This window comes from Homalodisca vitripennis, chromosome 3 (assembly GCF_021130785.1).
Source record: "Homalodisca vitripennis isolate AUS2020 chromosome 3, UT_GWSS_2.1, whole genome shotgun sequence".
Lineage (NCBI taxonomy): Eukaryota > Metazoa > Arthropoda > Insecta > Hemiptera > Cicadellidae > Homalodisca > Homalodisca vitripennis.
This window is the reverse complement of record NC_060209.1, coordinates 21282116-21523791: the sequence shown is the minus strand read 5'-3', so window position 1 is coordinate 21523791 and position 241676 is coordinate 21282116. Positions and strand designations below refer to the sequence as shown.

Genomic DNA, 241676 nt, shown 5'->3' with positions numbered 1-241676 from the left:
TTATGGTGGTTCTCAAACATGACTACAGGATTTTCAGTCATATTCCAGACGCTTCACGAAGCGGAAGGTGAACTGAAGGTTAACTCAACATTACATTAAATCAACCTTTCCGAATATAGCTAACGAGCGACGTGCTATTTTTGAGCGACGTCGTAACGACGTGTGGTAAAGATATAGCAGGTACGTTCAGATGGGTCTCTGTTGTAATGGTGTAACCGATCGGTATAACCATTAAATGTTTATTGACTCCTATAATTACCTTTTATTGTAGATCTAAGGTACGAGAATTAAGGATAGCTGTTACGTTTTCTGAGATGGATCTAAAATATGCTTAAATTATGTACGACTGCAGTCTTTCCCAAGCATAGATTGTCTCTTCATAAAATAATTCTTGTACTAAAGATTTACTATTTAAATGATACATTAAATTCTTGATTTTGGAATAATATAATTTCAATTATACTAAAGCAAGTTTCACACATCTCTTATTGGTATATTCCAGCACCATACGTGTGGCAATGGAACACGCTGTAGCAGAACAGCTGGCCTTGACAAACTTGTCTTATCGTTAGATTTGTCATGCCCTGATAGAGCATGCCAGGAATGCTGAATTATGCACAGACAGTAGGCTTTAGGTTGCATTTATTCTGGCTAGCCAAGAAAAGTTGTAAGAGGACTTGTGCAACTATTGTCGCATAATGTGAACATAGAAAAGCTATTTTCTAATTGAGAAATGACGCCAGACTTGCGTCAGTTGCATCACTGGTTGTTGCGGGAGTGCCACAACTGTCCGACACTGCACTCCAGTTCTCGCAAACAACTGTCCGACACTGCTCTCCAGTTCTCGCAAACAACTGTCCGACACTGCTCTCCAGTTCTCGCAGACAACTGTCCGACACTGCTCTCCAGTTCTCGCAGACAACTGTCCGACACTGCTCTCCAGTTCTCGCAGACAACTTTCCGACACTGCTCTCCAGTTCTCGCAGACAACTTTCCGACACTGCTCTCCAGTTCTCGCAGACAACTTTCCGACACTGCTCTCCAGTTCTCGCAGACAACTTTCCGACACTGCTCTCCAGTTCTCGCAGACAACTGTCCGGACACTGCTCTCCAGTTCTCGCAGACAACTGTCCAACACTGCTCTCCAGTTCTCACAAACAACTGTCCGACTCTGGTTGCGACAGCGCTCGAGAGATCTCTTGCACTGTTTTGACTAGTAATTTCTACTATCGCTCTTGATGTTGGAAAAATGTAATTTTTATCTGTCTATCTGTATTTTTTTACGTATGATATCTCAAAAATTAACTGACCCATAGATTTGAATTTTATATTCTATATAGGCAAAACTGAGTTTGAAAATAATTCATTTGCTTCATAGGATTTAGTTCAGCGTACTGAATATTTTTGTATTGGCCATATCGGTAACTCAGATGGCAACGAGAAAATTAAGCAGATTAAAATAAATTTGTAAACAATCTGAATACTATTATATGAGATTTTAATATGTGTCATTTTTATTTGTATTGTAGACAGAAAAAATAATAGAGTATAAAAGTAACGTTAAACGTCGGTGACAATATTGTATTTCAGCTCTTGTTTTCCGGTACCCTCACTTGCTCACCGGAACTTTTATTTATGATCTTATAGACAGATTTTGTCTAAAGGCTTTAAATTTTGCTTCAAATTTAATTTTTACATAGAAAATAAAGAGTTCCATGATTTAGGTCAATTACTTTTCCGTGTGATTGTATGTCTATCTATCTGACTGCAAAACGTGTTGAGATTGAAATGAGCTATAGATTTACAATTTTGCATGCAACGTCAGAGAACCCTTTTACACGACACGCAATATGCTATAAAGAAAAAGTTGAATAGTAAGGTATGTAAAAGTAAAATGTATTATAATGTGTACATTTAAAAACCCCGTATTAAGTTGGCATTCACAATATTTTTCTTTGGATTGGTTTCCAAGATATTCACATGCTTATTGATAGATTGGTAAATAGTTTTGCTTCTACCACGTATTATAATATATTTCTACGTGTAAATTGTTATGCTGTGTTAGAAAAAAGTTGGCGACGAAGAAGCTCAATACAAACTCTGATTTTCAGACGTTGCACTAAGAGGAAGGTAAACTGGAGATTTCTGTTTATCAAATTAGTGTCTTATTTTGTTTTACTTTCTAGATTGTTGACACACTTTTATCTTGGTTTAATGTATGTACAGTACTAAATATTTCCATAAAAAAAGATCTCAGTTTGTAGTCATCAGTGAAAAATTACGGAAGTGGACGAAGTTTAAATGGAAGAAATTAGGCTGGAGGAAGAAAGTTTAAAAAAGATTGGCTGAATTGAATAATGACCGCGGCAGGAGGCGCGGTCGTAATCCGTCACTTGGAACCGCACCGTCCGCAGAACAGGCTAATGTTGCGTGTTACACTAATGTGTTGTACGTGCATCATTGTGTAACATCTATTTTTGTAGTTGCAGGTGGTAGTGTTGCGTAAGATTACTAAAGGGTTGTTATTACATAATGTTTATTCACGTGTATCATTGTATAAGATCTATATATAGTTTCTCTGCATTGTACGTCTGGAGGTTGTGGATCATTGCGTGGGGCACACCCCCGGTGATTACTAAAGGATTGTTATTAACTAATGTTTATTTTCACGTGTATCATTGTGTAAGATCTATATATAGTTTCTCTGCATCGTACGCCTGCAGGTGGTACTATGTTAGTGAGGCACTAAAGGGTTGTTATTAACTAATGTAAATAATATTCGTATTTCACGTTTTTTAATTGCGCTACATCGTTCATTCTATGACATGTACGATTCCGCCTACGTCCCCCCACGATGCGACGTGACGATTTATCGTATGTAAATTTGTAAATTAATATAGGACTTTTTAATTTAATAATATTTTTCAATTTATTTTGAATGTTTTTTTAATTTAAATTTTTTTATAGGTTTGAAAATAATCTCCTTTTCTTATTATATACAATGAAAGTTAATTTACAATTCCACATTGTACCCGTCAGTATCTCATAGGACATATAATTGTGTCGAGTTGAAGTCATCAACGTAGATGAAACAAATTTTCTATAATCCTAAAACACTATTTTTATAGACATTTTAGTCTTCATTTAGAAAACTGGAATGACATGGCCAAAGGTAAATATTGGCGATCAGCAGTAGTTTTATTTCTTAGTTTAATCACGTCAAGACTTCCTCTTATGCGATGTGTACCTGTCATCCTTTAATTAATAAATTTTGAGTTATTCCTCACTTCTAAAGGATGAATGTATATAAATTGGTTACTCTAGTTAGTATTGAGGTACGATTGGTAAGCTCCTTCCATTCGAATACTTTAATACCATGTAATTTTGTATGTTTTTCTAAACTGAGCTAAAACAACTTTTATTTTACAAGAATCCAAGTAAAGATGCTATCAAAACTGTAATTCAAATGTTATGATGTAGTTAAGTGTTTTATAACTTTATAATTTATTATTTCTATTTAGACCAGTAGTTAATATACAATATAAACATTTGTTCAAGGAAATTTGTTACCTGACTTTGTTTAATGTGTATGTACTTTAAATTGCTATGATAACTGACACACGTATCTTTCTGTATGACATTATTTTGACACAAAGCCTACTTAGTTCAACACGGACTTAACATCTTTACAAACCACAAGGCAAGAACTCTGAGTCTTAAGGACTTTTTTACCTATCAGAGACAAGATATCTCACAGGCTTCTTTTAAATAACCGTGGATGGATCAACCATAAGCAATTGGCTGTTAACACTTTTGTGGTTCACAGCAGCGCTAAAGAGCCCCTGACTCTTAGTCCTCCTCCGTAGACTAATGGATATAGACCCGGCTCTCTAACTGAGAGATCACGAGTTCAAATCCCGGGGAGGTCCGATCATACATAGACACGATAAACAGTGTACTTCGAAGCCGGCATAGCTATCGCTAAGGTTTAAAATGGAAAAAATCAAACAAAAGACCCCATGACCTTGGAAAACCATTTGTAGGCTACGTATCGTCTGACGTGTCGTGCTCCCATGGCGTGCTGAAATGACAAACAACGAGGAAACAGCCACTATCGATGGCACGATCGTTGTTCCAAAAATGTCACAAAGGGACAGAAAGCGATAAGCACCACTCTGACAGCTAGACTAACCAGATAACCGTCCTCTGAGTCAACCCAGTCCTCATAGCGATCCTTTGTTAGGCGTCACGCTGGTATCGAGTCATACGTAGATATGAGTAACCAAAGGTTTTAGATTAATAGAGTAACTAGTATGATAGATTTTTTGAAGGAATTTTTTTCAATTTTAAATTCATAGGTTTTTAATATAGGCTAAGGAATAATAGAAATCATGTCTTTCATGGACATACTGTAAAAACATTTACGTACATGCTGTTAAAAAATGTGCGTTTTAAAGTATAGCCTACTGCAAGAAAACTGTAAATTCTCATTTATTCCTTTCTTTTTCATTCTTTCATGACAAATAAGGTATTTAAATGTTTGTCTTTTTATAGCTATAGTTTATGTCTTGGCGAATTTTCTCTCCTCGGTTTGAATAAAATGTTGGTTTACAGTTTTAAAAAGTCGACTATTTTGAAACTAGAAATTAAGACATCATGCAAACTTCCAAAATTATAACGCTTAAATTAACGCTTAATTAAACTAAACCACTTCTGAGTTATTGTTTATTAAAAATACACAAAGACAGATAAAAGCGAATAAGACGGAGGAGCTTTTTCACCTATTAACCATATGTGAAAATATTTACCCACATTTTGTGAATACACTGTATTGCGACTACAGTATCTAAAACGTCACAATCTAAGACTCAAAAATGATATTGAGTTCGTATATTAAATCCAACTACTTATGGTGTTTTTCACATCTACGCATATTTATATTAGTCCAATATGGAATTACTGACTGACATTCATACTTCTACATCAAGTTATATAAGTGCCACAGAGCAAAATGGATAGATGAATTGTTTCAATAAATAGTGACAAAAAATATAATCTTAATTGTCAACAACATAAAAAATGAAGAACTAAAGTTCACAAGCGGGTCTAGTCAGATAAGAATGATGAAAATGGTATTTATTCATAAAAAAATTATTGATCTTCATCTATCTTCAAATGGAAAACTTTGTTATTGCAAAAAGTGAAAAAGTTACTCATATCTCATAAATTAGATACTAGATCTTAAAAAACAACATAGCTGTAATTAAATATCACACGAAGAGCTAAAACACTAAAAGTTTACAGTACACGTGTTTTATTTGGAACAATAACTGTTTTACTGTATTATATAACTGTTTTATCATTTTACGTGTAAATCTGTTTTATTTTACACACATTTTAGGACTATACGTAACCTGCAAGATTAGTGCAGATCGTCATCATTTTAGTGGTAAAAATTGCTAAGAAGCAAGATTACATAATATGAGTCTTTAACAAAAGAATACATCACAAATCGAACATCTTAAACGTTTAGATTTTTCTTGAATGAAAAGTTTGAAACTTTGACATGCTTAGTTACTAAAATATCGATATCTGAATCAGACATAGTGATGGAGAGCAATTAAAGTTTTAATTAGAAGGAATATTTTCAATTAAATATTTTGAGTAGAATTTTGGGAAATTCATATTCAACCGCGGATGCTCTCATATTTTAATGATTTACAAGAATTTAAAAGTAACCACAAAGGTATGACTGATTGTTTTATTATTATAGGAGCTATTTACAAATAACACTTATATTTTGTATTTTCCGTCACACACCTAATCATAAGCGATTACACCTTTTAGTGATTAATTAATTTCAATTCATTACAAAAGTGTAATTACCATGTGTGCATCATCAAAAATAACAAGTTTAACTGAATGAATGTTATGTTATGTACTACAAACTTTTAAACCAGACATAAAAATTGCATATAATTTTTGTATATGTTTTAAGCCGAATATAAACATTATGGCATGGGAAGCAGTATATTGCCAAAATAAGATGTATGTTTGTAGTTCACACCAAGTAACAATAATATTAATTAATTAATAGACCCATTATTGTCCTTCCTTGGAGATTAAAAATATAGTGACGCAAAGCAGCTTCAACTGTAATCCCTCCTGAACTTCTCACCTTATGAAATATTCTGCCAGAAGAAAAATTATGATTAAACAGATGTTGTATCAAGATACGTTTCAAATTTTGCTAATATAAAAGCTTTACTAAAAATTAAATAAAAATATTTTTGTACCCATAGTGCATTTTAAAAAGTCAAGCAACGTAAATAAATTACCTAGTGCTGCTAGCAATTTGCTTGAAGATGTTGAACATTTCCACGGTGATCACAACACTTAAGAAGACACAATCGGGAAATAACACTCACACACATGCCACTCATGCAGATTTGGGCCGGAGTAGATCTCTGAGAGACACTTGACTTTGTTGCAGTAGTTGGCTGTGTTATCATCTGCAGAAGTGGGGGAGACAGCCTAGGGAGGGGAGAGCAGTAGCAGCAGGGAGGGGAAGAGAGGCAGAGGGATCAAAGGTCTTACTGAGGCATATATGTGACGGTTAAAATAATGTGAACCTTCACCAAAATAATTCTTCCACTGGCTATTGGGATAATAATATCAAGCTATGATTATAAATAAATTATTTCTCGTAACACAACGCTGTGATAATCTCATTTTCATGAGGATTGTTGCAAGATGTTGGGTATTCTAGTGTTATGAACTTAATTGTATATTGGTTTATAATTATCTAACTGTCTATAAGCCTTTTAAACTCTTTCCGAAAACATACATGATTGTTTATGTAAATTAGTAGACTTTAAAACGAAATTTGTTAAGGAAAACTTATTTTTAGACAACCAAAAGTTACGTAAATGCTGAATTTTTTTTAAACATTTCCTGTGTTTGAACTCTATTGGTCTCATAACTTTTATTATCAACAACATAAAAGGAAAAACCACGGAAAAGAAGGTGGAAATAGGAATAATTTACACTTATTTCCTGATCCCATATCTCCTATTTTCCAAAATGTTAATGAACGAAAAACACACAAAATTGTGACAACACAAGAGAATGGAAAGATACCAAATTTTCAGCCCTTTTGAGTTATGAAAGTTGTACAGCTACATTCATATTTTTACAATTTATTAGAACATTTACATAGTGGCATCAATTTCTCTTATAAAAACGTCAGTTGATCCAAAACCAGTTCATTATGTGAACATACTTTGTCTTATTGTCAAATATTTAAAATTCACTAGACAACTACTTACAAGGCTACTTGCTTGTCAGTTCTTCCTCTGCATGCATTTACTCTAGGTTCAGGTCAATGTGTATGGAAGAAAATTATTATAAGAGAATAAGAATAATTTATTCACGCAATAGGTCACAAAGGTTTCCTATGCAAGTCAAAAAATTATAATAATGAATAGTTATATAAATTGAATTAACATACTGTTTACACTACAGCATACAATAAGGCTCGCGTATGCAAAGTGTTTTCTCTTCAAGGTCACCTATGTTGCGACAATAGTGCTGTTTATCATTAGCACCTGTAAACAATTGTTGATTTGAAACCCATCGTGGGTTTTCCATTGTGGTGAGATATTAACATTAGATTGCAGCATTTATCTGTCATGTAAATCATTATCCCCGACATCCCATGACAGTCAAAGACGCGTCATAAAACACTTTAAGACCTGTTTCGTTTAAGGCCTTGCATCATAGCGTTATTGGCTATTATGTTAATTTTGGTGTAAATAGCTAAGAGCTGTTAGAATACAATCAATATTTACTAGTAATTGCACTTTTTAATGAAGGTATGAAAGAGTCTAGCATATACTCGCAATAACAATGTTTGTGGTAGATTTGAATACATTTTTAAACATTGTATGATCATATTACCGATAAATAAAAAAGTATGTAAGTGTAAATAAATTATTCTTTGTTTGAAGTTTGTTTTTGAGGATGGAAGGATTGTGAGGGAAAGAAGTTTTTTCCGAACATTTGCCATCGTTCAGTGATACATAAAATCTGTAACACTACGTTTCGAGATCTGCAATCTGATCTCTTCTTCAGGTAAATAATACCTAACACATAATTACAAACTAGCTTAAAAGGAACATATCTTACCAGAGCGTTGTGACACGCATAAGTCAGGAATCACAAACACAATGTTGTGTGTCAACTTCACTAACTCTAAAAACACTCTGGTATTTGTTTATTTTAACCTAGTTTGTAATTATGTGTTAGGTTAGTTATTTACCTGAACAAGAGGTTATCAAATTTCAGATCTAGAAACGTGGTGTTACTGATTTTTCTTTCACAGAACGACGGCAAATAAATGATATCAAGTACTTTCTCAAAATCATTTGTTGGTTCCAAGACGTATTTAAAGTTTATTTAGAATTTTGTGTAAAGTAATAAAGTCAAACAGTATTTAATCAACATCGGAACTAATTAAAGTTTGGAAAATACGACACACGCTGTACACATTCAATTGTAATCATCGGACAACCCGTTTCGTGATAAATGACACGACTTCACTTTCGTGTGGGAATTTCCTGACTCCCTCACAACGGTTGGTAGCCCTGCTGCAGTTGACAGGTTGCCTGGCGTGTGTTATAACGACACTGATTGTCTCTTCCGTCGTGTAAATAAACTGTCACTAACCAACTCTATTATACACATTATCGTAGCACCTGTACTACTAATAGCCCCACATTTTCTCACATGGCTCCCAACTACAAGGGATAATTACTGTTGTTTTACACAGGACAATTATGTCTTGAAAACTCCGGACACGTTGTAAACTCCCCTAACTCCAGCCATTGCGTGGGTGCGAAGTATTGACCCGTTTATTTTAGGGATTAATTACTCGATCAGCCTCCTAGTACGAGTGAGTGGTCTCCATACAAAATGCTCGGTCACTGAGTAGATTTGTAATTTTTTATTTTGTAATTTACGATACTCAAAAATTACTTACACTTACGAATTATAGTCGTCCCTAAAGTCCCTCTATGGTGCCGTTTTAAGGGCTAGCTCAAAACCAACTGCAATCTTTCAGCTCAACCATTAGCACGTATCAGCCCTTCTCATCATGGTATTGAAGGACGATTAATGTGAATGTTGAGTTTAGCTCCATATCACGCTACGCCCAGTGCTCAAGCTCAACTATTCGCATAGGTCAGCCCTTCTCATCATGGTATTGAAGGACGATTAATGTGAATGTTGAGTTTAGCTCCATATCACGCTCCGCCCAGTGCTCAAGCTCAACTATTCGCGTGGATCAGCCCTTATCGTCATGGTATTGAAGGACGATTAATGTTAATGTTGAGGTTAATTCCGTATCACGCTCCGCATAATGTGCTCATATCACGCTACGCCCAGTGCTCAAGCTATTCGCATGGATCCAGCCCTTATCATCATGGTATTGAAGGACGATTAATGTGAATGTTGAGGTTAACTCCGTATCACGCTTCTGCAGTGCTCAAGCTCAACTATTCGCATGGATCCAGCCCTTCTCATCATGGTATTGAAGGACGATTAATGTGAATGTTGAGGTTAACTCCGTATCACGCTACTGCATAGTGCTCAAGCTCAACTATTCGCGTGGATCCAGCCCTTCTCATCATGGTATTGAAGGACGATTAATGTGAATGTTGAGGTTAACTCCGTATCACGCTCCGCAGTGCTCAAGCTCAACTATTCGCGTGGATCCAGCCCTTCTCGTCATGGTATTGAAGGACGATTAATGTGAATGTTGAGGTTAACTCCATATCACGCTACGCCCATAGTGCTCAAGCTCAACTATTCGCGTGGATCCAGCCCTTCTCATCATGGTATTGAAGGACGATTAATGTGAATGTTGAGGTTAACTCCGTATCACGCTTCTGCCCATAGTGCTCAAGCTCAACTATTCGCGTGGATCCAGCCCTTCTCAATCATGGTATTGAAGACGACTAATGTTAATGTTGAAGGTTTAACTCCGTATCACGCTCGCGCATAGTGCTCAAGCTCAACTATTCGCGTGGTCAGCCCTTCCCATCATGGTATTGAAGGACGATTAATGTAAATGTTGAGGTTTAACTCCATATCACGTTCTGCATAGTGCTCAAGCTCAACTATTCGCGTGGATCAGCCCTTCCCATCTTCCCATCATGGTATTGAAGGGCGATTAATGTAAATGTTGAGGTTAACTCCGTATCACGCTACGCATAGTGCTCAAGCTCAACTATTCGCGTGGATCAGCCCTTCTCATCATGGTATTGAAGGAGGATTAATGTTAAATGTTGAGGTTAGCTCCATCACGCTACACCCATAGTGCTCAAGCTCAACTATTCGCGTGGATCAGCCCTTATCGTCATGGTATTGAAGGACGGATTAATGTGAATGTTGAGGTTAACTCCGTATCACGTTCTGCATAGTGCTCAAGCTCAACTATTCGCGTGGATCAGCCCTTAGCATAATGGTGTTGAAGGACTATTAAAGCGAAATTTTTCTTTCGGCCATTGATTTACTTTTTCTGAATAATTATTAGAAACTCTTTGAGTCCTTAAGTGTATCCTTAATCAAACGGTTAGTTAGAAAATTAATTTGAATTTTAAGGTAAAGAGGTTTTCGATTCCATGAAAACTATATTTAAGTACGATATTCATACACAACATGCATAAGCTTAACACGTTATAAAATAATATATTTTCATCAGGTGGTCATTTCATATTCATGGTTTTATTTCAATGGAAATGGTTACTGTGAAACTGGTTAAAAGTAAATTGCAATTTGGATTGGAAAACGTATTTATTGTTTAAAATTGGAAAGTAATTACTTGAATATTGCGTTCACACAGTACAGTAAATTCATTCAACTTATGACATTTCATAAACTTCTTCACTAAAGTGTGGAATCTGGCTCATCACCCCTTGCCTCAAACGAATAAATAGCAACTACTTTTAGTTTAGAAGGCTTAAAGTTTGATTTCAGCAAAGATTACGTCGACATTCTTGTTACAACGCGACGTTGGCAGTATTAAATAACATTCCCCTCTTCGACTTAAGATCACGGATCTATTGGGCATTAGACATTCTATTACTAGGAAATGGTTCAAAAAATGAAGATATCTTCCAATCACCATACAAATGCTTGTGGTATTGTTTAAAAAAACGTATTGGGGTCCTTCGGATCCTGCAGAGGAAAGTGTGGAAAGCAGCTGGTAAAAGCAGCCGATATGTTTAAGAATTCATTCCTATCACTTTAGCGGTTCTGTCCTGTAAGTCAAATAATTTGTTTGGAATTTTAGGAATACATCATGTTTTACTGAATAGAAATTAAAATATACTTAAAACTCTTTTGGTCCTTTATACTTTAGTCTTATTAACTGGCTTTATAGAGCCGGATATAGTTTTCTACTAATCTCTGCCATTCTGCCAGGATATAAATGACATAGCTTACATTTTCCTTAAAAGAAGAAACAGCACACACATATATGAAATGCCAGTAGCTCCGGGTTTTCTACTACTTTAAGCCTTTCACAATTTTAATTTTTATAATTTTGGCCATAGACACTCTTGCAGGCGTGCACCCTTTCCTTGTCTGAAAGGAAGAGTATTGTCCTCTCTCATCAATAAGGCTATTTTGTATAACGAAGCACTGCTGTCTTCAAACCTGACCTTTATTCCGCGAGCATTCCAAAAACCTGTCTTCTAGAAAGCCCGTTCGTCGTAAAAAGTGTTTATCTGTGTTAATTTGTTTTTAAAGTGTAGAGGTCTATCCTTGTTTCTTTCACAGGTATGCATCGAACAAAAACTCGTCAGGATAGGAGTTGGAAAAGTGCCAAACAGCGCCAGACTGGGCCACACGAATCCATTACCCCGCAATGGAGCAAACGTGGCATCCATCTTGCTAAAACTGTTTCACGGCTAATCCATTCGTCCAAAATAGAAAACATCCTACCTTACAATATGCACGTGTTCTGCACTTTTCTGGCCTTTGATTCGTCGATCTGAAAACCATTTTGAGGATTTTGTTGATATTTTGGGAAATAAACACTTACGTCTTACAAACTGAACCATGTATATCGTTGGTCAATGTACAGTAATGTCATTAAACGGACTTTTGCGACCTTAAAAGAACCATTTCATCCAGTGAAGGTTCAACTGGAAGTTATGAACCGGTCAATGTGAAGCCTGCTGGGCGTACTGAAAAGGTGCTTTAACTAAAAACATGTGTAATGAACATATAAAATTTGAAAATAAAAACTTACTTATGCCAACGATGTTGAGCTGCAGTGACAGTTGCGAGAGTGGGTGGAGACCACTGCGCGCTCACGATGCAGGCGCCGCGTTGGCCGCCGATAGACGACAATGACTGGACAAGGCCTGGCAGGTCTCGTGCGTGACCCGTGATCGCGCGTGTGGGCTCCACTCAGTCGCACAGCGCGCCCTACTCTCGCACTAGTTCTAAAACACGCTGAACGTTTCCTACCGAATCAAATAGGTAATTTTTAATAATTATTTGCCTCTGACATTTGTTGATCACGAATTGGACAGTCCTTTTAAATTGCAAAAAGGATTGAATACTTGCTGATAAAAAGTCGAACACCTGATAAAGTTGTATTTATTTTGTATCTTTTCTTCTAAAGGAAGAAAGATACTGAGTCTACCTATGATACCTGTCTAAATACCAGATAAGGCTGCATTTAAATGTTGTCCTCGTTGATGTTATCTCTTTTCTTCTAGATAAAGAAGGATACTGAGCCTACCTACGATACCTACCTGAATACCTGACAAGGCTGCATTAAATTGTTGTCCTTGTTGGTTTTATCTCTTTTCTTCTAGATAAAGAAAGATAATGAGCCTACCTATGATACCTACCAGAATACCTGATAAGGCTGCATTAAATTGATGTCCTCGTTGATTTTATCTCTTTTCTTCAAAAGGAAGAAGGACACCGAGCCTACCTATGATATTTAACTGATTTCCTGATAAAGCTGCATTTAATTGTTGTCCTCGTTAATTTTATCTATTCTTTTTAATAAAGAAGGATATTGGGCCTACGTATGATATTTATCTAAATACCTGATAAGGCTGCATTTTAATGATTGTCAATCAATCAATCAATTTTTATTGCAGATGCATGATACACGTGTATAGCAATCGTGAATATCAAAGTATCAGAGCTACAATTGTGTACATTCTCACCAAATCAGGATTACATTCAAACATACAATTCAACATTCATGCAACTTTTCATTCATTTGCCAATTTTCCACCTACATCACTGAAGTCAATTTCCTGATTGGGCGATTTCCCAGTCAAATGCCAAAAACTCTGTAACATTGTAAAAAAGCTTACGCAGCTAAAAAGTGTTTTAGACTAGATTTGGGCACCTTGTGTGTTACGGCATTCTTTATCCAATTGGGCAGCTTGTTGGTGAAGTGAACACCTGCTTGTGAGGGCAGATGTTCGTAAACTGCCGTTTTGTGTCTACCAGTTTCGGTAGTTTCCCCTGCCTCTGATCTCATACGAATGAACGTATTGGCCAGTAGTCATGGCACATTTAGACATACAGAACAGAATTGTTTCGAAAATGTAGAGACTTGGCAGAGTCAACAGCTGCAATTCTTTGAAAATTTCTCTTCAAGACTCTGAAATTCAAACGATTGATTATTCTTATCGCTCGCTTTTTTCATCGTTTTCATCAAATGGTTGTTTACACTGGCACTCCACAATACCACTCCGTAGGTAAGGTGGGGGGTAAATCAAGCCATGATACGCCGTCATCAGATTCTGAGTCGGCAATACATGGCTAATGACCTCAAAACAAAATAATAGCTAAATACCTGAGAAGAATTTGTGATTATGCCCATATCAACCCTCGATCTAGGTGTATTCCAAGGAATAAAAAGGTTAGTGTTGTAGACTTCTTTCATAACTGAATCTACCAACATGACGGCAGGGCTCCATTCTGTGTCTTTATGCCGCAGAGTAAAGTTAATGGCATTAGAGTTTAAAGTGTTTTTGTTTTGAAATCGAGGCTGTTGAAATGAGGAACGCAATTTTTCATTTCAACAAAAGTTCGTTCTTTCAAAAGAGGTTTTGATTTACCGGTGAAACAGAGAGTCCGTGTCATCAGCATACTGGACGACTTTTCCCTGCAGTAGTGATGACTCGATGTCATTGGCACATATGAGAAACAAAAATTGGACTAAGAATTGACCCCTGAGGAGCTCTGTAGCTCAACTGAATTGAATATTAAAGCTGATTTCAAATTTGGACAACTTGAGTTCTGTTGCTTACAAATGATCTAAGCCACAAGTATGGCACGCCTCGGATACCAAGTGATTCCAGTTTTATCGAGCAGTGATAAATGGGTCAACACAGTTGAATGCCTTTCATAAGTCGAGAAATGCACGTAGGGTGGTATTTCGATTTTCTTATCCATCGACAACCAGTTGACCAGACTCACAGCAGCGTCTACAGTCGATTTGCCTTTCCTGAAACCAAACTGTTCATCTGAAAGTTGGTTTTTTGCTTATCCAAATACTGCATCAAAACTTTTTCTCAAAATTGGGAAAACTGAGACAGACCGGACATTGTTTTTGGAAGTGCGATAATCCTTTTTGAAAATGAGACTAACTTTCACGGTTCTAAGGAGTGGGGGAAAAATTCCTTTTTAGAAAAGACAAATTAATAAGTTGGGTAAGATGTCTCAAAATGTGCTTAGAGCATTTTTCTATGAGACACATTGAGAAACATTAGAACTTCTGGTTGGGAGCTGCTGTATAATTCAATTTATCTCTTCTTCTACGACAGGTGCCAGTAACATAGAGGTTTACTGGACTCTGTCTTCGCGTAGGATTTCCTTGAGGCTGCAATAGTCGGGGGTTTAGCTCACAATCCACAGACGCGAAAAATCTGTTGAACTCGTTTGCCACCTCCTCGCATCACCTACAAGTTTGTCCCTAGATTTTAATTTTAATTTCTTTACAATGTTTTTCTTTATTGTTGATGATGCCCCAGACAGTTTTAAGAAATTTATTGATTTAGACACATCATATGTTTTCGCTTCTTAGATAACATTTTTCGTGGTTTTCTATACTTTTTTAAAGAAATTATAATTCTTCGCTTGAGGTTTTTTTTTTTTACTGTCCTCGTTGATTTTATCTTTTTTTTAATAAACAAGGATATTGGGCATACGTATGATATTTACTTAATACCTGATAAGGCTGCTTTTAATGATTGTCCTCGTTGATTGTATCTTTTATTTTTAATAAAGACGGATACTGGGCTACTTATGATACCTACCTGGATACCTGATTAGGCTGCATTTAATTGTTTTCCTCGTTTATTTTCTCTTTTCTTCTAAAGAAAGAAGGAAACTGAGCCTGCCTATGATACCTATCTAAATACCTGGTGGATGAGTAGCCTATCTGGATACTCTGGTCAAAACCATGTTCAATATTCATAACAGATTTAACATTGCGATCTGTTCAAAGTCGAGTGTTGTGTCTTTAACCTCTGAAATGCAAGATTCAATTAACACACTGGTAGAATGGAACAATGCAGTTGATTATAGGGAGTGGCAAGAATTATCGTATGATTACTACTTGAACTTACAAACACGTCTACATCATATACACGTCTGCCCCTACACAGATCGCCACTCGCATACTCTCTTCATAGTAATAGTTCTCTGTTTCATGAAGGCTAGCAGACATTGAGTAAACAACGAAAAAATAAAATAAAAATATGTCAAAATCCGTTGCCAAAATTACACTACTTTCTGTCTTGTTTTGTGGTATATCCTTCGTCGCTCACCAGAAACGACTGGGCGTGATCTGAAATGTATCAACACCTACTGCAATGATTATAATAAATATTTATAACCTTCAGCTGACTTGGTTGTAAGAACATTTGTTCCAAATAATTAGCAATTTTGGGAATTAACACATAACATAAATGATACCGATAACAGAAAAGGACTTTTTCTGCAGCGTCTTTTTCTTGGCGTCCTACAAAAAAGCTCTTGTCACATTGCAATGAAGTGCTGCACAACGATAACATCGTCCTGCCTTAGTGTTAGTAAGTTTGTTTTGACTAAGAAAGTTTGGGAATGTGACATGATTTTTCCCTGGAAATTTGCTATCGATTGAATGATACAAAAGATCAGTAACGCTTCGGTTACAAATTTGAAGAAGCCTGCGTTGATCCTTACCCTATCAAAATCTTACAAGCTGGGAAACTCTAGCCTACTTTTGCATTTGACTTAGTAACGTATAAAGACAAGATTACTGCAACTTTAGATGCTGGCAAACATGCAGTTTTAAATAAATACCCGACTGATTTCTGAAGTAGCGAACACTCTAAGTAAACACAAAGTATATTTTACAAATAAATCCCTCCATACCTATGGCATTCCAAAATTGCATGTTTTCTCTATAGCCAGTAAATTAGCTCTCATTTTTCGCATTAAGCGGAATTACTCTTTAAATTTGTTAATACAACTTATAGAAATAACTGGATCTTTCTAAGAAGTTATTAAAAAGTCAATATTCCTGAAGTTGAATGAAACCAAGACGCTAGTAAGTTGACTTTGAAATTCTATTCACAAATTTATCAGTTTCAGAAACTCTCGGAATAATTTAATCACGTTTCAAATGAGATTAAGCATCGACCAAACTTCCCATGCCAGTAAATACGGAGCTGTTTGAACTTTGATTTGGATGTTCAGTTAAGAGACGGATTTTACAGCCAGGACGATTAGCTCAGTTTAAACCGAAGATTTGTACGAAGTTATGTATACTCATACATGATTTCAGTTATGTTTTTACTAATAGAGATACTAAAATGGTCAATTCTTTAAATAATATTAATGGTATTGCTTATTCTTTACATTTCATAATAATAGATTTAGTCCAATACAACTTCCCTTTTTGGATAGTGTATTTAACAGATAAGTATTTCTTTAAGACTACACTTTTCATGAGAACATAGAGGAAAGCATTTTAACTATTATCCGAACAATCACAAATCTGTCAAAGAAGAAGTTGGCTACTCCAGCGTTTCCCAAACGGTGGGTCGCGACCTGGGTCGCGGCGTTTTTTAAAGTAGTGACTGTTACATCTATTTACGATGGAGAATTGGCTGAAAAACTGGATTTTGTGTTAAGAGAAAACTGGAATCTACTGATGAAGGTGAGCTTAATCGTCCGTCTACTAGCAATGACGTTATAATGCCTCGAGTATTTTCAAATGTTAAGAAAGGGAAAAAAATTTTTTTGAAAATATTGTCCTGAATACCCTTCAATGTGGATTTACGTTCATAGGTACGGAAGAAGAACCTTTAAACCCATATGCGTACTTTATTTCGAAACCTTGGCTAACGAAAGTATGAAGCCTTCAAAACTTCAGAGGCACATTTCAACAAAACATCCAGAATGCTTGAATAAACCTTTGATGTTTTTCAAAGTAAGAAAAAAGAACTTATTTCGACTCGGTCAAATATGGAGAATGTGTCATCTGGGCAAGGCAATAAAAAAATTAGTATGGCCTCTTACCAGCTGTCTTTGCTAATAAGCAAAAAATAGCGCTCCGCACACAGCAGGCGAGAACCTTATTTTGCCCGGAGCAAAAATAATTTCGTCACTTCTGCTTGATGAAAACTCAGGTCAACATATAGGTCAAATACCCCTATCCAACACTACAGTGAAACGTAGACTTGAGGAAATGTCTGCTAACCGTAAAGGAGATTTTAATATCTGCTGTGAAAGAAAGTGACTTTTTATTCTTTACAATTAGGCGAAAGTAGCCTACAGATATTGCTGACAATGCTAATTTGTTATGTTTTGTAAGGTTTAATCTCAATGGATCAGTTGAAGAAGACATTTTTTATTTTGCCACTCACTAAAGGACCAGTACAACTGGCTAAGACATTTTCAACTCCTTGGATAGTTTTATTCGCGAACATGGAATTAATTGGTCGAAATGTGTCGGGCTTACAACCGATGGAGCTCGTGCTATGTCGGGAAAATGTACGGGCCTAGTAGGTAAAGTCCAAGGAAGTAGCTCCGTTAGTTGAATGGACCCACTGCTGCATCCATAGGGAGGCTTTGGCGGTTAAGGGAATGAATCCAGACCTCAAAAGCACTCTGATGACGCCGTAAAAATTGTGAACTTAATAAAAGCACAATCAAAAAACTCTCGGATGTTCGCTGTAATGTGTGATGAAATGGGAAGCGACCACAAGCAGTTACTTCTACATTGTGAAATGCGTTGGTTGTCACGGGAAAGGTTGCTTTCCAGTTCGAACTTCGAGACGAAGTTAGATTGTTTTTGGTTCAAATTGAAACACGATGGCAAAGAAAAGGCCAAACATTTTCTTTGCGATTGCCTCAATGATGAGACACGGCTGATAAAACTGTCAAACCTAGCTGAAATTTTTAGCTCTCTAAACATCCTTAATGTTACATTACAAGGAGAAGATGTACATCGATTCTTTGTTCAAGATAAAGTGGATGCTACTATTAAGAAAATTGATAGATGGCATCAAAAGGTAAAAGCAAATAAATTTGATGCAATTCCCATTGATGAACGAATTTGTAGATTTCCATGAGCTGACAGTCTATTCAAGTAACCTCAGAAATTATAATTGAACACTTACAAGGCTTGTTATCCGAACTGAGGCGATACTTTCCACCAATAGCAGCTACTAATAAGTGGATACAAAATCCATTCGACGAGGATAATTTAAAGAACGTCAACTTAGCAGCATTTGAGGTATGTACACATTTTTATATGAACATTTTTGCTTAAAAATTTATTGTTATTCAGAATTGTTAAATGCCGATTATAATTTTTTTTTTTTTTTGTAATTAAGTATCACACTGTATCAATTTTTTTCTGAATTTTCAATGGTAGCTATTTTTGTTCTTGTGGGAAAAAATTAACTCTTTCAGAAATAGGTGACAAACTGGTTGACCTACAAGCTTCCGTTTTTAAGCGTTTGCAAAATTACCTTCTATTAAAAAATATATTTTTTTTCTTCTTTCAGGAAGATGCTTCAATTGAGTTGTCCTGTGATTCCACCATGAAAACCATGTTCAAGAAGAAAGGTTTAACCTCATTTTGGCTGAATGCTAAGCAAAGCTATCCAGTTTTGTATGAAAAGGCAATGAGATTCCTAATGGTTTTTTCGACAACATATGTTTGTGAGCGTGCCTTTTCAACCTTGGTTCACATCAAGAATAAGTATAGAAACAGACTGGTGGACGTTGAAAGTGATTTACGCCTCAAAATATCAAATTTTAATCCTGACATTGAATTACTTGTTCAGTCAAAACAATGCCAGAAGTCACACTAGTATTATAGAAAAAATTATTTGTAATCTTGAATAATCAATAAACTCTTTTCTATGTTTTCAATACTAAGCTGTGTACATATTTATTTACATTTTACATTTTTTTTCTATACACGTATATAAATATAAATCATGTGTATTTTATATTTAATGTTATATATACATAATATATTTATGTATATATAAATCACGGGTGAGGGATGGGTCGCGAATGTGAAAAAACATTTGGAAGTGGGTCGCCAAAACACAAAAGGTTGGGAACCACTGGGCTACTCTATAATATGACTGAGTGATGAGTTTTTTATCATATAAATATGGATTTATAGAAGATATTACGAAAATATAATGTGATCTTAAATATAATAGATAACATTAGTTATTTGTAAACAAAAGCAAAAGAAACTAAGGAACCGTTGCTAAACCACCGCTCGGTCGTAAATGGCTGGAAAAATCTTGTCACCAAATCATCTGTTTCCAAATCTTTAAATAAAATATGAATGGACATTCTATATGGATGAATCGCGGTAAAATGTATAAATTTTCAAATTTGGATCTCTGTATGCTAGCTAAGTAGTTGCAGATTTCAGTAACAGTTTCACTCACCTAGGGAGGTGGAGAGACAGGCACATGACCTTATTAAAAAAAATACAATAGTTCACCATTCTGTAAAAAGTAATAAAATTAGTACATTTACAACAAAGAATGTTTTGAAATTATTTTATAAACACTCAGCTAATAAAACAATGTATCTTGACTAGCGCTCACTTCCCTTTATTGCCGAACTCTGCTCAGGCCAAACTAACCTTCGTTTACCAGGACTTCTATAAAACACACAAATAAAGTCATACGATAAAACTTGTACTTATTATAAAATGTTTATTATTTCCTTTTTGTGTCTCTCCGCATTTAGATTTATGCCATGTGTCTTTTTGCTCAGAAACGTTGTAAATTTCTTTTTTCTGTTGTATTTGCAATAAATTAATCACTAAATGTGTTACTAAGTGCTAATCATGACTGTTGACACTATTAGTTTAAGTTAATTAATAATAGAGGCTGAAGTATAAGTTTACGTTAGAACTTCATAACAATATATTAAGTATAAAGTATCTGAGAAGTAGTCTACTAGATCGCACATAGCAAAATAAAGTTACTATCTAACTATTATACCCTATTGTGCCAGTGACAAAATCAAAGAAAACTTTGTAAGATATTTAAAACTGGTTGGCTTCTTTGCCATTTTACTTTGGCTCAAGGAAACACATTTAGTTTACAACTTGAATTCGTAATGTCACAATATTTTTCTCGCATATCTTCTAAGAGGAAAAGAATTATACCTCAACCCTCCCATGAAGTCTAACCTACAAGCTATCTTCTAGAAATCAACAAAATTCTTATGGAGTCTAAAGACCTAGTAGAGTGCCTGGAGCGTTCAAAACGTTAAAACTTCAAATTATAACAACAGTGAATGAATTTAAATGGTTGTTATGAGATTTTAACTATAAATTACAATATTTATCAAAAACATTTTTACTCATTCGACCTATTTAGTGTGTAAACCAAATATAAAAAAATGTAATTTTGGACCATATAATTTGCTTCAAATATTTTTTTTATTTGTATGTGGAATTTCTCCTAAATGGATGTAGAGGAACTAAAGATAATTATAACTATAACCAAGGAAAGGTAATTATAACTGAGTAAATTAAAGATACCCGTGTGTATCAATAAAGGGCAGTAGGGATCTTGGACAGGTAGTAAAACGTGAAGAAGAGAGCGGAGCAGCAGCTGCAATGTACAATGACATTTCTCGGTTAGTTTAATTTAAAATAACACGAGCTCTGTGAATAATTATCTAAACATGTAGATGTGAAGTATGTTCCTGTAAAATTTTTTAAACTCCGTAGGGTCCATTTTATATTGTAATTCTTTCATATCTTGCAGATCAATGAAGCTTCTTGCCAAACAAATGAAACAGGTTTTTCCCAGTCAAAGTTAGGAAAATTCAAGCTACTTCGGAGTGCCGATGGCCGAGCGGTCGAAGTCGTTGGACTTTGGGTCTGAGTTAGAGATAGAGCAGGTTCAAATCCTGTCTGTGACCGTTGCACTTTTTATCAGTACAATAAACCTCGTACTGTATCGACTCTCCCCTTCATTCTGTTTGATAAGATCCTCGCACAGGCCAGTGGCCCATGAGGACGGTCAGAATAAGGTTTAAAAGGGGATCGGCCTCTCCTTTTTTTTTTAAAAAAAAAAAGCTTTTTTCTGGGGTTGAAAATAAATAAACTTCGCGTACCTGTTTTTATACATTTCAATGCATTCGTTATTAATATCTTTTTACCGATAATTTTTAAGTTTTACAAGTAAGAGCTTTTATTTCTTTTATAAAAAAATTCAGTTTCTAAGTGAGGTATTAATCTATCCTTTCATTCGCTTGAAGCAGCTCTTAAGGAGGTTACTTCTCTACTGCTTTTTACTATTTCATCAAAACCTGAATTTGTTTCGTAAAGATAAACCCAGGTGTTTATATATAATGCAGCTATGCTCATTGGTCATGCTACTGGTCGTTAGTTCCTCTATTATTAAAGTTATTGTTTTTAGTAATTTGCAGTAAAATCGAGAGTATAAAATATTTTGTTGGTAAACATTGCAATTTATAGTTTCAAAAAGAAAATACCACACCGACCGTATAATTACATTCACTGTAGTTGTTATCCGAGGCTAAAACCCCCAGGCGCCGCATTGTAACAGCGATGATTGCTGAAATCTTGCATAAATTGTGTTTGTTTCAGGGACGTTTAATACACACAGACAATACATGTAAATTGTATTATAACCGATACATAAATATAAAGTAAAATATATTTTGATTTAACTTACAGATAGAAAGCGTAGTAAATTAGGTATTCATAAGAGCCTCTTGATTAATTTTCTAAGCAATCACTTCTTGAGGTTTAATAAATACTTCTATACCGCTTTCTATGAGGCGGCAATGCCTAAGGCTTAGAAAACTCTATTATACGTTTTAGTAAGTGGACCGAGTTACAAAGATATACCTGATAAATAAAAAGTTGCGAACATTCTGAAAAATAAAATCATTATGAATTTGCAGAATTAATAGCAAATGGGACCATTACCTCTTTCTTAATTCAGGTGGACATGCCTTGTAATTAAAGCCCCGAAATTGTAATTTTCGCAGAGCCGGAACTACATTTGGTTTCAGATGTAATTGAATTTATTATGGTATTAAAGTATGTCAACCCCTCTGTCTTACTACAATTAATGACTATATAAACACCGGATGATCTCAATTAAAGTACAATGTGATACTTTAAACAAAAACTCTAAACTGTATAAATTAGGTCAATATTTGGCCTAACAATCTACAATGGACTGTGACATTTCGTAAAATTATAACAACAAAGATACATTATATTAATAAACATGTTATCGCTGAAACCAAAGACAGATAAGATAAGCGTATCTGACCACACAATGTCAGTCTGTCAAAAGAATACTAAGTTAGACTGTTTCTGAGACGAAAACAAGTATTGCTACAGTTCCAGTTTGAGTGGAATAGAAATAAACATAATGCTTTCACTACTGACCGCTTTCTGAAGTGTAGGAGATCAACTAAGTGTCAATGATACTCAGATCGATGTCTTTCCGTGAACATAACGGGTTTCGTCTTCCTTCATTAGCACCAAACACACCGGTTTCATTAATGACCACTTACTGAAGTCCATGAGATCAACTCAGTGTCAATGACAAACAGATCGATGTCTTTCCCAGAACATATCGGGTTCGTCTTCCTTCATTAGCACCAAACAACTGTTTCATTGATGACCTTTTCTGAAGTCCATGAGATCAACTCAGTGTCAACCTCAGTGTCAATGACACACAAATCGATGTCTTTCCCAGAGCATGACGGGTTTCGTTTTCCGTCATTAGCACGAAAACACAACGGTTTCATTATTGACCACTATCTGAAGTCCATGAGATCAACTCAGTGTCAATGACACACAGATTGATGTATTTCCCAGAACATATTGGATTTCGTCTTCCCTCATTAGCACCAAACACAACGGTTTCATTAGACCAAGTTCTGAAATCCAGTAGATCAACTCAGTGTCAATGACACACCGATCGATGTCTTTCCCAGAACATATCGGGTTTCGTCTTCCTTCATTAGCACCAAACACATCAGTTTCATTAATGACCACTTTCTGAAGTGCAGGAGATCAACTTAGTGTCAACCTCAGTGTCAATGACACACAAATCGATGTCTTTCCAAGAGCATATCGGGTTTCGTTTTCCTTCATTAGCACCAAACACATCAGTTTCATTAATGACTACTTTCTGAAGTCCAGGAGATCAACTCAGTGTCAATGACATACAAATCTATGTCTTTCCCAGAACATATCGGGTTTCGTCGTCCCTCATCAGCACCAAACACTATGGTTTCATTTCTGACCAAGTTCTATAGTGTAGGAGATCAACTCAGCGTCAACCTCAGTGTCATTGTCACATCTCTTTCTCAGAGCATATCGTGTTTAGTAGTAGTCCCTTATCAACATCAAACAACCAGTATCAGATATAGAAGTCTACAATAAGCTATAGTGCTACAAAGTCTTGTTATAACGTATACATTTGATTGGCAACATCAACTTAAATGTACGTTATAATATCTAACCCATCAATTTTTGGAAATTTGTATAGATCAGCATAGTGATCATAAGTAGTTCATAAATTTACATTTAACCATGCGAAATATTTAACTCACTCCTCTGTCATTTGACCGTAGATATGCAGTGAGTCCCTATGCCAATGTAAGCAGAACGTCCCATATTCTCTATTTTTAATATTTCCTTTGTTTAGTAAGAGTGTATATTTTCTTATTATTTAACTACATCGGTGTGATATATGGGTTTACACATTTCGAAAACCTAATTTTACATAAAAATTACAAATTTTATTGCATAAAATACATTCTCAGGTATATTTTCTTTCATATTTCATGTTGATATTACAATGTAGAGAGGGTCAGAAAAGCAGTGAAATATTATTACAATGAAGCTTTATTGTTAACAATTTAATGGGAAGATTAGGCAGTTCATCAATCAGCTCACTTATATAACTACCCACATTGAATCAACTACTAGTCAACTACTATTGCATCGTTACTTAATACCAAGGACGTAGCCAGAAGGGGGTCCAAGGGGTCCGGTCGCCTCCTCCCAAAATGTTAATTACTTTTTTAGTAAACAACTATTATAATTTAAATAATTAAATAGAACTGACATCTACTGCTTAAAGATCGTTCTTAAAAAAGAAACGAGTCAAGAACTGTTTAAAGAACAAAATGGGCAGTTGTCTGGATCCCTCCCCCAAAATAATTTGTTCCTGGTTACGTTCTTGCTTAATACTAGCCAAATTACTGAGTTACTAGATTATATAAAGTATTATTTTGCTCTTAATTCAATCTTCCACATTCAACGTCTGTATATTTACTTAATACCACGTTTTTACTTAACACTACGTCATCCTGTGATGTGCAATGTTGCTTAACACTTGTGTATATGGACACAAAGCTACATTGTTTAAAATTTGTATTCTAGGCTGCTAAGAAATTCCCAACAAGGTAAATGCTTCGAATAAATGTTACTAGGCATAAAAACCATTTAACACGAATCGGAAATAATTGCAACGATTAGTAGACAAAATACGGGTTTTTACTTTGTGTCGCTAGGCCCAAATTACAGATTACTCTGCTTCCAAATCCGCCATTTTAGGGAAATCGATTAAAATGTGTTGTCGTGTTGGTATTTTAAATCTACTGTTTCATTGATTTTTATTTAAAAAGTACATGAAAGTGGAAAGGAATGAGTAGTTTTGTTTACGACGCATAAGGTCGCCGAAGATAGTCCCAATGAGAGGACTACCACAAGGAACACCACTATCGCTTATGTTTTTTTCTCAAGAGGTAAAAATATATATTGCCGGATCCGCAGAAACATAGAAGGCAAACCACTCTGTGCGAAATCAGTTAAGATACGATTTATGCGGTCTTAAATCTTATACTGGATCCGAACCTCACCCGCTGTCTGAAAGGGCAAAAAAGTTACCACTCCTGTGTAAAACGAAAACAAAAAAGACGAGAGCGAACCTCATTAACGGCCATAGTGATAAGCTAAAATACAAGGCCACCAATAATTACCTCAGCCTGTGGGATCAGAGAAGGCGTTGTCTATCTCAGCCCAACAGGCGGACACGGATATCCAGTATGCAGAGACGTATAAACTACGAGTTTCAGTTAAAACTATGATAATCAAAAATGTCCGCAATTTATTGTGAGCATTAATTTCCGCCTTCAATAGAGGTTTTAAAACAACCGTTCTCTTCTGTTTTCTCCATCGTACAGCCAAAGTTGCAAAGGTTGGATGCTACTATTACAGTTAGGTTTGCCGTCGGCATAGTATTGACTGTATTGTTCATTCTGAATATATTTTTCACAGATTTTGTTACATGTGTGTTTTTTTTTTTTTTTTTTTTTTTTTTTTTTTTTTTTTTTTTTTTTTTTTTTTTTTTTTTTTTGAAATGTATTTAGAACGGATAGTACAAGAGGGATTCCTCTGCGAAAACCAATAAGCAAAGGAGAGCTCCCCGCTACCAACCTTCTGGATTCATCACAGTACTGTCGTTTGATCCCCAGTCGAGAACTATAACTATTGCTCAAGGACAGGTGACAGAGAAAGGAGTCACAAAGGTGAATAACCTTGAACATTCCTGCTATGCTTGAGTATTCTTCACGGTGTCCAAACACAATGTGATTTATGTTCTACGGCTCGCAGTTACGTGAGATGAAGGAATGAAGCTCAATTCAACATAAATACGAGTAGCGCCCTCATATTCATGGACCAATGTAGTTTTTTAGATTAATATTTAATGTTTAGATTCAATCAGATGAGTGATTTTGATTTCGGCCAAAACAAACACTATATTTCCAGTAAGCTACATCACTCAAATAAGTCTGTTTTCATTAAAGTAAGAGTACATCTGCTTCATTATGGTTAGTGAAAAGGCATAAAGAACATCAGTTCCTAGTTAGGTGTTGGTTTTTTTGTGCGTACAAGGCTGCATATATAATCCGATTTTCTTCCATATTGGCATTTATCTTCCTTTCTACATGCTCCCTTTATACGTTAAAAATTTTCAATCTGGGTTAAATCCAACCACAGTGCTACTGCTGCGCTCCTTAACGTAATAAATGTATCTGCCATAGTATTTCAAAAGCTAGGAAATCATCACTTTCCTTTTTTCAACATTCTTTGACTGTGTCAATCACCCCTAATTCTGACCAAGAAAGGATGGTCTCTCTCTCTCTCTCTCTCTCTCTCTCTCTCTCTCTCTCTCTCTCTCTCTCTCTCTCTCCTCTCTCTCTCTCTCTCTCTCTCTCTCTCTCTCTCTCTCCTCTCTCTCTCTCTCTCTCTCTCTCTCTCTCTCTCTCTCTCTCTCTCTCTCTCTCTCTCTCTCTCTCTCTCTCTCTCTCTCTCTCTCTCTCTCTCTCTCTCTCTCTCTCTCTCTCTCTCTCTCTCTCTCTCTCTCTCTCTCTCTCTCTCTCTCTCTCTCTCTCTCTCTCTCTCTCTCTCTCTCCTCTCTCTCTCTCTCTCTCTCTCTCTCTCTCTCTCTCTCTCTCTCTCTCTCTCTCTCTCTCTCTCTCTCTCTCTCTCTCTCTCTCTCTCTCTCTCTCTCTCTCTCTCTCTCTCTCTCTCTCTCTCTCTCCTCTCTCTCTCTCTCTCTCTCTCTCTCTCTCTCTCTCTCTCTCTCTCTCTCTCTCTCTCTCTCTCTCTCTCTCTCTCTCTCTCTCTCCTCTCTCTCTCTCTCTCTCTCTCTCTCTCTCTCTCTCTCTCTCTCTCTCTCTCTCTCTCTCTCTCTCTCTCTCTCCTCTCTCTCTCTCTCTCTCTCTCTCTCTCTCTCTCTCTCTCTCTCTCTCTCTCTCTCTCTCTCCTCTCTCTCTCTCTCTCTCTCTCTCTCTCTCTCTCTCTCTCTCTCTCTCTCTCTCTCTCTCTCTCTCTCTCTCTCTCTCTCTCTCTCTCTCTCTCTCTCTCTCTCTCTCTCTCCTCTGATGCTAGTATTAAAACGAGTCGAGTTGTAAATTTCGGGCGAGCATCGGCACGGCGCGGCGCCACCATTGTGCCATTTCGAAAGAGAAGCAGTCGGGATGGAGATCTGTCGGTTGTGGGGTTCCACTTGGATCTGACCTTGGACCATTTCTATTCTTGCCACACATTGATGACGTTACTAACCAATTAATTCATACAAACATCCACTTACACGCAAACAACATACAAATTCTACCGCTACTTCATTATAGCAGAGGTGCAAAATTTATATGATTTATAATATTCTTTAAAGATTCCATCATCACCTATACCATCACAACCTACTAGGCTTGCAAAAATGGACTTTAATTAAGCGTTGTCAAAATCAATGTCTCATGACAGAAAATTCTATTCTCTTTAAAACAGATGACTTGAGAAGAGCTTCTAAATTAAAATTGAATAACATGAATTTGATATATTTTTTAAATAATCTTAGACTAATTATTGGCATGGACTACTAAAACACTTCAGATTAATGAATGAAGAATCCTGTAATACACTCGAGGATGATTTTTTGCACTAGATTCATTTTCAATCTCTAATGGTTTTATTTTAAAATTCTTCGGGATCTTCGAGATTATTACTGTCACTTTATTGTGCATTCTTTTAAATAGAACTACCCTAGCTTTTTGTAAAACTTCTTCAATTGATGCCTTAAATAAACGAACAAAGTACAAGAAGAGATATGCCCTTATTATCTATACTGATTCAACTACATTCAGTAAACCATTTACAGTTCTTACCGGACGGTTGTGGGAATTTTCTTTCACTTTCATTAGAGCCATTAACATCGACACTCAATTTGCTCTGGAGTTTAAAGACATAATTTTCTAGATTTTTTTAATTTTTGATTAAATACATAATTTTCATAATTCTGCTTTTCTTACAAAGGAAGATGAATGGTAGTGCCTTTGAACGCATGTAGGACAGAACACAAATTTGTGTAATTATAACCACTTTTAATTACCCTTGCTTACACGTTTTATTTACTTATTACAATCTTAAGGACGGAACAGTTTAGTTATACAATGTAAATATGTTTGCTTGTACTTTTCTAGAGTTGAATATCAGGATAAATCTATAGCCCCTGCTTTACCTCTCAATAAAGGCATTTTTCATTTAGAACCATAAAAAGAAGATTTTAGGCATTTTAAAATTGAAAATCTCAGGTTTCAAATTAATTCTTTCTTAGTAATTTATTAACAGGAATAAGTTTAGAAATAACTCTGAAAAAAGCTAATGTACGTATTTTTACAATATTACATTTTACAGTAGTTGAAAGGTTTAAATAAATAGTTTTAAGGAGTTAAATTCTAATTAACTATGAATTTTATGGTTTAAAAAAACAAAAACAAAAAAACAGTATTTCCTTCATGTCAGTTTAAAAAAATTAAAAGCATACACAAGTCTAATAAAACTGTATTACTTTAATGGTTAACTATAGAGTGAAATAATTTTAGTCCAATATCGACAAAATAAATAGCTCGAGTGGGCGGGCCTTGCTGGTACGTGTGCAAGACAGTCTCGCCTTGACCAGGTCGTTGACCTGAGGCCGCCAGACTTCCGTCTTATCGGCAGCCACACTTTGGCGGTCCGGAAAAAAAATAAATAGGTAAAATATCTCTACATAACAATAGTATTTTGGCCAAAACAAAATAACAAGAGAACTTCGATTCGTTTACCTCTGCAGACCACTTTTTAATCCAATGGTTCCAGAAACAATAATTGAATACCGTGTTTCAGTATGACACGCTAGGCGGATGTAAATAGTTGTAATCTTTAGTTTCCATCACATTTTAGATTTAAATCATTGTCACGAGCGGTGGTTAGGCCACTTATTTGTAAACTAGTTTCGTTTCAACTATTCAAAAACTGTAGTGAATCTAAATTTGTTCAATAAATAAATTGTTATTGAGGAATAACGGTATTATATTGAAATAGTTTGCTATTTTCTTTCATCTAACACTACTAAGCTTACTTCTACTACTAAGCCCAATAAATTATGTTGCATGTAAATTGGCACATTATAAGCGTTTTTAAATGTAATCTTCCTTCAACCCTGCATCTTTATTAAGTTCGCTCCTTTCAGTGAAAGGGAATATCCAACAAATTAATAAGTGCTCTTTCACGATCGCTTATCTTCTGACAACTGTATATTCTTGTCCACTAAATCTACCCTACTGAAGAGGACTGAAGGAGATTGGGTAACTCAAGATGAGTAAGTATTATCAACTGAGTAAAAAATCAATATATTTTGTATAATATACATAAATTTTAATATTTCTAAACATAATAGTGTATATCCAATGAATGTTGGTAGAATCTTATGAATTCGGAAACTGCAATAGAGTTTATAATTATAATATCTCTAATAAGAATGCAATTTTGTGTTAAAATATTTTTTTATTTTATAAGTCAGAAATGTCATTTATACTGTAGTCTAAGCTGTCATATGATAATAATGCTTCTTTATCGACTTAATGTATACAAAACATTTATTTCTATTTTTAAGGAGAGTTATTTATGTTGTTATTTAAATACGTTGTATTGTTTAAATTTAGATATGTTAAACTTGTTTGTCAAGTTTGTTTAGTAGTTAAGATTTTTGTTTGTACCTCTTTTACTCCCCAAAGTTAAATAACTTAGTTATACATTTTACATGCTATAGGACCACAATTACTGGAAGACGTGGATAGCTAATTTCCAGTAATTTTAAAGTCATTATCACTATTAATATATAAAACAATGTATCTTTAAAAATCAAACTTGAAATACTTAATTTGAGAATATGTAAGTGGCACTAGTGTTTTAAACGTAAAGCCTAATGGTTATTGAGATCTCTGAAATAAAGCATTCATTTACAGATTCTTTGTAAATACGAGTAAATGAGAAACTGAATGATTAAGACAATTTAAGTTCACACCTGCACGAATACGTGATGCATTAAACTTGAGTTAATATCTGTCACATTTTGCATGAGGTTTATACTTAAAACTTAAAATTAACATGAGACACATGTAGAAGATAGCATATCTAAAGACAATCGGAATAAGCCATAAACTTACGTATCAGGACATAACCGATCCAGCACAAAACGCGCACTTCCCGGTCGTCTGCAGTCGAACTGGACTGACGGACTCGAACTGCGGGCTGGCGGGAACTCTGTCTTGTCCAAGTCCCAGCGTAAACAGTGTAAGTATATCGTGGGGAGAGGAGGGAATGTTCCCCCTCCCCACAACACCGGCTCCGCCTGCTGGTCGCAGTGTCACCTTCTGGCGACTTCGGTTAGCCATCTGGTAGTTCTGCATTGATACAGATCAGATCACATTAAACGCCGTATCTGGCTATTTTACTGACACTCCACTTCAGACACATTAAATTTTGAAGCCCAGATGGATGTTGTACGTCCTAAATCGTAAATATTTTCCTATTTACATAGATAACGATCTAAAATTATTGTATAGTCGATTAGAAAGTATTTCTTGTTCCCGAACGGTTCGGCACTAATGCCTCCGGCCATCAGTGTAGCCTGCGCTACCTTGCACTGATGGCGACAAACAAAACAGATCCGTCATGGTAGTAGAGTCTAATGCTACATAGAGCCATCATTTAACGTTGTGCAGTTGCTTTCTTATGTATGATAAGGTTAGAGTTCCTTCAAGTCTGCGTGACGAGTTATCAGTCCGTTATAGCGATAAGGCGTTCCATAGTTTCACAAATAAAGCTGTAACACTGATTCCTACTGTGAGCTGCCTCGCACTGATGGTGACAAACAAAAAAGAGCCCTCTTGATAGAACCTATCACTTAACATTATGCAGTTGTTTTCCTCTGTAGGATATGGTTACAGTTCCTCCAAGCCTGGGTGACCAGTTATCAGTTCTTAAAGCGATAAGGCGTTCCATAGTTTCACTAATAAAGCTGTAACACTGATTCAGACTCCGACGTGCCTCGCTCTGATGGTGACAAACAAAAAAGATCCTTCGTGATAGTGTCTGTCACGTAATAGAGTAACATTCTACGAGTATGATCTAAAATGCTACAGAGAGCCATCATTTACATTGTGTAGTTGTTTTCTTCTAGAAGATAAGATAAGAGATGAGATAAGGATGAAATAAGATTTTAGGATATGATAAGAGTTTCTCCAAGCAAAATAATGTATAGAATTATTATTCGTCTGTATAAAAAAAGTTTAAGATGTAGGGACATAACGAAGTTAGACTGGGAAATTACCGCATACCCGAATGTTCGTGGTACGTAAACAAACACAGCGCACTCAGATGAAGATCGTGCATTTCGTACTCTCTTCGAGTGACATCCCAGCCAGGATATAAACATAACTACTGAACTTTCCTGGCTAAGACGATCTGATAGACTAACAATCAGACTATCTCTTTATGGATACACGCGGACACTCTGTCCGTGGTCCTGACGCTCCCGCTTTTTCGTGTGTATGCCGAGAGACACACATTTTGAAACGCTATCAAGAATTCCACGACCTGCATCCCTTCTGGGACTTTCCCAACCTTACTTAGGGAGACGAGGCAGTGTCCATGCGCCCTGTAGGGTGTGAACCCGAGCATGTAGAACAAACGTATATTTGTAGTTGTGAGGGTTTTCTTTACTGACCGATAAAAACGACAATTTTGGGCTCAAACAAATACATCAATGTGGTTCAATTTGTCAGTACTTACCGACACAGCTCCCAGCACCTGTATCTCATGCTACCTGGGAAAGTAAATCTTCATTGCCTGGTCGTGCTCACTAGAAGAAGGTTTCTCTCCGTAATCTGACTTGAGAAGCTCCTGAAAGTTAAAACGGATTGTTCAAAAACCATCCCATAGCCATCCATCTACGGCTGCTAAGGTATAGGGGCACCTGTGCTACACACCTGGCTTGCTTGGGAAACGAAGGAGCAAAAGAGTAGATACTCCACCTAGTGAAGTTGTTTCGTCTCCTTCAGACACAGATAGACAGCAGATTTCAACTGTCACTGTTACTTCTGTGACATATGCTTTGTGTGGTACGGTACTGATCGTTTCATCAGTTAATTATATGCCTAATATTCCTTGATATTTCAAAAACATAACGCCTTCAATTTGGGAGTTGCTGTATATACAGTTCGGTACCGCAAACTGCATTTTATGTTTGAAGGCGCTTACTAAAACGATGTTCAGTAACGATGACAAGTTAAATTTAAATGGTGTTTTAATAATATTCGCAATTTGTTGCTTTTCTGTTCGAAAACAATGAATCCTTTGTGTATTTATATGTTAATATTAATCCAGTATACCGTGCATTTTAAAAATAATGGAACTTCTTGAACAGTTGAACTCTTTCATTAGTTCAATTAAACTTGTTTGAAACGTTTTATGACTTCAAGAGAGTTTAGGCCTAAACATGAAAATTGAGTGATAACGGTAGTTTAATACGAATTTGTGTCAACATGATTGCCACAGCATAAAATTCTTCTTTTAACACCTTTAACTATAAATCCCAATGAGGCAGATTTTATAGCAACTAACTTAGTAGTTTCTGAGATTTTAGTTGTGCTAGACAAAGTAATTAAAATCTGAGTGTTTTTAAATCCATCACAACCGCCATCTGTTGTGACAATAAACAAATATAGGTATCTACGTAATGATGATTTTGGAACACTACTTCCCAACACAAGTCACTGAAAAGTATTTATGTTATAAACGCTTACAGTTATACTATTTCGATTGACTTGACCAAGTACTGTTATTGATATCGATAGACATATATGATGTTGCTAGTTTCATAAAGACAAATTTCGAAGGTTTTTAGAAAGTCCCGAAACTGAGGATTTTTACACTTTTTTACTTAAACATCTAAAGCCAGTATAACTTAGCCGGGACACAAAAAACAAAACCAACTTTTAGTAGATATCTACATTATTAAACCATGTAATTACCAGATTTCGTGTATTTAAGAGTGGAGGTTTGATTTGGAGGTCGATTACACCTTTTTGTCTAGATAATAAGAACTTAATCACAGATATTCTTTTACTGAAAGAAATTGTAGACCTAAAAATCTAGAAGCGCTACAGGTATTTAATCGTAGTTTGACTTGGAACATGTGTTGATTGGCTGGGGTTAAGCAAGGACAGAAACATTTGTTTAAACTTTAATTTATGAAATAAAAAATTTGTGAGCTATTTATAAATAATTATTGCAAAAACTTGTGCATATAAATAAAACTCCCAAGAATATTGGGAAACTCATTATGGGCCAAATGTTATTCTGTTGTTGAAACTCAAAGAAACAAATACACTGTGGTGTTGGAAAAGTATATGTTTTATCTGTGACAATCCTAGTGGCTCTGCAGATCTCTACTTTAAAATTTTACTATTTAAGAAATTACCACAATTTTTAACACACTTGTTACGTTGGATTACAATTTCACAAAAATACACCTAGGATTCTTTGTTTTATGAACAAAAAAATATTATTTTTTAAAATTGAATATAGAGTAATTTAACAAATTATTTTGGACAAATTTTAAGCATGTGTATGAATATTGTTACTAATTATTTTATCAGTCACTACCGACCACCGATTCTGCGAGCGCCTTCACAAATAAAATACAGTTTGCGTAACTTAACTGTATGCAATAGTAGCTCCAAAGTTGGAAGTACTATATTGTTTTTAATAATTAAGACTCTATACTTGTATACTTAATATATGTAGTTACAGTGGACATTGGTATTTTTATGCTTAACACGGCGTGGTATCTTCAATTTTGTATTCATTGCACATTTAAAACTATACTAGAGAGAGGTATAAATATGTTTTAAATATAACTTAAATCGTCAAAGGATTCTGCTTATTTCAAAAATGTTATAGGTCGATAATATCAAAGCGCTGTTTTCTCAAATATGGTTATGGTCTGGAGAATGTTACAGGCGAGAATTGCAACACTATTTGCTCTAACCGCTTAAAGGCCGGTATCGACAGTGCGAGGCTGCTCGCTGCAAATGCCTCGTGGCGAATGCTCGGCTTTGCCTCGAACTGTGGATACCGGGGTTGCTCGCTATGAGGCGTTCGCATCACACAATGTGAGGCGAGCCGTGTGCTTGTCGGTTTTAGAGCAGTGCTCAAAGGTGCCTCGCTCCGAGTTGTGCGTCAAGTGGATACCTGCGCTGTCTGCCTCGCACCGTACAAGATACAATTCTGCACCCCAAACCAACAAACCTCCACAACGAAACTGTCATCATGGATAATCATGAAATGATCAGACAACTAGTGAAGTGTTTTAAAACCAAACGTTTACTGTGGAATTCAAAATGCCCTGAGTATTATTTTAAAAACAAGAGAGAAGAAGACTTGTGGCGCGAAATATCGCAACTGTAAATGAGTCTCCAGTAGCTAAGAATCTCAGAGTAACAGCTAATCTTTCCTTGGTGGTAATACGACTGCGCATGTACGTGTCACGTTTCTTCACGGCAGACTCCATCAATGTAATTAAATGTTAAAAATCTTGTTTGGACATTCGCAAGAAATTTGGCACGTCTTCTAGGAGTCTGTTCCCGTATTCAAACCGATTTCGATCATTTTCTTTTAACTCACCATTCACCAACGGGGGGTTTTTAAAGGTTTACGTCGCTTATTCTGTTGTTTTTTCCTAATAATCGTCGCTATCACAATAAAAGCAGCGGCAGACACTTGCGCATTTCTAGAAAAAAAAATATATATTGTCCCGACTGTCTTCACTACGAATGCGGGTGGTTCGCGTGCTCGCAGTGAGCATTCGTGGTTACAAACTAGCTGCTAGCTGAAGAGCTCACCATGAGGCAGATGGCACGAGGCGTTCGCAGCGAGCAGCCTCGCACTGTCGATACCGGCCTTTAGAGGTACTACACGGGGAAGGGTACAGAAGCGCCAAGCAAGGGATCTCCGCCTGATGTTGGACGTGAGAGAAGGGCATCTTTTCCAAGAACATGGGCTTTCCTTGAAGCTCATCCTTCAGTATCCTCGTGACCCAAGAGGCAAGAACTGGAAATATTTACTGATTTATTAAGTTGTCTTAAGGTTATATTTAAATAAAGGGTGTTATGATAGTTCACTTTTTTAAACCTCATAATGACAGCTGGTAGGTTTTAAATGTTTTTTTGATGGCTAGTAGAGCCTCGGCCGCGCACTCAGATCCCTTGACCCATCTCTCTAACAGGAAGTAAATCCAGATCCATTGTTCGTTTATTCATGCTCCAAAGTTCATGCAACTTCGCATGTATCCACAAGGCTGTTTGACGACTTTTTACACTGTTATCTTAGCCCAAGCCATAAGATTTGCGGATATCACTTAACTGCAGCTCAAGACTGCAAGTTCCAAGTGAAACAGTGTGCTAGATTTTTGAAAAAGATTATAGCATATAGCAATCCACTCGAATTAGTATCTTCAGTTTTGAGATCTTCAAGGGCACTTAAGATAGTCTCATACTTCAAATTGAGTGTTCATAAGGAGTTTAAACTACCTGTATCCAGTGGGGCATAAGGGTTTTAGTACAGTATTTTGCCCAAATCAGGATTGCTATTCTCATTTGGTCTTTAACGAATTATAAAGACGTTTCTTTTGCCCGAGTTTTTGAAATGTTTCGCAAGTTCATCCATAATAGTGCTTTGTTGTATTAAAGTGCAGCCTCAGTAGCGTCGTGATTTCAGTTCTATTATTGGAGCCTACATTCTCTAATTTGCCCTATAGCATTACCAGCCCCATCATATCACTCTTCATGACAGTTCTTGATGCCGAGTTCAAATCTTAACAGAGCATCCTATATTATTTCGGTTAAAACTTCCCCACTTGTTGAAGATGTTTTAATATAAGCCGATTAAATCTTCAATAACCCCAAAATCGCCATTGACATGTCTAAGGCTCAAGGACATCGTTTCTTCTGTCAAAACATCTGTTGTCTCGTCCAATTATTAAGGCAAAATATTCATAATTTTTTATTTAATTCCTTAATTTGCATATTACCTCAAAAGCCACGATCTCTTTCTTAGTAGCCACTTCTTTAGTTTAGATATATATTTTTCCCTCAACAGTAAAAGGTCATGCAGATTCCTTCCTATCAGTGTGGCCTCTTAATGCAAGCATGAGAGCATGCTTAATGCTGCTTCATAATTTGTAAAAATCTGTAACACTTATCGAACTTAACCCTCCTGGCGTCCATCATATTTTGTAAAATACCCGTTTGTGAGGTTTTGTAGACTCTTTTTGTAAAATGTAGAACTTTTATATGAAATAATGCATAATAGACTGCAAAAAGTATCCACATTTTTTTAAAAGGAAGAATTTACATAAATTTAGACAAGCCAAATTGTAAGTAATTTTATCCTGAAGACAGAAATACGAGTATATAATATTGTACGGTTTATATCGGTAAATCTATTTTGAATATCTTCTACAAAGAATGTTTGGTACAGATAAAGAGAAATACAAAGACCACTAAATACGAAAAACTAGAACTTTCGAATGGGTATAGATTATTATGCGATTTGTCCGGTAGACTAATAGTGCCGGTAACTGAATGTTTAGTGCCAAACATTTTCATCATTGCACGTAGTAAAAGTGCGAGTCGTCAGATACAGCGTGAGTTAAAACTATGGATGCACTCTGTTTAGTTTTTTATGGATAAAGATGGAGGAATGGAACTCGGGACACCTTTCTATGAAATATTAGCAAACTTTGTAGTCACCGTTTCTGCTTTACGCATTTTTTAAATGGGGGGGCAGCTCAAAATTTGTAAATGTAAAGACTCATTAATTAACTCCTCATTTGAAAGGTCTTGATAAAAGGAGAAGAACATCGGAAACTAGAGCTTTCTCTCTCAACCCAGTACAAATTGTCAACTCATTGAAATTAATTAAGTTAAAAGCGTGGATGGATCCTGCTCAACCTTCAATGAACTAATATAGAAAAATGAAACTCAGGACACCCCTCTAGGAAACAAGAGCGAACTATTTCCCCAAAATGGATTTTTTGGAGGCAGTTTAAATTCTTTAAATGTAAAGTTACAGTAGCACTAGTAATTACAATTACGTTAAGCAATCAAACGGGTTAAACTTTCTAACCTGTGTTTTTATACCACATGTTCAAACTGCCGTCCCAGGGCAGGTTGACAATGCCCAAGCCTGTTGTAGAAAATAAAATTCTTTTACATATTATTATTTCTCACTGAGCATTTGTATACTATGTATTGTGTTTTGCACACAGAAAAAGCATCTTTTTTGTAATTACATAACTACATAAGTTTATTCAATTTAAATTAGTAATCTTACACAGCCTACTAAAAGAATGCATCCATAAATATGAATATTATACAACCTATTCAGCATCAAAATCTTTGTGCAAAATTCAATATTTTGCTTCTTGAATTTGAATGTTTCTAAAATTTTAGCGTTTCGGGGGGAGGCCGTCCAATTTTTTCTGACTCACCCAACGTTTCCCCCTGGTTACTTCCTTGATAGTACTTGTGGCGGTTTTTTGGAATAGTATTCTAATTTTTTAAGTATAGTGACTTTTTAATGTAAATCGATAAATAAAATTTTAGACGCTAAACAATCGAGTATCGAAGCCCATTTTAGGCCCCGAGTCAATTTAGAAAAATTGAAATTATTTTGAACAAATTCTTTGAGGTCAATTTAGTACAGAATCCTTTGAAACTAGACCTCTGCAGTTAGTCGTTTGACCGCTAGACATTAGAGACGAGTGGTCTGACACACTCTGTATATTACTGCTCGAGTTAAATTATCAAATATGTTACCCCAAAAATAAAACGTTTCTTTTGAAACCTTAACCACTCATATGTTATTGTAATCGTAAAAAACTGATTTACGACAGGGAATATGATTGATTTTTATTATCAAGAGTACAAAATATATAATTTAATGAAACTCATTTTTGTCCTCAAAAGAGTCCTTTCCTTAAAGCTGCGGTTATCAGAATTGAGTGGTATCTTTCCTATATAAAAATCGATCTTCCGAAATTTGAAGAATCCACCTCATTCCGTTATACCCTTATCATATACCCTGCAATCAAGCGGTGAATGTACGCCGGATGTGGTAAATTTATGGTTCCTCCTGTATATATTGGGACTTTTATAGGAGATCAAATCATATTTTTTGCAATCTTACAATTGTACATTGCATTGCAAATGCCAGTAAATCATTATCTATAAATAGTCATTCATTCACACACGCACCCAAACTTACACGTCCACACATTCACTCAAGCACACTCTCAATGACCCCAGATTCTTGCCTCTCATAAATCCCAGCGGCTCATCATGAACTCATTGACAGAGTGGAACACTCTAGACAAAATAGGCGTTTTATACGAGTTTTGATTTTTGGAGTTCTTTATACTTTTCCGGGAGCGTATTGATCAATCTGACACCAACCTGTTCTGGCAGATGCTTGCGTAAGCATGTGATGTTGGGCTCGATAGATGACTCTGCCTCTTGTCTCATATCGGGAATGTCCTCACCACGGACCAAAGTGCATTTTGATCTGCAATACATGACCATGTCGAATATATAGAGGCAGGGCAATGTCAGAAGTTCAAGCTCCCTAAACGATTCCCTGCATGACTCTCTGTATTTTAACTTTCCAATTATTCTGACAGCCTTTTTTGAAGCCTAAAGACTGGCTCAAACTTGTTTTTGGCACAGTCTCCCCAAAGTCTCACTCCATACGCAAAGTGTGGGTGAATTAGGCCGTAGTAAGCAATTTTTAGAATCGTAGGGGAATATAACTTTGATAGGTAGCGCAAGGCGCTGAAATTCTAGCACACATATTGTCGACGTGGTCATCCCAGGTTAATTCCTCTGTCAAGGAACAATCTTAGCAACTTTGTAGAATATGTTTCCACAAATACAGCTGGCCATGAGGTAGATTATACCTTGGGTTTTTTTCCCGTTGTTTGTTATTTATAAAACAACATTGTAATATAATGTTCTCTCAATAGGATTAATTAATAAGAGATAAACGTTTTTTTTTTAGTAAACTCCATCGGTTGCAGTTACAGACCAATATTTATTTTACTCTGTTCTGTGGTTATAATGGACCGGTGTCGCCCCTGGTGGAGAACGTGCGAACTGGCGTAGCAAGTGAGTACAAGTCGGTGATAAAGGCAGACCTAACCTCGTCAGGAGAATATGTCTTGAGGAATATATTGCATATAGTTCTATATGTGTATTAACATTTATATGTTCTATGTATTATACTAAATTTTATATTTATCACCACATTCACAAACAAATCTGCTAATATTAATTCCAATAACATAATAAATGATAAACTTCAATAAGGCCCTAAAAATGGGATATACGGTACTCGATTATTTTGCGTCTAAACACAATAACAAAGGGTACAGTATAGTACTTGATTTATCGATTGGCATAAAAGCTCACTATACTTAAATAAAACAGAACATAGTTCAATCAACCACCAGTACTATCAAGGAAAACATTTGGGGAGGGGGTCAATACGAAATTGGGAGGCTCCCTAGAAAAATTCAAAATTTTGAAACTTTTAAATTTAAGAAGGAAAATAGTGGATATTGCACAAAGTTTTTATGTATTTTAATAGGTCATATTGCCTATTGATATTCATAATTGCGGAGGTATTGTTTTAGTAGGCTGTAATTAAAATTGATTAGACTTATGTAGTAATTTAATTACATAAACGATGCTTTTTGTCTGCAAAGTATACAGTGCATAGTATACAAATCCACATTGGGAAATGATAATATGTAAAAGAGCTTTTACAAAAGTAAAATCCTTCTTGACTTCAGAGCCATCGTATCTTGTGCTTGCTCTTGAGAAACTGATATTTTCCCGTTGTGGACAGAAAGTAAGGCGGGTGCATACATTCTCCATTTTTTTCCTTAAAACGTTTTTGGCCCGTTTAACGTTGAGAACGATCTTTCAGCAGTACATGTCAGTAATACTGAATTATATAAATACTGATAATCGTTTGCTAAAATATTAATTGAAAATTATTTAACATTTGGGGGGGGGTCCTGACCCCTTGGACCCTCTCGTTGGCTACGGCCTTGACAATAGGATAGGAAAGGTCTACCGGGCTCTTTCCATTAATTGGATATTCAAGAAATGATCTTATTTAGCGAGCAATAAATACTACCAAAGATAGCTAGTACACGATGAAACAAAGTATAGATCCTTGTGCTATGTGATGATGGTTAAGATAACATGTTCGAGACATCTGGAGAACAGTTAAACCAAGGAAGGCCTCTAAAATTGTCCGATTCTAGATTATAAACCACAGCCTTAACGAGAACTTTACACCGAATGCACTTCGGGCATTTCTTATTGCACCAAAAGAACCTTAGGAACTACAATAATATTTTGATTCGTTAATCAATACCTTCTTTTACAATCTTCAGTTTCCTATCCATAAAATCCAATTTCTCAGAGTTTAAAACTTTCTTGTTGTTCTTGGGAACAAATCTTTTCATTCATATTAAGGAGGAGTGTACTTCGGTAATTAACACTACGAGTTTTTCAGGTACGAGAAGCACGAAGCAAGGGTGAATTGGTTAAAAATGGTTGATGGATTGATCCGAATTTCCTGAGGTCGTACATTTATATTATTATCTTAGTATTCTATAACAGGTCCGTCTGATAGACCTAATTGGAGAACGGCCGAGCAAGCTGGTGGCGACAGATCTAGTTCAGCATTTTGCGGGAGTTTGTTTTGCCTCCATTTATTAAGTAAGACTACTTTTTAACATGGCACCAGCCCCCTCCAGCTAGGAAGTCCAAATAGACACGCGGTTAGAAGAACCAAGCCGCAGGATTAGAAATTGCTTTTCATTATTCTCACAAAAATTAAGGGTCCAAAGTTTCCTTGGAATTGTGTCTTACCACTAAGTACAATTTTAAAAGAACTTCGAGTATTTACAATTATTGAATTTTTCTTATACTCGGTCACAGCCTCATACATACAACTGCTTTTGAATTATTTTAGCAACTAACTGTACTGTTTCATGGAAAAATACATTTTGATCTGATTATGGAGGTTAATATTAACTAATGGGAACTAAAATATAATAAGATATCTCACAATATTAAGACAAATAATATTCAAGTAAAATACATTTAAGACTTAACGCTATTTTCTTGATACAATAATTAGCCGCTAGTATAACTGACGTTTTCCATATACTGTATGAGTGTATGATTATTTTCCATACATTGTATGAGTGTATGATTAGTATACCAGACTACTATCAGAGCATCTGTAACAAAGTTAAGTTTGTAACACTGCAAACTGGTATGTTTGAAACGTTGCAAACGTGTTCTTACACTTTTTACTCTTTACAAACATTGGCAATGTCCTTGACAGATTTATGTTTTTTTTTTTTTGTTTAGGTATCTGTATAACTACGAAGTTATGTTGAGAAACATAACAACGTTTTTTTGTACAATATTGTAGAGTTTCTAAGACATTCCAGAAATACCATTGATCGTGGAGAATATCATACCTTTTTTTAAAAATTTCATTGCCAATTTAAATATCAAAAACTTTTTCATTAAATTTAATTAGAAAAAGGAGTACCGATTATTTTCACTTTTTTAAGAATTAATTTACCAAAGGTGGCTCCAAGTAGGCAATTAAAAACCAAACGAAAAGAGCTAGGTTTACTTTTAGTATCGAAGTAAATTTTACAGAGCAGGTAAATTATTTTATAATTAGTTCTTTTTATTAATTGGAGGAAGTAGATATATTTTATAAGAAATGATAGACTATTAATAATTTATTTCTTATGGCATTTACATGTAATCGATGTCTCGGAAACAGCTAGGGGAACAAAAAGTTTTATAAGCATCCAGAACACTGATTATTTTTTCTATTTTGTGAATATTTCAAAATTTAAAAAGAAAATTAAATTTTCTACTTGTTTGGCTTTTATTGGGACGGTTGGGACGGTGATCTTGTGGGCATGTTTGTTGAAGTTTGTAGAAATTTTCTTTATTTGGTGCAATGAGAACAATTGCAACAGCACGATTTTGTATACAAAATCTTCCATAAAATCAAGATTTATTCGATTTAGGTACTCGGAAAGGTTTTCATAGGATGTACATAAAAGAAATAAATGTGACTTTCAAATTAAGCCTAGGCTTGTTTCTATTTAACGCTGTATATGTAATCTTAACCTCATCTTTTCCGTTACTGTTACATTCTATAACCAGCTTATTAAATAATCATGGTGGTTAAGAACATTGTCTTATTTAGAAAGTAAATCTTTTTTATCATGACCGGTATAAGATTATTTAAATAAACATGTTCAAAGGTTGTTTATACGCTTTTGGAGTTGCCTGTACTCTATGTGAATAAACCGAATATTTTATAGTGGTTTTTATGGTTAATAAAACGTTTTCTAGAATTGTTGCACAGGTATAAAGAAGCTCAATTACGAAATGTCATGTAATATCCCACCATTAATCACTTCAAAAGCTTTCAAGATTATTGAACACAATCCAAATAATCCAATTGTAATTAATGATGCTACGTTTCATATCCCAAGCCTCCTCTCCCGAATCCCAAAAAGCAATTATCAGTTTCATGAAGATTTTTAACTCATCTTTTTGAAACTAAAATTTTTAATTTTTTAAGAGAATTACTTGTTTATACCATCCTTTTAACTTCAGCTTTCTTTTCTGAAAGCTGTAGGTGGGGGGGTGACATTCAAATTCCCCCTCCTTCTTATCTTATGATGTTGACTACAAGAACATAATTATTCTGTTCATGCCATTGACGTTGAATAGTTTGTTTCTGATAAGACCAACATAATGATAACTTTCAACAATACAATAGCAAAATTAGTCATAGTCACTCATCTGATAAGAAATGCATTCAGTTACCACATTGCAGGGACACACTATGGGCGTTTAAGCAAGCCAACGTATCGTGTACAGAAATGTCTGGTTTTTGCTGATTAGGACCCACAATACAGACTGCATTCATCAAAGGTGGCATAAGTCTGGTGAGTTTTCTGAATGTCTATTCCTGTTTTAGTAGTAATTTATAGAGTGCGCCAACTAGTATAACGTTTTAATGATATTTTCATTTGTTTTGTCTTTTTAAACGGAGTATTTTATTCATAATTTAACGGCTATCCGTTCCGTACATTTAGGCTATACTTGAAGTAAGGAAGTCTTTAACTTTTCTTGTACAGTATGTTTCCACTTAGTCATATTACAGAGAAGAGCGGCACTTAGGGTCGCCTGCGCCTATCGCACCGTTTCCGGTTCGGCCGTGGCGGTCGTGGCTGGGGTGATTCCTATTGACCTGCTGGCCATCGAGAGACAGACCGTCTTCCGGGAGGCTGCCGAGCGGGGTAGAGAGGATGCCTTGGCTGCTGCCAGGGCGGAGACTCTGCAGGTTTGGCAGCGGAGGTGGACGGAAGGATCGGACGGTCGCTGGACCTTCCGTCTCATTCGAGAGCTTCAATCCTGGATAGATCGTGGCCACGGGGAGATAGATTTCTACCTGTGTCAGTTCCTGACGGGGCACGGTTACTTTAGGAAGTACCTCTACAGGATGGGAAAAGTCAGGTCGCCTCGGTGTGCTTACTGCCCGGAGGAAGATGATGATGTTCATCACACCTTCTTCGGTTGCGGGCGCTTCACCGAGGCCAGGCAAACGCTCGTCACCACAGTTGGTGATGTTACGACAGAGACCATTGTGGATATGATGCTGCAGAATGAGGACGCCTGGAATGCAGTCACCACTCATGTACATGCGATCCTTCATCAGAAGCGTGAAGACGGATGCCTGGCTGACCCCTAGCTTCCGAAACAAGTAGTTTTGTTCTGGTTGGGACATAAGACACACGGACCAGGCAAGATGTCATCCGAAAGGGTTCCGGCCTGGGCTCTCCGTGGCCCGTAAGGGGTTTAGTGGGTAGTCCGCAAGGGAATCCCACACTCCGTGCGCAAATGCATTCCCCCTACGAAAAAAAAAAAAAATTAACAAGATAGACGTCAGAAATTCAAGGCAAACAATTATTCTACCTATATTTGGACATTATTTGAAGTAAAAAAAATCATCCAATATTGTCAATATCATCCAATACCTGTGCTCTTAGCCTGCTTACGCATTGCCAACGGCGCAGTGTAGGGGTACAACGGTTATCGCAAGATAACCAGATCAAACAACGCCGAGCTTGGCTGTTGCTTGGATGGGTGACCGCTGAGCGATCCTGTCCTTGCAAGCAGCCTGCCTGCCCGGCCATTGGTGGTGGTTCGGAAGTCATCTTAAGCTGTTGGTCCCCAGTTTAAGTGTTAGAGAGGGCTTCTTATCTCTAACTTCGTCTGGTAAAATAAGACCACTTTACTTGATTTTAAAACACCTTTTATAACGTTTACAAGACAAGCGGATTGAGAGATTTTGGGGTTGGATATTTATTTGTTATCGAATTACCAAAAAACTTTTTTTACATGTCTCCACTATACTGCAATGAGAATACATTTTGAAATGATTACCAAATTTTGTGATTTTTAGACACTAACAGGCTTTTTCAAGACAGTCATTTTCATAAACAAAAGCAATGCAATAAGTATACATTATGGTTTGTGAATATTTGAATAAATAATATTTTCATACCTCTTGTAAAGTTGAGTAGATTTTCATCACATAGAACACAGTAATGCTTAGATGCGTTTGAAATGTGATAACAATTGTGTTTTAAATAACAACACTGTAAGTTTTTATTTGTTTAATTAAGACTTCAAAGTAATTTTTCATTTTCGTAGAGGCGACTTTTTCACTAAATTTTTCTAAATCCTCCTCAGCTTTCATTTAGGAAAGGGTATAGAATTCAAAATCATTTTATTTAATTTGGGGGCAATTTAGGATATACTTAAATATGCCTTTAGTATCTGACTAATCTTTCAAACTGTATTGTGGGGAGTCTTTACAAGCGACCATTACATGAGAGTTTTTAAGTACATAAAAAAGCAATTCACGCTATGGAAAATTAGAACTTCGTCAAAATTGTGAAGGACAGTTTTAGAAACTGGCAACAGTTGACTTTACCATGTGTCTACATCTTAGAAACGGGAAATACACGAATATGAGACGAGAGACAGAGATAATTGCCGAAAAGGAATGCACAGAACTGTGGTTTACGAACATTCACGTTCAGAGACAGGTGAGGTGTTCATTTTATAAACAGACTCCCAAACTCAATTAAAAATGCCTCAACGCCAAAGAAGTTACAAAGTTAAACTTGCCTCAAACTGGCAGATCGCCCAATGATGAAACTGACTCCAGATCCGGATGTGGGTGTAATTGGCATAGATTGAAAGGATTTGGAAGGGTGTGAATGTTTCAATGTGACCTTGATGTGGGATGAATGTAAAAATGTTTCATTTAATCATTTACACGTTTGTTCTGCAATGTAAATTGTACGATTTGATTTCATTTTATTTTATTTGCAAATCTCATACGGAAATTGATCGGTATTGGAATGGAACATTTCCATTACCTACTTTATTGCTGCCCTACTACATAACAAAACCAATTATTAATAATTATCCGTATAATTGGAACAGCTCTCTTGTTTAGCCTGTTTTGGCTGAACGGAGAAACAATGTTCGCCCTATTATTGATTTTGTATTGATTATTAAGTGTTTTCCTATAAAATCCAAAGATAATAATGTTTAGGTAGTTGTTGTGAAAAATGTGTTATATTGTTCACCTGCTAGGTAGAACGATTAAACATTAAGGACGATATAATCAAGTATTTAGCTATACATACGTATCTCTCTTTCACGCACTCACAGACGCGCGCGCGCACAACACGTAATATGTAATGCATGCTTTCATTACATCAAACACGTTACATTAAGTGGATTAAATGGCATTTATCAGTCCCTTGTTTTAATTATTAATATTTTACTCTGCGTTGACAGTTACTGTAGTGGAGTTCAAACTTGGGTATGGACAAGGTGAAACTTAAGTGATGACTGTTCGAGATTTAGGTTCATGTTGAAGTTGTATGAATCACTAAATTTTTGTATTTTAGCCGCTCAACTTTGGTATAATATCAGGTATTTATTAGTCTTAAAAGTTATTGCACATTGAATTGAAACTTTGACTCAAATGATGGAGGTGTCTACCATTGAAATCTTCTAATACATTTCATTTTTAGTTTCAAATCTGCTCTTAAATTTGGACTGTTAACACTTACAAGGTATTCATATTAAAATGGTTATTTATTTTTAGACCCAATTTTTTAATCGCAATTAATTTTAAGAAACGTACAATTTAGTAGTTAAGGTCACGCTTCGGACGTTTTTCTCAATGAACCCATGAGTGATCACTTGGATGTTTATTCTTTACAATTGAAGTCGGTCCCCAGGCTACTAGGGGGACAAGGAAGCGAATTTTGGGTAGTAAATAGCTATAAAGAAAAGTCACGTTACGGGCGTTGTTCTCAATGAACCCATGAGTGGTTCACTTGAATTTTTATTCTTTATAATTGAAGTCGGTCCCCAGGCTGCTCGAGGGGCAAGAAAGCGAATTGTGGGCAGTAAATTGCCATACGGCAAGGTCACGTTACTGGCGTTGTTCTCAATGAACCCATGAGTGGTCACTTGAATTTTTATTCTTTATAATTGAAGTCGGTCCCCAGGCTGCTCGAGGGGCAAGAAAGCGAATTGTGGGCAGTAAATTGCCATACGGCAAGGTCACGTTACTGGCGTTGTTCTCAATGAACCCATGAGTGGTCACTTGGATGTTTATTCTTTATAATTGAAGTCGGTCCCCAGGCTGCTCGAGGGGCAAGGAAGCGAATTGTGGGCAGTAAATTGCCATACGGCAAGGTCACGTTACGGGCGTTGTTCTCAATGAACCCGTGAGTGGTCACTTGAATTTTATTCTTTATAATTGAAGTCGGTCCCCAGGCTGCTCGAGGGGCAAGAAAGCGAATTGTGGGCAGTAAATTACCATACGGCAAGGTCACGTTACGGGCGTTGTTCTCAATGAACCCATGAGCGTTCACTTGGATGTTTATTCTTTATAATTGAAGTCGGTCCCCAGGCTGCTCGAGGGGCAAGGAAGCGAATTGTGGGTAGTAAATAGCTATAAAGAAAAGTCACGTTACGGGCGTTGTTCTCAATGAACCCATGAGTGGTCACTTGGATGTTTTATTCTTTATAATTGAAGTCGGTCCCCAGGCTGCTCGAGGGGCAAGGAAGCGAATTGTGGGTAGTAAATTGCCATACGGCAAGGTCACGATACTGGCGTTGTTCTCAATGAACCCATGAGTGGTCACTTGAATTTTTATTCTTTATAATTGAAGTCGGTCCCCAGGCTGCTCGAGGGGCAAGGAAAGCGAATTGTGGGCAGTAAATTACCATACGGCAAGGTCACGTTACGGGCGTTGTTCTCAATGAACCCATGAGTGGTCACTTGGATGTTTATTCTTTATAATTGAAGTCGGTCCCCAGGCTGCTCGAGGGGCAAGGAAGCGAATTGTGGGTAGTAAATTGCCATACGGCAAGGTCACGATACTGGCGTTGTTCTCAATGAACCCATGAGTGATCACTTGGATGTTTATTCTTTATAATTGAAGTCGGTCCCCAGGCTGCTCGAGGGGCAAGGAAGCGAATTGTGGGTAGTAAATTGCCATACGGCAAGGTCACGTTACGGGCGTTTTCTCAATGATTCCATTCATCCCTCGACTTTAGCAGGTGTGTCGCTTCTACATCGATAGATACAATCACGACTACCTCAACTAAGGAACATATTTAAGATTTTGGCAATCCCCATTCATTAATTTCACTTTCTCTGTAATTTGCGAAATTATTGTATTTAATAATTCCAGGAAGTTGCAAGATTGAGTTTATACTTCAGCGGTTTGCCGAGGGGCGCTGGTGTACTAGCGCATGCTGACCGGGCGTCCTCTATCGATTTTCAGACGCCGCCATCTTCGTGCGGGTTGCAGAGTTCGTATTACAGGCGACACTAGCCTTCTTTATTTTCGTTACATCCAGGCCCGGAAACCTCAAAGCCAGTGATCCGTCAGACTGTAAAATTGTGATTTATATTTAATTTTCCCCTCTGCAATGCTGCTGTGAAACGTCTCCACAGAAGGCTATTATATTCACACATTGAAGAGTTTCTCTCCGTCAAAGGTCAGTGAATTTTATTGCCTACTTACATACTATCAGATTAGCTGATTAAAACCTCTAGTAAAATAAAGTACGGTGTTTCTTCGCTGTAATAATCTGTATTTGCAGTATGTTTCTGTCATAACAAGAGCAAGCCTTGCCAATTAAAATTCAGTCTGTGGCCTACATAGGCTCGACCAATCGTAAATTTGAACGTGTGTGAACGGCAATCAATAGCTTGTAAACCCGAGATTATTCCACTACCACAAGTCCCGTCATTCTACACAGAACCCTGAGTGACATTGCTGGTTTATTCTTCACTTTGGAAACTAAGGTTATTGATCAAATTTGTTTTAAGCCACTATTTCTAAAATCAAGATATGGCTCGATAGTGTCATGTTAAAGACTGCAATAGCAATTCTTGCTCCAAATAGCAATCATTATTTTCATCATTTATTTTTATTGTTAGATTGAGGAAATATCAAAAACATTCAAAAAGATTATTTATTATAAAATATGTATGTAGCGAAATAAAATTTGCACTACTTATGAAAGTTGTTGGCCATCGTATTTGAAATCAATATATTTCGATCTTTACTTGTTAACCTCAAATATTTCAAACTATTTTATACTTCCATAATTATTATTTTTACATAAGTAATTAAGATCTAATATCTTCTCTCTGTGGATATTAAATGAGTGTATATGAGTAGCCTACACTCTTAGTTATCTCGTATCATTTTCCTCATTAACTAATCAAACCTATATAAATAGAATGATTTTTAATTTTAAAAGACTTTGATAATATACCCTGTAACTATAAGTTATTCTTATTTCTCTTCGTTAGTTTGTATGAATCTTATTAAAATACAATAAAAAAACGAGTTAGATTTTTTTAAGTATTCGTTTCTTCAAATGTTAATACTACTTATATATAATACACATACTTTAAAAATTATCATATTTAATTCTTAGTAAATCCAAAAAAGCTTTCTAGACTCCACATTTTTGTTGATTATAAAATCATATTTTTAATTCACCTAAATTTTGTTCTAAATGGTGAAGAAGTTAATTGAGTGGATTTTGATACTTTGATTATATCACTTTACCACGCAAAATTAAGTGGGGCTTTGAATATTTTACTCCGAAAAACAATTTCAATTTTGGACCTCATTGGTATACGTGAGTGGGCTGACACTGCGATGTTATCTTCACTTGGGAGGGTCACCCATTGAACTAAATATAAGACAATTTAATTATCTTAGTAAAATGGTTTAGCCTCAGATATTTTTGCGAAACACAACATTGAATAGATCGAGAATTTCAAAACTTTCGGGAAAGTTTTCATGTTGTAACCGGTTGTAAAGCGAGTTTTCGGTATAAAAGTTGTATGGATGTTTGTTTTTACCATAGTATGAATAAGTTTAAAATGTTATAAGAAAAATAAATTTACTCATTTAAAAGATACCTGGTGATGGATCAACTTTTCTTCATTGCATCTTCACAATATTATATGTAGTCTACCTATTAAAGCAGTATTTTATAAATTCTGAAAATACTCTTTACTTTGCAAGATTTGCCGGATAAAGCTGGAACCTATGCCCTTGACACAGTCTGTAGTAATTTGTATCAAATATACACGGCCAAACTGAATCATAACTGATACAGTCCAAGGTGCACTTATGGACCCTATACTACTATATGTATAGCAGGATAACATCAAAATAATAACAAGAACTAATAAAAAGGATGTGCAAAATGGTTTCTCTCCATAATCAGTTTCAATGTTCGAAGTCGAGGAGCTTGTTAGGATAAGTACTTATGTTAGGAATTTCAACTGCGTTCTCTTTCAGCTAATCAGTTTAGCGCTGATGCAGTATTCTGCTGTGGGTAGGTAAGGTGGGTCGGATGTCCCCGCACACAATACAGATCTAGAAAATTCACCAAATAATATATTAGAAGGAATAATTGTTGTATAATTTTCATATAACTTTGTAACGTATAACCTAATTACCAAAACTGCCAGAATGTTAAGCAGTTTTATGATGCTATGTAAATATGTTTTGCTATATATATTGCCCGTTAAACATTAGCTGTCAATTGCTGTTGTTACAATTGTCTAGTTCATGGATCAGTTGTGGCCAGTTTTATTCGCGCAATTGTGTGTGATCATATCGAATGCTCGTACTCGGTCTTCTATTTTATTTCCTCAGTGTATCATTGATTTTTTATTTTGCTTGCGTTTTAAGCATAACTTTTTTGAAACAAAGTATTTTAGAAATACTCTTCTATTCGAAATGTCAATTAAGTTAAGAGAAACAACTTGATTTTGTTGTATTCAGCATCCCATCTTATTTGAATGAAAGGTATTATTTCAATCTCCACCACTTATTTTGTAAAGTTTAAAATTTTTAAGCCAACAAGCGGAAGGAACATTTCTTTTATCTCAACGATAGCATTTAGTGTGCTCGTTGGATTGCCCCACCCAAATGATCCTCCTCCCTTGGGAGTATACATCCCAAACGATAAAATGATTCAATTTTTTCTCTTATTTCCAAATTCTGAACATCGTATACATCAATGGAAAAGAGGATAATAAATAACAAAATTTAATTTTTTTTGTATTGATCATCTGGGAATTAAAAAGCTCCGACCTAAGTTGTACATTTGACACATATGTTCTTCTTAAACTGTATGATTCTGGTATTTGGACTGGTAATTGTCGATCCCTTATTGGTGATGCACAGCCAACTCCAAAGTCTAGCTCAATAGTAACCAGAATGAGCATGACCTCATGTATTATTCCCTGTATTGTTGAGCAAGACAGATGCTCTTCTGAGAATGCACAAGGAAGGTACAGTCACGTTATAACGTAGAATTGACATGTCAAAGGCTCACGGTAGCGGCGGTAATCGATTAATTACTTCCGCCTCCTACCAAATAGCAGAGCGCTGCCGCACTCGGATATGGAGGAAAGATAAAGTTAAGTTGCCTAATTATTATTAGTCAATTTGTAGGAAAATGTTTTGAAGTTTGAACGTTGTTATCTCTCATTGTTATCTTCAATACACAGTGTTTGTATTAAATAGTTCGCCCACTACGTACTGTATTTCATTATATTTTATCATTCAAACCTTTAAAATATAATTATTGATTACAATATGTCATTGCTTGGCCTACCCAGTCTGATTTTTGACGACATATTACAACCCGCTACTGTAATCTTAGGTAGTGAACTTGTTATGTCAACACTACCACAGCTATAGTCTACAATGGTGCACGATAACACTTTAATATCTGCAGTTTACAATATTAAAATAATAGTAGAAAGGTTCATACACGTTTCCATGAGATATTCCAAAAATATATAGTCCGCACCTTATTTATTCCAACAATGCACCCCACAGTTACCACTAACCACCACATCTACACGCCCACATGCACCCTACAGTTACCACTAACCACCACATCTACACGCTACATGCACCCCACAGTTACCACTAACCACCACATCTACACGCCCACAAGTTCCACTAACCACCACATCCTACACGCCCACATGCACCACAGTTACCACTAACCACCACATCTACACGCCCACATGCACCCCACAGTTACCACTAACCACCACATCTACACGCCCACATGCACCCCACAGTTACCACTAACCACCACATCTACACGCCCACATGCACCCCACAGTTACCACTAACCACCACATCTACACTCCCACATGCACCCCACAGTTACCACTAACCACCACATCTACACGCCCACATGCACCCCACAGTTACCACTAACCACCACATCTACACGCCCACATGCACCCCACAGTTACCACTAACCACCACATCTACACGCCCACATGCACCCCACAGTTACCACTAACCACCACATCTACACGCCCACATGCACCCCACAGTTACCACTAACCACCACATCTACACGCCCACATGCACCCCACAGTTACCACTAACCACCACATATACACGCCCAGATGCATCCCATAGGCACTACTAACCACCAAATCTAAACGCCCACATACTCCTCTAACCACCACCACATGAGTTAGATTCATGCCAATTAACAAAGGTTCATTTCAAATTTAGTTTGTTAGGAAATGCACTTTGTATATTATTTCATTTTTAAAACTATATCTCGAATATTACTTTATCTTTAAACCTTATCAACATCAATTATAATTTTCTTATTATTACCTGTCAACAAGGCATAGTAGCCAAATGAGTGGACGTGTAACATTTCTTGTTGCAATGAAACAAAATGGACTCATTAAAAAAAATTGTATATACAATAACATTTTTTAGATTTGTGATGTATACTTTAACGTAATTGCAAATGGGAAGAAAGTTAACACCTGAAACTTCTGATATCTCCTATTCCTCGTTGTCCGATGATATTGAGGTCGCCTCTCGACGTGTCCGTTCCCAGACGTCCGAGGGGTATGTAGAAGTAAGTGGTGAGCAGGTTGGAGGTAAGCCAAGTGCAAGGAAAAGCAAGGAAGCTTTTATAATTGCAACTGTTGAATCTGCCGAGTCTCTAAATTTTGGAGACAATCTTATTTTGTACGTATAAATGTGGTATGACTCGTGGCCGAGACATATATTCGTAACAGACAAGAGGCAGAGATATTTGCCGAACTGGAACTCACAGGACGGGTGTTTACGAACACTTGCTCTCGCAGGAAGGAGTTTGTTTCATCGACAAATTGTCAAGTTAAATTTAAAGTGCTCAAACGCTTAAGGTAATAAAAAGCACGTTTAAATTGATTTCTAGAGTCTCAAGCATTTTATAGTGCTGACGTGTTTATGACATTCGACTGGATGACCGCTCATGAAAGACTAACAATCGGCGTTGGAAAAATGGCGTGAATGAACGTGGTGTGACTGAAAATACTGTTTTTTTGGCTAAGGTCTTGAGTGGAGTGCTTGCTCTAACCTTTTGAAAAAAAAAAAAAAACAAAAAAAAAATATTGCTATACATTTTTTTAATGTCCTTGCAATAAAAGATTTGAATTTAAAGTGTTTAGGAAGAAGTGTTTGCAGAGGAAAAAGATACGTACAGTCTAAATTCCCTCTGTTTAGAAATATACTTCAAAGAAGTTTTAATATTTTACGAATTTAGGCAGAGCACTTGGGCGAAGGGCATAGAAGATTATTATTGAGAGTTGCAAAATGGGTATAAATGAAATATCAGATAATTTTTTTAAGAGAATCACATACCATTTTATGCCTTATTCTGTATTCTGCCCGTCTTCATGAGCTACTGGCGAGGATCTCATCAAACAGAATATGGGGGAGAGTCGATACAGTACAAGGTCGATGGTACTGATAAAAAGTGCAACGGTCAAGATAGGTTCGGACCTGCGCTGTCTCTAACTCAGATTCAAAGTCCAACGTCTTAGAAAACTCCAAAAAAACATGAAATATCAGTTGAATGAATCATTTAAAGGCAGAATAAATAGACTAATAGTAAGTAGCTTTCAGAGTGTATACAAGGACTTTTGACTAAGCGAGAGCTAGTTTTACGTTACAACATGGAAAGTTATGATAATACCAATGAACGTTAATGAAGTAGTTTTGGACTTAATATTTTGATTAAGTCAGTTAAGCACTGTAAGTAATGAGGTAAAAGAGACTTGGAAGTGTGGAAGGAATTACAAAGGTTTGATTACGATTGGCGAGAGAGAAACCTAACGATGTCGTAATTTGAGTAGATTACGTGGAAATAACGTCAGCTTCAAGTTATTAATTCGTATTTTGTTACAATAACAAAGACTTCTCTGAACTGTTTCACTTAGTTTTAAATGCTTGAAAGTTTGATGCTTATTTCTTAGTCTTGTCTTTATCACAGTTGTTTGCTTGTTAATGTGACGTTCGATAACACAGGTCTGCGATAGAAATATTATCCCCAGTATAATCTGTGAACTTTATAGTACTTCATTTTATTATAGTATTTGCGGAAAAAATCTTGAATAAGTCTATCACTTACAGTTTTATCAAAATCAGCAATTACATTTTTTGATATTTGATATTTTCTTATATAAGGAACATGATAAAATTTGACAGCAATATAATATAATACATATCATTCCAAATGGATTATTGCAGTTAGCTAAGAAATGCTTTCAAAATTTAATATGTCAAGGTTTTTGTGATAGCCATTGATATATGTATTATATATGCTGAACTACAATCTACATTCTTAGCTGCATAGACTTGGGACTACCTAAGGACTCAGAGGACTTTTAGGGTTTAGACTGAAAGGAAAGCATCTTTTGGTTCCTGGTACTTACTTTTCTTGGTATCGAACTTGTGGAAAGGAGTGAGTTCAGAAAGTGACCTTGTTTTCTGCAAAGATATGCGTGAGTTTTTAATATAAAATGTGTTCCAGAGGAATGGAGACATTATTGACTCATTCAAAAGAAGCTGAAAGCAGTTTTCCTTCACAAAGGAAATAAGTATGCTGCAGTGTCTGTTGAACATTCGGTTCATTTAAAGGAATGTTAAGAAAATCTTGAACTATTGTTTCGAAAATTTAGTTATTCAGACCACAATTAAGAAATTTGTGGTGATTTGAAAGTTCTCTCTGTTAATGAAACAGCCGTGACAGAAAGCAACATTTTATCAAAAATGAGTGGGCAGTTAGTAAAACCTTGGGGCTGAGCGTTAAAAATGTTGAGAGATAAAGTTGTTGTTCATCCTAAATAGATATTACTCCCACCACTTTATATTAAATTGGAATAATACATGAAATAAGTAAAATTTAATATGTCAAGGTTTTTGTGATAGCCATTGATATATTAGATATGCTGAACTACAATCTACATTCTTAGCTGCATAGACTTGGGACTACCTAAGGAGAGTTACCAACTACCTAACTAATGAGAGTTACCAACTTTGAGAATTAAATGGAAACAAGTGAGAAAGTGGCATGGGTATCTTTTATCTTTTAACTTAGCTTTGTAGTACCTCATGTTCATAAGGAAAATACATTAAGAATAATCAAACGAGATTCCTATGTAAAAATAATTTTAATTGCTTGTCACCGATTGAATTACATACTATATCGCTAGTAAATAAAGATTCAATACAATATAGTCTTTTAACGTGCACCATAATGTCGTTCCTCCAAACTGTGATAATAAGATCGGCAGCAATAGTGATGAACAGCCAACAGTAAAGATCCGACAATACAGTTCCATCAGGTTTATGATCCTAGCACTCCAAGCATTTTATGGTGGCACTTCTCGTATTGTCCAAGTAGGAAGTTACTATGCCGTTTGTCACTGGACTTGTCAATGTTCACGACGTGGAAATCGTACAAATTTACTGAATGATAATTAAAAAATAGTTTTGTTACTTAGTTGTTTAATATTAGGGTAAAGCTTCTCGTAGTTTGCTGCAGCAAACCGATGGTTGAAGAGTCTATCAAGTCGCTGTGCGAGATAAAACTGCGCGCTTGCGCGTATGTGTTCTTTCATTCAAAATAAAGATAAAAATACACACTACCACATGCCGGGTGCATAAAGTATGTTGGATGAGTACAATTGGAACTTTACGTTGGAAACTTAAATTACATAAAATAATGATGGATTATTGGGGCAGTTGGAAAATTTTTAATTCAATGTAACTAATAACACTTACTAGTTTTCAATATAAGTTTATACGTTTTCAATATAAATTAAATTTATAATGGAAGCTCTGTGTATAGTATTAAGCTTACAATTATGTGTTTTTGGACGGCAGTATAATTTTGAGCTATTAGTTAGTGTCTTATGTTTTAACACCTGAAGAAGTGGATAGTTCCCGTCCTCGAAACGTAACAAATGTTTGTAACATAACGATGGCAAATATACGATAAACTCTGTGTGTATTGATAAGCCTAAATTTATTTGTTTTTGGACGGCAGTATAATTTTGAGCAATTAGTTACCGTGTTATGTTAATACACCTGAAGAAGTGGATAGTTCCAGTCCTCGAAACGTAACAAATGTTTGTAATATAACGATGGCAAATATACGAGAAACTTTGTGTTTATTATTAAGCCTAAAATTATATTTTTTTGTGGTGGTATCATTTTGACCAATTAGTGTCGTGGGTCTAACACTTGAAGAAGTGGATAGTTCCCGTTCTTGAAACGTAGCGCATTTTTGTAACATGGTAATGGCAAATATGCGAGATCCTGCTATTGATAAGATATTGTCCACGAATAAATTATCACGCGAAATGCCATAAGAAACTTAACAAGCCAATACGTAATTGGCAAGATCAGAGTGATTCAGCGCAATTAGGATGAAGAGCGAAGTCCTTGGCAGACGCAACTCGATATATTTGATGACCCCATACGTCATCCCTTTCCCATCCTCCATCACCCCCTCCTCATCACACTGTACATGTCATCCCTTCGGTCCCAAAGGGCGATGTATCAAATGCGACCTTTTTATACAGCTTCCTCTTTCTGAGCAGATAAATCAATTAATTATTTATTTTTATTTGGTTTTTAATTTTATCATATTTCTGAGGTATTTTATACCAAAACTGTTACCATTTTGGTTCACTCTGAATTATCTTCTATTCAAAATCATGTACGAGTACATTTCGTTGATTCGATTTTCTAAGAAAGTCTGTATAAACTAAACCTTATTACTACGATACTCTACGGTATTTAAATATAGAGTATTTAACTAGAGGAAGCTTATAATGTACAGTGTACTAATTAATTAATGTACATTGTTTTAATTAATTAATTTTCATTGTATAATCCTGTCTAGTACTACACATTAGCAGAAACAAGTATTAGATATATTATGTATAATATATTTTTATTTCCGTTTAGTTTAGATATTTTACAATTTCGTATCAGATTAACCACGGAATTCTTATAAAAACTAATTTAAAATATATACATTATGTAAATAAAGTCGTGATACGCCAGGATATATCCCAAACGGGTTGAGTTATCAATGTACAACTTTCACCATACTTATCAAAATACTTTTTTGGATCTTTTGGAGGATAACAAATTCCCCCTCCCATCATTTCATATTACATTTTCAAATTGCAACCCCTACCTTGTGACGTCATTTTAAAGGTCTATTCAATAGAAACACAATTAGACGAAGACACTTCACTACGAAGTTCCTAGCAAAGGTTTATGGGCATATAACTTCCTTACATCTCTGGGTGTAAATTGAGTCCTGATAAGCCTGAATATATTCCCAAATGGATTTAGATATCGATGTACAACATTCACCATACTTATCAAGATTCTGTTTTGGACTTTTAGAGGATAAAGAATTTCTCCCTCCTTTTTCATAGCTATAAGGAGATAACTTTAAATTTTCAAATTGCAACCCCTAACTTGTGACATGTCATTTTAAAGGTCTATTCAATAGAAACATAATTAGACGAAGACAAGTTCTCTACGACGTTCCTAGCAAAGGTTATGGGCAATATACTTCCTTACATCTCTGGGTGTAAATTGAGTCCTGATAAGCCTGATATATTCCAAATGGATTTAGATATGAATGTACAACATTCACCATACTTATTAAAATTCTGTTTTGGACTTTTAGAGGATAAAGAATTTCTCCCTCCTTTTTCACAGAGGGGTATAAGGAGATAACTTTAAATTTTCAAATTGCAACCCCTAACTTGTGACATGTCATTTTAAAGGTCTATTCAATAGAAACATAATTAGACGAAGACAAGTTCACTACGACGTTCCTAGCAAAGGTTATGGGCAATTAACTTCCTTACATCTCATGGGTGTAAATTGAGTCCTGATAAGCCTGAATATATCCAAATGGATTGATATCGATGTACAACATTCACCATACTTATTAAAATACTTTTTTGGACTTTTAGAGGATAAAGAATTTCTCCCTCCTTTTTCACAGAGGGGTATAAGGAGATAACTTTAAATTTTCAAATTGCAACCCCTAACTTGTGACATGTCATTTTAAAGGTCTATTCAATAGAAACATAATTAGACGAAGACAAGTTCTCTACGACGTTCCTAGCAAAGGTTATGGGCATATACTTCCTTACATCTCTGGGTGTAAATTGAGTCCCTGATTAAGCCTGAATATATTCCAAACGAATTAGGATATCGGTGTACAACTTTCACCATACTTATCAAAATACTTTTTTGGATCTTTTGGTGGATAACAAATTTCCCCCTCCCCCCCATTACATTTTGTAATTGCAACCCCTACCTTGTGACACGTCATTTTAAAGTTCTAGTCAATATAAACACAATGACATGATGACACTTCACACGAAGTTCCTAGCAAAATTTATGGGCAAATAACCCCTTACATCTCATGGAGTAAATTAATTCCTGATACGCCTGGATATATTCCAAACTGATTGAGATATCGACGTACAACCATACTTATTAAAATACTTTTGTGATTTTTTTGTGGGTACTTTTTTAATGTATGCTATATTTATTATTTGTAAGTTAATTTGTAAAATTTAATATTCCCAATATTTAGTACATTTCATGTTAAAGGTTTAATGTTATTTATTTTGTATTTGATGCATTCCGATCCAACTCACGATTAGGCCTATAATAACGCTCTACACAAGATTTCCTTCATCTCAAAAATAAAAAATCCTAATTGTAATAGGTACTCTATTATATTTCTGGTATGTTGTGGTTTACAACTAACAGTTGTAAAATAAACTTTATAATGTATCAGTGATATAGATGACATTTGTTAGCTTTACCCATTTAATTGACTTATAAAAATATTTAATTTACAGTTTATGAATAATAATTGAGCTACCATCTATGGACTTGTTACAGTTTTGCTACAATGAGCACTTATTTTAATTTTATTGCGGAACCAAGAGGTGCGCGAGGCTGTAAACCGTGTAGTCCGTATTCAAAACAGTCAGCATTGTACATTCTAATGTAATTCCCTTGATTCTGCTCTCGATATACATGTAAATGTATCGAAACTAACGAGTTCGTATTTTGCAAAATACACAAATATATGCATAACATTAATCCACGAATAGTCCTTTGTTTAAAGTTTGTTATTGACGATGGAAGGTTTGAAAGGATAACAGGATGAACATTTGCCATCGTTATATGTTATACAAGGTGTAACACAACGTTTCAAGGATTAGAATCTATCCTCTTCGTCAGGTGGGGGAGATATTAATACATACAAAAACAACGAACAGAAAGTATATTGTATCCCACTGTAGCCTGTGCTAGTGTGATGAGTGATTGTTATCCTCGTAGCTGTCATTTTTGCCCGGGACTTGCATCCTGTGCAGTGACAACGTCTGGACTAGACTCCAAGCAGCTCCTAGGTACGTTTTCTTTCCCTTCTTTACTTCTTTCTGTTCATTATTTTGTATGTATTAATACCTCCCCACCTGACGAAGAGGATAAATTCCAATCCTCGAAACCTTGTGTTATACCATGAATAGTACTTGACCCACCGGTTAATACCTGCGTATATTTTATATATATATATATATATATATATATATATATATATATATATATATATATACAATATACATATATTTTTATACATATATATACATTATATGTTAATATATATATATATATATACAATATACATATATTTTATACATATATATACATATATTTTATATATATATATATATATATATATTAATACAAATAAGAAGAACAACACATCATGTGTAAAAAAACTTTAAACATTTTTCTTATTAAATATGTGGTATAAATATTGACAAAACCTATAAGGAACACAAACAAAACACACAGTACCTAAATTTATTTTTAATTACAGAGGGTGTTACATAATTTGATAGTTTACAATATATAACATTATTAACAAAAATAATTCAGTATATTAATTAATTAAGTAATTGTATCAGTTAATTTAAAAGAGAAAAATGTTAAGTCTTAATTTAAACTAAACATAACCACAAATACCTCAGATTTAATTGTGAATGATGCTGGTTTTGAGGAACCCTCTGATGACTGAGGGTTATTATATAATATATTATATTATAATTAATACTTCCTGATGTAAGGCCACTATGGTAATTAAATTAGAAGCCCATGAAATTAATTAATTCCCTTTAATAATATTTATTCACTGACACATGTTTCTGCCATTACGTCACAGTAGTTAACTAGAAGTAACCAACACATTATAGCTCAATAAACTTTAAATTTATCATTTTGCACATTTATTCAGGTCTTATTTATTATTATTGTTTACTATTTTAACGTCTGGTAGTTTTATTTAATTTTCTAAAATATTTCGTGATGGTAATGGAAACTCAAAATTTTATAAGTACGCATAACGGAACTACATTTTTTAAATATTCTGAGACTAAGAATTAAATAAGATCTTTCAAGACATGCACGTGTCGGTGCAAACTTTTTACTGCTTGAATATTTTCTGAGAAATCTTTAAAGGAAAATTGCTGATTTCTTAGCTATACTTTTCAATTTATGGATAATCATTTTCATTTCATATTTTATTTTGTTACTTAGTAATCATATTTTATTTGTTGCCCTCATATTTTGTGTAAAATTCAGTGGCTGCCTATGAATTTCGAAGAAAAAAATCACATTCTTCTAATATTTTGTATTTAATACAAATTTTCACTTGCGTTAAAATGAAAATGAATTGTTTATTGCTAACTAAATCAGCCCATCTAACTATAAATGTATAACTAATGAGTATATTATAAAGAAACTCTATCGCTACTGGCTGAGATATTCTGCTTAGTTTTATATACATGGCTGTTAATAAATAGTAGTAAGAAAATCGTGTTGTAACGCTGTAATTAATAAAGTGATTTTGGAAACACTGAATTTTATTAGTCAGGACTATTGAAAGCAAATACTTTTGAAACTGTGTATCCAAAAAAAGAATGTCAGGTAACTGAGAAGCAGCAATTTTAGGTTTCATGATTTATAAATAAATCAATTACTGTATACCAGAAAGCTTGCGTCAGACATACCGCAGCTATAACGATTTCTGTGGGGGTGAGCGTAGGGATGAAAATAGACACTGCAACCCGGTCGTTTGTGCTCCATAACTGCTTCTGGAGTTTTCCTTCACTTGGTCAACATTTCTTCTTCGAATATTCGCGTTGTGTATTATAAATCACTAGGCTCCCCCTCCCTTAAAATAAAGGAACAAAACAAATTTGTTGACAAAGTGAAGCAAAGTTTTCTGATGTAACATATCGGGCTTGAGGTTTCATTTGTTTGTTTGCTTTTCACAACACAATAATGCTGTATAGTGGTCTGGCATAAAATATTTGTTCAGAGTTACAAAGGGCCTTAAACTGTCAATGAAAGCAATTTGAAGGGCTTGAATAACATTAATATATTAAAGGGGAAAGAGTAACTTCATCCTAAATGTGAGGAAACGACCAATTTATAAATCGGTCGATTGGCAACGAAAAAGTAACTACCGATAGCTAATTTCAGGTTAATTTTTTTACGTCACTTTAAAAACAGCTACAAATTCACTAGAAGAATTAATTTATCTCATGATACTCACAGTAGAAGCTTTAGCTTTCTATTCGACAAATTTCCATTGCTATTCATATTATTTTAAGATATTATAATTAATTTTGAGGTTCCAAACTAATTTTTAAGTAAGTGCTCTTTTAAAATGTATTTAACACTTTTTACAAGTTTTACAGCCTCATTTCCGCAAATATAAAATTTGAGTTAAATTGATAGTAATTACTTGTAGGTCATACTATTCTTGTATGAAGTGAAATTTTCAATAGTAAATATTTTTACAATTAGACTTCTTTATTTACAGTTTCTTTATCAAGCAGTTCTACAGTTATAGCAGGCACAGGATCACGTTCCCCACCAAATTTCCCAATTGACGACTACATTTAGAAGGGGGGGAGGCAACAACACCGTCTTTCATGGCCATTATATATATAGTATTCAACAAGAATCATGAATAAATTAGCGTCACAGGCTTTCACGGAATTCTCAACATCTCACTGCATGTTCAACATCACACTGCATGCTCAACATCACACTGCATGCTCAACATCACACTGCATGCTCGATACCTCATTGTATGCTTAACATCTCACTGCATGCTCAACATTTCACTGCATGCTCAACATTTCACTGCATGCTCAACATCACACTGCATGCTAAACATCTCACTGCATGCTAAACATCTCACTGCATGCTCAACATCTCACTGCATGCTAAACATCTCACTGCATGCTCAACATCTCACTGCATGCTCAACATTTCACTGCATGCTCAACATCACACTGCATGCTAAACATTTCACTGCATGCTCGACATCTCATTGCATGCTCAACATTTCACTGCATGCCCAACATCTCACTGCATGCTCAACATCTCACTGCATGCTCGACATCTCACTCCATGTTCGACATCACACTGCATGCTCAACATCTCACTGCATGCTCAACATTTCACTGCATGCTCAACATCACACTGCATGCTCAAAACTTCACTGCATTCTGAACATCACACTGCATGCTCGACAACTCATTGTATGCTTAACATCTCACTGCATACTCAACATTTCATTGAATGCTCAACATCTCACTGCATTCTCAACATCACACTGTATGCTCAACACCTCATTGCATACTCAACATCTCACAGCATGTTCAACATCTCACTGGCTCCCGGATTATAAAAAAAGGCGAAAGAGAATGCATTTTTTAGACGAATTTTTTATCTTGTCTTCCATTCTTTCAACTAGAATCCCTCCAGAAATCAAACAATACTGCATACCAAAATTAGTTTTTATATCCTCCCAATTCTAACGTCAGATTTCAAATCCTCATTACTTCATCCTTTTATACAGATTCTGGTAAAACAATCTTCACAATTAAATATGATAGAACCATCTCAGGTTCACTTTTTCCAATAACGTTAATGTCGTTTGATGGGTGATTCACAAACGTCTCTGGAAGTATGTCTATCTGCCATAATAATACATACTTGATGTTTTTATTAACGCTTGGTTATATCTTCTGATATGATCTCATCAAATGATATTTTAACAATTGGCGCGTGAATGTTTATTAAAACTGCTGTTTATTTTCATAGTGAGTAAATTGTTATCTGGATTTGAAACTTGAATTGTAAAACAGGTCGCTTGTATGAAAAATGGCCTAGGGCCATCTGAATACTACTAATGAAGTGAGTTGACAAATAAACTTAGTACTTAGACGAGTAAACCAATCAAATGGCTAATGACCACTCAAATATGAACACTAAGTATAAAATGAGAATGTGGTAAATGAAAAATGAAACTAACTAGTACAACGTAAGAGTACGCCACACCACGTGTCGCGTAACAGCTTCACTGAGGTTACATGTAAACTTTAAAACGTATATCTCATTTTATTCTCGAGATGTCCTGAGGACAATTACAGGGAAATCTTTATATCCCCCCAGCAGGCAAAATATAGCTGTTTCAGCCTACTGAATCATGGTCTTCAATGACAAGCCAGTCAAATTGCATCGTCGCACATGCACCTTCACAGAACTCATTCTTTTCTACGTAGAAATTAAGTGTCCCGCACAATTTTAAGTCAACAGATGAAACTCGAAATACTTTGTCACATAGTTCATTCTCATATTCTTTCACGAAATTAGTTCAAATAGTAAAAGTTCTGTTCAGCTAGGGAGGGTACTACGATGCAAGAGTGCACTAAAGTCAAATCTTGCCACCGAGCATTAACATTGACTTTCCTCTCTTTTTATTTATACTCTGTGAATAAAAGTTTCACGTTGAAATCTAAGATGATTGGATTCAGTTTAATTAAAAATGTATGCACTCTCCTATTTTTTCGGTCCTATCATGGTTACCCATAAGACAATGTAAAAATATCTACTAACGCTGACCCCAAACAAATGGAGAAGCATGCACCATCATCAAGATTTCAAATCTATATCAGTTCCTTTTTAGAGATATCGTACAGATACACAGAAATTAAATTCTTCCAGCCCCACGAGTGATAAGCTTCGATGAACCTCAGACAATAACTACTTTCTGAAAGTAATATGGACACATAAAACTGTATCTGGAAAGTAAAGTTATTAACAATGCAATATTACAAAAAGACTTGGTTCGTAAGCTCTTAATATATGATAATTAAGTAGTTCTAGTGTTTTAAAACTACATTAACTGTACTGTTCTCACAAGTAAAAACCTATCGTACTGATTATTTTATGGTTACTAATTGCTAATATAATTTTAAATATAATTAACACTCACTCTGTTATTAAGTTAATTTATGGTAGGTAATATCCGTGGAATAATGACGATTTCTGTCACCTAGTGCTGTCAATTAAATCTAGAGAAGGTGAAGTTGAAAACGGCATTGTGGGTGAAATGGTAAAGTAGTTTAGTGTGTCATTAAAAGCTCGTTCGGACCACAATCCCACAGAATGTGTCATTAACAATATTGAACTTGAATGGTGTCGTTTGTCTCGGTACAAACAAGTTTGTAGACCTCATTATTTCTAGAACTGGATCAAAGTTCTCCCCTACAAAGTCTTCTAATGGAAGTAACAGACTGATTAAATGAATCATCAGCGAGCACTTAGTTAAGTTTAGTTCGATTAAAATGTATAATAATGTCGTAATTTTATCAATTTTAGTATTCAATAAACAGAAAGTTTAATTTCGTTGTATTGCTTTATTAATTATTCCGTATCAAAATATGATTCAGGCCTACATTTATTTCATTGACCAACAATTTACATTATAGAACGGGTTGTGAAAATATTTTTGAATTATCACTGTTGTACTTTCAAATCACAGTAAATCGGAATAAATAATGATTATTAATTTTTTACGTGTATTATATAGCCCATTAAACTCTGATATATTTGTAACATTATTTATTTAAATAAATATATTTACAGTATGTTTCATTTGTTTTAATCTATTACAAGATATGAGTAAGCAACACTGTAAGTCAGGTATCCTTCAGTTACACTGAGCACAAATATCCAAGACTATATCTACACATGTGTGTTAAAATGTCATAGACTGACATATCTGTTAGATATTCAGTTTTGTACACACCTTTTAATTTTACTTGTTGCCACCATGGTTATCTATAATCTCATGGAGATCATCATGATTCACAATCATCAAACTCGATGTTTCTTATATATAAACTAGCTGTTTCCCGCGGCTTCGCACGCTTCACGTACGCTTTGCTCGTGTACGAGAACTTCTGGTTCAAGTGAATTTATATTTCCAACGCCGATGTAGAGTTTACCTTGTCGCAATCAAGAAAATCTGCCAAAAGTGTATGTCTGTAGCCATTGTACACGTACATGTACTTTTATTATAAAGTGGTCTAACACTCAAACTTTCAAGTTCATCCAGAAATTTATTTTTAAGGCAAATACACATCAAAACTTTCCTCCTTCAAATAGTGTTTGGCTATTTAATATACGTAACTGTCTCGTAATTTCAGTTTAATATGTGCAGGCGCTTTGAAAACATTTTGCAGCGCCGCCTGGTGGTGAGTTACATCAATGAGTATACCATATAAACCTTCAACGTGGAAAATACATATACATACAAATTTCCATAATGATCGGTTAAGTTATTTACGATTTTATATACAGACAAGCATTCATTTATATACATGCATACATATATGATGAAGCTTCAAGCCAAATTATGTATGAGTCAGTTCGTCTCGAGATGTCGTGTGGGACACACTGATGAACAGAATTGAAATTTATTCAGCCCTCCGATTTATAGCTTTCACTAACGCTCAGCCAATATCATTTTACTATAAATCTGATTACAAATAAAGATAAAACCAAAGCAATATCTAATTAAAAAAATAATAATAAGAACCCTGAAATAATAAGAATGTATGTAAGGTTACAAAACCCTTTTGCACAAATACACAATTTGTGTTGCTTTTGTGGAAGGAAGTTCAAAACCAATAAGCCCATTGATTTACATTACAAATAGTAGAAAAAATTTTGCTATGGCATTAAAATAAGTACGTAAGCGGTAATTTGTTTTATGTAGGTTATAACTTATCAAAAGATTTCAATTTTTTGGAGGGAGAGAAAGAAGAAGTTCAGAAATTTTTAACCCTTACCTATTTAATTAAAAAGTGATAAAGAAATCAGCAGTAACCATGCATGAAACAAACTTAATATAAATTGGATTGTCTGTAAAGAATTTTATTTTTTATGCTGTTGTAATGATGAGGATGTGGTTAAAAATCCAAATTTGATTTGGAAGCAAGTTTAGAGACTGTATTTATGTGTCATTAGAACCCTAGGTTCGTTCCTCAAATGTACAATGAACCGCTACCCGAGTTTACCCACTGAATATAACCCTTCTTCAACGTGATGTACCATACTAATTCACTGCACTTTATTAATTATTTATTCAGATACTTATTTTGTTTTATAAGATGTGTACCTACATGAATATTCACTTCTAAGCTTTTTTCGACCAAACAAGCGGGGTTTCACATGAAAATATATGCAATAATTGATTTTTATTTGTTATGTAATATGTATGTGTATATAAAAAATTATGTTTTATTATGTGCTTACACTTTTGTTATTTTCCAAAATAAATGTATAATACTTTGTTAACAATTTTGTTGCTGGCGCTGGAAAATTGTAAAGTAAAGTTAGGATTTTGTAAAATTTGCCATCGTTATATGTTACAAAAAAAGTATAACACAATTTTTGTGTGACGTAATATAACGAATAGAAAATTACCGAAATCCTATAAATGTTCAGTTTTTAATGTTTGATAATGAAGCTCAAAACCAGAATATTTTTGTGCAAATTGTGATAATGAAAGAAAGTTAATGTTAGAATCAATCTAGATGATGCTAGACAGGGGTGCCCAGCCCCCCCAAGGGCAATGGCGCATGCCCCCCCCCAATCCAAGTGTAATGCCCCTCCCAAAGTACCCCAATACCCAACCCTTTAGTTTTTAACATTAGTCAGTGTATGACAATAAAATTCACATCTTACATTTCTAATCTTCCAAAAGGACATCATTTACCTTTGGTCTTGTGAGGAATTCTTTCTGTTTTCATTATTGTAAAAAAATATATACCACTGTTTATTATCTTTTTTAGAATAGAAATAAAGTATCTTTTTGAATTTTGATATAATTTTTTGACACTAGAGCAGTGCACCCGTTCTTTGTACGGGAGGACTAAAAAGCAGTAAACAATTATTATAGTTTTTAATATTTATATGTTTATCAAAGTACTAGATTACATCAGGAATAGCTACATGACAAATATTTTTAATAGGATATTAAAAGGTCAGTAAGGGAGGCTTTGCCTTTTAAATGTTAAGGTTACTTATAAAAAGTTGAATAATAATATCATTGATAATTCTTTATTGCTAAAGAATATTGCATAGCAACTTTGGTAAACATATCATTACAATTTTGGAACGTTTATAAAAAGTTAGATTCCAGCCAAAAAACCAAAAAAGGATTGAAAAAGAAATGAAGAACTGAAGGTTAAGGTTATCAAAGGTTAAGGCAATGAAATAATAGCACTTCAATCTTCAATGTATATGTCATTTTAAAAACACTTTTATTTATAAGTAATTATACTGTAGTTCCAATAGCAATTATAGTCACTAGTCTAGTATGTTGCTGTCATGAAAACAATGAGATACAATTTACAGCTGATCATACAATACAATCCAAATAGTACAACATATTATAATCCAAATAGTGTTGTAAATTTTATTTCATAAAACGGCATGTATTAAAAAGTTTAATAAATATATTAATTTAATTTTGTTTCTATTATGGTGGAAGGCCATCATGTTTAACAATAACCAGAGTTTTCACAAGTGAATGGAATAAACATAGCTGTAAATTAATATATAATGTTGGCAAGTTTAGGTATTCTAAATTATTATAAATTGGAACAGGTTGTTACTGATGTTGTGTTGTAGGATTGTATTTACTTTTACATTACAAGAGTAAATAACAAAAATCTAACAAAATGTATCATTAAATGGTTTGATTTTTGGAATAAAGATATCATCTGAACAAGTACATTTTGTAAATTCTATCTACTAATACCAATAACAATAACAACTTTTACAAAAAAGAAAAAAGTAATAAAACATTACAATAGTTACTTGATTACTGTGTGGTAAATAGGGTGTAAATTTGAAAGGTTGAAATTGGCTTCGTTTGATACTTTTCTTAAATTTTTGACAAAAGAAGTTTTTTTCTTTGCACACTTTGAAAGTGCAAACCTGTTGATGATTTCTTCATTTGAGATCTGTTTTAGAATTTCTTTCTCGCAAGAAAGAATGAGCAAGCTTGAAAGCCAACTATCCCCCATGGTGCTTCTTAGACGATTCTTAACTATCTTCAACCGACTCATAGTTCTCTCAGCAGAACAACTTGTGACTGGCAGAGACAACAGTATCCTATAAAGTATACTGAGATGAGGGAATCCTGATAGATTCAATAGGCACCTGTATGGTCTAATAAATCCTCTTTTCACCCAGTCGTCAACATTTTTCTTTTTCTTGAACTTGTCAGTCACTGTAACGTCCTCCTGTTCTTCATCTTCATCATGGTCAGAACTTAAACTATCCTCGGGGTTAGCAGTACTGGTTCTCTCTGATTTCTTCTTCTCAGACATGACATCAGAAATATCTATGTCCAAGTGAGTAGCTTTGTAAACATCAATGAAGATGTCTAGTTCATCTACAATTAATTCCTTGTCTAGATTGTAGTATTCACAAAGATTCTCAATTGAAGATGGATTACATTTTAGGCCTTTTTTCTTATCATCTACCATCTTCAAAATTCCATCATGAGAAAAATATCCCATCTGCGACACCATAGCCAGAGAACTTTCTGGAAATCTGTCATTTAGCTGGTTGTAGAGAGAGTCTAGAACGTTGAAATAAATATCAACCTTTACTTTCTTAATAGGGTCTTCTATGCATTCCTCAATTGCCAACTCGTCCATGAATCTTTTCCTTTTTCTGATTCGTTGTCTGGTGGGTAAAGAAATGTTATGTTCTTCAGCAAAGGAAGTAATGCCACTTTCAATCTTTTCCCACGCCGAATCTTGGCGCATGAACGCCAGTTTTTCCTGTGTTTCTTTAATAACTTTTGGGACTATACTGTAATCAATGGTAGGTGACTGAAAACAAATTGATATGGGAGACAATATTTTGAACAAAGAAGATGCTATGTATATTGTGCTTATATTTTCAAAATCTGTCATTTGCTTTAGGAGGCCTATTGCTTTGGCTTTGGTGTTGTTGTCAGAATTCTTGTCAGTCGACAAATCTTGCAATGTATCTCTTATTGTTTCAAAACAACTCACAATGGTTTGAAGGGCATCAGTTTTACTCGACCAACGAGTAGTCTGTACTCTTTTTAAGCGTCTCTTGCTTCTTTTTTCTCCCTTTTCTAGATTTTCGAGCAAAAGGTGGTGTCTCCTGTGGCCTGACATGAAAACATACAAATCTTCCAAGAATGAAAACAAATTCCTCATTTGACAGCATATATCAAGGGACTGCTCTACAACAAGGGCGAACCTGTGAGAGCAGCACCATACATAAAAAGCTTTAGGGTTTTCTTTTGTGACTAGTGATTTGAGACCTTTGAACTGCCCTCTCATGTTCCCTGCACCGTCCATACTCTGGCCCACTATACCTTTGGGATCAAGGTTTAGGGCTGTTAAGCATTTCTTTAGCTCTCTAAACAACATTTCCCGGATGTATCCCCACTTGTAAAAACCTTGACCAAGCGCTCTTTTGGTTTTACGTTTGATATTGTAGTTTGTTGTGTATCTATCCATGTGCTCAATGTAGCGAACTATGATAGTGGTACATTCTTTTTTTACTCACATCCTGGGTTGAGTCTAGTATAATCGAATAAAATGTTGGTTATTTCACACTTGTTACAATTTTATTAACTACCCACGTCACTCATTGTATTGATAAGATCAAAAATATTCCTGTAACTCAAGAAATTAGATCCCAGTCTTACATTCTCACAGCCCTTGCTCTATTAATTTTTTTTCAAGGTAAACTGTCGCATCTGGGCTATATTTTCCTATAAGTCTAAATAACCCTAACAGCTTTCCTTCTAAAACATCGTTTTGCGAAAGGCAATCATTTCCTCACTCAAGTAACTACAACAATCAATGACAACTTACAGGACTTCTCGGTTTTGGTCAACTGCTCTGTTACATAGTTGGTGCAAGGCTCGAATCTATTCTCTTTGTGAGATCCATTGAATTCTGGCAACCTCTGTCAGATATATGATTTTTGGAAGTCTCGTGGAGTAAAAAATCTCTTTCTCCTCTATGCTCTGTCCACCCTCTGTAGCCGGTTGTTCCCCATACAGGACCGTTCAGTTGGAAGTGCAAATAGTGTGCAAGGCAAACAAAATACAGCGTCCTTTTTTTACTGTACACTAGCCACTTCCTAGGTTGTACACTGTTATTGGGCAATATACAATTTTTCCACAGAGGGATTAAATTTTCTTCCACCCGTTGAAGGAAATTCTATTGATGATAAGTCTTGATTTTCCAAATTAGAGCCACATTTATGTCCTTCAGGAGAGAGCTTGAGGTTAGCATATGAAGCTGGATCACTGTGATCTTCATTAGATGAAATATCCGAGTCTGGTTCATCTACATCACTTTGTTCTAAAATTGTCAGGTTCCTGTTCTTTCCAGTTCTTGGATTTGATCTACAAATATAGTACAAAAATTTGTTTTAGTCTGTGCCCGTGAGAAGTTATTAAGCCCTAAGGTAATAGGTTTTAAAATTCTCAAAAAATGGTAGGCCTATTGCCTATAACTTCCAACATATGCCTGAAAGAAAATTAACCCTTCTATGCACGCCAATTCTATGCTCTACCCGTCGATAGATAAACAACCAAGAAGCTTCTGAACTCTAACGGGACTTTGGCGAACTAGAACAATATTCAGACAGTGAAGAACGTCAAGAATGTTGTACCACGGTTATATTTGTTTTCAGTATTTGGGTCAATCTATTTGGGTACATAACTATTAGGCCTATGTTTATTACCTAACCTAACTCCACAGAGTGCTGAACAGTACCAAAATACCTATAACAGTGAATACGGCAGAACCAAATTCAGACTTTGGTTTGACTCCTCAGAATACAAGCTTGGGTAAAGGTTAGGCTATACCATACATTTTACAAGATATTTGTTTTTAGGTAGGTTGGATACATAAAGGCTTAGTATTCGTGTTAATGTGTTTGCCTCTATAAACCAATATAACAGCCTGCGCCCTGCGCCTAGGCCTAGACATATTAAATTTTTGACTAAGTAAAAAACCGTTTTTGCCCCTTAGGTTTACATTAGTCGATAGTTATTACAAAGTTAGGCCTACCTTTGTGTTTCTAGTTCAGAGTCGTGACTTCTAGTAGTGGTAGAGTAATAGCATCAGTCTCGATCTCGCTGGTAGATTTATCTTGGAAACTTTCTGATGTTTGGCTCAAAACATCTTCATCTTGGTCTTGGGTAGGGGGCCTACTCGTCAAAGTATGAGGATGTCATCCAGGGATGTAGATTGGCTTGGGCTTGGGTCTGGAACGTATTTTTGCCAATTGGGCCGTTGTCGACTTTTATTTCAACCACTTTATAATTGATTTTTAAATTGTTCTTAAACTTGTAACTATATTTCTTCTTACAGTGATCCAACCATTTGTCTTTGCGATGGATCGTGTTGCACATCACTTCTAGGCATTTAAATTCGTGTACAAACGTTTTTGCTCTCTTAGGCAACATCTTTAGTTTTAGTATGAACAAATCACAAATCTACAAACATAACATAAGACATACCATACGCATAACAAATACACGCACCATTCAACCTTCATTAACGTCCGTATCCGAGCTTATTCAAACGAGGACAGTTTTGTTCTGTTGCAATAGGTACTCAAACTCAAAACTCACGACTCACATTCTCATCAGTACAATCCTAACGGCTGTGATGTGACTGTGCCAGACAGCTGACGGCAGGAACAAGACAGTGTTGCCAGTTGAGCCAACGCCAACCTAATCGCCCTAAACAAATAAAATATTTCTCTTAAGGATTTACACGGAGATCCTGGAGAGTTAGTTTAAAAAACGGCGGAATAATATTTAGCTATGGCAATTTCGATCTTGGAATCTTGATGATATGGTTAAATAATTAATCAGTACTTTTAAACTTAACTGTTGAGTATAATTCTCATTTCTCTGTTATCGTCATGGTTTAAAATGTTAACATAAAAAAAAAATCATGCCCCCCCAAAAATTTTGATGGCGCAAATTGCGCCATGGCCCCCCCCTTCTGGGCAACCCCTGATGCTAGATAAATTTTTTAACATTCTCTTGACGTCTTAATGTTGCTAAATATTATATGCAAATTAGTCCTTTTTTTACCATGTTTGCAAAAAATTTATAACGAAAAATTCAAATATACATTAACGACTAGTTTATGAATGTTTTTGGCATAAAAAGTTTTGATTAAACTCAAGAGTGGGATGGCAGTATTTTAAATTTTTTCACATCCCAAAATATACTATAATAGTTTTTTCTTTATTTTTTTGTATTGTTCAGATTGTTTTAACTCGTGAACAGAAGTTGTATATTCCAGTGAAGTCTTGTGCCCTTTTAATTTACTTCTTATATTTGATTGCGTAAAAAATTATATAATGTTTAGATATTGTGACCAAACACATATAACTCAAATATTATACTAACTTGATTTAGGATGAGAAACCCCAAGGGAAATAATGGAATTACTGATTGACTTTGTGCTACTTTATTTAATAAGTTTTTCAAACAATAAATGTTTTACTTTCACTTAACTGTTCCCTAACAATTTACTGTCAGTGAGAAAGAAAACTCAGCTTTGGAATGAAAACTTTGCTTGTTTATATCACCAGATCAATTTGTAAAAGTTGAGATGTGGTTTGCTGCAGTAAATAATTCGACTTAGGCTCTAATTCATCTTCGTCTTAGTGCGGTGTTTGTAATCTGACGCTGTTACAGAATTGACTCCTGTGATCTGGAGTCATGTTCGTCTGAAGAGATAAAAAAAGGTTGACAACGAAGAAGTTAAAATGGACTCGTTACGTTTTATGACAGCAGAGACATCTATACCACAAAATATAGTGTAATATAGGTGAAGTGGTAGTCTCATTGTCTCATCAAGTACACAATTGAGTACACTACAATGTGATAGACACGATCTCTAAGCACGGTGGAGCAACCGATTTTCTTCACATAACAACCATTCTTAAAATGGTTGTTGAGTTAAGATCCAACTCACCTTTCCCTCTTACTGGGTCTCCGGTCTTTGTTGGAGAACCGAGTTTTTTTTTATCTCTTCAGACGAACATGACTCCATAATTTCAAGAGTCAAGTCTGTGACAGCGTCAGATTTTAGACGCTTGTGCACTTAGGGGAAGGTGATTTGGAGCTTAACTCAACACTTACGTGAAATGAACCCTTTCTACCATAGCTACTTTATATGTAGAATTCGACTTTGTATCACACAATGCAGATTCTATTATCTGTCTTATAAACACTTATTGCTTCCAGTATTCATTGGGCAATCACAAGATTGTTCCAGACTACTATCAATATCCATTCAGAGCAGAATACTGACTATGAATTTATTACTATATTCAAGTATATACTGTATAATTTAGTCTGTAGTAGTACTAGAAAGGGGAACTGTAGTCAAGTGTATCCTGTCACATTCTTATCTTAGTAAATAATGCCTATAAAAACACTTACCAAGTCACACACTGGTGTGTTCACTGAAATCATTAAGTGCAGAAAAATACAATCATCAACATTCTTACCTCAGTTGTTTATGACATTTAAAAATATAAATAGTCTCCTAGCGTTTTATAACAAGACTTCTGTATTCAATGTAATCGTTTTAAGTAGCGAAAAACACAAAACATCATTATTCTTTGTCTCACTTATTTATGAAACTTTACAATATAAATAGCCCACTAAGCCTTTATATAGCGAACTGGTGTGTTCCTGTTCGAACAAAGTGCCGAAAAAACACAATCATCAACATTCTTGCCCTCATTTATTTATGAGAGATTAAAATATAAATAATCCACTAGCTCTGTATAACGGGACTTTGTTATTTTATTCTTATACAACACATTTCTTCTTTATTCATAGTTAAGAATTAAAGTTTCATTTTAATATGATTATAATATTTATTGATCATTGTGTAAGTTTGGTAAAAATCATTGTTTTACACTTACGTTAAGTAGGTAAAAAATACATTTTACAATTAAACACCAACCTAGCCTTAAAAGAATATTATAAATGAGAAAACCAACTCAAAAATCTGCTACTGACAAGCAGAGAATTGAATCCAATCACATCTTTAAAACTTAAAAATTATTAAAACCAGTCTATAAACAAGAAAAACTCGACGATAATTAAATACTAGCTTCCGCGGCTCGCTCGCTTTCCATAAGCTTTGCCCTTGTATGAGCTCATATGGTTCAAGTGAATTATATTTCTAACGCCGATGAAGAGTTTACCTTGAATGCCACAATCAAATAAATCTGTCAAAAGTATTTGTCTATTGCCATTTCACAAGTACATGTACTTTATTATAAAGTAGCCTAACACTCAAACTTTAAGTTCAAACCAGAAATGTATTTTAAAGACAAAAAATACATCTAATACTTAGCGCTTCAAATATTGTATGGTTATTTAATATACTTAACTGTCTGTCTCGTGATCACAGTTTATAATGTACAGGCCCTTGGGAAACTTTTATAATTTGCAACGCCGTCTGGTGGTGAGTGACATCAATGGGCATAGCATAATAAACCTTCCCCGTTGAAAAGTTTCATATACAAACAATTTTCATATATGATTGGTCAAATAGTTTTTCTGAGTCTATCAATGCCATATATACAAACACTCTTCTTATTATGTATAGATTATACGTTAAAAACATATAGATACAATTTTGATAAATTTTAGACAGATTCAAAATTATCCTTTCGTTTAAAAAACAAAACTAAATCTTTTTTAACATAAGTATAGAGTATATTTACTATAATGGGTTTTTACTTTTATTGATAACAATATTTTATTATATTTACACGGGCGATAATAATTATCGCCTATAAAATAAAGCACCCAATTGTAGCAGCTTTTGGGTATGCTTTCACCCAACAGTTCTGATATTTGAAATTGATTATAACACGACCTGGATTGTTCGCAATTATTGCTTTTAAATTGAAAAATATATAACTTAAAACTGTTTCAAATTGTTTGAATTTAGCACCTGACGATAGCATCTTTGGAAAGGCCTGTGAAATAAATTTAAAATTATTGGACATATTAATTTATTTCCTTTACACAAACAATCAATCAATGCATTTGCTTTGCGCATTAACATTACAGCATATTAACATTAAAGCACATTAACATTGAAGCAAATTAACTATCGTGTTCGTTTACACCTGACGTGTACAACTGTCGAGGAATCTGTCCAATCAGAACGGAATTAGAGAGAGGTGTAATTGGAGTAGGAATGCTGTTACTGGAGTTTAGTTGAAAAACGTTTCCCGAAATAGCGAGTGGACGGTCAATGTTACAAAGTATCCCTTTCCCTTCCATCCGTGTATTGCGGGTTTGGGTATTTTCCTTAAAACTATCAATTTTTTCACAATCGTACGCGGCCTTAGCCTGACCGCAACTTCCTACGCGATTCCCTCTTTCAGACGCGTGCTACATCAGCATCTATCACGTCTTGTGTTTTATGCTTTTTTTGTTCTCTCTTAGGACAAGAACATTATAAATTGCACTTAGTCCTGTAAGAACCTTTGCGCTGCTTCCGGAGTGATAGGATATTCAGGATGGGTAATGGTTAGATTTAGGGGCCGCCTCCTATCGAGATCCAATGAGGAAGAATTAGGGCACTACATCTCAAAGTCATCCCCGAAGAAGGGGAGGCCTCAGCTCTGAACCAGCCTCTCCCGTCAAAGTAGCGGGGGTGTCACACCTTGTTGAAGTTAACAAGAACCTCTGAGGTTAGGGAACAAACCCCACCAACTCCAACAGTCAACTTCCACAGTAGACTAGACCTATCGAATTGCCCATGAACCCCAGAATCTCAACATTTGCGGTTAGTGATGTGCCCGCTATTAGACATCCATAAGGTTGCACCAGATTAAAGTTACACATCGGTTTTGGTGCTTCCAGTGGTATTTCCTTTATAATATCAGCAGTATTAACTCAGCATACAGTAGCATTGACTTTCCTCTCTTTTTATTTATACTCTGTGAATAAAAGTTTCACGTTGAAATCTAAGATGATTTGATTCAGTTTGATTAAAAATGTATGCACTCTCCTATTTTTTCGGTCCTATCATGGTTACCCATAAGACAATGTAAAAATATCTACTAACGCTGACCCCAAACTAATGGAGAAGCATGCACCACCATCAAGATTTCAAATCTATATCAGTTCCTTTTTAGAGATATCGTGCAGATTCACAGAAATGAAATTCTTCCAGCCCCACGAGTGATAAGCTTCGATGAAGCTCAGACAATAACTACTTTCTGAAAGTAATATGGACACATAAAACTGTATCTGGAAAGTGGTTAAAGTTATTAACAATGCAATATTACAAAACGACTTGGTTCGTAAGCTCTTAATATATGATAATTAAGTAGTTCTAGTGTTTTAAAACTACATTAACTCTACTGTTCTCACAAGTAAAAACCTATCGTACTGATTATTTTATGGTTAATAATTGCTAATATAATTTTAAATAATTAACACTCACTCTGTTATTAAGTTAATTTATGGTAGGTAATATCCGTGGAATAATGACGATTTCTGTCACCTAGTGCTGTCAATTAAATCTAGAGAAGGTGAAGTTGAAAACGGCATTGTGGGTGAAATGGTAAAGTAGTTTAGTGTGTCATTAAAAGATCGTTCGGACCACAATCCCACAGAATGTGTCATTAACAATATTGAACTTGAATGGTGTCGTTTGTCTCGGTACAAACAAGTTTGTAGACCTCATTATTTCTAGAACTGGATCAAAGTTCTCCCCTACAAAGTCTTCTAATGGAAGTAACAGACTGATTAAATGAATCATCAGCGAGCACTTAGTTAAGTTTAGTTCGATTAAAATGTATAATAATGTCGTAATTTTATCAATTTTGTTATTCAATAAACAGAAAGTTTAATTTCGTTGCATTGCTTTATTAATTATTCCGTATCAAAATATGATTCAGGCCTACATTTATGTCATTGACCAACAATTTACATTATATAACGAGTTGTGAAAATATTTTTGAATTATCACTGTTGTACTTTCAAATCTCAGTAAATCGGAATAAATAATGATTATTAATTTTTTACGTGTATTATATAGCCCATTAAACTCTGATATATTTGTAACATTATTTATTTAAATAAATATATTTACAGTATGTTTCATTTGTTTTAATCTATTACAAGATATGAGTAAGCGACACTGTTAGTCAGGTATCCTTCAGTTACACTGAGCACAAATATCCAAGACTATATCTAGACATGTGTGTTCAAATGTCATAGACTGACATATCTGTTAGATATTCAGTTTTGTACACACCTTTTAATTTTACTTGTTGTCATCATGGTTATCTATAATCTAAAAGAGATCATCATGATTCACAATCATCAAACTCGATGTTTCTTATATATAAACTGGCTTTTTCCCGCGGCTTCGCACGATTTACGTAAGCTTTGCTCGTGTACGAGAACTTCTGGTTTAAGTTAATTATATTTCCAACGCCGATGTAGAGTTTACCTAGTTGCCACGATCAAGAAAATCTGTCAAACGTGTATGTTTATAGCCATTGTACACGTACATGTACTTTATTATAAAGTGGTCTAATACTCAAACTTTAAGTTCAACCAGACATGAATTTTTGAGACAAATATACATCATAACTTTGCGCCTTCAAATAGTGTTTGGCTATTTAATATACATAACTGTCTCGTAATTTCAGTTTAATAATGTGCAGGCGCTTTGAAAACATTTTTGCAGCGCCGCCTGGTGGTGAGTTACATCAATGACCATACCATATAAACCTTCAACGTGGAAAATACATATACATACAAATTTCCATAATGATCGGTTAAATTATTTACGATTTTATATACAGACAAGCATTCATTTATATACATACATACATATATGATGAAACTTCAGGCCAAATTATGTATGAGTCAGTTCGTCTCGAGATGTCGTGTGGACACACAGATGAACAGAATTGAAATTTATTCAGCCCCTCGATTTATAGCTTTCACTAACGCTCAGCCAATATCATTTTACTATAAATCTGATTACAAATAAAAGATAAAACCATAAGCAATAGCTCATTAAAAAAATAAAATAATAAGAACCCTGAAATAATAAGAATGTAATGTAAGTTTACAAACAAAACCCTTTTGCACAAATACACAATTTGTGTTGCTTTTGTGGAAGGAAGTTCAAAACCAATAAGCCCATTGATTTACATTAAAAATAGTAGAAATATTTTTGCTATGGCATTAAAATAAGGTACGTAAACGGTAATTTGTTTTATGTAGGTTATAACTTGGAGGGAGAGAAAGAGGAAGTTCTGAAATTTTACCCATACCTATTTAATTAAAAGTGATGAACAAATCAGCAGTAACCATGTATGAAACAAACTTAATATAAATTGGATTGTCTGTAAAGAATTTTATTTTTTATCCTGTTGCAATGATGAGGATGTGGTAAAATCCCAAATTTTGATTTGGAAACAAGTTTAGACTGTATTTATGTGTCATTAGAACCCTAGGTTCGTTCCTCAAATGTACAATGAACCGCTACCCGAGTTTTACCCACTGAATATAACCCTTCTTCAACGTGATGTACCATACTAATTCACTGCACTTTATTAATTATTTATTCAGATACTTATTTAGTTTTATAAGATGTGTATATTGTGTATATGTGTATATATGTGTATATGTGTATATGTGTATAAGATGTGTATATAAAACCTACATGAATATTCACTTCTAAGCTTTTTTCGACCAAACAAGCGGGGTTTCACATGAAAATATATGCAATAATTGATTTTATTTGTTTATGTAATATGTATGTGTATATAAAAATTATGTTTTATCACTGTGCTTACACTTTTTTTTATTTTCAAAAATAAATGTATAATCCTTTGTTAACAATTTTGTTACTGGCGCTGGAAAAATGTAAAGTATAGTAGGATTTTGTAAATTTACCATCGTTATATGTTACAAAAAAGTATAACACAATTTTTGTGTGACGTAAAATAACGATAGAAAATTACCGAAATCCTATAAATGTTCAGTTTTTTAATGTTTATTGATAATGAAGCTCAAAACCAGAATATTTTTGTGAAAATTGTGATAATGAAAGAAAGTTAATGTTAGAATCAATCTAGATGATGCCTAGAATAAATTTTTAACATTCTCTTGACGTCTTAATGTTGCTAAATATTATATGCAAATTAGTCCTTTTTACCAATGTTTGCAAAAAATTTATAACGAAAAATTCAAATATACATAACGACTAGTTTTTATGAATGTTTTGGCATAAAAAGTTTTGATTAAACTCAAGAGTGGGATGGCAGTATTTTAAATTTTTTCACATCCCAAAATAACTATAATATGTTTTTCTTTATTTTTTTGTATTGTTTCAGATTGTTTTAAACTCATGAACAGAAGTTGTAATATTCCAGTGAAGTCTTGTGCCCTTTAATTTACTTCTTAAAAAAATATTTGATTGCGTAAAAAAATTATATATAATGTTTAGATATTGTGACCAAACACATATAACTCAAATATTATACTACTTTGATTTAGGATGAGAAAACCCCAAGGGAAATAATGAATTAATGATTGACTTTGTGCTACTTTATTTTAATAAGTTTTTCAAACAATAATGTTTTACTTTTCACTTAACTGTTCCCTAACAATTTACTGTCAGTGAGAAAGAAACTCAGCTTCGGAAGGAAAACTTTGCTTGTTATATCACCAGATCAATTTGTAAAAGTTGAGATGTGGTTTGCTGCAGTAAATAATTCGACTTAGGCTCTAATTCATCTTCGTCTTAGTGCCGGCGTCTGGAATCTGCCGCTGTTACAGAATTGACTCCTGTATTCTGGAGTCACGTGCGTCTGAAAAAATAAAAAAAAGTTGACAACGAAGAAGTTAAAATGGACTCGTTACGTTTTTGACAGCAGAGACATCTATACCACAAAATATAGTGTAATATAGGTGAAGTGGTTAGTCTCATTGTCTCATCAAGTACACAATTGAGTACACTACAATGTGATAGACACGATCTCTAAAGTACGGTGGAGCAACCGAGTTTTCTTCACATAACAACCCTTCTTAAAATGGTTGTTGAGTTAAGATCCAACTCACCTTTCTCTTACTGGGTCTCCGGTCTTTGTTTGGAGAACCGAGTTTTTTTTTATCTCTTCAGACGAACATGACTCCATATTTCAAGAGTCAAGTCTGTGACAAGCATCAGATTTTAGACGCTTGCACTTAGGGGAAGGTGATTTGGAACCTAACTCAACACTTACGTGGAATGAACCCTTTCTACCATAGCTACTTTATATGTAGAATTCGACTTTGTATCACACAAACAGATTCTGTTATCTGTCTTATAAACACTTATTGCTTCCAGTATTCATTGGGCAATCACAAGATTGTTCCAGACTACTTCAATTTACACTGTACCATTCAGAGCAGAATACTGACTATGAATTCAGGGCTATATTCAAGTATATACTGTATAATGAGTCTGTAGTAGTACTAGAAAGGGAACTGTAGTCAAGTGTATCCTGTCACATTCTTATCTTAGTAAATAATGCCTATAAAAACACTTACCAAGTCACACTGGTGTGTTCACTGAAATCATTAAGTGCCGAAAAATACAATCATCAACATTCTTACCTCAGTTGTTTATGACATTTAAAAATATAAATAGTCTCCTATCGTTTTATAACAAACTTCTGCATTCAATGTAATCGTTAAGTAGCGAAAAACACAAACATCATTATTCTTGTCTCACTTATTTATGAAACTTTACAATATAAATAGCCCACTAGCCTTTATATAGCGAACTGGTGTGTTCCTGTTCGAACAAAGTGCCGAAAAACACAATCATCAACATTCTTGCCTCATTTATTTATGAGAGATTAAAATATAAATAATCCACTAGCCTCTGTATAACGGACTTTGTTATTTTATTCTTATACCACACATTTCTTCTTTATTCACAGTTAAGAATGAAAGTTTCATTTTAATATGATTATAATATTTATTGATCATTGTGTAGGTTTGGTGAAAATCATTGTTTTACACTTATGTTAAGTAGGTAAAAAATACATTTTACAAATTAAACACCAACCTGCCTTAAAAGAATATTATAAATGAGAACGAACTCAAAAATCTGCTATTGACAAGCAGAGAATTGAATCCAATCACATCTTTAAAACTTAAAATTATTAAAACCAGTCTATAAACAAGAAGAACTTGACGATAATTAAATACTAGCTTCCGCGGCTCGCTCGCTTTCCATAAGCTTTGCCCGTGTAAAAGCTCATATGGTTCAAGTGAATTATATTTCTAACGCCGATGAAGAGTTTATCTTGATGCCACAATCAAATAAATCTGTCAAAAGTATTTGTCTATTGCCATTTCACAAGTACATGTACTTTATTATAAAGTGGCCTAACACTGTCTTAAACTTTAAGTTCAACCAGAAATGTATTTTAAAGACAAAAATACATCTAAACTTAGCGCCTTCAAATAGTGTATGGTTATTTAATATACTTAACTGTCTCGTGATCACAGTTTATAATGTGCAGGCCCTTGGGAAACTTTTATATTTTGCAACGCCCGCCGTCTGGTGGTGAGTGACATCAATGGGCATAGCATATAAACCTTCTCCGTTGAAAAGTTCATATACAAACAATTTTTCATAATGATTGGTCAAATAGTTTCTGAGTCTATCAATGCCATATATACAAACACTCTTTTTATTATGTATAGATTATACGTTAAAAACATATAGATACAATTTTGATAAATTTTAGACAGATTCAAAATCCTTATCCTTTCGTTTAAAAAACAAAACTAAATCTTTTTTACCCATAAGTATAGAGTATATTTACTATAATATGTTTTACTTTTATTGATAACAATATTTTATTAATATTTACACGGGCGATAATAATTATCGCCTATAAAATAAAGCACCCATTGTAGCAGCTTTTGGGTATGCTTCACCCAACAGTTCTGATATTTGAAATTGAGTTATAACACGACCTGGATTGTTCGCAATTATTGTTTTTAAATTGAAAAAATACTTAACTGTTTCAAATTGTTTGAATTTACACCTGACGATAGCATCTTTGGACAGGCCTCGTGAAATAAATTAAATTATTGGACATTTGTGTATTTCCTTTACACAAACAATCAATCAATGCATTTGCTTGCGCATTGACATTACAGCATATTAACATTAAAGCACATTAACATTGAAGCACATTAACTATCGTGTTCGTTACACAGAACGTGTACAACTGTCGAGGAATCTGTCCAATCAGAACGGAATTAGAGGAGGTGTAATTGGAGTAGGAATGCTGTTACTGGAGTTTAGTTGAAAACGTTCCCGAAATAGCGAGTGGACGGTCACAATGTTACAAAGTATCCCTTTCCCTTCCATCCCGTGTATTGCGGGTTTGGTATTTTCCTATAAAACACAATTTTACACAATCGTACGCGGCCTTGGCCTGACCGCAACTTCCTACGCGATTCCCTCTTTCAGACGCGATGCTACATCAGCATCTATCACGTCTTGTGTTTTATGCTTTTTTTTGTTCTCTTAGGACAAGAAGCTTATAAATTGCACTTAGTCCTGTAAGAACCTTTGCGCTGCTTCCGGAGTGATAGTGATAGGATATTCAGGATGGGTAAGGTTAGATAGTAGGGATCCGCCTCCTATCGAGATCCATGAGGAAGAATTAGGGCACTACATCTCAAAGTCATCCCCGAAGAAGAGGAGGCCAGCTCTGAACCAGCCTCTCCAGTCAAAGTAGGCAGGGGGTGTCACACCCTTGTTGAAGTTAACAAGAACCTCTGAGGTTAGGGAACAAACCCCACCAACTCCAACAGTCATCTTCCACAGTAGACTAGACCTATCGAATTGCCCATGAACCCCAGAATCTCAACATTTGCGGTTAGTGATGTGCCGCTACTAGACATCCATAAGGTTGCCCAGATTAAAGTTACACATCGGTTTTTGCTGTGCCCAGTGGTAGGTCCAACTGGAAGGTATAAACCAGCCAGTAGTGATCCCTGCTGGGTGTAACTCAGCCATACAACAGGTGTAATCTCCGTGAAATTTAATTTAGGTTTATAAACCTGTATTCTATACCGTATCTTTAATGGATGAATACAAATAAATATATAGTTCGTTACCACTACAGTTATAACTGCCTCACAAAATAAATACCTTAACATCCAAACACGACGTTCTGATATGATAATTTAATAATTTATTTTTTAAAACCCAGACTTATGTTTTTTAGATTGGTATACTCGTATTGCGGGATTATTTTGGAGTGTCCACATACTGTAATAACTTTCTTCATATTCTAGTCACGATTCCCTTTGCACTTTAGTATTCCAACTGTGGGTTGAAACGAATCCCGATTTGCAGTTACTGTGCAATGTGGGTGATTCACAAGCAAATTGTGTATTGTTATAGTTTTTTATTCCACATGAAAGTAAGATGAGTTACCACTTCTTGTTCTTTCACAGTGGTTATTGCGTACAATAATAAGTAGACTTTTATAGGTTATTGTGGATTTCAGGACATGCTTTTACACAAATATTAACAAAAGGTCCATAAAATCACGCTTGATTTTAATAGAAATGTTTCTTTTATAGTCTATCACAAGTTGAATTATTGACCCATGCTTAAAACTCAATTTGCAGCTCGTATCTCATTATATTTACCACACAGCGGTGCCCTGTTGAAGATTAAATAAATGCCACAAACTTCCGGCAATTTTGATGAGAACTTAGAAATGTTGTTTATACTTAGTTGTGGCAAAGTATTAGTTTACTAGTTGTCATATACAACGAATTCAAAATAAATGTGGTATTTGAACATCCATATACTTCTCATTATTTACTCTTGTTTTTCCATTGCGAATCCTTATCCATGATTTTGAAATTATCATAATACAAGATGTGCTGTAGATATGGTCTTATTAAACACATTTTTACAATGTCAATGTGAATCATAATGTTGCATACAGGTAAACCAGAGATTTACAAACTTTATCTGTGGATGCCTCCATCTGACATGCCTTTTAGAATTTTCTAAGCCTCCGGGACTAATAAAGCGGGACTAGCAGGACTGTTGATTCCGCTCGACGTCCGATCGTTCATTTCTTACAAAAACAAATGTAATAACTAGATAAGATATTACAATAAGATAAAATCCTAATTTAGAGTAATAAAACGCATTGTGTATAACATGTGATTATAATCCTAATATTACTATACATGCGAAAGATCCTATGTTTGTTTGTTTTGTTTTCACGTATAAACTATTCAACCGATTGTACTGAAATTTTACATGGCCATTCCTAAGGTTGCTAGGATGAACATAGGCCTATTCTTATTTCCAAAATCCTTCCGGGCTACGCCCCACTGGCTTTAAAGCAGCAAAACATCCCGTCTTGGTCTCTAAAGTTGTTTAATGTGAATTCAAAGAGTCAGTTGAATATATACTCAACTGTTTCGTGTAAACATTGTATTATGACAGCACGACCATATTATGTTTAATTTTTTTAACCAATATTTTCAATTTTTTTACATTTATAGAGTGAAAGCATAACAAAAGAAACAACACTTCTTATTCCAACATCGTGGCAACAGGGCAAACCAATTTATTTATTCTGGGTCACAAAGCGATACACGAGACACTAAATGCATTTGTGGCAAAAAATCGTCACAAATATCAAACTGAAATTTTTCGTTGGAAATATAATTCATTTGAATTAGAAGTGCAAGACCTGAAATAGGAATTACTCACACTTTTGTTTAACTACTGTTCCTCTTAATCATGAACACTGTAAAATGAATACCTGACGCTCGATATATGCCTATTCCACTTTAAAAAATAGCATAGGACTGTCATATTACATCACAAGTGCTTTCACTAAGAGAATCATGAACTTCGACTTTAGATTTCCTCTACATAGATCTGAAATAGTTCATGTCTTACTTAAATCGTGAGAGATATTACTAAACTAGACGAAATGTTGCATAAAAATTGCGAGCGAAGTACAGTTGTGTGCTAGTATGTTTATAAAATAGAGTAATGTCAATAAAAAAGGTATTTTACTTTGAATTTGTAAGTAACCTTATTCTTTACAATTCTGGCAAGTCGACTAACAGATCTATAGCTTCATTTTATTGTAAGCTGGGCATGGATGGTTTAGCTTCTGTTTGCTCTGACAATACTCCAAAAACTCATGAGTTACTTCTTAGAATTAATGTCACATAAAATTAGTAAACTGTCAATAAGTAGTAAAGCACCAAAACGGTAATAGAAAAACTGTTTTATAATTCTACACCAGACTTCAGTTGTCGAGCAGCTGAAGCAACAGAGAGGAACGCTACGCTTTAGAGGCGTTATTGTTGTACAGTTTTTGCGTTCACGTTTGGGTAGGATTTAAAAACGAGTTCATTTAAAATTCTACATTTATGAATTACCCATTTAAATATTCTTTTAAGTGTTACCTGTCTATTATTTTTTATTGTGAATTTAGTTCAATTTTCTGAATATTCATATTACAACTGTATTCCTTATCGTAGAGTACTTTTCATACTTTAGTGTAATATTTTATCGTCAAAAATTATATGTTTTAATGATAATTCTTTTCTTAGCAACCTTCCCGCTCTAATCTAAAACCGTGTATTCCTTGCACTGTCAGGAAAGTGAACACATTTCTGATCTACATTGTCTCCCTTTCTTTCCGTATCATTAACACAACAAATAAGTTATATTTCTACGAATGTAGTTAGACTGTATTGGAATCTTGAATAGCATATACGAAAACCATTGTTGCGAAATTAATTTGTAAAACATTTTATCAGTGTTTTAGAATTAACGTTTCCTAAACGATGTAATATTTTTTTAAAACTGCATATCACTTTTCCAGAATGTAACGAACAGAGAGCTCTGTGGTCCGAGAAAGGCATGTCAACAACTGCGCCCTTATTTGACTAGGGTCATGGTTTGTTAAGCACTGTCAATATTACATAACATATAGTTCACGTTAAACCACTCAAGAATATAACCACCATCCAGAATTGCTTGATTAAAACTTATTTGTCTTGCTTTTCTTATATTAAAAACAATTCTCTTTTAAAAATTCAACTTTGAATAAAACTTAATTACAATAAAATCATTCACGTTTACTCACAGGTCGCAGATTAGGATCACACAAACAATTCTATACCATCTAGGCAGCCTTTAACAGTAATAGCGAAATGTAAATGAAGAGATGCTTAAAGTAAAGTAACTCTGCACAGCCTGGAAATTACGCGGTTCTTCATTAAAATGATAATTAAACTGAGACAGAAGAGGTTTTCCTGAGAGGTGGTTAACTTACAGGATCCTCAAGTTTAGAATATAAGCATAGAGTATTTGAGAACAACAGTTTCGTATTAAAATTATTTATTTATGTTTTCATAATTATATGATTTATCCTAAAATGAAACTCATGACAAAACAATATTTTCAACCCGATTTACAAAGGACACATACATTCGCATTACTAAAAAATACATAAACTATTAAACATTATTTATTCTTTGAAATCGAGCCTACGTAAAGTAGTGCATTGTTGTCTGACAAGTATCTGTTAGTTGAATGTCAGAACAGCCGAACGTCTATTTATGGTATGATTCATTATGTGTATGTGTTATTCAGTCTGACTGATATAGCCAGCAGTTTTATTAATGCACTTCTAAATACATGTGTGTGTGTTAATCAGTCAGTCAAACACAACCGATAGTCTGATTATTTAACAATTCGCTATGTTTATCTGTAAGTCGATCAGATATAACCGAAAGACTGATTATTGGACTATTCTCTATGTTATTATTATTATTATTATTATTATTATTATCTGTAAGTCAGTCAAACACAACCGACAGTCCGATTATTGGACTATTCTCTATGTTTATCTGTAATTCAGTCAAACACAACCGACAGACTGATTATTAACTATTCACTATGTTTATCTGTAAGATAGTCAAACACAACCGACAGTCCGATTATTGGACTATTCTCTATGTTTATCTGTAATTCAGTCAAACACAACCGACAGACTGATTATTATACTATTCACTATGTTTATCTGTAAGTCAGTCAAACACAACCGACAGTCCGATTATTGGACTATTCTCTATGTTTATCTGTAATTCAGTCAAACACAACCGACAGACTGATTATTATACTATTCACTATGTTTATCTGTAAGTTAGTCAAACACAACCGACAGTCCGATTATTGGACTATTCTCTATGTTTATCTGTAAGTCAGTCAAACACAACCGACAGTCCGATTATTGGACTATTCTCTATGTTTATCTGTAAGTCAGTCAAAACACAACCGACAGTCCGATTATTGAACAATTAACTATGTTTTATCTGTAAGTCAGTCAGACACAACCGGGCAGTGAGATTATTGAACAATTCTCTATGTTTATCTGTAAGTCAGTCAAACACAACCGGCAGTGAGATTATTGAACAATTCTCTATGTTTATCTGTAAGTCAGTCAGACACAACCAACAGACTGATTATTATACTATTCACTATGTTTATCTGTAAAGTTAGTCAAACACAACCGACAGTCCGATTATTGGACTATTCTCTATGTTTATCTGTAATTCAGTCAAAACACAACCGACAGACTGATTATTATTATACTATTCACTATGGTTTATCTGTAAGTCAGTCAAACACAACCGACAGTCCGATTATTGAACAATTCACTATGTTTATCTGTAAGTCAGTCAAAACACAACCGACAGTCCGATTATTGGACTATTCTCTATGTTTATCTGTAAGTCAGTCAAACACAACCGACAGTCCGATTATTGAACAATTCACTATGTTTATCTGTAAGTCAGTCAAACACAACCGACAGTCCGATTATTGAACAATTCACTATGTTTATCTGTAAGTCAGTCAAACACAACCGGACAGTTCCGATTATTGGACTATTTCTCTATGTTTATTTGTAAGTCAGTCAAAACACAACCGACAGTCCGATTATTGAACAATTCACTATGTTTATCTGTAAGTCAGTCAAAACACAAACCGACAGTCCGATTATTGGACTATTCTCTATGTTTATCTGTAATTCAGTTAAACACAACCGACAGGACTGATTATTTATACTATTCACTATGTTTTATCTGTAAGTTAGTCAAAACACACCCGACAGTCCGATTATTGGACTATTCTCTATGTTTATCTGTAATTCAGTCAAACACAACCGACAGACTGATTATTATACTATTCAACTATGTTTATCTGTAAGTCAGTCAAACACAACCGACAGTCCGATTATTGGACTATTCTCTATGTTTATCTGTTAATTCAGTCAAACACAACCGCGACAGACTGATTATTATACTATTCACTATGTTTATCTGTAAGTTAGTCAAACACAACCGGACAGTCCGATTATTGGACTATTTCTCTATGTTTATCTGTAAGTCAGTCAAACACAACCGACAGTCCGATTATTGAACAATTCACTATGTTTATCTGTAAGTTCAGTCAGACACAACCGGCAGTGAGATTATTGAACAATTCTCTATGTTTATCTGTAAGTCAGTTAGACACAACCAACAGACTGATTATTATACTATTCACTATGTTTATATCTGTAAGTTAGTCAAACACAACCGACAGTCCGATTATTGGACTATTCTCTATGTTTATCTGTAAGTCAGTCAAACACAACCGACAGTCCGATTATTGAACAATTCACTATGTTTATCTGTAAGTCAGTCAAACACAACCGACAGTCCGATTATTGAACAATTCACTATGTTTATCTGTAAGTCAGTCAAACACAACCGACAGTCCGATTATTGGACTATTCTCTATGTTTATCTGTAAGTCAGTCAAACACAACCGACAATCCCATTATTGAACAATTCACTATGTTTATCTGTAAGTCAGTCAAACACAACCGACAGTCCGATTATTGAACAATTCACTATGTTTATCTGTAATTCAGTCAAACACAACCGACAGTCCGATTATTGGACTACTCTCTATGTTTATCTGTAAGTCAGTCAAACACAACCGACAGTCCGATTATTGAACAATTCACTATGTTTATCTGTAAGTCAGTCAAACACAACCGACAGTCCGATTATTGGACTACTCTCTATGTTTATCTGTAAGTCAGTCAAACACAACCGACAGTCCGATTATTGAACTATACTCTATGTTTATCTGTAAGTCAGTCACACACAACCGACAGTCCGATTATTGGACTATTCTCTATGTTTATCTGTAAGTCAGTCAAACACAACCGACAGTCCGATTATTGAACAATTTCACTATGTTTATCTGTAAGTCAGTCAAACACAACCGACAGTCCGATTTATTGAACTATTCTCTATGTTTATCTGTAAGTCAGTCACACACAACCGACAGTCCGATTATTGGACTATTCTCTATGTTTATCTGTAAGTCAGTCAAACACAACCGACAGTCCGATTATTGAACAATTTCACTATGTTTATTCTGTAAGTCAGTCAAACACAACCGTCAGTCCGATTATTGGGACTATTTCTCTATGTTTATCTGTAAGTCAGTCAAACACAACCGACAGTCCGATTATTGAACTATTCTCTATGTTTATCTGTAAGTCAGTCACACACAACCGACAGTCCGATTATTGGACTATTGCACTTTTTTCTTTTTAATTTAAGTCAGTCAAATACAGCTATCACTTTGTTTATTTACTTATTTTAGCTTTCTCATTGATTGATTATTAAAATGTTTATGTATTTTCTCATAACCGATAAAAAAGGTCTTTCGTATGAAATATAAATACTATTCTATTCGTCACTTTTTGTAATGTATTTTCTTAAAAGCAATAAAAATGTCTTTCATATGAAACATAAATACTATTCTTTTCATCGCTTTTGCATTGTATTTTCTCATAAGTGTATTTTTTTTCTTAAACGATAAAAATGACATTTATATAAAATATAAATGGTAAATCTTTTGGTTACCTTTTGGTAGAACGATTTTCACTAAACTGATAAACAGTTTGTTGTGTCTAGGGGGGCGCAAATTTTATTTTGGCTTGTGGATGTTAAGTAAGTTAAGTGTAAGTTAAGTATGCCAATGACACTCAAGACATATATTCTGACAATTTGCAACTTGGAGCGTTATTCTTTCGATGTCTCATTAACACTAAGCGAAGAATTACTAGTATTTTATAATAACTTATAATTATCCATATATTGTAACTTATAAACGGAATATTTGAACATATTTAACTTTGCAATTCCTTCACTAAAAGTCATAAATGTACACACAATAGTTAGTTACTGAAATGTACATAAATATCAAATATTTCTTTCTGTACTGCAGTACGGTTTTAGTACTTGAATAAGAAGGATATAAATTTTGAAACGTAGTTAATTTAAATGTGCCAGAGGTGACGTAAATTTGACGTAGAAAATGACATTTTACGTTGCCAATCAAACATTGGCAATGGAAAATGTCATTTTGGTTCACGTTGAGAACAGAGGACATTTTAATTAACTGTTTTCAACCCCTGCATTTTATCAATTACTGTCTCAATGTAGTTTTAGTTTAATTTTATAAAAACAAATTGATAGTTTCAATTACTGCTAAAGAAAATGTATGAATTATTAAGTTTATCTTAGAGTGAGACTTATTGACGCATGAAATCAAATGTTTCTTTCTGTTATTGATATAAGATTGATTTCTGTGAAAACCAAATACCAAAGTCAAATACATCTGCTTATGTGTGAGGTTTAGTTTTGAAAAACCTTCTCTCACAAAAAGGTCACAATTATAACAGTAAAGGAGAAAACATGAAAATTATTGAATTTCAAAAAAAATAAAAAAATTAGATTCCAAAGAAGAGCAATTATTTCTATTATAAAAGAGATTCGATGAATATATTAAATACAATGCAAGTCAGTACAGCAAATCCAATTTTAAACAAATGTCTAAATTAAGAAAGTAGCCCCAAACGTAGAATTAACAAAAAAGATAAATAATTCAATACATATCGTCATCACCATATGTATAAATATTTTTATTTGTGTATAGTTTTTTGTGATGTTATAATGTTTCTGTGATCATGGCATGATTGCCGAGACACGTGTAAGCAAATAAATAAATAATATGAAATTTTACAATGTTTCTTATTTTCTAAATTTATTCGTTGTTGAAGCCCTATAGTTCATATTTAAATTATATATATGCCGTCACATATGGGTTTAAATAACCAAACTAACATATGATCGGAAGACCTAATACCTGTCAAATGACTTGTACTTACATAAAATTTGTATAAATGGCAATAGCATTATTTAATTTTAATAAACATTGAATCGCAAAAAGTACTTGCTCCGACGGAACTCGAACTCGGATCTCTCACTTGCCGGTTGAATGTGCTACCATTACACCACAGAGCCCTCACTTTTTACGATTCAATTATTTTGTATTTGGCCGTATCTGTCTCACATATGCGTTTAAATAACCCAAATTAACATATGATCGGAAGACCGAATATACCTGTCAAATGGCTTGTATTTACTCCTATATATATATATATATATATATATATTTATATATATATATATATATATATATATAATTTCAATAAACACTGAATCGCAAAAAGTACTTGCTCCGCGGGAGTCGGAACCCGGATCTCTCACTTGCCGGGTGAATGTGCTACCATTTACACCACAGAGCGCTTACTTTTTCCGATTCAATTATTTTTTGTATTTGTCCGTATCTGTCACATATGAGTTTAAATAAGCAAAACTAACATATGATCGGAAGACCAAATACCTGTCAAACGACTTTTATTTACATTAAATTGTATAAATGGCAATAGCCTTATTTAATTTCAATAAACACTGAATCGCAAAAAGTACTTGCTCCGCCGGGGAGAGTCGAAACCCGGATCTCTCACTTGCCGGGTGAATGTGCTACCATTACACCACAGAGCGCTTACTTTTTCCGATTCAATTATTTTGTATTTGGCCGTATCTGTCACATATGAGTTTAAATAAGCAAACTAACATATGATCGGAAGACCAAATACCTGTCAAACGGACTTTTATTTACATTAAATTGTATAAATGGCAATAGCCTTATTTAATTTCAATAAACACTGAATCGCAAAAAGTACTTGCTCCGCCGGGAGTCGAACCCGGATCTCTCACTTGCCGGTGTGAATGTGCTACCATTACACCACAGAGCGCTTACTTTTTCCGATTCATTATTTTGTATTTGGCCGCGTATCTGTCAACAAATGAGTTTAAATCGGTATTTGGTCTTCCGATCATATGTTAGTTTGCTTATTTAACTCATATGTGACAGATACGGCCAAATACAAAATAATTGAATCGGAAAAAAAGTAAGCGCTCTGTGGTGTAATGGTAGCACATTCACCCGGCAAGTGAGAGATCCGGGTTCGACTCCCGGCGGAGCAAGTACTTTTTGCGATTCAGTGTTTATTGAAAATTAAATAAGGCTATTGCCATTTATACAATTTAATGTAAATAAAAGTCGTTTTGACAGGTATTTGGTCTTCCGATCATATGTTAGTTTGCTTATTTAAAACTCATATGTGACAGATACGGCCAAATACAAAATAATTGAATCGGAAAAAGTAAGCGCTCTGTGGTGTAATGGTAGCACATTCACCCGGCAAGTGAGAGATCCGGGGTTCGACTCCCGGCGGAGCAAGTACTTTTTGCGATTCAGTGTTTATTGAAATTAAATAAGGCTATTGCCATTTATACAATTTAATGTAAATAAAAGTCGTTTGACAGGTATTTGGTCTTCCGATCATATGTTAGTTTGCTTATTTAAACTCATATGTGACAGATACGGCCAAATACAAATAATTGAATCGGAAAAAAAGTAAGCGCTCTGTGGTGTAATGGTAGCACATTCACCCGGCAAGTGAGAGATCCGGGTTCGACTCCCGGCGGAGCAAAGTACTTTTTGCGATTCAGTGTTTATTGAAATTAAATAAGGCTATTGCCATTTATACAATTTAATGTAAATAAAAGTCGTTTGACAGGTATTTGGTCTTCCGATCATATGTTAGTTTGCTTATTTAAACTCATATGTGACAGATACGGCCAAATACAAAATAATTGAATCGGAAAAAGAGTAAGCGCTCTGTGGTGTAATGGTAGCACATTCACCGGCAAGTGAGAGATCCGGGTTTCGACTCCCGGCGGAGCAAGTACTTTTTGCGATTCAGTGTTTATTGAAATTAAATTAAGGCTATTGCCATTTATACAATTTAATGTAAATAAAAGTCGTTTGACAGGTATTTGGTCTTCCGATCATATGTTAGTTTGCTTATTTAAACTCATATGTGACAGATACGGCCAAATACAAAATAATTGAATCGGAAAAAGTAAGCGCTCTGTGGTGTAATGGTAGCACATTCACCCGGCAAGTGAGAGATCCGGGTTCGACTCCCGGCGGAGCAAGTACTTTTGGCGATTCAGTGTTTATTGAAATTAATAAGGCTATTGCCATTTATACAATTTAATGTGTATATATATATATAATATATATATATATATATATAGATATATATATTATATATATATAAACTCCTGTTTATAATTATTGGAGTTTTGGATTCTGAGGGTCACGATCGGAGAAAATACGAAAAGTTCCCGAAAATTCGGCCTCAAGGCAGATTGCAATAGACAGGTTTCTACTAAATCTACACAATACACAACCAACATCAGTTTCCAAAAGTTTTTTTCCATAAAAAATAAAACGAATTACAACACATGGGCGAGAACCAAGTTTTGGTAAGAGAACCGTTATTTGAAGAACCACGTGTTGGTGTGAACTGAGCATTCGTTTATATACGAAATCTCAATAGGGAATACTGTTTTACATTCCGAGTTGAAGCAAACCTATAACGAGTTACATACTGCTTACCTGTACAGTATGTGATGCTTTGTACGTATACATGCGCCATGTACGTGATGTTTTGCCAGACTCACTGTTTCACATTCCGAGTTGAAGCAAACCTATAACGAGTTACATACATTCCTGCTTACCTGTACAGTATGTGATGCTTGTACGTATACATGCGCCATGTACGTGATGTTTTGCCAGACTCACTGTTTCACATTCCGAGTTGAAGCAATCTATAACGAGTTACATACATTTTCCTGCTTACCTGTACAGTTATGTGATGCTTGCATACGTATGCATTGCGCCATGTACGTGATGTTTTGCCAGACTCACTGTTTCACATTCCGAGTTGAAGCAACCTATAACGAGTTACATACATTCCTGCTTACCTGTACAGTATGTGATGCTTGTACGTATGCATGCGCCATGTACGTGATGTTTTGCCAGACTCACTGTTTCACATTCCGAGTTGAAGCAACCTATAACGAGTTACATACATTCCTGCTTACCTGTACAGTATGTGATGCTTGTACGTATACATGCGCCATGTACGTGATGTTTTGCCAGACTCACTGTTTTCAACATTCCGAGTTGAAGCAACCTATAACGAGTTACATACTGCTTACCTGTACAGTATGTGATGCTTGTAGTATGCATGCGCCATGTACGTGATGTTTTGCCAGACTCACTGTTTCACATTCCGAGTTTGAAGCAACCTATAACGAGTTACATACATTCCTGCTTACCTGTACAGTATGTGATGCTTGTACGTATGCATGCGCCATGTACGTGATGTTTTGCCAGACTCACTGTTTCACATTCCGAGTTGAAGCAACCTATAACGCGTTACATACATTCCTGCTTAACCTGTACAGTATGTGATGCTTGCACGTATGCATGCGCCATGTACGTGATGTTTTGCCAGACTCACTGTTTCACATTCCGAGTTGAAGCAACCTATAACGAGTTACATACATTCCTGCTTACCTGTACAGTATGTGATGCTTGTGTACGTATGCATGCGCCGTGTACGTGATGTTTTGCCAGACTCACTGTTTCACATTCCGAGTTGAAGCAACCTATAACGAGTTACATACATTCCTGCTTACCTGTACAGTATGTGATGCTTGTACGTATGCATGCGCCATGTACGTGATGTTTTGCCAGACTCACTGTTTCACATTCCGAGTTGAAGCAACCTATAACGAGTTACATACATTCCTGCTTACCTGTACAGTATGTGATGCTTGTACGTATGCATGCGCCATGTACGTGATGTTTTGCCAGACTCACTGTTTCACATTCCGAGTTTGAAGCAACCTATAACGAGTTACATACTGCTTACCTGTACAGTATGTGATTGCTTGTACGTATGCATGCGCCATGTACGTGATGTTTTGCCAGACTCAATGTTTTACATTCCGAGTTGAATGCAACCTATAACGAGTTACATACATTCCTGCTTACCTGTACAGTATGTGATGCTTGTAACGTATGCATGCGCCATGTACGTGATGTTTTGCCAGACTCACTGTTTCACATTCCGAATTGAAGCAACCTATAACGAGTTACATACATTCCTGCTTACCTGTACAGTATGTGATGCTTGCACGTATGCATGCGCATGTACGTGATGTTTTGCCAGACTCACTGTTTCACATTCCGAGTTGAAGCAACCTATAACGAGTTACATACATTCCTGATTACCAGTACAGTATGTGATGCTTGTACGTATGCATGCGCCATGCACGTGATGTTTTGCCAGACTCACTGTTTTACTCTTTCAAAGCATATCCACCAACAACAATCACATTCTACCGTTCAAAAGTTCCAAAGTAGGAACCAAATAAAACGTATATTTTCAATTTGTATTTGCTGCTCGATATTTCTTATTGTTTTTATTAATGCCACTAAAAATGAGTGTAATTCCTTACACTAGAATTGAAATAGCTATTAACTCAAACTGATTTTTAATGTTTGCTTATCAGTGATACCTTATCTATAATATGACCCATTCCATCATTAGAATTGAGGTATGAATCCTCATAAAATAACAAACTTACCAGACGTTTTACTCGAAGTCCCTCTATTCTCGTGAGTTGTGCCCTTCGAGACAAAAAAAAAACATACATCGTTTTTTTAAAGGGTAATATAAGATGTACATCAAGTCTGACCTAAAAATTAAGAAATTTCTGTTTTAATAACTTATACCAGATCCCCTTTATCATTCATATCTGCTAAACAACCCTTTATAATGATGTACATGAAAGAGCTTTGAAGTCTTTGCCGGACACCTTTTAGGCCATCCTCTATTGGGTTGTGAAGAGTTACTAACTATTTTAAAAAACTATTTATTAAATCCAGGATTCATTTACTAACTTTAACTTTCACAACTTGAGCCAAGACAAGTATATTAAACCATCTACAACAATACTCTACATTGCAAATGTTTCAAACTTTAAACCAGCGTTGATTTTTAAAAGAGTGGACCTTTTAAAGCTGGATTTGCGGCATTGTACTGTACTAAAAAAAAACATTTAATTTGATGTTACTACTCAACCTATACTCTCTTTATGGTTTCCATCTAACTCCTTGCGGGCCATCATCCTGACATGACAAAAAATTGTAATTTCTTCAAAAAAGTATACGTATAGGTGCACAGTAATAATGTACCAAGTTTTATTGCTTTACCTGTAACCGTTCGGGAATTATCAAGCCCGTACGGGACTTTTTTTAACACCCTGTATATGTACTGCATGTCTCGGAGTGAAATGTAAAACTGAAGAGCAGGCGGCCGAATGATCATATTTTCATATCTAGATTTCGCCAGAGTCAGAGTTACTGTCTCCAACTAGTGTGGATGACATCTGTCCGGATCTATGTATTTGTTATCAGTATTCTCTGCTTTAACAGAAGAAAACAAATCTTTATTCAGTTATTGAGATTGCCTGCTCATATTTATTCCTTTGGGTAATTAGAAGAGGAGATTGGCCTCTCAATAAAAATAGTCATTCCGGCTCAAAAGTAAATAGATTTGCGACTTCTGAAATGTTAATTTTTTTTTTAAATGATTTCTTATGCGATTTTTGATTTAATCGGTATCCGGCGAAGCCATTCGAGATACAAAAAAAATCCATCACGAAAGAGGTTAGCAAATATTTAATCATTCCAGAAACACATTTTATTTTTTCTAGGTCCATAACAACGATGATATGAATTTTTTAAAGTTTCAACAGCCACCTTGTTAAACATTAGACCATGTTGACCAATGATGGTGGTGAGATATTTTATAATATCCATTTTTGAACCAAGTTTGAACTATACTTTCAGCTAGTTCTGGGTGATTGAAATTTCCTACATGAAACAGTAAAAAACAGTTGAATAAAAACAACGTGTTCAGTGTGAGTTGATTAAAAACAGTTGAAGATTACATAAAACAATTTTCATAAAACATTTTGGAAATGTTGTACGCTTTATTTTTTTTCACAGAGTTCAGTTAATATATCAAAATTCTCCTTATATGCAATCATGGGATAATCCCAATAAGACGATTTTGTTTATTAAACGTACATAAAAACTCAACCATATTCTACCAGAATAATTTTATAACTCCACACTATTCAATACGTTACTTGCTCGGTTTTCCCGAGTTCAGCTTATTACCGCAGCGACGTGGACTTGCAAATGAGTTAACACGATTTGGGTCCTAGAACAACTTGGTTCATCAAGCTGGCGTAACTGGATTATCCCGGAGACTTCAGCAGGCCACGTGCGAAAGAAAAACTGTAGAATTGTATGTTTTATAAAATGCCCTCATTAACATTTAAACTGCGATAATACAAAAAATACGGTTTTGTATTAATACAAACGAACTTGAAAATCCTTGTGTGGACTTTTAAAAAAAACGACCCAAAGTAAATTATACAAATAAAGTATGGAGTTCCGGATAGCCTAAGCCCTACTGAAAGTCATTAGCAAGTTTTTAAGAATGTGTGTGTTTACTTAAAAATTGTGATTACCTCAAGTAATCTATTATTTAGACTATATTATAATTCTCTACGAACACTCACGTTATCATTATATACTGTGATTTAATATTATTATTACCAGTTAGCTATAGTTTGATTGCAAAATTATATCTATTTTCTAACATAAGTTTTACAATTTATGTAACAATCGACATAAATTTTCCCCTCCTTAAAACTCGTGTAGAGATTTAATATTCATTAAGTTGATATAGCGTATAACATTTCATGTAATTTTCTAAATACAAACAATCAACGATTCTATACTATGTTTTTTGTGTGAAATATCCCGAAATGATGTTTTTACTGCGTTAGACATATTTTAAGTAAGTAATTACTACAATTAACCGATGATATTTTAAAAATGGAATAACATTTTTATTATTAACTTAATTCCACATAAAGTTGTTAAGCCTCACAGATGCTATGCATAATTATTTGTACTAAAAGGCACGGTTGTTTTAAATATCATTAACAAATGTGAAAGTTTAATTAAATGTTGGGTTTTTGGCGATTCTGGTTCTCCAATGATCTGTTTTCAAGTGCCGATTTAAAAGGCAATATCGTCATTGAGAATGTGATTTTTAGACAGACGTTATAATGCTTCAGACATCCCTTGACACTGCCCCTTGAAGACTTGTAGGTCTGCTTGTGATACTGCCCCCTCCTCACCATTCCTTATCCCACATTCCCAAGGACAATGGCCTTTATCTAAAGGATGATGAAAGATGAAGTGTCGGATAACGAAGTACAGTAGCTTAGTTAGACAGCTGTTATAAGACTTTACACACCGCTTGACACTGGCTCTTCTATACTTGTAGGTATGCTTGTGATACTGCCCCTTCCTCACCATTCCTATCTACATTCCCAAGGACAATGGCCTTCGGCGAAAGAAGATGAAAGATGAAGGTGTCGGATAATGAAGTACAGTAGCTTAGTTAGACAGCTGTTATAAGGCTTTTACACACCGCTTGACACTGGCTCTTCTATACTTGTAGGTATGCTTGTGATACTGCCCCTTCCTCACCATTCCTATTCAACTTACTCAAGGACTTTGCCCTTTATCGAAAAAGATGAAGTGTCGGATAACGAAGTACAGTAGCTTAGTTAGGACAGCTGTTATAAGGCTTCACACATCGCTTGACACTGTGGCTCTTCTTGACTTGTAGGTATGCTTGTGATACTGCCCCTTCCTCACCATTCCTATTCAAACTTACTCAAGGACTTTGCCCTTTATCGAAAGATGAAGTGTCGGATAACGAAGTAGAGTAGCTTAGTTAGACAGCTGTTATAAGGCTTCACACATCGCTTGACACTGGCTCTTCTATACTTGTAGGTATGCTTGTGATACTGCCCCTTCCTCACCATTCCTATCCAACTTACTCAAGGACTTTGCCCTTTATCTAAAGATTATGAAAGATGAAGTGTCGGATAACGAAGTACAGTAGCTTAGTTAGACAGCTGTTATAAGGCTTTACACTCCCGCTTGACACTGGCTCTTCTATACTTGTAGGTATGCTTGTGATACTGCCCCTTCCTCACCATTCCTATCCTTTACATTCCAAGGACAATGGCCTTCGGCGAAAGAAGATGAAAGATGGAAGTGTCGGATAATGAAGTACAGTAGCTTAGTTTAGGACAGCTGTTATATGGCTTTTACACACCGCTTGACACTGGCTCTTCTATACTTGTAGGTATGCTTGTGATACTGCCCCTTTCCTCACCATTCCTATCCTATATTCCCAAGGACAATGGCCTTTATCTAAGATGATGAAAGATGAAGTGTCGGATTAACGAAGTACAGTAGCTTAGTTAGACAGCTGTTATAAGGCTTCACACATCGCTTGACACTGGCTCTTCTTGACTTGTAGGTATGCTTGTGATACTGCCCCTTCCTCACCATTCCTATTCAACTTACTGAAGGACTTTGCCCTTTATCGAAAGATGAAGTGTCGGATAACGAAGTACAGTTAGCTTAGTTAGACAGCTGTTATAAGGCTTCACACATCGCTTGACACTGGCTCTTCGTATACTTGTAGGTATGCTTGTGATACTGCCCCTTCCTCACCATTCCTATCCAACTTACTCAAGGACTTTGCCCTTTATCTAAAGATTATGAAAGATGAAGTGTCGGATAACGAAGTACAGTAGCTTAGTTAGACCGCTGTTATAAGGCTTCACACATCGCTTGACACTGGCTCTTCTTTGACTTGTAGGTATGCTGGTGATTACTGCCACTTCCTCACCATTCCTATCCAACTTACTCAAGGACTTTGCCCTTTATCTAGGATTTTTTTTAATATTATTCCTTATTACTATTTGTTTTGTTACTATTTATTTATATTTATTATATGAGCAATATAGTCTAATGTTATTTTTCATTAAACCTGAAATATCACTACGCCTGATAATGCGTTAAAACTTGTTTAAATATAATATATGAAAATATTACAATTTGTTTGAGAGTTTTTAGGACAGATTATTTCTTAGCATTTCACGACGAATCTGGGTGAAGATCTTACTAAGCAAAATAAGAGGGTGAGGTCGGAAATTGTAGCTGTACAATGTGCAGACGAAATGTGCACATTAAATATGCAGAAATTAGGTCAATAGATACTGTCACTAAATCACTGACAATGCTATCTGAGTAGTAGTAAGTATGCTTACTCATCACTTCAGAGATCCAGGCTCCAATTCCTCTTCGGACGTAAAGAAATTAATCTCCTATTCAATCTTGATCTAAATTAATTTGGTAAAAAAGGTTTAGGACTATAACTTCGGATCGTCTACAATAAACAAAACCGATGCTATCTGCAAAGATTTCAGCTGCACTTAAATCACATTTTCCCGCCTTTTATTCTTATCGTTTTTGGACAGAGTTTCTGTTCTCTCAATACCAATTTAAAAACAGCGTAACAAATGTTTTTTTTGGGAATATGGCCAAACCCATAGGTAATTTTATAACTTTAAAATATTATTTCCTTTCCAAAAAGATTCGATATATCCTTTAACCCGATCCCCGAGACCCAAACACGTTACTCTTGCCATCTCCTTGGTTATTCTAATGTCTTGCAATTGGCAGGAATTGAAGTTTTAATTTGCAGTATTTTTTTAACGAATATCAATAAGTTGTGCTAGTTTAATTATGTTTTGTTTGTACTTTAGTATTGAGTTGAATTCAATTTCTGTCCCGCGGATCTGGCCAGAAGCACCTCACAAATTATTTTTAATAACATAGACAAAATCTTTTAATATATTTTTTACATAATCGAAACATATAATTTATACACGTCGTGGCATCTTGAATAATGATCGTAGGTGTTTTTGTATTTAGCATTTTTCCTGGGTGTTTTACTAAAAATTCTAAAACCTAAAAACGTTTATGCTTGAGATCCAGTTTGCATTGTATGGGTACACAACCTAGTTTTTCTTAAAATCCAAAAATTACTTTCACTAAAAATTAGTATTTTCTTCAAGCAATATTTTCCTTAGATTTCATACACTTCTACACCTAGATTCATACACTTCTACCCTAGATTCATACACTTCTACACCTAGATTCATACACTTCTACACCTAGATTCATACACTTCTACACCTAGATTTCATTACACTTCTACACCTAGATTCATACACTTCTACCCTAGATTCATACACTTCTACACCTAGATTCTCATACACTTCTACACCTAGATTCAGACACGTCAATAATATTTATAGAACCATCTGAAAACCAAATACAGAGACTGAAAGGTCGCATATTTCAGCCAAGTAGTAGATTCGTATATGGTTAGTTTTTGACGCGAGTGAAATTTTTATTTATGGGTCTGACTATTTTCTAAGGGTGTGAAGCTAAACAAAAAAATATTTATCTGAGAAAAAATATCGTTTCAAATTTTTAATCCTGTTAATGTCCACTCATTTAGGGACCTTCTTCCAAAACTAGCGTGACTTAAAAGTGACGTATTTCTAAGACGAATTCCTTTATCGACTTAAGGAAGGTTCCATACTTATACAGTTCCAGTTGGCTGTCGGATCATAACTTCACACTCATAGATCACTTTAGATGTTCGGATCAGTATTATCTAGTAGTCTCAAGTGATCGCTTTTTCACTTGAAGTAACGTGTGACGTTTACAATGTCAGAAGTTGGACGATTTGATAACCAGCGGAAGGAACAGATTACAAGAGATGTGCCCCAACTTTTAAATGGTAAAGTTTGTCGTCTCACTGTTTGCAAATCGGTTTGCCATTTAGAGGTTAGCGTTGTAATCTGTCTATGGTACATATAACACTGGATTTTGTCGTAGATTGCCCCTCTAATCAGAAGTTAAACATTTGTACGGAAGATATATTCGCATCTCAAAAACACATTTTAAAGTATTGGAGTATATTACATATTTTGAGGATTTAAAATTCGATCCAGTATGGAATTTTTATAGTTGCAAATTCTAGGGTTCAACAAAAGAAATTAATGTGTGCAAAGTTTACTTATTTTATACTCCACATACACTTGCTTTCACAGTATTCAACACAATTTCTACGTTAGCTCCTCTTTCATACTACTACTAGTTACTTGGTGTGTCCCCCCGTCCTTTATCTACTCTTTTCCTAAAATTGTCTGAACATTATTATAATTTATATAGTTGAATTTATGGAGGGGAAATTTGTAATTCTAATCCAACTTTTATTATTACACTAGCAATTACTCGCGGCGCTTCGCACGCAATTTCGCAATTTTGCATTTGTACGAGCACTTCTGGTTGGAGTGAATTATATTTCAACGCCCATGTTGAGTTTGTCTTCTACCACACGACCAAGAAAAATATGTTAAAACGTGTATATTCATGGTCAATTTAATTTACTCTAATCTCTGTACTTTTTGTCCCAAAAGCGGATTTTGCCTCTATCTAAGAAAAATATAAACCAGCTCTGTGAGGCCTACTTTTGTAAAAGATAACTTAGACATGTTTCATAACAGTCTTTAAATTTATAGTAAAAAGTTAGACTACACTATCTCCTATATTTTACACTGCTAGCAGTTACCGCATCTTTGCACGCAATTTAGTGCACGTTTATGACCACTGCTGGACGAGGTGAATTATATTTCCGACTCCAATGTTGAGTTTACGTTGTTGCCACGATCAAGAAATGTCCAAAAAGTTTAAAATTATGGCCATTGTAATTTATTTTGTTCTTAGTATGTTTTGTTCCATATTTGATTTTGTTTTGTTTCCCAATCAAGAAAAAAAAATAACAATATATATATATATATATATCACAGATCAGAGAAACCTACTTCTGTCAAAAGAGAACTTAGATGGGTTTTGTGTCAGTCTTTAAATTTATATTCAAAATTCTTTTAAACGTTTTTGAACATTTAAAGCTGAAATTGGCACATTAGTTAAAAAAGAACAGTCCAGCGAAATTTCATCTATTCCATAATAGATAATTATTAATTCCATAATTCTTGTCAACTGCTTCAAAGGGAGTCTTCGAAATCAAATTTTCTTATAGTAGTATATTAGTACTTACCTAATCGCTGAAATCTAAATTATCGTTAAAAATTATGATTAATAATAAATGTACTCATTATAAATGTAAACAAAATCGAAAATAATAAACAATGTTTACAAAGAACAGTGGGTTGCATTTGACAGGCTCATTCAATTTATATAACACAGCTTTAGAGGCCAAGAATTTTTCGTTACTTACAGACCAGTTGGGCGTAGCCATGAGGATTTTTTGAAATAAGAGTATGCCCATAATCATCCCAAGGAACCACAAGAAGGTCCATGTCAAATTTCAGTACAATAAGTAGAGTAGTTTACGCGTGAAAACAAAACAAACAAACAAAGGCACTTTCATATTTAGAAAATTATTAATATTAGGATTTTAAAGGCACATTCAAATTTATAATATTACTAGCTGTTTCCCGCGGCTTCGCACGCTTTACGTAAGCCTTGGCCATGTATTTGCACTTCTGGTTCAAGTGCATTATATTTCTAACACCGATGTAGAGTTTGCCTTGTTGTCACGATCAAGAAAATCTGTGTATGCTTATTATATAGCCATTATACACGTACATGTATTTTATTATAAAGCGGTCTAACAGTCAAGGTTTAAGTTCAACCATATATTTATCATAAAGACAAACATACTGTATATTCTAACTTAATGCCTTCAAATAGTCTTTGGCAAATTAATATACGTAACTGTCTCGTAATTGCAGTTTATAATGTGCAGGCGCTTTGAAAACTTATATTTTGCAGCGCCACCTCGTGGTGAGTTTTATAAATGAGTATAGCATATAAACCTTCTCCGTCGAAAAGTACATATACATTCAAATTTTCATAATGATCGGTCAAATAGTGTACGATTCCATAAAGGACAAACACACAAATATTCATTTTTATATTTATAGATTAGGATATCAAAACGTCAAACGACCTGACCTGAAGTAATGTGTTGTAATTAAACCTGTGATTAATGATATGACACCGCTAAGTACGCTATGTCATTACTGTGCGATAAAGAGGTCTTAACGCTTCGAAATAGCTTAAAAGATTATAACAAAATAAAAACTGGCTATGGATATGCATTATTCATGATGTTTGTATAATGTATTATCCCGGACACTATTCTGTTTATAAACAGTCCAATATCATTTCCACATTTCCACGTTTACTAAAACACACACATATAGAGAGAGTCATCATCACCATCATAAAGAAGTAAGCCCTTATATATTCAATAATATTTATTTATAACAATTCACGTTTTTATTTTATGAACCGTTGAAAATACTCTTGCTTTAAAAACTGTATACCTAATGTGCAACTTTAGTTTAATTTAACTTGAAATTTCAAAAATTTAGGTGCGTTTACAAACATTTAGTTAGTGAAAGGACGTCGATATGTTTTTAATACCTCAAAAAATGAGCCTACAATGAGGCAGATTCAAAAACCTATGCAGCGTTCACCAGAGTGGTAGAGCGCACTCTTAGGTTGGTTAGTGAGTTTTGAATAACTTCCTTGACTAAATGTGTTGTTTAGTAAGCGTCTGTTTTGAACTGAATCAAAATATTCTCATAAGATTCAAAATTAGCAAGTCCGCGGGCCAGAGCCCTGTAGTCGATTGTATTTCATAAATCATTGTATCTATAAAAGTCACATCTGGAATTTAAGAGTTAGTTTTCAATATATACGGAATATACAGAAATAATAGTTTCAGATCATAAAATCGCTGTACAAAAATCCAGAAATTCTTTTAGTAATAGGTATGTAGATATGACAAACAAAACATAGGGTTACACATCCAGAAAATACATCCAACATTTCTGACGAATTTGTTTAACATGGTCTTCTTTTCTTATTAATTGTCCACTGTCACAGGTATAACAGGTTTGTGCACTCGAAATGTATTAGTGGTACGTATGCTTCAGTACCCCGCATACCCAATTCACCTGGATTATGCTATATTTTATATTTTGTAATCTATGTGTCTCTGATGTCGAAACGATGTAAATTGTTCGTTTTGAGCTTCTTCGTCGTCGACTTTATTTCGATCTCTTCAGACGAACATGGCTCCAGATTCCAGGAGTCAAAGACTATCACAGCATCAGATTCCAGACTTGTCTATTCTGATAAAGTGGAAGGTGAACTCGAGCTAAAACCAACATTCATATACCGAATTTCATAACTAAATTTTAAATCAAACTAATTATTTAGGGTAAACTATTTAATCTTGGCCCAAAAAAAATAGGACTAAGAATTTCAAATATAAAATTGGGTAATTTATTTATTTGTTAACATACTTCAAATCATTTAATGATGGGTTTTTAAAAACCTGTTCATTTTTGGGTCACACCAAGAAGTTGACCACTGCGTGAATTTCTCCCACCACAAAAACTACACGGTGTACACTACCACACAAATGTCACGTTTGTCTCCTATACAGTCCCTTGCCACCACCATTCCTCCAGACAATACAGTTATTGTTTGGCCTCCTTTGTTCGTCCTATAGTATGACTTATTCTTCTCTTTTGTTTGTTTAAAATACTTTTAATCATTGCATTTTTAATAGCTTTTACTCAATCTTCGATTAATATTTCTTTAACATCTGTTATCTCATTTCTCGTCTAGAATAACAAAATTGTCTGACAATGTATGAATAAATCACCTGATTCTTTTAAAAAATGCATTTTTTAAATTTAGAAACTGTATCTATACCTTTGTTAATGTATCGGTCTATGAGAAGATATTCCATACATTCCTAAAATGTGTTCCCACTAAACGTTTTGATTGTACGCTGTCTAGCGGTAAATGTAGGAAACAGTGATTATAAATATATTGCAGATAACTATTAAATACATGTGAGTAAATTCTAGCAACAATAAAAACACTAAATGTTTTAAATCTAATTCATGAAAATTACTGTAAGGTTAGAACCGATTAAACCTCTAAACCAAATATTTAGTATACCTATGCTTTAAGGAACAGAAGTAGTTTATCGATAAAAACTTCCGCAACACAATCCCCATATGGATTCAAGGTCTGTACTCTGGAAAGACCAAGTCTGTATATAAAGGGTAGGTCTAGTAATTAAGGACTTTTAAAGTTAAGTTAGAAACCGCTTCGAGCTAAAGAAACAAAATAAAATGAACACAAATTATTTGTCATTTATAATTGGTCAAACCAATTTATTATTATTCGTTTGTCTCAATTTACGCATGGTTAGTTGGCTAGGTCGGAGGGTAAATTGATGTTCAATATGTTGAGGCTATAGGTCTGTCTGCAGGGTAGAAGCGAGGTAGCGAGGGTGGCGCTAGGTAGGGAGGTGGTAGCGACTATCGATCTTCTCTCTCTCTCACTCACACACCTCCCCCACCCACCTTGCCGATATATTAGTGCCTGTGTACAACGCGCGTCGTGTGGGAGGCTATTGTCATTGATACACTGTACTATAATAGACTTAGTACTACCAAGACACACAATGTACAGCGCGCGTCATGTGGGAGGCTATTATCATTGATACACTGTACTATAATAGACTTAGTACTACCAAGACACACAATGTACAGCGCGTCTTGTGGGAGGCTATTGTCATTGATACACTGTACTATAATAGACTTAGTACTACCAAGACACACAATGTACAGCGCGCGTCTTGTGGGAGGCTATTGTCATTGATACACTGTACTATAATAGACTTAGTACTACCAAGACACACAATGTACAGCGCGCGTCGTCTTGGGGGAGGCTATTGTCATTGATACACTGTACTATAATAGACTTAGTACTACCAAGACATCCTGTGTACAGCGCGCGTTTTGTGGGAGGCTATTATCATTGATACACTGTACTATAAATAGACTTAGTACTACCAAGACATCCCGTGTACATCGCGCGTTTTGTGGGAGGCTATTTTCATTGATACACTGTACTATAATAGACTTAGTACTACCAAGACATCCTGTGTACAGCGCGCGTCTTGTGGGAGGCTATTATCATTGATACACTGTACTATAATAGACTTAGTACTACCAAGACATCCCGTGTACAGCGCGCGTTTGTGGGAGGCTATTGTCATTGATACACTGTACTATAATAGACTTAGTACTACCAAGACATCCCGTGTACATCGCGCGTCTTGTGGGAGGTTATTTTCATTGATACACTGTACTATAATATAGAATTAGTACTACCAAGATTAATAGCTACCGATGAAACTCACGTAAACATTTTAGAAGAATTGAATTTCAGCATTGTGATTTGCCTTTAGACTCTAAAATCATAGTAGTGTTCCTCAGCCAAAGAGAGACCTATGCACAAGTTTCAAGTACATATGATCTTTCTATCAAGAGTTCAAGAACGTAGCCAGGTAAAACATTTTGAGGGATCCAGAAAACTGATATTTTCCTGTAGTGGACAGAGAGTAAGGCACCATTGTGTACTTAAAAAGTTCTGAACCCGTTTATTTCTTGAGAACGATCTTTCAGTAGCACATGTCAGTAATACTGTATCATTTAAATAATAATAATCGATTGCTAAAAAGTAATTTAAAATTGGGGGGTCCGGAGTCCCTTGGACACCTTCTCTGGCTACGTCCTTGCAAGAGTTGTGTATGCAGTAGTAGGGATAGGCAAACAACGATCTAAGTGGAAGTTTTTTTATTGATGGCCAATTATCAATTAGCTATAGAAAATACACTAATAGTATATTAAAATCAGTGCATATTAATTGTTTACATAACGCTTTGGTAACTGAATTGTGCTAGGCAAAATAAATCATGTTTAACTAACATTATAAAATAATAAATAAAAATGTTATCCCATTAAAACACTTATAAATTAAAATTCATTTTTTATGTTTCTTAAATAATATTCAAGAATCAGTGCTTGTGTTTTTATCAACTAATTGAAATAAAATAGCTAAAAAAACTGTATTATATTGTTATGCAAAGCTTCTAAATAATGTACAAAAATAAAGATTCCATCCATTTGTTTTAAACTTATTTTGGGCATATTTTAGACTTAAAATTGTTACCTGTGCATTACATTTATTTTCATACCACCCAACTGAATTAAACTATTGTAATCAAACTTTAAAGTAATCTTCTATTATCCCAATAAAAATAATAATCTGTATACCACTTGAAGCTTTATAAAAATATTATGAAATAAGTGCAATATTCAGGTACCCGACATAATTACAAACGTACGTATATAGAAAGAATAACGTGAAATAACCAGAAACATGATTAATTTATACAGTGCTGTAATGTCGTTCTTACTCTGAAAACAGCGTTCAGTTCTTGCTAAAAGTAAACCAAAATGATAAATATAATTATATGATTAACAAAATATCAAATGGACTCTACGTTACCCTGCCACTCGCGTTTCAGTCAATATTTGATGACTCGTTGCGGGAACTGCTGGCCTCTCCACTAACATTTCAGTATCTATTCATATTTCACATTTGGAATTAATTTTTCAGAGGTTTCTAGAATTGACTTCTATGTTTTGCTACTTGACACATGATAAATAATGATGTGTCAATTACCTTGACACATGATAAATAAATTATGATAATTACGAATACAGCAGTGCCAATGTGGTTCAATGAGCATGATCGAAATTAAAATATAAATCGTGCGACTAATCGTAGTCATTTGACTATCGGGTGTGGAATTTGAATGTACAATTACTACTTCCAGAGACACGATAAATTCTATGTTTATAGTTTGAACCGAGGCGTTCTAAAAATCTTTATCTGACAGGATAACAGAACTTCGGACATTTATCATCGTTATATGTCACAAAAGGTACAACGTTTCAAGGATTGGAATCTATCCTCTTCACCAGGTAGGGGGGTATTAACAATAACAAATGTTCGAGATCCTGTTCAAACTTTCTATCGTCAATAACAAACTCTAAACAATGAATATGTCTGACACTTTAGATTTTTGGCAAATTTAGAGATACACTAATTAGCCTATTAATTTGAATAATTATCGGAAATTGTATGAGAGGGAATTGAATTTTAGAAAATTTATTCGACATACACAAAGCCGTAGATCTAAGATAAACACAAACCCAGTAGGGATCACTTCTGGCTGGTTTATGTCTTCCAGTTGAACCTACCACTGGGCACAGCGAAAACTTAAATCTGGGCAACCTTATGGATGTCCAGGAGCGGCACATCACTAACCGCAAATTTTGATATTCTGGGGTGCAAGGGTAATTCGATAGGTCTAGTCTACTGTGGGAGATGACTGTTGGAGTTGGTGAAGTCAAAGGTTCTTGCTAGCCTCAATAAGGGTGTGCCACCCCTGCCTGCTTTGACTGGAGAGGCTGGTTCAGAGCTGGCCTCCCCTTCTTCCGGCGGGGATATGGCTTTGATATTAGTGCCGTAATTCTTCGTCATGGATCTCGATAAGAGGCGCCCCCTACTCTCTAACCTTACCCATCCTGAATATCCTGTCACTCCGGAAGCAGCGCTAAGATTCTAATAGGACTAAGTGCAATTTATAAGCTTCTTGAACTAAGAGAACAAAAAAAGACAAAACACAAAACGTGATAGATGCCGACGTAGCATCGCGTCTGTAAGAGGGAATCGCGTAGGAAATTGCGGTCAGACCATGGCCGCATAAGATTGTGTAAAAATTTCGTCCTACACAAAACAACAACACTCGCCCACGACAACTGATAGCAATGATATCACACGTCAGTCGTGTTGTCGTGTTGTCGTCTGAAACACCGCGCCGCGTGTCTGACTAACATCAGTTAGACGAATTTCTCTTTTCCATCCGATTCGTTGTGTTGAGTTAGCAGACATTGTGTTGAGTTAGCAGACATTGTGTTGAGTTAGCATTGTGTTGAGTTAGCATACATTGTGTTGAGTGATTTGATTATTGTCTTTGGGATTGGTTGCCAAATGTACGAACTACTTACAATTTGCTCTGGATGAAAATCAGAGGTTCGTTCATATTTTAATTACCTTATCTCCCAACTGCCATTTTTAAGGAACGAGTTCTTCCCGTATCCGGGCTGTAATTTTTTTTATTCGTATACATACTGCCCGGGATAGTAAAAAAATAAATGTATCAGTTTTCTTTTATAAAAACATCCATTTAAAAAAAGTGTTTCACGAGGTAATGATGACAGCGTCATTGTAAAAACAATACTTTTTAAGCAGCCTCTAAGGAGCCTTCTTTTGATATTCTGATAGTAGAAATATTAAATTCTAAGTGCTCACCAAGACATCATTTTCAAATTCCCGCCTCTGCAACTCCAATAATTGAATTTCCAAAGAGAATACAATATACAGTATCTGCAGAATACTGTACGTATATCTGCAAATTCTTGAAATCTTTAAAAAGTAATTAAGTAAAAAATAACAGATACAGATGTTATATTATGTAACTTTAAAAAGTATCATGTAACATTGAAAAGTACGAATTGTCTTTCTGATTTCCCTAGGCTATCCAGGAGAATTCAATATATCCCCATTACGCTACTTTTGAACTCGATCCTCCACCCTAAGCCAATTAACTAATGAAGGAAAATAATAATTGGTACCTTGTTACATTTTTTCAGACAGATAGTAATCCAAAAAAGGTCACTAGGCTAATTAGTACTAATATGGATATAGTTCCCTAGAATTTTAAGGTCTTTGAGCTGGGTTCGGTGCGATCACGGTTCACAGAAAAATATCCCCGTCTCTTTGCACGGGGCCATTATTTTTTACTCAAGCTCCTTGATGGAGAGATAGTTCACGCAGAAACGCTTCGCTTGATGGAACACAGTTCCTTCAACAAAAGTGTTCGTCCTTAATGGTTCATCGTGTTAATGGGAGGTGTTCGTCCAATTTTTGCTTCTGTTTCGAAATGCTCAACATACCATATCTTAAGCTTCATTCGACATAGGTTTTTACTGCAAGCTTGAAGTATTCCTCATCCTATTCCTTAAGCTTCAGCTTGACCGTTTCCGAACCAAATTATCTCCTTCATAGTCGAGAATAACTTAAAGATCTGATTCTGCATATACTTATTTCCTGGCCCATACAATTGTTCGTAATAAAAAAGCCTCTCCTACTTAAATAACCCTTTACTGACTAAGTCAGTATATTTATTGTTGGATTAAATTATAAAAACAAAGTTGTTTTATAATGAACGGTTGAACACAGTTTCTAATTAAAATTTACAGAGACTCGAATGAAGCAACTATTATGTCAGTCAACAGCTACTGTCCTTGTATAACCAGTTACACTTCATAAAGTCAACAACTTACACAACCAATTCAATTTTCCATTTTATATTCCCGTTGTACCTCTAATTTTCTTTAGATTTGTTTGAAGAATAACATTTAATTATTAATTGTCCGAGGGAGTTATGTAATTAAATAGTGTATTCATTGCATTACATTCAAGGCTTAAATGCAAGCAGCCACAACAAACAAAGCATGCCACGACAGCGGTTAGTGTCCTTGTTACTGCAAACATGTTTGATTACGTAGCCTATACGTAATTCGAATTACGTACCCGTTAGCCGTTAATAGTAACCAAACATCCTCTAACCCGTTTGTATGAGTTATTGTCCAGGAGGCAAGAGTAATTTGACTGCATATGCATTCAACCTGTGGTTTATTTCAATCGAATAAAAATACTTTGTTTAGACTTTGTTATTGACGATGAAAGGTTTGAAAGGATAATAGGATTTCGAATATTTGCCATTCTTATATGTTACAAAAGGTATAACACAACGTTTCGTGGATTGGAATCTATGCTCTTCATCAGGTGGGGGGTGTGTTATTAATACATACAAAAAAGTAAACAGAAGTACAGTAGTATCCCACTTTCGCCTGTGCTGGTGTTACTTGTGATTCTCGTACTCGTGAGTTGTGCTCGGGACTTGCATCCTGTGTAGTGGAAACGCCTGGACTGTACTCCAAGCAGCGCAGCGTTCGGCTATGTTTGAATCCTTTTATTTCCCTTCTTTTCTTCTTTCTGTCCTTTATTTTTGTGTGTATTGATACCCCCTCACTTTACGAAGAGGATTGATTCCAATCCTCGGAAACGTTGTGTAACTTATAACGATGGCAAGATAGAAAAATCTTACCTTTGAAAGAAATCGATTTAAGCCGCGCAAGTTTTTGTGGATGTGTCGAAATGAGGGAGCGTCAAAAGCGTTAAAATGTGAAATGATAATGAATTTGTCAGATGCTACTTTTCTCACCTTGACAGGCTTAAAAACAATAAATATTAAATCAGCGCCAGTTAACCATGTATAGACCCTGAAACGTGGTGACTTTTAATCTTCTTATCTACGTGGCTGACTGAGATATAACTGTTTCGCGGTCTGTTTTAAGCTTATGAAGATAAGAAAAATTTAATGTATTTAAAGATTATCATTTCATATTTTAATTCTTTTGACACCTCCATTTCAATGACTACCAAAACAAGTGCGGCTGACGATCTATTTCTTTCTCAGAGAAGATTCTCTACAGAGTTCAGGAAAACCAGGTTCAATGAAAATTTGCTCTAGGCTCCTGGACTATAAAAAAGTATACATTGGGAAGATTATACAAGATCTTTGTGCAGGATATAAATATTAATAAAATGTGAAGGAGTTGTTTTATATAAAATGTATATTTCACTTTGGAATTTTAAAAACCCTTTGGAATTGATTTGGAATCATATTTTTCTCAATATTTTATTTCTTAATCAAGGAAACAAAGAATCTAACTGGTTATTTCTTCTGATTACACAATACAAGAAACCTTTTGAAGCATGAAATTGTGACATATAAAAAAGGCAATTTTGAATGCAAAAGGAAGCAGTTACTATTTAAATCACAATAGTTTACTATTTTGATGATTTTTGAAAAATTAGGGAAAGTGAATTTTGAGAATTCTGAACCCCCCCCCCCCCCAAAACTTTAAGATCTTAGTTGAAAATTCAGCGCAGCATAGGCCTACCATACTATTTGAGAATACACACAGTAATGTGAAATTTTGTTCTGTGTAAAACATAAATTGTTCGTACTAGGCGATATAGAACAAACTAAAATTGTGATTTATACGAGACATCTAGTGTTTTCTAAGTTTACAGCCGTAGCACACGTTTCTAAGAATATAAAAACTGCGATTAGATCATTAAAGGGGTTATGGGTCGCGTTGAAAAGGGATGAGAAAAACAGTAGTTACTGCAAACTTTACACATTTCCAGGGGGGAAAGATTTGTGTTGATAATAAAATGAAAAAGCAGTTAACTCTCTCTTCCATTTTACATTAAGTACAGCAGGGGTAGAGGAGGAGGGAATGTGTGGGCGGTTGGAGGGCTGTGGAGGGGGAGGGTGCACTCTGTGAACCCTTGAGTTATGGCTCACAGCAGACTTGATACATCATACACCCTCTTCACCCGCTAGCTCTAATATATTAAATAGGTTTAGGTGTCTTCAGTGTGCATAGACCTTGTAGAATCCATATAGTTTAAAATTCTTGATCCTGTATTTTTCTACTTGTTCCGATAACCTCTGCAGTAATGAAACATTTAAACAAAATGCCATACAATTTCAATGGAATTTCTTTTAGAAATTTAAAAGTATTAGGCACATTTGCTTAATACAAAAACTTTACATTTTTTACTTCGTTTTTGAAAAGAACGTGGGTTGAATCTATGGCGGGCGTTTCTATGACATAAGGGTTGTACGATAGGTTTTGGGTGAATTTCATAACTTCAGAATTGTAACCCTCTGAGATAACTTGCTGGAAAACAGAAATAACGAAAAAGTACCATTTCACGAGGATTTGTTAAAGCACTGTTATAAAGCGATTTTGTGACCAAGTTCAATGAAAAATGGCTGAATATAACGTTTGTTTACTATGAAATGAACGGTAATTATAAAATTTTGACTTTAAGAAATGAAATATCTCTGTAACATATGACTATCTCAAGCATTCACCTTGCAGCACTGCTCATTTCTGTTTTATAATATTTTGAGTTTATGCCTATCCCAATGGCGCAGTGTAGCGGGTACAACGGTTATCGCAAGATACGTCTAGCTTGGCTGTTGCTTGGATGGGTGACCGCTGAGCGATCCTGTCCTTGCAAGCAACCCGCCTGCTCGGCCATTGGTGGTGGTTCGAAAGTCACCTTTAAGCTTTTGGTCTCCAGGTTAAGTGTTAGAGAGGGCTTCTTAGCTCTAACTTTGCCTTGTAAAATAAGACATCTTTATTATTTTTACTTTTCTATCATTTCCTGGAATTTGTATTCGAGGAATTAGCACGTACAGTAGAAATGAAAGTTTTTGAAAAAGAATAAAAACTCTCTGATTCGAGTTTGTCTCACTACTTTCCGCCAATCTAATAGTACATGATTAAGAAATAAATATTTGTGCCAACTTATACAGTACTTAAACATGGCGCCCCACTTATAACGAACAGGAACTAACAAAGAACTGACGATGAATATGGAAAAAATGTGGTAAAGTTATAACTTGGTTTTGTCAACACACAGACCTCTGGGGAACGATGACGCTTTGGCCACAATTGCCGCCTGAAGACACAGACTGTACTCTCGGCTCAGCAAACAGCCACTGCTCACCCATTCTAATAACCAAAAACTCTTTTGAAATATCTTCCATTTGGTGTATAGTATAAAATGGAGTTACCACGAATCCTTATCGGCATGCACGACCAGTACGTACAGTATCATGCAGCATTTTCAAAATCTCAAAATAATAACTAATAACCGATTTTGTAAGGGTTTACAAAAATCAATTACGCCTTTAACTTAGAACTCTCAGTTTTTGGTATGATGTTCTTCAAGAGACATACAAAAAATGCTGTATAAGAATTTTTGCTACTGCCATTGCTTTTTGTAATGATGAGTTAAAGTGGAGAAAGCTTAAATTTTAAACAGAAACCCGCATTTTTCTCCGTATCTTTAGTTATCATAGTCCACAATACACAAAAAATACGTTTTTTTACTCGAATACATGGGTAAATACACCCAATCAGTAAAAATTTATTTCCGAGGTAATATAGGTGTATATTTTAATGCGGTAGACGTTTGATATGAGATTTTCGCGTGTGAGAGAGGTCGCCAAGACCCGGCTCCGTCAGGGATCTTCTTTAGAAAAACAAACACTGTAAGGTGACGTTATTGATGTTCATATGTGTGTGAATTGTTTGTTTTATGATGCCCCAAAATGTGGCTATGAAGAACATCGAAGGACGAAGAAAATGAAGTATTTTCAGCTGCTTTTAGCTCCTGAGCAACTGCTCTGACCGACACAGGCTCTAAGCCAGGCAATACGGCCGACGATTTGAGTAGGCGCTGGTAACTATTTCAAAAAGACGTTGATTCAGAAAGTAAACACAATGCTATGCTGTACATAAATCGCTTCTTCCCCTGTCATAGAACACTAATAAGGATAGCTTTACCTTAACATGGAGTTTTAGGAAGAATAGGATTTTATTTTTTTAATAGGGCTGAGTATTTTGTAATTACGAGGACAAACCGAAACACAGTTAATATGGAATCCGAACCACTCATGTATTGGTCCGAATAACAGTAATCTCTAAATAATCTATTTAGAGTAAATTTACTGAGACAAGACAAGGGCCACAGTGAGAGCTGCCGTTTATTTAGTTTTTGTGTTGGCTATTGGCTGAGAACCTCAATCGGGGCCATGTTTTGTCACAGTAAATCTGCTCTAAATCAGTTGTTTATTATTCGATTTAAATAATGTTGTGTCATTAGATTTGTGATAATATCCTGTAAAAACTGTTATCCATGTAATTCTTTAGAAAAAACTGTTGGTTTTTAACATATTCAAAGTTTAAATCTTTTAATAGCCGCCATTTAGAACATCCTAAAGATAATATCATGATACTTTTTTCAGTAATTAAACTTGCTATCGTAAACATTTGAACCAAAGTTGCTAGGATTGATCTTATTCGTTTTTTTTTTAATAAAAAACACATACAGACAGACAGATGGAAAATTAAGCACCAAAGACCCATGTTCATATGGTGAAATATGTTCGTCTTGACCTGATCAATAACGGAACACCCTATATATTGGACTTTAAAATGTTTAGTGCCAAATATAAACCTATCAGTGTCTGTTGTATTGATGAGGTGATCAAACAAATGTCATCCATTACATGTGATGATTAACTGGTGTCTATAGCAAGACAGCTGCTTGCTCGTCGATAACTGCAGGGGGCGAGGGGGCTTGCAGTTATAGGTTAATCTCAGGCAGGATGGGGGCGTGGGAGAGCGTGGCAGCGTCTCCATGGCAACCGTGGTCCTGGCTGGTCGGTAAGTGAAGTGGCGTAATACGAAAATAACCAAATATCTGGATAACTAGTTATGTCTTGAGTCTGATGTTGAGGTATAACATAGTCTGCTCATCGTGCACGATAACTTGTAACATTTCGTGCAAAATTTGATCTCAGTGAGTACGGAAGTCTTCAACTTTTCTTGTACAGTATGTTTCCACTTAGTCATACTATGAACAAGATAGACGTCAGAAATTCAAGGCAAACAATTATTCTACCTATTTTTGGAAATTGTTTGAAGTAAAAAAATCATCCAATATTGTCAATATCATCCAATACCTTTGCTCTTGTACTGCTTACGCATTGCCAACGGCGCAGTGTAGCGGATACAACGGTTATCACAAGATAACCAGATCAAGCAACGTCGAGCGTGGCTGCTGCTTTGGATGGGTGACCGCTAAGCGATCCTGTCCTTGCAAGCAGTCCGCCTGCCCGGCCATTGGTGGTGGTTCGGAAGTCACCTTTAGCTGTTGGTCCCCAGGTTAAGTGTTAGAGAGGACTTCTTAGCTCTAACTTCGCCTGGTAAAATAAGACATATTTACTTTACTTTTACGTTTTCTGAGCATAATTTTAAATGGTTTCGGATGAACCCTATCGATTCCCTTATCCATTTACTCGCGCTGCTGTTACTATAAAAGATACAGGTTACATAAAAAATACTACAAGGCTACATGGTAATAGAATTATGTAAATTAAATTGTAGAATTACGTGTGTATGCGAGCGCATGTACTTAATTAGGAGATCTGCATTGTACTCATCTTGTCTGAGGCATGACGTGGGGACAGTGCGTCAGCGTTGTCATGGTGACCGCAGCAACTGAATAGAGAACTGCCGGCTTGGCTGCGGCTAGAACAGGATCCATCCTATCATTGAGGAAATTGCAGTTTGGTCGATATATCCATCCGTTGTTGCAATAAGGTGGATTCAAAATAAAACGTTTGAATTCAATTATATTCTCTTTTAAACATTGCAGTCAACTTGCATAGTGTTCTATAGTATTCTTACTACTTATCTTGGTTTTATAATCCGCAAAACGTTTTATATATAAAACAAAAATTATTAATTAGAAAACTTGTTTGAAAAAACAAATACGTGATAACAATTCTCAGTTTTTAAATCGTAAAATGATCTAAATTTAAAACTTCAAAGTTAAAAATTCTAAGGTAAATTTTAAATTATTACAAACTTTAAATTGTGCAAAACTTATAAACATTATGTACTGGCAGTTTCCCATGGCTTTGCACTCAATTCGTAGGATTTGCACCAGTATGAGCACTTCTGGTTCGAGTGAATTATATTCCGACGCCAATGTTAAGTTTGCCTTCTTGCTACGATCAAAAAAAGTCTCAAGAAGTGTATATTTATGGTCATTGTAATTTACTCCGGTTTTAGAATTTGTTTGTGCCATAGTTGATTTTGCCTTACTTTCCCAATCAAGAAAATGAATATACATAAACAGATCTGAGAAGTCTTCTTCTGCCCGAAGACAACAAATATTGGTTTTATAATAGTCTTTAAATTAATATTAAAAGTTTTTATAGTAACTTCGTCTTTGATATCTTCATCACAGTGCTGACCAAGTACTTTATAGTTAATATTTGTTCAAATGTACAGTTAGAATTATATTGTTACTAAAACTTTTAATTTTCTTATTTAGATATTTTCTTACTCTGTGCTCAACAGTGGTTGCAGAAGAAGTGTTGTTACTATCAAGCCTAGTCTATGCTTTCAAGACTAAGCAAATTGAAAATTGTGATTAAATTAATTGAACATGTGGTTGTTCTTTCATAAAGCAATGTTTACAAAGAACAGTTTACTACATTTACGAGGCTCTTTCAATTAATAATATTTGTTTGATGTAATGCAACTTTAGAGACCAATATAGGATTTTCCGCAACTTAAGAGGCCAGTGGGGCGTATCCCGGAGGGATTTTCGAAATAAGAATAGGCACATATGTTAACCAGGAACTCTAAGAATGTCCATGTAAAATGTGAGTACAGTCGGTCCAGTAATTTTACGTGATTGAGTAACACACACGGCAGACACCATTAGATACGTTATCTGTACTATCTATAATTGTATAGCTATATGTATACAGGATGAAGCAAACCACCCGTGCAGTATGTATAGCTGTCACACTAACTTTAACACTTTTCTTTCTATTTTCGTTGTATTTAGACCTCACAGAACCCAATTACATTTTTTCTACTTTGTAAAATGTTCCAAACGAGCCGAATTTCGGGAGCTAGTGGTATTTTTTGGGAATTTAAAAATATAAACATCGGTTGTGTGGTACATCGTTTTAAAGGTCTATTTACACAACATTTTGGCACAAACAAAAGTTAATCATACGGTTAAAGAACCGTATTTATAAGGTGTACCGAAAATGTTTTAAAACAGGTTTTTAAAATTTAGTTAGTTTTCCCAAGCTTATTATTGAGCCACTCTTCAAGTAAAATTTTGGTAGGAGAACTATTCATTGTATTTTCCAAATTTTAAAAATGAAGAATTTTGTGAATATTTCAATACAAGAAGATCACACTTCAAAATGTTTCACACTTTGCTGATTTAGCGACAGTGAGTGGGATGACTGGGATGCTACTGTAACGGAAGAATTCCAAACCTCTCACCTCCTAAGCGAGTGGAATTTCGCGAACGTAAAAGACGCGAAGTATCCTGAGAGGGCGGGGACTGCACTTTTCTAACTTAAAAAGTCACCGTTGTATTCATACCTATACGTTCTTGATCAAACTAAATAATTTCGACGATGGGTGAATTTAAATATGGACATACTTATATAGTTAACTAGTCCATATTCAAGGACTGATTCATGGTTTTATTAATTTTCACTTATTTATAATAATATGATAGTGCGGCCTGGTTGCAATTGACAAACTCCTGCTAAGTTTGGTCAGGACAATACTTGTACGTGTTTTTAAATTAATTAACTAATAATAAAAACTGTTATACTTCGCTTTCTTGCTTTTAACAAATATTTTTTTTGCAGAGTCATGGCTCCGGTATTCCGGAGAGAGGCTCCACCAGCGGAGGTGCGACCGGAAGAGAAGGTGCTACCCTCAGCGGAGACCCCTGTCCACACCCAACACAAAATCTTAGAGCAGATCAAGCTCACTACCGAAGCGACGGAAATAGGTGAGGCTCAGATCTATACTAGGGTGCAGGAAAGAAGTCCGTTGAGGGCGTGGCCTGTACGGCCAACCACGTATCCTCATCCAACCAGTGATATACTGCATTGCCAAGTTGTCCTTTCCGGACAGACACATAGCTTGACTGAGTGACGTTCTCAATCTTGTAATTTCGAGCACCAAAAAATTTTAGAGTTGCTTATAATCAGGTGCTATATTAACAAGTAGCATAAAAATTCCTCCGTTTTTTTTTTTTTAATCCCCGTTTATGTACGTCTAAAATAAAGGGAATTAATTGACCATTCTATATGTTTATATAAAAAAAGATTTTAAAAGATACTAATTTGCTGTTTATAATATTTTCATCGTATATTTCCAAACTGTAATTGTATATAAAACTAAAATTAAAAGTTTAAATATGTTATAAATTCACAATTTTATATGTTCTGATACAAATGCATTAACTGTTCACCGATTATATTAGTATAATCCATATATATTTCAATTAATATAAAATCATCAAGTACATAACTATTCACATTCTTTAAGAATTTAGTTATAATTTGTTTTAATAAGTATTGACAAAAGTACAAATTAGCATAAGCAGACATTATATGATTTAGTACATTAGGTGGTCGGTCGTTGCAAATCTATATTTTTTATTGTTTAGTAGTAATACATATTAAAATTACAAAACGTATGGAAAATAATGTCAGAAAACATAACTACTGTATTAAATATTAAATAAAATATCTTTTAATTAAATGACGTATAGACAAATTAATATATTGTTGAAACATAACATCCGTTATTGTTGCTGCCCTCTACTTAATTTATAATATAATACAAATATACAAATATTTAAACTCTAGCAGTTGCCCTTGACTTCAAATTCGAAGTTCTTAGCCTTCATAGTGAGAGCACTTACGGTATAGTATACTATTTTCCAATCGGAATTAGGCATATATAAGACGTACATATTATTTCAGTGTTCGTGGTTAAAACAATCAGAGATCAATAGAAATCACGACTGACTTTTATGTTGGTTTTTGCACGTGTAGAAGCATCTCTGGTTGGAATGAATTATATTTCCGACGCGACACTAAATCGTCTACTTCCTGCCTTTGTAATCTACTTCCGGTCTAAAATGTTTCCGATGGCATAGTTGAGTTTGGCTTATCGCTTCGGTGGAGAAAATATAAGTACCGGTAATACTGAAGTCTTCTATGGTGATTCATTTTTATTTATACGCCTTATATATTATTTGTAAAATACTTGTAAAACACATTATTAAATGATGCTTTACGGCATAAACTCATTTATAACATTAGCAACATCATTAAATACACCAATTCTATAACATAATCTTCAGGTAAGGCATCAAAAGTATAGCAAATGAGTATTTATAATGATGCAGTTAGTAAAAGAACCAAAGTTCATTAAGGTCAAAATTACAATTACGAATCATAAGATAAATAATATTATATTAAACTTATAGTTGTATAAATTGTTCACATTTTCAATAATTCAATATAAAGAAAATAGTTTATAGTCAACTATTTATTCTCTTACTATTATAAAAAATTGCATCCTTTGAAAATGTATCTAAATGTAATGTATTATTATCTTTCAGTGCGGATAAAACGTATCTGTCATATAAGGATGTTAACACCAGCTATGTTTCAATCAAGTTACCATTAATTTTCGAAACATTACTTCCTAAAATGTGATCTTTATTTACTATTTTAATGTTAAAAATATACAAAATCAAATGTTCTCTAGTTTCTGACGAGGGTGATAAATAATTCAAATAAGTGTTTAATGTGGATAAAATTATATTTAAATACATGTTACTGTAACTATATCGCATAAATTACGGTATAATAGATTTCAGTAGTAATTATTCGTGCTGAATAAACACTCAGGATTGTGATAAACCATAAGTAGGTTTTCCAACAAAATCTAAGCCATCATAATAAGGAGCGTTATTGCCGAGTGTGAGGCGATATGGCAACAGCGACGACGCACTGTGCCGCTATTGGCCGGGACCCAACTTTCTTCTTTTCTGCTCTCAGCTATAGGCACGAACACGGTTGCATGACTTATAACCGAATTTAACTTAAGGATTTATTTAATTTAAGGTTTGCGTGATGTATAAATCTTACGCAAGTATCGTAGAGCGCCATCTTGCCTGTACTGACGGCCATTTTAACTGTAGCCCAATAAAAATTTTAAATTTCAAACACATTTACGGCCTTATTTTTAGTCTTAACTATGGCAGAAATCTCGTTTTAAATTGAAATTAATACGCATCCTAATGCTTTTGGTTGTTTTGATACTTTTATTGGTTTCCAAATTATGAATGATGAAGTTTTTGTTTGGTTGAATGGCGTAAGAAACGAATGCCTTCCTTATCGAAAAAACTGGAAGCCACAGTTTGTATATAATTTGTTGTATCCGTCTAAAAGTAGAACTAAAGAAATTCAATTTTAATGTAATTCCCGTTATTGTGGTTTTACCAGTTAGTACTCATTAAATAAATACTTAATTTTGGGAAGGTAAGCTCCAACAATAATAACAATAAAGTCATATTTCAATTTAGTAATCGAAATAAGGACTTCAAGAGATTTTAAAACGAGCTTCAACTCGAAGCACAAGATTTGGCAATCATCCCTACATTTACATATAATCGACCATCGCTGCTAGCGCCACGCCTCGTGCTCACGCACAGTATTTCTGCCACTCGATACTGAAGGATGTGGTCTATTAGACTAGGAGTTGAGAGTGAAGGTTGTGAGGTCTATTAGACAAAGGGCCGAGGGTGAAGGTTGTAAGGTCTATTAGACTAGGAGCCGAGAGTGAAGGATGTGAAGTCCTTACTCTAGGAGCTGAGGGTGAAGAATGTGGTCTATTAGTCTAGGAGCCGAGGGTGAAGGGATGTGGTCTATTACACTAGGAGCCGAGAGTGAAGGTTGTGAGGTCTATTAGACTAGGAGCCGAGAGTGAAGGATGTGAAGTCTGTTAGAATAGGAGCCGAGAGTGAAGGATGTGAAGTCTATTAGACTAGGAGCCGAGAGTGAAGGTTGTGAAGTCTATTAGACTAGGAGCCGAGAGTGAAGGATGTGAAGTCTATTAGACTAGGAGCCGAGAGTGAAGGATGTGAAGTCTATTAGACTAGGAGCCGAGAGTGAAGGATGTGAAGTCTATTAGACAAGGAGCTGAGGGTGAAGGATGTGGTCTATTAGACTAGGAGCCGAGAGTGAAGGATGTGAAGTCTATTAGACAAGGAGGAGCCGAGGGTGAAGGATGTGGTCTATTAGACTAGGAGCCGAGAGTGAATGTTGTGAGGTCTATTAGACAAGGAGCCGAGGGTGAATGTTGTGAGGTCTATTAGACTAGGAGCCGAGAGTGAAGGATGTGAAGTCTATTAGACTAGGAGCCGAGGGTGAAGGATGTGGTCTATTAGACTAGGAGCCGAGAGTGAAGGTTGTGAAGTCTATTAGACAAGGAGCCGAGGGTGAAGGATGTGGTCTATTAGACTAGGAGCCGAGAGTGAAGGATGTGAAGTCTATTAGACTAGGAGCCGAGAGTGAATGTTGTGAGGTCTATTAGACAAGGAGCCGAGGGTGAAGGATGTGAAGTCTATTAGACTAGGAGCCGAGAGTGAAGGATGTGAAGTCTATTAGACTAGGAGCCGAGAGTGAATGTTGTGAGGTCTATTAGACAAGGAGCCGAGGGTGAAGGATGTGAAGTCTATTAGACTAGGAGCCGAGAGTGAAGGATGTTGAAGTCTATTAGACTAGGAGCCGAGGGTGAAGGATGTGAAGTCTATTAGACTAGGAGCCGAGAGTGAAGGATGTGAAGTCTATTAGACTAGGAGCCGAGGGTGAAGGATGTGGTCTATTAGACTAGGAGCCGAGGGTGAAGGATTTGAAGTCTATTAGACTAGGAGCCGAGAGTGAATGTTGTGAGGTCTATTAGACAAGGAGCCGAGGGTGAAGGATGTGAAGTCTATTAGACTAGGAGCCGAGAGTGAAGGATGTGAAGTCTATTAGACTAGGAGCCGAGGGTGAAGGATGTAGGTCTATTAGACTAGGAGCCGAGGGTGAAGGATGTGAAGTCTATTAGACTAGGAGCCGAGAGGTGAAGGATGTGAGATATATTAGACAAGGAGCCGAGGGTGAAGGATGTAAAGTCTATTAGACTAGGAACCGAGAGTGAAGGATGTGATGTATTAGACTAGGAGCCGAGAGTGAAGGATGTGGTGTATTAGACTAGGAGCCGAGAGTGAAGGATGTAAAGTCTATTAGACTAGGAGCCGAGGGTGAAGGATGTGGTCTATTAGACTAGGAGCCGAAAGCTAATTATATGAACCGTATTTGTACTGTGTGTTTGTAAATTGAGTTTTCTATTTATAGAGAAATTTCTCCTAAGTAAGAAATAATTTTCAGCCGTGCTAGAGCCCGAAATGCCAGGATGCGAGGAAGGTTAAAATTATGAATTTATAATTTTTCACTCAAATCATGTTTAACCTTGAAAAACTTAAAAACCGACAGTCGGACAGATGAATAATAGTTATATCACTGGCAGAAAACTGGATAAAAATGCTGAAAGTCGTCACATTCAAACAAATATAGTAGTCGTTTTGTATAAGGTTAGCTGGTTTCATATTTACTAACGTGTCTCACGGTTTGTTTGAAGTGTTTCAAGCTAAGAATTATGAAATGATAAAAAATCGTTTCAGGTTGTTGAGCATTTTTATATCCCCATTCGATGACAAAACTATCGAAGATGACGATCGAATTCTTTCTTAATTCTCTCCTGATTCTTAGATTCCTCTATCGATTTCAAGAAAAACCAGCCGAGTGCTTGTAAAAATCAAAGGTTATTTGTTATTTTGTAAAATCTCCAAGGTTCTCCAATTTTAGGAAATTAATACTTGTGGTAACCTAAACTAAACCAAAATTCTCTCATCCATGTTAGTTGCTTTCGTTTATAAACAGGTACACTTTGCAAAAGTATTTTATTCTGTGCATAAAGTATTTAGAGAAAGGAACTGACAAAAGGTTTCATAGTGCAACCGCGCACAACAACACTCCTGTTCATTGCTCGATGACATTTGAAGGTTAGAACGAACCAACGAGGTGAGGTGTGACGTGATCTTGTGTAAATTACAGTAACGAGAAGTTCACTGACGCGAATACTCTTTTTGTGAATACTGAATACTGACTTATGGTAATGACTTAAAGCTGTTCATAACATGTCTTTGGCAACATTCATTATAACAATGACGGATAAACCTTACAAAAACATCACATTCTCAGGCTGAGCATCAGCGAAGCTGTTTAAACATCGTGCCTGAGTATATGTATGTATGTATGCATGTCTATGATATAACCCCAGGAAGGTTCACTTCTGGCCGGTTCATACCTTCCAGTTGAACCCACACTGGGCAAAGCAAAAACCGATGTTTCACTTAAATCTGAGCAACCTTGAAGATGTCCAGGAGACACATTGCTAACCGAAAATATCGAGATTCTGAGATGCAAGAGTATTTCGATTTTTAGTCTGCTGCGGGAGATGACTGTTGGAGTTGGATCCATAAAAGTGAATGGTTTTTGCTAGCCTAGACATAAGGGCGTGCCAACCCCTGCCTGATGTGAATGGGGAGGCAGGTTAAGAACTGGCTTCCCCTTCTTCCGAGGAGACATGGCTGAGATTAATTCCCTAAATGGATCTCGACAGGAGACGACCCCTACCCCCAACCTTACCTATCAACAATATCTTGTCACTCCGGAAACAGCGTAAAGGTCCTTAGAGGACTAGGTGCAATTTCTAAGCTTTTTTGTTCTAAGAGAACAAAAAACATTTGCGGACAACGAATTAACACTGGGGTAGGCAGGCAACCCCTACCCCCAACCTTACCTATCAACAATATCTTGTCACTCCGGAAACAGCGTAAAGGTCCTTAGAGGACTAGGTGCAATTTCTAAGCTTTTTGTTCTAAGAGAACAAAAAACATTTGCGGACAACGAATTAACACTGGGGTAGGCAGGCACTAGGGCAAAGGAACGGAAAAGTATACCTGCATATTTTTAGAATGGCTAATTCAAGGAATTGGCTAGAATTTACCCCGCTTACCCATACCCTTGGCTAGATTACTCGTGAGCTCCATACAGTACATGACTATGAATCTCTCACCAGCTTACAACCCACTCTTCTCCTACCGTTATGATACAACCCTTAAGACAAAAGCTCTTCACGTGTAGAAATAGTACCACGATATTTTTAAGCAGTCGTATACAAACCAGCTGAAAACTGGGGAATGTGGTCCTCAGTGACTCGTGTATTTTCAGAAAGAGTTATAAAAAGCTAGTATTCGAGTTTTAAGAGACAGCAACCTGAACATATCAGTGTAGAACATCAGCCAGAACGCGGTCGAAAGGTGAGAAGCATGAGCGTGCTTCTGGTAATGCGTTGCAAACAGGAAAAAAGAGGATTGATTCATATTCATTTTTGTAGATCACTGACATTATATTGAAGGAACGATCATTTAAATTTCTGTTTTACGTTGAACAACATTAATAGGACTGTTCTTTTAAATGTTTGTCTTAAAACCCCCAGAGTGCAAATTAATTGAGCTCATTTTGTTTGGTATGGATTTTAAATAGATAACCATACAAACTACAAATTTTATAAATACTTTACAATTATAAGGTGCACATGTAGCTTCCCCAGGGCCGTATTCAGCTTTTGCGGCTCCGGAAAAGATAGTTATTCTGGTCATGTTTCACCACTGCGCCCCCATCAAACCGCCCAACACCCCCCCCCCTTATCCCATTGACAACATGTTATTATTTTGTTAATGATAGTACGATTCAATATATGTTGCTAAAAATAAATATGGAAAATGTATTAATTGGCCATTTTTTAAATTAATTTTGTGAACTCTAAACATTTATAATAATTAGTCTATTAGTTGTCCGATTTAGATAATATTTAGATATTAATTTAATTTTTATTCTCTACTAGCTGTTTCCCGTGGCTTCGCACGCTTTTCGTAAGCGTTACCCGTGTATGTGCACTTTTGGCTCAAGTAAATTATATTTCCAACGCCGATGTAGAGTTTGCTTTGTTGCCACGATCAAGAAAATCTGTATATGTTTATAGCCATTTTACACGTACATGTGTTTTATTATAAAGTTTTCTAACACTCAAGCTTTAACTTCAACCAGAAATTTATCTTCAAGACAAATATACATCATAACTTAGCGCCTTCAAATAGTGTTTGGCTATTAAATATTCTTAACTGTCTCGTAATTGCAGTTTATAATGTGCAGGCGCTTTGAAAACTATTATCTTTGGCAACGCCACCTGGAGGCGAGTTACATCAATATACATAGCATAGAAACCTTCTTCGTGGAAAAATACATATACATACAAATTTTCGTAATGATCGGTCAAATAGTTTACGATTCCATAAAGGACAAACACACAAACATTCATTTATATATATAGACTAGCGGGCCCGGCGCGCTTTGCTGCGCATTTCAATAATTTTTTGCAAAAGTTGCCCGCGGCTTCGCACGCAATTTCCCGTTGAAAACAGTACACTATATTCACTTATTCTTTTTCTATCACATTCTAAACATTGCTGAGATAATTGATAGTCGTTCCATCGTGAGCCTCTTGGGCGTATTATGAAGGTATGTACCATATTCCTGCCTCTATCTAGCTGTTACCCACGGCTTCGCACGCAAATCTTAAGAACCGAAGTCCTTATATTACTTAGTAAATTTTTTTTTTTACTATAATAAATTTTAGATTAAATTAGTTATATCTCCGATGCCACGATTGAGCTTGCTTTGTTGTCTCGATCGAGAGAATATGTACACACGGAGTTTTGAGAACCATACTTCTGTCAAAAAAAACAACTAAGGTTGATTTTATAACATTCTTTATATTTGTAGCCAACGTAAGATAGTAATTATGATATCTGCATTACTCTTCTGATCAAGCATGAGCATGGTTTATATTAAATAAATATTGCAGTTAAAGGTGAATTTTTACGTCAAATTTGAATTGTATTATCTGGATAGTAAAGTCTATGTTTAACAGTGATTGCAAAAACAGTTTAAACAAAATTTGTCGTTTCTCTTAAGCTTACTCTATGCTTTAAAACTATAAGTGTAATATATGTTTACAAAGAACAGCTGATTAAAAATTTGAAAAGACGTTAACATATGTTTGCTGCAATGCATTTCTTATGGGTATTTCTGTAACCAGTGGGGCGGAATCCTGAATCGGAAAAGGGATGGGCATAGCTTATAAACCTTCTCCGTGGAAAAATACATATACGTACAAATTTTCATCATGATCGGTCCAATAGTTCACGATTCCATAAAGGACAAACATACAAACATTCATTTTTATATATATAGATTAAAGATATATCGTCTTTTGTATCGACATTCCAGTTATGATTCATTGGGTCAGACCGGACGCAAGTGTTGAGGTATTTGTTTGATCGCAGGAACTGATTGACTTTCCCGCTTGAATGCATGATGTAACACGATCAACATTGTTTAATGTCAAATTGTAAAATTTCTTCGAAATTGTAATGAACGATTCTACAAATTCAGCCTATAATAGCGTTACAGTTATTAGATTAGACTATTTGGTCCGTCGGGACGGCCCTCCTGAAAGCCAGGGCTCTGGTAAAGTTGTCCGACAAAACCTAGGCTAGTACGGGTCTGAGCTCCCCCATTGCATAATATTACCAGGTTAAATGCACTCGCGTTCGCCCCTCAGCGGTCAACGTCCTGTCCAAGAAAACGACTATAGAGAAACCGCTCTCAAAGAAACCTGCGCAGAAGCAAAGATGTGAGCAGATACGCGCAGGAGGGGCCCCCTCCAGTGGTGGGGAGTGGGACAAGTATCTCCTTGTCTTGTTTTATCAGCTGTGTGAGTCATGTCTCGATTATGTCATTTTTCTACACTGCAGCTATTTACCTATTCTATAAGTGTATTGTATTTTTGTGTGTAGGCCTATACAAGCGTAAAATCTTAATTTAACGGACTAATGTAGCCATAGTCGTAACCAGGGAGCTTGCCTTTTGGTGTGAGGTTAGCCGCTAAGTGGCAGTGGTCAGGTGCAAGCGGGCGAGTGCCGAGCAGTGGATACTGGGTGAGGGCGGCATCACTGCGGCGGAGGGGTATTTACCCCACCCTATGTAAACTCAAATCGCCCAGTGTCTTTTTGTAAGCAGTTAACCTATACCAATGTTCACCATTTCTAATTTCGATATAAATATTAGGGGAAAGTTTCATCCTACATCTCAATCCTCTAAGTTAACTCGTTTGACAGAAGGGAACACAAAGGTAGAAATCTGTTTTCATCAACAACTGATGGAAAAAAATCAAATTTTTAGCGGCTAATTTTAAATACATGAATACATTTAAGGGCAAACCCCTAGATTTTACAATTACTAAATATGTATCAACATTTCCTTGTACATCTTTTATACGCAAGTAGACACAGACCGAGTTCATTTGTGTCTGCAAAACCATGTAAATAAATAAAAACTTAATTATCCAGTGATAACGTACATTAATCTTCAGGTGGCATAAAGTATTCACTGTGTTTTAAGGGCATATTCAAGTTGTTTGAGTTAAGTTTTTCAAGTCATCCATTAATGAATTCTTTTCAGATTTTAAGACTCTAGGTTATCGCAAAGTTAGTTTAAATAAAAAAAATTCGTCAATAAACTGGAATATGAGTTATAGAAACTTTTAAATTACCATACAAATGACACCTATGCTCTCTGTCCATTCCATGTTTGATTGGTAATGCAAGTGAACAAAACACAGGAAAAAAAACTTTTAGCGCTTATATTGAAACAAGAAGCGCTCAATCTTTTCATGAAACCAACCAATCCAACAACAGTTACCAAAAATGTCAAGACTTTAGAGTCTTTTTTTACAATCAGTATTTCGGGATCAGTGTAAATTATATTTATACACAAAACAAATCAACAGGCGTGAAGAAATTAATATGTAGCAAAGACATTCTTAGGATCGGTTTGTTCGAAGACAACCGTAACTTTAATGTAAGACTTAAACATCATATCTTGATTGAAAATTTAAGAAAAAATTATCTTTCATACAGAAATTCTTCCAATAATTAATGAAAGTCTTAGTTTCAGCGTTGTCTTAAAGTTGGCTCTCCGATATGGAATGTAGCTGCTCCAGGAACACGGTTTAATTAGCCAAAGAATTAATAGACATTCTTTCACAAAACTCCTCAACTTTTTATTTATTATTTTTTGTTCTCTTAGGACAGAAGCTTATAAATTGCAATTAGTCCTATAAGAACCTTAGCGCTGCTTCCAGAGTGACAGGATATTCAGGACTGATAAGGTTACAAGGTTGGGGTCATCTCCTGTCGAGATCCATGAGGAAGAATTAGGGCACTAACCTTAAAGTCATGTCTCCGCGGAAGAAGGGGAACATTATTAAGGGCCTCAGTATAGTTTTATAAATCACTATTATGCAGGCCAACCTTAAAGTAACATTAATATTAAACTAGCTGTATCCTGTGGCTTCGCACGCTTTTCGTAAGCTTTGCCCGTGTATGTGTACTTCTGGTTCAATTGAATTATATTTCCAGTGCCGATGTCGAGTTTGCCTTGTTGCCACGATCAAGAAAATCTGTGTATGTTTATAGCCATCATACACTTACATGTAATTTATTATAAAGTGGTCTAACACTCAAACTTTAAGTTCAATCAGAAATTTATCTTCAAAACAAATATACATCATAACTTCAATATATTGTTTGGTTATTTAATATACATAACTGTCTCGTAATTGCAGTTTTTAGTGTGCAGGCGCTTTGAAAACTTGTATCTTTTGCAGCACTGCCTGGTGGCGAATTACATCAATGGGCATAGTATATAAACCTTCTATGTGGAAAAATACATATACATACAAATTTTCATAATGGTTGGTTAAATAGTTTACGATTCCATAAAGGACAAACACACAAACATTCATTTATATATATAGACTAGCGGGCCCGGCGCGCTTTGCTGCGCATTTCAATAATTTTTTGCAAAAGTTGCCCGCGGCTTCGCACGCAATTTCCCGTTGAAAACAGTACACTATATTCACTTATTCTTTTTCTATCACATTCTAAACATTGCTGAGATAATTGATAGTCGTTCCATCGTGAGCCTCTTGGGCGTATTATGAAGGTATGTACCATATTCCTGCCTCTATCTAGCTGTTACCCACGGCTTCGCACGCAAATCTTAAGAACCGAAGTCCTTATATTACTTAGTAAATTTTTTTTTTACTATAATAAATTTTAGATTAAATTAGTTATATCTCCGATGCCACGATTGAGCTTGCTTTGTTGTCTCGATCGAGAGAATATGTACACACGGAGTTTTGAGAACCATACTTCTGTCAAAAAAAAACAACTAAGGTTGATTTTATAACATTCTTTATATTTGTAGCCAACGTAAGATAGTAATTATGATATCTGCATTACTCTTCTGATCAAGCATGAGCATGGTTTATATTAAATAAATATTGCAGTTAAAGGTGAATTTTTACGTCAAATTTGAATTGTATTATCTGGATAGTAAAGTCTATGTTTAACAGTGATTGCAAAAACAGTTTAAACAAAATTTGTCGTTTCTCTTAAGCTTACTCTATGCTTTAAAAACTATAAGTGTAATATATGTTTACAAAGAACAGCTGATTAAAAATTTGAAAAGACGTTAACATATGTTTGCTGCAATGCATTTCTTATGGGTATTTCTGTAACCAGTGGGGCGGAATCCTGAATCGGGAAAGGGATGGGCATAGCTTATAAACCTTCTCTGTGGAAAAATACATATACGTACAAATTTTCATCATGATCGGTCCAATAGTTCACGATTCCATAAAGGACAAACATACAAACATTCATTTATATATATATAGATGGAAATATAACAGATAAATTCTCTGTTCATCAATTCTCTGTTTACTAATTAGTTTATTTATCATTGCCAACACACAAAAAATATAGGCAGTAACACTTTTATAAAGGAGATACATCGGGTCTCTCAATGGATCGATGATTACCATTTTCAACACCATAAAGATAGTAGAGGTAACGTTTTACAACACATTGCAACCCCCTAAGTCCACTTGTTCGGTCATCTGACAGTTATCGTGCATACGGACCAACAGAAATCAGAATATTGTCATCAGTAACTGACTAATAAAAACTTCGCTACCCTAGGCCACTTATTTTTTCAGATATAGTGTTTAATTACCGGTATCTATTAATTTTTTCATGTTAATTTATGACCCAACATAAAAATATATTTTAATACCATGTTTTTGGCTGAGTGTACTTGTTTGTAATACAAGGTAGTCTGTTCCAAGGTCACACACTTGAAATTTATTCAGAAGAATGGGTCATATTTTATGGAATATAATAATAATAATAATTTTATTGTTTAAATTATAAAATAAATAATGAATAAAAAAAATCTGTTTCTCAAAAGTTATGGCGATAAACATTTACTTACCTTTATTCATTTGTAATTAATAATACATCCTCAAAAATACTCCCTATTAAATTTTTTCCAGGGTTAAAGAGTACAGAGAGAGGTCATTATTATATAGTAATAATGTTTCTTTCGAGTGGATAAAAGTATAAATGTGAAGTTAGGAGGGGAGCAAACATAAATGTTGCCAAGAGTCCTTGAAGTCACAATCCAACAACAAACACATCTCTCTTTGTGTGTCCTGTACAACATTCTTAGAACCATGCAGTCCAAAGCTAATTGTACAGAAACAAACAATTCTGTCACAATTAACAAGGTGAGGAGGGGAGCAAACATAAATGTTGCCAAGAGTCCTTGAAGCCACAATCCAACAACAAACACATCTCTCTTTGTGTGTCCTGTACAACATTCTTAGAACCATGCAGTCCAAAGCTAATTGTACAGGAACAAACAATTCTGTCACAATTAACAAGGTGAGGAGGGGAGCAAACATAAATGTTGCCAAGAGTCCTTGAAGCCACAATCCAACAACAAACACATCTCTCTTTGTGTGTCCTGTACAACATTCTTAGAACCATGCAGTCCAAAGCTAATTGTACAGAAACAAACAATTCTGTCACAATTAACAAGGTGAGGAGGGGAGCAAACATAAATGTTGCCAAGAGTCCTTGAAGCCACAATCCAACAACAAACACATCTCTCTTTGTGTGTCCTGTACAACATGCTTAGAACCATGCAGTCCAAAGCTAATTGTACAGGAACAAACAAATCTGTCACAATTAACAAGGTGAGGAGGGGAGCAAACATAAATGTTGCCAAGAGTCCTTGAAGCCACAATCCAACAACAAACACATCTCTCTTTGTGTGTCCTGTACAACATTCTTAGAACCATGCAGTCCAAAGCTAATTGTACAGGAACAAACAATTCTGTCACAATTAACAAGGTGAGGAGGGGAGCAAACATAAATGTTGCCAAGAGTCCTTGAAGCCACAATCCAACAACAAACACATCTCTCTTTGTGTGTCCTGTACAACATGCTTAGAACCATGCAGTCCACAGCTAATTGTACAGGAACAAACAATTCTGTCACAATTAACAAGGTGAGGAGGGGAGCAAACATAAATGTTGCCAAGAGTCCTTGAAGCCACAATCCAACAACAAACACATCTCTCTTTATGTGTCCTGTACAACATGCTTAGAACCATGCAGTCCAAAGCTAATTGTACAGAAACAAACATTTCTGTCACAATTCAATGAGTTTTATCCAGACCATAATGGTAGTTAATATAACAACTTTTATGTATTAGATATGTTTTTTTTAATCTTATGTTGCTCTCTACAACCCACAATAACACATTTGCAGAGAACAAATTATTTTGGTAGTACATATGTGAAAGTTGTTAAACATAGTTTTATATATATATATATATATATATATATATATATATATATATATATTGGAATAAAAACAAACGCTATTTTTTATAATATTGAAAACCTATTGTTAAGTTAATGTCAAACGTATAAAAACGGAGATGAAGGAAATTAAGGGAGGATATCAGCAAAAAACTGAGGAGGCGTTAGTTAAGGCCTCTATATGCAAGAAAGGCTGAGGATATCAAGGATTAGGTATATGTGGCTTAAAATTAAATGCAATACTTAATCACTTTAATAATTATATCCTTTATATTTTAGACGAGGATGTTTCCGGAGGAACTGAGGAGTCATCAACTGAAGCCACTACAGTCAAGGGAAAGGCTGAGGAGATCAAGGATAAGGTGTTGGATGTGGCTCACACAGTAGGAGAGGAGGTTGGAGCACCAACATGGGTTGTTGTCTCTGTCTTTGTTGGTAAGCATTATTTTCTTAATTTTTAAAATTATTTAAATCTCTATGATATATTCTGAAATGTATGTGAGGAGAGTAATTTTTTTTATAATAAGTAAGTGAGATTGCATATGAAATTTAAATATTCTAAAAACAATTCTCAATGGACACTTTCAGCGTTCATGTTTTATCATAATTTATGAATTTATATTTATTATTTTATTTTTTTTACAATTTATGAAGCAACTCCAAAGTCAAAGTCAAAATCTTTATTGCCATAAAACACATTGTTATACATGTATGACATCGTCAATATTTAAACAGTGATACTAATAAATGTAAATTTTAATAATTAGTACATTATAAAAATGAACTCTTTTACATCATAGATACTTAATTCAATCAACAATGACTTAAGCTTAATTTTAAAATTTATTGTCATCTAAGCATTTAAATTTCCCTAGGTAACATATTATAAATTTTAATCCCCATTTCATATGTTGAATTTAATGGTTGCTTGGTAATTGCATTGCCTGATTCTAAGCAAGTTTCCTTTGTCTAGTATCATGATCATGAATTGAACTATTTTGTAGGTAAAACATTTAAATTTATCCTAACATACAATAATAACTGTAGTATATACAATGATGTAAACAATCAGAATAACCTAAATCTTTAAATAAAGGCTTACAGTGAGTCCTACAGCTAGCATTGCACATAATCTTAAAACTCTCTTTTGCAAGATTAAAAGTTTTTTTATATTACTATCACAGCCCCAAACATACATGATTCCATAAGATAAAATGACTTTGTATGTATGCATAATATACTGACAATAATACATCTAGAGTTACATATTGTTTCAGTCTTCTAATCATAAAGGTACCTTTAAAATCTTATTACAGACATTTACAATATGAGCCTCCCATTTAATATTTGACTGCAACAACACACCCACCCAAAAACTTAATACATCATTGACATCAATAGAGTTTACTCAAACTAAATTTAATACAATTGAGTTTTATCTTTATTTAGACATAAACCATTGGCCGCAGCTCCAATCCTCAGCTACAGAGTTAAAATGAGACATTATTATTGATTTACTAGATTTATATTTGAACACACTAATTTGTATTGCTAAAGTCATCTGCATACATAAAAGATGATACACACAACATTCTAAGGGCAGAGGGCAAGTTATTAATATAAACAATAAACATAGTTGGTCCTAAAATTGACCCTTGTGGCACACCTGTAATTACTTCCAAGTATTGAGAGAAGCAACCATTATAAAACACTGATTGAAACCTATCAGATAAATATGAAATGAACAAGTTTTAACAGACTTTTCATCAAATCCATAAAATTTGAGTTTTATTTAAAAGTATCACATGATCAATAGTGGTCAAAGGCCTTTGACATATCGTAAAAACTACCAACCACAAATTTTCTTGCGTCTACATTAATTGTACACTCCTTCAGACAAAGAAATCGACTAACGCCATACTGGTACTCCTTCCCTGGTCTAAAGCCATACTGACTATTGGAAAAAAGATTATTATGTTCAAAATACTTAATTACTTGGTTATTTTAAAAGAACTTCAAAAACCTTAGATACAACAGGTACTATTGACACGGGACGATAATTAACATAGTCACCCTGTTGAGCCCTTTCTTATGCAAGGAACAACCTTCACTAACTTAAGACATTGTGGGACAATACACCCTTCAATACAGATTATTAAACATTATTAATTGTTCTGCAAAACTGCCTTACACTGTGATAAATGCAGTTTCTAATCCTCTTGTTGGTTGGTCATTAATCAAACATATTACCCTATTAAAATTTAAATCCACGTTTTGGAAAACTCTGGTAAACACCCCCCTACATTTTTTCACTAGCAAACTTGTATGAAATACCATTCGTACAATACTTGTACCAAAGTGTTTGATCTTTGCAAAGAATGTATTTTTTTTACATTTACAGTATATAATATAGTATTGTTTACTCTAGTGTAACTATAAATTAAACTAAAATATAAGACAAAATTCAAACATTTATAGCGTAAAGATGGATTTCAGTGCAATACGTATTTCATAGAATAAAATTTAATATTAAATCAATTATAATTGTAGGGGGGAAAACCATCAATTTATCAAATTTTTAAATGTTACTCATTAAAATTGATAACAAATGAACTCAAAAACAGACATGAAATTCATGTCCATTGCTCTATAAATCACTAACTTAGTGTTTTGTTTTTCAAAATATTATTGTAATTTTAAAGTTTTATTAGTTGGCATTTAAATATATTTAAAAAGCATGCTGAATTAAGTAAAAAATCTTTGTAATGGATATAATTATAATTATTTTTCTAAAGATTTACTTCAAAGAAGTTTTGATATAAATGCTGTCACAAAATATATTAATAAATGTTTGGTAGACCGCCTCCCCTTAATTTAACTAGTAGACTTTCCCCCATTCTTTAATTAAGTCCTCTCTTGGAAAAATGTATATTTTTCTAACAAAAATTCTATTACTTCAAAGTAGTTTATAAATAAATTAATGTTTACACAGCAACATTAAAACTTGTTGGGGATAGTTAAAACAGCAATTCAATTGTATTTTTGTTTAACTAATAACAGTCCCGAATTTTGAGTTAAGTTAATATTCAATTAATCTCGAAAACTTCAAATCGACAACACAACTCGAAAATTTCATACACAACAAAAACTAATTTGAAATTTCTAAGAAACAAAAATCCCCATAAAACTACTTTATATCTCAGCCTTGACTCAAATAAAAATATCTTAAGAAACCCTGACAGTCCGTGGTAAAAATCGTCAAAAGCTTTATGTACCTCAGAAAAAGAGAGCCAAATTGTGTTCATTTTGATTTAACGTAAGCAACAGCTTTTCAAAGAAATAAAGACACTGCGGAAGTTGTGGAGAGATTATGATGAAACCCAAAGATTATGATGAAACCCAAATTGGAATAAACATATTATATAATTCTAGATATAGTAGCCTACAGTTCAGTAATGAACTAAACTAGTGTACTGTATTTTAATAATGCCGATTAGATTGTATGTTTTACAGAAATATACAGCTTAGTTTTTAAAAATTTTGAGTAATCGATTTTCTCAAGCTATCAAGACTAAAATTGTTGTTTTTAGAATGGGGATAGCTTTGATACTCGTCAAATCTATTGTAAAGTCTCTCTGAGTTATAGGGGATATCTCAAATCATAAACTTTGACAAGTAAAGAGGGTAAGAAAAATCTGTTGTCATACTCTTTATGAGAAAATGTAATGCATCAATCAGAGAATCAAAAAACTGAATTTTGTGAAAAAAATTAAATTTAATATAATAATTAGTATTTGGAAATTTCACAAACTTAGATTAAACTGTGTTAAGAATGGTCTCTTGCTGAACGAAGAGGATTTAGATTTTAATGTAGCAGAGTTTTATCGATAAAGTAATTCCGTAGAAATTTCTTGTACACGTGTATAATATCCTGTTGGGATTCAATTCACACACTTTGCGGTTAGATGACGAAGATAAAAACGTTTTTATTGCTAATTATTTTATAGATTACCCTCAAACGCTCTTGACTGGAATCAATTGAGTCCCTCACGTGGTCGGATTTTATTCTAGTAATAAAGAAGTTATGTTCAAACTTCTTTAATTTATAATAACTCTTTAATTCTCGTGTGCCATTAATCTGTAGAATATAAGCATCTTTAAATTCTTGTCTGTTACTTATAACTTTATAATTTCACAACTTTTGTTTGCCATAAAGCGATATCATTTAGTGAATTAAAGGGAAGCTTTGTTAAACGTCTGTTTTATTGAAAACATATTTCCAATGTTCCAATTGCAATGTTTTCCAAAAGTTTTATTGGGTTTTCTTAATAACAATTTTAATTCTACTTTTTTGGTTCAGCATACTTGCTTCTGAGAAATTGCTAAATAAGCGTCATTCTTGGTGAAACAAACGAGTTAGAGGGGTTTATAAATTTGTTATCTGTAAGACCTTATAAAAAATGTTATCAATATCATGCCTTCTCTGTCAGATCACAGGTTGGAGCCTATAACAGTTTTGCTTAAACTGCAACAAAAAATACTATATAATCTGTATTAAAGTGTTTTTTATGAGGAGTAATATAAATTTAAAATATTCAAACAAAACAGACTGATTTTTCGTTGATTCAAGTAACCGGCATTCGTTTATTAGTATGAAAGTTATTTACTGATCGCTTACATGTGTTTGTGTACTTTGTGTATGAAAACCAGAAATTAGATAATCAAAGTAGCAAATATCGAGCTTTGTAAATATTTTTTTGACTGGAAGAAATTCAAAATTCTCAGATTTTCCACTATTAGTAACCGTCCCTCCCCTTCCATTAGTTCAACCTAGATACGCCTATGAATGTGTTATCATTATAAGGGGGGGGGGGGCATGAAAGATAAATCCCCAATGAAAATTTTTAACGCCATTTAAGGAAATAAAGTTTGATTTTGTTGATTTCAATTACGAATTTTTAATATTTAATAATACTTGCTAATACATATGTTGAACCTGGCCTAAAGATAAACAATCAGTCTGTACTATAAGTATTAATGATGTAAATACTGTTATCCATTCATGAAATTAAAGTCTGTGTGAGATCATACACCTTATGTAGAGAGATGGGTCAGATGATTCCAGGAGACTGGAACTGTGAGGGTATTGATTCATTACAACAAAGTGCATCTCAACCCTGCCCTCCTGTGCTGGAATATTCAGCTGTTTTTCATCTCAAATCTCTGAACTCTCTTATTCCTCACATTATGATAATCTGTTTTGTCTTTCAATGCCTTTAAATGGCATAGGGATACTTCAATTTTTCACCATTTCTACCATGTACAAAATATTGAAATGATATTATTTAGCAAATTAACCTGTTGATTCCAACATCCTATTTTAATTACATTTCTGTATGACCTCAACGTTCTATTAAGAAATGAACATAACATTATAGAAATTTAAATAATAATTTCAATAAAAATTACAAAAAAAATCACAAAAAATGCTTGCTCTAACTGATCTTGAACCCGGTGTTCTTGCATGTTGAGCAATTTACCACTACACTGCAGATTAAATTATTTTGTATTTGACCGTTTCTGTCGTATATGTTTTTAGATTACCAAACTAAAATATGGTCGGAAGACCAAATACCTGTAAAACAACTTTCATTAAATTTGTATAAATGGCAATATCCTAATTTAATTTCAATAAAGATCAATTTCAATATGTATATTAAAATAGCCATAATGAATACTTGTTTAACGATTTGTAGACAATATTCAGCTTTATTTATTTTTGTAGATTAATGCCATTTCATGAGAAATATAGTGTCAGCTATTAGTTGTCTGAACGCAATTAACATTTCTGCTGTAATATTCAGTGATTACTTTATATTTACAACTCTTTTGCAAGTGTCTAGACTGAATTAAATAAAATGGCATATTTTTCACTAATGAAAATATTTGAGATAAAATGTTAGTGCTGCACAAATATTAGTGTACCACAAACTTGTATAAAAGTCCATGAGAAACAATAAAACATTAAATAAGACCAAAATTTAGATCTGAAGTCTCTCAAAGTAATATTATTTTACAGTAATATAGTAACAGTTTACCTTTGGTAGATTTCTATGTTATGTTCTACCCACAAAACTAAAAAAGTTCTTTATTGTGGGTACTTATTAATATTTTTTAGTAGTCTCATGAAAATATGTAGTTTGGTTTTGTATCTGAATATTTGTTGTGTCTACATACAACTGTAGGAAATTAAAAATGTAAAAAACTATTTTTGATATTACCATTGTTTTTTATGAAAATATTTGTTGCATGGCTATAATGTTTAGTTTAATGTACAGTACAGAACAGACGTTATGAATCAATTAGTAATTTCCATCATTAAATACAAATCCTACGCAATTTTAATAAAACTTCAATGTTTTGACTAAAACATAGCTGGGCTAAAAAAATTAATCAGTGAACAAAATTCTACAGTTAAAAAGCTTAAGTTTCTCTCCACAAATTTACAACAAAAAAAAAGCCTCTGATACAAAAAACGTATTTGGAATGGAACTTTTATGATTCAAATAAGATGCCATGTCATTTTGTTTACTATCACAGTTTTGTGGCTATTACAGGCATGAATTTTACCCTACTTTCCACAGTGTAAACCATTACAGGTTTGCATCAGAACCAAATAGCACCCTCGAAGTTGGGGTGCCGCAAAATGTATTGCTATGGCAACCATTATAGCGTTTGGCTCAGAATAGTAACCAATAACACACTTAGCGTTGGTGTACTGCTCATTGTTAGTCGCTATGACAACCATTGTCAATTTTGCCACTGTATTGGTATTCAATTAAACCATCCCTTTTGAGCTGTTTAAATTAATTAAAAGTGTATATGAAAATTATTTTAAAGGGAGCAATCTTAGAAGATTCTATTTCATTGTAAATGTATATGTAGGTACCTGTAAAAACTCATCTGATAGACAAGTTGTAAGATTTAAGAACAATATGAGCTGAGTTATGAATGAAAATATGGGTTATCTCTCATATTGAGGCACGTGTTATGTGCACCAACCGAACATGATTCCTTGATAGGAAGTCCTAAGTTGGTTTCCTTTTGAGAAGATTGGTGGCTCCCAATTTGGTTGGTTGACATCCTCCAGAGTTTGAGCTTCCAGAAGTCTCCTTCTCTTAAATGCCAGTGCTAAACAGTCAAAGATGATATAATCAATAGTTGTAGTTTCCCGGCTGCAAAGGCAACATAAACGTTCATCGTTTCAAAACCCTATCTTTGTCAAATGACTCCTGAAGTGGCCATGTCCAGTAAGGAAAGCAATTACCCTACTAAAGTTATATCTGCTGAAGCCACACAAGGACCTGGCAAGTGTGGCATTAGGACTCCAGAGAAGTTTCTTGTTAAGTTTACGGCCAGATTGACACTTCCGCCTATGACTGTGTACATCATGAGTCCATCTTTTAACTGCGTACACAGCCTGGGAATGGCTAATCGAGACGACTGGCTGAGAACCAACGAATGTTGTCTGAACTTCTTTTTAGCCAAAAGGTTTTATCTATCTCTTTATCTGTGAAACCTTAATTGCTGTTCATGACAGATGCATCAGTGTACCAAATTGAAATATGGTTTATTGAACGCAAATTCAGTCTGCATGGCATCTGATGTCATGTCCATAATTGCACTTAGGATGGGTGAATTATTCAACTGAATTCTTTACTAGGGAAAATTCCTGCTCCCTTCTTGTACTGACATTGTCTCACTGTTTTGACTTGTTTCCCCTCTTAGCATTGCAAAATTCCTTACTCTCTTAAAACATTATAGATTATTTTTATTCTGAAATGTATGAACATCCGAGACATGGGTATTAAAGTTTGGTATACTTTTGACTTTGATTGCATTAGTTACACAGAAGATAAATCATTCATATAAACATTGTGTGTTGAGGTCCAGGGGTGGGATTATTAAAGTAATTTCTGAGGTCCGGCGATAGGGCTGCACCTCATAACTTTGTTACCATTCAAATATTTATTTCCTCCAAAACAATGTAAAGTTTATTGAATAAATATAACTCAAAACTATAAATGTGTTAAAATTCATGTTTCATACAGAACAGCATAATCTAAGATATAGTAGCATAAGCGGGCCCATAGCAAAAAGTCAATAAATTCAATTGGAACAGTTCCTGCAACAATTGATATTCCATGAAGCTGTTAGTCCAACATGACACCACGTTTCTCAATTGAATTGTTGCTTGATACCGGTTACTGAATAGTAAACAGTTAAACTTCCTTTAACTCTACTTAGACCGGTTCTTAAAAACTTTTCTATCAGGCTACATTTACTATCATTTACAATGAAATAAAATATTCAATTGAAAACTGTTGGAAAAAATTAAAATAATTGAAAACTAATTGTAGACAGTAATAACAATTTGTTTCCAATATTATATTTAATTTCGAGATGAGGCCAATTGAATAATTTGTAATAAAAATTGTGTCATTATTTATTTGTTGAGTAGCTTAAAAATAAAACATTTGGTTTCGAAAAGGTCTTCTTAAAAAATATTGAAAAAGAGTTGTTATTACTGACTACAATTAGTTTTCAAATATTCCATTATTGGTCTCTTTTAAATCATATCTCTCAAAAACTCTAAAATAAGTATGAAAAGTAGTTCTTTGGAAATATTTAAAATAGCTCAAATGCAAAGTAAGAGCTGTAACTGTACATCAAAATTGGTTCTGAAGCAAAATCTTTGGATATGGAAAGTATAATGATAGAGTAATTTCCAGTATGGATTAAGGTATATAACACATTCATTGGTATTCAGTAAGATAAGTTATACACTTATTAATTACTTCAATGTTGATTTTATAGATTTTCTATTAGAATTAACATTTTAATGAATCTTTTAATTTAATGACTGCTTACAAACTTTGTAAAAAGGTCAGGGTTTTATCATGCTTCTGAACACAACTTAATTTTATTACAGTTCATAATATTTCTTTCAAGTTCCAACAGGCCACTCTCTTGCTAAAGGTTTCGTTCAACATGCACTTCTTTTTCAATTTTTAAGTTCAGTCTGTATTTTAAATTGATGATTGCCATAGCTGAGAAAGTCATCAACACATTTAACGCTTTCCTGGCAATCTGCAGGTATGCCCATTGTTTTCCATCACTACACCAAAACTTCTTAGTGAAATGGATTTGATATCCAAATTATAGAGTTGACATCGTTGATGGAGTGATATCATGAAAATACACTCTCAGTTTGGAAAGATTTAGCAGAAATACTTCATTAAGCTCGTATTCCACATTCAAATAAGCTGAAGAATCACAATAAAATTTCACTCTGACGATCCTGTCATAAATGATTCATCATTTTATAGGTATTGCTGTTGTGATCCTACTGATCTGCTTCTGCTGTATTCGACGATGTTGTCGCAAACGTCGCTCCAAGGATGGCAAGAAGGGCAAGGGCATTGTGGATCTCAAGTCTGTCCAACTACTTGGATCAGCCTACAAAGAAAAGGTACAATATATGTGATCATTTTGTACAGTCTATGAATAATAAATAGGTACATTATACCTGTCACATTCAACCTCGTATCTTTAAACTCACACAACATATAAAATATATATTGTATACAATAAAACATTTCTTCTAAAAATACAAGTACATTAAAAGTGCAAATATATATTTTTTTAATTAAACATTTCAGTTACAACAATAAATGTGAATTCCAGAAGCATTAACTCATAATTTATTTTATGTTATAATATTAAAATATAACTTCTCCCACATCCAGTTTAATAAAAGCACCTTTATTTTTAATACTGGAAAAATGCAATATGCGCATCACTATAAGAATAATTATTCGAAAGTTCAGTACCACAATAAAAAATACCAAACATAGTTTCTTGTTTTAGAAATCACGTACAGTAATACTTGTAAATTCCACTTATAAATTACCCAGTATATTATTTATTACTTTTATCACTAAATATTTAACATTTATCAGTATTTTATTCTATTTTGTACCTATTTATTTATTCATAGAATATTATTTATGCAAGTCCCATTCTAATTCAAAAGCATCTTGTAAAACATTAGAATCTCTAGCCAGCCAGTTATCTATTCACTAAGCATGTTTCAATTTTTCAAATAAAGTATGTAGCTAGTCGAAAAAGTAGCTGTTAGTCATTCAATTAAGCTTTTTCATTGTGTTCAATCATCATTAGTCATACTGTTTTTTAAATTCTGTATGAAATATTTTTCATGAAGGCATGAGAATACTTTGAAACGTAGAGTACAATAAATAATTATTAATGATTTACACATTTTTAAAATGTATTTCATATAAAGTACTACTACATTGAAACATTTATGAATCATCTTGTTTGCAGTACGCTTAAATTCAATTGCACCTTTCATTTTTACTAATTTTCTACAACGCTTTATATTATAATTCACATTTACATATTCAATAGTTAGCGTTTACTGTATAGAGTAGCCATTTTGGTACTTTACTTTATGGATTAGGTCCTCCACAGATATTTGAATATTAAATTTTGAAGCAATATTACATATATAATATTGACTGAAACATTCTTTGAACACAACTTTTTAATTGAATATCTTTCATATAAATGTAACAGTTGAAACTATGAATACGTTTAATTTGTTTTTTTGGTAGATATCTATATTGAAAATAAGGTTAAAGTTCTCAATAAGGTTAAGTTTACATAAAAAACTAACTGTTTACCTAGATTTATTTGATTTACTGTCTATCGCGAGTTGTCCTAAGCGATTAGGACAATTTATTACAATATGCACAAAAAATATTCAAATCATGAAACAAAATGTGTACAGTGTCATACACTGTACCGTTTATCATTACATTTAACATTAAAACATTGTTAATCTAAAAAATGTATTGTGTTTAGGACAAATTAAGTAAAAATAAATGGTAAACTCATTTGTTTTTTGGTAGATATCTATACAGAAAATAAGGTTAAAGTTCTCAATAAGGTTAAATTTACATAAAAAACTAACTGTTTACCTAGATCTATTTGATTTACTCTCTATTTCTCTCATGATAATTTATTACAATATGCATAAAAAAATCTTCAAATCATGAAACGAAATATGTACATTATCTATCATACACTGTACCGTTTATCACATTGAAACATTGTTCTTAACCAAACATATTTCTTGTATTTAGGACAAAATTAAGTAAAAATAAATGATAAACTCGATTGAGGCCAATCCCCAGAATGATGCATGAGGAATGGGTGGTGAGGGGCATGGAGGCTCTACTATGTAACCTTATCAGTCCAATGCCACAGGTCCAGCCGGATATGGAAGAGCTGACAGAGAATGCAGAGGACATTGCAGAAGAAGGTGACAGCAAACAGAGTGAAGTGAAGCTGGGGAAACTGCAGTATAAGGTGAGTTTACCCCACATACCCCACATTTATTAGCTGTGTTTAATATGAATGGTCAACCAATTGTGGAGAGAGGGGAGTTAAAACAACACAGATTTTAGGAAAGAGCTTTAATAACAAAGTGATGATTTTTTCACACAGAAGATTAATGTATAATCAGTACATGACTATAAATGAATAAACGTATTAAAAATAAGGCAAAGCCTCATGGATAAAAGCATTTTTCTCAAGCTAACCATATTTTATCAGACAGCAAATTTGCAAGAGTATTGGTTTTGCCTAGGGTTGTTTAAAAAGTTTTATATACACAGGGCTGTATTCAGCTTTGGCAAGTCCCGGAAAAGATATTCGGCCAGGCTACATCATATTCTGCCGTCCGTCTGTCAACACGATTCCTTCAAATAGACGTATGGCAACAGAGTCTACTACATAGATATGATGGGAAGGGTTAGGTCAGTTATTTTCATTACCTTCAGACGAACGACTCCAGATTTTAGGAGTCAAGTCGGCAACATCATCAGATTTCTGATGCTGCACGTAAGAGGAAGATGAACTAGAGCTAAATTCAACATTCGCATTTGTATGCTAGGTGTCTCTGATGTTGAAACGATGCAAAGAGTTCGCTTTGAGCTTCTTCGTTCTTTGTCACTGACTATTTTTGGACCCTTTCAGACAAACATGACTCGGGATTTCAGCAGTAAAGTTGTGACAGCATCATATTTCGGATGCTGCACTAAGAGGAGGGTGAACTAGAGCTAAACTCAGCATTCGCATTGAATCAACCCTTCCCCCATAGCTCCATTACAAAAAAGTAGTTAAAAACAAACTTGAAATAATAGTAAATATAAAAAGAGAGGTAAAAAAAACTGTCACATCCAATCAGTCCTGGTGCTAAAACGAATTTAACCACTTCCCACCTAATTCACTGTGTGGATAACAATTTGGGTAAATTGTTGCTGCGCAGTAGGGTCAGTGTTCTTGGTAAATATATACTTGTTAATATTTTTATTTTAACAATAACAAAATTGTTGGATTAAACCTAACAGCGAAGCCACTTATAGGTTTACTACAAGTTTGAGTAAATAAATAATTAACATTCCAAAATCCTTTATTTCCATACATTGATTTATGCCATATTGGAAAGATTTCATATGCACTTACTAATTCCAAATCCACGATAAAGTTGTTATATGAAAATCCTATGAAACGGTACTCAATATGCTCCATAAAAAGGAAATCTGATAACAGAAACAGATCTTATGGCAGGTAATTTTATCAGTAAGTAAACTCTTCTTATATCGGTTTTCTAGAAATTCATTACTTAATGAAGTATTTTTGCACCTTTTAAAAAGTCAGCATACTACACTTGTGATCATGTGATTGTTTATGCAATTTATTATGTCTTAACAATTTTTCCAGTTATTAAAGTCAACAATCCTTTTATTTATTAATAACAGCCTTTTCTCTTATCGTATGGCCTAAAATACTCACAAATATAAAGCACTATGCCTGTTTAATGAAAGAGACCTTTAAAAATACTTCTTTCTTTGGCAGAGTGCTTTATAATGTTTCAGATCATTGTGCTAAAAGCTTGAAAAATCAGCTTGTCCATAAATTTGGGAGTTTCAGAATCATTTTAATAACACCATCTACCAAAAACCTAGCCAGTGAGGGGATCAAAGGTGAGAGCACACCTCTCAAATTTTCAATTTTTTCAATTACTTTTATAGCGAACAATAGCAAAAGATCATTCTCAACATTGAAACAGGTCAAAAACGTTTTAAGGAACAAAAAGGGGAATGAGTAGTTGACTGAGTATTTGCCTTACTTTCTGTCCACTACGGGAAAATATCAATTTCTCCAGAGCAAATACTAGATACATTAGAAGTCAAGAAGTCACTTTTGTAAAAACTCTTTTACATATTACCATTTCTCGGTATGTTCCTTAAGATCAAGGAAAGACATACCTGAACCTGAATACAAAATTCATCTAATCGATTTGATCTTTTTATATATTTTGTGATTGGTTTTATAGAATTAGATAAACCACCACACGAGTTAACTACTAACACATTAGACATTCTTTATTAGCACATTACATCCAAGCGCAATGTGAACAGATTTTAGACAGGTGATTTTTCATAAACACAAAACTAATACTATAACTATCCTAAAATACAAACTTAACAATACAGATCACTTGCTTTTAGTATAAGGAAATATCTTCAGTCCCTTTTCATTTTTTCATGTTGTACAATAATAAGACTCCACTAAATCATGTATTTTAACCACTAACTCTTCTGATTGGTGTGAAAACTCTGTTTAGCTGGAATATGACTTCAACTCAAACAGCCTGGCAGTGACAGTGATCCAAGCTGAAGAACTTCCCGCCCTAGACATGGGTGGCACTTCTGATCCATATGTCAAGGTCTACCTCCTGCCTGACAAAAAGAAGAAGTTTGAAACCAAAGTACACAGGAAAACTCTCAACCCGGTCTTCAATGAAACATTTACATTCAAGGTAACTTTCTAAAACACAGGTATAACGAGAAATACATATAAATTTTGTCTTGTAGCAAGAATTTTCTATGTCTCACAAATTTTTTTCCAGTAGTGTTGAAGGAATGTATATTAATTCTACATTAATTGTAGGTATAAATCCAAATTTTAGAGTACTAAAAATTTTATTGATATTACATGACTGAAAAATGAATTTTTGAGTTTATTACTCTAGGAAAAATCTGAACTTATTAAAATAATTTTACTATCGTTGTATAAATGTTTTATTTACAGCATCCCTACCCTTTAAATCAGAGTTGTATTCATTTACAGTCTGATTTCATTATTTAAGAACCATATTATTAGTTATTCTTTTGCAAAGTATTTTTAATGAAAAGAATAACACTAGAGATTCCTTAAAAGCCCTAAATTTCTAGAAAACAACTTAGCCTTGTTATAGCCAAAAGTTAAATGTAAGTAGTTATGTTTTACAATTATTCCTTCTTTAATTTTGACCAAATATCAAATTACTGCCAGATTGGTGGGAAGAAAGTGTTGTTTTGTAAGTTCGATTTTGCTTACATCATTTAGGAGTAGGATCAATGTAGCAATATAGTTGCTTTATTTAACTTATGTTCCTGAGGCTGTTACAGGAAACAAGGCCCTAATTTTTACCAACTTTTAGTTTGACCGGTTCTTGAAGCTTAACAAAGTCAGCAGTGCAAAAATGCACAAAACCTCAGCAGATTTTGCTTAAGTCTACAGAAAACTGAGAACAAAGTGGCAATATTTTTCCTTTTGTTACAGAGTGTACCCTATGCTGACGCAATGAACAAGACCCTAGTGTTTGCCATCTTTGACTTTGACCGATTCTCGAAGCATGACCAGATCGGCGAGGTGAAGGTGCCGCTGTGTCAGGTGGACTTGGCCCAGACCATCGAGGAGTGGAAGGAGCTGCAGAGTGTGGAGGGAGAGGGAGGCCAGGTAAAGTGAACTTACATGACACAACGCTTGGCTCAATCACAACAAGACCACACCAGACTGTGGTTGCACTTTTACAGTAACCATAGTTCACACAGAATATTATTAACAATGCTTCACTCCTAAAAATTAACCAAAAGCTAACTACAACGAGTTTTGCAGCATTTAAATCTAATTCTGTTTCATTTAAGTAAATTTTCAGCTACCATTAAATTTAGTGTCCTTATCGATTTACCTGCTAGCTTAATGATCCTCAGTCATAACAGTGAAGTCAGTGACCAATAGTGATTCAACCTATTATAGTTTCAGTACGCAATGCTAATCACTTAGCTTGAGCATTAATGGATGATGAGCTGCTGACCCGTTCCAACAAAATAGATTTTCTAACAACTCCTTACTTATTATCTTGGTTACCTATTTTCCTTTATTTTAATCACTTTTCAATTTTTGGGTATTTTTGAAATTCTCCTCCAAGTTTTTGTAACATATTTAATTTTGTCTGTAATATTTTGGTACATACTGTACTTATTATGTAGATTTGTAATATCCACTGGAATCACCTGTATACATATTTTAAATCAGTTCAGAAATTACACGGAAGCTTAATTAAAAAATAGATACATACAAAGCATTTTAGATTTCAAATAATCATCCAAACATGAAGATAGTGTGATAAATTTAATTCATTCCAATTAATTTAATTATTTTGCGACCTTAAAGTGCCTTCAAATATATAAGTGTTTTGCACTACAGCCAAGGGGTTTTAATTCATATATATCTTAGCATATAAAACATAAAAATTAATTTAATAATTCCCTTTATCTTGAGTTTCTCAATGTGCAAATAAATGTTGAATTTTAGTTTAAATACAACCAATAATTCTTATGTAACACCAATTGTAGGATTTTATTCTAGTTTATCATAATTCACAGTTTAATATAATGTAAGGTTTATGAAGTTAAAAATGTATTTTGCCGGTTCTATATATGACGTTTTAGTGATATTGAAAGTGTTACAACAATCATCAACAATTTTTATTTATTTATTTTAGCAAATAAACAAATGAACTGATATGACATAACATAACCAATGTCAAACATGCATTTATACAGATTACATCTTTTCAAAAAAGGTGTGCTAATATAAAGTAGTAGCACATGAAAACCAAAATATGAATTAGGCATCTTCCAGGAATTGTTAAGAATTTCAACAGGTTAACAGAGTTGGAAAGTGAAAAAATACTAAGTTGAAGTGAGCTAAGTGTTGTGATTTTGCATCTTTAATTCTGTAATTCTGTTTTTTTTTTTCATTACTTATAGGAAAAGTGAAAATATATCTTTGCCTGACACCTGAGAATGTTTTTGAAAAAATAAATTTTAAGTTCTTGAAAAATATCAGATTTTTCAGTCATACATTTCATTTCTGAGTATTATACGAGCAAAGATATGTTTTATAGTGAATGACTGATAATGAAGAACAGAATGCCTGATAAGCTTGTATTCAGATTAACATAAGTATTCCAGCCATCTTACATTTTATAGATATGGTTTAATTTAAATCATTTAATTACATCAACTCTTTTAATTTGTTTTTTTTTTAGTTGTTGTAGTTTTCCCTTGTATTTGATATGAAACAATAAAATGATAAGCATAAAAATACTTTATACTTTGGATTAAACAAGTAGACATGTTAATCAAAGTGATTAAAAATTCAGAATTTCTAAATTACAAATTACATTTTATTGTTATATGTATCACAAACTTTAAATTATATATGGTACTTTTTTAATTTAAAAATATTCTTTAATTTCATACATTTATTACTGAATAAACTAATTGGATAAGTTTAATAAAAAATCTATAACTTTATAAACGACAAATGTCGGTAAACTACATATTTTGATAAATAATTGTTTTAAAATCAAACAGTTTTTGAAAATTCTATTTTATATGCTTTAATGCTGATTTATAAAAAATATAACAATAATTGTGCTACTCTAACCCTAGATTGGTAAGGTTAAAAAAGAAAATAACAATAAAATTATATGTGGTAACTGGATTACAGATACTTGCCACTAATATATACACAATACACAATTACACAATAGTTTCTTCTGCAGGTGTAAACCTGTAAAACGTAGGTTACTCATGCATTGAACATATCAAGAACCATTGTTTATCATCAAGCCATAACCAAGATTAGCAATAGAAAATTTGTGTATCAAACATTTTATCTGAAGCCCAATACCACAATATTACAAAACACAATAAATACACAATCAAGCCACCACTGCACAATACAGGGTATAAAGAACGTACCACACAGAAAGTAAAAGAGCCAATATTTCAATAAATTGGTGTGACACACAACTTTACTGTGTTATAAATGACATTGATGTATTTGGCCACTATGTCTTTTGATTCATTGTCTTTCATGTACGCTTAATCTTATTTGTATGATTCTACACCTGAATAATAGAACGAATTCCAGCTCTTGAAACAAAACAAATACAAATATACATAATCCTGTTATCCATTTGAATCATCTACATTCAATAATGTATTTAAACCAAAAAGCACATTGTTAAGAAATTGCTGTTTTTAGAAAAACATATAATTAGTTTATTATCAATTTTTGTAAGTATAACAATACTGAAAAACTGTATTAAGATCGTCTAGTAGTTCTCGTGGATTCTGTGTGTATGTTCGTTCATAATCAATAAATAGTACAAACAAAGAATAGCACTTTGTTAAGGAACTGCTGCTTTCAGAAAAATAGATTATTAATTTGTTAATAATATTTTGTATTGAAAAATCTTTATTAAGACTGTATAGTTCTAATGCAGTCTTTGCGTTTTCCTGGTTTTTATTTAAAAAAAGTCTGGCCCTAAGAATTGCAAAAATTTATCAGATCTGCTACTTTTAATCAGTCCAGATACATAAGGACTTTGTCATTGTTACAAATGAAAAAATGGTTACGTTACAGTCACAAGCATCTTTCGCTTTTGTACTTGTCAAGGACAACAGAGCTTAGACTATTAGGATAAAATGAAACTATCAAACCGTCAACACAAACCTAATATAATATTGAATTACATTATTGAATTATGATGATCCCTTACCATTCTAGGGTAAATTATTCCTTTTTTCAAATCTATAAATTAAAAAACATGAATATAAACTATGATATTAGTAAAATTAAATTTTGAATATGAAGAAAATATTTGTAAATTAATGTATATTAAAATTATTACAAAAAATAAGGAGAGATTATGCTTAGCTTGCCCCCTCGCGCAAGCTTGACCACTGCATGTTTCCGCCCCCACCACGTCCACGTCCGCAGAGAGAGATGCTCTACAGAGGAAAGATTAAGATAATTTTAAACACACCCAGCAAATTATAAAAATAGTATATAAAGTACATACAATTAGTATGTACAATTAGTACGTATTAGTATGTACAATTAGTACGTATTAGTATGTACAATTAGTACGTATTAGTATGTACAATTAGTACGTATTACTATGTACAATTAGTACGTATTAGTGTGTACAATTAGTACGTATTAGTACGTACAATTAGTACATATTAGTATGTACAATTAGTACATATTAGTGCGTACAATTAGTATGTACAATTAGTGCATATTAGTACATACAATTAGTACGTATTAGTATGTACAATTCAATGATTGTAATTACATGCATTTCTCAATCAACTTCTTTACATTAGATTGTTAATAACCTTCTCAACCCTAAATTAAAACCTGACAGCGTAATGGTTTTGAGAGGTGTGCTCTAAAAAGTAACAACGAGTCCGTGAATGCAAGTTCTAACATGCGTTTATCAAACAAAAACACACAAAACATTCTTGTCCTTATTTCCTCTGTAAAACTCATTACAAGACATCGGTGTTTTGGGAAGAAGGTAAATAAAACACATTTTCTGAGACAATTTAAGCATTCATATCATCACTTTGATTTATTTACAACTTTTAAATTGTTCTCCTGAAAATTTGTTTTTATTCCCTTTCATCTTAACACCAATTGTTTTCTCTCTACTCACCTCCACCATTCAGACAACATACAGTTTACAGTTAAGTAGGTGAATGAATTCAATTTAATATTGCTTCCATTTAACTTATTCTTATTGTTTTAACCCATTCATTTCTTATAGTTGATTTATTAGTAGGCCTAATGATTTGTACTTTTAACATTTTATTGCTGTTTTTATGCTTTTAGATTTTAATCAATAATATTCACACTTTATTTAGAGTTTTTACTAAGGAATGAACTTTAACTGGACTGAATTGAGCTACTCGCAAATATATGCAGGGGATCCCAAAATGCTTTTTTCGAGAAACTTATATTTTTGTATTCTATTTATATTTTAGTAAACTTTTAACAGATTAATTGATATTGCATGTTCTGTAAACATTTATTTTGTATTCAAATATTTGTTTTTTATACATGCAAACTTTGTGGTTATTTTTTGTTAATATTTAAAAAATATCTCAATCAAAAACTTATTACCTACTCATCTTCCGTCTAATAATAATTTAAAGTACACATTTTACTGTTCTGTTTATTTTACTTGATTGCTTAAAATGCAGCACAAGATTTTATAATCTTGAAAATGTTATTGCACATTGAGGCATTGAAATTTAAATAATAGTTACTTTTTATAGTACTGTGAAAGTATATAGCAAGCTATTTTTTATTACAATAAGATACTTTCTGCTAATTTTATGGAAAACTATTATTTCAGATGGAATTTAATGATATGTAACGATTAAACTAATTCTTTTTGGAATTTTTTTTACTTCGGAATTTTTACTGCCATTTCAATTAACTGAATATCTTTCAAATTTGTAACATACTACATACACATAAAAATGTGCATATTTGATAAAACATGCTAAAATTGATATGTATTAATACTTAAACAAATCAAAGAACTAAAAATGCCCTCTATAGAAACTTTACAGAATTTTATTTAAATAATCCTACTGGAGTAAAAAAATCACGATTTTAAATCATAAAATTAGAAAATATTAGATTAAAAGTTTCAGCTGTATATGCAGTATTACAGGATAACCATAGAGATTTGTAATATTTGACAGTGTATTTTGCATAACACAATGATATAAACGTAACCAACAAAATTAATTTTATTCTCCCAAATAATCATTATTTGTTAAATAACTAATTGTACACTTAACTATCTAATTTTATTTGATTAGAACAAAAAGATTTAAATAATGTGTAATCATCCTAATGTTTTTGTTTGATGATAATACAATACATCTCTTTGATAAATACTAAGTTAGACAAATAATATTAGTATTTAACAGTTATAAATAGATATATATATACAGTAAAATGCTGTTTTAATATTTTATTTTAACATGTCTTTCACTTTCCACTAACAATGAAATTTACAAAATCCTTTCCACATAATATAATTTTTACTGAAAAAGATTTGATCCGATTTAAAACTACGCAATATTTAAATATACCTTTGCCTAGGAGTCATTTTTTAAATATTATAACGACTGTTTAAAAAGCATTTTGTTTTTTGTTTGTGTTTTTCTGTTGGAATGGCTCCTTTCACAGTCACACCACGAATGTGTCACTTCCGTTTTATCACTGCATTTTGGTTTCTCCTGCATCTACACTCACTCGTTCAACTGCCATTTTTTGATTCATGTTGGTTTTTCTCTTGTTTCTATTTTTCCCGATATTTCTCTGCTCTGCTTTTGGCCTGTGTATTGGTTGTTCCGACTCTATGTGCATGACGCTTCAATCAAAATTCACGTAAGTATTCGGGGTTTTATCTTCGGTTTTGTGTGCTTCTTACTGCATGCTGTGGATTTTACTTGCTAATCGCCATTTTTGTTGTACATTTGTCACATGGTTGTTTTTGTCAGACACAGCTTTATCGGAGCTGCAAACGGAATATTTAGATGGTTTGGTTACCATAGGATTTCTATTCGATGTGCTTCCAGACTTTTGTTATCTGTCGATCAAGTGTGCATTCTTTTAAGGCTACAGCACCGGAAAGAAGAAATGCAACTGCAACTACTTATAATAATAATAAGGTTTATTTATTATGATCTGCAATACAATAAGGTACTTTTTGTCACAACCGAATTTCATGAAACTGAGTTGGTACACGTTATATTTAATGAATCACTAGTTAAAACTGGGATAATGTATTTTATTAATAAATTATATACACATAAAAGTTGCATTGTGTAAAAGTGATTTTGGAATGACTCAATCTTTTTATACAATTACATATTTTAATATTAATATTTTAATGAAGTAATGCCTATTACAATTAAAACCTATTAATCATTCCAAGCTCTAGTACAACAAACTCATGTGACAATATAGAGCTTTCAAGGATCTTTTCTTAATGGATCTTTTGTTAATGGATCTTAGATACCAACAATTTGGTGTGCTAAGAAACCACAAATAAACTGTGGTTAAAAGAAAACACTAATAAGTACTAAAATCAGTAAACAATATTTAAATAGTTCTTCCGGCACACAGTCAGAAAAAGTAAGTAGATTTTTGATAGCTAAAACATTAATCTTTCTCATGGGCTTCATGTACTCAATATCTTTAAAAATGTAAGAGGTACAAAAAATTTGTAGTAACAAAATGTTTTTTAAATTCTATGATCATTCCAGAACACTTATTGGTTTTTCGTTAGGTTGATAAATAACAGAGTTGTTAATATTTTTAAGTTTTCACTGCCACCAGGCACCATATTGATATGAAATTGTATCAAACCAACCAAAAAACTTAGCCAAGATATAACATCAACTTTTGACCATGTTTCAAATTGTTTGGGCTTTTTTTACAGTATGAAAGCTTTGTTTCCACAAGCCGGGTTTTGTAGCATATAAATATAAATTTTGGAACGGGAGGTGGTTTTGGATTGTAGGTGTCATGTTTGGGGAAGCTATATATATATATATATATATATATATATATATATATATATATATATATATATATATATATATATATATATATATATATATATATATATGTATTTGTTCTTTCTTGTTTTTCTTGTTGAAAAAGCCTGTGGGTTTACAGTATTGGAATTACATATGACAAAGGCTATTTACAGAATTTAAGTGATAGCAGTTGTAACTGAAAATAAACTGTAATATAGTTAGCAAAAATAATTATTATACACATACTTGTAATAAACACAATAATTTATTGTTGTGTCTGAATATATACTCATATTTTTGTACTCTGCCTACCAAGAGGTATAGTGACTGATATTGAGATGTCCAGTACAGTCAGCTCATATAGACAGTAAGGTAATTGATCTCCTAACCATAATTTAAATTAAGTGTAAACTAACAGAGCGAATAAAACCTAAACAAAATACAAGGAGGGGTAATTTTAAAAAGTATGATAAGTAGTTTTAATGCAGCTTTTTTTTAATACAGAGTGAAAATGTTTATCAAGTTACAAAACTGTTAACGTGAGTAAAGTATTAAACATTTTCTGAAATTCTTAAATTTAATTGTTCAATGAAGAGTAAATTTCTCTTCCTCAATTTTGTACACTGCTTTGAAAGCTCCAAGTCATCTGCTAACTTTTTCCATACTCATCTACTACTAGTCCTGTCAAAAGCTGCAAATCATTTCTGATAATGTAATATTTATTCACTTTGTTTTAATGTTGTCTTTATAGTACAAAATACGCTATATCAAATGCCCTCCAATACTAGTGTGTTATTTACGTCCAAGTACTGTTGAACTACTCCGTCTTGCATATATACAAAATCTTGACCTGCTCCTTCTGCTCTTGGACGAATATGGATGTCGAACATCTCATCCACATAACATTGGGCTGCTAAACTACTGTTTTGGATCACTAAATGGTCTGTTTAATCATCAGTTCTTATTCCCCCCAAACTAATATTGAGTCCCCACCAAACAGAACCCTAGCACTTAGGCAACAGTTAATAAACTGCTTATATCTTCTCCATACTCCAACAATGTGGTCATCATTAACAAAAATTGTAAACTTTTGTCTCCTCTGTGAATATTACACAATTATCTCAAATGCCAACACCTATGGTCTCTTGTGAACCGCAATAAATCTATGACGTGAGGTCAATCCCGGCACTTGGACATGTCTCCTAGACCTCATTCCAGCTTCCTGGAGTCTATTTCCCACTGTTTTGTCTGATACACGAGTTCCAATTACTTAGCTAAGGTCATTTTGAAGTTCTCCAGCAGTTTAAAACAGATAACGAAATGCATTAACTCGTAAAAATCTGTCTTCTATATGCGTGGTGGACCTCGAGTGAACTTGTCCTGGTCTTCTACGAAGAGTGCCTTGCTCCTGGTACCGGTTTCCAATCTTTAAAACAATAAATGACACCTACCATCTACCCACATCCCGTTGTGAAACTTCTTCTTCTATCAAAAGTGACCACTCTACTGAGTTCTGTATTGGATAAAAACTGTATAAAACCCGCTATTACAATTAACACTAAACAGAACAACCATAGAACGATCAACATCTAAACTGATACAAACTCAGCTAGTACATCTGGCATTTTTCTTATCTCATTCTTGTTTGGACCTGATAAGCAAATCAGCAGTATTTATCTTTAACAGTACTATTCAGAAGTAAAACAACATTATTTATCTTCTTTATCAAGATGCTGCCTTTATCTGTGGGCAAAGTTAACTATATCATGTTATTTATATTTATCCTACGCCAAGCAATAGAAGTGCATTGTTTTAAGGTGTGTATTTGTTAAAGCATAGCCAAATCCTATGAAGTAACATGCACCACCATCAAACTCAGTAGCTTACAATGTAGCTTCACACAAAATTTCATTGCAAAGTCTATAGGTCAGCTCGTTTCCAGTATACCATGGGGACAGAAGACAGACAGGCAAAAATCTTTCCAGCCCCACAAGTGATAGGCTTCGCTATTTTTTAGTTAATTATTAATATAATATTTGGAATTTTTTTAAGTAACCACCATCTTAGACCCTTATGGTGATAAATAAATAATGGAGATGATATGGAGAGGATGCAATGAAAAAATTAAATAAAATTCTTTATTAGCCCAAGAGAACACGTTTCAATGTTATAAGACTCCTCGAATAGATAATGAACCTAAATACTGATATAATTTTATTTAATCTTACAATCAAATTATAATAAATTTCCTAAATAATTTTAAATATCATGGAGTCAATATTTAAACTGTTTATAAATTTCTGGTGAACTGCTATAAAATCATCTTATGTAAATATTTCATTTTCCAGTAAATATTCTTTAATGACTTTTTGAAAGAACAAACTTAATGTTTTGAAGGAGTTAAAGGTTAGAGTATGTTATCTCTTGGCCAACAAGAAATCAGATTAACTTTGTTCAAATCTCTGGGACCTTTCTATCAAGAGTTATCACACAAGGAACAGAAATACAGAAAAGAACTGATTGTCATTGTTGTTAAAGATGACAAATTCTGAAAGAAAATTGTAACAGGTGAGATATGTTATTTTTTTACATTCGTTATACAAAACATCATTCTCACTGACCTAAGGACATTTTATTGGAGAATAAAAACAAATTCCTTGACAGAAATTACTTGCAAGTGTGAATAGCAGTAATGAGAAGGAGCAAATGATGACTCAGTACCTTCACCAGCAGAGCTGCCACCATAGGAAGAAAAATCTTCCCTTCATCAAACATCCACTTGAGAATAAGTAAAACAATTCTGGGAAACTCAAGAAGTAAAATGATTCTACTTTGTGTATCTTTCAACTATTTATACATTAGTGGGCAATGACTTAAAACGTCATTTAAATATATGGATCAGTCTCTGCGCTGGATATGTAAAAGTGTGAACAAAGTGTACACTTTTAATATGTTTAGAATTCATACAAAAATTTTTGAAATGACAAAACATTTAGTAACTCTATAGGACGAAATATAAAGATTTTCAAATATTTATCGAAACCAAACATCCTTCAAGAGCACCTGAAGGATACCTTAATCTTTACATATTTAACATGTGCTACAACACTTTTCTTTGTAGTGTTATTATTTGTTGTGCAAAAATAAGAACCTAGATTTGTGGATTTTATTTCATTAACAAGACAAAGAGACAAAACTACATTTCTGTTCATAGAATTGACCTCTTATAAGATAGCTCTTCTAATGTCCCCTCCGGTACTTATCAAAAGTGAGTTTGTTTAAAGCAATTCAAATGAACTTAAAGACATTTTACAGAAAATTAGGAAGTGCATAATACAGAACATAAATAAGTGATAGTACAGTGGAAATGAAGTGTAAAGTGCCGAGTTTGAAGCTAAGTATACTAATTCCAGAATTATATTATATCCAGCTACCAATCACTCTAGATTTATATTGACAAACAATACAATAACAGCAATAAAACTGACAACATACACAAAAATACCAAGTTAACAAGCAAAAGAAGCAGATTGTGGTCAGGTATAGTTAAACAGCTGCATTAGAGTAAGCCTGTTTTAACAGAAATGTCTATAAATGAAATTCAATTTTAATTAATTATATGCCATTTATATAGTAGGGTAAGCAAACTATTTTATAGCTGGAGATCGAGGACACAGATTACCTATAAGCTCCTAGGGATAATATGTTGTAGGCTAAATATAGTTCAACTAGTTTGAGCACAAGTATAGACCAGGCTTGGGAGGATGACCTGAAAAAAATAATTTGATTTATGCTCTGCTACAGTGAATTGTAAGAAACGAAAAAGTGAAAGTCAGTATCGAATATATCAATAACCAAATACAATAAATTACATAAAAAATTATAATATTTCAAACTCAACAATAAATCATGTAATAATAGTTCATAGAATATTATTTGATAAAAATCTTACTTGATTAGAATACACTTCAACTTATCAAATATTTTGTCTTTTATAATTAGTAGCATAATACTGATATAAAGCTTATTTTACAAGATAATAGAAACTTTTTATGGAGAAGTTACCATTTCAGCACAAGCATATTGTCTCAACTTTGTTCAGAATATGTACAAACACAGCAGGAATAAATTAGCTCATTACTTTAAAATGATGCAAATTCTAAATATATTATGTTCAAATAACAGCTAAACTGAAAGGCTTTACAATTCAAAATAAAACTAAACGTTTTAAGTTCTGTGATAATATTTATTATATATAGTATAATAAATTTACACAACATCTCCTCATACTCAGAAGATAATCACAATATTTTTTTCTATCTATCCTAGTAAGTACTATTCATGTTGCATTCCAAATATATCTTATTGCATACGGATTCGGGGGAATGCCTGTGAAGATGTCAACCTCGTACTACAAAAAGATGTCATCAGAATTACCTTTAAAACTAATTAATCAAATTTGGGCATTGACCGAGTCAAGGAAAATATCTGCAAATATTCGATGTAATATATATAACAATATTATTTTACAAACAAAATCCATCTAGTGTTGTAAATCAAGTTAAACATATTTAAAGAAAATTTAATTAAAAATGTATCATTGCAGAATATTAATTGAAGAAATATTCATCGTACTTAATAGAAACAAAAAGGAAAACTTAAAAGATGTAAAAGAAGTTAAAACTGCAGTCACTGGAATCTTTTTTACAATTTTAACTATAAATTTAACTGAAGATGTAGTTTTTTTTTTTATTTGTATAACAACTAGAACAATTTTTAAAAATCAATAATTTTAAGATAGGCGATTTCATCAGAATGTTTTTATATTGTTGGAAGGATTTGGGTACTCAAATTTAAATTTATTTTTGCATTTAGATTATATTGTTTTATTTAATTATATTTCCACATAACATTAAGTTGTATTGTAAAATAGATTCGAAATGACTAAACTGGGCAATTAGTGCAACCAAAAACATCTAAACATATGTGTTTACGTTAAAGTCTAAAAACTTTTTTCCTCACTCATACTCAGAATATACTAAATTCATTTCTCAATTCATAGAAATCAAAATTTTATCATTTTATAAAGAGGAAATGTGAAAGGCCTAATGCCTGCCTAAAATTATCAACTGCTCCAATGTATTATGTATAGTATAAAAAGATAAAGGTGCATTTTTATGTTAGAATACATTTGGTTTTATTATTAAAGAGAGTAAAATCTAGAAAATTATAGTATTGTTTGTTCTTATAATTTTTAAAAGTTATTTTTTTATCGGTAATTGAGTTAGTAATTAAAGTTGATATATGAGTGAAAATAAAAAAATCACAGTGTTAATTGGACATTAATATGTCTAAATTTAATTTACATTTCCATAGTTTACATTGTATCACGTTATCATCCTATAAGAATATAATCATGTATGATGTTGAAAAATATTACACCAACAAAGACTAAAATTTAATTTAATATAAAATATAAAAATACGAAATAAATATATTTCAATGATTTCTCTTCATAAGAAATAAACTATAAAAAGTAAGTACAATAAGTTTTTGCCTAGATTTGCATGTAATTCTAGACACCTTGAATTGTGCACAGACATGCATGTGCATGCTCGCTGGGCTGCCGCTGATTATGTCTATCCAACCCTAAATTCTTTAATTTAAAATTGAATTTAAATTCAGTTGTATGTACATTAATTTCATACATTTTATATTGATTTGTATAATTTTCAACTCATTAATACATCATGTCCATTTCAACATTATAACTTTAATGAACCTAAGAATATATACTATGTACATCTGTCAATAAAGATATACTTTGATACAATGTTTCTATACAGTCATTACAGTCTTTTGTTACCAATTCTTTTCTCGCAAGTTTAAGAAACGCAGGCTATTTTAGCTAATCTGTGTGATAAAAAAACAACAGATTGTTCCCATGGTCCAAACAGTAATCGCGTTATTTAAAACAACATATAAAACAAACAAGACATCTATCCAGTTGTATTACAATAAGTGTGAGCTCATGGTTACAGTTTAAACTAGCTGTTTTAAGATCAAGTTATTATCCAAATGTAAAAAAATGTTTATTGTTAGGTAGAATTCTCTAAAGCTGTACAAACACTGTTTCGCAATAGGTACTGTTATTTATGTTAAACATGTTTGTTATTTGTAAAACATGATTTTTACTAGCCAAATATTCTTGTTGGGTCACTTAATATTTCAACAGTTAGAAGAGTACTTAAAAAACAAGATTGTCTTTATTACAGCTTAAACAGTTAAGATGTTGTGTAATATATTGTAATGTTTTACACTGAGAAGACTTGTATCAACTATGTGTTACTCTTTTGGCGTGAAGGGCTTTTATTGTTATTGTTATGAGCGTTTGACCTCTCCCATAGATTTGTGTTGTGTCGTTGTTAGATCTAGCCAAATGAGACACTGTTGCTTTTCTTCAATTCAACATTAATTATATTTTATTCTCAGATAACAAACAATACTTTATTCTTATCCAGTACAGTTTTAAATTTTACTACTAAATTACTTAACAATACATCTTTATCAACAAAAGAATAGTTAATTTCACTTTGTGTGAGATTTTATAAAGAACAACTGTTTTTGTCACAGCATTACATACTGCAATAAATTATATCCAAAGATTCCAAATAAAAATACATCTTTGCTATACGTAATTCTATAAAGATTTTTACAGTTCCGTTATTTTCAAAGTAATGCAAGTTTGTATGTCGTTTACAACACAAACTTTTGATTTAGTATTCTATTACAGTGCTTTTACAAAAACAAAAATATTGTTGTTCTGAATGGTGCAGTTATATTTTTATAAATATACAAAAAAAATAATGTTTCTGAGATTTTATTTCTGATAAAGCAGAAGTAATTCTATGTCTCATTTGGCACTTGATTGATTAACTGTTTTGTTTTCAAAGTGAATTAGAAATAGAAAAGCAGTGTGTTTAGTTTGTATATTTATTATAGCAAAATAAAATAATATATGAATAATTCTGTGTCATTTCCGAATTTCTAAATATAAAAAGTGTCCAGAATCGTTGTGTTTTTGTAATTTTGCTGTCACAATTTTTTATTTTGTGGTTTAACAAAGACACTGGTTTCTCAAAGAAAACGTTTTTGATATGCAGATATTTCATAACTAACAGTCAGCGTAATCAATATGTGCGGATAATATGATTCTTATAAAACTGTACTTTATGTTGGTTACATCCAATATTTGATTTAAGTTTTATCTGTTATATTTCTAATTCCTGAGTCTCTTTTTTTCTTAAGATAAAACAATCTAGAAATTAAGGGGCTGAGTTCAACTTGAGCTGGAAGTAACAAGACAAGAATCTCAGTTACAATCTAGGTGGAAGAGAGGGGTGAGGGAGGTGTAAAGGAGGGGAAGGGAGGTTGAAAGGAGGGGCAGGGAGGGGGAAAGGAGGGGGAGGGAGAGAGGATGTCATCAGACTTCACCTCAGGCCAGGAACGTGCTCAAAGTTGTCTTCTTTATTAAGCTTGAGCAATATCCACCATTTATGACAAGTGCTTCACCTAAAACAATAAAGAAAAATAAGTAATACAGTGATGTTTTTGAGCACTGTAGGTTCCGTAAATATGAAGTAAAATAGTTTTTACTTAAATACTATAATAACGGAATCTTTATTTTAAAACATGTATGTCATGTAAATTAGAAAGTATAACGTATTAATAATTCGGTTTCATTTTGTTTGTTACATAGAATTTTATGCTCTGTTGCAAAAAAGCGTAGATTTTTTTTATATGAGGCATAGATTCTCATGTGATGATTTTGGGAGTGGATTGGTTTAGTAATATCTAAAAATTTTCCTTACGCTTTTTTCATACTATTATTCATATTTCATAATTATATTTCTAAGAACATACCTACCTAAAATTTAAAACTTTAAGTAAATTATCCTAACATCTTTCTCCTATATAAAATATTTTGATAATATTTAAAAGTAAAGACATCGTTAAATGAAATTAGTAATTAAGAGATTTATTGAAAAGTAAAATGTTATAGAGGGAGCCAATGACAGTATTACTCGTAGATTTTGTGGCAATCAAAATTAGTTTGTATCTTAAACTGCTTCTGGTTCTTCAAGTCTTAAGAAACATTCAACTTTATAACAAACTATATACATTCAAAATAATAGGAAAAGTTTCTGTGATTTATGTCTGAAATGAATTTTTAGTGTAATATGGCTATTGATTACTGCTTACCGTATGATACCTACAAATTTGTAAAATATTAACATTATTTAGCTTTCAATGGTTTGTTCAAATAACATTCATAATGGCAGTAGATGACTTCGACAAGAATGAAATATGAGGCGAACTTTCATCCAGGATTATAACTGTACAGTATGTGTGACAGTTCTTTATTGTAATGATAGTTCTAGGCAATTCTTCTCTTTTCTGGACAATTTTTGTGGTTGATCTATTACGGTGCTCCGCTGTCTGCCAGCGAGTAGTTAGAGATGAAACAGTAAGTGAGACTTGTGGTTTTTGCCCCCAGGACAACAAGCTAGGTGACATTTGCTTCTCACTACGATACGTTCCGACTGCCGGCAAGCTGACCGTGGTCATCCTGGAGGCCAAGAACCTCAAGAAGATGGACGTCGGAGGGCTCTCAGGTCAGTCTGCTAGTTAGTGATCCTAACCTAGTCTACTCCTGAATGAAGTTCAGTCTGCTTCAGCACTAAGGACGTCTTGTCCAGCAATTTTGTGTGAATGTACTGTGGTCTCTATTTCCAGCATTATTTTTTGGACTTCATTTTTAATGCAGCCTAATTTACTATGTTCTCTCCTATTGTAAATACTGGGTGAGTGACAAGTAACTAGTTATTATAAAACTGTTATAAAATCTGTTATATTACTGATTTCATGTTGGCAATAATAGCAATACGGAGTATGCAATAACATTTTATACTGCCTACTTACACTATTTCATTATTGTCCTTTAGAAACAGCTGGTGCATTATAAACAATCATGGCTGAGAAATTGTCTGTTTATGAGCAAACTCAGATCACATGTAAATCGATTATTTTAGTGGTGGAGTAGAGAGAAGGGAGTGAGTGCTTCAATACGTGCAGAGACAATTAAGAACTGTCATGGAAAGCTAATGACCACGAGCTCTATGGAAGACATGAAGTGGCCGCCCATGCACATCGAGATAGGAGGAAAATGTGGTAACAGTTCAGGAAATGTTTACTCGTAGCCCACAAAAATCAACCCATCGGGTAGCTTGTACAGTGGACTAACAAGGCATACAGTACATATGGTGTTTCATAATGAAGTAAGTTTTCGCCCATGGAAACTCATTTTGTACAAGAGTTGAAATTTGAAGACTATTATCGAAGACTGAATTAATGCTGGGTTGACACGAAGATTGGCCACAACTTTTTGAAAATATCTTGTGGAGTAATAAGGCTGCGTTCCATATTAGTGGTTTTGACAATCATTATAACTGTCATTACTGGGCACCATGTGATATCGATCCCGAAATGACAGTTGAAAAGTTGCAAACCCGTCCCAAAGTGACCGTGTGGTGTGGAATGATTGCAACAAAGATCATTGGTCCATATCTTCTGAGTGATATCATGAATGCTGATATCTACCTTCAGGTACTTCAAGATTATGTGTGGCCTACGATATCACAATTGGAAAACATTGATGACCTAATTTTTATACAAGATGATGCGCCACCCACTATGCAATAATTGTTTGCTAGTGGTTGGATCAAACATTTTTTGGGCTTGGCTGGGAAGGTGTGGACCGCATGACTGGCCTGCAAAAGAAGTCCAGTTTTACTCCATGTGATTTTTTTGTGGAGCTAAACCAAGGAGGAGGTATACAAGTTCAAACCTTGTACATTGGAGGAATTGGAAAACGGAATTCAAGATGTAATTATCAACATCCCAACTGACTTCCTCAGAAAAGTGTAAATTGTATCCTTGGCTGTTTGAGAAAGTTAGTTAACAACACCTACATTGAGATTTAACTTATTCCTATGTTTTCTTATGGCGAAACACATATACTTTGTTTCTTAATAAAACAGGATTTGTATTAATAATTTATACCAGTTTTATAATACCTAGCTACTACCCACCCAGTATGTTCCTAATAATAATAAAATTCTAAACTTTGTCAAGCTCTTGTATATTAAAAGGCTTTCTGTGATTTTCTATATTGAAAAAATTAATTCAAAAGTTTGTTTAGTGGGAAGTTACTTAAAAGTGACAAGGTTGAAGGGGACATGAGCTTTTTCTCTGTAGGGATGGTGTAGAACTTCCTGATGGTGTATAACTTATCAGAGACGCTATTGTAGAAGGCATCAAATGTTTGATATTATGGTCTTCTTAATACAAAAAAAATAATTTATATCGCCTTTTTAGTTATCAGGGTGGAGAAAACAATAGTGCCCATTATCTAATAGAAAAGATATAGAAATTTTTAAAAAATGTATTCACAATCATCACAATTAGAATACATGTAAATTTTCTTAACATGTTTGCCTCTGAAAATACCAATTAGCGTTTGGCATTGTCACAGTGGGTGTGGCCAACGCTATTTGGCGTTTCTTATAAGAAATTATCTTCCACCATGTATCAATGTTATCATTTGATCTGGAACCATAGCTGACCTTGATTAATCTCAAACAGGTCTAGGAATAGTAGCCTGTGGTTGTCATTATCCATATCAAGTTTTTTTTTTTTTTAAGTGAGTCAGTATGGTGAAAGTTATAATCTGTCTGATCTAAAGTAATATAATCATTGTTAAAATCATCAGATATTATTATTCGCCCTTTAAGTCGGTATATAGTAGTAGTATTGGTTAAAAAGCAAGAGATGACAATGATTCTGGATAGATCTTGATGATGTGAATTGCAGCCCAGACATGTCAATGAATCATTTACTTCCTATCTCTTGGCCCCAATCCAAACAATCAGAGCTGCCAAATTGGGACCATAAAGTATACTCCTTGTTCACAATTAATACGAGATGATGATCCAGTAATAACATTTTTTTTAAAATATAATCACCTTACTGGATTACATGTTCCCATGCCAGGACACAATACCCTTATTGATTATTTCCATCCAATCTGTAATCAGTCATTTTCTCAAGTATATTATAAATTACACTAATGCTAATGCTGAAGAAGTAATTATGTCTTCTGGTGCTAGCATTATTTCTGTATAAATTAATGGAATGATATAAAATTGCCTGAATTTAAAACTATTTTAGGACTTCTATTTCACATGGTAATGGTCAAAATACACTTGCAATACTATTAAATTATTCAAAACATATTTTGCTCAATTTGTGTGACTTTGTAGTTTTCACTTATTTTGGAATGTTTACATTTTATTCATGTCATACATTTATGTTACACCTTTTATTTTACATATAAAGCTCATTACACCTTAATTGGTGAAACCTGCATGTTGCTGTATCAGTAATAAAATATTCTAATGACACCAATATATTGGCATTATTATTACTATTTAAAAATCGTAAACTATAAAATAGAACATAGATTTAAATAAATTTAAGCAAAGATAAAACGTAAATAAAAAATGTATGAACATCCAGCATTCTCCATTGAGACACATATTTATTCATCAGCGAACATGTTAAAAGTTAATTAAATTTAATATACAAAGACAAGAATATATTGTTCAAGAGTTAGGTCCTCCTGGCTTGTCACTCCAACTGAAGAACTCCTTCAGGCTGTAGAAGACTTTTTCCTGAAGCCAGGCCCTAGGTTTCTTCTTCAGGTAGGCTGTTGCTCTTTAAGTCTTCAGGTAGTTTTCTTTAAGTTCATTGTATATGTCATATGTATATATCTTGATTCCAGCATACAATGGTTTTATTCCATTGGTGACTGTTCTAATAGCAGGAAGGTCAAGTTACTTAAAAGTTTTGGGTTTTATCCATGCACATCTCTACGCCTTGTAAAATGTCTAGTAACACAAAAATTAACAGATTTCCAATATACATATGGAAATAACGGTGAGGATGTTTAAATCCTTGATTGTATTTCTGTAACTTACTTTAGGACTTTGACCAATCATTAATCTGAAAGCTTTCCTTTATAATTTCAGTAAGCTTTGCAGGTTGACACTTGAAGATCCCCTAACAACTTTCCATATTGTACGTGGCTCTGAAAAAACGACATGATATGCTATTTTTGTAACTTCTGGTGAACTAACTGCTGAAGTTATCTGTAAAGTAAATATTGCAAAGCTTAGATTGTCTACACAACTGTCCCATGACATATATCATTGTCAAACATTCACCTAGGGAGTAACTTAAAGCCTGTTCATGTTTTTAAGTTCAAGGAGTTTTGATAAGATAATTCTATGTCATCCAAAATTTATCTGCTTAGTTTTAGTTTTATTAAAAACAAGGTCATTATTGTTGTGCCATGGTGACAGATATGCATGTGTCAATTTCCAAAAGTTATAAGTTATTGCTTGCTAGTAGAAGTACAGTGTCGTCAGCATACATAATTAATTGTCTCACTGCATGGTTCCATGTGCCTTGGTAGAACATTTTTAATAAAATAAATAGTACTGGCAATAGGACTGACCCTTCGAGTATTGCTCTTCTTGTTGGTATTGGATCACACAGTACCTCGTCTCTTCAGGTAGCTTTCAAACTATTTTAGAGTCGTTTCTGTAATATCTAGCCTTATTAATTTAACCAAAATCAGAACGTGGTAAAGCGATCAAATGCGTTAATCTGTTCTAGGAGTACAATTTTAATGTTGTTGCTGAATTCTATGTTCTCTGTAAATTGGACTTGGAGTTTTCCCACACATTTTGATGATTTTTTAAGATATATCGTCAGTACCAGCTAATTATTTTGATTTTGTGGATTTTGTGATTGTCTGTAACTCTTCAGCTGTTGCAGGAAAAAGGATATATAGAGGGTTTTCAATTTCAATGAAGTGATACAGACAATTATCAAATCCGTGAAATCAAAATAATCAGCTGGTAATAACGATATATGTTCAAAATTCATCAAAATCTGTGGAAAACTCCTCTAACTCCAATCTACAGAGAACATAAAGTTTGGCAACACCGTTGTTCTAGACATTTGATTCTAAGGCATTTGATTGCCTAGGCCATGATGTCATTTTGGCTAAATTAATAAGTCTAGGCATTACAGAAACAACCCTAAAATGGTTTGATAGCTACCTGAAGGGACGAACCCAAGTAGTAGGGGTTAAAAATTGAACATGAGCCAACAAGTACTGTGCTATCCAATACCAAGAACAGGAGGCGTACCCGAAGGATCAATCTTATTGCGAAAACTATTTATTTTATTTAAAAATTTTCTACCAAGATACATGTAACCATACAGTGAAACAATAAATTATGTATGCTTACGACACTGTGCTTCTACTAGTAAATAATAACTCCAAGCTTTTGGAAAATAACACATACATATCTGTTAACATGGCACAACAATAATGACCTTGTTTTTAATAAAAATAAAACTAAATAGATGTGTTTTGGATGAAATAGTAATATCTTAACAGAATTCCCTGAACTTCAGAGCATGAACAGGCTGAAAAGTTACTCTCTAAGGGGTAATACTTGACAATTATGAATCATTGGACAGTCATGTAGACAATCTATGACAAAACTAACCTCTGTAATATTTGCTATAAAGAGAACTTCAGCATCAGTTCACTAGAAGCTAGAAAAATAGTACATCATGTACTTTTTCAGAGCCACATACAATACAGAATAGTTGTTTTGGTGGGGGGAGAGGAGATCTTCAGGTGTCAACCTGCAGAGCTTACTGAAATTATAAAAGAGAGTCTTCAGAATAATGACTGGCAAAGGCCTAAAAGAAAGTTACAGAAATACATCTAAAGATTTAACTATTGTTCCTGTTATTCCTATAAGTATATTTGCAACCATTCTCTTTTGTGTTACTAGAGATTTAATAAGGGATAGGGATGTACATGGACACAACACAAAACTTTCAAGCAACTTCCACCTTCCTGCACACAGAGCAGCCACTTACACATTAAAACCATTGTATGTAGCATCAAGATGTACAATGCATTTACCTGTAGACTTGAAGAGCAACAGCCCACAGAACCTGAAAAAGAAACCTCTAATCTGGCTTCAGGAAAGTCTTCTATAGCCTTGAGGGGTTCTTCAATTGGAGGGACAATATATGAGGATCTAACTCTAGAACAAGATATTCTTATTCTTATCTTTGTGTACTAAATTTAGTTAACTTTGAACACATTTGCTGATGAATAAATGTGTGTTTAAATGGTGAATGCTGGATGTTCATGCATTTTTATATTTGTTTCATTTTTGCTAAAATCTTTTAAATAGTTAACGATTTAAAAAAAAAATAGTTACAATAATGCCAATTGTTGTTTAATGAGCTTTACATTTAAAATATAAAAGGTATAATGTAAATATATGACAAAATATAAATATTCAAAAATAAGTAGAAAGTTGTCTCATGACATAAATTGAGTAAAATATGTTTTAAATTATTTAATAGCATTGGATACTTGGTATTTTTACAATTCCCATGTGAAATAGAAGTAATAAAATAATAGGGTTGTTCTTGAATAAAATTGAAATTGTTAGTAGTATAGATTTCAGTGCATCTTATTATTACAACACATACTCAAAAATAAATACTCTCTCATGCAAAATATATACCTTGGAACTCTTATACTTATATTTTCTCCTAATAGTTTGTGACCATGCAGAATTATATATAAAAACAGTCTTCCACAGTAAAACAAACTGAAAAAGCTACTCTAACAGATTTAGGAATCTTCCAGACCATCTATGAAAGGAATCTCCACAGTCGTGATTTCAATATCTACGTTAGCTTTGTCTCTCCTCCAGACAATGCTGGCATATTCAAGATGCCTTAAGCTTAAGAACACTGATTTGTAATGCGTAAGAATATTGTACAAAAATCTTTATTGTTAAAGATCAGGAATTTCACATCACAAGACAGAAATTCCTCGTAGCTTTTTAAACAAAACCGTTATGAATATACTTAAATAATACATACTCGACAATGCTCTTCATCAAAAGATAGCTGTACAGAAGCGAAGAACTCTGAATAAATTGAACACAAAACAGCTGTATCAGTAACAACACTGTCATCAATATTGACAACTACAGCCTCCTGAAATTGATTAACCTATTTCCATATGTTGATTCTTTAGTTTTAAAGTTATTTTCAATGGTTTTAGAATACTGCCTTCTGCTTTGATTCAGCTCTACTTTTACCAAAAGCCTCAATACAATGCATAGTTATTCATAGCTCCAATAACTCCAAACTACTTAAATTTTGTTATGAGCAAAACCCTTTTGCTTTAGCAAATTTGACTAAAACCACTTAGGGTATGATACATGAAATATTTTCTCTTTTTCATGAGTGTATTATATGGGAATTATGTTATTTCTCATTGGCGTAATATAATCATCGAGTTAAAAGATGCACCTACAGAGTGAATAAAAAAGGAGCATAAACTCAAGTCATTACCACATAGAGAGGGATTAATTTCAAGCCAGGTGAATTCTTCAGCCAAATTTCACTGTGGATGCAAATCTTAAGAGGAGAACAAGACTGACTGGGAATCTCCTTTTGGGTTTTGGTTTATTAAAATGCCAGGTTTGTTGTTGCATAAGTATGTTGCATCGCTCAAGGAAGAATGCAGATTTAATACAAGCAAAAATAGTTAACGTCTTCTTTTTTTATAATAAACCTTCACTATATTACAACAGGTGACAAACAATAACTATTCCATAAGATTCAAAATATTACTTTGCCATTATTTTACTAAGCTATTTATTAAACTCCAGTACAAGGACGTAGCCCGCAAGGGGGTCCAAGAGATCCAACCCCCCGAATTTTCAATTGTTCGATTACTTTTTTAGTCAACGATTATTATTATGTAAATGATTCAGTATTACTGACATGTACTGCTGAAAGTTCTTTCTCAAAAAATAAACGGGTCAAGAACTTTTTAAGGAACAAAATGGGGCCTTACTCTCTGTGCACTACGGGAAACATCAGTTGTCTGAAACCCTCCCTAAATTTCTTCCTGGCTACATTCTTGCTCCAGGATATACCACTGCGTTATACAAGAGTTCATTGTTATTTACATGGTACTCTGTATATAACAAACTGCCAGAATATAAAAGAATGTTGGAAAATTAAAACATTTTAAGATTGCAGTTATCAACTGTCATAACTACATTGTCATTCTACAAGATTTTATAGTACTGTATGAGTCAATAAAATCTTTACTTGCTAGTGATTGGCTGTCCAGTGTGAATATCTATTTAAAACGTTACTGAGTAAATATTAGTAATTTTATTCTTATTATAACATACACATGAATAAGCACCAACTTATTGTGTTTAATCCGTTGATCACATCTATTGCTTAGCACGTTCTATCATCATAGCATGATTTTTTAGAGGTTTGACATGCTGAATAATTTTTATGGTGAATCAATTTGTAAATATTGCAGACTACATTTTAAAAGGTTGATGTGTAATGTCTTTGTTGTTACTCCTCTCTAGATCCATATGTGAAGATTGCTATAATGCAAAATGGGAAACGACTAAAGAAGAAGAAGACCAGCATCAAGAAGTGCACCCTGAATCCATACTACAACGAATCGTTCTCGTTTGAGGTTCCGTTTGAACAGATTCAGGCAAGTCTACTAATAATTCAACATATTTTGTTCTTATACAAAAAAATTCAAATATTTTTTTCACTTGCAGTCATTCTCTTTCAGCAACTACTATGAATTTGCCCATGTCAGACCACTAAGCAATAAAAATATCCTGTTCAAAATTATCTGATGTATACAATTTACATTATATCATACATGAAATATGAAAACATGAAATTTAATGTGATTATTATTATTATTTATTTGTTACATAGGTTTACAATAGAATGTTGCAATGAAACTGTAACATATTATAACATGTCATTTTTAGTATCTAATACAAAATGTAGTATTACAGTATTTTTGACAAATTACAACAACAATTAAAATAATAAAATTCGGTTTTATACAGTGAAATCAGGATAAAAATCTGAAAATTTATAATTACACACTTCAATAAACAATTTTTTCAAGTCGCTTTCTAAAAATTCTACAATTTTCTTCTAAAGTTATATTTGGAGGCAAGTTGTTAAATAATTTAATACCTTTATAAAATGGTCCAGTTTCTAAAAGAGTGAGATGATGAGAAGGGTACTGGAACTTGTTTTTGTTTCTCGTACTGTAATCATGTTGATGATTGATTTAATGTATACTCTTTAAATTTTATGTTCACACTAGCTAAACCTGTAAAAATGTCAGGGAGACTCTTTTTACAGATTTTATAGTTAACGTAATGTATAAAAATACCAATAACGTACTGCAAGTTTAAGGGAACACTTTTTAAAGCAAGATTTTGCCTTACACAACAAAGGAGGTCATCATAAAATGACTAATTATACTCAATGAGTATTTTTGAGCCTTCTTATTTGTTATTTTGAACATCTCTTATCAGTAGTAACCAAGTTTGTAGTTACAGAACAGTTAATAATGGAATATGAATGCCTGTAACAGAAAGTACAGCTGGTGGTAACGGTGGTGGACTACGATCGTATCGGTACGTCTGAGCCTATCGGCAAGGTCGTGTTAGGTTATAATGCGAGTGGCACCGAACTGCGTCATTGGTCCGACATGCTGGCCTCTCCGCGCCGCCCCATCGCCCAATGGCACACCCTCAAGGACCCTGAAGACGATAAGAAAGACTAAAATGTTACCATCAGGTCAGTTCATGTCACCTAAATCTATATTATCTTTAAGTTTGTCATATTTCTTAGTTTTAGCTGAAACTATATTTTTCATTTGTATTTTCTGTTTATCATAGTCAAGTTTGTGAAATTTCATATGATATTCTTTTAAAACTTGGGGACCAGTTTTTTAAAGCGATAAGTTAGGTTCTAATCATACAATTTTATTTTAATGTATTACATTGTAACTTAAATTTTGGCAGATTACATTTTTACTCATGATTTTGACTAATTATGGAATATAGAAGTAGAATCCAAAAGCCAATGAACAACAAAGAGGCAAGATAACTACCATTACCTCGATACAGATACTATAGATTCCTTACTAGAATCTGATACATTAGCAAGGAGTCTGTACTGAGCAGTGAATCAGAATTGTTTATATTTGCCATCAAGCGTAACTCTTCGAGAGTTCATACGTACTTAAACCCTTCTAGTTGTAAATATTTTCATTCCTACTATATAGATGATTGTGATATCAACATTAGGCCAATCAATTTTGTCAATGTTCTGAGATAGTTCAGACAATCAAACTCGTCATAAGATATGGGGACAAAAATGTGATAATGTTTAACCCGAATTGTTATTTTCTTGATCTACAGTATGGATGACTGATAAAAAGTGCTTTGTAGAGACAGTTTGGGAAGCCACCATAATATATTATCCTTCTGCATTAGTGAGATGTTGAAGATTTTGAAAGGTCAGTTTTAAAGATGTTATAATTTTCAAATGAATTATTCATTTTGCTGGACAAGCTGCTGCTGCAAAAGTTGCAACTGTAAATCAGCTGTTTACAGGTCCTGACTTAGCCACTTTGTAGCTGATAAAAAACCCAGTTCTATTTTGGAAAGAACACTATTCTGCCTTCAAAGATTTATACAAATTATATTCTAGATAATCTTTTAATTCAAGCTACTGTACTTCGTTTCAGTATCATGTTTATAAAGTACCACATAATATTTAGCATTGCTAGTACTTCAAAGTGTAGTTATTATTTGATTTTGAATGTACTCAGCCACTGTTTTTGGCCAAAACTTGATTTTGAAGTTCATGCTGTAGTAATGACATTTACCAAAATCTGACATCGGGGGTATAAGTGTGCTTTGTAGTGAGATGAATAGATGAGAAGCTGCATTTTTTATGTCTTCTTAATTTTATAGTCCAGGAGATGATGTAAAACACTACACCAAGCCAGACTTTAAAGCAAGTCTTAGTGTTGATACCATTTGTTCCAACTGATCTAGAGTTATCATATTCTGATTCACTACACTGGTGATCATTAGTTAAATCAAATTATTTAGCCATTTCTAAATATCAAAATTCGCATCTTGGAGAATAGACCTCAGAAACATCCATAGCAAGATATCGCAAAACTAACAAACAACTGATTACCCTAGCTAACTAATCAAACGACTGAGAACGATGTTAAATACATAAGCGCTTTAACAAATGTTGAGTTGTATTTGTCGATAATGCCATAAGGTTGACCTCAGAAACATCCATAGCAAGATATCGCAAAACTAACAAACAACTGATTACCCTAGCTAACTAATCAAACGACTGAGAACGATGTTAAATACTCGTACATAAGCACTTTAACAAATGTTGAGTTGTATTTGTCGATAATGCCATAAGGTCCAGTGGAGAGAAGATAGATACACTACTGGTGAGAACTTCTTTTAGACCACAAGATTCCAGAGTTCTTTAAATCTAAAAACGTTAAATAGATCAGTTATTATGTGCAATATTGTTTATAGAGTTATATTTTGAAAATATAAATTTCATTTAAAATTTGTTCAAAAGTAAAATCATAGGAAACTATATTTAGAAACACATGAAACGTATAAGAAGACGTGTTAAGCTGTACAATGTTATAAACTGGCATTTTAAAATGAGAACTTCTTTTCCTCTTCCCAGTGGTATGAGTTTTAGAGCGATGTAGCAAAAATATAGCTGGTCAATAAATTATCACATTTAGTAAAATAATAAATTACGTAATAAAGTCAGGCGTGGACAGCAGAGAATAGAGTATATAACAACATAACTTTCTATTCATCTTTAGTTTGTAATCAGAGTTTTCTTTTCAAACACTTGATGTTCACACATAACTAGATTAATATTTAGTTTAATTTAAATAATTTTAATCTAATTATAAAACAAACTATGATGTAGTCTACAATGGATGATCCTGAAACAATTAATTTTTTTTAGAAAATAACTAAGCCTAGACAGGCCCGTACTCAGACCCATTTTTTTTAACAATTTTACTGAGGTCTGGGCCCTGCCACACTTCTATTTGAAGGAACCCTGTTAACAGATGGTGTGGCGCAGAACATGATAGGGTCCGGCCGAATATCTTTTCCGGGGCCCTCCAAAGCTGAGTACGGTCCTGAGCCTAGATGAATTTAAATAAAATTATAGACTGTAAAACCTAAAAACATCCAACAAAACTCAGTGCTTTAGATTACACTTTTACAAAGGTATCAGAGAGCTGTTTTTCTCTAGTCTGAAGCAGGACTAAGTGATTTTAATGAGTTTGAATGACGAAAATACTGGCAAGCAATCCTCCACCCTCTGTTCAGCTTTCTGCATCTATCTATGCCTCCAATCGTAAAGTAAAATAATAGTTACTGACCTTCCCATCTAGTTGATGCAGGCAGGTTCATGTTTAGACAAGATCGGGCCATATCCAAACCACAGCACAAATTACTCTGTGCTTACCTAATACAATTTTTTAGGGTTAAATATTAAACATTGTCTCTGTTGAAATTATCTTGATATAGAAAAATTTGTATACTTTTTTTAATTTTTTCAATGTTTAAATTTTAGTCACTACAGGACTGTAAGTTGGCATTCAAAACCAATAAATATACTATAGATAATCATCTGAAGAGAAACTTAAAATAATCTTATACACACCACAAAAACACAGTTACACACGCTGGAACGAACACTAAATCAGCCAGTTTCCTAATAAACCTCAACATGAATGTAAGGTATATTAATAACGTTTATTTTTTATTTCAAGTGTCTGTTTTGTTTGTCAAAACGAGTTGGGAGATACATTTTAAGACAGCGAAATGGATTCACTGATTTATTGTGTAATTTCCATCTTTTACTTATCCCGTTAATTGTACTGACTTTTTATTCCATGTTCACAGATTGCTTGAAGCCAGATCGCCATGAGGCTGAATCCCCTACTCTCTCCATTTGTGCAATCCTGTATATAAAAATATATTTTAGTGTCAATCATTATTTTTAGCAAAATATCGATTGGTACTGAGTTGAGAAGCGAAAGGGTACTTTCGCTTCCTGTACAGAGATGCTAGTCCATGTAAATGTACAAACAAACAAACAAACCGACATTACCGTAACCCTTAGAGCTTCCAGGCTTACAAAGAAACATTTCCGGAGAAAAAGTTAGGGCTATATAACAGTTAGATGACGACAATAAAATTGTAAAATTTCAAACACTATAGATTAGCTTGATTACCTGGGCAGTGTGCTACTTGGGGGTAAGAGTGTTTGTAATATTTTAAACTATAAACATATATTGCCTTCACTTCTGCATGCTCTCCTGTCACACGAGTCTCTCTCGATTGTATAGTTAGTTTAGACCTGACCTTGTTTGTTTTGTTGATTCAGTCAGTGTAATAGTCTACTATTAAGATATATAGACAAGTATTATTATTATCATTATATTAATGTTGTATAATGTTAATATCTTTTATATTATAACTCATTAGGTAACTAATGTAACTGCTTATAACTTAATGGATTGTGTATAAAATCAATATTGTCTACTAATGAAGTGTAAAACATTCCATGATTTTTTATTTATTCCTTTTTTACTGCTACCTTAAAAATGCATCTGTTTTTTGTTAGATGCTTGGTAAGTTAGAAAGAAGACAGTGAAATTCGAGAGATAACTGAATGGAACTGTTACGTACCGTAGTTGAGTATGTACTCGTATGTTTATTGAGCTATTTGCAATCTTTTTTATAACAAAAATTACATGTTTAAGAAGTAAACAGAGTAGGTAGAAATATTTCAAATTATCAGTTGTGTTTTTCTTTTTTCAAATTTAAATCGCTGAAGCAAATAAAATGGATTGTGTAAAAACTTTGTAAAGAGAGTTGTACATGAAAAATTTATTTTGCCATTCCAATATGTCAGAATGGATATATGTTCTTTAGCTGAGTAAATTAGTCAGTATTAAAAAATAGATTTCACCAAAATCGTATTTTGAGGTGTAAATAAAGTTTTTGAAGTAGCGTGTACTCATTAGTGATGTATTTATGCACCGGATTTAACCATGTATTTATCAAGTATGCTGCAGCTTTTGTTGGTTTACTTACACTCTACCAGATCAACCGAGTCCAAGCTCTCTTATTGTATAGGCCTAAACCTTACCATATCAGTTGGCCATTTTAGCACAACTCTCCCTAACGTAATGAGTCGCAGAGTGGACTGTTCTTTTAGATAATGCATCATTCATTTGTGAAGCACAAAAAATGAGTGATGCAAGTGAATTAAACCTGGCTTCTTCAAAGAATATGTAATTTATTTTAGCCAGAAATATGTTAAGGACAGTCAGGTTTTAATGAGATCATATGTTTAGAATTATAATTTTTCAATTACTGTAGTTGCTTTCAGCCTGAAACTTAACATTCATTTTCAAACTGTATATATCCTTGTCTTAAAGAACAGTTCTACTCTGCCATGGCCAATTCTGTTCTAATGTTCAACTCCTATTGTTATCCTAGCAGCCAGGAGAAGTGTACCCCACTTATCATTATCAATGTACCATACTTTATTGTTGCTCCTGTATAACGTTGGTATTCTCAGAGTTTATTTCCAAATTGATGATAAGTGTGTTGCCTGGCTGAACCTTGACTGGGCTGTTATGTAATAAAGATGTTGCCAGGAATGTGGCCTTTTATTAATTTCTCCCTTAAACCATGTTAAAACTATATAAACCGAGGGCTAACCGGAAAGTAGATCACGTTTTGCTCTGTAGCTGCTAGGAGCGGGACCATCGCTTCCATTTTGATGTCAGAGTGTTTCTCCGTTCAGTGGCTATCCAGCAGTGCCAGGGAGATGTTACTGTTGCTCCTTGTTGTTTTACAATAAAAGTTTAAAATGTATGACGCAATTGAAAATCCTGCAAGTTGAGAAGTGTGGTCACTAATATGGTTTTTGTTGGCCAAGCTCAATAATCAAATTGAGATTTTTTGCCAAGTCTGTGAAGTTTATGGAACCAATGTGATTACTGAAGGTAATCATCAGTGATGCATTATGTTTAAAAATGGCCGAACTAATGTGCATGAAGATGAACGATGTGGACAGTCAAGCATTGTGACCAATGAAATTGTCTCTAAAGTCAATGAGAAGATTAAAAGAAGACCGCAGTTCACCGCAGTACTCTCACTTAGTTTTACTCACATTTCAAGGAGTTTGTTACACAGAAGTTAGGTTATCATAAATTTTTTGCAAGATGGGTACAGAAAATCTGAACATATACCCATAATAATCAGCATATGGCTGCTTCAAGGACATTGTTGGTCTCTTACAATGGTGACTTGCTGCTCGATCGAATCATTAAAGCAGACAAGATTTGGGTAAAACACATGGATTGCAAAACCAAATTACAGTCTATGGAATGGGGGAATTTGATGACGACGTGGAACTGCGGGAGAGTGTGACTACTGGTTGAAGTCTCAGGTGGCAGAATGTTATAACGATGGAATTTCAAAATTAGTTCACCGCTATGATGTGCCTGAAAGTGCCTAAATTTGTATGACTAAATGTTGAAAAATAGTATTTAAATGTAATTTCAAATGTATATAATACAATTTTTTCTTGCACGTTGTTTCTTGTTATATCAAAATGTAATCTACTTTCTGGATAGCCCTAGTATAATATGACATGAAATTATTTAGGACATAACACCAAGTAGAGATATATTCTTTGAATAAGATATAATCAGTGATGTGGGGCAATTGAGACAATCTGGTGTGGAGATCAGCATAGTGATACAGTAGAGCGTCAAAATCCGAACTAATTTGGATGAAGGAGTTCGGATTTCCGATTTGTTTGGATTTTACACAATGGTTGTGTAAAATGTTTAGATAAAAATGATAGATAAATAAAAATAAACACTATGCACATACATATTGTACTTTGATTTATTTGTATCTTTAAATTTAAAAAAGTGCACATTTTACAAAAAAAATTCACCTGTCAGAAGATAAACGCTCCCCTTGAACATTAAAAGTTCCTTTATCCTGTGTCGAGATTAAAAATTTGTTTAGTCAACCTGTGCTGGCTTTAAAGTTACTTGGACTACCTAACCTTTCATTTAACTTTAGAGCCTTTTCACAGATCAAAGGTCCAGATATGGGTTCCCCTAAACTTCGCCTCTGAGAAAACCATAAAAACAGCATTTTCTAGTAAACTGTCTACTGTTCCTGACTTTAGATCCCATAATTATAGTCTAACTTAGAAGAAAAAGTCAGAATGCTACCTTTTTTCTTTTTAATGTCCAAAGTGGCAGCTTTACCCACTACATAATATTTTGACCAAGACAAGCCACTTCACCTCCTTCGAGTCTATTTATATTTCAAGTTTGGTTTCAATAGTTAGAAATGTATGTTCCCTCTTCAGAGTCCCTGATGACGCCATAATACGACACTGCACAAGGCACACACACACACACACAGTATGTAATTAAAGTATAAATTATGTATGCACTACGAACCACAACACGCAATTACGACTACACTACTTAACAAGTGAAGCAACCAAACTGACTGGTGACAGTGGCTACGCCAACAGGGTTAAAAACAGACTCACCCACCGGGGAGAGGGGCAGTGGATGGTTCAAAACACTTCCAAAGTCTTTGTCCTCTCACAAACGTGCAAAATACAGTTCACATATTTAAAACGAGCATTCAGACTTTTGATGTTCAGATTATTAATGCTCTACACTATTAAAGGTTGCTTCCTCAGTTGTTTGCAATCTGTTTTAACCTTAAAAACTGTACCTTCATCACACAGTTAAGTGTATTAAAATGTTCCGAGTGCAACTGATCATAGCTTGTTTACTAGAAGTGTCATATATATAAGTGCCTGTTTGGTATATATTTAGCACAGATCACTTCAATTTTGTAACTTTTTATCTTGATATTATACCAGCTTTGTCTCTATATGATTTTGTGATTAGACTGTAGTTACAGTTCCCAAGAAATTGACTAATAGCAAGACTTAATGCACAATCTCAAACAAGTCCATGGAGCAGGATATTTCCCCATCTAAACTAAAAATAGATAAAATCAATCAAAAACTCAAACAAGGGGACCCCCAGAACATTAGTAACTATAGACCAAGATCCCATAGAAAAAATTATAATCACTAGACTTTTGGAGAAGTAGCAAATTACTGACTAGCAGCATGGCTTTATCTCTGGTAAATCCACTACAACTGCAATTACTGACCTTGTTGAGCTCTTAAATGACAACATCGAAACTGGCAACACCGTAACTACTCTACTCCTTGACCTTAGCGAGGTTTTTGACTGCCTAGGTCATGATCTCATACTGACTAAACTCTTGAAACTTGGGAAACCAACAAACAGCACTCTGGTGATTCGTCAGCTACCTCAAGGGACGAAGTCAGACAGTAGAACTAAAGGAAACAGTCAACGGACTCATAAATATAGTTTAGCTAAACTTCTGCCAGTCAAAAGAGGGATTCCACAAGGCTCGGTCCTTGGACCAGTTCTATTCATATTATTCATAAACGACTTCCCTGAAGATTTAGGAGAATATTGTAAAATGCTGATGTACTTGGATGACTCTGTGCTAGTCACAGAGAATTTGCAAGGATACAAATCAACTAGAAACAGACTTTGTTCATGTCCTTTTAGAGGAAACTGGATCCAAGAATATACAGGGGATGTACATTGATCAAGGTCTTGGGACGACCACGACAATAAAATGTGCAAATTACCTGGCATATTTGCCTTGCGAAGCCTAGCTAAAAAAGCTCACAAGTCTTAACTGACCAGGCATATTTCGGTCTCATGTGACGCCACTTTGCGTATGGCTTGAGACTGTCTGGGGGGGCTGTGCTAAACACAAGATGGAACGCGTTTTCAGGCTTCAAAAGACAAAGTCAATTAGAATTATTGCAAAGTTGAATTACAGAGAGTCGTGTACGGGACTCATAAATATAGCTGGGTTTGCTGAAACATTGCCCTGTCTCTATATGTTTCATGTGATCCTGTACTGTCAATCGAAGTGCACTCTAGTCCGGGGACCAGGGACTATTCATCAGTATGAAACTAGAGCTTCCCTGAAGATTTAGAGAATCCATTGTAATAGACTGGCGGTATCTCAGCATTTACCGCATGACTCTGTGCTAGTCAACAAGCTCCCTGAAAGTGTAAACAAATGCAACTAGAAACAGACTTGTTCATACCTTCAGTTTGGACCAAGAATATACAGTTAAAAATAATCTTGTTCTTAACGACAATAAAACAAAACCGATATCATTTGGCAGCAAAAAAGCTCACAAGTGAACTACCAGGCCTCCAAGCATGTGACGCCACCTACGTTACAGAATAACTGACTGTCTGGGAAGGTTCTTCGGATGGAAATTTTCAAGAGACGAAGTCAGACAGTGGAACTAAAGGCAATACAGTCAACGGACTCATAAATATAGTTTAGCTAAACTTCTGCCAGTCAAAAGAGGGATTCCACAAGGCTCGGTCCTTGGACCAGTTCTATTCATATTATTCATAAACGACTTCCCTGAAGATTTAGGAGAATATTGTAAAATGCTGATGTACTTGGATGACTCTGTGCTAGTCACAGCCAATAAGGATACAAATCAACTAGAAACAAACTTGTTCATACCTTCAGTTTGGACCAAGAATATACAGTTAAAAATAATCTTGTTCTTAACGACAATAAAACAAAACCGATATCATTTGGCAGCAAAAAAGCTCACAAGTGAACTACCAGGCCTCAAAGCATGTGACGCCACCTACGTTACAGAATAACTGTCTGGGAAGGTTCTTCGGATGGAAATTTTCAAGTCCTAATTATGCAAAAGAAAACACTAAGAATAATGGTAGGGATGGGACCCATAGAGAGCTGCAGAAACATATTACAAAACTAGAAAATATTTATGGTGACTTCCATCTACATCCTGGAAACCATTATACACTGCAGAACTAAGGATACTCCTAAACAAAGGCATCTGCACAATCACTTCACCAGACAAGCAGGAGAATATTCACCAAACTGCCTTATTTGAAAAAGCCATCCTACGCTAGAATGAAGCTGTCCAACAACCTGCTTAACTATCTGAAATATGACAACCCAAGAACTATGTTGAGAATCCTTCACCATTGGCTACAGAACACTTGGCCTTCTACACACTTGGGGAATTCTACTCATAGAATAACAATCTTCGACTTGAGTAGACGCATCATTCTGAAACATGTTATAATTTTCTGCTATATGTATACATACTTTTGACTGTAACATATATTAATGATTCTTTGTTTTAAGTTTATTTTTGACAATGGAAGGGTAGTGAAGGAAACAGGATTTTTCCGGACATTTGCCATCGTTCAGTGAAACAACAAATCAGTAACACTACGTTTCAAGATCTCAATCTGACCTCTTCTTCAGGTAAATAACTAACCTAACACATAATTAGAAACTAGGTTAAAATAAACAAACCATACCAGAGCATTGTGACATGCCTAAGTCAGGAATCACAACCACCATGTTGTGTGTCAACTTCACTAACTCTAAAACATGTACTTAATACAAAAAAAACTAAACACAACTCTAATTATTAAAACAGAACTACAAAATATAGGTCACAATACTTCTGCATTCGTCGACCAACCAGCTACGACTGACCAGAGGCCAATAGCAAAAGTCGATCGTGACGGCAGAAACAAGATGGCGGCAATAAAAAGGAAGGGGAACAGGAATTGGCCCTTTATAAAAAATTTTTGGTTCATGCTAGATGAACTCAATGATATTGTTTAATAAAGAGTATAGTCTAATCCTAGCATGCAAAAAGCGTGTATTTGATGAAATGGAAAAAGTAAATAAAGAATCCAGTTTTCTGCTAAATCATGTAATCACTATTCATTTTAGATTACAAAAAGTAAAACAACAGAAAACTACCAGAGTACAATCGAATTTAATACTGTACTTTGAACATGTTCTTATCATAGTAGTACACTAGAAATATTTAAGAATTTCAGTTAAATTAATATTCCTATTAAGCCAAATTAATGAAATCTGCAGCAGCTAAACTCACAAATATGTACATTAAAAGTAATCGTTAAAGAGAACTTACACAATGCCCAAATATATTTAAATACTAACATTAAAAACTTTTACTTCAACTTGATTTCTCCACATTATTATAACAAATGTTAGTTAACATAGTAAATTACTTAACAATAATGATAAGTTTCATCACAACTTACGTAATTATGTTTAAATGATCACATTGTTATGATTAATAGTATAGAAATAATCAATCAACAATGAAATACATAACAAAATATACAAAAATATCTTGGGATATTACAGACGTTGCAGTCTGTTTTTGAAATTTTTCACAGATGATCTCAGTATAACAATAATGACATTAATTTACAGATTTTATATCTGTAAGCCAATGTAAACATATTTTTAAGTAATTGAAAAAAATCAAAGTTCATGCAAATCTAACTTTAACAATACAGTTATTGAACAAAATACAAATATATTCTGTATCAATACAATTATTTATTCGTTAATATCAATTATCAAAAATTAACAACTAAAGCTGTACACAAGAACCATCTCCAACCTTTTGCTACAACTGTACAATACGAAGTTTCAACATTTGAAGGCACGTGTTCTGAATAAAAACTATACAAAACAATGGAAATAAAAATCTAAAAAAAAGCCTACATTGCCTACACAAAGTACAAACTACTAGTTGCAATTAAATAACCAAAACATCATTTAATATACAATTTTTCTAACTCAATTATTGTCACGAAAATAAAATGTTCAATATATTGATCCTCCAGAACAGGTTATGATTTTTCTATGAAGAATTTGACAGTTTTTGCACAGCAACAAGAATATTTGCAATACTTTATTGGCATCTTTTGGTCAAGTAACATGTAAAAACACTAAAACCACAATGACTTTTCAAATCTAAGCTATTATTACCAAAAATTGAATTTACTTCTAATTTACTTCTATCAATGTGTAACAAAAAAGGTATACAGAATAGTTTTTTACAATATCAATAAATATTACTACGTTTATAATGGACAGTGTAAAATCTAGGAGGTCTCTAACAACAAACTGAGCCAGCGCCCGAGTTCATTCAAACCTTCACTTAGGACCACGAAGTGTGTGACAAGTCAGGGAAAAGGGATCTTATATTCCCGAACAATGTTTTTTGAGAAGCTGATGTTAGTCATTTCACAGAAGTTAAGTTTTCAGAGCTACGTGGTGCTTTAAAAAACCAGACAAATCTGTTTTTTATGAGAATTCTGTAATAAGAAATATAGGTGTTTTTGAAAGTAATCTCTTTTGGGATCGATAATAAAATATGCCTAACTGTAACATTATTTATAATTATCGATAGCTGGAATAATTATTAGCTGATAACAAAAATGCTGTTTTCTGATTATAGATTGGATGTTAATAGGAATAAACACAAAAAATAATTCTCTAGCCTTGGTGTTGTTGTCAACATTCAAAATCTATAAACAATTGTCCTTTGACACAGAAGTTATAGTCCTCTGAGTAAAGGAAGAATCAAGCCCAGTTATGAATTATAAACAAAAGCAGAACATGATTTCCACATAAAAATGTTTGACGAGAAACAGCAAAAAATCTGAAACTGAAGAGGGGATATTTCACTTTCAACAATCCGATATTTTATTTATTAAATATGGCCATAAACGTTTGTTATAGACATTATTTGTATGACTACTTTCATGTAAAAGAGCAAAGAAACATATTGATCAGGTATGTAATATTTGTATACTGACTGTTCCTCTATTTACATTAAATTTAAATTGTTATCATTTTTATAGTTTATAAAAACATTTCAGAACAGTAATCAAAAATATATTTAAAATGAAGTGTAATAAATTAAAATATATTTCAATACTGCTTATGCTATACACTAATGTTAGTTTTTTAACGATACATGAAAATACTGACTTTGAAAATAAATAGATTGTATAAACAATTTTCATAATAAAATAATTTTAATGAAATTCCAATGAAAATCCAATTTGTATAAAATATTAACAAATTATGGATAAATAACAACAGATTTAACTAATCGGTTATACTACCAATTCTTACGACAGGGAATGAATATTTCACCCCATCGTGTCTTAGCCTTCACTCTGAACTTATCAAACATCCTAACTGAGAGCAGTACTTTGATATATGATAATCTTAGTTTGACAAAGGGACTGAGGATATCCTCTAGGTAACAACACTAAATGCCAAGATATGAGTCATCTTGTGGCATGTACTGCAACTGATGTTACGATTACGCCATGGTTTGATCATAACAGTGACTAATGGTGATGACCTCATAATCACAACCATTCAGAATAAATTAAAACACAATTTTCATGTAATTTCCACTAAACAGCTGACAACAGTTAAGTTGTAATCTAATTATATTTACTAGTAATTTGAAATGGATAATTAGCATTACACAAACAATTAATTTAAGTACAAAAGTTGAGAGTTAAAATAAGAAGTCAAAACAATGTAAATTATTTTAAATTATTCAATGTTTACTTTTGTTATCATGATGTAATATCTACATTAAAATCAAACAATAAAGATTAAAACAGGTCAAATTTTTGTTTACTATAAACAATAAATATTGTTTGCAGTTAATTTTAATTTCCACATTATTTGCAATAAAAATAGACAAATATCTGAGCAAAATAAATTACCAAATAACACATTATTATTTTCACATTGATTCATTTACCACACTTTTGGAATTACTATAAGGCTTAATTTTAGGATCTACATGATTCAATATAAACTATATAAAATTATTCAATCTAAGCAAATGCGACCTGAACATTTTATATCATTAACTAAAAATCTTGTTCTTTATTGTCGTTACTATGAAAATCAAATATTAACCCTCCAGGTGCTGACATCGCGTAGCGCGATGTTAGCGTACCTGTTTCCAGTGCTGACCTCGCGGAGCGCGATGTCAGAAACGCGATCTCTTTAAACCACGCTAGTGGCTATATATTACGGAATATCACGAACTATTTTATATAGTATTAAACTAGAAGAAATGCGGAACTCGTTATACTCTATGGAGCACGTCTTTGCTCAAAGACCGGCGCTATACGACAGCTGTTTCTAAGCGTATGTTTATTTCCAAGTCATACGGTTCGGTCGTTCTGTTTATTGCTGTTCCGTCGTTGTTTGCATCATACCTTTGGTGTTGTAGTTGACTATTACTGTTTTATATTGTGTTTTATTGTAAAAATGAGTGAATTAAGTAGGTCTAGTGCAATAAGGAATGTGAAAGGTGTTACAATGTAGTACACAATGTTTCAAATATCACTGATTTTTTACGTGTTACAATTTATCGTTTTTTGCTCTGAGTGAATTCTGTCAATATGTAAACCCATAAGATGTATATACTTTTGGGTTCATTATTAAATTACCTACAACTTGTATATCTTGGATTTTTATTTTCATAACTTTGGTGAAATGATATCTAAGCTCAAAGTGAAAAAATAAAAACTTTTTTTTTTTTTTTGTCAAGATTTACATTCAGCAATATTTTACCATGTAAAGGTAAGTCATATAAGTATTATTATCATATTCTGTGATCTTTCCTGAAAATAATGATATATAATATGTAGTAGTATTTACATTAAGGTAACAGTATATAAAAAAAAACTTTCTAAACGCTTGCAAACATACTGAAAAATGCCCAGCACTTAAGGCAGTTCTAACCAGCACTTGGAGGGTTAATTATAAAGTGTTTTTTATGTTAAAAAAATTAATTGTTTTTTTTATTTACTTAGTGAACAAAGAGTCTTAATTGTTTCCAAAATATTGATGTTCACATTCACTGATATATCATAACTTACTCTTTTCAAAGACCTTATTAAACAATGATTATATTTACGCCCGGGAAAAAATATTGAAAGCATGATAAAACACATCACAACTCTACAAGAACATACTATTAATTTTAATGTCAAAACAATTTAGTTATATAATATTCAGTACTTTATTCATAATTGAATTCCTCATAAACGAAAATCATCACGTCCCGAACTTTCTCTGGTTTTCACATAAGAAATCAGAAACCCTGTACAATAAGTCTTTATACTACGCAACATCCAAGAAACAAACTGATAAATACAATCAAGTACAGCTAAAACTAAAACAAACAAATATCAGAAAACCCTGACAGATCGTAATGCTAATAAAACATTAAAAGAGTTTTGCCAGTCAGCTTTGTTTAGAAGTTACGAGCATTACTGTATGTTGTCCCCCTCCAGACACTGATAAGACAGATCTGCCCTCCAGCTGCTTACCTCCCATCTGCAAAGCAAATACAGGAACTCAATACTCAAAGCAATACGTGTTCTATTAACTGGTACAAATTTTGAACAATTCTTATCACTAATGGCAAAATCAGCTAACTAGGTCCAGATCTAATTTTAGTTACAGCAAACATAAAACTGGATCCAGTGTAACTAAATAATGAGGTCTGCAGGTTTTCTTTTTTTATATTATTAAACAACAAAAATCTATATTCATAATTCACATTGTGCTATGACTTTCAATGAAATATTTATTTATATAAAAATTTACTTTTCAGCAACAGCACACATAAATCATTCAATAAATTAAAACAATTTGAACACAATGAAGTTAGCTGTTAATTTTGCAGCTCCATTTTATGTATTTGTATATGATATTTGTGTGTGATTAAAGTATTATTTAGTCATAACGTAATAAAAATGTTACGTTGAACTATTTTAAACGTATGTATACACATTCCTAGAAAATATTACGACAAACCTTTTGTTTAGTCAACTGCTGGCTTCAACTACGATACAATACAATACGGTCAATCAGACAAGAAAAAATATCCCTGTCACTGCCACCCTGAGGCTTTATTGTAACTTAACCGTGACATCTATAGAACCCAGGACATCTTGAGGCTCTTGATAAACCTCAAGACGTCCCTAAGAGCTAAAATTCCAACCTCAGCAGCTTATGGGGTAGAAGTATTCACAACTTATAAGTCTGGAACCCTTTTTTGGGTCAGCTATGTTTCAAGTAACAATTGTGTCACAAAATGGGTGACTGCAGAGACTTCTCACTTGTGGAAAAGTCTTCCATATCTGAGAAAAGCAAAAGCTGTCCTAGAATCTAAATTGATAGGTAGCAAAGCTATTCTTGGACTTCCGACGACTGGACATCAGTTTAATCTTAAATTCGTTGACTAGACATTAACTATAACCTTTTAAGAAGTCTCTGGGTCGGACATATGTCACTTCTGTAAGGACTCCATAGAAACTACCATACACGTCAACTGTGATAATGAAGGATTGCCTTGACTAGGTGGAGACGCCTTTACAGAGCATTCCTCGCCAAACAGTCTTTTGTCTCATTCCGCACAATCTCAAACTTGAGATACAAAAATGAGTGATCTCAATACTGCTTAACTGTCTATAGATATTAGCACCCTTCGGTTTTCTTGATAAGTTGATCCAAGCAAACACATGCAATGCAGGCAGTTCTGCTCAAAAGAGTCGGGATGGAACCCAGGGCTAAATCTCCCATTGATTCATCTGTATACCAGATGTTTTAATAACCAACAGAAGATTGAAGACTGCTCTTACTACTTGGTTGGTCAATAATAATCCTTCTTATACACTCAACAAGCTCATTAAAAGAAGACTTACAAATTGTGACAAACTTAAATATTTGTACTTAAATTATATACTACTTTATCTAACGGGATTTTAAAACTTGATATTTTTTATAATAAAAATATTTTTATTTTATATTTTATTTTATTATATTTATAGATCTGTTATTTTATCTCTATGAAAATATCTTTATAATTAATATAATTTCATAATGGTATTTAATTTTTTAAACACTCACACAAATATATCAGACAGTTCACTTAACATATTACATACACTTATTACAGTACACGGCTTTTTGAGAAATGTAAAAAATTTAGGACAAAGATTTGTAAGAAAAAAGTGTGGAGTTATTACAACTATACGAATTTAGAGATTACAAAAAAGCTGTATTCAGAAACAGATATTACAATTTTAGTCTTAATTCTTGATTCCAATTTCTGTGTTATGTGTTACTAAAAAATAAGATTATAGACCGGTCTTAAAATAACTGTATCAGCATTTTTATTAGGCATCAACCATTATCAAAAACATTTGATTCGTGATACCATTTTTTTTTTTTTATTAGGGGCGAAAAACGCTACGGTTTTCATCGCCCTCAAGAAAAAATTGGCACCTTCGTGATACCAAAATTTGGTCTCGATCCAAATATGAAATCGATGATAGCCATGATAAAAAATTTTACAATATACATGTACAATCATATATTCTTATAGAGAACATATTTATACAACTGCACAAACTATGACTATGAGATAAACAAAAAATTGTCAAACATCTGTTTGTTTACACTGAGAAGCAGAAATCTATGCTTAAATGCAACAATGCACATTGTGATATTATGAACTTGGGACCAAGTGTATTTTAAGCCCTTCTGTTGATTTTATTCATTATTGTGTAATAAGATTTTCTGAAAATATTGTTGTTGGAATCTAGTAGAAGAACCCTTGATACCACAAAGAATCGGAATGGAGTATCAAGTATAGGAATCAACCTATCCATAAACTAAAAAAAGTCTTATACAGCCCTAGTATTGTTAATCTGATTGTACCTTCGCAGGTTCAAATTGGTCATCTTCCTCTCCTGTACCCAGTTGTCCATTGGTGCCCATCCCCCAGGCATACACCTCCCCTGCAACAAAAACATAAAGCATCTCAATAACTACTTATATTTTTTTGGACTTTAAAAATTAATCATGTGCTGGACCAATTAGATAATAAATAGATGCCATTTGTTTTTATTACTCACCAGTGTAAAACATTTGGGTTAATAATTTTCTTATGACCTATTTTGATCATTGAATACATATAAAGAATCAATTAAAAATAGTTTCTAAAATTCTTAACCTATAAGTGCTCACCTTAAGCGATATCAGTGAGCTGCATAGAAATCAGAGATTCTTTAGTTATAATTTTCAAGATTAGAATACATGTCAATAAGGTCATGGCCAAGGTAATCAAATGCCTTACTCAGGTCAAGGTACACACTTGATGCGGTTTTGTCAGACTCAATGTTTTCTATAATGAACTCTATATGGCCAGTAATCAGTTGTTGTTGATTTCCCCTTTGTAAAGCCATGTTTGTCTGTTAAGAGTTCATTTTGTTGGAGATGAGTGAGTAGTCTTCAAAGAACTACTTTTTCAATAATTTTTGAAGCAGTGGGTAAGAGGGAGATTGGTCAGTAGCTGACTGGTTCATCTTTCTTACTCTGTGAATTTAGGGTATATTTTCGCTATTTTAAATCTGAAAGGGAAAATGCATTAAATAAGGGCCATGTTACAGATGTTTAATGGAATTTATAATGGTTTGTATCTCTTCGACTATTGCAGGATTATACACAGATAGATGGTTTCCAATTTTGAGACCCTCCTGCAAGTAATTACACCTAATTTGTTTACTGAGTGTCTTTTCTGCAATCTCTGAAAAAAGTGTTAAAAACCGTTTACATTAATTGTAACATCTGTCAATAACACTGCCTGTGCAATATTTTCAGTCCTTGTTTCACGTGCAAGTTGTTTAAGTTTCATCATAGTTTCTCTTTTTATTAGCAGCTTCAGCATTGTCGTCCTAATATCCTATTAGTCTATACTTTTCCTGTGCCTTAAGAAATTCTTATTTCAGGATCTTTGTTTTCTTTGTTGTAGACTATCTTTTTGTACATTCTTCTCTGGGTAATTTGCGATTTTCTGAATGGGCATGTGCAGAACCAAAGCTCTTACAATGGTATTACACCAAAGTTATTATATACTTCGTCAACTTTGTCAGGGTGTAGGACATTTCATTTAGTAGTGCAATCCCAACTTCTGCAGTCAGAGTTAGAGATGTTTCGTGATCCAAACTACCAAACACAAGTTAGTAGTGCTAATATTGCACTACTAAGACAAGAGGTCACATTTTAGCGAAAAACGTAGCATCCGTAAATGATGATATTTTACAATATATTTTATATATCAACGATCTTCAAAAACAACACTATTAATTAATCCACATGCCATCTCTATCTGTCGCCAGACTACAGATGATTTTAGCTATGAGTAATGTCAACTGGAATCGTTATTGTTTGTTGTCTTTACATGAGTTATTTTGTTATTGTTGATAAATAATATATTATTTAGAACTTAGAATGAGATTTTAAGAATGAGATTATACAGGTCAAAAATATGTAAAATACCAACATGGACTCTTTTTGAGTGCTATAAAACTCACCTGTTGCATAAATTATTTGACTGCCAGAATTTTAGGTCTTCAGTGGAACTAACAACACATTTAGGTTAATGTGCCTTTTTCTAAAAAGTAAACGTACAAGTTGAAAATTCAATGTCTTTATTTTGTATTTTTTGGGTTTTCATTTGAGTGAGTTTGAAGTGCTAAGTAAATGTGAAAAAAGTAAACATATAATTCATCTCTAAAACACAGTTTTCAATTATGCAACATTTAATGGTAAGTAATTGTAATTATTATGTTATTATTCTGTAGCCTTTGCTGAAAAAAATATATAATATTTAAACATTTCGATTTTTAAGTTCTAATTTTTTACTTTTACATATTCTTGACATATTACAAAACCACCGTAGAGCAACAAACCACTAACAGGCTGCTCTTAAGTATGAACTAAGCACTCACCATCTTCTGTAACTGCAAACGATACAGAGCTTCCGCAGGAGATATCGATACACTTCTTGCCTTGTAACGCTGGGATCGGAGTGGGTCTGTCCATGTCAGTACATTTTTCACCTAGACCCAGCATTCCGTACTCCTTCCTGCCCATACTGTACACCACCCCTGTAAACCACATAATATATTGCTGTACTAGGCTATACCAGTAACTAAGGATTATACTGTTATGACATAGCTTTAGGACACCATACAGGGAGAGACGATACAAATGAATTTTCTTCTTAGGGATTTCTAATTTATTAAGTTGTGCAACCAGGGCTAGCTGCAGCTCTTGCCTCTCGCAAGTAAGACATTTTAGTTTTATGATGTTTAAATTGAATTACTTATAATGCTATACACAGCAAAAGATAAGGGACAGAAGTTTGTTTTTTTAGGAAACTGAGAACTGACTGCTTAATGTAATTTTCTAGAGAACATATTTTACTATATTAACCCATTGGTATGTTATTTTTAGTGACATTAGCACCTAGAAATTTATATTTTTTCATAGTTTGGCTGGTTTCAAAAACAAATTGCAATAGCTTGAGTCCTATAGAAAATATTGTTATGAAACATAAACCAAATTAAAGTTATTTCTTTTAACCCTTCAACGCACTATTTAATTTGAACTGAACACACCCTAAGTGGTCCACTTAATTTCTCGTTTTTCATAGTTTTGTGACAACATTACCTATACATACATTAAATGATTTTTTGTTAAGCCTATACTTGTAAAAGTGATTGTATAGCTAAAATATAAGTATACCCATACAAACATGTACAAAATACCATTACAAAATTTTTTAAGACATGTTTACTGGAAGTTATTTGCTGTACTTATATTAGAAATTTGCAACTGTGTGATATGTAGTGAAGTAGTCCTCTAGGCATAGGCCAGCCTCACATTGGGGACACCAGTAGATTGTGTCCCTTCTTCTGCCATGTTTGTAGAAAACCACACATCTCCTTTGAGGCTTTGCTTTTTTCCCAGTTGGTGGAATCTTTTCAATAAAATGTTTTTCAGTTAGGCGCATTGGTGGAGGCTCAGTGGATGGTCTGCCTTGAACTGTTCTTGGTACCTCTTGTTGAAATCTTTCCAAATTTCTTTTACTAGCCCTAATCTAAATGTTAAGTGATCAATATTGTTGTGTTCTGACTTCCAAATGATGTATGAGTTCATAATTGTAATGTTTAGCATACGCTTGAAGACTTTCATCTACCATTTAGTACCTCTTTTCCTTTCCAGTAGATAGTTATCTAGCATTTGATCTCTAAGGTCCACACCCCCATATTCTTATTATATTCTATTACAATACCAAACATAACCAAACAAATAAACAGCTAAACACAAATAATAACATCGTCATGCCAGCAGACAAAGTCGTTTCACAGTCAATTGCGTAGTTAGAGACAGCAAGCGCCACCTTGATCAATGTTTTTTCGTCTACTATAAACTACATGTTGAACGGCTTTCGATACATAGGTATCGATACACCGATAGTTCATTTCATCTTCTTTCCAACGATGTATAACTCGAATGTATTACACCGAAAATAACTGAAATATATTCGTTATAGGATCGGACTGCGCGATGCGTACAGCGTACGTCGAGGGCCGATTTAAGCGGTAAACACTAGACGTACGGCGTACGTCACGGTGCGTCGAAGGGTTAAATTTATCATAAAAACTTATAAAAACACAAATATGTAAACTATTAAATGCATATTTACATCATGTAATTAATCTTTTTTCAGATTCATTGTTCATTGTTTTAAAATTAAAGCAGTTAGTTAAAAATTAAAATTCTGTCCACTTCTTGTTTGGGGCAAACGATATGATGGATTAGGAAGAATTCTCAGTATGTTTAGTGCTGCTCTGTAACAGACAACAGTACAGATACATCAAAGTTTTATGGTATTGTGGTACCTTTATTTCCTATGTAAATACTTATGGTAATGGGTTAAAAATTAAATTTATTACTAAAGTAGTAAATTTTGAATGCTTCTAAAAAAATTTTATGTGAATATACTTGTTTCATTCTAGGACTTTTTTGTAGTCTATTAGTTAATAATTAATTCATGTGCAGCATTGTTTAGACAACAGTATTTTCTAGCTGAATTTGCATATATTTGTATATATATTTGCTATTAGTTATGTACAAATGGCCTATTTCTCATTTTTTGAAAGTATTATAAGGTATTGGTGATATGGGGGAATGGGTAGGCATCCGAGCCATTAACTCATAGTAGACCTCTTTTTGTAAAAATCAGTATTTTACCCATTGTAAATAAGAAAGAATTTAACAAATACCTTTTAAGAAACATACTAGAAATAGTAATAAGCTCGAATTACCACGGTATAGGTTAACACAAACCATAAAATTACCATCAAAGGCTTAAAAATGTATAAAATTCTACTTGCTTCATGGCGAAATCTGACATAGAAAAAGTTTACCATAGTGTTACACGACTGGCTATCAAAAAATCCATTCCATTAATTGGACAAATATTATAAAGGTATATAAGATGTGATATGAAGTTGTAACCTACGAAATTTAATCTGAATAATTAGTATTTGTATTTTTTTTAATGTGTGTACTCTCAAACGTAAAAACTTTGAGAATGATTGTTTAAACAACATGACAATATCCATTCGAATGTATGTAACATGCTGAAGGATAAATAAAATGTCTTTACAAGTTTGCTGAATTTGCTTAACTTTGATGGTTACAGATACCTAACCGATACATGGTTTTAACTGTTAAACAGCAATATAAAATTGATGTCAATTAATATTCACACACACACACACACACACACACACACACACATATATAATGTAATGCAATGGTAGCACATTTACCCGGCAAGTGAGAGATCCGGGTTCGAGTCCCGGCGGAGCAAGTACTTTTTGTGATTCAATGTTTATTGAAATTAAATTAGGCTATTGCCACTTATACAATTTAATGAAAGTAAATAAAAGTCATTTGACAGGTATTTGGTCTTCCGATCTTATGTTAGTTTGGTTATTTAAACACATATGTGAAAGAAACTGCCAAATACAAAATAATTGAATCGTAAAAAGTGAGGGCTCTGTGGTGTAATGGTAGCACATTCACCCGGCAAGTGAGAGATCCGGGTTTGAGTCCCGGCGGAGCAAGTACTTTTTGTGATTCAATGTTTATTAAAATTTTATATATATATATATATATATATATATATATATATATATATATATATATATATATATATATATTACTTTCATTACATTAATATATATATATATATTGGCTATGAAATTTTAAAAAACTCGCCCTTAACTGAGAAATTATTGTCCAGGCCACCTAGAATAGTATTTAAGAGACCTAAAAATTTGAAGAATATGCTTGTAAGGCCCAAAATTCATGTTGGAAAAAATTATGAAAATTTATCTTTTGGCTGTGAACCTTGTAATAAACCACGTTGTGGTATTTGCAAAATTATGGATAAGACCGATCAATTCCAAAGTAGTGTCACTAAAAAAAACTTATCCCATAGCTGGTAAATTGGACTGTACCTCCAACAATTCAATTTACCAGCTAACCTGTAGGTTTTGTCCCAAGGACTACATTGGGCAAACCTCAAATTCTTTGCGGGTAAGAATGACCGGTCACCATTTTTCTATCAATCACAAAGACGACAAAAAACCAGTAGCCTTACACGCTATTCACCATAACAAAAGCTTTGAGGATTGTTACAAACTCAAAGCTGTAAGCAAAATTACTCCTTGTGAAAACAGCTCTAGAAATGATTTAAATTTAAGGAATAATGAATTGGCACACCAACTTATATTGAAATCAAAACAACCATATGGACTAAACATTCGCTAAATTATTGTTTTCCACTTGAATAATTAGATTGTGATACAAATTTACCTAAATTCAAAATTATATTATATTATATTATGTTATTATTGTTAAATTAACAACTAATCAAAACTTGTTTACATGTCAAAATTGTATTTACATTTAGAATGTTTATTATCAGGTGTTTCTTCTTTTGTTTGTTTATTTTATTCTGTGTCTATTAAGTGTACTTGAAAAAGTTGTTAATTACAACGAAATATTGTACAAAATAATTGTAGTTTTATTTTGAACTGCTTTAAGAGACTATATATATATATATATATATATATACTTTTTTGAAAACAATTTCATTCTCAAAAATTTGCACAATCTAAAATAATTTACAAAAACCAGTCCAGTTGAGATGGACTAGTAGACCAATCTACATTAAGGCCAGAATGTAATATACAAGTCTTACATCCTCCCTAGGAATATTCACATTATTACATTTGTCACATTAAATAAACTCCACTTTAAGCACAATACAGTTTCAGTGAAGAGTTACCATTTGAGTCAAGTGCCAGAGTATGATGTTGGCCTCCGCAAACCTTCAGCCAATTCTTGTCTGAGAAAGCTTCTGACAGCGATGGATGGAAGTAGACCTGTGTGTGATCCAGACCTGTGGAGAACATCGAATAAAGGTTAAAATTACATCAAATCTGAAACTGAACCGATTGCAGTAGACTTGGTCACTACCATTACTTAGCTTTTTCAAATCTTAGTTTAGGACTTACCCAATTGTTTATAGTTGTTGAGTCCAAACACAAAGATTTTCCCCTTTTCTTTCTCTCGGACAAACGTGCAGTATGCTCCAGTCCAGATTTGGTCAAATTCTAACCGAGACTTGATGTTGAACTTGACGAGGGCTGGCATCAGAAGTTGATCTAAAACATACTCCATCATATTACTTCATCATCATACATTTTTCCCCTAGTGGAAAGCATACAATATCATTTAATTGACTCAAGTTGTAAAATAAATTTTGAATTAAATACCAAAACTTTAGTAAATAAAGCACTAATTATTATGCTATATTTTTAAACGTACATATTTGTGTAAGTGTGTGTAGTTTTGGTTATAATGTGTTAGCAAATTCAAAACTTTTGAATCTTATTCCATTAACACTTTAAGAGCCAATGACGTTACTAGACGTCATGCCTAAACTAGCGTTAAAAGCAAACGACGTCCACTGACGCAAAATCAATTTTTTTAATACTATTTAAAAGCATTTCTGGGTAAGAAACTTAGTAAAAACTGTTAAACAATGTTTATTTAAACAAGGGACAACCGTTTGTGTCTATTTTGAAGGTCACGGCTCTTGTTCGAGCGACAAAATGGCGGGCAGCTGAATGTTCATAGTCTACCGCAGAGCCAACGACGTCTACTGACGAGCGCTCAGTCTGCCTGTAGCCTTCCGTGAGGTTAGGTGTTTATTCGCCCTTCCATTTTCGATCCGCGTATTTATCTTTTCAATTTTGATGTTAATCAATATTTTTAATCAATGTACAGTGTAGTTTATGTATTATTATCGTGATGTCAGAATGTCAAAATAAATTTTTTCAGTGAAATTATGATTTTACCATTTTTTGACTGTAAATTAACAATAAAGTGTGAAAAAAAATATTTTGTTGTTTTTGTTACCTCTTATGTTATAAGAATTATTTTAAAAAATTGGTTTTGGTATGTGGGAATTTTTTTTATTTTTAAGGTGTATGGCTCTTAGGAGTAGTTTTGGTTATTTATTTGTGGCTCGCTAAGGGTTAAATTGTGTAACTTTTACCTCCTTCAGTTATAAAAAAAAATTCATAACAAGTATTACGAATAGTTTTACAATACATATATGATTGATGCTTCATGATTTTAACAATAAAACCTAACACAAGATCCTAAAATCCGTAGAATAATAATTGCACATCAAAAACTTCAAGTAGTCTCTTAAGTATCAACAATGTTATGACATCCACAATAGAATCACAGAGCTTTTACATGTGCAAAACATATGTAAATTTTTATTTCTTATTTTGTTAATAACAGTTCAATAAATAAGTAAATTTTTAAACTGCATAACGTTAACAAACAAACAGTATATTGCAGTTTAATTTTAACTGAACCGTAGCAGTACAACCGAAACTCAAGGCAAATTGAAGCACAAACAACCATAAAACGACTATTGTTCCAATTATCACATTGGTATTGTTGTTCCTAGATACGTTTTAAATTACCATAAATGGTACTAAATATTTTATAACATTATTTGTAAATAAACTTCTACAAGAGTTCATCTTGAGCTTCTTTGTAACCAACCATGCAATTATTTACAATTTTTTGCATGGCGCTGAGAATTACCTAATGCTGACCCTGGGCAAGTCTAAAATAATGTACCAATGCAAAATTTAATTACTTACAATTGCAATTCCTCTTTTTCTACTCAAGAAACAGACTTTAAAGAATTTAAATGTTTAAAAAATCTTACCCATGTCTACTTCCAAATTTTGGAAAGAAAAAATAACCAACCGTCCGATCTTGCCTTGATTTTAAAAACTACTCCACTCCTAAAAAACATCCCAACTACAATATTATGAAGCAATTCGGTACTTACTCAAACCTTGCCGACTACTCCGGTTGGCTCCTCTTTCTGACAGTCTCCCCAGTTGGCCTTGCTCCCCACAGCCACAGGTATACAGTTGACCTTGTCTCGTCAGCATTAGCAGGTGGTCTGTGCCTGACGCTATCCTCATCACCTGTTACAACACAGAACCACTTATTTCGATTCTAACCACTTATTTCGATTCTAACCACTTATTTAGATTCTAACCAATTATTTAGATTCTAACCACTTATTTAGATTCTAACCGCTTCTCACCAAGAGCTTACTGGGTACTGCCTATTAGAATGGCCAATAGAATTGTTAAGGTATTAAATGCTCAATTTGACTGAGTAAAAAAAAAACATCAATCACTCCCCTCTGCTGTTAAGATAAGCAGGAAGTAGTAGTCCTGAGGATGGATTAATCAAATCACAATTAATTAATGTACTATCACAAATTGAGGCAATTCTTTTTTGGAAATTTTTGACTATTTTTAAAGTTTATGATTAGTACAAAATCGTTCTATGCAATATTCATTTTCCTCCCTCATCTTTAATAAACCATTTAGTCCAAAAGAATCCTGAAACAAAATAATTGAAAAGGGATAATATTTTAAACTATTATAATCTACATGCTTTGAAATATATAAAATTTACATGTATTTTAAAATATATATAAAATACATGTTTTTTTTTAATATTATATCTGTATTATTAATAATACTTTAAAGCAGAGGATACAAATAACCCAAACATAAAGACTCGTCAGCGCAGGAAATTTAAAACTGCCATTTAAAAGGATTAAAAGGTTTTTTTCAGTAGACCTTTAGTACCTTAGAGTAGTTGCAGCAGCTTAAAAAATATTTTTCTTATTGCAGTTGTTGGAAAAGCTGGAAGTGTTAAACTCAAATTTAGCATCAGAGAAGTATTCAGGGAACAAGATGTGTTAGAATTAAAATAGGTCGATAATGTTTGGTTACGATACAGTGACACTGAACATTTAACTAATATTGTTGTCAGTCATTATAACATAGCCCACCCAACATGCTAAGAACAATGTTAAACTTCAAACACTTTCACAAGTTTCTACAGTAATGTAATATCTGAGTACATACCTTATCACTGACTCCCATAAGAGTAGGGGTTTGCATGATACCATCTATGGTCAAACCCATGGTTCCATGAGAATCCTGAACAGAAGAAATATCAATTTTATAGATATCATTATAAAGATTTGATAGTATTATCTTTCATTAATGAACTCTTAAAACACTTCTGACATTCTAAAATAAATATCATTTTTTTACATTAGAAATCTAAATTTATATTCATTATGCAATGTCCCAAAAATTAAAAAAAATATGCAATACTACATAACTCATCAAACACATATATGCACATACTCTCATATATGCTCTCTCATGTCCACACAATAACAGTCTCGCAATGACATGAAAATGACGCATCTTGTTTACAAGTGGAAGGAATACAACAGAAACAAAAGTGCAATAGAAAATAGCTATTAAATATACTGAATTGTAGTATGTGATCACATGTCACACATACCAACATTAAAACCAATTCACATACATCCAGAAAAATTATGGACAATTCTTATTTGACAATACATTATAAAATTCAGAATAATATCTCTCCGTGGGTCTGAGGGCAAAGCCGCAGTGAACCAAAGGCTTGCCCACGACTTACTGGCTCACTGATACAAATTATGCACCACCTAATAAGCTAAATTTTAGGACTCTCCTATAAGGATGAGTCTTGTGCTCAAACTATTAGATATATACAAAAATATTTCACATTTTTCATTTATAGACACTTTTTGGAAAAAAAAAAAAAAAAAAAAAAAAAAAAAAAAAAAAAAAAAAAAACTGTTACCACACTTATGGTAAAAACTACAGAAAGTGGTTTATTTTACCTCACTCAAGTAGTAGTACAAAGGGAACCTATACAGACTAGATATTTTTTCAAGGGAACAAACTGGTATTATTATGACAGGCTTTGCCCCATCACACTACTTCATAATTTTGCAGCTGAAAAATATTCTCGATAGTGATTACTTAGGCATTTGTCTGTATTGTTATATCGATGGTGTGTTCAAATGTAACATTTAAAATTTTGAAGCTGGTTGACTTCTTTCTCGAAATCGATTGTTGTTTACCATTTCATCTGTTGATTGTTTGTTTTGATTAGTTGCTATCTGAAATGACATCGCAGTAAAATAACGTTGTATTTTCTGAGAGCTTTTGTAACTTTGTACATACTCAAATAAAATAAAAATGAAGTGAGTGATGGTAAGATTGATGACGAAATTTTAAGTGAAAATGACAATAAAGGGAGTGGCCAAGACAAGCTAATTAACCTCATAATTGTATTTTTTGTGGTAGATATGGTTTAAAACCAATATAAGATAGTAAAATACAATTTATACAATCATGTTATATGGTAATTTAATATATTTAATTCACCCTGCACAACAATACGATTATTTCTATTAGAAAATCAACAATTAATTTGGTACCTGAGGGCGAAAATATTTGAATTTTAATAGGTAGTCAATGGTTTAAATGCAATTAGTATAGTATAGTCAAATGAAGTGAATTAAATTAAAGTTCACAACTTAATATGATTATTCCTGGCTCTGTTATTGCCCTAACAGCACTAATGTTAAGAAGCTAACATTATCCCTGAAGACATTAATTCATTTTTAGTAAAAAATTTAAGATACTTGGGTTTATACAGAACTATTTTTACAGATTTTTGGTAAAAATTTTATTAATTTCGAACACATTCAAGTTTTCTATATATCTTACTGAAGCTGGATATGTTCTTCAATTCAAAATTTTGCCAAGATCCAAACAAAAGAACATTTCTCCTATGCATTCTTTCTAAAAGGCCACTTATAATTGGGTTAACTGAAATACAAGTTATCTGAAATGGTTGCCACCGTTTATTTCGGTTAACCAGGATTTTCCTGTATTTATAATCTTTTAAAACTTTTGTTTCTGAATATTCAAGTTATTCAGCCAGAATAACAGATACAAACGTAACATATTGTCTGTTATTGAATGTCAAGGGATGTCACTTAGTGACAATGATACACCCACAATTAGAACCACAGTGTTAGGTGTACCAGGCTTAATTTATTCATGTTCTGGGTGGTCCGGTTTCCCCTTATATTATTAATAATTTACACATGTAATATTTGCTTTTGTACAAGTTAGTTTTCTCATTCATCATTTGGTCCCGTTTTCATTTAAATCATATTTTTTAAATGTGATGTAGTTTTATTTCCATTTTATTGTAGTTAATGCTTTGCAGTTACTTCTATTTGACTATATTCACAGTTCTTTCACATTTTATCACAATTGTTACAGAATTAATTTCATCTACCTTAGTTTTGTAAATTATGAACATATTTGAAGTATTACTAGACAAAAATGTATGAAATATCAGGTTTACGAAAACTAGTAGGTAATGTGTATAGGCTTAGGTGGTCCTAAAAACCGACAACGAAATTCTTATAAGAATATTAACAATGTGTTTTATCAACGGACACAGAAGTTATACTGCAGACTGTCCACTGTCTCTAGGAGGATAATATGAATTCGTACTCCACTAAAAATTATCACACCTATTACTCCAGTGGCTTTATTTGGGTAGAAAAGTAATAGAGAGAGTAGGGCATATAGTATCAACCGACACAATTTTCATGACGATTTATTTCTGTATAAGCACCTCTGAATTCGATAATAGGGCATGTAGTTCAACAGAATTTGGCTGAGCATTTTGGGTAACCATAATGCCAATGATAAAATCATAGAATAAATAAGTTTGTACAAAAACTGAGTAAAATATATGACATAGCAACACATGTAGCCTAATGTACTAATGCTGAATGGGCTATTGATTAGATATTTTACATGGATCCTCAAAGAAGCCTGTTAAGTGACACATTTTGTATTCCTTACTCGTACCTATAAATATCTTGGAGAAAAAAGAATTAATTTTACATTTACTGTTTCCTATTTACCTATAATTATTTAAAATTTTGTCCAAATAATGCACCCTACAACAGTTAAAAAAGATCCTATGACTTCTAAACATATTACACTAGAATGTGGGAGTCCTGTAAATAAAATTACAAGAAGTACTGTCCGAGATTGAGTTTTATTCAATTTTTCTTCTCTTTTGTGTAATTAAACTGTTGAATAAATTTAGTACGATGCCTCAGTAGGAATATTAAATAGTACCAAGAATTGTTCATCTATAATGGAAAGCATCATACAGAGCTCCACTGATAACCTTACACATGCACGCACACACACACACACTAAGCATGCAATTACCCGGAAGGCTCCCCAGGCAAAGACTCGTCCGTCCTCCAGTAGAGCCGCAGAGTGGGAATCCCCAGCTGATACCTGAACTGCCTTGGCATCCAGTTTCACCTTGCCTGGTTTGGTCTCACTATCTTCCACTGCCGTTGACCGTCCGAGAGCACCCTCATCGTTACAGCCAAACGTTATAACCTAAAAATATAACCAGCATAAGTCAACATTAGCACATACGTTGTATTGAATGTTGCAGCGTAAGTCAACATTAGCACATATGTTGTATTGAATTTTGCAGCATAAGTCAATATTAGCACATACGTTGTATTGAATTTTGCAACGTAAGTCAACATTAACACGAACATTGTATTGAATTTTGGACAAGTTATTTAAAACATTTGGGTCACCCCTGTCCGCTTCATGGTCTAACGCTGACTCACCCACACTCAGACTTGGCTTCTAAACATACCTTTAAAGTTTTTCTTAAAGTTCTACTCCAGAAAAAGACTATATGGAATATCTGTTTAAAAGTTTTACTCGATTATGCTAGTTAACTACCAGTTTGACCTAATTTGAATATGAATTTGTAGCAATTTATATTCATAATGAAGGTTTAAAAGGTGTGAAATAAATTTCATATGTTTTCGAAACAACCATTATTGATAATCCTGGCATAAGTATGGTATGATGCCAGGATTCTCATACCAGGATGAAGTAAATATGCTCTAGCAAAATGAAATTCAAACACAATTATGAAGAAAATAACTCTATTTCTATAATTTTTCCTGTGTGTATATGTACAGAGTGTTCACAAAAGAATGTCACAGATTTCTGTGACTGATAGTACTTATGATTCCAAACAAAAAACGTTATACAAAACATAGGTTAAGAAATGTCTTGTTTAGCCACTAGCCACCATCTTGTATTTTTATAAAATGCACCCATATTATTTTTTATAGTATATCTCTAAAACTAGTAATACTAAGGAAACCAAATTTGATACATAGGTTCGAATAAATCAAAGGTAGATTTTAAAAATAATTGTTTTATTTTCTTAAATATCAACAAAATGGTGTTTGTTGAAAATTTTTAAAGTCAAACAAAAATAAAAACCAGTATAGTTACAAAAACATTTACTAGACACCAATTATTTGAACAATTTAATTCACACTCAACGGTACTTGTTTGAACATAATCTGTCAATGCGTAGTGAGCATGACCATTTTAAAGGTACACTTGCATAAGCCGGGAGCAACATACATTTTGTCTTTTGATAGGCATCTCACTATCTGTTTTACATAGATCGTAAAATTTTTTAAATTATTAACTATTTTGAAATTTGTCAACAATTCCGAAGGTTTTTTTTTTTTTTTTTTAAATCCATCAACGCATAAGCAAGCACAACCACTTAAAGATACACTTGCACAAGCTAGGAAAAACAAAGAACTGAGAACTGATATCTGTCAACTGTGACATGTTTAGCGCTTTTAAATTAAGTAGAGGAGAAAGATTGCCATCACGTTTAAAAAAATTACATAAAAACTACACATCAAGGGAGTAAATTCAGTGATACATTATCTTAATTCGTCAGACATATAAGAAGAACAATCAAATTCAAGCACACTTGAAAAATTTTATGATAGAAAACCCATTACACAAATTTGAATGTTAATGAATTCAAATCATCCAAATCACCATTTTATATGAATAGTCAGGATCTTCAATTAAAATGTAATACCGAAAAGATATTCCAGTATAATATATTTTGTATATTTCCTATATAATGAGAGTGTTGTTTTATAACTTTAAGTTGGTGATGTAATCTGTCTATTATTAATTATGTATAATAAATGCATTCTATACTACAATACTGACAAATAAAGCATATTCCAATTCAAAAAAAGAGATAGAACTAAACATAAAACTACATTTTAGGATAAAAATTAAATTTATTGAGACAATTGTCCAGTTATAATATTTGAATAGCTCTTTACACTTTCAATTAATTTTAAATGAATAATTTAGCTTGATTAGATTTAAAACTGTACAAATAAATAAAACAGAGGGGAGTTTGAAACACTTACCTCTCCATCATTGGTAAGACAGATGGTGTGCATGCCACCTGCACATGCCTCCACAATATTGTCAAGCTCGGGGACCAGAGCGGGCCTTGCACGCTCCAACACATCAGGACCCAGTCCCAACTGTCCAACATGATTCTGACCCAGTGTCAGCACCTGGCCTGGCCCTCTCTCGTGTGCCCTCTTGGCTACGAATATTTCATCTACACCTGCACCATTTTACAAGGGTATAGTGTATGATTGACATGGAACAATTATATTAAAACTGTCTAAAGTTATGAGAAACTGTTAATTTGGACACAATGATATTATTTTATCATCTAGGATGATTCTTTGTTTGAAGTGTGTTTTTGACAATGGAAGGATTGTGAAGGAAACAGGATTTCTTTGGACATTTGCCATTGTTCAGTGATGCAAAAAATCAGTGAACGATGGTAAATGTCCATAAAAATCCCTTCTGGGCATGAAATGAAGCCATCAATTGTTCAAATCTGTTTCCAGAAGACAATATGATGAATGAAACACAGCTACACACTGTGTTCGCACAGCCTTGTCTGTATCAAGACCTTGTTAGAGAATCTCTTGGTAATGTGTAATTACTTAAAATTATGTTGCACTTTAAGAGGTCTACTATCACTCCTATAACATGTTGTGTACTAGAATAGTAGACTAAATTACCTGGCTATGATAAGAAATAAAGGCAATTTCACTATAATTTCTTTGACAAAAGATACAGAATTGAAAAATTCTTGTCTTCACAACATTCCACGGGCAACTTTGGTACTTTCTGACTCATCACGTGTTATGTTTTAATAATTTTATATCAAATGAAATTAGTACAATTGAAAAATGCAATGATTTACAGGAAAAATGGCAGGAATTATGATGGAAACAAGTGCTTGTATATATTGCTTAATTTGCCCCTTGCAGTACCTATCTATGAAATAAAATGAAAATAATCTTTATTCATAATATTGCATTTCCATATACAAAGAATGGTGTCAATGTTAGATATTCTACATCTAATAAAAGTTAGTTCAGCATGATAAACAAGTTATATTCATTTCTATATTCAAGTTATATCCATCTATTCTATTCTTTCTGTCATTGTATTACAAGCAGAAAGAGATGAAGAGATGGATGGTTAAGTTGAGAAACCATGAAGAAGGCTGAAGAGGGAAGTTACAGAAAGAAGAAAAAAAAAGAAATAATTTGTATAGAAAACTATATACAAAATGTGGGTAAAAACTCATTATTATTATATCAACTGGATAGTATTTATAAACCATACGTAATACGTGCAAATATTGTATTTACAACTTAGATGTCAATTAAAAACATGTATCAATTGATATGTTTAACCTGAAGATGGCAATCTAACTTACATTTAAAACACACTACTGACTAAATGCTGTCAGTTGAAAACTGTCTGTAAAATTATGTAATAATGAAATAATAATAATATGAAATGTATTATTGTGTAGTATTATATTATATTGTGTATTATTATGTGCTTATATGAAATAGGAAATTGGAAGTGATGAGATATTACTATTACTTTAAATTACTTCTATGCTGACTCATTTATTTTTCTCAAATAAACTATATAAAAAATATAAATTTATAATTTAACCAGATACAAATTAAAATTATATACAGGGTGTATATTATGTCTGGAAACACCCAAATATATCCTTTAAATAATTTAAATATAAATTTGAAACCTCTTACAATCGTGATAGAGATTGGGCATCTACTTTTTGGAACAATGTTTTGTTATGTCACACCAACGGGGGACGTCCTGCCGAGGGTATCGTGAATATTCTTAATGGAAGCCTATACCTTGTGATACATAATTTTAAAGGTAATAGCTTACTGAATTGAATGCCACAAACCGCATCTCAAAGGAATTATTCTATCAGAAAATAGAGCATTTTTAGTATTGAAAATTTACTGATGTTCAACAATGTAATTTTAACATGGTTCTTGCCACAAAATGTGTTACACTAATTTTTTTAGCATTTTTTAAATGTTCAATTAAAATAAAATAAACAATTTATTTTTAAGCTGGTTTCATTAGTACAAATTTACCAGTTTTTATTACAATGAATAAAACTTATGAGTCACTTTCTCTGATTACTTATGAATCTGTACTTGGTGTTTTCCAGTCAGCAGGAAGGTTTAAAGAGACAAAGGTCACTAGCCTATGAAGAAACATTATTGTGTTATTAATCATCTGGTCTACAGGTTTCAGTTTGTTGAGCATGGAGCTTTCACTAGACAGGTCTAAGCTTGGGAATTACAAATGGACAAAGGTCATATCATTCCTGTCGAGTTAATCAGTGTCTCTGAAGCATTGCTGTAAACAAGTTATCTAATTAACAGTAGTTCAGTTTTTATTTGGCATTTTAATGGAATTGTCTGAAAGAGAACGAATTTACTCTGTTGATGATGCGAGGATATGGCGATCGTCAAAGATCTTATCGGGAAGTTTGTAATTTGTTTAATGACACTTTCCCAGAAAGGAATCCCATAAGTGTTTCAACAATATCAAAAACTATTGAGCGTTTTGAAATGACAGGGAGTGTACGTAATCAGCCAAAGTCGGGTAGGATACAATCTGCAACAGATGAAGAACATGCACTAGATGTTTTGCAAACATTTATTGAAGACCCACATACATCGCTCAGAAAAGCTGCACAGCAACATGATATGCACCCTATGTCTGTGAGTAAGATTTTGAAAATTAATAAATACAAACCATTTAAAGTTCATTTAGTCCAACAGTTAAGTGAGGATGATTACGACAGAAGAGTTGAGTTTTGTGAACTTGTGATGCGCAAATGTGATGACAATAGAGATTTTCTGACCAACATACTATTTTCTGATGAGGCAACTTTTTTTCCTAAATGGCAATGTTAACAGGCACAATTGCCGTTACTGGGCTAGTGAAAACCCACATTGGATTACTGAGTCCCATTCACAGCAACCACAAAAACTGAACGTATGGTGTGGAATTTTAGGTAACAAAATTGTTGGAACCCTTTTTTCATCAATGGAAATTTAAATGCCGAACTTTACTACAATATGCTCCAAAATGAAATAATCCCAGCTATTCAAATTGCATCAGGAGAATACTTTGATAATGTAATGGTTTCAGCAGGATGGTGCTCTCCACCCCATTATGGGAGACAGGTAAGAGAGTATTTGGATTTAAGGTTTCCTCATAAATGGATTGGCCGAAGAGGAGAAATCGAATGGCCTCCGAGATCTCCGGATTTGTCACCAATCGATTATTTCCTATGGGGTCATTTAAAATCCAATGTTTATAGAAGAAAGCCTCATAATTTGGAAGACCTAAGAAACAGGATTATAGAGGAGATTGCTTTGATAACTGAAGAAATGTTAGGCAACTCTGTCGAATCATTTTACACAAGATTGGCTCATTGTCAAACCGTAGAAGGAACACAGTTCGAACAATTGCTTTGACACCAAATGCAGGTAAAACGTTTGTTGTAAGACTTTTCTAACAGCATACATTATTTTTTTATTTGTAATAAGAAATCAATAACAAAAGTATTTCCATAATTGTACTGTAATAAAAACTGGCAAATTTGTGCTAATAGAACCAGCTTAAAATGAAATTTTTGTTTTATTTAATTGAACATTTAAATAAATGCTAAAAAATTAATGTAACACATTTTTGTGGCAAGAACCATGTTAAAATTACATTGTTGAACATCAGTAAATTTTAAATACTAAAAATGCTCTATTTTCTGATAGAATAATTCCCTTGAGATGCGGTTTTGTGGCATTCAATTCAGTAAGCTATTACCTTTAAAATTATGTATCACAAGGTATAGGCTTCCATTAAGAATATTCACGATACCCTCGGCAGGACGTCCCCCGTTGGTGTGACATAACAAAACATTGTTCCAAAAAGTAGATGCCCAATCTCTATCACGATTGTAAGAGATTTCAAATTTAATATTTTAAATTATTAAAGGATATATTTGGGTGTTTCCAGACATAATATACACCCTGTATATAATTAGATGCATTACTCTCTATTAGTTCTTGCTCTTGTTTGCATTTTCTGGGTCATGTTACTGTTAGCGTCAATTATTGTAAAACTATGTTTACCGTACAATAAATAAATTAAACAGGTTAGACTTTAAAATGGAAATGTTTTGGAGCACTTTGTAATAAGTAAGATAATTAATATAAAAATTGGTATTTGACTTTGTAATTAGTTACAGATTTGGTAATTTCTAAAGAAGTATTTAGTAAAATTTATTACAGCAAATATGTATTACAGCTGAATAAATTAGGTACTTGTTAGTGAAATATATTGTTTAATAGGGATATTTTTAGACAGAATAGAGAGGTCCCCACTATTGTGAACTGAGGGTTGAAGTAATTATGCTTTAACTTATTAACATTTACTGGCTTTTGTTACCTACTCGTGTTTAACATGTAACTTACTTGTTATGTAATTAAACACAATAACTAACAAAAACATTTTTTCAACAATTTAGGATTTATCTCATTTCTTTTTAGGTATTCAATTCTGATCTCAAACCTTAAACAAAAGTATATTGTCTATAGAGACTAATGTTCATTCAGGCTAATTTATTCTTAAACTTTATACAGAAGATTAAAATTTAAAACACTACTCACCTAAAGACACGCCCCTCCTCCCAATCTTCACAGGTACGGCTGATTTATCAGTCGATGTTTTTAATTTTCTCTTCATTCCTGATTTTTTAACTGGCATTATTGATTAAAAATTAAATCTGAAAAAAAACAAAAGAAGAAATACAAATAAATAACTGTATAAATCTTTTTGTAGGTTTTAATTTATTCATACAATCAACAAATTGTTTTTTTTGCAGAAACATATTTTTAGTTTTTTTTTTTTATTTGAATAATTGTCCAATTGTAGAAGGAATAGATCTTTCAATTTTTAGGTGCTACTTTTAAAATTGAAATTCTCAAAGCCTTAATCACTGGCTATTTTCTTCTGCATTTTATTATTCTTGTTTTATTTGGATGATGAATCGGTTCCATGTTTCAACAAACTCCATATGCACCTCAAAGCAGAGTCAAACCATTTAAAATTTAGAAAAAGGCTTAAACCTCCGATATAAATGGCCCTGGGAGTAAGAGTAAGAGTAAGTAAATGTTTTTACAGCGTCCGTGAATTCCTGACTGACGGATAATTGGACAACTTGGTAGCTTTATAATATCATAAGAGATCAAGTTGTTTTAGTTAATTTACTGACGATTGTAATCTGTTGTAAGAAGTTATCTGACATGACCAATGTATGTAATTGTGTTACTTTGGTTGAATAAACAAGTTATTGAATTCCAAATTATATTTCTAAAAACTAGATATAATGTGTTTAAAAATATGATATAATACAGCACAGGCTGATTTTGTACAGCCAAGCATAATCAAATAGTTAGGCTGGTAGATTAAGAATTTAAATTTGAAAACTATACACATTCAAAGAGCCATTCTTCTTGTATTTTATTTGGATGATCATTGTTTCCATACTTAGACATTGATAAAACAATACAAATACAAACCCACTGAAAACAAAAAGAAAGACATGTATCTTAAAATTGTCCATAAAATCCATCAAAAAATAATTCCTGAAACAGGAATGGTAGCCAGAAAATCCAATTAATATTTACCTAAATATGTACTAAGTGAATAGGCTATATAAACCATATACAGTAGAGTCTTAGTAAGTTCAATAGGTTGAGCTTACAGGATACTCGAGGTTCTATATGGTAAAAAAAAATATATAGAGCAATAAATAACACTTGTAAACAGTGCCTTCAACCTGCAAAGTAGGGCGAATGGTTTGTTACGTGACTGACTCCTGATTTACATGATGAAAAAATTGTGCAAGAGACTGTACGGCACACACAGTAAAGGCTACGCTGGGCTAGATGCAGCTTAAGCTACGTAGGACAACAAGCAGAAGCAACTGCAGCCAACACTACATTACTTCGACGCTAGAGGGATATCGCTGCTTCCAAGTTTTGCAATGTGGTGAAAACAAAAATCTATTAGCAGACTTTTTAAATAAAACTTGTCTACTGTATATAACATTAGATTATCTTTTCTCTTTTATACTTCATTTTACTTTAATAAAATTTAATAATTAATTACTTAACCTACAAACAGTGGTTTTAATTAACACCCTCCTTTTCTCATGATGATCCATGTAATTCCAGTTTTTCATAATTTGAGATAGACTCGGTCCATCTACCTCAAATTTTCAAGACTTTACTGTAACCAAATCGTGGTATTGGTTTCCAAATATAAATTAGGCTACTATTTTTGTCCACAAAATAATTCACAATTTTTAAAAACCACAACAAATACAAAATGTAATGTAGATAATTGTACTGGTTTTTTGTCTTTACTAAAGTTAAGTTCATGAAACACGGTTAAGAACTTGAAAAGTCTGTCTTACATTTTAACTCATACAACCACTTAAATTAGTCTCTAAAAAAATAATCACTCTTTAGGCTAAATATTGCAAAGAGTAATTTAATGGTTTGACCAAGGGGTCAAACTACTCAAATAGCCTAGAAACCTATTTAACTGCCAGAGGATAGGTATCTTCATATCAGCACTTCTTCACAAATAAAATGGCATGTAAGCCTAATCTCTATACTTTCTATTCAAAAATTATGTTGTTTGAATTTACTTCAAAATGGTGCATATGCTACCTGTAGTAGCAGTGTGGTAGACAAACTTTTCAACATGCTTTTTTAAAGGTGTATCAGCCACAACAATCCTTAAATCGGAAAAAAATGTTTTGAGTAGCACATAATTGTTTGTGGAATTAAACATAGACTATAGCCTACTGTTATAACAAATTGTTGGGTAGAGTACGATAAGCGGACACGGTTTTTATATTGATATTATCAAACAGTATTTTATTAATATATCCACTAATATAATCAACCAAAAGTAGCCTAATTAATTTGAATGCATTTTCATATTCCAAACACAATTTGTTCTACAAGTGAATTCTTTTAAATAAAAAAGATAGTTAACTTTAGATACAACTAAATACTAAAAAATTATTTACTGTGTCTTTCTCGGTTTTAAGATGTTTGTTTTGTTGTTATGTTTTCTTTATATTTAAATGTAATTTTTCCTATCAACAGTCTAAATTTTAATGGTTATGGTTCCTATATTATTTATGGCATTATGTAATTGTTTAAACTATTTCTATTAATTTGAAACATGTGACTTTAATTTAGTATTTCAAATATGTTAAAATCGATTGATAGTTCTGTTATTCTATATATAAGTATCGGTGATTGTAATAAGCTATGTAAAAACTGGATCCACTTATTGTACTCTATCTAAATTGTTAACCATAGTTTTAAATTGTTCAATGTGCGGTAATGAGGGAAAGGTAAAATGACAACCTAATGTAATGTTAACTTTTGATTAGAGCACCTAATACAAATAAGTTTGATAAATACTTTTTATTCATTAACCCTTTGAGGTCTCAATAAAAATTGCTTCGACTGTCCTCAGGTCGTATTTAATTTCTGTTAGTTAATATCCGGTCGACCTATTGTCGACATGCGAGCGTTCAGCGAAACTGCCGCGGTCGACCTATAGTCGACGACCGAATCGCAAAGGGTTGAGGCAATAAATTGATCAATAATCAATTACAAAAAAAGGGAAGAGAATCACTATCGTGCAATAGATACAACAGCATAACAAATAGTTCTTTTGTAGCCTTCACCTGACACAAAACCAACGAAATATAAACATAAAATATAATGCAACTAAAAACCTCAATATTGATAACATAAAGGCAACGATTGTTTTTCAGCCATAGAAATTTTTCAGGTAACACTTCTCCTTCAAAATTTACACAACATACTCATAACATACATATATGGAGTATTGTCACTTGAATAATGGCCTAACTTGCCCTAACTGGGTATGAGTTAACTCAGTTATGTAGCCTACGTATTGTAACCAAGCTAAATAAGTATTAATTCCATAAAATATTATGGATGCTTTTCTTAATTGCTCTTGTAAATTTCTTTGTTTCACAAGAAATGCCCATTTAATTTAAGAATATTTCATAGTTAAACATAATATTAAAATTATAATATCTGGTCTCATTTTAATTACACAGTGGGTTTTGATTAGAAATAGATGAAAGTTTGGACAATTAATGTTTTAATTGCTAAACATACATTTAATCTAATACTGACAAATTTATTTTATAATTATATTTGTTCTCCATTTCCATGAAAATGATTAAGCTAGGGTTAAAATTTTACCTCCTGCTTAGAAAAGCAGTCAACTTTAATTTATGAATCTAATGTCTGTGTGTTTTGTTTAACAGAAAAATATTCTCGTATATTCTAAAATTTTTCTTTAATTTTTAACAATACAGTTAGTAAGAACAAAAAAATCTGGGGTAGAATAAATTTTAAAAAAACCGTTACACAACTCGACACTTCAAAGGTTAGGATTTAATAGCAAAAAGCAAGGTTATATGTGAACTTCTCATAGTTACCTTTCGTGCTGCACAAATATGATCGAAATGACAACTAAATAAAAAAAACCAAGTTCAATAAATAATACACTATCGTTCACTCCACAAAAATATCAAGTATTTTAAATTCCAAAATTAATACGGCCGGCATTTACCAAACAGCAGCTCAACCGACAACGTTCAACTCAGGCCAAAGCAAAAATCCAACTAACTAACTGGAACAGGAACTTTGGATTCTGGAATTTACAACCTGGAACGGAAAAGAACCAAAATAAATCCACACGATGTTTCGGCAGCTTCCTTAACTAATCACGACACAGAGGAACAAGATTGTACGTATTTATTACAACGGTCTCATCATTTTTTATGTCTAACACATAATCTAAGAATCAAAATGACTTAATTTGGCAAAATCTAAAAAAAACTCATAAAGTTTATAAATTTGCAAACACAATAGTAGTAACAACGTTAAGTCAGAATAACAATGTAAAAAATAAAACCTAACGAGTGTCAGCTTATTCACTATTTAATAAATGCAACAAATAATAATAAATATTCGTGTCATCAATATTAATTCAGTAACTATAACATCCACAAATTTAATTTATTAATAGTTGATTTACAGAATGTAGTGTTTCTTTAGTTTGTTATTTTACACTCCAATTGAAATCTCAATTTTTACACTTGAACAAAGCAATTAAAAAGTAGATAAATATAGAAACTAGTTTATGTTAATGGTGTAACATGCAAAAAATTATAACCATTAGTTAAAAATGCAGATGGAAATTCAAATCGTGAATAATTGATATGAATACATCATAATAAATAGAACAAACAATGAAATCAATGAATATGAATAAATAATGAAAGATAGAGCAGGGTATCATACATACATACATACATATCCTTCGACATAATTGTCCAGCGATTTTGGTCTTGTGCACCGCTACACTGTGAAAATAGTCACCTATTTAAGCATCATTGTTTCCAAATCTTTGAAGTCGGGCCATCTTACCATTTGCTGTATAGTTAGTGCGGCGGTGTTGCCTGACGAATAGTTCACTGGATCGGGTGGATGATGGAGTTACGAATTGGACCAGATGCAATAAGTCAGGACAATAAACCTTGCCGTTGATGATCTTATATAGTAGCACAACATCAGCAGAAAAACGGCTGTTCACAAGAGGATGGAGCCCTAGATCTCGAGACAGGTCCTCAATAGGAACTTGCTGGTAGGGATAGCCCTTCATGACACCTTCCACGCGGACAAATCTTCTTTGAATATCCTCCAGTTTCTCAATGAGGAATTTCTGATGAGGATTCCACAATGGTAAGCCATATTCAAGTATTTGCGCACTAAGTCAGAGTATATAGCCCCAATTGATTTTAAATGGATTTTGTATGATTAATGGTAGAATTTATTAGCAAGAAATATGTTGTTTTCAGCAACAAAATCCATGCCAGCAGTTATTTTCTAATCTTGTATCATAATTAATGGCATAACTCTTTGGTCTAATTTGGAATAACTAGTTAGTTCCAATCTTCTCCGGAAAATTGATTTTAATTGAGTTTCTCTTTGAATAGAGAAATCGATTCTGACAATTGCAAAAGACAGCCTACGAAACCATTAACCATGTAAGAAAAGAAAAATGTATTTCTTCTTTTTTTTTATTTAAGCAATAGTCCAAAACAAGAATCTTCTTAATCTCCACTACAGAGGTGTCAAAATATTTACAGCCTGGTTTGACTCTGAGACTAACGAAATGCATCTGAATTTTGTAGAATAGCTCAATATGACCTGCCTGGTAAGGGGTCCCGAATAACTGAGCAGTAATCAAACAAGGGGCGCACGAGAGACTTGTACAGAACAGAGGATAATCGGTGTACATAGAGATCTGATAACCTGACTTGTTCGAGCAATAAACCCAAGCAGAAAAGTATCCTCATTAGCTATAACCAAAAGATGTTCATAGGAGTTTAGAGTATGTGTAGTTATAACTAAAAGATGTCTTATCAGTTTGTTGTGAACTAAAACACGTAAATGTGAATTTTCACTTGGTGGTATAACAGCGATAGGTTCCTTACTGTAACTCGGTGTAAAATTGTTCCAGTGAGACTTGCTTCCTCATCACTATTTTTAATTTCTGGGCCACTAGATGTGACACTGTATTGTTTGCCAAGATGAGCACATTTCTCCACTTTCGTTGATATTATCAAGATATTTAAAAAGTTGACAACCCTTTTTAAATGTTTTACAAGGTTAGTTTCTCTATATCGCTCTTCAATTACAATTATACTAAACTGAATGCTACTTAACTGAATGCGTAAAATGATGCTATGCATGTAAATACTTGAGAAAAACTGTAGTGATTGAGTACTTTTTGACAGCCAGTGTTCATACACCTAGTTTGTGACAACCGATGTTCGGCAGACTTTCCACCTCCACTCCCCAGGACGTATCACTTCTAAGCACATAACGAGCCTAGTGTGTCTCGTAGGCGATCTGTCCCTGAGTTTGATATTAACAGAACCGTATAATCAGCATACATTACAGATTTACAGTATTGTTCAGTATAGGCCGTCAAGTATGAAGGTAACACCTCGTGTGACTAAGATTTAAAATATCTCACTGTTGTTGATTTTTATGTTATTGATGTTAAACTTAAGCTCTATCAGTTGACCGGGGCTCTTAAGAGAGCTGTCAAACAAAAACCGAGCATTCTACTGGACCCCGAGAGAGGTGTGATTACTCAAGATTATGCCATGACTGAGGCAATTGCATGCCTTACTCAAGTCCATAAACAAACAAGTAACATTCTTTCTTTCCTCAAGTTAGTATAAAATATGATCTACCATATTCGCCAAAGCTGTTTGCTTTTGTAGGAAGTCATGATGTTGATTCAGTACGATATTTGTTATATGCAAAGATTAATTCGAGAGCAATCTTTCTACGATTTTTGAAAGGGTAAACACCAATGGTACAAGTCTAAAATGTTCCAACTTCTGTGTGCTCCTTTCTTTTGTAGCGGAATAACTTGAAGATTTCAAACTGGATGTAAATAAACCCTGACAGAGACTTCTGTTAGTTATAAACAAAATTGGAGGTATAATTTCACCTAGACAGTGTTTTACCAATACTACTGAACAAGACCGCCGAGAAAGAAGCTGCACCATCCTACATATTGTAATCTATTTTTTACCATCCAACAATTCATGTTCTACTAAAATGGTACTAGGGGTCTAGGGGATGGGTTGGTTCGGGTGGCCAGTGGTTGGGCTCAGATAGACGCTAGTTAAGCGTCCGGCAAGAGGTGGCCGTTTTCGACAGAACCCCAGGATATAGGTTAGTGCCCGATTGTGCACTCTCCGTGGCGGTTGCCCTCGGGGCCGCGCAGCAGTGGTGCCAGGTCGGCCATGACCAGTCTCGACTGGTCTGTCCGGAATCGTACCACACACTGCTTTTAATTGACTAAGGGCTCCCTAATCTCACGGTGTGAAACGACCCGTGCCAAAAGGATGCATGGCGCAGGGGTAGTGCGTCACGAACGGAGCCCTGGGGGGTTTGGCGCCCTCGCAAACGTAAATAGCCTTGCTTGATCACGTGGAGGGCTCTGACTAGGTGGACCTTTTACTTCCTCCGAACCCGTGGGACTTTTATTGATCCTGAAATCAAGAACCCAGATCATCATCTAGAAAAGTTACAGCAGGCAGTGGCATCTGGCAGTTTGGCTTTGAGTTTCTCTGCCTGAGTGCTCAACTACCATCGATGAACAGCAGTTGGTGGTGTTAATGTAGAGGTTGGTGGGGGGGGGGGGGGGTGGGGGGGGGGGGGGGTGGGGGGGGGGGGGGGTGGGGGGGGGGGGGGGTGGGGGGGGGGGGGGGTGGGGGGGGGGGGGGGTATAAAAAAAAAAGGACACACAAAACCCACACACACACACACACACACACACACACACACACACACACACACACACACACACACAGACAAACACACACACACACACACACACACACACACAAAACACACAAAACCACACACTCATTCACACACATACACAGAAATTAAAACTTTAACATCTGTAGAAAAATATATCCAGCTATCATAAAAGTGCTTATTTTATAAATGTTTTAGGATCTTCATAAAACATAATTAAATCTATCTAAAAATACGCAAATTGCAAGAAATAGTTTAATAAGGTATTTCCTTGTACTTTAATTTGTAGGAAATATTAGTTTGAAGTTCTATTTAATTACTGGCAAGAGAAAGAAGGGTAGAGCAGTATTATTAACTGTTGCTAATATCATGATAGCAGTCGCAAGCTCGTTTAAAATAACCTTTTTTAAATTAATAACAAGACAGCTTAGTGTTGTGCTTGGATTTACGAGTGCTCTGTTTTATGCACTACTTTAAGCTTGTTTTAATTATGGAATACTAATACTTTTGTTCGTAGTATTTCTGGAGCATCTCCCTTTTAGATTATCTTTTAGTTAAACAAATTACTGCAAAAAAAATAAAATATACAATGTTATTAAACATTTGAATATGTTAATCTTGTAGTAATGACATTGTTATTATTAGTTTAGTATGGGAAAATACGTCGCAATTTAATTATTTTTAATTTTTATCTCAACATGACCACTTATTACTTTTCATCTACGTGACCATTTCGTACTTACTCGTTACGCATACACGGTAAGTTTTATTATTATTTTACTTTACTTTACTTTATTATTACGGTACTTTTTATGTATTAAAAGTATTAATTATAGTATTAATACTTTTGATATGCCGCTAATATAATATTTACTTATAGAAATTATGTAGGTCTCATTCCTGTATGGAGTGTAAAAAAAGACCCCCACTTGGTTTGTAACTCCAGAAAGATTACAGGTAAAGTAATAAAAACTTAATATTTCATTACTACACACCTATAAATCTACTTTTTGAAGTAGTTGAAATTTTGTTGATATCAGGAGGATGACCCGCAAGGAGTCAGAAGTAAATCTTTAATTAGAGCATAGGCCGAGCAGTACATTAAATTTAGGTCTTTATTAGTAGAGTACGATGCTGCAAATATGAAAAGGTTCACTCTTTAAAAAGTTACGCTGGTTTGAGTTGTGAAACATTTAAAATGTAGGTCCTGTTCTAGGTGGTTAATTATTTTTGTGTTGGATTAAGTTGTGAAAGTTAAACTTAGTAAATCAATACTGGACTTAAGAACTAGTTTTTAAGGCAGCTATTGACTCTTCACATCAAATGGATGATGGTCTACAAAAAGATAGGCCAATTTTTTAACTTAGGTATAGTCCAGGATGTTCATTATTTTAAAGGAACCATATCTGATGTGAATATTCAATAACTATAAGTGCTCTTGTAATAAGATATATTATTTTTATATTCTTTTAAAAGTATGATGCAAATATTGCGATAAAATATTGAACAGTGTTCTGTTCTCTGTTCTTTTTTGAAACATAGTTGTTTGCATTCTTAAACTTGATCTAAGGTCTACGATATATGACATTCACGTTTATTTAAGTAAAATACTCGCCTTCGGCTCGCTGGGGGCTGCGCCTCCAGGCCCTTGATTAGGGAGCTGGCTAAATGCGGGGATAAGCGGAATTCGGAGACAGGTCCGAGCATTAGATTAGGGATCTGGAAGTTTAAAGTAGACCTATTTTATTGATTCATTGCGGATTCAACCAAACTTTGGACTTTGAGGGCGTTTTGTAGCTTAACCATTAGAGATACGAGAAAAAGAGACTGGACCTTTCTTGTCGGAAATTTAATTTTATCTTTCGATTCTGACCTCGGATTTTAGCTTCCGAGTTTCGATTTAACCGATACACAGCATGGAACAAAAGTTTGCACTGGTCAGCTATTGTGAATTGTTTAGTGTAATGATAATAAAAAACCTATTCTAAGTTGGAATTTTAAAATGTTAAGGGAGTATAATTTGCTCAGGAGTTTAACTATCCCAGGAAATTCCATGTGGGGAGGGGTTAATGTTAACGGGGGTTAAGACATCAGGGGGTTTAATTTACTCAGGAGATTATTTGGTCATACCAGGAAATTTTGGGGTGGGGGATAATGTTACCGGGGTTTAACGACACACACGTGGGCCTCTTGTAGAGTGTGTTGTGTCTGTGAACACGATTAAAATTCACTCACTCGGCCCCTATTTACTTTTGACGCTTCGCTTATGCTCAGCCAATTCGCGATGTGGGCTAGTAAACGTATACTAGTCATTCGTTCACATAGTAATACAAACAATAATACCCGAGTTCCGTGGGGAAATATAAAATATGCCTGAGGTGCTGCCGATTAGAGTATGGGATCACAACACGTGTAACGAGATATGATAGAATCCCAGGATCATACAGTCCCTCCATCATCCTTCCAGTTGCCATACTTTCATCAAGATTTTTCTCATTTTTTTAACGTCGTAAATCCCAAAACAGAGGAAATGAATATGACTGTATTGAATGTAAAAAAAGAAGTAATAATACTATCTTAGTCATATATGTGCATCATATTTCACGAATGTGACATTCTATTATCTTGTACTCTAAACAAAATTATTTTTTGTAATGATAAAACAGTTATAGACATAATTTTCATTTTAACTTTATCTGATTTTATGTGCATGTGCTAATAAGTTGAACCGACATTTTCGTAATCGCTTTAGCTAAGTTCAACAAACCTAATAATTTTAGTCGTCTTTACTAGCCTAATCAAATTTTAAAAAAATTATAAAACAGGTCACTTGTAATGAATTTCGTAACTTAGTGACAAAGTCATTTTAGACTTTGATAATATACTTTGTATATTTTTCCCTATTTTGCAACGTACACAAATTCAGTTATTAGTATAGAGACAATTTCATTAGTACTAATCGCATACGTACTCTTGACCCTCGATGTATGGTAAGTTGATGGGAACAATATCTTGTTCTCACCAAATCTGAGATTAAAAAACAAAATCTCACTTGTAAAATAAATTTTTCTTAAGAAATATAAATCATGAAATCATCACTTTAATATATTTATGCGTTCTTGTGTACTTGATATTTGTTTTAGTGACTTGGAATAATAAAAAATTAAAAAGCGATATTGTAGTTGTTGCTAGCATTTATAGCACCTAATACTTTACACGTTTTCAAACTGTAATATTAATATATCTTTATAACAACAAGGTAGAACCCAGAATTGGAAACTTGAATACAATCTTACTCTCAGAGTAGTTCTCAACTTACAACCAAGAAAACTTTGGAGTGGATTTTAAGCTGACCTCTGGAGGGCGAACTGACGACCGACTCTAGGGAAATATGCTGTCAGAATCGGTATGTGGAAGCTCTGAGGTTTTTATCATAGATAATCTGGAATTTCTGACATTGTTATTCTTTGTAGTAAAGCAGGGGATATAAAACTATTTTCAGAGGATGAATGACATATTACTTTGGCTAATTGTTGGTCAGATAACATTCCAATAAATTTCTGCTTTAGTTTGTGTTATGTTGAGCAAAACACTAACACAACCTACATGGGGCGGCTGTCCTAAGTAATTGTTTTGATTGATAATTATAAGAGAAAACATATACCATCATTAAAGGATTTTACCAGCACTAATAAAGTATTTTATTTTAATTTAGCTTAAGTGTATTTATGTTATTTTTTATGTCAATAAATAAACATTAATATCAGTTTATGCATTGATAATAAATATAATGTATTTATTGTTATTAGATTTTGTAGATGAGGGCGTTATCTTCAGTAAATCTGTAATATTCTTCAACTAAATATAGATACCTGCACTAGGGTGTTTAAAAAACACTATTTATTGTGTCGCTATCATACTGCAGTAGCTAAATGATTAAGTACATACTTCTATGACAACGATGCGTGGTAAAACTAAAGCTGGTAATCATTATTTATGACTCACATGGATAAGTTTTATTAAACATTTTATTTCAAATGATCTCAACTATCTCACTCACATTAATGTAGTTTTACTAAAGATTTTTAACTTGTCTTTGATATTTATGTAAGTAAAAAATATAATCATCATTATACAGATTTACTGGGCTGTTTAATTGTTAGTAACAAAAATTATCAATTAATTTGCAGAAGACCAACAGTCCCCTCTGTTTTTCAATAAACCGGGCGTGTCTGAGCACAAATAACCCTTAGGGTAAGTACACATTGGAGCCGGGATGGGCACTGGTAGCTTCGATATTGGCTCACTAGCTTGCCTCTATGTAACATTTTGTCCAACAGCTGGTTATATATGCTCGCACTCTATAGACTCTAGGAGATTACAGACCAGATGAGTCATATTGCATGAATATCAACCCACCTCGTATTCTAGTAGTTGGAGTCTTTGTAAGGAGTCTTTGATGTTAAAACTTTATCGTTATCAGCTTCTTCGTCATCGTCTTTCTTTAAATCTCTTCAGAAGAACATGACTCTAGATTCCAGGAGTCAAGTCTAAGTCTGCGTCAAATATCAGACGTTGTTATAAAAGGAAGGTGAACTGGAGCTCAATTCAACTTTCTAAGTGAATCAAACCCCCACCAAAAGGAAGATGAACTGGAGCTCAATTCAACTTTCTAAGTGAATCAAACCACCTACCAAAAGGAAGATGAACTGGAGCTCAATTCAACTTTCTAAGTAAATCAAACCCCCTACCAAAAGGAAGATGAACTGGAGCTCAATTCAACTTTCTAAGTGAATCAAACTCACCTACCAAAAGGAAGATGAACTGGAGCTCAATTCAACTTTTTAAGTGAATCAAACCCCCTACCAAAAGGAAGATGAACTGGAGCTCAATTCAACTTTCTAAGTGAATCAAACCCCCTACCAAAAGGAAGATGAACTGGAGCTCAATTCAACTTTTTAAGTGAATCAAACCCCCTACCAAAAGGAAGATGAACTGGAGCTCAATTCAACTTTCCAAGTGAATCAAACCCCCTACCAAAAGGAAGGTGAACTGGAGCTCAATTCAACTTTCTAAGTTACCAAAAGGAAGATGAACCAACTACAAACCCCCTACCAAAAGGAAGATGAACTGGAGCTCAATTCAACTTTTTAAGTGAATCAAACCACCTACCAAAAGGAAGATGAACTGAAACACAATTCAACTTTTTAAGTGAATCAAACCCCCTACCAAAAGGAAGATGAACTGGAGCTAAATTCAACTTTCTAAGTGAAAGCAAACCCCCTACCAAAAGGAAGATGAACTGGAGTCCAATTCAACTTTTTAAGTAATCAAACCCCCTACCAAAAGGAAGATGAACTGGAGCTCAATTCAACTTTCCAAGTGAATCAAACCCCCTACCAAAAAAGTGAACTGGAGCTCAATTCAACTTTCTAAGTGAATCAAACCCCCTACCAAAAAGGTGAACTGTAGCTCAATTCAACTTTCTAAGTAAATCAAACCCCCTACCAAAAGGAAATATGAACTGGAGCTAAATTCAACTTTATAGATAAATCAAACCCCCTACCCACTCTATGTGTAACCATACCACTTGATATGCTCAGTATCAGTCGATAAATAGTTTAAAGTTCCTAAATACACAACAGGAAAGGATGTAAAAGTTTATCTCCCCACGGTAATATGGATTACAAATTTATACATGTGTGCTCGTATAAAATTAATAAGAACGTAGTTTTTGTAGAGTCTGGAAAAGTACCAATAAAAGAGTTTAAGATTTTCCAGTTGTCTGGTATGAATGAATGAACCTGAACATCTTCTCGACTGTTCCTCTGTTACTATAACATTGTGTGGGAAAATTCTATTACAGACTTTCATTTTAATCTAAAACAATAATCGACAAATATGTTTCCAGTAAAGAAGTATTCTAAATAATTGTATCTGAAGTATTTGAGACATTTTTAGATAAAAATCTATTGTATGATATTTTATTTAAAATTGAAAAATACTGCAATAATAATAATAATAAACTATTGATAATTTTCATTTAATTTTATGTTATAGTAATAATATTATCTAAAAACTTAGTAAAAATCTAAATAATTATAATAAAATATAGCAATCACGTATGTAGGTAATACTATAGTTTTAAATTCAAGGTCCAGTAATAATATTTTAAACGGTCTGTTGTGGTGTCGTTCTAGACCACAAACATACTGTCAAGCGATTGTTTAGCACTAATCAATCACTTTAAAAACTGTAAGGTGTATTAAGCAACTTGATCCACAGCAAACACGTAAATTAAACAAAAATGTAGTTTTTATATTTTAAATGTTAAGTTTTTAATAGTGATTCTCTTACATAGGAGTACATTGAACTTTTGTATTAATTTAGTTCGTGGATACAATGTTTTTCTCATTGAAATTACAACATTTTACAACTTTTTCAAACTTTTATATTGACCTAAACGTGTTATAACATTTTATAGTATTCTCATGACAATGTAATTTTAAAACTATATAAAAGTAATAAATTATACTAATCAAATATCTGTATTCAATATATAATATTATATGCTGTTACTGTACTTGAAAAGATTTTTAATAATTTAAATAAAAGCTGTAACTAGGGAACATATTAAGCATACGTAATATATAAGGAATCTTTGTTTGTTGTTTTATTCCACATAAAAAAAACAAAAACAACATAGTTGAAAACATTTTTTCATTTTAATTTTTCCATTATTTCTAATCAAAACCGCAAAGTAATGCTTAAAGCTTTTTTAAATAGATTTTTTTAATAAAAGAAGACCTTTCTTGATTTAATATGGTATGTTGATTCCAGTTTTGGTTTGCATATATGAGCAAACATCGTATATAAAATCTGAAAACCTGAAGAGCTTTACTTTCCTGATCCACTAAAATATAGATTTCATCTGATGTAGTAATAGGAAGGAGAAAATGTAACCAATAATTGAACTGAAGAACAAAGAAAACTTCAGTACATTTATCTGATATTTAATCAACTGAAGAGTTTTCAAAACAATGAGTTTTGCGTAAAATAACTAATTACAGCGTAATGAGAACTCCTTTCAAAACAAGCCTATGGGCCTCATTATAATTGACTTTTGGTTTTACTTATTTGTTATGTAAGATTATCTTGATTTTGGAATAAAAAAATGTACGAAAACTTTATCATTTATTCCACGATATAATGTAGGAATTTAAAATAAATAATTTCAAATTAGACTTTCAGATAATATGCAGGTAATGATTAGAATATTTTAGTAATATTAGAATATACGAGTGTATATAGTTTGAAATATGTTTATATATATATATATATATATAATATTTTTAAGACATATTTCATTAACGAGCACGTCACATGTCACAATTCATAATATACAAATATTATATTTTACACTCAAGGTTTTGCCTTGACTAATAATAAAATTTTACAAAATAATCATCGTCCAACTTTACAACACAATACTGAATTATGCACTACCTTTTATAATAATATATGTTATCAGCCCTCCATATCCTAAAATGTGTGACTTTTTGCTTTGCCTGATAAAATAAAAAGTAGACTTGTCAGAGAAAAATGTTCTTTTAATATGATTATCATTACGGTTTAAGTATCTAGCATATTGACAGAAAAGTTATTGATAAGAATCCAGTCTTTTGTTGTAACTTCGTATACAGTTTGAGTGTTTCATGTTTAATTGCTGGAAATGTCATTGATTTTTTTTGGTTATTCATAAATAACTGTTGAACACATTTTCTTCGCTGACACGGGAACGATCGATATCGTTCTTGTTGGGTTTATGAATTTTTTATACCAAGCCTTAATTGAAGGCCTTGTAGGAGGATTTCTTTCATACATCGTTTGTAACCTCCGCTAAGCAACATCGGATTTCTTTTCAATAAACCATTGTGTCCCTACAACGTAAGCAGGTGTAGATCACATCATTTCTATGTGAAAAATCAGAACATTATACTCTGTGTTTTACTGAACAATACCTGTTATTTTAACACAGTTATGTTATAACTCCAACGCCAAAAATGAATTTCCACAATATTGGTGTTGTAAGACTGTTATAATTTATTTAAAAATGTTATCACTCGTACGTTTTGTGTTCTGGAAATAAAAAATAAACTTCTCTCTCCTGAGTAATTCTTTTTTTATTACCCATAGTAACAAGCTTATAACCTATTTTAATTTCTGTGTAAAAGAGAATTTATGTGGTAGAAATTATGGAAATTACACTTTTTGAAAAATACTGAGTGTGCTGAGTCCTAAAATAGGTTTTTTTTTACTTAAAAAATAAACGTAATGACTTTTTAACTATAAAATATGCTTGATTCACAGTAACGATACAATTTAAAAACATAGTTTTAATACAGTATTCTCTTTCAGTTTTATCTGTAGAAAATATTAAAATTTTAAGCGATATTCAACTACTGAGAAGGGTGGGAAGGATATACAATATTACGATCCGCGGTGTCGTTAATATTAAAAGAGCAGTTTCTGTTTTACAGCAGCTTTTTTGCAACCGTGCTCGGTGTAGTGTTCTGATATTTACCGGCAGCCAATACTGGCTATAGTTGGCTGGTTTATCATTATATTTATTTATAATACTATAGATTACTTTAAGCTCACTTAAAATATGAAAGTTCTGAAAAATATTCCCAGAATATTGGTCTCAATTCTCACAAAACATTTTAGTCCAATAAATTATTGCGAAAACAATTGTATTAAACATTGTATTTTTAATTCCATATTTATGAACATTTATATATTATAATGACATTAATGGATACTAATGATTTTATTTATTTTAAATCTAAAACCATTTTGTCCCTGTTCATTAGGCCTACATGACGTCATTGATGAATCATTATGCAGTAGATGTGGACATCAATTATAATCAGTAGCACTAATGTTGATTGTGTATCGTCAATGAAATTGTATTGATTGTGAGATGTACAGTTTGGCAATATCCTAGTATAATATTTCTTGTATCTAAATGCTAAACATTATAAATAAATATATTTCATGTGATTTATATAATGTGTTCATAACCAGTATTATAAGTATTTTACATTAGATTTCCTCGTTTTCAGCAATTTCAGTTATTCAAAGTTGAAGTTCTGAATGTTGGAAAAAATCACTTACAAATCTGTGTTAAGTTAATGAGATGTGTCTAAAGCCCTGTTGCAAATGCAAGCTTCAAAAGCCAAGTGATTATCTTCTGCAAAGAAATCTCTTCTACAGGCTTGCCGTTCTTTGCAGCACTTTTCCTTCGCTTAGGCAACGTCCATCACAATGTAAAGGCACATCCAGATGTTCAATCTAGACTTCTGAAAGACAAAGCCTGAATAAACTAGCGGTTTTACAGAGCATGGGTTCTAACATAGTTTTTCCAAGTTTGTTTTTAGGTAAAATTCGAGTCAATAATATTGTTACACTTTTTCTAAAAGTTTCTGCTAAGTAACGCTGTTTTCCAAGGAATAAAACATCATCCACTCCTGACCATTTCTAAATCACTATTTTACACCTCTCTTAAAAAAAAGAAGTTTAGCCGAAAGGTACATATCTAGTGATTCACCGAAAGCATATGAACCCACTCCAATATCCTGCAAGAATCTTTAATTTGGAGAATAATAGTAGTCAGTGACAATATCTTCTGTTTGGCGCCCAACTATATTTGGAGGTACTATATCGAGGCAAGACCTCAACGGTCCTTTAAATTAAAGTTTATACTAACTAGCTGTCAAAAATATTTACCAGACTTAACTAATGTGTAACATATTTTAAGAAGCTGTCTCGTTATTATAAAGTGTCATCGAAAAATAATGCCTAGATTTAATAAAATTATAACATCAAAACCTTTCATGTTAAATGAGTAATTCTTTCACTGGACGATAACTGGTGAACGCAAGTTTTGTTTTTAGTTCGTCTGATTGTGTTTCCCTGTCTTTGTGATGCGCAGACAAGCTGCGCAATCGTCAAGGTCAGCCGGCCACAGACGCGCCGCCGCTCAGTACGATGTTGACCGTGCAACAAAAAGCACAGTGCGTGATTTGGTACGCGGAGTCAAAGTCAATTGTCAGTGTACAGCGGCTCTTTCGGAGAACATATCCGGGTCAATCAGCACCTGATAACAAAGCTATCGTTCGATGGTTTAACAAGTTTAGGGAAACAGGGACCGTCGGCAAAAAATCTAGACCAGGCCGACCAAGAACATCAGAAGAGAATGTTGAGCGTATCCGGCAATCTTGTGTTAGGAGCCCAAAAAAATCCATTGCTCGCCGAAGTCTTCAACTAAACATTCCAAAAACAACAATACAAAATGTACTGCACAAACGGCTAAGACTTCATGCGTATAAAATTCAGATAAAACAGCAAATAAAACCTACCGACCGCCCTAATGTTAAATGAAATTGATGATAATCCAAATTTTCTACAGAGAGTGTTGTTTAGTGATGAAGCTACGTTTCACATAAATGGATGTGTAAATCGTCACAATTGCCGTGTATGGGGATCGCAACAGCCAAACGAAATCCACGAGTATGTGCGTGATTCTCCCAAACTCAATGTGTGGTGCGCGTTATTTCATGACAAAGTTATTGGACCTTTCTTTTTTGTAGAAAAAACCATTACAGGCCTAGTTTACCTGGACATGCTTGAACTGTTTGTGTTCCCCCAATTAGACGATATCGAACAACAGACTGGACAGCGAATCATTTTTATGCAAGATGGGGCTCCACCTCACTACCATCGCGAGGTACGCGCTGCAACTAAACGCACGCTTCCCAAACGGTTGGATTGGTAGAGCAGCCCCCATTTCATGGCCTCCTAGAAGTCCTGATCTTACCCCTTTTTCTGGGGGTACATAAAAAATATAGTTTACGTAGAAAAGATTCGGGATTTGGACCATCTTCGGGAGCGAATTTCTTCCGCAATCTTAACTGTTACGCCAGATATGATTGGACGCACGTGGCAGGAGGAAGTTGACTACAGACTTGATATCTGCAGGGCAACGAACGGTGCTCACATTGAAACATACTAAGGTATGAAAAAAAAATATTTCTTTCCGCACATTTTAAGACTACAACCTTTAAATTACCTTTAATAGTTTTTTATGACAGTTATTAAAATCTAGGCATTATTTTTCGATGACCCTGTATTTATTCTGAGAAAATAAATTTCACGTTGAGGTTGCATAGGATTATTCAAAGCTATAGAATATAGAATAGATTACATACAGCGTATAGAGCAGGGGTCAACCGCGCTAGACAGGTTGTGACAGCTCGATATCATCTAAACTATTCTACCGAGTGTTTTGGAATGGTATACCTAGTAACCGAATTTATTATTCACTAAACAAAACAAGAATAGAATATCGAATTAATAGTGTATTATAATGTTTTTTTCGCATTGTGGTAAACAATGAATTAAGTAAAGTTTCAAACTTATTTTTTCGAGTATGTGTGTTTGTGTGTATGCGTGTGTGAAGGTCCGTGAGCGCGAACCTGCATTAGAAATTAAACAATAACAAATAAATAATGTAACTAAAACCATACATTTATATATAATATTCTATACAAAATCCTTTACCATTAAAATTTGTTTTATACATCTTAATAATTGCTGTGGTTTTAGTAAAAAGCTTTGACTGTTTACATACAATTCAAATCATTTACGGCAACTTGGATGATTGAATACTGCCCTAATTTTCTTCTCTCTAAAAAGTTTAGTTACGTTTCCAATTAGTTTAGAACGTATCCAAACTAGCATGTCTCCTTCCTTAAAATATATTATTTTATTTCATGAGAAGATGCAATTTTTAAATTCATATGTTGCTCAAACTACGTTTATATCCATCCTGTACTTTTCATAACTGAATTTTCTTGAAAGCATACATTTAAAATTTGTTCTTCTTAAATTTAGCTTATAAATCACAGAGTATTATTACATACATGGACAGGTGATTATCATTTAATGTTATATTGACAATATAATTGAACTGATCTATAGGCTACAAGGCAGGAGTATTTCATCCCACATGTCGCGTATCTTACGCAATTATTGAGATGTCCTGCGAACTAACAGGCGTGACCTAAAAATGTTTACAGGCAGAATAGAAATTGTGCCAGCGTACTGAGTAATAGGCTTCTATGACACTCAGCCAAATCCCATGGCGTGAGACACGCACCGTCATCAAACTTGTTGTTACCTGTAAATAAATGTGCTTTCATAAAAAATGTGTTTAGGTCAGTTACTCATCTAGCCATGGTATCTGCACTTATAGACAGACAGAATGAAATGAATTTATTCCACCCTCTGGAGGGATAGGTTTTTCTACCACTCGTCCAAAAACGCATATTTAAATATTGTACTATATACGTTTGAAAACAAATCTTATACGTACTACTAAAATTATAGAAATGTGTTTAAAACACTAGATTATATAAAACATTGCATTTATCTAGAATGTTTTGCAACATTAAAAAATACGCATTAAAACATGTACTGTAGAGGTACTATGATTAATAAAGGAGGTTTTTTAGTGGGTAAACCCGTTTTTAGGGGAGTCCCACACTACAGGCTGGCCACCTGCGTGCGTAATTGCATTTTCCTGCCTCCCCCTTAAAAAAAAGTATTGAAATATAACCATACATAATTAATCTCCTCTTTTAACGTTTCAATAACTACAAACATGGTTAAACAAACGACAGACCGAAGTCTCGAAAGACAGTGTGAGGAGGCTTTACGTTCACCCCACGCTACACCCCCCACCTTTTCTCTCGGATTTCTGGCTTTTCAATTAATAATTTCCTATCGTTTGCTGTCCTTCTTCAAGTAAATCCCAGGTCCTTGTATACCCACCTCAAACTTTTCTCACAACCCTGGAAATGTGTTTTGTGCCTCCCTCAATAGTTTTGCAGTCGGTATTCGATGTCCGTCAATATGGAAATTGTACACTAGTCTTCTCACTACACATTTATCGAAGTCATCTAAATGAGTAACTGTTCTACGTCGTTGACGGTTTTTGTTTGGCGTAGTAAAACTTGCCTCACACAGGTTACTAACCTTCAACTTTTTAAGCTCACTGTTTATTTGAGTCACAACTCGCTCTGACACTCCAGTTGCTGCAGCAGTTCTTTGACGAGCCTTTGACAACGGAATTTTAACAGCTTGATGGTCTGCCTCTTCCTTCATAAATGTATAAACATTACTCACAATCTTGCGAGCCTGAGTATGAATAGTTCTGCCTTTAAACTTTCGACTTTAACTCAACAGACATTATCGGTAAAATTCGAAGCACAAGCTACCGCCACACTTAGCACTGCCAAAAAAACAGACTTATTTTAGCGAGTATGATGAGTTATTTCGGCCAATACGATTTCTGAAAGTACGATTTTACCCATGAGTCAAAGAAAACGTTTTCGGGACGTAGCGCATAACGATACCCTGCCACCCCATCCCGCATATCACCACACACTCAAGGTCACGCGCGCAGCAAAAGTCCTCGAACTGTACATGGGTCACCCAGGCCGATTCTCAATGGACCGTTTTTTATTATATTTAACTTTTTACAAAGGAAGTACAGGTGGAGTTTCGAACCGAGTTTTAACCCTCAAAGTTAACTAATTTTAAAAGTGTCATTTATGTAGACGTGCCACACTAAGAGATTTATCTGCTTTCGTTATCAACTGGTCAGAAAAAAGTGCGCTAATTTCTCAGTCAATTAAACTTGAAACTAAATTAGATACAGATGAAGTGCAAGGGGAGATTAAAACAAAATTTTACCCCCCAAAGTTAACTAATTTGAAAGGTATAATTTATTCTGATGTGCCACACAAAGATAGATATCTGCTTTCGTCTTTAACTCGTTAGAATAGAGTGCGCTAAACGCTCAGTCAATTAAAAGTCGTAGTGGTTAATTTTTAATGTATGAATTTTTTTAAGGTTACAAATGTAGAGTTTTAATTGATAAGATTGTAAGAACACTTCTCCATATTGCTCTAGTTACCGCGAATAAAATTTATATCACTGATGAAAGTTTCCCTCTAATAACCAAGGATTTCTTTTGAAAGAGTTGAGTAAATTTGAAATTCTGTTCTTAGTTCCCTAGGGGTGCCTGCAATTGTTTCGTAAAGCTTGTATTCATCAAACTACTATTTGTAACTTCTGATGTCTAGGTATAATGTACACAAAATTGGTCACTAATGTTTCTTCTGAAATTATCTAGAATTAGAATTTTATATGCACGATCCGTCTGTTACGTGGTGTTGTATTTGTATTTAACAATGCACCCCTTCGCACAACTCGAAGAACAAATGAACATTTGGCTAAGTTCATATGGGATCATTTTACCATCCCTATGCAGCCTGTACTCTAATTCTCAGTGAATTCACCCGCTCCTAAACATTACGGGGCAAAGCCGTGATAATGTTGGCAATATTTACATGTGTCAGATTTTTATCGCGCAGAGTATGTCAAAGAATATTCAGGCACGACATAGGCTTGAATCTCTTTGTAGACTACGTATGTGAGTTTATTATTATATTATTGTATAAATTATTTATTAAAGTAACTTAAAAGCTAAATTACTACGTCACAACGATACATTAATAAATATATACTAACTTGATAGTGGATATGAAGAAAAAGTTGTCTACATTCAAAGTCCAAATAAAGAGTACAGTATGTTTGATAATGAACGGTAAGTTAGTTGCCTCATGCAAACTGGAGCGAGGATTAGTAAACATACATTATGTATATGACTGGCTCTTGGGTAGATTTAATGCATAATTTATGTATTGTCGGGAATCACACACACCCGATACCGAGAAGGGTGCTGCGCTATACTCAGAAGTACTTATGTACTATAAACTTAATTCCTTATGTTGCATGTTCAAACAGGAGAAAAAAATGAGAACTAAATCTGTTATTATTGTAAAGTAAAATTAGTTAATATTTCTGATACATGTGTTGACGACAACTGTTGTAACTATTGGAAATAGTCCGCAGTAAATTATGATCATGTGAAAAATTATTTGATAGGTATGGAATGAGTTATGTTCCAAAAAATAATGTGATAGACCAACGCGACAGATGGAATGTGAAGGAAATATCACTCGGATTAGGTCAGTCTGTCCATTCTTTATTTTATATTCGTAAATGGAAAAGTTTGGTTTTCTGAAGAGATTGAAGAAATTATTGATGAATATACACTCCATACACTACTGGAATTAAACATTATTACCTTTAAAAGTAAAAAAACTTATTGCATTTACTTCCTTTTTAATAATCCATAAAATTTTCTTGGAAATATGAAATATTAATGTTAGTTGGCGCTCCTAGTTTAAAGGTATTTACTATTTAAAGGCTAGTACTAACTTACTTTTCTACCAACTTAATAAGCTCGTTTACAGTTATACTAATACCATTAGGGTATCATAAGTAGTAATTTAATCAAGTTTTGCTCTACAACAAACTCAAGTGGGAGTGCCGATGCCCAAGTTGTCTAAGACGTTGGACTTTGGGTCTGAGTTAGAGATAGCGCAGGTTCAAATCCTGTCTGTGACTGTTGCACTTTTTATCAGTACCTCGACCTTGTACTGTATCGAGTCCCCCTTTGTTCTGTTTGATAAGATCCTCGCACAGGCCAGTGGCCCATGAGGACGAGCAGAATAAGAGGGTAAGGGGGCTTAAAAGGGGACCGGCCTCTCCTTAAAAAAAGTAATAATAAATTTCGGCAGTTACATCTCGCCTGGTTCCAAATATTGGAATATATATATATATATATATATATATATGTTTGTAAATATTTTATAGCAGCATAATTCGACACTAATCTGTGAGTAGTACTTTACCCAACTAAAACTAATCGCAATAACGTTCATTATTGTGTTGATTATTATGAACATTTACAAGACATTTTAAATATTAATTAGTAAATGGCATAGAATTGACATTATTCTGTTCAAAACAACAATGCGTACACAATGCTTAGTTTCCTAGCTTTTATTAAAACTATTCAATAAGATTTTTTAAACTAAATACCATATTACTGTGATATTTATTGTTGTAATTCCTCAGGTCGGAAGTGAACTTGTCTGAAAGCTCTTCCGGTTTATTGCACTTCCGCATTAACATACACTCGCTGTTCTGGAACTTGTTTAGCTTCGTGATTGCAATCCTTATAAGTTGAAACCTTGCTCACTTTGTCATTTTTGCTGCATTGAACAGCTCCCTAATCCTAAACTTGTAGGATATTACCAAACTGTATATCTCACAATCCATACAAGTTCATTACCGAAATTCAATCAACATTAGTGCTACTGATTATAATTGATGTCCACATCTCCAGCATAGTTATTCATCAATGACGTCAAGTAGGACTAATAAACAGGCACAAAATTGCTGCAGATTTAAATTAAATAAAACCTGTCTTGTCCTTTTTCGTCATTGTAATATACCATGTTCATATACATGGAATTGTTTAATACTGTTATAATTGTATTTGCAATAATTTATTGAACTAAAATGTGTGTGAAGAGCATTGTTCCGGGAATATTCTGGAGAACTTTCATATTTTACACGAGCTTAAAGTAATCTATAATACTGTCTGGCGGTAAATATCAGAACACTACACCGAGCACGGTTGCAAAAAAGCTCCTGTGAAATAGAAACTGCTCTTTTAATATTAACGACATCGCGGTCCGTAATATTGTATATTGTATACTCCTCTTCTCAGTAGTTAAATATCGCTTAAAAGTTTAACATTTTCTACAGATGAAACTGTGAAGGAATAGCGTATTAAAACTATGTCTTAAATGAATTTTTATAATTTACTATGGGCCTTCAGTATTTTATAATGCCTTTGTCTCTAAAGATTTTAATAATTAAAATAAAAATTATTTGGATAATAATCGAATACATTTAAAAAGTTATTAAATTTTTTTATGATGAACATTTATTAAGGCTCAGTACAGCACACTCAGTATTTGTTCAATATTGTAATTTTCATAAATTTTCCCATATAACTTCTCTTTTACACAGCAATGCCACCACAGGTGAGTGTCACTCAAATTATTTTCATCAAAATTCAAATTAAACAGGTGATTGCTTTATATTGTTGGCTGGTAAACAAAAACAAAACTGAAGTCTCATTGGTCGCTCACGTTACGGTACAGTGTGTGGACTGCTATATTCAAAAAGTCTGATATAGTTACTCAGCGGAGTTTACAAACTATACCTAATAGAAATCCTCTTTCAAGACCTTTAATTAGGGCTTGGTATAAAAAATTCATAAACACTGACAGTTTACACTGCAAGAACGATATCGATCGTTCCCGTGTCAGCGATGAAGATGTGCCACGTGTTCAAGAGTATGTTATTTATAAATAACCCAAAAAATTTACAAGATTTTCAGCATATCAATTTAAGATTAAATACTCAACTGTATACAAAGTTACAAAAATGATTGAGTTCTTCGAAAAGAACTTTCTGTAAATGTGCTAGATACTTTAAACCATGACATTAATTATATCACAACAAAATTATTCTCTGACGATGCTACTTTTTATTTATCAATAAAATAAAAAAATAAATAAAAAGAAATTGTACAACATTAAGGCCTGATAACTTATATTATTGTAAAAAGAACACCTAGGGTAGTAAATAGTTCAATATTGTGGTGTGCGCTAGGACGGTGTTTATTTTTTTTAAGTTAATTATTAGTTAAAAGGAAAACTGAATATAAGAATATAACTTTTTTATATTATGAATTGTAACAGGTGACGTATTCGTTAGTTAAATATGTCTTAAAAATATTAGTTAATTTTTAAAGATTTCATACTTCATACACTCGTATATTCTAAAATTACTAAAATACTCAAATCACTACCTTCACATTTTTTATAAGCCTAATTTAAATTATTAAACTTAAATTCCTACATTATCTTGTGGAATAAATGATACCGTTCTCTTTCATTTATTGAGTTTTACGAAATTTTAAGGAGGCTGTAAAATTTTTACTAAATAAAGCCTAATCTCAAGGAAATTTTGTTCATTATCTACACAAAGAAAACAAGTATTTTATTATATGTTTTTTAATTTTATGAATTTCAAAATTGTATTTAGATTACATTCTTATGTAATCTTGAAATTTTACTCGACATATAAGCTCTTAGCCAAACTTTCCCAAATTGTGTATATTCTTTTATTCCATACCACTGTAATTGGAAAATTGAATTTTATTTATTTGTGAAGGGATAAGTTTATATTTTGTGAGTTTTTAACATAGTAAATTAACCCCGAATGAATAATCCTGCATATTTTCTTTGCAAATAAACAAACTACGAGCAGCATTGTACTGCATTTACACTGTATAAATATTGTTATGTAGTTTCAAATGCATTACTTACTTCATTTGTGATTTTCATTGTAGACAGATTATTTCAGTCCTTCTAAATAATACAATGATAGTGTAAACAACTTACTTTAATTTGCATTCTAACCTTTATTCTTATTGTATGGAACATTAAGGCAGAAGTCTTAAAGTGGAGTTTGAATAGAGATACATTCTGGAATTATGCTAATGCAGTAAAATAATAATGACTTCATTTAATTTATACATGTTACTGTTATAGTTGAAGCAAGTAATAGGTACAATGGGTAGGAAAGAGGAAGTTGAAGGTTGAGATTCACCGGTGCTGAATGTTTCATGTCGCCGGTGACCAGTACTGCTGCGGTCTCACGTGTCTCCTGCTTACTTACAGTACGTGTCGACTGTCATTTGTATAAGCGCTTGTACACTTGTGAATCACGGATATTTTGTATCTATTACCATTAAACGTGATAAAAGTAGAATATCATATAAATCCAATCATTATATTACTATTTATCCAAGGGTATGTTTACACAATTCTTGTTTAAAGTAGTCAACTGCCAATGAGAACTCTATTACAGACAAAAAGTGTTAACTTGCAATACGTGGATTAAAGTGAATAATCCAACTTCTTCCTACATAGTACTCTTCAACAGACCCACATTGAAGCTTATAAATCTCATTGGTACTCGACTTTGTACACACACAGACATGGCGTTTTTTAACGATAGGAGGATTGCGAAGGAAACAGCGTTTTTCTGGACTTTTCCTGCCGTTCATAATACATAAATACAATCTAGGTCAAAGTAAACAAACATTCCAAAACGTTGTAACCCACATTATTCAGAAACCACAACTGCTATGTTGTACATCTATTCCATGCATACTAACTTTAAATGTATTAGGTTATTTATTTACCTCACGAAGTGATCAGATGACGAATCTCGAAACGAAGACTTCCTGATTGTATTGTATCACTAAACGATAAAAAATGTCTGGAAAACCCCCGGTTTCTATCACAGACATGGAATTTTCCAACGGCCCTGATTTATTAATAATATTTTAAATTTCTTAAAAGAGAATATATTCCTATATTGCGGGCCACCCGGCTAGCTGTTTTTGTTTCGTTTCCTTGGTATTTATTCTTAGAAATTATGAATATATAAAGACCTGATACCTAAAAATTTTACTTTTGCTTTACAATCTCTATTCACTATTTCATCCTATTTATTGGTTCAGTCTAGGAAATATATTGATTGATATCAGTACCTAATCAATATCATATTCCACATTAGTGCGAATCGGAACCGCAGCCCCCTGATGGTGTTTCTCTGTCAGAAAAATTACACATTGTGTCTGTTGCATAGATTTGTAACTCCATTATTGGGTCATGGGTTCACCATACTCGCTTGTTTCCTAAATTGTAACCAGAGAGCAAATGGATCCTTGAATCAAATTAGTGCCGGGCCCTTCCGTTTTATTCCATCATTTATAGTAAATAAGTAATCCCAAATATTAAAAGGATCCAAATTTATCTTTAAGAAATGTTACCAGAGTAAACTGATGGGTCTCAACTCCGGCCCAACTGCGGGTACCAAGGCGGGGGTGGGGTCGGCCAAACGCCCCAGAGGCACCTTGGTCACCCCGCCCTCCGCTGAGGGGACCCGCAAAGAAGGCTAGGAGGGAAACCCAAAAGCCGAAGCCCACGATCCCGAGGCCTCTGTAGCACACCCAAGGCTACCTACAGAGAGGTCGCAGCGATTAAAATGGCCATAGCCCTCGAAGGCTACCCGGAAAGCGAAGCTTAGTTGCAGAGCAAGGAGAAGCCATCGAGGACGCAATTATGGAAGATATCCAACCCCTGGAGGATGGTTCCGTTCCATCGTTTGCGGGCACCTACCTAGAGAAAGGTGTTTTAATTGCTTCCTGCATCAACGAGCACACCAAACGTTGGCTGGAAGAAGTTTATCCAAAGAATAAAACCTCTGGGAGATGATATCTCTCTGAGAGTGGGTCTGCGTAAGGACATCTTGAGGTCCACTAGGGTGTTTTTCAGAGCTCACCCGAAGCTTCTGAAGAAGACACCTGAAAAGGGTACTTGAGATGTTCAATAAGCAGAACCCCAACCTGAATGTAAAACGAGTGGAAAATCCTTCCATCCAAGCCAGACCCGAAAGGTTTACGGATTCGTCTGCTTCCTGGACGAGGTCTGCTACAAGGCTGTGAAGGCTTCCAACTGTAGAGCCAACTTAGGACTCTAGGCAGGTCTCAATTGTCTCCTCGACAGTCAAGGACAATGCCACGAGTTCTACAAATCAACCTCCAGCACAGTAGGGCTGCCTCGGCAGCCTTCTGCCAGTTCTTCCTCCAGGAGGGATTTGATCTGGCACTGATTCAAGAACCATGGCTTCACCAAGGGAGAGTGGCGGGCCTAAATGAAACCAAAGGTAAGTTAATTTACTGTACCTCTCTTAAGGAATGTCAGAACCTGCATCCTGTTGAGGAGAGGCTTGGATTTTTCTAACCCTCAACGAATTCTGCTCCAGAGATCTCACTGTGGGCACACTGACCTGGAAGAATGGAGGTATAGTGCAGAGCACAATTGTAGGCTCCGTAACTTGCCATATGAATGCCAGGGAACTCCCCTCCATCAAGAGACCTAGAGCTCCTGGTGGAAGAAGCACAAGCCAGACGTCAACAACTTCTTCTAGGTTGTGACGCCAACGCCCATCACTCTGACTGGGATGGGGCAGCACCAACACTAACCCTAGAGGTGAGGCACTTTTACAATTTCTTCTAAGTAGGGACCTATTTATATGTAATAAAGGTAACCGCCCTACGTTCGCAACACGAATTAGACAAGAAGTTATTGACATAACAATCTGCACACAAGGAATACTTGGAATGGTTGATAAGTGGCACGTAAGCGAAGAGGCCTCATTATCGGATCACAGGTATATCCTCTTTAACTTGCAAAATTGAGGCTGCAGAGGTCCTCTATCGTAATCCCAGGAGGACTGACTGGTTGGGATATAAGTCTGACCTTCAGTCACAGTTGGGATCGGTAGGCGGAAGGGTGCGATGCTTCACAGACATAGATCAGATAGCTTCTGACCTGCAGAATGCTATAATCAATAGCTTCCATGACAATTGCCCATTGCGACGGGGAAGAGTCGAACCAATAGTAAGTGGTGGACTGCAGACCTCGCTCGCAAAAAGGGCTAATGTCAGGAAGCTGTACAATCAATGCAAAAGGAGCCGTATCTGGGAGTCCTATCATAGAGCTCTAAACAGAATACAGCCTAGCAATCAAAAAAGCAAAACAAAGTTCCTGGAGGCAGTTTAACACAGAAGGTAAATGAGTTAAGCGCGGCAGCTAGACTGCAACGCTTGCTAGCCTCAAGTCCAACCGGTCACTTGGGATCTTTAAGGTCCCAGCGGAGGTCAACACACTTCCGGGTCTAGTGATAGCCTCAAACTTCTCCTTGAGACTCACTTCCCTGATTGTATCTTTGAGAATGACGACACTGGAATGTCTGGTAATCACGAGGCAGGCTCACGGCCAAGAGCTTGTCGTGGTAGCTGGGCCATTGCCAGAAGGATTGTCACTCTCTCTAAAGCCAAATGGGCAATTTCTAAATTTGCCCCTTTCAAATCTGCAGGAGGGGATGGAATCTTTCCGGCCCTGCTTCAACAAGGGCCGGAGAATCTCCTTACCCTTCTATGTGAACTATTCAGGGCGAGCCTAGCCTATGGGTACATACCACAAGTCTGGCGTCTCAACAGGGTGGTCT

At 33.9% G+C, this 241676-nt stretch overlaps 2 protein-coding genes across 8 annotated transcripts; one reads left to right on the top strand and one right to left on the bottom strand.

The window, feature by feature from the left end:
* The first annotated feature begins 43471 nt into the window (after nucleotides 1-43471).
* On the top strand, nucleotides 43472-179871 carry LOC124356680 (synaptotagmin 1). Of its 6 annotated transcripts, none has more exons than XM_046807818.1 (11): nucleotides 43472-43595; nucleotides 121008-121153; nucleotides 135409-135564; nucleotides 144519-144661; nucleotides 146482-146583; nucleotides 148907-149101; nucleotides 149887-150063; nucleotides 165589-165706; nucleotides 173666-173799; nucleotides 174712-174917; nucleotides 178103-179871. In XM_046807818.1, the coding sequence occupies exons 2-10, from the start codon at nucleotides 121012-121014 to the stop codon at nucleotides 174901-174903; spliced, it is 1359 nt and encodes a 452-aa protein (XP_046663774.1). In that variant the 5' UTR covers nucleotides 43472-43595; nucleotides 121008-121011; the 3' UTR covers nucleotides 174904-174917; nucleotides 178103-179871. The 6 variants fall into 6 exon arrangements, with proteins under 6 accessions (XP_046663774.1, XP_046663777.1, XP_046663775.1 ...); XM_046807821.1 differs by lacking the exon at nucleotides 43472-43595 and adding an exon at nucleotides 48518-48753 and having other exon boundaries at nucleotides 146488-146583; nucleotides 165598-165706; XM_046807819.1 differs by lacking the exon at nucleotides 43472-43595 and adding an exon at nucleotides 48519-48753 and having other exon boundaries at nucleotides 146488-146583.
* Nucleotides 164511-215763, bottom strand: LOC124356681 (regulator of chromosome condensation-like). Of its 2 annotated transcripts, XM_046807823.1 has the most exons (12): nucleotides 215564-215763; nucleotides 211668-211783; nucleotides 206991-207196; nucleotides 204925-205104; nucleotides 201676-201750; nucleotides 200574-200715; nucleotides 198709-198858; nucleotides 198480-198593; nucleotides 194059-194217; nucleotides 191987-192066; nucleotides 189589-189595; nucleotides 164511-164603 (listed from the first exon to the last, which is right to left on the bottom strand). In XM_046807823.1, exons 2-12 carry the CDS (start codon nucleotides 211762-211764, stop codon nucleotides 164527-164529), a joined length of 1287 nt encoding a protein of 428 aa, XP_046663779.1. In that variant the 5' UTR covers nucleotides 211765-211783; nucleotides 215564-215763; the 3' UTR covers nucleotides 164511-164526. The 2 variants fall into 2 exon arrangements, with proteins under 2 accessions (XP_046663779.1, XP_046663778.1); XM_046807822.1 differs by lacking the exon at nucleotides 164511-164603 and having other exon boundaries at nucleotides 189219-189595; nucleotides 215564-215762.
* Between the last annotated feature and the right edge of the window lie 25913 nt (nucleotides 215764-241676).

Excerpts from the sequence above, each read along its gene's own strand:
- LOC124356680 (XM_046807818.1), top strand. The coding sequence starts at position 121,012 with ATGGCTCCGGTATTCCGGAGAGAGGCTCCACCAGCGGAGGTGCGACCG. Across the intron at positions 144,662-146,481 it reads GATCAGCCTACAAAGAAAAG|GTCCAGCCGGATATGGAAGA; the intron begins GTACAATATATG and ends CCAATGCCACAG. Across the intron at positions 165,707-173,665 it reads GGACGTCGGAGGGCTCTCAG|ATCCATATGTGAAGATTGCT; the intron begins GTCAGTCTGCTA and ends ACTCCTCTCTAG.
- LOC124356681 (XM_046807822.1), bottom strand. The coding sequence starts at position 211,764 with ATGCCAGTTAAAAAATCAGGAATGAAGAGAAAATTAAAAACATCGACT. Across the intron at positions 205,105-206,990 it reads GTCTTACCAATGATGGAGAG|GTTATAACGTTTGGCTGTAA; the intron begins GTAAGTGTTTCA and ends TTATATTTTTAG. Across the intron at positions 192,067-194,058 it reads GTTTGCAGTTACAGAAGATG|GGGAGGTGTATGCCTGGGGG; the intron begins GTGAGTGCTTAG and ends TTTTTGTTGCAG.